This window comes from Cupressus sempervirens, chromosome 2, assembly GCF_028749045.1.
Source record: "Cupressus sempervirens isolate cs-2001-9-10 chromosome 2, ASM2874904v1, whole genome shotgun sequence".
NCBI lineage: Eukaryota > Viridiplantae > Streptophyta > Pinopsida > Cupressales > Cupressaceae > Cupressus > Cupressus sempervirens.
This window is the reverse complement of record NC_143119.1, coordinates 600,949,403-601,204,283: the sequence shown is the minus strand read 5'-3', so window position 1 is coordinate 601,204,283 and position 254,881 is coordinate 600,949,403. Positions and strand designations below refer to the sequence as shown.

The window sequence follows — 254,881 nt, the reverse complement described above, 5'->3', positions numbered from 1 at the left end:
AATGGTAAAACCATCTCTCACCCCATGGAAAATCATGTTACCAGCTGCAATTATCGCAGTTACATTCTACTATTTGTTGTTCATTCCAACCATCTAATTGCAAACTCTTTCTTGTCCTTGCGAGTTTTGCATACCAAATTTCCAAATGATTAATATGTATGTGTTGTAACCTAGGCATTTGCTGGACACACTAGAAACTTCAAACTCACTATAATTACCATCAATGATGCAATTATTGGAGGTCCTCCAATGGCAATCATTGTAAAGTTTGCATTAACTGGGTCAATAATCAAGCTGAAAAAATGTTGAAGCCAATATTTCTGATTTGGGCAACCATTGTTGATGTTGTTGCATCTATTGTTTCTTATGTGTTTTCCTCTCCCCTTGTAGATGAAAATGAGCAGTGCATTGGAGACATTATGCGGGCAAGCTTTTGGAACAAGGGATATTCATGTGTTGAGTGTGTATATGCAAAGATCTTGGAATATTTTCATAACCACATCAATTGCACTTAGTCCTCTTTACATATTTGTTGGGCCAATACTCAAGGCATTTGGACAATCTGGAGAGATTTCTCAAGTTACCCAAAAAAAAATTGCATTTGGATGCTTCCACAACTCCTCGCATTTGCAATTTATTTCCTAGTCCAAAAGTTTCTTTAGGTCCAGAGAAAAGTGATGACCATGGCATGGATCTTTCTAATTGGCTTGATCTTCCACATTTTTCTCTATTGGAGATGCATAGTAAAATTGGGATGGGGATTAACAGGAGCAACAATGGGGCTAAACATATCATGGTGGATAATAACATTGGAGCGGTTGATATATGTAGCATGCAGCCCATGCTTAGATTCTTAGAGACGATTGTCCATTTCACCTTTCAGAGATTTGGGGGCTTTTGTTAAACTTTCCATAGTTTCTACACTCATGCTATGGTATACAATAGATAGAATGTAGAAAATTTAAAAATATATTGTGAGATCAAAGTCTCATCTTTCATACATAGTCTACTATCAATAAGGTTAGAAATACACCAAAAATTTTGAGAGGCTTCTCTCCACCATTGAAGCAAACCCTTTTTCACAGAGAATAAACTTGTGGTTGTAGAGAAAATATCTTAAGAAAGATAAAATATTATGATATCGTAGTGTACTTACACATAGATGGCTTACTAAATAGTACACAAGTCTTTTCAACCATACTAAACTCATGCTTCTTCTTCCCACTCCCTACATTTCTAGTGGTTTGAGCTTCCATGATTAACTCATAAAAAGTTAGAAATAAAAACCTAAAATCATTGATCGAAGAAATAAAACCCTAAAATCATTGATTGAATGTAATTTCATGACTACAATTATAATCACTAGGAGGTAATACTTGCATTATTGCAATAAAGAAGGAATGCAGTAGTATTGTCATTAATTTTTAAAATGATAAAGAAAATATATGATACAGCTTGGGTGAGGAGATTTCTCCATGATGTGGCAAATAACCTCAATGAAATGCCCTTGTACAATATTGAAATAAAATTGGAAACAAGTGCCACATAATGACTTACTACTTCCCTTGATGAATTTAAATAAATTTTAATTTAAAAATATATACATTATTTAACTTCAATAACTTATATCAAATTGTTGATAAAATAACATATAATTCTATAATATTGTGTGAAAAAGATAATATTTATCAATGCATAACTAATATATAATATAAATAAAATAAAATATATAATATCTTATTATATATTTATAATTTTTTATCTGTATTATAATATTCTTTTAAATATATATTACCAATGAAAATGAGTTTGTGTATTACTTTTTAAAATATAATTAATATAAAAATTAAAAGTTTTATAAAAATCTTAATCAGACATTTAAAAAATTAAATTAAATTTTCAAAAGATTCAAATATTGACATATTAATGATGTATACTCCATTCTAAAATTCTAGAAGCACAAAAACTATACAATATTAATCAATAATTTATTTATTAATGGTCTAACAAATATTTGTATAATGTCAATTTTATATGCTTCTTTCTATTATACATATATCTTCTAATAAAAACTCTATTGACTACTTTTGCACCTCCTTTTGGTGCAAGTGCTAATAAAAACTCTATTGACTACTCTGGCACCTCCTTTTGGTGCAAGTGCTAGTATTAAATGTAATAAGCAATTGTCCATTCCATGATCGACAAAGCTGAAGGATTTAACTGGGTCAGGACGATATAATAGGTGTTTTCTACATGTATTTCGCGTCTCTGCTGGAGTTGAGAGTTCAGTAGAGGTGACATTTTTGGGTGCGATACACATCACCTTCTAGACTGAATGAATGTATAAGCCAAACCAGGCCACGTCCACGATATGTTGAAGGAAATTAGTATCAAACAATTTATTAATAAAAGCAGCGATCAATGAATCTAGATGGGCGTCTAGACATCATACATTGTCGGTTGTCACAGGCACGCAGTATCAGACATCAATGACGCAGTATCAGACATCAATGATAAAGACATAAAATTGATACGAAGATTCAGCAGTCTGCATCTGCAAGTTGCAAAGCGCCACATGGTCATCGTAACTCGGTGCAGGCCTGTTGATGCCTTAATGATTACATTACCAATTGCAACTACATCTCCTCTTAAAACATTAATCCGGGTAAAAACTTCAAATCGAGGTAGTTTAGATTTTAGTGGTTGCGGACGCCTGTTGATGATAAGAAAGCCATGATATGATATGATATGATAGATTTTAATGACGTCCACGAGACTAAAGTAGTCTATGGGACCCATGCAATCGCCCTCCCGAGTCAGGAGCCAAACTAGTCAGTTGCAAAGTTTTGGTTAACTTGTTTCTTCTTCTCTGAATTTTGATAATCAACTCCGCTGTTCTCTTCACTTGATCTTCCTCAAATAAATAGTTGAAGTCCTTGTTCTGCAGAATTTTTGTATAATCAGATCTGATGTCGTTGTAAGCCAAGCATTCCATGACAAAGTGTTGCTCTGTCTCCACTGTTCCCATATTGCAAAATAAACATGTTCTGTCTGCCCACTCTTCCTTTGGAACTTGCCATCTACCAGTTTCACATCGCAGCTGATGTGAACTAGTTCTAATTTGTGCCATCAACATTTTTGCTTTCCAGTTAATAGGTGCCCTTATATAGGCCTTTTCATCATGACTAGAAGTGGGATTAAATTCTTTAATATAATAAGATTTTTTCCTCCCTATGTGTCTTGTCCACAGAATATTGCGAAATTTTTCATTGACAAACTTTTTTATTTCTTTAATGTTATCCGGGCAAGCTTGGATGTTGATATCCCATTTTTGCATCCATTTGTCATTTTGTTTCATCCATGTGCTTTTCCGCCTCACAAGTTTTTCCTCTATTACCAACTTGGGCCAGCGATGTGTTTCTAGACCTTGAGTTTTCTTTAAATAGCTTAGCATTCGGGTCAATGCGACGGCTTCTAATGGAAAGGAACCCACCTCCGCCAAAAGGATTTCATACGGAACTGTGGTCTTGACTTTAAGATTGCATGTGATAAAGTGTTTTTGAATTCTTTCTACTTGCCGCCATTTCTGTTTGGACATACTACCGCCCCACACTTCACATCCGTATAGAATAACCGGAGTGACCAGCAAACCAAACAGAGTTTTCATGGTCGTCCAATCCCATAATTCTGCGTTCCTGCACTTGTTTTGTAAAGAGTACAACGCCTTCCAGCCCCCTTGGATTCTTTTCGATCTACAAGTATCCCAGTTGAGTTTGTTATGAAAATCGATGCCCAAGTATTTGTACTCTTCCACAATCTCAAGGGGACTATTTTCAAACAGAAACTTGTCTTGTATGCCCCTATTCTTCTTTAGTGAGAAGATCATAATTTTGGTTTTGCTAGTGTTAACTTGCATTCCTACATCATGGCAAAAAAATTCTAGTGCTTTCAAGTGCTCTTTCAAACCTGTAGCTGTTCTAGCAAGAATAATGAGATCATCTGCATATAAGAGCAATCTTATCACGAAGTGGGCCAGCTGCACCCCCTCACCATTGGTCTTGTTTATCCACTCTTCTAACTTGTCAATATAAAGCCCGAATAGTGTGGGAGAAAGCGGACACCCTTGCTTAACCCCGATGTTGCTATCAAAATCTTCTGATAACCCTTCTGTCGTTCTGATTTTAGCTTTGACCTGCTCATATAATCTGTAAACCGCTGACGTAAGTTCTTTAGGGACATCCAGCTCTACCATTCTATCCCATAATTTATTACGTGGCACTGTGTCGAAAGCTTTTTTAAAGTCCACGAAACAACAAAAAGCCTCGTTCCCCGGAGTGTCCCAAACTTTCTCTATCAAATGCCTGAGAGTGATGCCGTGATCTATAGTAGAGTGTTTTGGTCTAAAGCCTGCTTGCCCTTTTGCACGTTTGCCTTCTGTTTCAGCCCAGTTGCTGATTTTTTGTTCTACCAAACTACCAAATAACTTGCCAAATAGTGGATTGATCATGATGGTTCGGTAATTAGAAGGATTGTTTATATCTCCACTTTTGTGGAGTGGGATCACCACACTTGTAGTCCATTTTACAGGGAAACCCTCTCTATTGACACTGTTGAAAATCTTAGTGATGTGTGGTGTGAGGATTTCAGCACCCCATTTTAAGTATTCCGCTTGTAGCCCATCTATATCTTGCGCTTTACCAACAGCTAACCTTTTGATGCCTTGAATAATATCATTTTCACTGAATAACTCCCCCGTAGTCTCTGTTTCCATGATACTGTGTTCTCTTAGATCACATTCGTAGAGAGTCTTGGCATATTCCAGCCATTTGGTTCCTGTTATGTTATTCACTATCTGAGTTTTTCTCTGCTGAAGCTCTTTCCAAAATTTTCTGGGGTTGTTTTTACCAAGATTAACCAACTCTATTCTTCTCTTGTTCACATACTCTTCTTTCTTCTTTTTAATTAGTTGATTATACTCTTTTCTACTTTCTTTGTTCATGTTCTTTTTCCAATTCCTTTTTGCCATTTTGCACTCCTCATCAAACCAAGGATTGGCCGGAAAAGTGTTCTTGGCTTCTTTTGTGGCCCTAGATCTTTTACACTCCTCCAATGCTTTAATGATAGTAAGAACAAGATTATCCTTGTCCATGAAATGTTGTTTTTCAGACTCTAGATGGTTTCCCGGAACCTTATATAGCCGCAAAAGAGAGTCTTGAAAAGTATCATGGTTTTCTTGTGTCATTAAAACTTTGCCAGTCGGAATCATCTTCCTCTTCTGTAAAAGTTTTGGGACAATATGTTGATCTTTGAAGTGAGTAGTCACCCTTATCAAGATGGGGTTATGATCAGATTTTAACTCCATGGGGCAATCTTCTATGTCAAAGTTAATTATCTTTGCGACATAGTCTTGCGAGCATATAACATAATCAACAACACTTTGTCCATTGTGTCTTTTGCATGTGATGCCTCCTGATTTAGGCCACTTTTCCATACCATTGCATATAACCATGTTGTATAGGCAGCATAATCCTAGTAATTCAGCACCAAAATGATTAATCTTTCCCATGCTATCCTGCGAAGATCTTTCCCATTTTTGTGTCCCTTCTTCTTCGAGCCAAACTGGATCTCTGTTTTCATTGTAACTCTCCTTAAGATTGAGAGTTTGGTTGTTTGCTGTTCTAGCATTGAAATCCCCTATTAACATTATTTCCCCTAAAGAGCTAAAGGCTGTTATGTCTTTTTTTAGCGCAACAAACGGATCTTCTCGATCCAACCTATGTTTTTTATATACTTTTGAGCCTTTTGGAGCGAAGTAACATATAGCCACCCTTGTAGAAATCTGATTCTCTGTTATTTTTATCCAAATATACTGCTTGTTTACATCTTCTTTCTCTAAGTTTACAAATCTGCTCCAAGTTTCTTTTATTAGAACGGTGATGCCTCCATGCCCCTTACCATTATCTATCTTTTCATTCCACAGTGATACCTTCTTATATCCTTCAAAATCTGGAACTCTACATCCATCATGCTCATGAGTCTCGGTAAGCATAATGATGTCATTATCTTTAGCTATCAGCCCTAACCCAGGTCCTCTTCTCCAAGGATAACCTCTACAGTTCCAGCTAACTATAGTTAAATGTTCCTGGGTGGGCCCGAGTTCCTATTTATTGCGTGTGATTTTGTCGCTGATTTGGGCTTTGCCATCTTGTAACCACGCCCACTTGCCTTTTCCTCTTGCTGTTTTCACTTTTTCCCATTCCTTCCTCCTTTCTTCTTGCTGAGTTACGGTGAGATCATCATCAAGATATATGCGTGTGCCTCTAAGAAACTTCCTCTTGCTGAAAATGTTATTTTTATCTCCTATATTCTTCATTGTCACTCTAACATGTCTATCTTTGCCTCCTCTAATCCATTTTCCGATTCTTTGAGCTTGTATGGTTGTTCCATGCCAATCTAATTGGTCTTTAAAGAAGTCTTTAACTAAATCCGTTGTTTTCTCCTGTTCTCCATAGTCTCGTAGCCCTTTGACAACGATATTTGTTGCTTTCTCATTTCTTTCTTTTTCCTCTCTAATCTGTCTCCGAACTTGTTTTTCTATGTTGTCAATAGGAGTGTTTGCTGGCCCCTTTACTATGTTGGCCCATGATCTAACTTCTTCAATCTGTTCTCTAAGTTGATTCTCTTTTATTTCCATATTGGCCATGGCATCTTGTATATTTTTCATTTGCGAGTTTTTGTCTGCTTCTGTAGCCTCTCCTTCTCCCATAGTACTTGCTGCTGTCCTCTTTTCCCCTACTTCTTTCTTCAACAATATTAATTCATACTCTCCTTTTTCCATATTAAATTGCAATTTTTGAATTTGTTCTCTAAGTGATTTGACCTCCGCTGCCAGCTTCCAGTTATCTTCAGTAACTCTTTTCATTGTGATACTTTCTATTTGGTTCCTCTCCTCAAGTGCCCACACCCTTTCCTTCATAGCTACTAAATCATTCACAAAAATGTCTGGATACCACGTCATAGGTGTCCTTGTGGGGCTGTAATTATTCGGTAACCCATCCTCCACCATGTCTATCACCTGAGAATTATCTGGCTTCCCTTTACCGTTAATATCTCTGATATTATCAAACTGCTCAATTGTTTTAGAGATTTCAGTCGGCCTCAGACTTTGTTCTCCCTCCCTTGTGCTGTCTGGGGTTTGTGGAATCGGTTTCGGAAGTAAAGTTGCTAACTTCCCTCTTTTTGCATTTTTAAACTTTCGTATCTTTCTCCGCCTAATTATTCTTTTATATTGTTTGGCATTCACATAGATGTAGTTGCCTCCTGTGAGTGGTCCGCTGGTTTGTGATAAGCTCAAAGTGTTTGTGGGCAAATTACCAATTGTCCCTCCAAGATTGAATGAACTCGTGTGTCCGGCTGAGGGTTCTGGAATAATGAGGAAGCTCCCTTGATTCCACTTGATGATGCTGCTGTGCCTTAAACTATCTCCGTATGTCAAGACCAAGCCACTATTGCCAGAGATGTCGTGTTTCGTAGCTTCTTTCAAACTAGTTTGCTGTTCTGCTGTTACTGGTGCCCTGACTATCTGATTCTCTGCCACCCTGTTACTATCAGATCCTGTGTTATGTAAGGTGGACCCATCTAGTTCTGACTGTTCCTCTCTTATCATAGGTTGATCAGTTAATGATACTTTTACAAGTATCCTATCTGCAGATGTATCTGTGATTTCCCCGTTTGTTCCGTCCATGAGGACCATATCATTCCCACCAGTGCCTTGTTTATATGTTTTTAATAGTGTTTTACTGTTGTAAACTTACCAATGCCAGGAGAAGAAACAAAGGGAGCCTGAACAGGTGTAAAATCATATGCAAGATAAAAGGAAAAGGCGTACCTGGGATCTGCCTGTCCGCCTATTGGAGGCACATATTGTTGTCTTCAAATGGAACCGAGCTGGAGCCCACTGAAAGAGAGGGACACCATATCAAGTAAAATCATCATTTGGAAGCCCGCCAATATCAAAGTCTTTAGTACTGGATGGTCCCACCGGATGCTAAGACTACCGACCAAACCCTTAAATCTGCCCCTGCACTGATCCCGTGTCTTGTGGACCCCTCAATCAGAATGCTGGACCCCTCAAATTTTTATGTAGACCTTGTTAAACTGCTGTCCTTGTTGTCAAAGCTTCCCTTAGACCACGTCTGAAAAGGACTTCTCTGTCGGGCGTAAATGTTCTCTGATCTGTATACGAAATTTCTACCCGCAAGAGACTGGGACTAGGACCCACTAAAGCACGTCGCATTACAATTCCCGGCATTACAATTCCTTTAGAAAGTAGGGTTGTTTGATAGAAACCATATTTGTGCATCTTCCTCGTGCAACTATACCAAGTAAAAACGAAGTACAAATGGAGAAAAGCCGAGTGGGGTGTGAGATTTCAAGGGCGCATGTGGCACTCTACCCAGCTGTGACCGCTGGTCTGGGGCATCTCATTCCATTCCTGGAGTTTGCAAGGAAGCTCGTCTCCTCTCACGCATTCTCCGTAACCCTAATCACACCCACCCTCACTCTCAATTACCCCACGCAGGCTAACTATGTCTTACAACTCCTCGCTTCCAATCCCCACACGATAAATCACGTAGAGTTCGCAGAGATTCCCGTGGACGAACAACATCTAGGAGAACAGTTTCTGGCAAGAATAAAAAGCTCCATCCCTCCGATGGAACAGAGTCTGAAGATGCTGCAAAATCCCAACACTCCGGTTCGTGCGTTGATATGCGATCTCTTCAATGCGGAGTGCCTTGATGTGGGTGCCCGCATGGGCTTGCCAACCTACGTCTTCTTCACCTGCTCTGCTGCATTCCTCTACGCCCTCATGATGTTCTCTGCTATTACAAACGAGGCTTCCATCAATATCCCGGGGTGGAACAAGCCGTTTCTTCAGCGTGATTTCCCAGTTCTGCCCCATGGCTTCCTTGGCCTCCGCTCTCACTTGCGAGGAATGAAGGCCATCCTCGTCAATACATTTCACGACTTGGAAGCTCACACCATCAATGCCTTGCTATCGTCCGGAAGCGCGGGAGAAGTCGATCGTCTACCGCCGGTACACGCAGTTGGGCCGGTCACGCGCTCGGTTGAGGAGGAGGAAGTTGTCGAAGAAGGGCGCGGGTTGAAGATGTGGCTTGACGGTCGAGCAAATGGGTCGGTGGTGTTTGCGTCGTTTGGAACGTGGGGGATGATGTCCAGGGAACAGCTGGCAGAGATTGCGTTAGGGTTTGAAGCGAGCGGGGTTAACTTTGTCTGTGTCGTGCGGGGGATTGGTAAGATTGGTAGTGCGACTTTGGATTTCGATTTGAGCAGCGTTCTTCCCGATGGTTTCTTGGGTCGTGTTGAGGGGCGCGGAGTGGTGATTTCTTCTTGGGCTCCACAGGTTGCAATTCTTTCTCATCCGGCTGTGGGAGCTTTTGTTTCTCATTGTGGATGGAATTCTGTACTGGAGGCTGTCTGGTTTGGAGTCCCTATCGTTGCGTGGCCTCTTTATGCTGAGCAGCGAATGAATTGCGCACTTGTTGTGAGTGAATTGATGGTGGGTTTGGAGGTTGTTAAGGGAGCGGATGGGTTGGTTGAGAGGACGATGTTGGTGAGCGTGGTGGAAAAGGTTATGGATGGAGAAGAGGGGAGATCGGTGAGGAGGAATATGGAAGAATTGAGTGTGAAAGCGAGATGTGCAGTCACAGAAAAGGAAGGGAGCTCGTTTACAAGCTTGGAAGTCGCATTTAGTGCGCTCTTTAGAGGCAACGAAAGGGAGCCATAACGATTGAGTATGCCTTTAGTAGAAATTGATGGGGACTCTTTTAAGAAAAGGATTTAGGTAGATTGTGGAGGCTGGCGTTATAACTCGCTCTTTCTACAGTCCAAACCCTCCCCACTCTATGGGGTACTTCTTCAACAGCTGCTATAAAATTTCCGAGTGGAATATCCTCTGTTTCTATATATGCATTACCATTTTCTGAATGACGCTATCCAGAAACTATTCCAATAATCTCTGGAATAGACACTTGGTGATTCTTGAGATGGATTTCCAGTAAATGCTTGCAATCAATCATCTTTGGTGTGCTGTAGCATATCAGGGTTTCTTGTTTTGAAAACTGCTTGTTGCATTAGTGTATTCTGTAGTGCCTGCCCCTAAGTCGCATTTCAGTCATCCTTGCCAAACTCTTTTAGGCCAACTTTATGTTTGAGGATTAGTATTATTATTTTAGAGATTATCAGATGTTGTTTTACGCTCAGTTTATTATATGATGAGATTACTTGGTACTCTATATTTCATGCATGTATGATGATTATTTAATGTTTTCAATTATCAATGATGATTAGTTAGATGGTTTATTATCACATGTGCTTGCTTATGAATACTTACCCCATACTACATGTGTATGGTGTGCGTGTTTGTTTTCTTTATGCATGGTGTTTCTGATGTAGTTAAGGAAGGGAGTCCTAGTCACCTGCTAGTCGGGATCTACACGATGCACCACTTCCTGCCATTGTCTGTCTAGCTTAGAATATTGTGTCTGTACATGTGTGAATTTTATGCAGGTTGCAGGTACTGGGTATCGACTTCCCTGAATTGCCAGGATGAGCGTACCCTATCGCATTATCTCAATGGTAAGAGAGGGGAGATAAACTCTTAAGTCCAAATCCTAAACCCTTTAGCCAATTGTCCTAATTGATAATTAGGACAAGTATCTGAGTTAAGTGCCTTCCAAATGCATCAAATGATGTTATTTTGTGATTATAACCCTTTTTCTTTGATTTAGTATGTGTTTTCCTATGATGGGTTTTCGTATGTTGATTTATGAGTCTTTGGTGTATTTTCTATTAATTAAGTCTTATTAAAAGATTAATTAATGATTTAATTTAATAGAAGATTATTATGACATTTTAATATTTAATTATATTTAATTAATTAAAAAATTAATTAAATAAAAAGAATTGAATTTGGAGAGAAAAGTTTTAAGTATAAATTTAGAACGTGATAATATTTATTTAATTTAATAATAATATATCTAGAGTTCATTTTTAAATAAATGCTAAATAGTATTGTTATTTAAATTAATTAAATATTTTATCAATTAAGTTTCTAAAATAAATTAAAAGTGGAAAAGATATTAAATTATTGAAGTTTCTAGATCGCATGATGTGAGCTTGAGTTGAAAATAAAAGAAATAAATTAAAAGATAAAAATAAGTAGAAATAATAATGTTATGTTAATTTCATAAAGTGCGCATGGGATTAAAAGTAATAAAGATTAAAAATAGAAGTCGAATGGAATATTAAATAAAGTTATTTAATAATTCATTTAATGTGCATGAAAAGATGAATGCAAAATAAAAGAAAAGATAATAAAAGTTAATTGGGAGTTTGAGTCTGTTAAGCAAGGAGTCCTCTCAGGTGAACGTACAATTAGTGCCTCAATTTGAGGAGAAAACTCCTTATCACAATTTTGAGGGGGTCATTTTTGGAGGACACGAATTTGGACCGTGAATTTTGGAGATAGGGAATTTTGGAAGGAATTTTGGAGATAAGAATTTTGGGAGACATCTTTTGGCAGCGAATTTGAGAAGGAGAATTCTAAGAAAGTTTTTCAGAGGAAATTTATTTAAGGAGAGCAAATCCTCTCATAGGTTTTCAAGGATTTCGTATTAGCATCAGGATCAGGTAGGGTCTTATGTTTTGATCACTGATTATTTACATAATCATCCTTTCCTGTCTTCTTCGTGTCTGGGATTTGTAAATCCAAATTCTCTGTGATGAAAGTTTAAACTTGTCAATATTGTGAATTATTAATTGCTTATCAATAATTTATGTATACGTGGAGAATAGAAGAGTTATTAGAAACCCTTGTTTTCTAGATTAAAGAAATTAAGATTTAATCGGGGAAGGGTTGAATTTTAAATTAAATAAAAATTTTAGATTGAAAATTTGAATGGTTCAATTTATCTTTTCTATCAGATTAAAATGATAATTATATATATATATATATATATATATATATATATATATATATATATATATATATATATATATATATATAATGTGCTTATGAAGAGGAAGAGAATTGTTTAAAACAATTATTATAAAATTAAATATATTTAAAAATAATAGTAATAAAAATAACATATATGTAAGTTTATATCTATGGCAATTCATTGAAAGGAAGATTGTTTATTGTAAATCTTTAAAAAAAATTTATAATAAATAAATACAATTATTCAATAAAACTTAAGTTATTTACTTAAGCAAATTTTTAAAAATAAAATAAAATTAAAATTAAAAAAATATATATTAAATACGTTTGGCCGGGGGCGGGGGCAGAAATTAACCCTACCCCCACTTACCTATTCGACCGGCGGCATTCACATGTACCTGCATGTGGAAGTCGCAGGGTACGGCGATCGAAGGGCTAGTGAAATGGTCGCACGGCTCTTGGCCGACGACTTTAATAAGCACTACAGCGATTTAAATTCGCTTGCATATAGTTTTGCATTTATAAAGTTTTAATCATAGTTTTTTTTAATTAAATAATATATATATTTGTTAATTAGTATTAGTATATGTTATTCAATAAATTTTAAATGTTATTTAATTGGTATTAAATATTAATTAGTTTTTAGTGTATAAAAATGTTAATGATTTATTATTATTAATCATTTAATTATGTTGTAATAAATTATTATTATTAATATAATTAAGTGATTTAAATTATAATAATATTTAATTTAAGTCTTAATTTAATTATTAATAAAGTAATGAATTTAGAATTGGGATAAATATTTTATATAGATAATTTTATAATTTTAATTGTTTGTAATTAAAATTCATTCAATTAAGTGTAATAACAAAGATTATCAGTTATTGTATTACTATTATGGGTTTAAATAAAGAGGTAATTATTTTATTTTAAAAAAAATTATTAAAAATAAAAAATAAAAAAATCATTAGGTATTATTTTGATAATTAAATAAATAACTACCCTTTATAGTTATATTGATTTATTTGGTTTAAAATCAAAATTAGGGTAGTTGTACTTTTTATTCGAATATAAAATGGGTTAATTGTAAGGGTTAATTGAGAAAAACTTATTACTTGAACACAAACACTGAAAACTGAAACCTTATTATTTAACTCAAACTTTGTGTTTTTGATTCAAACCCAACTGAGAGATTATCTGATTTCTTTATGCTGTCTATGCCTTGGGGGTTTTGGGGTTTGTTCTAGTATTGACCAGTTTAGGTTGTTACCAGAGGCTCGGGGTTGTGAATGTGATGTTATGATGATTTGGTCTCGATCTTTCTTAACCCGACCATGGTAATGTGATGGAGTGCTCTATGATATGGATGTTTTTACTGGTTGTTATTGCTTTCCAGTTTCCTTGTGTGAGACTGAGGTGTATGTATTTGAGTTATCTGACTTAACCATTTTTTAGTCATCGATCAGTTATACTTGGATTACCTTCTAGTCGCTTTGAGAGGGCTAAAGTGTTTGTTTAGATCTTGATGATGTTATGTTGTGACATGTTTTGACTTGACCATTTTGAAGCCTTCGATCAGTTTTGTGTTCTATTATTGGGATTCCTTCTGGTTGCTCGTTGGAGAACCATGGGATATTGTGATTTACCATTGATGCCTTCAGATGCTGATAAATATTTGTTGTGATCATTAAGATTATTATTTGAGGCTATTCAGTTGCTCATGGAGAACTGATGTGATGATTATGGATTATATTTATGATGTTTTCAGTCGCTTGTATAGGACTAAGGTGATTTATTATGATTCTTTGATTTGTGTTGTCATGAGCCTAGGGTAGGTTATCTATGTGTAGTGTCGGGAAGTGGCTTGCAATGAGGGACAGGAGACCCAAAGTGGCTCTGGGCATAACTCATTGTAAGTTGTTTGTTTTAATAAGTGAAAACATCTCACCTAAATACTACAAAAAGAGGGGTAAAAATTTATTAAGACAGAAAGGAATACAACAAGGAGAGCTCAACAAGGAGCTTGATCCTGAGCAACAAGATCATCAAATTCTTGCACCATCTCAAAGGACAGTTGCCCCCTATCCCTAATATTCCAACCTGGATCATGATTAGAAGCCCATTTGGCTAAACAATCAGTAGTTCTATTCCATTCACGAGGAATATACATGAACCTAATGAACTGAAAAGAGGAAGAGAAGAAAAGAATCTGCTTAACAACAGTGGCCAGCTGCCAACTAACATCCTCAAGCTCTTGCGAAGAAAGCATGTTCACCACCACCTGGGAATCTGACTCACAAATAATCTTACTCCATCCCCGCAAGCAACACTATTCCACAGCATATAAAATAGCCTGAGCTTCCATGAGATTGTTAGTATAATCACCCTTATGAACTGAGAAGAAAAATTTAACATCCCCAGAACTACAACGAGCCACTCCGCCAATACTAGCCGGACCAGGATTCCCATGGGAAGAACCATCAGTGTTAATTTTCAGAACTCCACAGGGACGAGGAGTCCAGTGCCCATCCTGGTTAACCCGACCCTTCCTTTGATGGTGAAGCTGCCTGGACATAGAAGGAAACCTATGAGCTGCAACCCCATCCTGCAAATGAAAATTGAGGCGATTATAGATAGAAAGATCAACCGGATCCATACCCCCATCAAGCTCACACTTCACAAGAATAGTTTCCTGAAGAGAATGTGATATTTTCCACCAAAGATGCAAAACACCAAGCCGAACATCTTGGAACATGCGACGATTCCTCTCCAACCAGATATGCCAAAGCATGAAAGATGGGCCAGCAATCCAAGCAGCATGGAGAGAAGAAGACTTGGAGGGAGCACTACCCAAGCGGGCCCAGAACTTAGGCAAAGAGGAAGCATGCCGACAAGAGCAACCCCAAGCGCTCCACCAAAGGTGTCATATCTGAGTAGAATAGGAGCAATGGAAGAATAGATGGGAGACAGACTCCTCGCCATTACCACACAAAACACAATAAGAGGGGCCCTGAAATCCACGTTTACAAAGATTATCCCAAGTAAGACAACGATTGTGAGCCACTAGCCACATGAAAAATTTGCACTTGGACCAAGAAACTTTATTCCAAACTTGCTTCCACCAAGGGACCTTAGCATCCCCAAATAATTGTCTAGTTATCTCCTGATACCCAGCAGAGACATGATATTTACCAGACAAGGTACCGCCCCAAGCCAAAACATCTGGACCAAGCAAAGAAGAACACTCTCTAGAGGCCAGAATTTAAGAAAGCTCCTGACGATCCATGTCTGTACCTCCAGGAGGCCAATCAGAGGAATGCTTCCATCTGTAACCAACAACAGGTCCCAATTGATAAGGAGTCTTGTAATGAGCCACTTTATCCCATCCCGCGGCAAGAAAAGAGTCACAAAGAGGCTGAAGATGAGGGTATATGGATAAAATGGAAGGGAATCCATCCCAAGCATCAGACCAAAAAAAAGCTTGAGAACCTCCTTTACATATCCAGAACAGACCCCTCTTCACCAACATCGCACCTGTCTTCAAAGTATGCCAAACCATTGAGCCACGACCTTCAAGAGGAAGTGTAGAAACAGAGCAAGGATCAGCACCATAAAAATATTTATGAGTGATAATATGAGCCCAAAGTTGATGTTTTCCAGAGCACCATCGCCAATAAAGTTTAGCAGCCAAAGCTTGACTACTCAATAGAGCAAATCGAAGACCAAGACCACCCTCCTTTTTAGGCCTACAAACAGTTGCCCAATTAACCAAGCTCCATTTAGTACTATGCAAATTACCACTCCAAAGGAATTGTCGAGAAAGAGCATCAAACTCCTTGAGAAAGTAAATAGGTGCAGCATGAACCATGCTTCTATAAGTAGCAAGAGCTTGGATAACAGCTTGAAGAAGAGTAACCCGGGCAGCAGTAGAAAGCCATCTATGAGTCCAATGATTTACCTTATCCTGAAGCTTGGTAATCAAATTTTTCCAGAAGAGACATGGCTGCCTGGAAACAGCAATAGGAATGCCAAGATAAGTCAAAGGAAGTGAACCTATCTGAAACCGTAGGATACCAACAATCCTGTGCTGAATAGAATTAGGAGTGTTAAAAAAGTAAATGAAAGATTTGTGCTCATTAACTTTCTGGCCTGAAGCTGCCAAATAAATGTCCAAAGCATGTCGAAAGGCTTCAGCTTCCTTGATCCTAGCAAGACCGGCAAGAGCAGAATCATCAACAAATTGAAGATGGGAAAGAGAAGGTAAGCCATTACCCCACCGCCAGCCTTGAATAGAATTCTGGGACACCTGATGCTTAATGAATATGCCCAAGCCTTCAGCCATGATGATGAATAGATATGGGGAGAGAGGGTCACCCTGGAGGAGGCCTCTAGAAGCACCAAATAGTTGTGAAGGTTGACCATTAATAAGAACAGAAAAAGAGGCAGAAGTAACACAACTCATAATCCAACTCACCCAATTAGAGCTAAATCCAAAAGAAAGAAGAATACTCCTTAGGAAGCTCCATTTAACTCTATCGTAGGCCTTAGCCATATCTAGCTTAACAAACATGGCTCTCTCCCTTGAAGTAGCCATAGAGTGAATAGCCTCAATAGTAATAACCACCCTATCCAAAAAAAAATTGCCAGCAACAAAACCACCTTGTTCTTCTGAGATAATAATGGGAAGCCACCTTTTCAGTCTCTCAGCAATCAGCTTAGTAATAACTTTGTAAACCACATTACATAAGGCAATTGATCTAAAAAACTCCAATTGATTAGCACCCTCTCTCTTAGGAATAAGAGTCAAGAATGTAGAGTTCAAAGCTCAAAGCATCTGCTTGCTAGCATAGGATTCTTTAACCACCTCCAACAAATCATGATTAATGATGTCCCAAAATTCCTGAAAGAATTCAACTGGAAAGCCATCAGGACCAGGAGCCTTCCCCTTAGGCATGCCAAAGACCACCTCCTCCAGCTCTTCCAAAGAGATAGGACGCTTGAGATAATCATTCATTTCCTGAGTGATAAGGGAAGGAATACAGGACAAAATAATATTTTCTTCATTATCAGCAGGAGGAGAGTCCTCAGAGAAGAGGGTAGAGAAGTATGAAATAGCCTCCTGGAACAAAGCTGGCAAGGAATTCAGTTGGATACCTTGAGAATTAACCAAAGAAGAGATAGTGCTCTGATTCCGGCGAGATTGCACTGTTTTATGGAAAAAGGTAGTGTTTCGATCACCTTCCTGGAGCCAATCAACTCGAGCCTTTTGCTTCCAAAAAATTTCCTCTCGAAGTTCCCATTCTTCTAGAGCTCTAGAAGCAAGGGATTCAGCCTGGCCAAGATCCTCTGAGAAACCTCGATCTCTAATCTCCCTTGTGATGACATCAAGATTTTCTTGAGCAAGCCTCTTCATAAAGTGAAGGTTCCCAAAGCATTCCCTATTCCATATCTTGAGCTGCCATTTAACATATTGAAGCCTTTTAGAAAATGAGAACATTGCAGTACCATATGCAGGAGCACCATCTTTCCACCAACAAAAAACAAAATCATGAAGAGAGGAGTCACGAAGCCACATCAACTGGAACTTAAAAGGAGGATGCTTCAGAACATAAGCCCCTATAGCCGAAAATTTGATTGGCCAATGATCTGAACCCCTCCAATCAAGGATTTCTGAAGAGATAGTAAGGGTGCCACTAAGCCAGAAGCAAGAAACAAGAAATCTATCCAGACGTTCTAAGATAGCAGCAACACCAGTCCTACGATTATTCCAGGTATAGAGGCCATTAGAAGGCTTAACATCAGAGAGATGCAAAAGAGATATGTGTTGCCGAAGAAGAGCAGAAGAAGGCCCCAATCTAGCCAAACCACCATGCTTCTCTTCCAGACTTAAAACTGAATTGAAGTCCCCTGCTAACACCCAAGGATGATAAGGATGACAATTTCTAACATATTGAATATGTTCCCAAAGTTCCTCCTTTCCCACAAGATCAACAGGTGCATACACATTAGTAACCATGATTACCTCTCCTGAGTCTAGAGCAAAAGCTACCATAGAGAGAGCTGAGCGAGAAGACATCCAGCCAAGAGGAGAAATTTTTTGAGGATCCCAAAATATAGCTAAACCACCAGCACTGCCTGTTGCCCCAACACATTGGCATTGGCCATGAGACCAAATACTAGAGGCATGTTGGACCATAGACTCCACAGAGAGCTTAGTCTCTTGGATACAAAAAACATCAGGACTATGATCAACCACCAAGTTATGAATAGCCTTTTGTCTAGGGATGCTATTCAACCCCCTTACATTCCATGAGAGAATAATCATCATTGGGTAGAATTGGGAAAATGAGAATCCAAAGGTTTCACTGAACCAGACTCAATCAATATATCTCCTGTGAGTTTAATCTTCTCTTGGTCTGTTTTGCGCCCACTCCTTAAAGGGGGAGTAGAAGAAGCCCGCTTAAAGGATCGAGGCAGCAACCCCAAGGGGAGAGGAGATCCCTTGCCCTTACCTGGTGGTAGCACATCCTTAACCAAGTCAGCCAAAACAACATCATTATCTTCCAACACTGCAGGAGTCACCAGAGCCTCTGTCACAGGAGCTACAGGAACCTCACAGTTCTGATATACTACAACTTGAGATGCCCCACAATCATCATTAGGAATAGATCTCTCATTTGGGCAAACTGGTTTAGAAGAGATAGGAGGAGGAATACCCTCCTCTAGAACCATGCTATCCAGCACCTCAAAGCGGTTAAAACCTGAATCAGATAATCTTTCTTTCAAAGGCCTCTTTTGACCACATCCCTTAGCTCAAGGGCGAACAGGGGTAAATCCATCCTTATCCTGCATTTAAATCTTACCCTTACCTGTAGCATCTTGTGGATTCATCCCCTTGGTAGTATTAACCATTTGAGATTGTCCTTTCCCTGTAGTATCTGCCAAACCACCAGCATTGCCAGCTGTAGAACGATCCACTCCTTTGAAAGTCAAGTTACAGGGGCACTGCTGCAGTAAATGACCATACTCATGACAAATCTGGCAACGGAAAGGGAGGGATTCATAATCTAACTGCTGCACCCAAGAAGAATCCCCCAGACAAATTTTCAAAGAATCTGGTAATGGGTTATTCAAATTAATTTCAACAAAAATTCTAGCATAAGAAATAGCCTTTTTATCGAGGGATTCATGTGCGATTGCAGCCAGCTTCCCCAACAAAGCAGCAAGTTGTCAAAGGATGTCTTCACGCCAAAATTCTAAGGGAAGACGAGGCAAGCGAACCCAAACTGGCACTTTTGAAGGGAGATCCTCAGCAGAATTAAAACTTGAATGCCAAGGTTTGACAAATAACCCCACATGGTTGTAGAAATAAGGGCCTCCTTCAAAAACACGATCACGATCAGACATGCAAGAGAATACAACAAAAAAATAACTATTCCCTGCCAACATAATCTCCATATCGCCTTCCACCTGCCAAGAGCGGCAGATCCATGCCTCAAGAGCAGATAGGAAAATCTGGATTCCAAGAAATTTTCATATCAAAGCATGCTTGGTCCAATAATCAATGTCCTCCATTACAGTCGTTGGAGGAATAACCAGAACAGGGCGATCATGGCTACGCGGAAAACAACCATTAACTTTTTTCAGCTTGGAGCTCTCCCCTGAATAAAACGATTCAGATCGCATTGCATGCATAGTTGGAGAAGAACCATCTGTTCTCACCAACAAAGAAGAAATCCTAGGCCCTACCATGCAAACAATAAAACCCCAATCCAAAATTGACTGCAGAAGATCTCCAAAAACACCGACGCAAATTATGTCTAGTAGCTAGCAATCCAAATAGAACAGAAAAATAGTAAAGATCAAACACCAAGAACAGGCCAGGGGAAAAACCCTAGCCCAGCCGACAGCCAACGCTTCTCCACCCAACCTCCATCTATGTAATTGATCTCAAATCAAATCTGATAAACCTCAATTTCAATCAACTTTCCTAGTATAAATTGATAGTCTCAAAAGGGTTTGTGGTAAACCTAGTGTGACTCCAAAGGGTTTGTGGTAAACCTAGTGTGACTCGAACCGGAGTTGATGCGTAGCACCGGGATCATTAGCCTAACACTACGCCTCACGACTCGCCTTCACACCAACTCGGCTACTCACTCACCCTTAAAAGGGTTTGTGGTAAACCTAGTGTGACTCGAACCAGAGTTGATGTGTAGCACCGGGATCATTAGCCTAACACTACGCCTCACGACTCGCCTTCACACCAACTTGGCTACTCACTCACCCTTAAAAGGGTTTGTGGTAAACCTAGTGTGACTCCAAAGGGTTTGTGGTAAACTTAATAAGATAATTGTATGTTCTCTCCCATGCTTTGAGTGCTAGTACAGACTAGGATGGAGTAGAGAGAACGCTTGTTTACGACCTTGCATTCCGTAGTATGCCTCGTCAGTACGAGAGGATACTAGTGGCCGCAGGATCACAGGGGACCCGGGATTTCTAAGGGATTGCTCGGGTAACTTCCGACGTAACTTTTGCGATGACACTTTCCCGCTTGCATAGCAGGTTTCCTACGTGTCTTTGTGTGCCTCTGGATCTAGATGTCTATCTATGTTGGAACCTTTGAGTTAGTATACTTTTAGAATTTCTCAGACTTAGAGAGTACTTGTGTTTTGTGTTTTTATACCTTGTTTGGGACTTGAGACTATCTCCTCAGCGCGGTGGGAGTGGACCATTTAGGTTCCACGCGGTCGGGTGGTAGTGCTTTTTACTCTTACCATTGAGATCCGTCCGTAATCGCCGTGGCTGGAGCTTTCTTGGTTGGCATTTACCTTATTATGTTCTTGGATTATTATGATGAATGGTTAGATTTTATGATAGATTTTTTATCATTATGGATGTATGGATGTATCATGTATGGTGATTGGTTTGATTTATTTTATTGTACTTTGTATCATAGATTTGAGGATGATGTAACTTTATCTTTACATATGTATATTCATTTAAGCCTTTCATACCCTGTGACATGTACAGTGGATGATTGAGCATTCCGAATTAATTTGCCAAGAGGCATTCAGAACAAATGTATATTATGGACATTGGACTTTCCGATTATTCTTTCATATGTATGTGGTAGTTGTTAGACTTAGAATTAATTAAATTTAAATGTGACTCAACGTCTTGAGATCCTTAAGGAATGTAACTTGTGATGTATGTTTGTTAATGATTACATGTATTACTTCCGCTACTATGTGTTTGATGTCTATGTTATACTTTCTTACTTTAAAAAAAAAAAAATGTTTAGCAAACTTAGTAAAACTTTAGGTTAATTCTTTTGGATCTCTTAACGAGGCGTTACATATTCTCTGTTATATATTTCTCTTTGCTAACAGTCTGGTATCAGAACCAATAGATATGAACATACCAGAAATTAGTATTAGTAGTCGAAAGAATATCAGAAGAGAAACCACAGCCATGAAAGGAGTCAAAAACAGTCAAATTTCTGGACAAATCAACAGAAGAAAGGTTCAGAAAGGCTTGAAATTGAAAAAACATAAAAAAATTCTAGACATTATAGGGTGTTTGGGTCCGCTGATTTTAGCTAGGGATCTGCCCACTACTCTCCATGACAGGTCAAATTCAACGTGTTATTGGCTTGTCCATCACGGCTCCCGCTTCAGGGAAGCATCGGGGATTCTCATTAACACGTTTGCTGAACTGGAGGAGGAAGCCATGGAAACCCTTCGAGCGGCAGGAAACCCTCGTATTTATCCAATAGGCCCCTTGATGTCTTCATCAGATTCTGATCCTCGGGACGAGTCAAGGTGCCTGGAATGGTTAGGTCAGCAGCCTCCATCTTCTGTTCTGTTCGTGGCATTCGGAAGCAGAACCATTTTGTCAAGGGAGCAAACTGCAGATCTCGCGATTGGACTGTAAGGCAGCGACCACCGCTTCCTCTGGGTTGTGCGTGGGTACAAGTCTGGGGATTCTAATTCTTCTCTGGAAACTGAGATTTCTCAGCTTTTGCCGGAGGGTTTTGAGAATCGAACCAGAGACCGTGGGCTGCTTGTTCTGAATTAGGCTCCTCAGGTAGCTGTTCTTTCTCACCCATCTACTGGTGGATTTCTTTCACATTGCGGGTGGAATTCTACAGTGGAGAGTGTTTGTCATGGAGTTCCCATGATCGCCTGGCCTCAGGCTGCCGATCAGAGGATGAACAGGGTCATATTGGTGAAACAGATTGAGATAGCCATAGATTTGAGGATGGAAAGCGATGGATTTGTGAGAAGAGGAGAGGTAGAAAGGGCGGTGAGGGAATTGATGGAAGCAGAGGAGGGGAGAAAGGCGAGGGAGAAAATGCAAAAGTTGAAAGAGGAGGCGAAGATTGCTGGGATGGAAGGAGCGAGTCCAGTGAAGACCACAACAACTGCAGCCATAGCTTTTGGCCGTCCACTCTGCCATGTTCCCCATGGCGCATGCTATTTGACTTTCTGAAACTCGATAAATGAGAGCCTGTATGAATTTGTCTTCTCTATAGATTACATTAGAATATGATTTTCAAACTTAAATGCTCGACCCAAACACTATAATATCTAGAAACGACACATGTAAATCAATGTGCTAGTGAAGGCCATCCACTAGGATCATAACATGGACAGAGAAATGTTGAGGTGGAGGAGAGGCTTCTTGCGATGGATGTGTTCTTTGTGTGGCAGCTGAGAGTGAGGAAAGCTTTTTTTCCTCCAATTTATTTTTGTTGTCGACAATGAAGAATATTTTCAGCATCCATAGTAAGGAGATCAATACAATGGTCGACCCATCAACGTTGACTCTGAAATAGTTCCTTTTATACGGATTGCAGTTTAGTTGGTTGTTAGCCTCAACAACAGGGATTAAACACCCCTGATAAACAGATTGTTGATAAAATTAATCGACACAACTTGTCTCAACTATGTATGGTGATGATCAATTATGGATGGAGATCATGCATCCCTCAAGTCATTATATTTGAATATTACCAAGAAAAGAAGAGTCCATCATATGTGGAATATTATAATTCAATGAGCTTGTAAATAGAATGCTACAATATATCGATACCTTTAAGATGAATGCTATACTAATAATCAAAGAAATAAAAAATAAAGTATAAACAATGGACAACTAAAATCAGAATAAAAACCTTATTTTTATTGAATGTGTTATTTTTTAATTCAAATAGTACATAATATAGGAAAACTAAAAAAATTAAGCTTGAATGTCAATCAAGGAAGATAGTGAAAACTACAATAAAAAAATCCTAAACAATAACATGCAAAGGGATTGCATGATAATAACATTTTTGCATACTATGAAAACTAATTAAAAAATAATTTAAAACAATGTCTAAGAAGCTAACTGCAACATGCAGTTTTATTAAGTATTAAATTAATAAATCAATCTAAATTAAGACTGATGAGGTAGACTCATGCAATGAAACTGAGCATAGAGCTTAAACTTTAAAAAAAATGGTGGTAATGCATTATGAGTGCATTCTGCTCATGAGCGGTGGATGCGTGCATGGTGAACACATGGCTTCAATCTCCCCCTACATGAACAATGGGAAGGAGGCCGAGTTGATTCCTCAAAGTAGTAAAACTGGTAGTAGTGATAGCTTTGGTGAAGATATCAACAACTTGTTCAGAAGTTAGTAAAAACTGTAACTCCACTATACCATTCTAAACCAAATCTTGAATGAAGTGATGATGGATTTTAATGTGCTTCGATCTAGCATGAAACATCGGATTCTTGGTCATTGCAATGACACTACTATTATCACAAAAAATAGTTTTAAGATGTTCTTGAACCAAATGCAAATCTTCTAGACTCCTTTGAATCCATATCACTTGACAATTGGTTGTTGCTGTTGCAATATACTCTGCTTCTGCTGAAGAGAGAGCCACAGTTGCCTACTTCTTACTACTCCATGAAACAACTCCAGAACCAAGTGAGAAAACATAACTAGAGGTTGATTTTTGATCATCCATTGAACTGGCCCAATCAGAATCCATGTAACCAACCAACTCAAACTCATCATTAGAAGAATAATGAATAGCAAAACTGTGTGTGCCACTCACATACCTTAACATTCTTTTTGCAGCTTGCCAATGAGACTCATGTGGATCTTGCGTGAACCGAGAGATGAGGCTCACAACATACATAATATTAGGTCACTAGTGGATTTAACCCTAAATGGTGACCAAAATTTGCGACCAAGTTTTTAAAATGGTTTGGTTGGTCACGTTAACAAACAAAATTTTGTTTTTTTTTAATAACTAGCCCGTGTTGGTCGCAATTGCGACGAATTACTTTGGTTGGAATTGCGACCAACACGGCAGCATAAAACAAAAAAAAAAAAAGGCAAAAATGTAATTCACATTTGATTTGCGCTACGAGTCTGCGAGTCTGCATCAACATTTGCACGAAAAGGGCATAAGGGCACAAGGGCACGAGTGCGTTAAACTTTGTTGTGACTTATTGCTATGTATTGATCATTCATGTTATGGGCATTTTTGCTCTTCTTTTTGACTTCCCATTTAGCAAAGGTGTTTAAACTTCCTGCCGGCTACTCTTTGCTGTGGAAATGCCCCCCCTAGCTAGCTTGTTTCTCCCTTTTAACACCTGCTACATTCTTAACGCGGCTTCTCTTTGTTGGCGCCTTGAAATCTCCCCCAATGGCCACAGCTTTCTATCACTTGCGTGAATTTCTTCATTGGCCTACTCTCTGTCTTTAATCTATGCGTGAGATGGGAACCTCTTCAATAAGCTTCCTCTCTATTTGTTGTATAGGTGGCTTTCACTGCATTTTTCTTGTATTCAGCTGCTCGTCAGCTCCTTTAATCAACTTTGAGTGTAGCTGGGTGCACTTAGCAATTGAGGCATTTTCTAAGGACATAAAAGTAAGACCCCACTAAACACCCATGGTTTGTGTTATTAACATGGACTTGGAAAAAATAAAATCCCATCAACGCACTCGGACTCCTAAATTTATGAAAAAGGAATTGAGGAGCATATATGTTGTGTTTTTTCAACCCTAAACGAATCATTTTCACCATTCAATATTTTGGAATATGAAAACTTCAAATACAAAGAGCCTCTCCTTAGGGTTTGAACATAATCACTGATTCTTTTACTGAGCCTTCATGCGGTTTCCTGGAATTTTTTTTGGATGATTTTGCCACTATTGTTTAGAGCTTTTCACCATATTCTCCATAATTTTTATATGAAGGTAACTATGTTTGAGTAATGAGAATATGGTATCATGTTGCTTTCAGACCTTTATAATAGCAAACCCCTTATCGTCTTCCTATAGCATTTCATTTTTATGTTTGGAGTAGAATCCGTGGCTTTTCCTACTAAAAATTTGGGCATTCTTCACCATTTTAAAGGTATATAGTGGGTTATTTCCTCCATAGAAAAAGTTATGTTTTTCCTTTCTATTCTCTGCATATAATTCTTCCATCTTCATTGTAGGAGTTGGAAGAAAATCATGGGGTTCTGAAAATCTGTTATTATTGTTGAACCCAACTTTTTTTCCTATAGAAGATTTTAATTTGTAACTCACATGCAAGTATCTCAAATGTTAGAAATCAAGTTTCATTTTCTTAGAGACTTCTCACTAGATATTTTTGTTGGCATTTCATGAGTATAGCTATTTGGGTCTGGTTACTATCATATATGTCTGCAAGTGTTTGAAAACTCATGCACTTTTTTTCTTTTTAGTTATGCATGTAATATCTCCAATATGTGGTTCGCTTTTACTTCTTCTCCTATGTTTTAGACCCCCTTCTTGGAGGATTACGCTTTGAAACAAGACTCCGACTTATCTCTGTGAGTGACAAAAAAAAATGAAATCTACATGAACAAAATTTCTTTCATTCTTGCTACGATCGTGCACATAGAAGCTTAAACCCCTTCTAATATTGCCTTCTTTCTATTGTATAAAACCTGAATGTATATATGTTGCTTAATTGTTAGAATTAAATCTTCGGTTGAAGCTCTAACTCATACATTTTATTAAAAATCTTGTCTTGCTGATTCAGAACTTTGGATTCATAGAATTTTTATTGTGAAACTAATTAGATGGAAGCAATTGAAAATTTTTGAAGAATATGAATATGTTTACATTTTTATTCTGCAATGCATTTGGTGATTCTCGTGGATCACCATGAAAAGTGTTGGTATGAAAATTGTAATTTGTAATTTATTTTTTCAGTATTATTCTATTATGGTATGATTAATATTGCTACAATTGATGAATTAGATAAAAGTCTTCTAGGTTCAAACTGTATGTACTAATTTGATCAAAGTTTAGTTTCTATTTATATCTACCAATTTATCACATCAAGAAGAAGTGCTTGAAAAAATAGATTACGGTCTTCTTCCTTTGAAATGGATGTCGTTTGAATTGACACTGAGTTTCTTATCAAACGCAATTGGCTACTTTGCATAATTCACACTAATAAAAACAACAACACCAACTACTTGTTACTCTGATAGGAAGATAAACCATATACATTGAAGTACACAGAAAATGATATAAAAAAAGGACAAGTATAGGCTGCCATAAAAACAATAAACAGAAAAAATGTAAAGATGCCCTACAAATGATTCGTTTGAGGCTTTTTGAATAGATCTCATTTAATTATGTCAAACAGATTTGGAGGGGACAAAGCATATTTGATTGACTAAACTTTGAGGTATCTTATCCATTGTCATCGTATGCATCATCTTATCTTGGAATTTGTTAGGTTAAACCTCAAGAAAATAGATAATCTATTTTCAATTGTGTGTTCTTCTAATCTAGAATCTGATAGGAAGATAAAGCATATACATTGAAGAACACATAAAATGTTCTAGAATAAGGACACGAATAGGTTGCCCATATAAAACAATAAATGGAAAAAAGGAAAAGATTCCATACAGATGATTCAATTGATGTTTTTGACTTGGAACAATGTCAAATAGATTTGGAAGGGACAAGGCATATTTGATTGACTAAATGTTTAGGTAGCTTATCCATCATCACTCTATGTATCATCTTCTCTTGGAATCTGTTTAGTTAATCCTCAGGAAGCGTAGACATCATCATCAAAAGTATTGTCTTCTCTGGGACTCTGTTTCTGTAAGGGTTCTTCATCTTCAAAATCAGTGTATGCACGACTCCTTCATGATTTTGTTGAAACTGTAGAATTTGTCTCGCCATCATCAGAGTCTTCTAAACCTGCAGCTGCAAGAAGATCTTGGGCATTTTCCGTATCAGCTTCTGCCTTATCACTCATATAATTTGCCTCATTTTCCATGGCAATATCAGGTTCCTCCATATTAGAATCATAAGCCTTGTGATCCTTATCCTTCTTCTTTTTCTTCTTTTCCTTCTTTTTTGTCTTTTCAGATTGACCAACCTCATCATCATCATCATCCCTGTCCTTACGCTTACTCTTCCATAATTCTTTCACACGTTCAAATTGCTCCTCTTGTTGCATCACCCGCCGCAATTCTTCTTCTTGCTTTCTCCTTTCCATCATAATCCTTCGTTATTCCTCAGCTTTCCATTTTGCCTCATCAGCTAGGACAAGTTGGCATGCTACTTCTAGCTTTTGACGGCTTTGCTGTTCTTCATGTTTTGCTGCTTCTCTGTGAACTTTGGCAGCATCAAGAAAGTGTTTATAGTAGTCCACATGCAACTCTATCTTCTTCTCATCAAAGCCATGTGTATGAGGGCTTGGCACTACTGACAATTGTCTAAACACACGGAGCGCATTCTTTAATTCAGACACTACTTGATGAACCTCATCAGCAGTACGTTTTTGCTTTTGAAGTGTTGAAGTTGAAAACTTCTGCATGGCAACACCAACATCAAAGCGTAACATGTAATTTGAGGGTGCCAAATGTACTGCTCTTAATAATGTTCTTTTACAATCTTGCCACTATTCTGCTTCATAATGTGATCGAGCTAAATATAATAAAATTTGGGTGTCAGTGCCAAAATAGAATTTCCTCAAACAATTTTGATACATTTTCACTGCAAGCCCAAACTATCCTTGTGCAAAGTAAACATGTGCTAGATTTACCCACACATCAGGCATCTGAACAAAGATGTTTCTTGCTGCAGCTTCTTGAACCTGTGTGAAAATTTCCTTTGCAATATCAAAATGACCCCTTTCGGCTAGCACAATGCCTGCCCCATTTGCAGCATAGACATTTCTAGGTCTCTGAGCCAACACTTTACAATACAGTTCCCTAGCCTTATCAAGATGTATTCCCTCCGCATCTGGATCCTTCTTCTCATTGCGTGAAGCTGCAAAATAATTCTAATTTCCAAGAGAATTAATGTCAGCATAAGCATCCTTACCATCTGATACATTTTGTGCAGCTTTAATTGTTTCTTTTGCTTTAAGCCAGTCATCTGTTTTCAGTTCTAGGTTGCCAAGCATGGTAATCGCATTTACTGAGGTTTTATCCACCTTAAGTGCCTCCCCAATCAATTCTAGGCTTAGTTGGATCTCATTTCGAGCCTAGGCCATGGCTGCAAGTCGTAGATATGCATCCACATAATCAGGAAACTTGAACAATATTAGCCTGTACAAAATATTTTCTTTTTCAGTGTCATGTAGTTGTTCAAACAGCCTAGCAAGATTAAACAGTATGGTCTAATGATTTGAGAGAAAGAGTTGAGAGATAGATGGAGAGAGAGATAATACAAGTGATAGAAAGACTCCTAGATAATATTCTTGAGGACAATGTGTATTATAGTCCTTACCATGTTTTCCTTTGATCTACCAAAAGGATGGTGGCATCCTGCAAATGGCATGGCTCTTTCTACCACTTGTATTATCTCTCTCTCCATCTGTCTATGCATTCTTTCTCTCAGATCATCTAACCAACATTCCCAAATCAAATCTTGACCCTATTTAGTGGATTCACAACATAAACTTCAAATGCTTCTCCTATCAAATATGTAGATTTCACAATAGCTAAGAAACATAATTGTAGGCATCATGGTCACATTTTTTTGGAAACGTAATTGGGTTGTGTACCCAAGCAATGCAAAGCAACTTCCATACCTTTGATTCCAAGTCTAATTCATCTATAAGAATGATCGCTTGCCAACAGTTGCTGAATACATCTGTAGCTCATGAATACAAGGTCCTCCAACAAATGTATTCAACAACTATTGGCAAGCGATCATTCCTAGCTCATGAATACAAGGTGTAGGTCATGAATACAAGGTCCTCCCACAAATCTATTTAACAGATATTGGCAAGCGATCATTCCTAGCTACTTTTGTTTTATAAGGTTTGTCTCAATCCCAATAGGTTGTAGTTTCATTTTCTAGATGCACTTCGTCGCTTGGGTATACAACTCAATTACATTGATTCCAAAAAAATGTGACCATGATGCTTACAATTATATTTCTTAGTTGTTGTGTCCTAAGATCTCTTATGACCCTTTACGACCGTTTATGATCCCTAAGAATAAATCTTAGAGCTCTTAAAATGTCGTAAAGGGTCATAAGAGACTTCTAGGAGGGGCCATGATGAGCTTCCACCTTCACATGGTTGGCCTTGTTAAGTAGAGAATGCTATAGTTTTCACAAAACAAAGAGAAGCTCAATAATTTAAGGTCTTAGTCCATAGACAAATTAAATTAGACTTATTATCCGAAACACATAAAAAACATGCACATAAACATGGTAGGCACTAAATAGAGATAGTTGGAAGAGAATTAAAAAAAAGATTAAGGATTATGTTATTTTAAGAAATATTTAAATAACAATTATAAATTGAGTTAAATCAATAAGTATTCGTTTCTACCTTTTCCAATATAAATTTAAATATTTAATTTTAAAAAATGAATTGTTGACTCTAAACCAACAAAAGACTAAGTTTGAAGAACAATATTAGTTTTACAAATTTTAAAAGCGATACTGATTAAGTGACACTAGACTAAGTAACATATGTACAAGATGTCATAACCGACATTTGTATAAGTAACATTTATTTGCATAGGTGACATTTTCATAACCTCATCAGCAGTACGTTTTTTCTTTTGAAGTGTTGAAGTTGAAAACTTCTGAATGGCAACACCAACATCAAAGTGTAACATGTAATTTGAGGCTGCCAAATAGTAGTAGCGGCCAGCAATTTCATAATCACCTTTGCTATGATAAGATCGTGCAAAATTATAATATGAATGAGATTTCATGAGAGGGTGGTCTGTCGAAACAAGAGCTATCTCAGTCAACTATTCATTTGGATCTTCACATTGCTAATCACTTGGATCAATGCTTTTCTCTTTCTTCACAAAATAGGTTTGGTCCCAGAGTTCAGCAAGTCAATAAAGTGAACCATTTAGGTTAGTGTCTCCCCTCCGAAATGATTTCCTCAAAATCAATATAGATGGGTTTTGAAGGAGTAATCCACGTCCAACAGGAATGGGTGGTACTAGTAGTGGAACTTTAAGCCCTGTTTAGTTTTTCTTTTCTACTTCCTTAAGTACTCATTCTAAAAATTAGATGGAAGCTTGGGCTATTCTCTATACTCTTGAGAAAGCTTGTGTATCGATCTAGAAAATGATTTTTGCAAGATGGACTATGATTCTTGTCACCCTTCTGAATAGTGGAAATTTTCTAGATTGCTCTTGGAGGCTAGCCCTGGTGGCTATGCTGATGTACAATTTAATATGTTTGAGAATGAATATGAACCTTTTTGTTAATATGATTCTAGATGTTAAGTAGTTAGCTATAGATACACCCTTATGTGTGATCTTTTTTCTTAAATCAATATAAAAAGGTGTGGCCCCTCAAGCCACAATTTACGTGGAAATGAAAAAATGTAAAATAAACATAGATATGAGATAAGAAAAATAATAAACAATGGAATAATAACAAAAGCAATAGCCATTGCTAAAGTCTACCCTTCTCATACTTTGTCACTTGCATAAGCTCAAAAAAAGAGATGATATAAGCCCTAGAAAAGACATAGTTGTTGAACCTAGGAATTCTCATAAAACTTTTCAATGTGGAAATCGTTTCTGATCATGCATCTGAAAAATAAGTCTCGCCATAGATTTTTCTTAAAATCATAGTCAATGAATTTAAGGCCCCAGTGACATTTTTTGTTGTTCAAAAGCGACACCATACTAGACTATTTGCAAACAAACATGCAGATAGGCATTCTATAGATAGACTTGGGAACATCTTGCCAAGTCTTTAGTACATAATAAAGCAACTGAATTTCATAAATTGTTTTTTTGATATTCGATTTGTTTAAATATTGCCCATCAAAAATTACGTAGTACATCTCATCTTTTTTCTGCACAGGAGCTTGCAGTTCTGAAGAATCTGATAGCGAAGAATTTGAAGAAGATATTGTAGCAAAGGTATTTTTGGTGTTCTTTTTAAAGTGAAAATGTGATTGAAAATTTTGTATATTGTCATATTTCACTTGCAGAAAGGTCAAATTGTAAATAGAGGTGAAGTTGTATGGATTTAAGTTTCTTCTTCATTATTTATAATGCTCTCGATTCCTCCTTTGTAGCTGTAAAAATACTTGTTTATTTTCACCTTTCCAGATACCCTTTACCAGGTTCTTCAAGATTCCAAAATATCTTGGGCTGACCCCACTCCAGCTTGTCCTAACTCCTACTTGGTTTAGAGACCTAACTCCTTTTTATATGTGTCTTCATCTTACTACTCCATTTGTAGGTTGCAAACAAATCATCCTTCTTCCACCAACGAGTCATTACATTCAAGAAAGACCATGTCTGACGATATCAACACACAAAAAAAATAGGGAGGCAATTGCTAGACTGCGCTCTAACTTAAAAAGAAAAGGTGATGGAAAATGTTATTGTCCTTGCAAAATGTGTAAGGGCTTAAAGACTCGAAGATATCTAATCACAACAGCTGAGCAACATTGTAGGCAACATGGTCACATTGAAGAGGGAAACGAGTATTGCCCATTGGTATGTATTTTAATAGTTTATAAATTACATGAGACATGATTTGATGATGACATCATGGTCATGGTTAATATAAGGTCATCATTTTCATATAGGTCAACATCCTTGAGTTTCATGTTATGGACCATGACAATTCGGAGAATGCGGATTTCCAAACGAGGGAACATGGAGGTGTGAATATTGAAGTAGAAGGTAACAATACCATGGAAGAAGATCAGGATGATGAAGATCACGATGATCAAAATGATCACGATGATCAAGATGATAATGATGATGATGATGATGATGATGCAGAGTTTGATGTACCTTTACTTGAGAAGGCAAAGCAGCCCCTATATGAAGGCTCCAAAATAACTCTTCTTGTCGTTGTATTGCTATTGGTGAACTTGAAGGTAATGAATGGTTTATCCAATGTAGCAATGACACATATGTTAAGGTATGCCATCTTCTTTCATTATTTTACTCGTAGTTCCCTTACAATTAACATTAGGTTCGTGTAGCAATTAATATTCTTTAAATTAAGAAATTATATTTTTGGTCGTAGGTTGATAGGTGAGTGTTTGTTACCACCATCAAACATTCTACCTCGCTCGTACCGAGAATTATTTGCCATCATGAAAGATATTGGAATGGAGTATCAAACAATAGATGCATGTCCGAACGATCATATTATTTATTATAAACAGCATGAATTTTCAACACAATACCCTACTTGTCATATCAGTAGATATCAATCAGATTGATTAACAAAAAAGGTGCCTCGCAAGGTTCTTCGACATATTCCCATTATTCCACGTCTGCAACGATTATTCAAGTGCAATAGCTTGGCACAATTTATGGATTACCATGCACGCAATAGAAGTCAAGATGACATTATGCGAATGCCTACAAATGGTTCGACATTTAAGGAAATAGAGGAAAAATGGCCACACTTTAAAGAAGAACCTCGTAATCTCAAGCTTTCATTGGCAGCAGACGGTGTCAATCCTTATGGAGAGATGAGATCTACTTACTCAGTGTGGCCTGTTTTTGTTATCAACAATAAAATACCTCCTTGGTTGTCCATAAAGAGAGAGCACATAATGTTGACACTGATTGTTCCAAGTATTTTTTGATTTAGTGGTCATCTAAATTAATTTATTATTACTAATCCACCAAATGGTCAAAATAATTATGTAATGTTTTTTCTCATTCAACTAGGTAAGTACCAAGTCAAAGATATCAACGTATATATTGAACCCCTTATCGATGAGTTGGTGGTGTTATGGAATGGGGTTACTATGTATGACATTTTTAGACCAATAGGACAAAGACAATTTCAATTTCATGCAATGCTTGTATGGACAATACACGATGCCCCTGGGGTAAGACATTTTTGCGGTATGTTCTCTTCTTGACACCTCTTTTTTGGTATGTCAAAGTTAACACATTTAATCCAATTATACACGATCTTGTAGGTCTTCAGACAAAGGGTAAATTTGCATGTCCAATTTGTGGTCCAAAGATGAAATCTTGTCATTCAAAAAGTTTAAGAAAGAAGGTGTTTGATGAGAATAGACACTTTCTGCACAAAAATCATAAGTACCGAATTACCGAAAAACATCTTTTCAATGGTCTAGAAGAGACTACATCAAAGCCACAGAGAATGACACCTCGCCTATGGAAGTTGGCATACAATAAAATAAATCGTCGAGGTAATGTCATTCCATTTGATGCTTTTTGTTTCAAATTTATATTTCGATATTGTGTTTTTTTTACTGATGATGTGATTGATGGTTGTGAAGGTAGTCAAGAAATCAATCTCCAACTTCCAAAAGGACTAAAAATTTATCCTAAATAATTTACTAGGTTGTCGTACTACGAGAAACTCCCAATTGTGCATTTGTTTGATCCTATGCATATTGGAAAGAATGTAGTAGAGACATTATGGAAAATCTTGGATGGAAGGCATGACAAAGATCAAATTGTCAAAACTTGTAGTGACATTGAAAAATGGTATTCGACCAAATAACAATGGAGACCGGATTGATACAAGTGCCCTTAGTTGGTTATTGTCAGAGCAGCAGAGCAATGCTATAAAAGAAGTCAAAAAAAATACGATTTCCCACAAGATTTGCTGCGAACATAAACAATGTCATATCAAATAAAAGTGAATTTGGGCCAAGGTTGAAAACACACGATTGGCATACATTTATTAAGGTAATTCATGTTATTTTTTATTCACTATATATTTATATACTGCATTTAGTTTCAATTGCATTCTTTTATAAAATATTGACAAGATCATTTTACAAATATTGCAGTACGTTCTACCTCTATCTCTCCCACACCACTTTGCCAACAATGCCAAACAGGTTATATATGATCTTGGAAAATACATGAGGTGGTTGTCATCTAAAGAAATCAATAAAGAAGATATAAAATATTGGAAGAGAAAAATTCCTCTTCTAATGTGTAAAATGCAAAAGTGTCTACCTCCAAGTTTTTTCAATGCACAAGAACACTACCTCATACATCAAGTTGAGGAGATTGAATTGTGTGGACCTGTACCAACCAGGTCAATGTGGATGGTTGAGAGGCACTTGAAATTTTTGAAAGGCTTGGTTCGACAGAGAGCACATCCCAAGGGTTCTATGGTGGAGGGATATATGGTATACCAGACCATGGTGTACATTACTGAATATCTTCCTAAGTTTGTAGCAAACATCCATGTAGATCGTATTTGGGATCCCAACTCAATTAACAAATTTGAAGGGGAGTACTTGATGGGCAAAGGTAGATCGAGGAAAGTGAGAGGTAAATCTAAGATTTTATTGTAGTTAATTAACTCATATAAATCTTCAATATAAGTTATTTTTAATTGGCGTATTTATTTGAAATAGGTGGTCGAGAGTGGGATGCAATACATTTGTATATTGCGAACAATCTTGATTGGATGACAGAATGGATTGAACGATGTCAACAAAATGGTTGCTCATTAACATGGGAAGGTGTTGCTTCATTGGTTATAGAAGCTCATCGTAATGGAGATTCCAATGTTATGCCGATGGTAGTTGATCTAGTAAATGGTTTAAGAGGTGGAGAGGTACGTAGAAATTTATTAATGATCATAACTCGACGTATGTTTCGTATCAAGTCATGATGCAAATAACTTACATAGACTTCAAAAATTGCAGTTCAAGCACCACAAAGCTATGTACTATCATGGCCACAAATTCTGCATAAAAAGGTTGGATGACACAAAGAAAACTTGTGATTCTGGGATAACTACAGTTTTCAAGGTCACCAATATATCATCTAGAAGCGACATACATCCTCACCAATCTCAAAATCAATACTATGTCATCTTGGATGATATAATTGAGTGTGAATTTAACACCTTCAAAGTAGTTCTATTCATCGTCAAATGGTACAAGTTACGACTAAATCAAAATGATCCAGATAGAACGGTTATTCAACATGATAATGGATTTACAATGATCAATACAAGGTCGTTTGAGCCAGTTGGAGATGAGCCCTATGTTCTTCCAAGCCAATGTGAGCAAGTGTTTTACTCAGAGGTTCCAAATAAACAGGGTTGGTCATTTGTTGTTAGACATGATCCAAGAGGAAGGCTGATAAAGTATAATGTTATGGAAGAAGAAGATATTGAAGATGATGAAGAAGCAGATGATGAAGATCAAGATGATGGTGATGACAATGATGGTGATGGTGATGGTGATGGTGATGATGATGATGATGGTGATGATGATGATGATGACGATGGTGATGGTGATGGTGATGATGGCGATGATGATGGTGATGATGGCGATGATGATGGTGATGATGGCGATGATGTCGATGATGATGATGATGATGATGATGATGATGATGATGATGAAGATAATCAATTACTACAAATGTCATCACCCCTTCTGTTGACGATCTTGCATTCCATATATAAGGTAAATTTGTTCATGTTTATGATGTTGCATATTGTTCATGTTGTCTTCTAAGTTATTTGTAGCATACACGTATCATGTAATTTTTAGCGAACTTAAGATAAATTATTAACATATGCAGGAAATTTGATTATATATTTATTGTGTTCATTTCTAATGATTACAACATATGTTATTTATAGTTACCAATGTTTATGTTGTGTCTGATTATGAACCTTTTTGCAAACAGTCAATTGACTACAGGTACATCATCACCCCTTCTATTGACATGTTTGCGATGTTGCCTATTATTCATGTTGTCTTCTAAGTTATTTGTAGCAAACGTGTATCATGTAATTTTTAGCTAACTTAAGGTAAATAATTAACATATTTAGAAAATTTGATTACATATTTATTGTGTTCATTTCTAATGATTACAACATAGTTTATTTATAATTACCAATGTTTATATTGTGTCTGATTGTCACCCTTTTTGCAAATAGTCAATTGACTACATGAGATTTGACCCGTTTGGCATGGACTGTGCATAGTGACATGGATCAACAGGTATAAGTCAATAAATAGACATAATTTTCTTATATTCTTCTTGTTTATCATTGAGCACGTATGTTATAAATAGACATTATATAATCATATAATGTATATATAGACAAAGAAGGTCTGTATAGAAATATAATTGTATAATCACTTTCAACTTACTACATTTTATATATGTCACTTTCACTTTCCATTTGATGGATTGCAGGACCCACCAAATAGGTACTTGTCAGATCTATCTACATCGAATGAGGGAAATGAGGAAATGGTAGATGAAAGCTCTACATGTAGTACGGCTAAAAGAGGGAGATCAACTAGAGGTCAAAAGAATAGAAAAAAATTTGATAAATGCATGCAATTTTTCCTTGCTAATGGGGGGTCATGTTCTTATGATGATGAGACCAAAGGCGACATCAAGGTGCCCTTTCGGTACTCACACATTGAGAAAGAATGGATACCCAATGAGCTACCTCCAATTAACATAGATTTTTGTGTTAATGAGAGGAAATATTGCATTGCTCCATCCTCATCACATGGTTTGGGCCTATTTTCCATGGATGGGATAAAGGTATGTTACAACAAAGTTGTCGAATTGTTCAAGTATGTTGGTCCATGCTACAATTACAATGATTGGATGCAGATTGTTTGATATAAAAAAAGTATGCGTAGGTATGGGGTATCAGCTAATTATATACAATGGAAAGAAAATGATCAAAGTAAAAGATTTTCTATGTACATTGATGGGAGACCAAAAGCAATAGGTAATATTGCAGGTTTTATAAATAGTACGTGACCTGCTTCAACTAGTAAGCAACCCAATTGCATATTTGAGGTGCATGAGGGGAATGAAGTTTTTGTTCGTGCAATAAAATCAATAAGTGCAAGGGAAGAACTACTAATTGATTACCATTTAAATCGTATAGATACAAACAATGTTACTATCATGACGGTTGTAAGTACTATTTACCATTTTGTTAATAAGTTTTTTTTCGCTGTCTATTGCTTTCAGTTAGCTAAATTTTTTTATGTTTAATCTTTGTGACAGGATGATATGGATCCGAAAAATGATAGAGGTCAATAGGATGCTACTCCCACCCCTTCTTCAACGAGGGTAAACCTTTTTGAAATTGTACAAATTAGATAGTTGAAAAATGTTATATTATTACATTATTTTATTTACAGTTTTTGAGTTTTTATGATAATTTTTTGATATTCCTCTCACAATTTGATGTTTAGGATAAGGGTAAAGCAGTAGCAGTGACCACCGAGCCACTAGCTATGCATTCTAATGAGGCCGATATTGCTGATACTCCCAATTTTATAAAAATGTTGAAAAAAAAAATTTGGCAAATTGATTTAGAAGCAATGAAAATTTTGGATGAGGCAAATATGGAACCCGAAGAGATGAGGAAGAGGCTATCAGAATTGAAAGCACAAGCTCAGCATTATGAAGTAAGCTCCAATGAATATTTAGTTATAACAAAAGTTCAATAAAGATTTATATTTTATAGTCTTTTATGTTGTGAAGTAAAATATGTAATATGTGCAAAAATATTTTATTGATACAATTTTTTTAAAGAATTGTAAGAAACTTTAACTACTAAATTCTTGTTATACAAAATTTTTTGGGAATTGATCCAGAACATGGTCAAGGACAACGCGGTGAGGGCGGTAGTAGCAGAGTTTCGGCTGCCACTGGTAAAATAATCTTTTAGTTGACAAGTTAGAAGGAATTTTTTTTTCAAACATTCAAAACTTCTTAACTCTTACTTTTATTATTTCAGAATGTCTTTGCTAACAATGTATTGTTCAAGTCATCTAGTGCAGGAGACCTCTACGAGGTTGATGGATGCCCGTACGAGATTGCCGACTGCAATGTCAGCAACAAGGGGACATCCAACTAGTAAATCCTTGTTTTTCTATATTTGGTTTTGTGTTAATTATGAGTTGATAATATGTACTTTAATCTTGGGATGCATCACATAGTGTATTGTTTTTTTTTTGGTAGGAGATGCACCGTCTAGTACGTCACCAAGTGCGGATCATAGTACATCTATTGGTGATAATTCACCATCATTTCCTGGAGCTACCTGTGTTTCTAGCACGGGATCTATGGAGACATCGTTGTTGATTGACCATAATGAATTAATGCCTTTGAAATGTCCTAAGCTTCCAGGTACTTTAAATAATTATTTTTTATATTGTAATAAGGATTTTCTTGCAAGATGTAAACATGATAGGAAGTGGTGAATGCAAGGGCTTTTGATGTGGAGTGATGCCTCATGACCTTTAGTGTGTCGTATTGTGCAAGTTGTTTAATTATTCTGGAATTCTTTTTTATTAGGGGTTTGGTAGGATCATCTGAATTATCAATGACCTTTTGTCTATACCATTAATTCTCTAGTTTAGTAATTTGGTACATTGCAATTTCATGCTTTGAGTAGAAGATACTAACTAATTTTTCTATAGAGAACCAAAAGTGGGAGTCTTCTTTCATATGATTCATTTTAATGGTTTTTACTATTAATTATCCCATGACATTTTTTGCAAGAAACGATACATTTTATAGGAGGCTTTATGACCTCACGCTGCAAAGATTCAGGCCCACCATACGTACTAGGTTGCTGTACATCATAACTGAACTAATTTTATCCCACTATTTTTTTTCATATCATTAATTGGTGCAACATTTTTCCTTTCATTCGAGTATTTTCTTATACTAGCTATATCTAACAATTTTGTGTTTTTTCTTAAAAGGTGGAACTACCAATCTCAAAAATTAAAAGATGAGCTCATCAAAGATATAGAGCATGAGTTTGGTAGTAATATTTTTTATCATAAGAAATTGTTACAAAAAGCTGCCAGACATCTTAAGGTTGTGAGGGACACATATAGAAAGAGCCTCGTCCACAACCCGAAGTACGAGCGTCCTCCCTTTGTTTCAGTGAGGGACTAGAATGAGTTCATTTTGGATGCAAAGGAGAAAGGGCAACGTCCACCAAAAAAAAGTGCACCAGCAAATCCAAAAAGGTATGCAATAGTATTAACTACTAGTACATTAATGAGCAAATTTAGGGTTCAACTTCAATATCAACAATTTCAACTAGCTCAATTTAATCTATCTATTGATGAAAGGTATGTAAGTCATATGTTGACACAATTGCTTATAAATCTCAATCTCAATCTGGGCATAAATCCTACATAAGATATATTGACCAAATGAAGCCCTTTATTCATATTTAGTGACAAATTTTAGAGCCTATGTCTCCTATGGGTTCTTTTCTCAAATTTTATCTTCGGTGAACTCAAACTCTAATTCAACTAAGAAATTCCTACTCAAAGTTGTGACAACCGAATCTTGTGATATGATGTACCATGTTAGATTTTGAGTCATAAAAATAGGCAACGCCTTGACCACTATACTTGTTGACTTTCCCTTTCTTTTACAATAATTGCTCGCTATCTTGAGTTTCCTATCCCCTGTTTTCTTTTGGGTCATGTGTGCATCAAATCTGCACATAATCTGCATGTAAATCCTGATGAAATCCATCATTGAAAATATCAAATCCCATATTCTGTAGTATTCTGTTAACTATGATAACAGTATATAATGTTGTCATTAGTGATTGTTATTTTATGCTGTCATCAATTCCATTTTGTGCTTTGTTGCATATCAAAAAAGAAGTGCATATACACTATACATCAGATTTAAGTGTGAAGCATCACAAAATCTAATCTCTATCTTCAGATAACAATGTAGTCTGAGAATCCTAAAGAATTTAAAGCTAAGCATTTCCACCACATCTAAAATCCATTCTTCTTTTTTAGTATTTTTCGTTGCTACTGAAGCTTTGATCACATGGATTATGTGTCTATACCCAACCAATAGATTATCCTTTTTAGGGAATCCCTGCTTTTTCTCCTGTGGAAACTGTAAAGATGGAAACTCATTAAGATATTTTTCCTGATATCACCCTGCTTCCAATCTTTCTCTTCCGTTCCTTAGCTCTTTGCAAGCTCACAAAAGGCATATCAACTTTGGTAACATGTTAATTATTTATGTGTAGACTAATTCAAACACATATATTACTGAAGTAAAGAGACAAAGTACCAAGCCTAACACATCTACCTTGGGGGAGCACTCTTAAAATACAACATAATGTACAACAAAATTCACAGTGCTTACAAATGACTTTTCATGTGATTTGAACCTTCACCTGCACCTCTTGTTCCTTCACATTCTCATCCTTTTGAATTCAATATTTCTCGCTATGATGTTTTGTCAAAATCCCTGAAATAGGACTTATTTCTCCAACATACTACCACGCATAATCCTCAATTTTGGTATTTAAATTTTGTTATTGTAAATATGAAAGGTATGTAATTCATATGCTGACACAATTGCTTATAAATCTCAATCTCAATCTGGGCATAAATCCTACATAAGATATATTGACAAATGAAGCTTCTAATATGTTCTCTCTGTGACCAAAGGCACTCACCCTTATAAAACCTTCACTTGCAGGTCCAAACCCACTTCCTAGAGTTGTAACTGTATGTTCTTTCTCAAGGATCTCAATAAAAATATCCCATGAATTTTGACCAAGAAATCGAACCCATACATATGGTGCATTTTTTCCTCCAAAGACATCAAACCCAAGTGAAGTAAATGTTTCCACAATGATTCTAGTATTCTCTTTATATCATCTAACATATTTCAAACTTTTCATATGTTGCAGGACACATCAAAGGCAACAAAGGCGAGGCTGGAAAAGGTTGGGCAGCACAAACTTGGCTTTGGGGGATATTCAAAAATCAAAGCACGCGTTGTAAGTAGCAATAAATGAATTGCAAAGAAAAATTATTTATAAAATGCAAATAATTTTGTTAATTAATAAAAAAATGCAGGGCGTTGATTTTAATCTGGAGGCCACAAAAGAACACACAAAAATTGCCTTCAAGCAAGGCTATGCAGCGATGGCTGAACGCCTATGGCAAGCTTCTATTGCCCCAACCGAACAGTCTCCTGCATCATGTGCACAGGTAAATATGCAAAAAAAAATATTAGAAATTGAATACTTGAGCAACAATTTATTTGATAATAATGTGCATGACATTGCAATGCAGCCTGTTAATCTTGACACAAATCATACACAGCATCATGAAGCCCCTGATGTGCATCGTATTGTCGATGGAGGTGCTCATTTGTTATTTAAAACTAATTATGTAATTATTAATACAATTTAAAATCTTTAACTACACTTGGTGTAACCTTTTTGTGTTGAGGATATAGAATCATGTCGAGTGCCAGAGGATGTTCAGACTGATCAGCAGGTAGATCATGTGGCACATTCAGGTAAAGAAAATCTATGTTTTGTTCTTTTAAATTAATTTTTTGATTTATAGTTCTTTTACTTAAATAAAAACTCGTAATTCACTAATATAAAATGGTGGGAATTTAACCTCATGAAGTACTTGTTATTGCAGCGGACCCCCCCTTTGGTGCAGTGGCCTCATGGTGTTCTTGAATGGATGAGGAGGAGACATGTGTTAGAACCAGTAGAGGAGGGGGATCCTAACAAGGACATTGATATTCCTCTTAGAAATTTTATGAAAAAAAGAGATGATTATTCATGAATGACTTACTCTTGAATATTGCTAATGAATATTGTGTTAATGAATATTGTTTTAATGAATTATTCATGAATGACTTACTCTTGAATGTTGCGTGTTAATGAATTATTCGTGAATGTTGTGTGTTTATGAATTTTATGTGTTAATGAATGTTATCATGTGATTATAATGATTGAATGTTCTATTTCAAAAATGGATGAATTGAATGTTATTAAATGTTAATGGGGAATTTAGTGATGTTAGGAGGGAGGGGGGGGGGGAGAGCAAATGAGCTTCCACCTTCACGTGGTTGGCCCTGTTAAGTAGAGAATATTTAACTATTCTCGAAACCAAGTGAAGCTCAAACTTTAAAGATAAGCTTATAGTTAATAGTGACAACCAATTAGCAAGTCGAAATGAAGTTCTTCTTTACAGGTACCTTTTTAGTTTTTAAAGCACGATATCATGTTTTTAATATTGTATAGTTTTTTTCTCTTAAGTTAAAGTATTCTTTTACTATAACAACATAATTTATGACCATTTTAGTAACTATTCTAACATCACTTTATGACAAATTATGTTTCTCAGATGTTGAGCATGGCTGCAGTTGTGCAATTGCCGTTTCAGAGTATTGGTGTGGTTTACGGGGACATAGGAACATCACCACTTTATGTGTATGCGAGTACTTTTCTTGATGGCATCAAACATCCTAATGACATTCTTGGGGCTTTGTCTTTGATCATATATTCTCTCACTCTTTTGCCCCTCATCAAATACGTCTTCATTGTATTGTGGGCCAATGATAATGGAGATGGTAAGATTATAACAGCTCTAGTTTCACTTTGTTTTTAGGTCAAAGTTTGATCTTTTTGATGTGAAAACATGTGTTCTAAGTTTAAAGGGATGGTTTCTTTTGCAGGTAGAACATTTTATCTTTATTCTTTGATTTTCCGCCATGCAAATGTTAGCATGATACCCAATCACCAGGAAGAAGACAGGAAAATCTCCTCATATACACTTGAAGTTGCAGGTAGATAGCCCAATAGAGCCATTAGGATAAAGGAAGCTCTTGAACAAAGTAACTTTGCCAAGATATGTTTGTTAATACTAGCCCTTGTGGGGACTTGTATGGTTATAGGAGATGGCATCCTCACCCCTTGCATCTCTGGTACATATTATTGTTTTTACAATATGTAATGCTTTTTGTTGTTATTTTTCAATATATTGTATGCTTGTTATATCAATGTTTCAATAGTGTGATCTATTATCATATGTTAGAAATCAAATGATCTCGAAGTCTACTTAATTCACAATAAATCCCTTAGATTGTACAAAATTTGTTAACTTTTCCCTTTCATTTGTTCAAGTAGTTTCACTAACACTTAATTTGTTGATATATTTTAGTTCTTTCAACAGTGGAGGGAATCAAAAGGGTGGACAAGTCGCTCAACCAAGGTGAGCTTTCGGCATTTGCTCACATTATAATATTTAAGATGGGTAGGAAGGTTATGGTGAGCAGAAAACATGAACATGAAATTAGATTGATAAACTAATGACATTTCATTCTTTGTCCTATTCCTCAATTTCATGCTTGGGTTTTATAACCCCAATTGATCTTCCTTGAAACATTATTCCATTTCTTTTATGAATTCTAAAGTCAGGAATCTCTGAAATTGTAATGACTTTGCAAGGTATCCTAGCAAATCTCAAATTCACATTCTTTTTTTTCTATCTTAAAGTCTTGCCTGTAGGAAATTGTGATCTTGTGTTGAATACACGTGTTAACCTAAAAATTTATCTTACTTTCTCTTTGGACCTACTTTTGGTGTAATCTTAGAACCCATATTGTTGTACTCAAATTTGGAAGGCACGCTGGAGATGGCATAGCTGTGAAATGCATGTGTTTGGAAAGCTGTTTGGTTTTTATCTTGATTGATGAATAGTTTGCTATCATTATGTAGATAATGGCTTCGGTTACAGGCATCTTATCTTTCCATAAACTGTCATACCTAATGACCTGAGAACATCCTAAAATTTTGACATGTTATATCTGATTTGGAGGAGGAAGAAGTAAAAATGATTCAAAAGGTTGTCTAGAATGAGAGAGTAGTGTGCTTCCATAGTTTTCATCTGTCTTATTCTTGTATATTGGAATGACTTGAATATTTTTAAATGCAGGAAGAACTGTGCCAAAAAGAACGTAAAAACTGGGATGAATTTCGAAGATTGCTGGAGGATCATAAAGCAACTAGCCTGCTTACAGCAAAGACACACTTCATTTGAAGCAAGCTCTTTTCTTTATGATCCTCCAGTTCTTTGATAAAGCAAAGAACTGGAGGATCATGAAGCAAAGAGCCTGCTTCAAATACATCTGGTTCACCACCCAAGGATTTGTTTGAAGATGTTGCAGAAGGGATGAAAAAGTAGGTAAGAAAGTTGCATATATTTTAATGATTTGATTGCAGGATTTAATTGCACTTTCACAATCAGGCTTGCAATCATTATTACTCAAGGCAATGTATGTTTGATTCCTTTGATGTAACTATTTTTTGAATATGTATCTTTGGCAGTACCAGGAGGACAAATCAAACATAAAATATGCTATGGGGTCAGGAAAGGTGTGTCTTTTCTACTTTAAGATTTTCCATTGGATGTAAAATATATTGTAATCTTTTTTATTTAATGATTGCAGCTCGCAGTAACATCAGCATGGACTCTTGACAAGTTCAAAGCCTCCATTGGGGAACTATATGATTTGGCTGCTACATCTGAAACAAATCTTAAGGTTTGTTCTGGTTACATTTCTAGATTTTTTGTCTTAGCTACAGAAGACTTCACAATAAAAGTATTTGGTATTTGCCTTTGAACAATGTTGTCACATATTGTTATGTTCCTAGTAACTACTATTTATACAAACAAGGATCTTATCCTTATGTTCCATATGACTCTGGTTCCTAACTAATTCGATCATTGCATCAGCTATATTATGTTTTGACTCATTTGTACTGGTAAGTAGTTGTTGGAAGTGAATCGCTATCACAAATGCATTAGTCTGTTCTCATTAGTGGATAATGGATTTTTATTAGGTTAAACTAAAATAATTGCAAATTTTGAAAGTAATGCAAGTTGTTTTGGGATATATGATTTTGTTAGGTCTTACTGACATCCTGTGTATTTCTTGCAGCTTGTGTTTGAAGAAGTGATTGAACAAGTAAAGGAAAAGGAAGAGAAAGAAGCAAAAAGGAGGGAAAGGCTGGCAGATGATTTCACGGCTTTGCTTTATTCTCTGAAGGTTTACATTATTCATTTTGGAAAAAATCCTTCTAATGCAGTCTCTTTTTCCTCTACTACTTTTACACCTGGAGTAAAATTGCACAGAGTTTTGTACATTAAAAATCCTGAATATGAATGAATTTCTATTCTTATCATAAACGAATTTCTATCTATGTAACAATAAATTAGTTATATATTGTTTTTCCATTTCAGGAAATTGTTACTTCCTCAGAATGGGAGGATTGCATACCTTTTCTCAAAGATGTGGAAGCATACAGGTAAAAGAGCCACTATCAAGAATTAATCTTATTGTGAGTAATTAAAGATAGTTATCATGTACCTTACACTAGTAGTAGCTATAAATATATTGGATATGAATATTCAGGGCAATTAGTGATGAAAGCTTCTGTCGGGAGATATTTGCTAAGTACATTGCAAATCTTCATGAAAAGTTTAAGGAAAACAAGCGCAAACAAGATGAAGAAGAGGTACATGACCTGATTATCATTTCCACTTTCATATCTAATTTTGTCAAGATCTAATTGTTGTTTAAATACCTTTTGAAAGCATATTTGGGTGAGTGTTGTACTGAGAATGCAAATTAGACCTCCTTGTGAAGATAATTGTATTACTAACAAGTTATTTTAACTACTTTTACAAAGTAGCTATTAGAAGTTAAATTGTTGCAAACTAGCCTTTATCAAGATCTGATATGACCTAGATGAGATGAGTTAGGGTTAGTAGACTAACCAACATGAAAGGTCGTTCCATGTTGAACTAGAAAAAAATAATTTTAAAATTTAATATGAGAGGCACCCACCAGATAAGATTTGGATGTTGTCTACAAGCACAACTCTTAACTATGAAATTGTTATAATATAGTGTGTTAAGATTTGGATGCCTTAGTTCAATTTCCTCTTGGTAGAGTTTCAAACATTAGCTCAATGCAATCCTTTTGGTTTAAAATTTGACAAAAAAAGTTTCTTAAAATTCTTATAAATGAAAAAAAGTTTGTAAAAGAAGCCCTCATATTTCCATACAGTAAAATTTCTTTTTAATTACAAATTAGATTAATTGAAACTGTGAACTTCACTATACTATGACCATTTCTGCCACTTAGGATAGCCCATACATTGCGACCAGTCTTTTTCTTGTATTTGCAGCTTAAGTAGTTCACCGCCAACAATTTTTCTCTTCAATTTTGCTACTATTAAGTTAATCCATACGACTAATTTCTTTTTATCCGAGCTTCTCTTCAAGGCTCTCATACATGAGGAAAATGGGGCAAAATTAGTGCCTTGGTTGTATTGATGTTTTCACATATTATTCACCAGACCTGATTAGAACTAACCTATGAGAACTTTCTGCTGCAACAACTTTAGTAAGCACATTATTTGTGGAGTAGATACAAGGTTTTGTCTCCAGCATTGAATGCCTCGTAGATGGAGAAGAAGTCTAGTGCCAAGGTTTGTACATTCCATAGAGATTTTTGCTATCTTGATCACATGGCACCATCATTTTTTTGTTTGAGGTATAATACAAAATGGCGACGTACAAAATGTAAGGTTGCTCAATCAAATTATATTAATTTCCTCATTTGCAAGAATAATTTAAACAATTAATACTACAATATATTGCATTATTATTGATCAGTTTCGGAGGATGATGAAAGATTTTTAGGATAAGCAATCTATGGTTTAGAACATTTTGTTGTGTCATCATAAAAAAATCAACTCTTCAATGGGCAAGTGAACTGCAACAGTTGTCATCCTGACTATAATGATTACAAATATATGTATACATTATGGTTAACTTCAACAAAATTCATTCTATTGGCACAAGATTCATATACATCAGCCATTTGTGAAGCAAATATTAGCCCAAAACAGTTGGAACACAGTCATCAATGTTAAAGCCAAAAGAAATACAAAAGTTGTCAACAACACTCTTGACATTCTCTATGTATATCCTAAAAAAATGTGCTATCATCAAATGCACTTAACGATGATGTCAGCCATTCCAATATGCATGCAGCTTTAATGTTAAATGAAGATAATTCTAATGTAACAATCAATCATTCTAGCGATTCTTTTGGCCACAACTTCGTCTAGGCTAAAATCTCTTCCTCTGTAATTAACTTCTGAATGCCTCCATAAAATCCTTCAACCTCACCTCCTGCTTCATGATGACGTTTCCTATTGATTGGAGCATGTCTCAATCGAGAACCAGAGGTATATTGATGAAGAGATATTGAATCTTATTAATATAACAACTAACTTGATAGCATTAATATACATTATGGATGAAGAGATATTGAATCATTTTATGGACCTTATCCTTAGTGGCTATGAAACGACATCTAACTTGATAGCATTAATTTTGAAGTTTCTAACTGAATGCCCTAAGGCATTGGAGCATCATTAAAGAAAACATCAAGGGATAATATTTGAATTGTGGATATTTGTAAATTATGTTGGTTTTAGATAGTTATAGTTATAGTTATATATGCGCTCTTATGATGATGTGATTGGGACTGTAAGTTTTTTTGTCACATTTATCTGTTTGAAAAATAGATGAAATTATTGGCTTTCATTCCTGATAAATAATTATTTCCTAATTTTATTCTTCCCTGCAGGAACCAAAATTTAGACGCGCTGTGCCAATTATTGCAAAGCCTTTGCTCTCATAGGAGCCTTCTAAACTCTACAAAATTTGAGTTGTAAAGCATAATTGCTCAGTGGAAACAGGATATCGTGCACATTTTTTCCTCCTTCCCATTGTTTTGTATAAAATAAATCATTTGAAATGTGCATGATACCTTGACTCTCATGCATCAAGCAATTACGCTTTATAATCAAGTTTTGTGCAGTTTTGAACGCTCCTATGAGAGCAAAGCTTTTTTTTAAAATGGGATAGCGCATCTCAATTGCGACATATGCTGGTCTCAATTGCGACCAATCTTCATCGCAATTGAGACACCAAACTGGCACCATTTACATCGCGAGTATAGCTCTGACGTCGAAAGCTAAGGGTTTGTCATCAGAATTCCAACTCAAAATTGGGCAAGTTTACGTTGAAATTGGAAAAATAACAGTTTAGGCTAGATAGAGAAATGGACGAAATTTGTGTCAGTAAATCGATGTTTATGTAGTCAAAATTCTGACGCACAATGAATGTGGTGAAAAACCAACCAAATTTGTTTGACGACGACTTTGGTGGCTTTAGCAACCAACTTGTGTCAAAATTGAGACCTTTTCGCGTCGCAAATTAGCCCTAAATTTACTAGTGGGTCTTGTTGTAGTAAGGTACATGAGGCTCCCAACCAAATTTTTGTATGATGTAGTGTCAATATTGGGACTTGGATCATCCTTGGTTAAGTTTTCACCAAGGGCTACAGGGGTAGCAACTATCGTGCATGACATCATTCTAAATCGCTTCAATAAATCAGCAACATACTTGGTTTGAGAAATGGATATATCGTCAGGTTGTTGTTGCACCTCTACACTAAGAAAATAATGCATAAGTCCCAGATCTAACATCTCAAATGCTTGTTTCATTTCTTCTTTGAATTATGTATGAGAGATGTGTTATTACCTGTAAAAATGAGATCATCAACATAAAGGCAAACAATTAGAATATCATTACCAACATGTTGGACATAGAGGGTTGGCTCTCAAGGACTTTGAATGAATCTTTTCTTCAAGAATAACTATCAATTTCTGCATACCAAGCACATGGTGCTTTCTTCAACCCATAGAGTGTTTTTTCTAGCTTGTAAACCAAGTGTTCTTTTCCTAAAATTTCATAGCTAATAGACTGATCCACATAAATCTCCTCATCAATATAACCAATTAGGAAAGCTAATTTTACATCCATCTGATAGACTGGCCACTTGTTTTGAGTAGAAAAAACAATATAATTTTAACTATATCAAACTTGACAACTAGAGCAAAAGTCTCTGAATAATCTACTCCGGGTGTTTGTGTGAATCCCTTGGCAACTAGTTTAGCTTTTTGTCTTTTCACAGAACCATCAACATGATATTTCACCTTGTAAATCCATTTGACACCAATCACCTATTTGTCTTTTGGAAGTGGAACTAATTCTCATGTATCATTTCTCTCAATAGCATGCATCTCTCCATTGATAGCATCAATCAACATTGGTTCTATTACAACTTACTCATACATAGAAGGTTCAACTTGAATAGAACTTAACAATGATCTAAGTTAGCAAACAAATCCACAATATAAGTCCTTTGATATATTTCATTTAAACTTCATACCTTTTGTGAGGAACTTGTATTGGATTATGAGTTTGCTTTCACCTAAAGAGGAACTTGGTGAACTTGGTGGACTTGGGCTTGAGCTTCCACTTGAGCTTGTCGAGAGAGGAGGTACTTGAACATCTTCATTACCCATGATGAATAGTGTAGATTGTTGAACTTCTTTTTTTCATTTCCATACCCCCCCTCATCAAAAACCACATCTTGACTAATAATCGATTGCTTTGTGTTAGGTTCATAAATTTTATATCCTTTGATGGAATCAAAATATCCCACAGATACAAATTTGAGATTTGGCATCCAACTTTTTCCTCTTTTTCAGAACAGGAACATGAACATATGTAGGGCAACCAAATACGCAAAAGCGAGCTACTGAGAACATGTGTCCACTCTAGGCTTCCTTTGGAGTGATATTCTAAAGCACTTTTGTTGGGCTTCGATTTAACATATAAACTTTGGTTGCCATTGCAACTCCCCAAAAAGAATTTGGAAGGTTCTTAGACTTTAACATACTTTGTGCCATATCCATAATGGTACGATTCTTTCTTTTTGCAATACCATTTTGCTAGAGGGTAAAGGCTTTTGTAAGTTGTCTTTGAATGCCATGCATGTCACAAAAATCAACAAACTCTTTGGAGATAAACTCTCCCCCTCTATCTATTCTGAGTATTTTAATGGAATGCCCACTTTGCTTTTCTACCATAGCTGTAAAATGCTTGAAGCATCCAAGTGCTTCAGATTTCTACTTAAGAAAATAAACCCATGTGTGGCACGAGAAATCATCAATAAAGGTCAAAAAATAGACATTCTTACCCAAGGATTCCTCTTGCATAGCACCACAAATGCCAGAATGCACAAGATCTAGAGGAGATTTTTCCTTCCATGACTTGTTCACTAGAAAACTTTCTCGATGTTGCTTACCAAGAGCACATTTTGAACAAACTTCTTTTTCTTGAATGGGTAGGAAGTCCTCTCATTTTATGAAGCAAACTTAAGCACTGAAAATGCAAATGACCATACCTTTGATGCCATAACCATGAATCATTTGTGCTTGCCTTAAGAGCATGCATATTAGCAGAAACCAAAGTGAGAGGAAACAATCTATTCTCTGTCATACAAGTCTTTGCTACAAGATGGTGGTTAGTTTATTTATCAAAAACTTTGCAGCAGTTATCCTAAAATGACCTTATAATATTTTGCTACAAGTTGCCCAATACTCAAAAGAATATGTTGTAACTTGGGCACATGCAAGGTGTCATGAATATAAGTAGTATCTCCTTGCTTATTTTTCACTACAAGGGTATCTTTTCCCATAACATCAACCTCTTTATAATCACCAAATTTTACTTGACTTCTCATAGATTCTTCTAATTTGACAAAGAGATCATATTTACCTATCATATGATTTTTAGCACCCATTATCAAGAAACCATACGTCCTTTTGAGGTTCTTTTGCCAAATTGCATGTAAAGAACGTGGAGTGTGTTGCATCTTCGAGAGATACTTAAGTATAGTTGGCTTGTAACTCATTCAAATTAGATTTTTCTTTCTAGATTTAGATTCATAGTGTCCATACTTTTCACAATATCTACAGTGGATGCTTCTTCAATCCTCAGAACTCCTTCCTCTTCCTCGTCCTTTACCACGTCCTCTTGATGTAGAAGACTCTCCTTGAATTTTGTTTGATTGAAAAGGGGTTACAGGTTTTTTTTTCAATTTTGACTATAGATTTGAAGGCTTGCACTAGATTCTCTACTGAACGTTGCATTTTCTCTTCATGTGATTGCAAAGAACCTATCAACTCTTCAATTTTGAAGGTAGATGTATCTCTACTCTGTTCAATGACTATGACCACTCGGTCAAACTTAGAAAGAAGACATCTCAGAAACTTCTCTACAACCTTTTTCTCTGTGATAGTTTCCCCTTGAATTTTAAGATGATTGATAATAGTTTGAGCCCTTGTAATAAACTCATGAGTGGATTGAGCTTCACTCATCCTTAAATTTTCAAAATCTCTTTGGAGGGTTTGAAGTATCACCAATCTTATCTCATTAGATCCTTGGTATGTTGTTTGAAGGGCTTCACATGCATCCTTTGACTTTGTCATACCAGTTATACGAGGGAAAATAGACATATCGAATGCAGTTTGAATGAGGAAAAGAGCTCGATTATCCTTCTTCATGTCATCTTTCAACTGATTCCCTTGAGCCTATTTTAAGGCATTTAAAGCATTTAGGTCTACAGGCTTGATGTATCCTTCTACTAATTCCCAAAGATCTTGAGATAATAGTAGGGTCTTCATCTTGATATTCCAATATTCATAGTTGTCTCCAAAAAACAACGGAAGCTGGAATGGAAAGTTGCCACCATTTGCCATTCTAAAAGATCTTGAAGAAAACCACTACTCTTCCTGCAAGAGAACAATATTCTACAGCCTGCTCTGGTACCAATTAAAGATCGAAAATAAAATCTCTTATGCTAAATTGATAATCAAAGAAATAAAAAAATAAAGCATAAACAACGAACAACCAAAATCAGAATAAAAACCCTATTTTTATTGAATGTGTTATTTCTTAATTTAAAGAGTACATAATATAGGAAAACTAAAAAACTTAACATTGAATGCTGATCAAGGAAGATAGTGAAAACTGCAATAAAAGATCCTAAACAATAACATGCAAAGAGATTGCATGATAATAACATTTTTGCATAGTATGCAAACTAATTAAAAATTAATTAAAAATGATGCCTATGAAGCTAACTACAATATGCAATTTTATTAAGCATAAAATTAATAAAACAATCTAAATTAAGATTGATGAAGTAGACTCATGCAGTGAAATTGAGTGTAGAACTTAAAATTTAAAAAAATGGTGCCAGTGCATTGTGAGTGAATTCCACTCATGAGCAATGGAACAAAAGCTTCATGAGTGGTGCATGCATACATGGTGAATGCATGCCATCAAAATTGGTACCGTGGATACTGAGATAGAATGCAAGATTCATATTAGGTGCTGATGTAGAAGACTCGATAATTATTTAACTATCTTATTTAATGCAACTCCTTACTTTGATAGTGTGTGGTTGTATTCAATGATGATGTCATAACAATGTCTACTATGAACTCTAAAGTTTCTTGCAAAGGTAATCTTTTAAATTCATTATGGTGGGAGATTCTTATAATAGTTCTCCTCAACATTGTATAATGGTAGAATTTCTTATTCTTTATGGTGGATAGTACATATGGTGATATCCGACAATATATCATAAAGATAATCTCTACATCAACTATGGTGGATATTATATAAGTTAATATATTTCCACCTAATATATCAAAAGTCTCCCTAGCTAAAAAGGGAGTGTTGAAGTTAGCTTCAGGAGGCTTTCATGTTAGATTCATAATGACATCTTGAATAATGGATTGTATTACTTGAGAAAATTACTAACAAATCACATTTAGTATTCATTATGCCATAATGAAAGGTGGTGTCCTTTTGGTCATACCACCAACATATAAATAAATAGGAAGATTGAGTCTTCCTCCACAAACAATTTTTTGGAAAAAAATAAAATATAAACTCTTATTTGTTAACAGGGTTGACTATTCCTCTCACTTGAATAGTGATTTCATTCATGTAACCCATTGATTGAATATAAGTATTATACCTAGTTGGGTTAAACTAAGAAATCTCTTGCTATAATCTTGTGAAGTTTCTATTGGAAATACTCTTGGCCATTTTTTACAAGAGGCTAAATCATCAACAAACTTCAACCATACTTGTGGATATTAACACCTTCAAGGATTTTCCCAAAGATATTATCTCTTGTTGAGGACAAAGTGTGGATTATAAGAGTTTTTCCTTTCAGTATACATTTTTTTCTAGTCCACCTTTGGATCTTTTCGTGTAAAGTGTTGAGGCTATAGACCATACCATGTTGGAAGCTTCATGCTACCTCCAATTCCTACAAGGGCTCAATACACGTTCTTAGTGGAGCTTTTCCTGTAACTCCCCTCTCATTTGATCCTTTTGAGGATGAAAAATAAAGGATTGTTCAAAAAAGGAAGAGAAATCTTCCTAAACATGCTCTTCTTCCACACAATGTTCAAAAGTGCTCAAAATGCTAGGAAGGGGCATGGAGTTTTCTAGGTCTCTTTCCTTTCTTGTTGTACTAACAACTTGAATACTAAGTGTAAAAGGTTTTAAGACCTTATGATCATTGTGCATTGGGAATCATCTTGGTAATAGTTTTGCAACCACCTAGCTTTACATTGGTTGACATTAGGCCCCTCAAGACCCATTTCATCAATTTTATTAAAAACTTTCCCTTGTTGTACTTGCAATTTGTTTCCAAATATTTATCACCTTGTCATGTCTAGCTTTAGCTTATACCTATTTTATTATTCTCTACTTTAGTCTTTTGTGGAATTAAACATTCCTTCAAGCTTTCCCCTTCCATTTACCTTGGATAGTCATTTTTTCTATTTTGATTATCTAGCTTCTTAATTCTTTATGTTTGGATAGTTTCTTTTACATCCTTGTTCATTTGTGTCATTTGGTGTTTGAGTGTGTATCAATGTTTCTATAAATTAAAAAATATTTTCCTTAATAAATTAATTTGGTCATAATGTGCTTATATCTCTTGTTGCAATTATAAAATTCAAAGCAACACTTCTATTTTGATGATATATTCATATTTTATTAAAAATTGCAGCCATTAAGCAATTATTAAATGTGGTACCAAATAAATTATGGATGCAATAAAAAAGAGAATATGCATTAACATCTCATCGACTAAACAAAGGCTTTGATAAACAAATTTGTGGAGAACAAATTTAAAAAATCATAAGATTATTTGCGAGATTATAAATTATTAATTTTTTCCAAATTACAATACTATTGCATTCATTCAATTCTAATTCCAAATTAATTTAGCCAATTATTTCAAAGAGCTAAACTTTTTTTTGACATTAAAACCTATACATAACATATTTTTTAATGTAAAAATTTTAAATGTTTAATTTCTCTTCCTATTAGTCATAGAAGTTGAAAATTCATTTTTTAGAAAAATATCACAATTTTATAGAGCAACAAGCATGGTGATCAAGAAATGTCATAAGACTAACCATCTTGCTATGCGATGCTCCTCTAATAAGGTTAGATCGAAGAAATCACCTTCTTGCTGGTTAGGGGTTTTAGATGATCACTATACGATTTAGAAAAAAACCCACAGATGTGGATGGGTTGGATAGCTCTTATCATATTGATCTCTCATTGGTTGAGGATTCTATTGTGTCTCTGATGATTCGATTGTTGTCCCTACGACGGTTTTGACTCAGAATGTTGTTTCTGACCCTTCTCCTATTGTTGATTCCATTGATTAGATTATTGTCCCTTTGGCAGCTTTGAATCAGAATGTTGATGTTGTCCCTTTTTCTTTTCTTGACTTTGTCCAAAACATTCTTGTTGGTGCTTCTCCTGCTATGAGGGTTTTGGGGGTTAGTGGGGATTTTCAGAAGGTTGTTGGGTAGGTGGAGGATGGTTGGACATCAGTTAAAGGAAAAAATAAAGGAAAATCCTCCAAACCTTCATTTGATATGTCTTTTTGTTCTCAAAAGACTAGACCAAAATGTAAATCTTGATGGTATATGGTTTCTTGGGCTATTTGCCCTCTTGTGGGGAACTTGGGTGTGTCCCTCTAGTTTTTTGGGTGGTTTTCCACAGTTTTTTTAAGATTCTCATTGTTATATCTTTCTTGTCACTTTGTACAAGGTTTTGGGCCCTTTCAAAACCTATTTTTACTTAATCAAAACAATCATGGTGATCATAGTTGAATGGTTTGTGCATGGCAATGGCGTTGTGCTTGAGGCATGGCTAGCGTTTGTGTCTTAGCTCGTATTTGGTACCATTCTACCTTCTTTCTGTTAGTACATGCATGGTTGGGAGGAGTGTGGTGTTTGTGGGTAGTGAAGAAACAGTTGGGGGGTCATTTTTGTCATCAGTGAGCAATAGGATTTCATTGTTGACTAGGATTGGTTGTTGTGGGTTGGTCTATGTTTGATTGGTGGTGCATGGTCATCGCAAACCCCTTTGAAGTGTGGTGTCTCTTTTGGGTAATGAATAATGGAGCAATAAGGCATATCCTCCTCACACAATGTGTTTGATGATATGGACATGGTGGATCCCTCTCATCTAGAGAAAAATGTTGCTGAAGGGTATGCAAATAATCTCCAATTAGGGGATGGAACTACTTCTAAGAGCATGACTTGTATAAAAAAGGTGAATGGGTGTCTGGAGAGGTCAGAGGATCGACCAGTTTTAGTCATCCAACCTAAGCAGGTTTTTGAGGATGCCGAATACTAGGGAAGGCATGCACTCATCTATAAGTTGTTGGGTCTCTATCTTTCTCTTTTAGTGTTGGAATCGTGGGCACATCATATTTGGAATTCTAAGGAAGAATGGAGATCCTCTTGGCAACTAATATTTATTTCTCAATTATGACTAGATAGAATTAAAGTTTTTAAAGGAGGCCCTTACTTCTTCACCTAGGTGGGACTTTTCATCGAGCCTTGGCACATTAGATTTAACTCTACTAAGGAGATCCCCTCTCAGGTACCTCTATGGGTTCACCTTCCAAGGCTTCCATTAGAATTCTGGAGAGAGGATATCCTTCATTCTTTTTTTATTCTACTTGGGAAACCAACAAGTTCATCTACTCAGACTCAGGATCGTAAGATAATTTCTTATGCATGAATTTGTGTTGAGGTTGATCTAAAAAATCCTTTCTCAGACTCTATAGAAATCTGCTTAAGCTTTGTATCATGGATTCAATGGTTGGACTATGAGACCTTACCATTTAAATGTAAGATTTTTCATGAATATAGATGTTTATTGTTGGAAATAATCAAGACTAGCTAGGTTACTGAGTGGGGAGGGGTGAATCAGTAACCTCAAAACTTTTAACAAATTCGGCACTTAACAACACAATCCATTCACCATTCATTAATCTAATCTACTACATGCATGACAAACTTAAGATAAACATTTATGGCACATGAACACAATATTTTGGTGACCTAGAAACCTTCCAAATAGAAATTAAAATTGGGGTGGGAATGATACCCACAAAACTTCAATACTGCAATATAAAGTTGGCTTGTTAAGGCTTACAATGATCACTTCAGATGATCTGCCCTACTAGGAGCAATTAGGACTGCTAGGTCCACCTTGTTAGAGGTTTTACAAATATACAATGAAGTATGCACTCTGCTAGGAGAGTTAAAGAAAAGATTGTTAAGCCTACCCTACTAAAGGATTTGAATCTGATTCACCTGTTAGGATGAAACAATAGATGTGACTTACAACTGATTTGCTGATTAGATCCTTGAAATTTTGATCACCTCTATATGATAGATTTGACTTGACTACTCCTTATAGACCTTGTTGAATACTCTGCTCTATTGTTGATTCGCATTCACTCTTCTCAAAAAATTACTTCTTCTTGATATTATATTTAGAAATGATACAATACATTACATATATATCATCCCAATTCTCATAATTATAAGGTCGGCCAAACCACAAGTTAACACAAATATTACTAAGTCGGCCCAAATGTACAAACTTGGGTTCTAAAAGTTGACTAGGTGACCTTATGATACTCGGCATCCACTACATTACTCGGCATTGTCATGCATTCGGTAGAAGTAGAGGCTCAGTCCATACTCATCACTCAACATAGCTTTGAACTCGGTGAACATTGGAGACTCGGTAGATATAGTGTAACTCAGTAAGAACTGAATATTATGTTTACCTTGCTTACACTCGATAAACACTGCTCATTCCATCACTCGATAGACACTGGCTTCACATCACAGGAACTAATGACTTGGTGAATACTGCAAAATTTGGTGACCACTAACTACTTGGTGATAACTGTTGGGCTTCACACTACTTATTTTCACTTGGTAACCTTTGGAATGCTCAGTGTGAATTGCTGAACTCACTTGGCAATCATTGAATGTTCGGTAAACACTGGAAACTAAATGATGAACTCGATAACCATACAAAATTATGAATAAGTGTTGTCACTAATGACAAACATAGCTTAATGCCAACAATTTATAACACAAGTGTCTTAGGAATAGATCTCTATCCACGAGACCCTCTAGACCTTTTGTCTTTGTTCTTGGGTATGATAAGGGTAAGGCATCTTTGTCTTAGGTCCCTAGAGATAAGTAGGTTTTTAACCCTGTGAAATCTCAAAATAAGAGCAAAGGAAAGAAGAGGACTTGGATGGATAGACAAAATGATGGTACTTTTAACAGATTTAATGTTCTTTGTGAGTTGGTTCAAGAGGAAGGCATTCTGGCTAGACTCTCCTCGAGAGGTGGTGTTATACATGAAACTCAAGATGAGGAGGCAAGGAACTAGGTTCAGCCATAGGAAGGACAATAGTGGGGACATATAACTATGATTATGTCCTTGGAACAGGATGGTTGTGGACTTGGGGAGGCAGAACCCTTAAGAGATATAATAAGTCCTACTTCTAATCTTAAGGGGATGACAGATAATGCACAGGGTACCAAAGCTCTGCCAGCCTTAGGTTTGCAGCAAAAGCCTTTTAAAAAGGGATCTTTAGAGAAGTCATCCAGGAGTGGAAGAAAGACTAGGCAAGGAAAGATCAAGATGATGGGGGAGACATTAGTTGAGTTGGGGTTTGTAAAAGGCCATTGATTCCCAATTCTCCCAACCCCTTAAATAATTGTCCTATCATCGAATGTTAGGGGGGTTGAAAAACATCCCCAAAAAAAAGGTTGTTCGCAAATGAATTGATTCTCAGTCTCTAGATATTGTTTTCATTCAAGAAACCAAGCTTATTATTGGTGGTTTAGCTAGTTCTACTCCAAGGATGTGGCATCAAGGTTGTTGGCAGGGAGTGGATGCTAAAGGAAACCCTCTAGAATCCAAGGAAGATTTTTCCCTTGTGGTGGATTACAAGTCTTCTATTTCTTTGATAGCTTCTTGCCTTCAGACTGGGGAAAAATGCATGTTTTCTAATATTTATGCTCCCAATGACTATGTGGGTAAGTTACTTCTCTAGAACCATGTCACTTATGCTCACTCCTTAGATCCTTTTCTTGTTTGGATTGTTATTGGTGATTTTAATATTGTTACTAGCTTAGAGGGAAAACAAGGTGGAATTTCTTGATTGTATCCCTCTTCTTATATGCCCAAGAATAACATTGATACCTTTATTGATGTTAAGCTAGTCAATGGGATATTTACTTGGAATAACATGGGCAGGGTTGAAGCTATCTTTGAAAGGTTGGACAAGTTCTTAGTCTTCTATTATTGGATACATGATAAGTTCCCTATTAGCTCATAAATTCTTGATTGGAGAGGATCTAATCATTGGCCTATTAATTTTGCTATCACTTCTTTTAGGACTACTAAAAATCCTTCTTTGAAATTTCAGTTGATGTGGTTAAGAGATCACTCTTTATGGGATTTTATGACAGTTATGGTGGTATGACAGGATGCCTACACATGGCACTGCTATGTTCATTTTTTAAAAGAGGCTTCAACGTGTTAAATATATGCTTAAAAGGTGGAATAAAAAATGTTTTGGAAACTTACATATTCAAAAGATGGAGGCTCGATCTAGGGTGGATAATGTTACTTGGAAAATTCAAAACCATTGTATGGCCTCTGACTTGAGCATTGTTGAGTCTTTGACACTTAAGGTGGTAGACGAATAAGAGCTAAGGGAGGAGCTTTTTGGAAGCAAAATTCTCGTGTTGACTGGGTACAGGAAGGTGATAGGAACACTACCTTTTTTCATAACTCTTTAAAGCTCGTAGGTCTGGGAAACTATCTCCTCTCTTACCTCGACTACTATTGCCCAACTATTCTCATGGGAATAAATTTCTAACAAATTCATTAGCTACTTCAATCTTTTTTCAAAGGAGGATCTTAATCCCATTATTGAGACTAGAGCCATTTTGGATTGTATTCCCCATTTGGTTTCTGAAGAGATGAGTGTGGCCCTCTTAGGTCACATATCATTACGTGAACTGGAGAAAGTTATTTTTGGTATGAAGAAGGGTAAGGCCCTTGGTCTAAATGGTTTTCCTATTGAATTTTTCTAGAGCATTGGAAGATTATAAAATTTAACCTTTTGGATGAAGTCCAGGAATCTCACTGAAACAAACAAATGCTCAAGTTATCGAATTCTACCTTTTTGACTCTTATACCCAAGAATGATGGGGCTATGAGTTTTGATCAATTCAAACCTATTTCCTTATGCAATGTCACCTACAAAATTCTCACTAAACTGATTTTTGAAAGACTCAAGCCTCTTTTGGGAACTTTGATTTATAAGGAACAATGTGGCTTTGTGGATGGTAGATAAATTCTAGATGGTGTTGTAATTGCAATGGAAGCTATTCATTTTATGGTTGCACACAAGGAAAAGGCTATGCTTATCAAGCTAGATATGGCTAAAGCATATGGTTGGGTAAGCTAGGATTTTCTAAATAGTATACTATTGGATTTTGGGTTTGATGCAGAATGGCTGAATTGGTTGTCCTCAGTTGTGTGACTACTCCCTCATTCTTTGTTCTCATTATTAGGGAGCCTACTGAGTTGTTCTTTGCCTCTCAGGGCCTTCGGCAAGGGGATCCTTTGTCTCCCTACTTGTTTATTATTATGGCAGATGGACTTGGCAGATTCATTAAGGCTCAGGTAAATTTGGGGCTTTATCTATGGGTGACAATAGAACAATAACCTCTCACCTTAATCTCATGTTCAATTTCTGGATGATACTAGTTTGATGGGTTTGGCTAGAATTACTAAGGCAATGAACTTCAGAAGAACTTTGGATACCTATTTGAAAGCTCCAGGTCGAAAAATTAATAAGGATAAATCCCCTATTTACTTTTTTAATACTCCTCGGCCTATTCAGAACATGATTACTAGGATTTTCAAATTTCAGACTAGTTCTCTTCTAGTGATGTTTTTGGGTATTCCCCTAGCAATGGGAGCTCAATGCAAGGATTATTGGCTAGAACTTTTTTATAACTTTCAGAATAAGGTTAGGCATTGGACTTACAGGTGGATTTTTTCTGCTGAGAGAGTGATCTTCCTTAAGATGGTGATTCAATCTCTTCCCATTTTTACAAGTTTTTTGCACAGGTTCCTCCAACCTCTTTCATTAAATAATTTGATGCCCTTTCTCGCCAATTTCTTTGGTCAAGCAATCTTCTCTCTTCTAAGTGAAGTTTGGTCAACTGGGAAATTGTTTGCAAGCCAAGATTTGCTAGTGGTATTGGTCTCAGGTCCATGACTCTTGTCATCAAGGCTTTGGCTACTAAGTTGTATTGGAGGTATGCAATAATTAAGATCATGATTAGGCCAAGATTCTTACTCAAAAGTACTTTCAAGGGATTAATAGTCAGGAGATCCCAAGATTGACTATTATAGGAAAAGGCTCTTGCATTTGGGATTCTCTTAAAAAGGGAGCTCAACTTATCAAGGATGGCTTGTTTTGGATATGTAATGGAGGGTTGTGTGCTTTGTTCTGTGAGGATTCATGGGATGAACACTCTCCCATTCTTTCTAGTCATCATCACCTCCTACCTCTCAACAATATTTATATAAATGCTTGATGGACTAAGGTGGAACACTTTAAGACTATGAAATATTATGGACTGGTGGATGTGACTTGCTAAAAAGATCCCCATGAATGGCCTCCAGGTGGTTTAGTGGTGAGTCAGGTGGAGCTTGCTAGCATCCTTGCTAGGAGGTTTTGCAGTTCTAATAGGGATAACAATATTCTTCCCTAGGGATCTAGTCCAAAAGGAAAGTTTATGGTTACTCAAAGATATGCTTGCTTGGATAGATGACATGATCTTGTTGAAGTGTCATGGTGGAAGGAGGTTTGGAAAAACTTTTCTTTGCCTAAGTGAATTTTTCATATACGGTTGGTTGCTTAGAAGAAGTACCTTACTTGGGAGAATCTTCAAAAGAGAGGCTTCCAAGGGCCTTCTTTATGGTTTCTTTGTGTGTGTAGTGAGGAGTGTGTTTCACACTTGTTCTTCTTATGCCCTTTTTCTATAGAAATCTGACATAGGTGGTGGGAAGCTTGACACCATGGTTGCATTCATGTTACCTCCGTAATTGAATTGTGGGATAGCCTAGGTAGGCCTCATGCTAAAACTTCTTTCCTTCAGGTGGATTGGGCTATTGACTATTTTCATTAAATGGAACCTTTGGCTGGAAAGGAATAGTAGGATTTTTTGTGATTCAAGATTGGGAAGCATTCAATTATGGCAAAAGATTACAAACAGGCTTCAAAAGACTATTTATGCCAAATGTGATATGTTTGAAAATATTGATCAAGGAGATAATGGTATTGTATGGAATTCAGGCTTGTAGGGTGTGTGTGTGTGTGTGTGTGTGTGTGTGTGTGTGTGTGTGTGTGTGTGTGAGAGAGAGAGAGAGAGAGAGATGCACCAGTGGTAAGAGATCTCATCAGGCCAAGAGAAGAGTTCAGAGAGATGGGAGGTGGATGTGTCCTCTTGTTGGTGTCTTGAAGAATAATACGGATGGTTCTTCATGTGTGAATCTTGGGCATGCTAGTATTTGAGGCATAGGTAGAAGTAAGGATGGGGAGGTTATCTTTCTCTTTCGTAATTACAAGGGACATCATTCTAACAATTTGATGGACGCCCTTGCTATTAAGACTACTATTGAGAAGGGTTGTTCTTTAGGTTGGAAGAAGATTATATGCAAGTCAGATTCTCAAATTATTGTGGATATGTTAAATAGCCAAAATGTGCATGATGTTAATTGGAAATTAACCTATGTTGTCAAAGAGATTATGTACCTTTGTAGATATGTGGATTCTATCTCATTTTGACATATTCCTAGGGAGTAAAATGGTGTGGCTGATGTCTCGGCAAAATGGGCTTTAGAGAATGTGGATGGTTGGCATATTGCAGGAAGGGATAGGCTTCCTATTGACTACCTTGAGAGCTTGGAGTGATTATTAGGGAAGGATAGAGTTTAGTTTTGTTGGTTGTTTCTTGTTTAGTTGGGCTTGAGGCTTTTTCTGATCTCTTTGTTTTTTATTGAATCAATTTTACCCCTTTGTTAAAAAACACAGTCATCATAGTTTGTAACCTATTTATGCAGGGTGTCACGAATTACAATATCCTTTACCTTTGCTAACTCCTTCATTTGGATGAGGATTAAAATTTTCCAAAGTCTTTTTTTTTTTTTTGAATTTCATAAGAGAATTTAGTTATTTTATCTTCATTGTAGTTAATTATTTATTATTCCAAGAGGCAATAATTTAGAAACACAAGTATATTTCAGTTTAATTACATAATATTTTTGGGTTAATAATTAGATTTATCTTATAATTAGTATTAAAATAGAAATATTAATTATATAATCATAAATATTAAAATAAACATCAATTAGGTTCTTAATTTTTTAATATATTTTAATTATTTTGTACTAATTAGAATTTAATTAAAATCTAAGATTAATAAAAAAATCATATAGAATTTTAATATATTATTTATTTATTTATTCAATATTTATGCATCAATCACAATTAAAAGATTAATGAAGTTAAATATTGTATAACATTCCGTTTAGGATTAATGATTAGATCATTTTATAACTATCAATGAAATGGAAAACAAAATTTGACAAATATAAATATTTATTTATTTTCATATATTTTAAAATTTAAAATAATTAGGAATTCACCTTTTACATTTTTAATGAAGTATTTTTTATTTTAAGTTTACTTTTATTTATACCTTTACTTTAAATTTTAGCATTAACTTCAATTTATTTTTGCAAATTTCTATTATTTTTAAGTTTTTATAATTAACTATTATTTTGAATTAAAATCCAAATTTATAAATTTATAATGCAACATCAAACTATATACGCAAGTTTAGGGACAATGTATCAATGCAACTAAATCTAAATTTATGTTTTTAATATATCCCAATTGGTTAGTCAAAGAATTATCCATACGCTTGGTTTTTCCCTTGATCATTTGCCTTCTACTTATCTTGGTGTTCCGTTTTTTATGGGATTAAACAAACCCTGTTATTGGAAATGTGTGGTTGATCATATCAAAAGTAGAATTAGTGCTTGGAAGGTTTACTGGTTATCACTCTCAAGTAGAATTTTGCCTATCAAAATTGTTCTCTCTGTCATTCCTAATTATTATTTTTACATTTTACAAGGCCCCAAAGCTATCATCTCTCAAATTGAAACTTTAATCCATACCTTTCTTTGCTAAGAAAATATGAATGGACAAAAGAAAATACCACTAATGTCTATTCATGTCACGCCAACCTATTTGAGAACAGGTGTCAATCTGCCAAATGGTGTTACCTTTTACAAGAGAAGTATTTTGATAACTTGGAACCATTCAAGGTTTTTATTGTCTTGGACCCACCAAAGGGCTCTATTGTTGAGAATTGTGTCTCAACCTTGCAAGTTATTTTTGAAAATTGTAGAAAATTATAGAATTTGTTTGTGGTAGTTTTCCACATGTTTATGGGTTGGAAAAATGTGTATGAGTTGATAAAAATGAGTCTTGTACCTAGCACAATATAGGAGGACAATTTTTTGAGTATAAACAACTCATTATATGACTTTTATAGGGGCCTAAACTAGAGGACAAGATTATGGACGAAAATGTTATTCTTGGAGTTACAAATGACAAGTGAGTAACATGTGGCATGGTTGTTTTGCCCATGGTTTTGGCACATGGTTTTGTAAGACCAAAAATGGTTTCCAAATTGTAAATCACTATAAAAGGAGAGCTTGGGGAGGTATTTGAATCATCAAGTTCAGTTTGCAAGACTAGTTGCTAGAAGGATTCTCTCTGAGTCTGAGTCCAAATTCGAGTTGTGGTGATGTGCTCCTGTAAGAACTCGCATTGCAAGTGTATTGTAATCTTCTAAATTTTAGAATACATTGTGCGATTTTGGAGGGTGGGGTTTTTCTCCCGGAAGGGTTTCCCTATAGTAATCATTGTGTTATGCGTTCATTGTTATTTTGATTACGTTATTATGCATTTCTTGAGATCTCTGCAATAGTTAGTTGAATTTGCATAATCGTCCTCTCAAATATTAGTGTAGGAAGCCATTTCGCGCACCTTTGCTTCCTTACAAGTGGTATCAAAGCTTGGCCAGTTTTGGTTATATTTGTTGGGTACAGGGTTTTTTTGAGCTAATCAAGGTTTGAGTGGGAGCTTATGCAAAGGTTTCATTTATGTGTTGCAGGATTGCAATGATGGCAAGCATATCAGAGAGGATTAATGTACAAAAGTTTTCTAGCATAAACTTTGACATGTGGAAGCTAAAGATGGAAGATCTATTGAATGATCGGGATATATGGGATGCGATTGATGAGAAAAAGCTAAGGCCCACAAACCCAACTCTAGCCGAACAGTATGATGTGATAGACAAAATAGCTAAAGGTCTCATCAGATTGTATCTTGTAGACTTGATTTTGATTAATGTCCATGAAGAACCTACTGCGAAGAAGCTTTGGAAGAAGCTAAGTGAGATCTATCAAGAGAAATCACTTATGAACAAGATATTCTTGAGGAAGAAGTTGTATTCCTTGAGAATGGAAGGTGGACTGATTTCTAAGCATCTTGAAAGTTTTAATATATGTTGGTGACTTAGTTGACCTCAGTTGGGGTGTCAATGGATGAAGAAGAAAGGTGCCAAATCTTTCTATGTTTGTTGCCAGACTCATGGGACAGCCTTGTCATGGCCATAGGGAGCACTTCAGTTGTCTTGAAAATGGAGAACATTGTTGGTTCTCTACTTTTTTAGGAGATGAAAAGGAAAGCCTCTCTGAATGCCAAAGAGGCTTTGAGTGTTCGAGGAAGACCAAAAGAAAGAGGCAACAACAAAAAGCAGCATGGCGATTCTAAGTCCAAGAATAAGGGGAGATCAAAATCTCCTAGTAAGTCCAAGGCGATCTGTTGGAATCGTGACAAACATAAACACTTCCGAAAGGACTACAAAGAGGAGAAAAAGAAAAAGCAGAAGAAGCAAGATTCTAATTCTGAGTCCGAGAAGGAAGATGGAGATGTTTTCATTGTAACCTTGGTCACTCATGTAGGTGACAATGCATGGTTGATAGACTCAGGTGCATCTTTTCAAATAACTCCTAATAGAAATTGGTTTAGTAAGTACAAAAAGTTTGATGTTGGTAAAGTGTATTTGGGTGATAACTCAATTCTTATTATTGTTCGTCGTGGAAGTATTCATGTGAAATTTACTGATGGTAGAATTAGAAGATTTGATGGTGTCTTGCATATCCCAGGACTAGCAAGGAATTTGTTTTCTGTTAGCAAACTAATAGATGCGGGTGTGCATGTATAGTTTTCTAAAGCAGATGTGAAAATGGTGAGAGATGCTTTGGTAATAGCAAGAGGAAGCAGATTGGGTACATTGTACTAGCTTGATGCATACACAGTTGAGTGCAATAGTACTTCTAATATGACTATGAAAAGGACTACTTTGTTAGAGAAGGAGAGGGTTTCTCTTTCAACTAATGGTCGTGGATTTTGGGTACCCAAGGGTGCTCTATCTACTGAATCAAAGTTACCTACAAAGGAGACTATGTTATAGCACCAGAGACTTGGCCACATAGGTGAGAAAGGTCTACAAACCTTAAAAAGTAAAAACCTTGTCAAAGGGTTGAATGACTGCAATCTTAAGTTTGATTTTTGTGAGCATTATATCCATGTTAAACAAAACCCCGTTCAATTTTACTCAAGTTCTCATAAGTCCTCATGTATTTTGGATCTAATCCATTCATATGTATTTGGTCCAATTTTTTGTTCCTTCTATTGGTAGATCAATTTATTATGTTTCTTTCGTTGATGATTTCAGTAGAAGAACATGGGTTTATTTCCTTAAAAGTAAAACTGAAGTTTGCAATCATTTCAAGGAATTTAAAGCAATGGTTGAGTTGTAGACTAGAAAGAAGATAAAGTGTTTGAGAACTGATAATGGCGGTGAATTTTGCTCCAATGATTTTAACACATTTTGTAAAGATTGTGGTATTAAAAGGGAAAAGACAACTCTATATTCTCCACAACATAATGGAGTTGCAGAAAGAATGAATATTACCTTGATGGAGAAGGCTAGGAGTATGCTGAGTGGAGCTAGACTGGAACAAAAGTTTTGGACTGAAGTTGTAGCCATTGCTTCCTACCTGATAAACAGGTCTCCTACATCAACTCTTGTTGATAAGACACCAATGGAAGCATGGTCGGGCCACAAGCCTTCACTTAAACATCTGAGAGTGTTTGGTTGTAAGGGATATGATCATGTGCCAAAGGAGAAGTGGCCAAATTGGACAACAAAGTTGTTAAATATATATCTTCATCGGATATAGTTATGGTGTGAAAGGATACAAGCTTTGGGATCCTGTTGCACAAAAGGTATTTTATTCCAGAAGTGTTTTTTTAGAGAATTTAAGCCTTCTTTTGTTACAGTGCAACGAAAACGGATAGAAGAAAGGAAAGATGTGATTTAACTTCATGCTACACCTAAGAAAGTTGAATCGAGGCCCTTAGAAAGATGAGATGTCGAAGAGAGCTCTAAGAGTTATGAATCATTAGAGGAAGAGGGAGACCCTAATCATGAACCTAAACCAGATCTTGTTTGAAGGTCTAGTAGACAGAGGAAAGCACCAGAAAGGTATGAATATTCTCCTGATGATTGGAGGTGTATATTTGCTTTGAATGCTAATATTGATGAACTCAAATATGTAGAAGAGGCTCTTGGTATGAATGATTCAAAGTCCTGAAAATTTGCCATGGAAGAAGAGATGGCAACTCTTAAGAGGAATGACACATGGACCTTGTACCATTTCTTGAAGGACAAAGGCTTATTGATTGTAAATGGGTGTTCAAAAGGAAGATGAGTTCAGATGGAGGCATTATGAAGTATAAAGCACGATTGGTTGCAAAAGGTTACTCCCAGGCTGTAGGAATTGATTATGGTGAAATTTCTCTCCTGTAGCAAAAATGATATCCATTTGATTTTTACTTTCTATTGCAGCAACTTATGATCTAGAAGTTGAGCAGATGGTTGTGAAGACAACTTTCCTTATGGAGATTTGAAAAAAGAAATTTATGTGACACAACCAAAGCACTTTGTGGGGAAAGGTAAGAATCATTTGGTCTGTAAATTGAAAAAATCTTTGTATGGTCTAAAACAAAGTCCTAGGATGTGGTACCAGAAGTTATATATATATATATATATATATATATATATATATATATATATATATATATATATATATATATATATATATATATATATATATATATATATATATATATATATATATATATATATATATAGTTTGGGATTTGTGCGATTCAAATTCGATTATTGTATATACTACAAGTTTGATGGTGATTATTTCTTGGTTATTGTCTTATATGCTAATGATATGTTGTTTGTTGGCAAAGGAAAAGGTTTGATTGCAGAATTAAAATCTCAACTCTCAACAAACTTTGAAATGAAAGATCTTGGTGCAACAAGGTACATTCCAAGAATGGAGATTATAAAAGATAGAAAAAACATAAAGCTTTAGCTAAGCCAGAGTAAGTATGTTGGTAATATTCTGAAAAGATTCAATATGTGGGATTCCAGACAATTGAGTGTTCCTATTACTATGGGAACAAAGCTTTCTAGCTCACAGTGTCCTTCGTCCCCATTAGAGATGGAAGAGATGAGTCGAGTACCGTATCAATGTTGTTGGAAGTTTGATATATGCTATGGTCTATACAAGACCATACATTGCCCAAGCAGTGGAAGTACTTTCCTGTTACATGTCTAATCCAGGAATAGCACATTGGGATGCAGTAAAAAGAGTTTTCAGATACTTGCAGCATACCTCAAAGTACTCTATATGTTTCTGTGGAACAAGAAATGAGCATTCCTTGGATATTCAAGGCTATGTGGATTCAGACTAGGCTAGTGATGTTGATAGAAGAAGATCCACCAGTGAATATGTGTTTCCATTATTTGGTGGTGCAATCAGTTAGATAAGCAAGCGACAAGTTGTGGTTGCTTTGTCCACTACTGAGGCAGAGTATATGGCAGCTACTCATGCATGCAAGGAAGCTATCTAGCTAAAGAGATTGTGTTTAGATATAGAGTTCAAATAGGGTGCAATGACAATTTACAGTGATAGTCAGAGTGCAATCTGCCTTGCGAAGAACCTGACATTTCATGCCAGGACCAAGCACATTGATGTACAATATCATTTTGTGAGAGATATGATCGAGAACGACAAGGTGACGTTGGAGAAGGTGGAGACTTTGGTGAATGTTGTTGATGCATTAACTAAGCTTGTAAGCACAGAGAAATTCAGATGGTGTTCAAAGTCTATAGGTCTCTCAGCCCCTAGCAATTAAGTTCATGACACTTTGGATCCCTTGACTCTTACAAGGTGTTCGACAAGTGGGAGAATGTTGAGAATTGTGTCTCAACCTTGCAAGCTATTTCTAAAAAATTGTAGAAAATTATAGAACTTGTTTGTGGTAGTTTTCCACGTGTTTGAATTGGAAAAAGGTGTATAGGTTGTTAAAAATGTGTTTTGTCCCTAGTACAATATAGGACTATTTTTAGAGTATAAACAACTCATTATATGACTTTTATGAGAATTTAAACTAGAGGACAAAATTATGGATGAGAATGTTATTCTTGGAGTTACAAATGACAAGTGGGTAACATGTGGCATGGTTGTTTTGCCCATGGTTTTGGCCCATGGTTTTGTAAGACCACAAATGGTTTCCAACTTGTAAATCACTGTAAAATAAGGGCTTGGGGAGGTATTTGAATCATCGTGTTTAGTTTGCAAGACTGGGTGCGAGGCGTCTCTCTAAGTTCGAGTTGTGGTGATGTGCTCCCATAAGAACTTGTATTGCAAGTGTATTGTAATCTTCTTGATTTGATAATACATTGTGTGGGTTTTGGAGGTGGATTTTTTTTCTCCCTGAAGAGTTTCCCCACGGTAATCATTGTGTTATGCGTTCATTGTTATTTTGATTATGTTATTATACATTTTTTGATATCTCTGCAATAGTTAGTTGAATTTGCATAATCGTCCTCTCAAAGATTAGTGTAGGAAGCGATTTCGTGCACCTTTGCTTCCTTACATCTATCATTTGGGATTTCATGATGGCTTCTTGAGAAGTTATTACTTCATTCATATCTTGGGAAGTGAACAATGGGGATAGTGTCAATTTATGGTTTGATTCATGGAATGGATTCTCTGCTTGCCTCTCTCCCCCCTCCCCCCCCCCCCCCTTGCCACTATTGATTCCTTAAAGGATTTCTCAAACATTTTGATTCAAGCTTGGGGGATATCTTTTTCTAATTATGTCTCAGCTATACATAGATTCACAGGGCTAGTCATTTGGAAAGACCCCTTTATTCTTCCTATATCCCACAATCGGGCTACTTCTTTCAAACAAGTATTAGCTGAAAAGAATGTTTTTATGTCTAATCAACCAAATTCCCTCTTTTGGGTTTTGGCTATAGATGGTAAATACTCTGTTAAACAAAGATACTTAGCTCTCCAACACAATTAGTTTAATCAAACCACATATCATGCTTTTAAATTCTATTGGAACAGTTCAATTTTTCCAAAAGCAAGATGCTTCGCATGGCTTGCATTAAAAAACTAAATTTTCAATAGTGATCGACTTCATAGATTGAACATTTCTCATCCCTTTAATTGTGTGCTTTGTTTGCAAGTTATGGAAACAATAGATCACCTCCTCTTAAACTACCTTTTTGCCCAAGATTGTTGGCATTTTGTTCTTAATAAGCTTAATTTTTGTATTCCATTACCTAATTTTCTGTGGGATTTATTCCAAGCATGACTAGTCTTACATTCTGAATCAATGGTTTCATGTCTTTGGAAGTGCATCCTTGAATCTGTAATATGGACAATTTGGTGGGAGAGAAACAAAATAATTTTTAGATAGACATCGTCTTCAATCCCTCAATTTTTGGAAGGATTAGAGAGATCAATTGTTGCGCTTGTTAATGCTACAATAAGTAAATATAAGGGTAAACATGTTTTTTCTCCTTGGGATGGCTATGTTGTTTGTCGATAGAAGGGTTTACTTTTTCCTTATCTTCCTACTCCATTGTGTCTATCCAATGTTCCTCTTATCCGAACACAAACCAAGTGGATTCGCCCAAGTGAGGGTTATTATAAACTAAATTTTGATGGGGCCTCTAGAGGAAATCTAGATAACCCTGGCTATGGCATAATCATTAGAGATTTTAAAAGTCATGTGATTCCAGCAAAATTATCTCCTCTCCCTCCAAGTACTAATAACAAAGCTAAGGCCTTGTCCTTGCTTTTTTGTTTGGAACTTGCAAAATCACTATCTATATCTAAGTTACATGTTGAAGGGGATTCAACCATTATTATTAATGCATGTATTAAACATCATGTATATAATTGGTCCATATAGTATATATTGCATCAAGAATGGTCTCTTCTTGATTCAATCTCTAATTCTTGCATTATGCATACTTATAGAGAAGACAATCTATTAGCTGATTCTATGGCTAATTTGGGTACTGATGGGGTTTATATTAACTCTTTACTTTCCCCACTTAATCTCCTTGACTTCCTCAACTTGGTTAATATTATGACAAAAGAATGCATTTAGAATCTTGTTGAACCCTTCTCAAATATTATTGATAGTAAATCACAACTTCTATGTGATTTCACATGTTTTACTTTTACGGATCTCACTTGTTCTTTTGAGATATTGTATGCAGTTCAAGGTCCTAGATTGCACTTGCATCGGATGGCTTTTTTCTAATATCACCGTCTCAATTGGAGTATTGGATGAAGATCAACAATGGAAACTTTTATGGCAGTTAGCTCTTCGTGTTGTCTCTGACACCAAACAATGAATTGTATTCGTATGAGTTTTTGGCTCTTTGAAATCACAATGTTCTAGATTTGGGATTCACAATTATAAGATTCATTAGTGTTGATAGATACTCTCTCTAGATGCAATCTTTCTTCTTCTACACCCTTTTTGTATTAGGCAATGACCAAAGTTTTTCTTTTCTGATTTTTTTTTCCGAGAGCCATTTTGAACGAGTCATTATTAATATAAATATAATATTTCACCAAAAAAATTTGCAACATCAAACTATTAATTCCACCTAATCTTAGCTCTATATAAATGTTGACATTACATCCTTTCAATGTATTATCTTGTAGAAGCCGCTAAATTTGAACCAATAAAACCACTCTACATTGTCACTTAAAACTAAATTAATTTCACTATCTTCTTAGATTTATTCCATCGAGTTATAAAGCCTACATGCCTGCAAACAACACATTGCCTTAATTTCTGTAGAGTGATGGAAGAAATCAAAATTACAGATTTCCAAATTGAAAGATGCCTAAAAAATAAAAATAAATGGAACACGCAAAATTCATAATTAATATTATGAAATTAGAGACAAAATTGCACATTTAAAGGAAGCATAAACATCAAGAATGTTTTTATTGCTCAATTCTTACATATGGATATGGGAAGCTCGCTACAAAAATGAGCATGGTACAAAGCACCATCCATATATTATTTACAATTTCTCTATGTGGCTTGTTATTGTAGTTGGGCAAGAGTTGGATTGCAAAAGCTCTATGCGATTTGCTGAAGGCACAAACTGAAGAACATAATCTTGATCTGAAACAAAAGAAACTGCGACATATTAAAGACAAATATCCACGCAAACTAATATTCAAAATAAAAATGAACAACAAACAGGGCAACAAAAGAAACTTCAAGAATTATCACTTCAACTATCTCCATAAAAAATTATCACTTCAACTAGACAGACTCAACAATACCAAGGGGGCATCTAAAACTATGGTGATGTAAAATAAATTCATCTTGCCAATAAGGGGTCTACTTAAACAGAAAAACAAAATATAGGTACAATGCAACAAGATGACACTAAGAAGAGATGAACTTACCGTAGGATGCATATTAGGTATTAGCACAGCCCAAATTTTTACACAATTTCAAAGAAAATGTATGAGATTCCCCCAATGCCACAAGAGTATCAATTTTCATCCAGTGGCCAATGTCTTGTTTTTATGGAGTCTATTTTATGAAAAATCAAGCCTCGTGGAAGTGGCACTAGATAGAACCTAAATACATGTTTGATTGTTGACAGATTAGAAACCAATCAAAAACAAAAGTATTTAGCTCTAGACATATAAGTTCTAGCACTAGGCGTAAGTTCAAAATCTGCCTTTTGGTTTATGAAGAGTAGAAGTTAAGAGAATCAGATATAATAGGTATTAGAGGTAGAACAAATGTTGGGGAAAAGGATAGGAAGATAGCAAACCCTTGAGCTGTTAAGAGAGGGGCAGGTCTTCATGCAGCTGTCTAGCTTATTTTGGTTAACAGTGGTTGATTAAAAAATTTAACAGCAATTTGTGGAGCTAGTGGGCTCATGATTATTAAAATTTTCTGCTTCTTTTTTAGTAACGATCATAAATAGCAGATCAAAATAAAATCCTAATAATAAATCTTGCAAATAAAATCTAGACCATAAATAGGATGCAAATAAATAAAGAGGGAAAACAATTTATAGAGCCATATGTCATCTTTGTTGTCCCCCTCCCCCACTTCTTTCTCTGAAAGTTTATTTTTTATTTTTAAGCAGTTGCTCATCCACTGAAGTCACAATTGTCTACCAAATAATAAATAATTATTTGCAGATAATGCTTACTGTTGTATTTAAGCCACCTCGTGGCAAGCTTTTTTCTATTTTTTAGTTTGCTACTTTTAGTATTGGCTGAGTGATGTCATGTTTAACCTTTGGCACAGTTTGCTCTTCCATTCTTTCTATAATAAGATGAACCTCTTTGTAATCAGTATCCTATTAATTAATTAAATATCAATATATTTTGTTTTCTTTTAGTTTTTACAATATGGTATCAAAGCAAGGGGTTGCATCAAGATACCAATAACAGAAAAGGGTGAAAGTGATAAGCTGTTTCTTTATTAGTAATTCTGTTCCAATTTTATGACCACCTTCATCAAAAAGTGAAGAATTCTTCTGTGTAGAAATCACAACAGGAGATTTTTTTTTAATGTGTTGTGTTTGGTTCAAAAATTACATCACCTACGAATGAAGACAAGTCTTTATCAATACAACAATAAAAGTTACACCTACTATTTAAGAGCATTTTGTGTATTTTTATCAAAAATGTGCACTTCTTCACAATATAATGTGGCAGCTAGGGCACAAAGGTTTTATGGTTTACCAACCACAACTAGGGTTTGCAGATGGCAAAATGCAAAAGCTAAGGTATGATTTTTGAAAAAAAAGAAAGATCAAGGGCTTATGCTGAAGTCAGAGCCTGTGGCTACTTCAATTCATGGCACAGACATATTAGGGTTTGAAAACATTCAATTTTATTATATTTTTCAAAAAGGGAAAAATTCCTCTAGATGATCATAAGTATTCTAGTACTAACTTCCACACATGGAAAGTGAAAATCCACATGCAACTGGTGCACAAAAACTTGCAGGGAATTGTATTCAGGAATGAGAAACTTACTACAGCTGCTTGTAAAGTATTGGAATCAAAGAGGAGAGATGCTAATGCCAAAGCCTATGTTGCTCTAGCCCTCTCCAATTTTAAGTCTCGTCAAATATATTTGGCAAAACCATCCAAAAATTTTGGGAGGATTTGAATGCACTATGTTTTAGCAGTAGCAATCAATGCAACAGTTGCTTTGAAACTTGACCTTTTCACTGTGTCAAGCTATGTGAACAATCTGAAGTCTCTTCTTCAACAAACAGAAGAGGTCAATGTTGTAAAGGATGCTAAAGCCATTTTACTGAACATATTAACTTCAAAATTCACCAATGTAATCTATATGGTTAGTCAGCTTGTTTCTAAAAGTGTTAAAGCTATGATTTCAGCTCTCTTAGTTGCAGAAAAGAGAATTATAGATATAAAATAAGGTATAAGAACAGGAAAGGCTGTTTACAAGCAACAACAATGTCCAAATACTAAAACAATTTATGATAAGCTCGTATACCAAAACAAAGTAATATATTTCCACTTACAAATGAGTACGACTAGTGCTAAGATTGAATAGTGGCTATATTTCCACTTACAAATGAGTACAGCTAGTGCTAAGATGAACAGTGGCTCACAAATGGTGCAGCAAGTATTGGAACAATGATAGATGCTTGGAAACACCTCCACCACCGCTGAAAACTCTGTATCTCTCCAAAACAAAAACCCTCTGACGGATTTGACTTATAACAGCAATAATTCACCCTAAGCCCTTGCGGCAGCCACTTAGAGGACTAAAATGATGTCAACAATGACTGAAAACCTCAAAGGGCTGCTGCTCCAAAGGCTTAAATATCTCAATTAACATAAACCGTTGTAACCCTCCAAAAGCTAAAATCTTCAATAAATCACTATAGCCCCATTGTAGGAGCAACAAGAAAACTTTAAAACTTGGCCAAAATGACAATTTGATGATGTCATGCAATTTGCTTGCAAATATGAATCAGTCATATCAATAAGCTCACATGCAATCCTTGAGCAGAACTGCCTCAAAAGGATGCACAGTTTTCAACCCCAAATCCTGTTATGGAAAACGAAGAAGGCTTTCATACTATATCTCCAACAGCAGGGATTTTTATCTTTGAATACTTCAATCTCTAAAAAACGGAATACAGAAGAAAATCAGATATGATATAAAGAATGGCTGATCTGAGCGTTCTCTTTCATAGATGCAGGCACCTTGGGCCCTCTATTTTGTTTTATTACGTTTTTCCCTCTTTAAATATAAATTTCTACATCCAGAACACCCTTTTGGAATAACCATATGAATAAAATGTTTAATGCACCTTTTTCCAAATATTATAGACAAATTAAATAATATTTAATTTGCCCTTTTGAAAATATAGTGCACCGACTTCAAATTGCTTTTTTCTCCTTGCTCTATCCTTTAAGCCTAAAGGAAATGGCAGCAGTCTTAGAGGTTTTCACCATGTATTTAATCCCAAAAAACAGACGTCTCATTATTTTTGCATCCACTTTCTCCTATACACGTATCCACCAATAATACAACACTCAACTCGGAAAGTTAATTTTTGACCCACAATACTTAGACTCAACCAAGACTAGGCAAATTGAAAAAATCATGAAATATGGAGATTTTAAAGAATTAAAAACTTTTGCCATGCACCCTTCAATAATTAAGCTTCTAAAACACAATAAACTAATCAAATAGAAGCAACATTGATTACGAGTATAAAAGTGGATTTTAGCTGAAGGAAACAACACTTTTTAAAAATATACAATGAAGTGTTTGGGTGTACCAAACTCCTGGATTTTGGTATTCATTGCATCAAAAACAAATTTCACAACATGGGAGTCATGAACTATGCTAGAAAGGAGCTTGGATCACTTGGCACAAATTCACAACAACGTCAGATCTATGTGAACTCGCATCATTGTATCTCAAGTGAGTCTACAAATGCTCTCACCGTAGTGCCTCCTACGTTTGATGAGATGCTTCAATGAGTATACATTATTTTGATTATCAATATCATAGCTGTTAGATGCTAGATGATGTTGCTATTCCGTTTCATCATATTTGCATGATGATGATAGTGACGTGACATGATGCTTGGTTTATTTTATATCTGGACTTGTAGTATGGATTATATTTATATCTGATGGATGTTATTGGATGCATTGCTATTGTGCCTTAATGTTCTGGATATTTGTCTTCTACTTTCTGTAGATATATGCTCATAAAAAAGTAAAAGTTTTAATTTAAATGTTATATCACGTGATTATAAGTTTGTTATACTGTACTGCACTACTGCTATACGTTGTTGCTCGTTGGTGCTAGTACGAAGTAGGAATGGAGTCGTAGTCGCTTGCAAGATCTACACAGTGTCTCGTTCTCCTTCACCATGAAATGTGTTTGTGTATGCTTTGTCAATTTATATATGGAGCATCTACACTTGATGTTTGCTTGTTTACTGGACAGGTACCATGTACATTCATCCTAAGTACACGATCTGAGTGTGTACCTACATCCCCAACAATGGCACCAGGAGATAGTAACCTTAGCCTTTCATGTTGACCCAATGTCATCCTTGTATGGACGACATATCTGTATTACTGTGTTAAATTTGATCCTCTGGTAAATATGGATTCATAATGCATTATGTGGCTAGACCAAGGAGTGTGTCTATGCATTTAAGATTCCACAGTTGTTGAAAAAAATATTAAATTAAAATACTGATTTAAATTATGCGGGGAAAGTTTAATGATTTTATTTATTTACTGGCTAATTTGCTGTAGTTAATTCCAAATGCCTGGAATTAATTTAATTAATTTGGGAAAGGGACCAATTACTTCATTAAGGGGTTAAAATTCTAATTTATGTCACTTTTAACTATAATTCTTATGTTAGGCCAAAAAGTAGGGTTTTACACTCATTTCTTATTTGAATGAATTGTGTCTTCATCTTCCATGTGGTTTTCATCTTATTCAGAGCTTTCTCCAAATTGTTCTCTTCATTCCTGGTTTCAAGCTTTTGGAGTGAGGTAAGGCTGTCTCTTTTTTATTGTTTTGCTTCGTTTTAGTGCGAACTTTTGATAGCTAAATGTTTGGAGGTTGAGAACTCATGTTCCCCTCCATTTTTAAGAAATTATATAACCAAGTTGGACAAGTATGAACAATTGTGTGAGTTTTGTGTTGAAAATGTTAATTCTCACCTAGTTATGCTATTGTATTTTGTGTGTGCCCGGAATGGGATTTTTATTTGATTTTTGCGAGTTTGAATATAATTTGGAAGTGGGTTTTTTGTTTCATCAAATTCTGAGATGTTTGTTATTCAGTTGGTTTTCCTTGGCCTCATTTTGTGTCACTGAGATTTGAGCTGGGATTTTGTGGTGTAAATTTGGATGATTGAAATGGGTTGTCCTCCATGTTTCCATTCATTTCATGGTTAAACTTTGTGGCTATCCGATTCATAGGCGAATCTGTACCCACAACAAAGTGCCTGGTTGAGTGTATTTTCTACTTGTATCATTTTGATTTGCTTTTCCGAAATCTAGTCCCTTGCATATTGTGCTTTGATTGTTTTATGTGGAGTTGGTTGTGCCGACCCACATGCATGTGAGCATGCCTATGGCAGGATCTTGCAAGACTTGAACTCCTAGATATTGGCCAATTGAGTGTTGGATCAAATGGGGGTTGAGTTGGGAAATTGCATTTGCCTTGCAGCACTCGTATGACAAGAAAGGTATGTACAGGTAGACATGCAGAGTGGCTTCTCATGGGTACCTTGATTAGAAAATCGCTAGCAAGATAACGTAGAGAGGTTCTAAATAAGGGATAATCAATTAAATATAGGGGGTAATAAAACTTAATGCAAGACAAGTGATCTACCCATTCAAGTAGTAGTTGTGTGTACTTAGAGAAACAGTGTAAGGACAGTGTGTCTGAATGGTAGCCAATCTTCTATAGAAGTTGGTTTGAGGGCTTGGTAAGAGGCTTCCCAAGGAAGGAGATTTACCATACCTAATTACTACTTGGGCTTGTACGGGCCAAGTGATTACACTCTACTAGAGTCCCTACATAGTATCATGTTGAGTGTTTTGAGTAGTGACCTAAAGTACTACATTGCATTCATGATCATGTGTTCTTGTGTCATGGTTTGGTTGGCTTGTGAGCCTCTTTGAATGTCGTGTCTTCTGTGATTGATCATTATCTCCATGAGCATGGCGGAGTGGGCCTATGGGCCACACGTAGTTGGGAGGCATTACTATCTATACCATTGTTGGGGATCAAAGAAGTGGGATGGTCTTCTTCCAGTTGCAAACATTGAACGATAATCTGCAGGCAACCTTCATATCTTGGTCAAAGTGCACTTTTGTCCATGATTGGAAAATGTGAATCGGATGCAGGCGGGAGCTCACTGGAGACATTGATTTCTTCCTTTTGTGGTTGAAAATTTCCATTAAAACCATGTTTAGAGTATTTTACATTCCCATTGTAATTATTGCATTTGAAGTGGGTTTCGTGGAAAGGCAGTGAGATTGAAATTTTGTAGGGACGGGAACAAAAAAGACATTTGAGTAAGTTTGAAACATCGCAAGTATTTGCTCAATTCTATTGATAGGATTCAAGAGAGGGGTCCCTTTTTGTGAATGGAATGCTTAATTTTGGGAGAGGCATCTTTTCAATTCGAAACAAATCAGACAATGATCGCCGTTAGGGCAGCTAGATGCAAATTCATGTTTAATTATGTTGTTTAATTTGGAAAATGAGCTTCTATGATTAACCACATAGGAACTATATTTTGGGCTTTTAAATATACATCGAATGAACTGTTAACTTAGTAAATTGGGTGAACCTTGCATGTTAATCACTTAGTTAGTAATTGATTCTTCGGTTAGTAAGCAAGTCTTTCGCTTACAATATGCTATATGTGTTGGTTAAACCTATCTTTAAACCCCCAAAAAAAAATGTCAGTCTATGATTGATCCTTGTTCCCAAGGATTCTCAAGCGAGGCATTATATCTGGTATCAGAACCCATGTTCAAGCACTGGGATCTCCGTGCTATGCTCCTATTGTGTTAGTATGAGTATTGGATTATATGCATTGATACTTATCTCTAAATGGTTTATGCTTGTGAACCAAATTATTATATTATCATGAATTTCTAACCCATGCCTTATTGGTCTATGAAGGATGCCTCTTGCACGTGGACGGGGACAAGGTCGTGGTCGACAGAATGCCAATTGGAACGACCATGAGGAAGACCATCACGAGGAACGTCATGAGGAGCATCAAGACGAAGGGAATATGAGAGACGAAAAGCAAGAAGAGAACAAGGTGGTGTGGAGGCATTAGTGCCTTTGATTCAGGAATTTATAGCTCAGTTGGGACCTAAGCGTGAGGATTATCAACATGAGGGAGCACAACATGAGGGCTCATAGAAGAAGATACCCAAATGTCAGAGCAGGAAGAAGAGAGGAAAGATCACAAGCGTTCTTGTACACCCAATGCTAGAGGAGCACATAAGAGAGGCAGGGCCATGGATGACAAAGATACTATCTGTTTGGATATTATGATGAGAGACCTCATGCAATCTCAAACACCATATTTTGATAGGAAGAGAGTCAACAGCAAGGTTGAGATATTGTTGATGGACCTTGGTCATTGCTTCACCATGCATCCTTATGCAAGCAACCTTAGAGCCTATTGTGTGGTCACACACCTAAGATACCATGCTTCCACTTGGTGGAATATAGAGGAGTAGAAGCTCCAAATTAGACTTGCACATCTCACTTGGGAGATATTTGAAGAGTGGTTCAAAGAGAGATTTCTATCTACTCAGTACAAGGAGGCTCCCGCAGATAAGTTCCATGAGAACAGATTGGATACCATGTCAGTGGACCAATATGAGCAAAGGTTCTTTGACGTGAGGTAGTATTCCATTTATAAGCATGACGAGGTCCTTGACTCATCACTTTGTTCGGGGCCTCAATCGCTCCACCATTCGAGACGTTTGTATGCATCAACCTAGGACACTTCCACTTTGGGAGGGAGAACTATATGGGGGGGGGAGGGTCGGCCCTGCCCTTTTAAGATTGATTATTCGGGAGGTATATTATCGTAGGGCTATGGGCCCCCCAAACAAATTACTCCTTGCATACATTTAGACTAGCATTCTAGATTCACTATATAATGTGGGGTCCCCACCCCACCCCATTGCTAAGAAGGCAAGAATCGCCAAAAACAACATAGCTAGAGGATTGAGTAGCAAGGCACGCACACAAAGCCAAACTGTGCGACTTATGGAGCTAGCTACACCATCTACACAAACATAGTCCGTTGGGCCAACCCATACTCAATCGACACCTTCGAGGGGAGGTCACCCTCATTTTACTAGGTTGCACTAGTCTCAAAGTCAGTAGAGTGGGGAGGTTTCTAGTACTTCGGTAGGACAATCACATGATTGGATGTGGGAAAAGCAATCACAACCTAATTGCCCAACTCAAGGTGCATAAATGGATTCTAGTAGAGGAAGCTATCAGCAATCCAATGATCCTCATGGAAGACGAGGATATGGACACAACTCTGGGGTATGCTTTTCTTACAACCAACATGGTCACAAATCGACAATATGTCCTTAGAAGTCATCAGCAAGGCCAAGAAGGGGTACGACCATGTCCTAGCCTATAGTTGGGGATGCAAGTAGATCCCACAGAGTATTTGCTGCTGTTAATAACTGTAAGGCCAAGCACCAAGGCTCCGTAGTCGAGACTAAGGGTGTGTTACATGACATTTCTAATATTGTTTTGATTTTGGTGCTTCAGATTCCTTTATTTCCTATTCCCTTGTTCAATGATTTTTCCTAATGGCAGCATGACATGCTGGTAGGTGGTAGGTTAAATTGGCCACAAATTCCAAAGTGATCATGGATCCCCTGGTTGGTGATTGTGTGTTGGATTTGGGCACCTTCACCACCGTCATATATCTTCGCATCCTATCCTTAGGATCTTATGGCATTGTTTTAAGTATGGATTTGTTTGCTTCTCACCAGGGCAGTATTGATTGCCGAAATAAGTTGGTACAATGTGTCAATGACAAAAGTGGGCGAGCTGAGCTTGTCAGTGTCTAGAGACCAATTTCACTTTCGATGATCTCAACCAAGCAGCTTGAGCAAAGTGTGATTTTGGGATGTCGGATGTTTGTTGTCTTAGTTATCGACCTAGACATGGTTAAGAGTCGAGAGGTGTCACTTAACAATCACCCACTCCTTTGCAAGTTTGTCGATGTGTTTCCAAATGTGATACCAGGTATGCCGCCTCACTAGGTTTTCACATTGATCTCATTCTTGGAGTAGAACCTATTTTTCGGGCACCTTATTGCATGACTACTCAAAAGTTGAGTAAGCTTCAATTGTAGTTAGAGGAGTTGTTGGACAAAGGCAATATTCATCTTCATTAAGGAGGATGGATCTTTGTGTTTGTGCATTCACTACCAATAGTTGAATAAGGTAAAGGTGAAAAACCGATATCCCTTGCCAAGGATTGATGACTTTTTTTATCAAAAGGAGCGGAAGTGTTCTCGAAGATAGATCTGAAGTCAAGATACCATTAGCTTCGTATCCAGAAGGCTGATATTCATTAGACAACTTTCCGTACACACTATGTGCAATATAAGTTTATTGTGGTACCTTTTAAGTTGACCAATATTCAATGTTTGTGAGTTTGAAGAGCACGTGTTTTGCACTTACTTTCATTGGTTTGTCCTTGTTTTTCTTAATGACATACTAATTTAATCTAAGACCATTGAGGAACATGAGGTCCACTTGCGTCAAGTATTGCAATCTCTATGACTATCAAGTGTACGGCAACTTGGGCAAGCATGAGTTCTTCTAGATTGAGGTTAAGTACTTGGGGCACATCATTTCAAGTGATGGTATTGCAATGGATCCTTCTAACGAGCTATCATGGATTCTCCAACACCCACTAGTGCTCCCGAGGTTTGTAGTTTCATGGGTTAACATCATTGATTTGTAAAGGATTTCTCTTGGTTGGCTCATCCTATCACTTTTGTTCAGAGGGAAGGGAAGAAGTACATTTGGACCGAATAGTGTGATTCATCCTTTGAGGCTCTTAAGGAGCGACTGACTAGTGCACCTATCTTGGTAGTTTCTTATCTAGTACGAAATTTCATGGTACACACTGACGTGCCATTAGAGGGCATGCGGGTAGTACTTATGCAAGGACGTGCGATTGCATATGAGTCTAGACACTCAAGGACCATGAGCTGAACTACCCCACTTGTGACTCAAAGTTAGTAGTGGTTATGCATGCGCTAGTGCACTGGAGACATTTTCTTTTGGGTCACCAGTTTGAGCTGCATAGTGATCATTGTAGCTTGCAATATATATGTTCTCAGTCAAATCTGAATGCACTACAATGTCGTTGGATGGAGTTCTTGTGTGAGTACGATGTTGACGTTCTTCCCATCAAGGGAAACGAGAATGTTGTTGCGGAAGCCTTGAGTAGGAGGCATGAGATTTCACTTTTGTCATTGGGTGTGGATTTGCATAACCATATCTTAGAGGCTTTACATAGTGACACATGGTATCAAGAGGTTACAGCAGAGATTGAGTCTAGACATACCCTCAAGGGATGATTTAAAGGTTACTCTTTAGAGTCGATGGGCTATTGCAGCACCCAGTGCATCTATGTGGCGGTGTCAGGGGATCTTTGTTCTTTGATATTGTTAAAAGTACATCGTGCACTATATTTTAGTTGTAGTTTTGGGCATGGATGAGGAATGATCTTGCTGATTTTATTGCTCATTGCCTTGAGTGTCAGAGAGTGAAGGCATAGCACCAACATCCTGCAAGCCTTTTACAACCACATTTCATTCCTAAGTGCGAGTGGGATACTATATCCATTGATTTCACTAGTTCCCTATGCCCTCACATTGTCACTATGTTATTATGATGACAAAGGACAAGTGTCCAAAGTAGCTGACTTTTCACCCATGAGAGCATCATATACTGCAACTTCAGTAGTGTATGTGTTCTTGGAGGATACTGTTTAGTTGCATGGGGTTACTCGTACGATTATCTCGGATAAGAGATCTTGTGTTCACTTTGCCATTGCGGACATCTCTTCAGCATGCCTCGGGCACAGCTCAATGTTAGTTCCACTTATCACCCAGAGACTAACGAACAGACAAAGGGGGTGCATCAGGTTCTTAAGGACATGCTTTGCATGTATGTGATAGATCGATAGGTGATGTGAGAGGACTATTTATACTTGGTTGAGTTTTTCTATAATAATGGGTACCATAGTTCTCTTGGCATGTCACTTTTTCAAAAGGCTTGTACGGTTGACCGTGCCAATCCTTTAAGTTGGGATCAGTTATAGGACCAAGTAGTTTTGGATCCAGAGATGCTTTAGGATATGGAGCAGCTGGTTGTTCATATTAGAGAGCATTTGGTTATTACTCGGGATTGGCAAAAAAAGTATGCACACACCCATTGGCTAGATTGTCACATTCCATTGGTCAACGAGGGTTCGTCCGTGGAAGAGCCTCATTCATTATGGGAAAGGTTCTAGGTTAGCTTTGTGTTTTGATGGACCTTTTGAGATCTTAGAAAGGATCGGTCATGTTTCCTATCACTTAGCATTGCCACCTAGCCTATCATGCATACATGATGTTTTTCATGTATCTGTTTTGAGACAATATATTCTTGATGTGACTCATGTTCTTGATTGGGGTGCTCCACAAGTAGAGCATGGACAACTTTCTTTGGAGCCCATCTACATTCTTTAGCATCAGAGATTGGTCCTAAAAGGGCGCAATATAGAGGAGGTAGGGGTCCAAAGGCAACCAGATGATGAGACTTCTACCACATGAGACAATGTCACACAATTGAGAGATTTGTACCCATATCTATTTGCAAGTTTCCAGGAGTAAGACTATGCCTAATGAAGGATATAGTGCCTCCTACATTTGCATTTTGTTCCATGTATATTTTGACCTAAGAGACACTTGTTATTATTACTAGATTATGTGCATCATGAGATGCTTTCGATGACTATGCATTAGTTTGATTGCCACTATCCTAGCTGTTAGATCCTAGATGATGTTGCTATTTAGTTTGATCATATTTGCATGATGATGCTAGTTATGTGACATGATGCTTTATGATGATGTCTGGTTTATTTTGTATCTGGACTTGGAGTATGGATCATATTTATATCTGATGGATGTTATAAAATGCATTGCTATTATGCCTTTATGTTGTAAATATTTGTCTTTTGCTTTCAGTAGATATATGCTCATATGGTTGTAAATGTTTTAATTTAAATTCTATATCATGTGATTATATGCTATACTATACTGCACCATTGCTATGTGTTGTTGCCCATTGGTGCTAGTATGAAGTGGAAAGAGAACCATAGTCCCTTGATTGTGAGATCTTATAGACTCCAAAAAATCCTTATTCAAAAGTCATGATTCTATGTGTTTTTGTTATTTCATAATATAGAAATTTAGGCATCGGCAAAAAGGCAAAATGTCGAAACTTCAGAGAAGTAAAAATATAAGGTCTCTGAAGTCACGAGCTTGGAATTAACCAAATACTTGATCCTCAAAATCATGATTTCACTAGCAACTAAGGAGGAGGATCCCGGAATCGCGATCTGACAAAAGGCTAAAAGAAGAAATTATAAGGTCGCATTCTCGGAAAAGGTGTTAAAAGGGTGGGTCAAGATTTCGAAAATTGCAATCTTGGAGATGATTTCATAATGAGGATGCGAAAAGGTGAAAAGACAAATTGTTAAATTAATAGTGTGAAGTACGGACCAAGTACTCAGTTGATGGGACACATGGACAATTTGCGAAGCGGGTATATGTGTGAAAAATTATGAAAAATAAATGTGGAATGAAAGTAAATTAATCATCTTTGCGAAATGGGTCTTTTTCATAACTTCATACGAGTGGAGTTGTGATGGAAGATGGCGAGAAGGATTTGGAAGCATACTGGGAGTTTGCGGAAACAGTAAGTTCAAGCCCTTTCCTTGCCCTGGTTATTACTCATTTGATAAAAATGCCTGTCAAAAAAGATACTGAGGAGTCTAGGGGAGTTCCTATTGAGAAACATATTCAGAAGATGTTGCTAGAAGTCTTTTTTGATTCCTCTATCAGTGGTTAAAAACGGTCTTTTCAAATGAGTTTCAAAATTGTAGGGATTCTAACATTCCATAACATGGTTGAGCTTTGTTCTAGGATTTCTATGCAAATAAGGATAGGAAGGAGCCCAGAGATAACCCATGGAGGCTAGACTTAGGGAAAATTGTCGTTCCAAATGTTTTTGTGGATATTAAGCTGATAATTGTTATAGCAAACCACTATGAACTAGCCACTATGACTGTAAGAAAAATGGAGGGAATGCCTTTACCTGTTATCACAAAATCCTACATTGAGAAGTTCTTATGGTCTAAGCACCCAAGCCTTAACAAACTATTGATAGGGAACATTTTAAATCTGAATATCAGAAGACTTGAAGTTTGGGAGGTTCAGAGAAATTGCACAGTTCATGTATAGAGGACATAATAACATAATTATGTATGTGGATCATATGGGTCCTGACCTGGTTGAATCCTTTATGGATTTTTTCTAGTACACATTCTATGCATGGTTACAATTATTTGGAGAGGATAAAGAGGATGAACAACAAAAAATTCCTTTAGATTATATGTATATTTATACGAAAATACAAAACCATCATACATATTTGGAGTTCGATTTTGCTAGTGAAATTGAGAGGTCCCTTCACAATCAGTTGATCAAATGGAAAACTACTAAATCTTTCAAGAACTATTTTCTGTTATGTTACTTAATTCTTCAGCAAAATGCCAGTCAATTTAGGAATTCTATGAAGTTGGCCACAATTGATGAGGAAAAGAGTAGACAACCTATTCAGCTATGGTGTCCACCATAGGAGACACATGCTAATGATGGAGATTTTACAATTTTTAGGAATGTGTTTGTCCAGTAGTAGTAAGAAAACTTGGGGGAACTCTTACCAGTAAGCCACAATCAATCAAAAACATGTTGAGACCTAAGGAATTTTCAGCTAGCAAGGGTTGTGAATAAAATTTGGGCGACTAGATTCTTAAACCAAGATATTCTTTAATAAGGTTATACGGGTGTAGACAGCCAACTCACAGGCTCCCCGTGTTTGTGTCAGAGAGATTAGGCTTTCTAGAATTCATATGGCAATTATTGTGAGTTGAGAAGGACTATGTTCAACCAAGGAAGAAGGGCAACATGATGCCTGCTTTTATAAAATTTGATGGGTATGTAATTGGAGCTAACAAAATTCAAGAAGTACAGGAGGTCCCTATGAATAAATTCTTGTTGACTAGTGATAAAAGCAGAGATTATGATCCTGAGGGGCATTTTAGAGCTATAAAAGCCGGATATTTTCATCAGTTAAGCATTGAGGATGATGTTATAAGGAATTGTAATAATGTACAGGATATAACTTAGAAGATTAAGAAGTGGAATGTCATGAGCAAAAAAGAGAATCAAAGATTAAGCAAAGGTTTGCCTTGCTCTCACACTGAATATTGAAGTTCTGAGAATTGAAAAAAGTATCTATGATTTTGAAAGCACGAAACAGGAAAGATATCAGAACAGTTATCTCCTCTGCCTCCTCAAACCAAGAACAGAAGGATGAGTCAGGCAGGTTCAAGTGCTGCCTAATCAATTGTTAATCCTCAAAAGGAAGATGAAACTAGTACTCTGTTGGTATCTTATGAGGATTCTGAGGATGAGGGTTCGACTGGAGCTGTTAATGTCCTTAGAAAGATGAAAGAGAGTGCTGAGACATTTGAACCACCTCCTCGATATACTGAGGAACAATTTGGTTATTATGCTCAAACAATGCCAAATGATGATCCAATCGATACTGATGATGAGAAGGAAGCTATATCCCTTAGGTTCATTGAGCGGGATAATTTCACCCAGACTCGGGAGTTTAAAGATTTTTGGATCAGGTATAAAATGAAGGATTTTGATGAGAGAAAGGAGAGGCTTGAGGGAATCGATGAGTCTCAGCATACTTTAGTTGTGCATCAAATTATAAATGAATTGAATCTAGATAATATCTCATGTGTTGAAGAAGAAGTTAAAGAGATGGTGAAAAAGGTGACATTTTGATTCTCCCTGGTTTGACATTAAAAGAATTATTTTTACTTGATCAAGTAAGGAAGCAAGAGGATTCCACATTTGTATCAAAGTTTGAATTGTTGGACAAGGTTGAAGGAACAGAATATGACCCTAAGACAGAAACTCTCGTTACCAGGGTAACATTTAAAGGAAATCAACCAAAGATGATTGATATATCAAAAGGAGAAGAGGGGATGGCCTTGGTACAATCAGTGGACAATATGGATCCCATGCTTGTTGCAGCCAGATTGACTCATGAATGAATGTTTAATCAGGCCTAAATTAGAAATATGAAAGAAATGATTATGGAATTACAGAGAAGAGAAATGAAGATGGATTCAATTATAAACAAAATGCACATAAAAACAAGGAGATTGGAGAAAGAGCTACATGGCTCAAGACCTGAGGGCTCTCAAGCTATTGTGGTCCGTAAGTCTACAGATGTTGATGTTGAAAAATAGAATGCATAAGTATCCCCCAGCCTTAATCATAAAGAATGTACCTTCAAGATATTGGAGGAAATTCTTGTTTATAGAATGAGTATTATTTTGGCCAAGTGTGATGAAGTATATGAAGGATTTAATAACATTGGCAATATGTTAGAATACTTTGTGAAAGAAAATGATAAACTCTCTGAAATAGAAAGAAATGGGAACCATCTAGATATGAGTTGAGCAAACTCTTTGAGGTCACAAAAAGAGATCTTGATGCCCCCGCGCAGATAAAAGCTATTGTTGATCTTATTGATGTTGTTTCAAAGAATCTGAGTTATATACAACAGAAACATCCAAGGCTGGAAGAGAAATTGAGCCAAATTGCTTCTGTTGATCATTCTTTTCTCCTTGCCATTAAAAATGAAGATGGAAAGAACAAACAACTAGAAGACTGAAGGTCAAAGTTTACAACATTGCCTCAGGTAGCAACAACCAAATTCAAGGAGGAACAAAATTTCCATATTGATTCATTTCACAGGTTGTTAAACAAGATAATCACTACAAAAGCAAAATTTACAAAGTTTATAACAGAGGTGAAGATAGCATGAGGGAAGAAGTGGGTGGATCTGCAAGCATTTGCTCCAACAATATCAAGATTCATGTGGCCTACTCATGCCCAGATTGCTAAATGGATAGATGATTATCGAAAAGTTCCTAAAGAAATCGTGTTTGTTGATGAAGCATGAGTTAATTAATGTTATAGTTATGTTTCCTTACTTATGTTTTAATTACTAGTCAGTTATGTTTATGAAGGGGTTTGAAGCTATGTGCACCTTTTTGTTTTATAAGAAAAGGTAGCAAAACCCTTATTTAAGAAGATACATTTTCAAAAGACAAACTAAGGGATGACATGGATAGGAAGAATTGTTTTATAAAGACACACTATGAAGTAATTTTTGTTTTTGTGCAATTACTTGTTGGATGTACAATGAAACTACTCTGTTATATTTCCTTCCAAATGAAGTTAATATGATGATGCTTTCTCTTTCAATGGCGTACAATTTTACTACCTCATGCTCTTTATTGTCCCTTTGGATTATACTATTGTTTTGATGGGTGAGAATGATACATGAACTTGATTTATAAGATATTTTCATAGTGAGTTATGGTATCTATCTAATTGGTCTCCTTTAATTGGGGTTAAAAACATTTAGATTGGGGATTGTATTTACATCTTATCTGTCCAAAGGTTGATGGGATGCACATTGTCTCTTGAGATTCTTTTGATGATAAGGATATGTGGATGATTAACACTGTATTGCCCAATGGATTAGGGACTGGCCTCTGTATGTTCATTTGAAGTCAATATGTATAGTTGTAGACTAGTGAAATTTCATCCACAAGTATTGCATGAATTTGCTTTCTCATTTACCCCTTTTTTAATACTATTACATTTGATTTCTCCTTGAGTAAGAACTTAAGAACTCAAGAGTATCAACCATAAAATCTGCACTATTAAAACCTAGGTTCCCTTAAGAAGTATCCATTCAGGTACAACCACCTAGGTCTTGCAGAGTCTGAAGTGTGGAGGTTGAGTAACCATGTTTCGACCTTCTTCATTGACCAAAATTGTGTTGATTTCCCAACATCAAGTGGGCAAGGCTTGTAGGTTTTCAACCAACAATTTTGAGAACCAACAAGATCTACACGGTGTCTCGTTCTCCTTCAACATGGTGTTTGTATGTGCTTCATCTATTTATATGTTGAGCATCTGCACTTGATGTGTGCTTGTTTAATGAACAGCTACTAAGTACATTCATCCTGCGTATAGGTTCAGATTGTGTACATATATCCCTGGTAATGACACCAAGAAATAGCAACCTAAGCCATGTTAGAAATAAGGAGAGATTGTTAAGTGGTTGGCACTTGGATAACATATCTATGTGTTGCACTGATGGTAGGGTTGTCATTGATGTCAACATATACATATTTGTGTTCATAAAAGACAAGTATTATGTACATCACAAAGGTTGAATTGGTCAGCAAAGTTGGGATATGACAGGTTAAGCTATGCATCTTATAATAATGTTTGGTAATGTGTTCAGATACTACATATGTGTTCACGTATGTTTATATGAAAAATTATTTAAGTTACAGCTCATTCTGTGGAAACTGGTAGCAGATCAGTATGCAGGAAACAACTTGTTGATATTTTAATTGCATCTGATGAGAGAGGAAATTTAGGTGAGCAAGCTTAGATCATAGTTTAAGACATGTTTGTGATGATATGTTTGTGTTAGCACATCTTGATGATCATTCTGGGAAGATCGCTGAAGTGGAACGTGTGATATGTTCACTGGCAGCTGACTCTCGTGTTGGGAATTATTTTGGAAGTTGCAAAGTGTAATGTAGCATGTGGAACTTTAATGTAATATCTTAATAAGGTCCTATGTAATTGATTGTACATTAAGGAAGCTCAAAAGGCCAACCTAATTAGTTATTAGGACAAGGTATAAAGGAAATATTGTTTCCTTGGATTAAGTGTGATTGTGTGATATTGTATATCAAGTAATGTTCGAAAGTTGTGGATGCAAATTTGATCATAGCAGAGTAGAGGATTATGTTGATGTTGGCTTGAGACCTTCAAAGGAATTGCATTGGCAATTGAGTTGCAAATTTGGTCAATTCACTACTTGGATTTGTTATCCTGAAGATTTGTTTGCATAAAAGTGGCAGAAGAAATTTGGACAACGGGTTCAATTGTCTTCCTTAAGGCTCCAAAGAGGGCTAGAATCTTTTGACCGGCATTAAAAGTCTCCTAACGGGGACAAATGTACTAATTGTATAGTATTTGGCTCCTAACAGGGTCACATTCTTTCAAAAGAAACTTTTATATTAGTACATCGTATTGTGGGTTTCATCTCCATCGGGTTTTCCAACTAATCAAGGGTTTCCCTGGTTAACAAATCATTATGTCATTGTGTATGTTTTATCTCTTGGCATTGATCACTCTTTTGGTTATTGAAGTTGAATTTAAGTTATAACTGACACACAATTGATTCACTGCAAGTGGTATCTGAGCATTAGGTCCTTGATCAAGAAGCTTTGCACTTTAAGGAGATCCATAGCATTCAGGTAAGGAAAGTCTAAAGTTTGATGGAGAGAACTATGACAATTAGGAAAAGATTAAAACTCACTTGCTATGCATGGGGATTCAATACTTGATGATTACAAAGGTCAAGAAGTCTGTGGTGGAAGAAAAAAATATTTCTACTTGCATTATTGAGAAGGAATTGTTCATGTACAACATGTATGCTAAAGAAGCATTGGTCTATGCACTTCCAAAATCAACATTTGTTGGGGTAAAAGGTCTACAACTTGCTTATGATATTTGGACAAGGTTAGAAACACCTTATGAAGGAGATAAGTATGCAAAGAAGTCTAGGTTGCAACGTTGGAAAACTATGCTTGAGAATGCAAGAATGCATGAAGATGAATTAGTTAGATCATATTCTCAAAGGATCACTATGATTGTTGCACACATAAAAAGTTGTGGTGAAACTATATCAGAAGACGAGGTATGCTACAAAATTCTACGATCGCGAACACTTGCTTTTGAAACTAAGGTGTTAGCTAGAGAAGAAGTCATACCAATTATGCCAAACTTTAATAGAGAAACTTTGATTGGAAAGTTGCAAGACTTTGAATCTAGATTGAAGGCTAACGCGCCTAGATCTGAGATTTCTTTTAGAACTAGTGTATGTTGTCCTGCATTTTGTCCCCACAAAATGTAGGGAACAGTACGAAACTTTTTCAACTTAGTTTTGCATTTCTCTGAGTTTAGTTTGTTATTTAATTGGTTAGTATTGATCAACCAATCAATACCAATTAATATAATGGACTCTTTTACTGAAGGCTTTTGTTAAGTCTTTTTTGTTTTTTGTTTGTCGAGCCTATGCTTGATTTTTTAGGCCTTCCAAGTCTTTTCTCGTTTTTTAGTGTGTTTGTTGATTTTTAATTCTTTGGTTTTGTCAAAGTCATTGCTTTCGGTTTTGCCTTCGATTTAATCTATCTTAAGGCTTAATTAGAGTTGGCAATCAAAAGATATGACCAATTTAGTGCCAAAAAGTGGACCTTTTAGGTGCAACTCCACGAATTAAAAATATCATGTTATATTTTTAAGTTGGCATTTACATTTTGAAAAACATAACATAAATTCGCTTTATGTTATATTTTTAAGTGACTATATCATTTTGATTTTTCACTTAAAGTAACTATAGTGCAATTTATGTTATATTTTTAAGTTGAGTTGCTTTTTGATTTTTCACTTAAGTGACTATATTAACTGTATAGTTTGATTTAAATTTTGATTTTTAAATCAAATGTTCTAGTAAATATTACTTTTAAAACAATATTTGCACATTATATTTTAAATATGATAGTGTAAATATTATTTATGACCCATTTAAATAATATTTCATCAAAAATTAAATTGACATATGCTTTATTCATCACTTAAGTTGTGCAAAACATGTCTACAAGCACATTTTAAATCAAAATATGTCATTGCATCTAAAAGATGAGATTTTGAATGAAAATGCATGTAAGTGCATAAAAAAGATGCAAACCATATTGCTAAAATATGCAATCACACCTAAAAGGTGAGATATGCATATTGCAAAAATATGCAAAGACACCAAAAAGGTGTGTTTTACCTTGCATGCACATTTTCAAAACATGCCATTGCTTTAAAAACATCCATATGCATCTTGGAAACCCATTTTTCACCAAAATGCATATTTATAAAACATGTCAATGCACCCAAAAGGTGCATTTGGGTAAAAAGAAGCTCAAAACATGTTTTTAAAACATGTGTATGCATCTTTAAAGTGCATTTTGCTCATAACACATGCATTTGCATCCCAAAAACCTGTTTTTGAAGATTCAAGGGAAAAAAACTTGATGTTTTCTTCCTCCAAGAACATGTTTTTCATAAAAAACGCTTAGATCTGCCCATAGAATGGCTTCAAATCCATCACAAGAGGGGCATTTTTGAGTTTCAATGCATAAATGTGCATTTGGGGGTCATGATTTTGCATATCCAAGACAAAAATGACTCATATTTTTGCATTTTTTAGCCTTGTTTTTGTTAAAAACGCCCAGATTAGGAGCAGTTTTGATCACTTTTTGGCTCAAATAAAAGTCGTTTTGAGGTTTCGATCCATATATATATACTATTGAAGAACACGTTTTTGCCATTAGATGTCAAAAAACCTTCATTTCGTGCCTTTTATGAATCACGTTTTTGTTAAAAACGCCCAGTAAATTGGGTTTTTAATCCTCTTTTATGCATTTTGAAGCCACATTTTTTGCATTTGGATCCATGTATTAGCATTTGGGGAAGTTGGTTTTGCATTCACAAGTCAAAAATGATCAATTTATATGCATTTGTGAGGCACGCTTTTGCAAAAATGGCCCAGATTTTTGCATGAAGAGTGGCATTTCCACCCCATACCTTTGGATCGATAGGGGTTGCTTTTGAGTTTCAACGCATGCAATTGCATTTGGAGCCACGTTTTTGGCATTCTCGTGTCAAATTCGACCCTTCATTGCTCATTAATATTTATTGAATGCAAGTACGGAAGAAGTCAAAAAGTTGTTTGAAAATTCGGATTTGACGGAGAATTGGTCTTCAAAATCTATAAATCTTTCTATTTTGGCTCATAACCTCCAAACAATTGAACATTTTCAAACTTGCTCATCAATTGATACTTATCTTGCTATTTCCATGCACATTATGGCTTGTTATTGCACATTTGTCCAATTACATACCATGTAAAGTGCAAATTCTCTTTAAATAGGATTAAAAAATCCATTTTTAATTGGTTAGAATTTCCCCAAATTCCAAATTCCAAATTGCACTTGAAAGCAACTTGCTTCTTGACATGTTTGAGTCTAAAACCAAAGGCATGTGTTTGTTTTGTACTTGTTTTCGTTGTTTGTTTGCTTGCTTTCTTGTTTTTCTTCTTTTGCAAGAAATTACAAGTTCTTTACTAAGAACTTGTGCACGTTTCACTTCACTCCACCTTCTAGCTCTTCGTGCAAGTGCATTGTTTCATTCAATATTCGCCATTACATGCCAAGGCACATTGCATTCATTCATTTCATATGCAATTACACTTCAAGAGCAATTGCATGTAATTCCACTTTCTATGTCATGACACACTGCATCTCATTCTCCACATGCGATTACATATAATCTCATTCTCCATCCACAATTACATGCAATCTCATCTTCCATCCACATTTACATGTAATACCATCCTTCACATGCATTTACATATAAACCTATTTTCCAAACCCACTTACATGTAATCTCATCTTTTGAACCTAATTCCATGTTTGCGTCAAGTCATGGTTACATGTAAATCACTTTAAATGTAATTACATCTTGAGAACCCATTTTTGACTAAAGGTCACACATTTAAAGTCAAAAGTAATCATTTGCACACATCGATATACATTCTAACTCGCATTCTTGGCCATACCCATGAAAGTCCATCATTGCCCACATGCAATCCATCTTTCCAAGTCTGAATCCATCTTTCCAAATCTGACTTTGGCCCTTTCCATCCAAATATATATGTTTTCCGGTTCATTTACAGCCATCACATGTGTTTCATAAGTATCTAATCCATACTTCAAATACCCACTCCTCATGGATTTGTCTTTGTAACTCAAATCTCAAAGTTTTTATGGATTCAATCCCATTGAAACTTTCATGTTGCAGCAAATCAAGATATGCCAGAATTTCTATAAAGAATGAAGACATCTAGTAAAGAAGGCGTGCTTCAAATAAAAAAAGTGGTAATTCATTTGGTCTCCATTTTCCCAATGGTTGTCCAAAAACCACAGTTCGTGTGGGAATGCACCAAACACTTCATTTCAAAAAAAAGGAGTTGAAGGTGCTGATGGAAAGTTGTTTCGAGATTACATACGGACACTATCGAGAAGGTTTTCAAAGTGTTGAAGACTCCAAAATGTGCCAATCTACGAAGGAGAATTTACGACAACTTGAACAAGAAAAAGCTTGATCACATCAAAATTTCAAATGAAAATAGACAATTCATCAAAGAGAGTCAAAGGTATTCATCAAAAACGTAACACCATGATTATCAAGGTGAATGCAGTGGCACGAAATACAGAAATTCTGATCCTGTTATCATCCAAGATTGCATCGCCAAGTACAAGGTCCTTCAAAACAATCCATAGGATTGTTTCAATTCTCTTCCGTCTTTCTTCTTCTTCTTCTTCTTCTTCTTCTTCTTTCATGTTTGTAACTGAAGAGCATGTCTTACATAAAAATGTGTAAATACATACGACTTACATGTGTAATAACATGTAATCCAATAAGTTCTCTTGTTAGTTAGACCGAGTCAAAGTTGGTTGAGTTGTTCCCACTTTTCCTCCTTTTTCTCAACTCCTTTGCCTATATAAGGAGTGCCCCCCTCATTGTAAAAATCATCTTTTATTGTATGCAAGAGAGCTCTAGAGAAATTGTGCAAGTATAACTTTGATTGTGTGCCCCTTTTTGAAAGAAAGTGAATACAAAAAATCAATTGAGACATTACTTTGATTGAGTGAGATTGTTACTTGTGCAAGTTAGAAGCTTTGATTGAGTGAGATTGTTACTTGTGCAATTTAGAAGCTTTGATTGTGATTTGCATTTGTTATCTTTGATTCACATGTTGTTTTGCATTCTTGATAATTGAGTATAAAAAGAAGTAGGAAGCAATCAGAGCCGAAGCTTTGACCAGGAGTGGTTGTAGAGATAAATAGATTAGAAGCTTTGTTTGTAGCTTATATCTCTTTCTTGATTCACAAAATAATTAGGATATCCTTAATTCGGGAAGTCTTTGTGTCCCAATAGTAAAGCTTATTCATATAGAATTACGAACGGACTTAGAGCCAAATCGGTACACTTTCAGCTAGCCTTGAGTTAGTGTTGGTTTATCGGTATCACAATTTTCAGCTTTTAGAGAGAAGTGTAGTTAGAGATTTCACCCTTCCCATTACTCGCTCCATGGGTAAGTGGATTCTTTCCTATAATTTAAGAGGAAAGAATATTGGTAACACCTTTTTACAAAATCTCTCAACTTCTTGCTTACCTTGAGTTGATCCAAGGAATAGTGAGAAGGGGGAGCCTTCCCTTTAAGGTAGGAGAGACTCTGTCTTACACGTTGTGGCTGCTCATCTTATTTTCTGACAAGATTTTACCAAAAATTGTCAGTTACAAAATATCCACCCAACAGTGTCCGCAAGGATAGAAGAGTACCAATAAAAGTGTGAACACTAGTGGTTATAATGCTGGCAGAAATATAGGAAGAGGAAGAAAGTCTTCTTAAAGAAGAGAATGACCCTGTATCACATGTAGAGAAGAAAAAGTCTAATTGCATTATAGATAGTGGATGTTCACATCATATGATTGGTAATAGAGAAAAATTTATTGAATTTAAATGCTATAATGGTGGAGTGGTCAAAATTGGTAATAATGCTCCAAGTCCTATCAAGGGAAAAGGATCCATTACACTTGATGGTAAAACTAACACTAAGAATGTCTATTTTGTTGATGGATTGAAACATAATTTCTCGAGTGTTAGACAACTTGTTGATAAAGGATATCATCTACAATTTACTAAGAAGACATGTATAATCAAAGACATAAATGGTAAATTAATTGGAAAAGGTATAAGAACTAGATGTAATGTCTTTCAATTGAATCCTACTGAAATAAGTTGCTTGGTTGCTAGAGTTGATGATAATTGGTTGTGGCACAAAAGATTTTGTCATATAAGTTTTGATAACATTGTGAAGATAAGTAACTAATGTAGTAAGAGATTTACCAAAGATTATGAAACCTTCTACATGATATGCAAGGAATGTTTGATGGCTAAATAGAAGAAGAGCTTATTTCCAAGCAAGATATTCACTACATTATAAAAGTTTGAGATTGTCCATACAAATTTGTGTGGACCTAAAAAGACAAGATCATTCTCTAATGAAAGAAATTTCATTATTTTCATTGATGACTTTACAAGAATGTTGTGGGTAGCATTTTTTAAAGAACAATCAGAAGCTTTTGACAAATTTAAGATATTCAACGCTAAAGTTGAGAATGAATCTAGATTGAGAATCAAATGTTTACAATCTGATAGAGGAGAATTTATATCAAATCAGTTCAATAAATTTTGTGAAGATAATGAAATCAAAAGTCAACTTTCAGCTCCTAAAACATCACAACAAAACGAGATAACAAAAAGAAGGAACATGTCAGTAAGTGAAGCAGCTAGAGCAATGATGCTAGAAGGGAATGTAGCACATATCTATTGGAGAGAAGCAATTAGTTCTATAGTATACACTATAAATAGAGTTCTGATCAGACAAGGAACTGATCAGACACCTTATGAACTTTGGTTTGGGCATACACCTACCATGAACTACTTTAGAATCTTTGGAAGTAAATGTTATATCAAAAGAACAGATGACATAGGGAAATTTGATCCTAAAAGTGATGAAGAAATATTTATTGGTTATTCTTTCATGAGCAAATCATATAGATGTTATAATCAAATATTGAGAATAATAGTTGAAAATGCAAATGTGAAAGTTGATGACAACTTCAAAATTCAGGAAAGAATACTTGATTATGATTCAAACAATGAAGCTAATACAAGTTAGAGACTTAATAATCAAAATGTAGAGAAGGAAAAATTCAATGGTGGCCACAGTTTGGGCTGAGGAAGACAGTGATGGCCCAGGTCTGTGATGCTTGTTGGAGAGAGAGGAGTTGGCAGGGCTGTCACTGCTCAATGTGGGTGCGTGGCAGATGGATGACAAGGAAGACACTGCATGTGAGTGCATTCCATCCAAAGGATTGTGCTCAGTATGAGGACCAAGGCCGTGTGCAAATTGCTGCTTACAAACTGCAGCCTTTAGATAGATACTAGTGTGTGTTGTTTGGACCGTGTGTGGAAACAGAGTAATGGTCTCATGGGCATGTTCAGCATGTGTAAGGTTTGGCATAATACATGTTGAAGATTGAGGCATTGTAGGGAGGCTAATGGAGGTAGGAGACATGATCATGGTGATGGGATTAAATGTAACACAAGGGGTCTCTTGAATGTGCCCTCCGTTATGAAATAGATCAAACTTAATAGAACCAGGAGAAGTAGTGTGCAATTTTTGCAAACCTGAAAAAGACTTTTCGTTGAATACAACATCCCGACTTTGAAGCACTTTCTAAGCAGTTGGATCCCACAATCGAAAGCCATATTGATCTTCACTATACCCCAAAAATACGCATCTTTTAGACCTAAAATCCAACTTCATTCACTGCTCTTTAGGAACATGAACATAAGCATCACAACCAAATACTCATAAATGAGAGAAATAAATCCTTTTACCAGTCCACCTTTCCTTTGGAATATCAAAATCCAGACGTGATGAAGGAGCTCGATTTATTAAATAAACAACAATATTGCATGCCTATGCCCAAAATTGCTTCCCCAAACTGGCATTAGATAACATGCACCAAGCCCTTTTACAAGATAGTCCAATTCAACCTTTTTGCTGCACCAATTTCTTGAGGTGTATAAGGGATTATTTAATCCTCCGAATACCATGATCTTACCAAAAATGATCAAATTCCAAAGAGCAAAACTCACCACCATTGTTCGTTCGTAAACATTTAGTCTATTTCCCAATCTGATTTTCCACCATAGCTTTAAAAGATTTAAAATTTGAAAATACTTCAGAATGCTTATTCAACATATAAACCCAGACTTTTTGAGTGCAATCATCAAGAAATGTGACAAAATATTTAGCACCATCAAGAGAAGTTACATGCGTAGGACCAAAAACATCATAATCCACAAGCTCTAATGGAGAAGATTTCTTCTCATGACCCGTCCGTACAAAGCTGGTATAATTTTGCTTGTCACAAAGACAATGCTCACACAACTCCAAATCAAGACATTTAAGACCCGGAAGCTAGTCTCTTCGAAGCATAACTTCAAGACCTGTTTTGCTCATGTGACCAAGCCTCTTTTGCCAAAGTTCAGCATTACATTCTGCAACTGCCATGGCTGCTCCCACTTCACTATTGCATTCTAAAACATATAAACTTTCCATGAATCAAGGTCAAAGTTAACATTACAGCCTTGTGTATACAAGTGACTAACTGAAATCAGATTACTCTTGAGTGTAAGAACATGCCTAACATCCTTTAAAATCCATTTGCTACCATTTTTCTGCGACAATAAAATATCCCCTTTCATGACAATATCACATTCTTTGTTATCCCCAAGAAAAATTTTACCAAACATACCTTCGTGGTAATTTGTGAACGCACTCCGACATGGAGTAGCATGAAAAGATGCGCCAGAATCGAGACCCGCGAACTTGAACCCATGTCACCAGCTGCAAGTACCAAAGCTCCATCAGTTGCAGCATTTATGCCATCCTGAATTACTTTATTTTGAGCCTTCTTGTAATTCGAACATTGCTTCTTGGTGTGGCCTAATTTACCACAAAACCAGCAATTGTCATTTCTTCCTCTAGACTTCAAGTCTCTTCCATTTATTGTTATGTCCACCTCTTTCACGACTTCTTCCTCTATTGCTTGTCCTCACAACTGTTAGAGCATCACCAAAAGAGGATTCGTGGTGTTTCCTTCATATGTCTTCACTAAGTAATGTAGTTGCGACTTCATCAAATTTCAGCTTGTTCTTGGCTGCTATTGAAGTGCTCACAGCCATTACTACACCTTCCCAACTGTCTAAAAGTGAACATAATAATAAAATAGCTTTTATTTCATCATCTAATGGTATACCGACTGAAATGAGTTGACTGGCTAATGTATTAAACTCATTCAGATGATTCGACATTACTCCCCCTTCTTTCATTTTCAGATTATATAGCTTCTTCACGATAAAAACTTTATTCGAAGCTAAAGATATCTCATGCAATGAAGATAATTTCTCAACTAGCTCTCTCGTTGTCTTCTCAGCTGAAATGTTAAACAACACGTTACTTGAGAGAGCCAAGAAAATTGTTTCCCTTTCTTTCAAACAGTTTTTCCCATTCTTCATCTATCAATGATCATTTGCCCTTTGTCTTACCAAGCAACGCAGGTTGTAAATCTTGCTTGATGAGCAAAGACTCTATCTGCACTTTCAATAGACCAAAGTTTTGCCCAGAAAACTTTTCGATTTCTAGAAAATCTTTATCGATTTCTAGAAAATCAAACGAGTTTAACCAACTCTGATACCGATTGTTGAGCTAAAATAAAAGATACAAAAATAAAGTAGAACTGAAAAACTAAAACTAAATTAAAAGATACACAAACAAACACAGAAATTATAGCAGTTCATCCAGCTAGTTTGGATTACATCCACTCTTCAAGCAAGGGAATTTCTCTTATTAGATAAATCACACATTACAGTGAACAGCAGCAATCAACTGTTATACATATTCTTTTCAGTCACATTCAATGGAAGACGAAAGGGCTGAGAAGAGAAAGAGTCGCAATGATTAGACTGCGCAATCAAAGCGGTTACATATTCCCTTGTCAGAAGCGTTGCAATGACAGGTTAAGTTATACAAGCTTATAATAATGTTTGGGAATGTGTTCAGATAGTACATTTGTGTCTTTATATGAAGAATTGAAGTTACATATCATTCTATGGACATTGGTAGCAGACCAGTCTGCAGGAAACAAGTTGCTAATATGTTGATAGTACCTAATAAGTGAGATGTAATTAAGGTGAGCGAGCTAGGATCGTGGTTGAAGACATGTTTGTGTTTGTGTTAGCACATCTTGATCATCATTCTAGGAAGGTTACTGAAGTGGAATGTGAGATATGTTCATTGGCAGTCGACTCTTGTATTTGGAATTATTTTGGAAGTTACAAAGTGCAATGTAGCGTATGGAACTTTAATGTAATATCTTCATGAACTCCTATGTAATTAATTGTACATTCGGGAAGCTCAAAAGACTGACCTAATTAGTTGTTAGGACAAGGTATAAGGAAAGATTGTTTCCTTGGATTAAAGTGTGATTGTGTGGTATTGCATGTGATGTAATGTTCGGATGTTGAGGATGTGAATTTGATCAGAGCATAGCAAAGGATTATGTTGATGTTGATTTAAGAACTTCAAAGGTATTGTATTGGCAATTGAGTTGCAGATTTGGTTAGTTCAAGGCTTGGATTTGCTATCCTGAAAATCTGTTTATATAACAGTGGTAGAGGCAACTTGGATAGTGGGTTCACTTATCTTCCTTAAGGTTCCTAACAAGGCTACAATCTTCCGACAAGGATTCAAAGTCTCCAAACAAGGACTAATGTACTGATTGTATTGTATTTGACTCTTAATAGGGTCACATCCTTTCACAAGAAACTTTTATATTAGTACATCATATTGTGGGTTTCATCCCCATCAAGGTTTTCCCTTTGATCAAGGGTTTCCCTAGCCAACAAATCATTGTGTCATTGTGTATGTTTTATCTTTTGGCATTGATCACTATTTTGGTTATTGAAGTTGTATTTAAAAGTTATAATTGGCATACAACTTATTCATCTCCTCCCCCCCCCCCCCCCCATTGTATTGGTGGAGTCCACTTTCTAACAAGCCATTCATGTTGAGCCAAGGTCGACCCTATATGGGTGACATCCATATTATTGTATTATTATTTACCATCCAGGAAATGTGGTAAATCTGGATTCATAGTGCATTATGAGACTAGACCAGGGATTGTGTATGTGCATTTAAGGTTTCGTAGTTGTCGCGGAAAATATTAAATTAAAATGCGGATTTTTATTGTATGTGGGGAAATTTTAATGATTTGATCTATTTTGCTTATTTTATTTATTTACATGCTAATTTGCCATAGTTGAATGCTCAATGCCTTAAATTATTTAATTTATTTGAGAAAGGGGCAAATTACTTTATTAAGTGGTCAATATTTTATAGGTCAATTTTAATTAAAATATTTATATTAGGCCAAAAAGTGAAGCTTTATAGGTAGGTGCCCCTACAACACAATGGTAAATTGTGAGCCTCTCATCTGGGAAGTCTTGGGTTTGAGTCTACTTGAGCTTAAGACATAATAATAATTAATCTCTACAAATAATAAATAATCTAGGCTCCTGCCCATTATCTATCAAAAAAGAAAAGAAAAAATAGTGACCTTTACACTCACTTATTTGATGAATTGTAAAATTGGGATTTTTGCTCCAATCCACTTAGAGATTTATGAGTTTTTGCTTGTTTTGAGATATTGGCTCATCGGATCATTGTATAGTCTAGTTAGATTTGTAGTGTGAATCTCTATCTTCTCGGTGATTTTCATCTTACTCAGAGCTTTCTCCAAATTGTTCTCTTCATTCTTGATTTCAAGCTTTGGAGTGAGGCACGACTCTCTTTTTAATCGTTTCAGTGCGTTCTTTCTATTGCTAAATGTTTAGAGGTTGAGAACAGGACATCCCTTCCGTTTTTCAGCATTTCTATAACCTGGTTGAACATTTATGAACAACTGTGTGAGTTTTGTGTTGAAAATATTACTTTTGACCTAGATATGCTATCGGATTTTGTGCGTGCATCCAAAATGGAACTTTATTTGATTTTGGGCAATTTGAATATAGTTGGAAGTGGGTTTTTTATTTAATCAAATTCTGAGATATTTGATTTTTGAGCATTTTTCCTTAGCCTGATTTACTGTGTCGCTCGGATTTGACTTCGGATATTGTGGTGTAAATTTGGATGATGAAACTTGATTGTTATCCATGTTTCCATTCATCTCACAGTTTTACTTTTTAGCTAGTGGATTCGTAGGCGAATCCGTAGTCTCATCAAAGTGACCAGTTGAGTGTATTTTATATCATTTTAGTTTGTGTTTCCCAAATCTAAACCCTTGCATATTGTGGAGTTGGTTGTGCCCACCCACATTTGGGTTCAAATTTAAATCTACCTTGTGAGGCTCATTGTATGACAAGAAGGGTATGTACGAGTAGAAGTGTCGAGTGGCTTCCACGGCTACCCCAACCCGAAAGCAGCTGACAAGGTAATGTGAAGATGTTCTAAATAAGTAATAACTAATTAAACACAGCCGATAAGAAAACTGTAGAATGGAAATACTACTCAAGTTCACAGAATAATAAAGATATATATACAAAGCAAAACATAGAGTGTACCTTATTACCACAATACCATTTTTGGCAAGGAAATGATTTACTTTATTCATACCCAAACATCATGAGTCCATTCTCAATATTCCAAGTGCTTATAAATAGGTCGGTTGGTTAGGAAGACCAACCGACGCATTCCCTCACCGCCTAACTACCCAACCCGCTCAAGCTTAACAAGTGCTAAATACAATATAACTTTTTTCTCTACTACATCTCCCTCCCCCAAAAAAAAAAAGTCGTATTCCAAATGACTACCGAACACACTAGAACAAAAAAACTTGACTTCAAGAAGAGGGTTGAGAAGACATCCTTGTACTCGGAGCTCCTTGGAGCCGTTGCAGTCGCATTTAGTTGCCTTTTGTTTTGCCCAAATCCCCTATAGTATCCGCAAGGCATCCATCTTCTTTGCCTTTGCTGCGGTGATCTTGTTTTCCAAGTCAGTTTCTTCTATTCTCCAAGCCTCTCCCATGGTAACTTTTTCTAACTTCCACTAATCTTGAAGAGTACTCCTTTCCAACTCCCATTCCTTAGCCAAGCTTTTGCCATGCTGAAGTTCCAAGTATATCTAACGAGAGGCAACTTCCATAGCTGCAATGGTCTCCGTGAGAGTTCGGTGTTCCTGAATGCAAGGAATGGTGGACCTCTTCATCCATGTAGTGGCCAATTCCTCCTGCGTATATTCAATTTGTTGTAACACTTCCCAGTGTATATGGCAACCAGTATGCATAAATGCGGCTAATGATTCCCCTTCTGTCACAGCGGCTTCTATATTCTAAGACCTAGCTTGTTGGATGATCTCCCTAGTGGAATGCTCCATTCCCTGCAACTCGGTGAGATATAAATCTGCCTTGGCTGTAAATGAGAATGTATCAAAGGGTTCCACTCTCTCGCTTTGTATCTCCACCGGATCCTCATTAATGACTGCTAGAGGGGAAGATACCATCCCTTCTTCCTTAAGCAATCTGTCGGCCTCCTCCGGGACTGTATCCGCCATATTCGCCTTAGTGTGAATCTCTTCCTCCTGGGCATCCACTGTCCCTATCGACTATATACAAGAGCAACCGAGTGAACTACTTCCAAGCCTAAAAGTGTTTGCAACTTCACCTTATGTGCACACTTTGTCTAGCATCTCAAGTCTATCACCTTAGTATGGGTTTTGCTGATCTGGGGGAATTAGTTGTGCCACCCTCAGTAGGGACAATCTAGTAGCCCCCCATTGTAGAAGTTATTGCATGTCCATACTGCAAGCCCCTTCTACAGGCCCCCACTCCTGAGTCTACTCAGGAACATCCGTAGGCATCACTGTCATTGTACCCAAGTCGTGGGTAGCTTCCCTACCCCTAGAAGCAACTCCTTCAAGGCCAAGAGCCAGACTTTGATCATGGTAAATCTCCAAAGATTTTGATACTCCTGTTAGGAGTAGCCCCTCCGCTGGTGGTAGGAAGGCAACTTCCCACGAAGTTCCCTATAGGTGAATTAGGCAGATTTCCACCTCCTGGGAGTCTGAGGAAGATGAATCTATGTCACTCCCATCCTCTTTGAAACTCTCTTCCTCATCCTCATCCTCATCCTCTTCCTGACTACTAACAAATGCCCCATGTTGCTGCTCTTCAACCACAACCGCCTGTTTTGGTTTCTTTTTCTGTGGTTTGCTGCTGTGAGACCCTATGCCCATAGTGTCCATGTGGAACCAATATGTCATAGCTGGCTTGTAAGGTTCCACCCTATTGGCTAGTATAAATGTCCCTCTATGCTCACTACCCACCTCGGTCCGTACTACTTCTAGAAATAAAGCCATGGCGTGGTGGGGCATGTAAAAGGCTTTGTGCTTTAACTCCATGAACTCTTGAAGTCTGTCTGAAGGGAATTGTGTCCAGTTGTATGCCTACCCTTTATACAATCCATCAACAACAGGCAACATCCAAAGGGCAATGTCTGAGGTGCGACTACCGACTATGAGTTTACTCTTCACGAAATCTACAATGCATCACCATTCATCATTAGCAATGAAGATTTTCTTGAGACCCCTACTGTTTTTAAGAATTCCTTCCCATTCTTGATTTGTGAGGTCCTTCCTGCATATTAGACTCAACCATTTCCTCTTTTCTTATACTGACATTAGGGTTTTTTTCCTATTCCTATCCTTGTTTGGGGATTCCAAAACCTTATTTATTTCCTTGCCTGAATAAGAAATTGTTACTAGATGCTAGAAATATTGGACTACAGATTTATGGCATGATCTATCATAAGCTTTGACCAAATTCCGTAATATGGGTTCAAACTCCTTTAAATCAAATATTGGCATGAAGATTATTTTATCTACCTTGGTTGTGCACAAAGCACTTTTCAAGGAATGATCATCTTCTATTTTCTCCCACCAGGTTTGGCATTCACTTCCCATCACACTTTCAAATGTGATATTCTCCGCAATGGTCTTTTGTGTAAGATTACCCTTGCCCTTTGTCATCTTCTTTACGTCCTTTGCTTCTTGTACTAGTTTTTTCTTGTCTGAATCAATGATGTTCCCTCTGCCCGAGTTTCTTATGCTTAATTTTACCAATTTGTGTTGGTGCCTCAATTCCAAATTCTTTTCAAGTGGTTGTGTGCTCCAACTACTCCAACTGTACCCTATGGCCACATGGGCAGTACGTGTTCTTATTCTTCTAAACAACACCCTTGCTAGTACAGTGACAACAATTTGTCCTTCCCCTGCAAATGTCACTTTGACGGTATGTCTGCATGTGGAATGGCTCATACAATAAGCAGGTACAGCTTCATAAGGCAAGGAAGGCACGAATATGACTATGTTCCTATGATAGGGTAACTCTTCGTATGGTGATATGCACTCTTCGTACCACATCTTTGGCACCTCAAACGATACCCTTTATACTTCGTACGGTAGTCTTCCCACTTTGAATGTTTTCCTTGTGCCCTTGTACGGCCTTCTGTCCTCGTACGACCCCTATTCCTTCTTGTATGAGGATGTTTTCTCTGCTCCTTCGTACGGCTTCTCGTTTTCCTTCGTATGATCTTCTGGCTTCTTTGTCCAGCCTCCGTTCCTTCATACGACCTTTAACTCTCCTCCATACGGCTAAAGAGGTGTGTACAGCTGTAGGGGTGTGTATTTGAGTGGTGGTTTGAGTTGGTACTCCTTCAATATGTGCCACAATAGCTTTATAGAACTAAGGGTGGGAATTTTTTATTATTTGTTCCTTGTCAATTGCTCCTTCCTACTCATGAAATAGCTAGGGACCAGCTTATTCCTTTCTTCATAAGTTTTTAATTTAGACCTATTCACCAGGTCTTTCACTAGTTTATTATCCAAAGTAGATAACTTTATTGCCACATTTTCTTTTACTTCTAATACTTTAAATGGTCCTAACCATTGAACTTTAAATTTTCCTGGCTTTATTTCATTTTCCTGTTATACTTGAGTACCAGTTGTCCTGGTTTGAAATTCATCTTTTAAGTGCTTGTCATGTCAAAAAAATTGCCTTTGTTGGGCTACTTCTGTAGCCCATTGAGCAAGTATCCTCCTTTTGTCCAATTTTAGTAGAGTGTAGAATCTTTCCCTTAGACTCTCCTCATCTCCCAACCTGTTTTGAACTACTACTCTTAGACTTGGTACTATATGTTCCATTGGCATCACTACTTCATGTCCGTACATTAGATAAAATGAAATGTGTCTAGTGGTAGCCTTATAAGTAGTTTTGTACACCCATACCATGGCTGCATAGTTTTTATTCATTCTATAAGGTTGCTTTTGTACTGGTCTTGCTCCAGGTATCAATGGAATTTGATGGACACAGCTCCAGAGGCACCCCTTTCAAGTCCCTATACGTCCAGGCAAAGATGTCCTTGAACTCCAAAAAGATTCTAAAAGCTATAGCCTTTAACACTGGGTCCCAGTCATCCCCTATCAAAAATCTCCTTGGGTTGATTCTCTTCCCCAAGGATATTTAGTCAAGAGTTTGGCCTCCTTGTATTCTAACTCTTTCTCAAAAATGTGTGCTGGTGTCCTGCAGAGCGTTGCCGCACCTTCTTTGTACTCCATAGACCCCTCTGGGTACCATTCCTCCAACTTCGGTTCATGGATTTGCAACATATTACATTCTGCCTGGAAAACTTCATAATCTCCCATTTGCCAATGGAATAATCCATCGAGGGAGCTCGTTTCATCTTCTGAGCATTCCCCCAGTCTGAGCACTCCTTCCTTGTCCGGTTCCATCCCTTCATGGTCTTCTCCCTCTGAATTTGATGCCATGTCCTAACTTACTAACTAGTTCTTTAGGTCTATGATGTACTTTCTTCCTTCTTATTCAATGGATAGAGTGTTTTGTTTCCAATAATGGGTGGCTTTTGTTGTAACCATCCATCCTCTTCCCAATAAAACATCGTACCCTTTCTTCTCTAAAGTAATAACCACAAAATCAAAGAAAAATTGTTGCATACCGATTATGACATTTTGTCCCATCAGGGTCCCTATCGGCTTGATTCCGTGCTAGTCCACTCCCACCAGTTGAAATGTTGGTGGCCAAAGTGTAGGTTTCCCTATTACCTTCCAGATTTCTTCAGATAAGGCATTTATGCTGGAACCTCCATCAACAATAGTATTCAAAAGTTTGTACCATAATATCTCCATTTCTACTACTATTGGTGTTCTCCCCATTCCTATAGCGAACAGGGTATTGTTTTCTGTCCAAACCTGTGATTCTCCTTCCTTCTCTTTCTTAAAGGGTATCCCTCTCTGACTTTCCACTTGTGTTAATGCTACCTCCACCTGAGGTAATGTTTCCAATAAATCAGCAATTTTCACCGGGATGGTGGTCTCGAGTACTTGTCTCACAATATTCGGTATACTCCCATTCGTAGTAAGTTTATCTAGCCTTGCCTTCACTTCCTCTCCCATGCTATCTTGAATGTCTTTCTTTGCTTCTTGAAATTGTTCCTTCTCCATAGTAGCATCTGAGTAGGCTAGTTTCCTGGCTTGCATCCTTGTGATGACAAGGATTTCACTTTCTCGTTCTTCAATGTCTAACATATTCACCCCCTTTTGTCTAGGGCAATTCGCATCTTCATGATTGCCTGGTCCACACCATTTACACAACATTCCTCCATTCTAACAATCTCATTCAAAATGTCCCCATTCATTGCACCTCCTAATTTAAATCATAGGTCTCGGGACCCTTAGAATCATATGAGATTGCTCGTCGAGGTGTGTTGTTATTGTTGTTGTTGTTGTAATTATTATTACTCCCTCTTCTATTGTTTCTATATCCTCCTGGTGAGGCTTCTATATTTGTGTTCCTTGGAGGGGTGGAGGGTGGTGTAGATTGCTCTCCTTGTGTGAAGAATACTTGAGTGTTCCATGTTTTTAGATTGTAAGGACAGTCTTTGATTGCATGTCCCAACACCTAAAAATTCTCACAAAATGCTTTCTTTGGACATGCCCCTTTTGTATGGCCTTCTTTCTTCACAGTTGGTGCACCAAACCTCCTTCCCTTCTTTTTTCTCTTCCTTACTCCCCATTACCTCCTTCATTAATCCCCTCAAGTCTTTTCTCAAGGCTTGGATGGTTTTGGATTCTTGTTCACTTTCTTCTAAACTTTCACTCATGCTTCCATGATTTCTTGCCTTGGAAGTTTTGCTCTCACTTTCTATGTCAATTGTGCGAGTACACACATCCACAAAGGTTGATGGTGGGACTATTTGCATCATTCTCCTAAGGGACAATGTCAGTCCTTCAATGAAACACCTTTTTTTTAGTCCATCGGCAGGCTTGTTGTCAAGTTTTCCTATCAGCTCCTTTCACCTTCTATTGTAGGTCTTAACGGATTCACTCTTTCTGTGTGTTACATCCCAATTTTTGACCTAGCTTGAAATATAGCCGTTGAGGTTCACATGAAGTCAGTTGGCAGTTTGATTTGATATAATTTGGCGAAATGGTAAGATAGTTGGTTGTTATGATTTCAAGTGAAGATGACATGTTAGTTGATTGTTGATCGCGAATTCATGGAATTAAGGTGAAAGGTTAACTGTTATGATTATTTATGATTATATAATTTATAATTAAATTATGGAGAAATTCCTTGCAAGGAGCATGTCGAAGGGGTAAAAGCATTGTCAAAAAAGAATTAGGCAGGGCATCACCATCACTAGGCAGACGGGTAAAAGACCTAGCCAGAATACATCTACGGGACTTGTATGAGTTATTTAATAATTTAATTAAAATAGTTAGGATAAAATATAAAATGAATCTTAAAAGTTTATCTTGGATTTTTAATTTATCTTTCATTATATTGTTTTTAATAATGATTTATTTCGTACATCTAAATATAAAATCTTTTTAGCCCCAATATAATTTAATAATCAATTAAGTGATGGTTGCTTATTCATATTAGATTTTAATAATTATTATAACTTATAAACTTCCTATTTTCTTTCTTCCTTTCCTTCCTCCTTTCTTTTCTTTTTAAAAATCGAGTTGAGAGAAATTTGAATGGTTTTCTTTGTAACTGTTAGGTACTTGAAGAGCCAAGCATCTCTTTTAATGGTTTCTTCGATTGTATAATTGGGACCTTGGTGTGCAAACCCGTAACACTTCTTTCATTTGTCTTTTCGTATTTTGCTTATGTGTTTCTAGTGAGGAGAAGACTTAGTTTGAACGGTAGCCGTTGCAATGGAGTTTCCTGGTGTAGTCCCTGCGTTAATATATTTCTGTCATTGTGGAAGGTCGTGTTCAGTCCCTGTGCACAATATGGTAGCTCCTCCAAGGAGAGCGTGGGAAGTCTGTTCTTGTGAGTTGATCTGGAGCCGACATGTCTCTATTCATGAACGTTTAGATTATTGAAGAACATCACCAACCATGGGACCTTGGTAGGAAGGTCAAACCAAAATCACAAGTAGAATGCTCTGTCCAAGATTCATTGTGGAGGTCACGTAAGACATCTACCAATAGTCAAGTATGTTACATGTTCTTTATTCGCTAGTTTAAATTCTAATAACTCATACACTACTGGTTCCTTGTTACTACCTTTCTTAGTATAACGTCAGCAGTATGTTGATAGAGGTACTGAACCCGTATCATGATATATTTGTTTCTTCCAAGGGATAGTAAATAGATTCGTTCTGTACTTTGAAGTAATCCATGACATGATAGTTTATGTAATATTAACCATCTTAGTTTAGAACCAAATACTTTCTATTATATACTTGCAATGGAGATTTTGAAAATCAGGACACCAATTCATCAGCAATGATGCTTGTTGAGGTAAAGAAATGTAAAGCAAAACCAACGTATTGGCACTAATAATAATCATAGACTAAATCATGTTGGTCAATAAAAGATTTCAAGTTCTTGAAAAAGTGTTCTTAAATCATAGATGATTCTTATTTCATAAGATTGAATCAATCATGCATACAAGAGATAGAGATGCAATGGAAGCTGTAAGCAATTAAAACTGGCTTAGAAATGTAATACATTCATTTATACCATACACAGTTAAAAACATTATCAAGACTCCATACACCATGGAAAACTCAATAGGCAATACGGTGAAGAGGTGGAGATAATTAATTAGATATTCAATTTGAGATCTTTAAAGAACATAATTTTAAGATCATAGTTTGTGAAAGGCTGAATGCATGTAAAATTGACAGAACCAGTTAATCTGAGAATTCCTAACTCCTGGACTCACCCGGCTGTGTAGCCAAGCAGAAGGGTGACAAGGTGAAAGAGAGGAATTTGTAATAATAAGATTCAGTATTAGTTATGTCATATCAATATTCATCATTTACTATAATAACTCATGCACTTCCTACTATTGTGATCTCCTATTGCCAAGTCATAAATTTTCAGGAAGCCCAGTGGATGGCAAGATGACCCCTGTCTATTCTAGGTAGGGAGGGCCTTTCTCGTTAGAGATTGTGTGGGGATATATATTGTGGTCCGAGGTTGGGAGGTTAAGCCCCTGACAATGTTTCACCTTTCTCAAGATGTTGGATATGCGTTAGACAGAGATAAGCCATGCATTCAATTGTTTATCGAAAATAGGTATTATCATTTTTTGTTTATGAGAAGGTAAGATTAAATTGAAGTATTTCATTGTTATCATCATTTTACTTAATATAAATGAATACTGAATATAAGTAATTATCTAATCTTGAGAAATTGTCACAGATAAGCAATCGGAAGGAAAAGAAATCCAAAGCCCTAATTGATTGTGTGACAGCTGGAACCTTAATTGATATGGTGGTATTGGAAGCCCTAACTGAATCCGTGGTATCGAAAACCCTAGTTGAATCCGTGGTTGCGAAAGCCCTAAATTGAATCCGTCGTCGCGAAAACCCTAGATAAAATCCATTGTCGTGGAAGCCCTAAATTGAATCCGTGGTCGCGGAAGCCCCAAGTAGTAAAGCAGTATCAGAAGCCCTAAATAAACCGATGGTAATTGATGTCCTAATTGGTAAGATGATATGTGATGCCCTAATTTAAGTTATATTGGTATTTAGTGGTATTCATCAAATGATTTTTGAGATAGCAGTCGATTTGAGAAATTGTTATAGTGTATTTGTGGACTAACTCGGGTGGTTGCAAAAGCATACTTAGATGATTTTCAATCTCAGTTTTTCCGAGGTATGTGATTTCAATTTCTGAAGTAATTTCATTAAAAGGTATTTCAAGTATTTAGTTAAGAAATTTTTGTTTGACTGACTTCAACGGCAAATCTTCTTCACATGAACTTGAATGATGTAACTGCCTTCTTATGAAATCGAAGTTATAACCATATTCTATGCATATGTTAGATGTTAATTTAGACCTGGAAAATTTGGATGTTACACTATGTCTTGTGTTATAAATCTTCGTTACAATTTCATCATCATCCCTCAGGAGTTTGAATTCTTCCTCAAATGTTGTCGGACATTATTCCATGTGCTCTTTTTCCCTACCTCCTAGTTAATGGCTATTCCTCTTAGTGTGGCAGGGAAAGATTTTAGCCACTCGTCTGCATTATTCTCTTTGTTAGTTTGCCATATGGTTATGCATGTTTTATAGTGGCATGTGGGTTCTCTAAACGATCCTTGGTAAACCTAGGCAATTTTTGTCTCTCTATTGCCATTATGTTTCTTGGTGGAATACCTCCTCCTGGCGGTTTGCTTCCTCTAACAGGGACACTCAGTCCTAACAGAACACTTCTTCCTACAGAAACACTTCCTCCTAATGGAATACACCTTCCCAATGGTACATTTCCTCCAGATGGAACACTCCCTCCTAAAGGAATGATTTGTCCTGACTAAAAGTTCCCTCTCGACGGACTTGATTCTTGATTGCTCGACCCGCAAGTATCTTCTTCTCCTGTGTTTGGGTTTTGCTCTTGTCAAAGTCCTCTCCATATAGGTCTCCAAGTTTCTGCACCCTAACTTCCTTCCTAGTGTCTTGGAGATAGCCAAATTAGCTATTCCTTCGACTGTATGCTCAATCAACCCTTCTTGAATTCTGGTGGCGTCCCCCTTTCCCATTAAGTTATGATGTCTCTCCTATTGTCGGAGACGTAGTGTCCTCAAGGCGACTTCCTCCTCAGTTTCTTCCTTTGGTACTCACCTCAGATATTTGTTTGGAATCAGGAGCATGAATTGGTTTAGTGTTTGTTTCCCTTCTTAGGATTATCCCGCTCCTCCAAGTTGCGTTCCCTTGTCCTCCTTTCAAAAAACTGTTGGAGTACTTGTTGCTTCCTCCATTCCCTTTCTATCTCATCTCTTTCTTCCTCAACACGTAACAAATTTCGTGCCAACAGTCGAGGAATCTGTCCCAGGAGATTGTACACCACTGGTGGCACCGAAAGTTCGTCGCGTATCGTGCTTGCAGGAACCATTCTCTCACAGGCTTCCCTTTGCATGTACAAATTGACCGCAACTTCCCAGGCGTCATCAGATCGTGTGTAACTTCTCTAGTTATTTCCTCATCACACACCTTGCCCTCCCATGAAGGAAGTCAGCTATAGGCTAGCCAAGTTCATTGCCTTGGCTAAAAAAATGAAAGAAAAGGGTAGAATTATATTAGAGGATCATTTGATGTAAGCCCAAGTGGCAAACTCTCCTTTCTTCTTGGGTAGGAAAGGTGTCTGATTCTGATTGCCTACCATTTTGGTGCCTTCTCATTGGTTGCTACTTTTCCTTTTTTTTCATTTCTCCATTAATTAGGTGGCGTCTTCTCATTGGTCGATGGGGTGGCAGCCCTAGTTAGGGTTTCTAGGATTTGATCTGGATCATTGATTTTGCCTCTTAATCTCTACCGTTGGTTGTATTTTTGGCCCCTATATAAGGCCATTTTCCCTCATTTGTAAAGAGTTGAAGAAAATTGTTGCTTGTATAATACCAAAATTGCTTCTCTTATCATTGTTGCGTCTTGCATGGTGATTAAGAACACTTGGTGTTATTGCATGGTTTCTACTTCCAATAGTTAAAGTTATATTCCATTGAGGTTGTTAAAGTAGATTTTATTTCAAGAAAGTTGTTAAGCAAGAATAAGAATAGATGGATAGTTGTATGGTGATATTAGTGGATGTTTGATAGGGATCCATAAACTAGGCCACTAGCATCCTAGTGGCTTGTTGGGAAGCCTTGCATGGTAATCTAGTCTTTTTCCCTTGAATCATTGCATCTATGGAGATAGCATCGCTAGCAAGCTGTCATCAGATTTGATCCCTGTCCATCTGCTAATCTTTCCTTTCATAGGAGTAGAAGTAAAGCAGCAAATAGTTTAGTAGTTGGAGTTTTGAAGAGCAAAGTTGGAAGTGATATAAATTGGAAAAGTAAATTGAGAGAGTCAAATCAATATGAAAGTCAAGTCAATATGCATTGTAAAGCTAGATTTCATCACCATCACAACAAAAGTTCGACATCCTTGAAAGAACAATGTAAGCCCGCCTACGTGATTAACCAGCAAATCACATTAATATAACTGAGTTATTATCCACAAGTGTACAGAACCTTGGAGTTTTCTCATGTTCTTCGTGAGTATTTACTTTTCAAGATAAGGATGAATGTTTGGTATTCTATATCAAGTATTCAATTGCTATATGTTATGTAGTGGTATAAAACTGACTTCAACAAACTCCAGTTGCAAAACCAATAACCTGAGCAGCAGATCAGGATGCCATAACATTGATAGGCCGTGAATGTGCCGAGCCATAGAATTTTAGGGTAGGCCCATAGAATTTTAGTGTGTGCATCACATGCATACCCGCTACTATTGTGACGGAATTATAGAATAATAGGGGCCAGAGTTCCAGCTTCCAATGCGGAGGATAGATTATTGTAGAGGTAGGGGGCAGTGTTTGGTTAGAGCTAGCAGTGAAACTACAAGTGCATCGGGAATCTGTGAGAGACATTACAATATCCGAAGGGTGATTCCCACAATAAATAGCCTATCAGCTAATTACTGGAATAACTTTGTTGTTTTTATTTCTTGCACTACTTTTTGGGCAGATTCAATTTATTTCTAAAATCTTACACTTGGTGCTCAACTATTTGCTAAAGACAGACACGTGCCCTTTAGGCTACCTAACTTTCTCTATTGTTTTCTGCATTTGTGTAGTGATTGTGCCAAACCAAAATTTTTGGTAAATAATCCATCAATAATTTGACCAATACTGTAAACAAAAGTTCAAACATTGATTAATAGAATGTTATATTAATTTTAGCTTTATAACCAACATTACAATTATATAAAATTAGAATTCATTGTTGTCTTTAAAGTTTTTGAAAAAAACTTCTCGTGTCTTTGTACAATTTATTCAACTTTGGAATTCTCCATCCTCTTTCACTTTGAATTCTGTGTCTGGCTTAGCATCTCTTGGCAAAAACTTTGTAACTATTTCTGCAATTCCTCTTATCATTTGCTTTCATCCTCATGATGATTATGAATGTAATACAAAACACTGATGTAAACCAAACTAACACAGTTTTTGCCAAAGTTTCTTTTGTTCTAAAGATTGTGAAAATGTCATGTAGAATATAGCATATGTTGAGCAACTTAATCAGCTTACATAGTTATCACCTAAATATTATATCCACACTACTTTCCGTCGAGTTTATCACAAGGTTTATAGGGAGTATGTTGACACTTCTCCATTGAAAGAGATAAAAGAGTAGGAAAGAAAGAAGGCTAGAGATCCAAATGATAGGTATTTTCACATTTACACTGATCAGAATAAAACTATCAAACTAATCTTTGTCAACTCTCATTACAACTTTCATGCATCCAATATTTTTTAACACATGCAACAGTTCTTGGTCAAAGAAATTTCCCCATTTTTACTGATCAATGTAAGATTGTTAAAATATACTCAGTGTATCCTCATTCCAACTTTCACGCATATATTTTTTATCTAAATGCAGTTCTTATGCATCTTCTATTTCCTTTACTAAATGAAATATTTCTCTGTAAAAATGAGATCACCTGAATTGCACGACTTGCATTATGACAATGTCTCTTTCACTGCAAATCATAAACTGGTACTCAGAAAGCCTGGAGAGTAAAATTGTCCAAGTATGGTGATTCAATTTAGTAAATTATATCTTAGGAAGAGACCAAAAGCCACCTACTGGGAAGATGATTTTTCTGCTAAAATCAGATACATGTTCCACCAGTTATTGAGGTTGTATACAAGCCCTGTCAACTGCTTATGCTGAACATTTCTTGGATGGTAGGCTTTATAAAGGACTTATTGCCAGGAGATTTGAATTTTTGGCAGTTGTTTTGCTGTTGCACAAGCTATGTTTCTAGAAAGGGACAAGAAGGCAAACTACCAAGTACCACGGTGCAGAAGATAAAGATATCAATGCCAATAGGCTAATAGCTTACTTTAAAACCTTTGGTTGTGTCCAACTACCCAAGAAAATGCCGTATTAGATTGCAGACATCAACAATTTGCAAAATAAGATACCATGTATATTATGTTATGAAACGTGAGGTGTAAACCCCATAAGTATATGATCATGAAATTTAACTTCAGATTAGGCCATAAAGATAAAAAAAATTCCTGAAAACTTCAATATGGAAATGACTAAACATATTGCACAAGCACAAGAATAGAAATCATGGGAGGAATGAATCTTACTCTCCTTAACTGTGCCATATAGCCAGCACAAAACTTCATCAGCAAAACCCAGGCAAACATTACCCTGCACAACCCATGGCAATTGAGAAAGAAAACCACCAGCTATGCAACAGCACCATGTTACTGCAATCTAGCATTTGTCCAAGTACTAAAATGAAATGGATCGATTTATTAGCAGATAAGATACATAGCACTGAAAAATGGAAACCTAAATCAGTGAATTATATCTTGCATTCCATTAAATATGGGGACAAGAAGAAAAGCAGATACACAATCTCTCTAAATATTGTACAACTTGTGACACCTCCACTTTTTGTAGAAAAGAGCAAACCATATGTAGGCAATTGAGAAAGAAAACCACCAGCTATGCAACAGTACCATGTTACTACAATCTAGCATTTGTACAAGTATTCAAATGAAATGAATCGATTTATTAGCAGATAAGATACATAGCACTGAAAAATGGAAACCTAAATCAGTGACTTATATCTTGCATTCCATTAAATATGGGGACAACAAGAAAAGCAGATGCATGATCTCTCTAAATATTGTACAACTTGTGACACCTCCACTTTATGTAGACAAGAACAAACCATATGTCTGTTTAAGCTTACTACAAAGACATTACTGCCATGTCCTAAATTTAGTTCCTTTCGATCAAGATAAACTTAATCACATTAAAGCTGGCTGACCTAAATTGTGAACATATATCAAATTCAATAATAAATATATTTCTTAGCAACATCTATCTAGTTCACAGTTCAGATTTATCAAAACTGATTATATAGCATTGTACTAGAGACTCTTCTTGTGCTTGTTTAAGTTGTTTTTCTGATTTATTAACTTGCAGTGGATTTTGTTTTGTTGTGGAGGCAAAACTGATTATTCGATGTCTGTACCATTACTAGTTTCAATCTACCCCAGAATCTATGATATATTTATGTTTGCATCATAAAATTTAAAAAAGTCAGTGATGCGTGAGCAGATTATTTTAACCTACAAACAAATTTCAGAGACAAATTGCACAGCTGTAGGAAAACCAGCAGTGTGAGCTAACCCACTCCCAAAAATCCTTTGAGCAATTGGTACACTTGTATTGTTTTCCATCTTACCCCAGATATCATTGAAGTTTATATGCCTTAGCACTAAGTTTCCAACCTCTAATAAGTCAGATTCAAGGATAGACATCTACTCCTACCCATGGCATTTTTATCTCATCTTCACTAGATTAATAAGAATGTTGCATGGACTAAGAAATATACTGGCTGGCTTTGGTTAATTTGACTCCTGTTTCTAGCAAAAGCTGCTACAAATGTTGTCATTTTCAACATATTTCCATCAATGTATAGATGAGCTTGTTCAAGGGGTCTTCATGATGTAATGACTGTGAAACAACCAACAATTAGTGTCAACAAGCAATCAAACAGATGCCTAATCAGTAAGATAATAGAGAATGTATCGAAGATGTTATCAACGAAATACTCTCATGAACGATAAAGACTATAAATGATAAACACATCAAATAAGCAGAAATAGATATTATTAGATGTGTTACCACGAGCATTTCGCAATTGAAGCAAATAGAGCAGAATTTCCCTTGGTACAAAATTGGGGCTAGGTATAGGTAAGAAAACAAAGATGTGTTTTTGCCTCACTGCCAAATGTAGAACTAGCCAATGTGAGATATAGTGGTTATAAGGCATGTAGGACAGAGTCTTGAGTATGCTAGCAAAAAAAAATTCAATTCAAAAATTCTTGCATTAGAATATCAATCTGAAATTATGAATAAGATGAGGATATTATTCTTGATTTAAATCCCTTGCCAACCTCAAATATGCATCAATTATTTTTATTAATCATTTGATCCCATGAGAAACGTTTGAAATTTCAAAGTGTCCCTTATGTACGTTTCCTTGCTGTTTTCTAAACTTTCAAGAACTCGTGCAATACCAAGATCTATTATTTCATCATCTTCTATTCCCAAGAACTCATTTTGCTGAAATGCTATTGATTGAGCAACAGTAATTTGACTAATTCAAGAAATTATCTATCTGTTTGCTTAAATGAACATTTCAATTTCTATGTAGCAATAACATCTATCTGTATAAGTATTCTCAATAATGTGTGCATATACTAAATTTGGTTGATAAGATAAGCATCTCTTTGATTACTATGTTGTGATGTCCCCTTCTAGTTAACATCTCTCAGTAATTGAGATTAGCCTATTATGTGACCCTCGTAGGCTAATATGGTGGTTAGAGGTTTTATTGGGGGATTGGCACTTTATGATGGGGCATAATTTCATATTATAATATTATAATGAAGTGCAAATTTAAGAATATCTTTTATCCCACATTGGGGAGAAAAGTAAGTGAGCTCCCACAAGGAAAGAATAAATTAACATAAGAGGTGTTAGAGTGGGGTTGCCGTTGCACCAAAAGACCAATCTTTCAATGCCCGATACAACAACTCAACTTATAGTATACAGGAGGCGGTTAAGCCCTTGTCACGAATCCTGAGGGGAGCGCTGAACAAACTTTTAACAATCTCCCCCTCGGCATCACCAGAGGATCTAAGGATTTGAACCTGTGACCAAGCTCTGATACCACTTGTTAGAGTGGGGTTGCCATTGCACCAAAAGACCGATCTTTCAACACCCGATAGAACCACTCAACTTATAGTACATAGGAGGCGGTTAAGCCCTTGTCACGAATCCTAAGGGGAGTGCTAAACAAACTTCTAACAAGAGCTACTTTTCTTAGCATCCAATTATTGTCATTTGCATTTGATGAGGTTTGTGGAGCCAAGAGTTTTAGCATTTGCCACTGGAGAACGGAGATCTTTTGTGTGCCTCCATTTGAGTTGGTGAAATACCCAGTGAATTTGGTATTAGGAGGACATCATACACGTGTTCTATTCGAGCATCTTGGTGAAAGATCCTTCAAGGGGTTGCAGCTATTGGAGAAGACAAATCAGTCTTTTCATTATGCCAAATTTGTGGCCTAGGGACAGATTGTGGAATACAATTGAAGGAATAAGTCGGATATGGCTACGGTGTTTTACTGCAATGTCGCCACTGCTACAGTGACTCGCTACAATAAAATCCAGATTTCTTGAGCGGTGTCCATGTTCCTATCCATTTACATTTTGCATTGCATTTAGGTTAGATCTAAATATCTTAGGGCATTTCTAGGGATTTAGAAATCAGTTGTGGAAGTTTGTAATCTGATTTATGTCAAAATCTAATATCAAAAAGTTGTCTGAAGGGATTAGAATATCATTGAACATCATAGAAGGTATTGCCCTAATGTCTTATTGTTACAGATGCATATTTTCTCATTGGTAACCAATGTTATATGTTTCATAAAAATACAAAAACATTTGCATCTTCATTGTTAGATGTTTTGGAGTTCTTTGCAAGCATACTTATTAAAGTTTGGCACTTAGAAAGCAATCAGAATTTAGATCTGCAATATATCCCTTGTGTGCAACGTGTTTGACGAAATTCTCAGGTTAAGAAATCAGAATTGCAAGGGATATTACATGTCCATTACTATCTTATGCTTGTGCAGTACTGTCCTGATATCTGCTTTTTAGAATGATATCCACTTCTCTAAGAGATCGTCTTTCATTGGATAATCACTACTCAAACTAAAGGGTTCAATGATCCATTCTCATTTGATCAGAGTTCCTGTTGACTGTATTTCATGTACGATGTTCATAAGATTTAAGACTTGTTGATTGTTTCTTTTGTTCTGATTTTTTTTTTTTTTTTTTGGTGATGCCCTTCTAATTTCTATTTCTTCCTTATCGCTGAAAATGATTGTAATTTTTGTCTCTCTAGAATATAATTTAGATTAATTTCCTTCTTAATGATTCCTTGTTTCAATCTCTACCCTGCAAGATTCAAGGATCATCCTCTGATACAACTGTAATCTCCCCTGATGTTTCTGACTGAAAAGGGGCTTCTTTCTATCCAGATTTGTACACAATTTTCTCAATGGATCTGAAATAGTATTATCTGATGTATAACCTTGTATCGTGTTTTCTTTGTAGATCAAGATTGTATGTTAGCCACTATGCCTGCTATGTCATCATATTGATAATGTTCTTTGGTTCTTTGATGTGATAAATTGATTTACAATTAAAGGATAGATAATGATCTACACATGTATCGAATGAATGGGAATGACTTAGAAATGCTAGTATGGTGGTTGTTCAGATCAGCCCCATGATTCTATCCTTTTGAATTTCCATATGTCGAGCATCTTTGTCTATTGTTACCTTTCAGATATATGCTCTTTTAAGACTTCCTGTATATTTAATGTGATATCAATGCAAACATGTTGTTTCCATTGTGCTCATATGAGTGTCCCTCGGATTCTCCAACAGAGAACATAAACAATAGTATTAGTGCCACCTCCAACTAAGTTGATAAGTTGTCAGGTCATTTCCATCTCACCCCACAATAATTGTTATTCTTGTTTACGAATGTCATAGAGAACAACTAAGATCAACAAATATGGATGTGTCATCGATATCGGGTGATTGTGTTTGCCCAAAGATAAATCAATCCATGTTGGAATTCTTCCTACATTTTATTTGCTGGTGGTCGCTTGGATGATTGGATGTAATTCTGCATAAAATGTCGTTTTACAGATGGGGATGAATTACTTATATCTATATTCTCCATCATTATATCATACATGACAATTTAGTAGCATAACACGGGGACATGCACATGACCCCAAACCACCCGGAACCGAGTATCCCATGATGGATATGCAGCGCACCTAAGCACCCGACTGTCATCATGGTGCTGACATGCTGTAGTCGTCCCTATACAGTACTCGGAGACTTGGGTGCAGAGGGTGATACCTGGGGATTTCCTAGGTGTCCCTTGACTGCACCCAGGACGTGACTGACTAGGTGCAGCGGGCAGTGCCGGTCTAAAAAGAAAAAGAAAAAGCACAAAAAAAAAAAATTCTAATTGAACCTTAACTGTGGTGGATCCCATATAAGGCCCTCTAAGTCTTCAAAAAGCATGTATACTTCATTTGGCATTCACAATTGACATTTCTTATTTTGCAACAGCTGAGAGCAAAGTGAGAAGAAAATTTTGGAAGAATGAGAAGAAATGTTCGAAAGAGCTTGGAGATTGATTTAGCAAGTGATTGCAAGATCTCTTGGAGGAAGACAAGCAAGATGATTCAATCTTGCAAGTGATTTAGTGAGCACAAGGTAGGTTTTTAATTTTTTTAGTATTTCCTTTGTTTTGCATTTTGATTTGTTTTCAGAATTTTAATTCTAGTTTGTTGCAATTTTTTTGAAAAACTTCATGCTCAAATTTGTCATTACAATGCATTGTTATTTTTTTTGTTGTAAAAATTTCAACTTTGAATGCATTATGAATCATTATTATTGAGTTTATGATCATTATGATTATGCTGGGAATAGTTATTGGTTATTAAGTTTTAAGTTTTAACTTATGTTGAAACTTATTTCAATTTGGAACTATGGTCCATGTTTTAAACTTTTCCTTTCACCCTCAACGGTCATAGTTGAGCTTATGAAAGCTAAATGAGAGATGCCAATATTACAAAACCAAAGCAAGATAAAACAAAATCAAAGACAGTGAATAAAATAATTATTTTATAGATGTTGATCACTAATTCACTGGGGATGCTCCTGCATCAATATGTCATCCTCTCCCTCAACTTGGTAACACTGAAAATGGCCACAAAGATAGATAATATAAGATAAGATAATAATATTAATGTCCAACAAAAGGCCACAAAAGGTCTATGGGACTGAGAGCTTACAACAAGATAGCTGACAAAAACAGGAGCACCAAACTGTGTCCGAGAAAAGCAAACAGTAAACAAGAAACAAGAAGAAGAGAAGAGAAGTGCCAAGGCAAGGACTAGGAGTCCTTTGTTGGCAAAAGGAAAGCGGTCACAAAAGGATATGACTATGGGTGAACATGAACCCAAATCTGTCTATGTGAGCTACTAGAGGAGAGTCGCTGTTGGAAGAAACTGCTACAAGGTTTGACAGACCTGGAGTGACTGGTGGTATTAGACGGCCTTTTCACACCCCAAGATGGAGATAAGGGTGAGAAAAAGACAGTAATGAACAGAGCAGAGGTATGCCGGAAAGGAACTAGTGATTGTAAAGTACTATCGCGAAGCAGGGTGGCCTCCTGAAGGTAAAGTGCGAGAAACTGCTGGTCAATGTAGTTGACGAAAGTTGAAAGAGAAAAACAGCCACGGAAGAGACAATGAAAACCCCTCTGATCTCATAGAAGATAGGGCAACGAAAAATAAATTGAGTCTCTATCTTGACCTCTACTAGAGTACACAACTGACAGATCCAATGTCTGCTATCCATATGATGGTCGGTCTAGGCCCAAAGACGATGAGAACCTACTCTGAAGGAGCCCACAGAGATACACAGTGCATGACACCAACGTCGAGATAGGTAGCTAGGACGAACAATAATCCCATCACGGATCTCCAGAAAGTGCTCAGCATAGAACAACATCCTCGGACGTAAACCTCCAGGAGGATTACTCCAAGTAGTGATAATGTATTGTCTATAGATATCAAGTTTGACATGCTCATTCAACTCCTGATGCAAGGGGAGGAGATGAGCAAGGGCATCCAACAAGAACTGATATAGAGGGAGGTGATCAATATCAATCCCAATCGAACTCAGCAAAGAGTTTGCCTGAGCATACTAGCAGCGAACTTGAGAGCTAGTATCAGAACTTGCAGTCATAACAGAAGAGCAGTAGGCTAGGTAGGATTATCTATATCAATCTCCAGTCGAATCCGCAAAACCATAAGGCGATGAAGGAACCAAATCAAGTCGAATATGGCCGCAAGTCTGAAGGGGTGAGCACCATGAGGGGTGAACCTGTGACATCTAATGATAGGTCGCAAAAGTAGTGTCTGCATATGCTCAATCGAGGCCCAATCTAAGACAAGGAAAGAAGGCCCCCAAACCACAATAAAGAAAAAAATATGTGAAACGTGAAATGATTCAAAACAAACAATCATATACCACAAGCCATCTTAGATCATTGTCCGATTTGGCAAGGTTGAAATAAGTTTATTTAATTTTAATTTTTTATTTACCTTCAATTTGCAGCCAAATGTTAGTCTCAAATTTATAGCATGTATTACTTATTTTAATTTTGATTTGTTATTTTTAACACTATAATAGGTTTCTAAGACTGGACCGTGTTGCAGAAAATTGTCTTGAGATCACTTTTGAAGGTGCATGAGGCATTGAAACGTCTTGGTTATTAGCAACCTTCAAAGCATGTTGAAACAAACAAATTCAGAGGGACCAATAGGTCAAAATATTAGTCCTCAATCATGATTGGTGGCCTTGTATGGATTACATTTTGAATTTCACTAAGGCTATCATGAATATGATCAAACTTGCTATTGTAGATTAGCCAATTTTGCAAAATAAATATGACTGGACAGAGTTTATATTTATAAAATAAAGCACATAATAGCAACCAAGGAGAACAGTCCCATAAAAGTATTTTCCAAAGAGTTCAAAGAATCATTGTAAACAAGATGACCACACCCTTGCATATCTTTGCAATTGCATTGTCTCCAAATATTACAACACAAAAAAAAAAAAAAAAAATTCCCAAGAGAGTGCCACTATATTAAGACCCACAAGAAATTTCAAGGTGGAAGACTAGAAATTAAAGAATCTTTCTAGATCCAACTGTGGAGGATACTATTGTGAGTGAGTTTGATAACCTCTTGCAACCCGAGTTCTATCATAGGTACGTATTTTTTACTTATAATATTTTTTCTATTTTGTCATAATTATAAATTATGTTTTCACTATAAATTTACATTAAATATCTTCAAATTCAAGGAGTTCTAAGTTCTTGGGCTGATTGGAACTAGAATACATACTCCTGTGTCTAGTTAGTTAAGCACAACCAATTGGCTGCAAAAATAATATGAGTTGGTCTATGTGCATTCGACTATTGCCTCCTCTCACATAATCAAGTTGACTACGCGCATTCCAACTAGAGTGGAACTAGGGTACATTATCCTTTATCCACTTAGTTAAGCACAAACCAATTGGTTGCAAAAAGCATGAGTTGGTCTATGTGCATTCCAACATGTGCCTCCAGTCACATAATCAAAGTATCTACAAACAAGACGAGGCAAAGAATTTGGAATTTTACCTACGTTACCCAGAGTTTCTAGGTCAAGAACGGCAGGATAGGTTTTTGGAATGGCAAATTTTTTTGTCAATTTGGGGATAAGTTTGTCTGGCTATAAAAATATAGGGGTATTTTCAAATATAAGTTGAAATTTGCAAATATACATGTCGATAAGTAGGAGATGGATTCATGTTCAATCACTACTCATGAAATATAAGTCAATGAGTTTGACTCAAAAATCACACAGTTAAATCCTAATAGCAATATCACAATATACATCTCATTCATATGAAACTAAGCACAAAGCATGTCATTTAAACATTATAGAACCTTCACATACACCATTTGAATGCCATCTAGGAAATAATAACTAATTCACTACTCAATATTTATTAAATTTTAACTCTAGTCTATTATGCATTCATATAACAGTCTCAATTGTCAATATGCATATCAATACTTGAACAAAAATATAAGTTTAACAGTGAACATTATCATAGAAATCTGAAAATCTAAATATGCCCAAAGGCTAGAGGGTTGCCATAAAGTTTCATCATGATGTTCAAGTTCAACATAAAAAACAAAATATAGAAAAATGAAGGAAACTGCTGATCTTATTCTGCTGCAAAGTGAAAACCCCAGCTTGCTGGTATAAACTCCAAATGCAAAAAAAAAATGTCAAACAATGGCATATGACAGTCACTTTTTCCCTTTAAGGGCACGTGGGGAGGTGGGCCCCACTATCGTCCTAATAAATTGTATTAAAATAAGGTTCGAACACTTTCTTTTAATATTTGTTTTCTTTTACGCCCGGCTGTCCCTGGTAGAGTTGAGGGACATTTGTGACATCCCCGGCCGCACTGGGAACAGCCTTCCACAACCCTTATTTTCTTCCAATGTCTCTGTGTTTTTCAAACGTCGCGACCAAATTTTCAGTTTTCAGGTACATAGGGGGGACGTCCAATACCCATCCCCCTGTCCCAGGGGAGTCCCTATTCCAGAAACTCTGGGTTTTTTGGCGGGGGCACATCCCTAGGTAACGTAGATTTTTACCGTTGAGTGTGCAGACTTAATGCATCTACTACATGGATTTCCATAGTCGCTTTAAATGACGAGAAAGATGAAAATAAATGATTGTATATTGTATTGACTTGACATTTGACATTGAACGAACAATTAAACTCTAACACTATGACTAATGTTTTCAATTTCCTATATATTTGTGGAAATACATGGGTAATGAATCAATGATACACACACACATGTATATACCTGTGTAAGTGCATGTGCCTATGTATATAGCAAATCCACACAAAGCCATGGGAGAAAAAAGTCATACTGGAGCTTGTTCCCAAATTAGCAGCTATGGATATATCTCGACAATGTTTTTTAGAAAAAATATCAAGATAAAAGTTTAATGCTAAATATTTAACATCTCAATGATTTGGGCCATTGTATATCTCAAAATGAATTCAGAAAAATGCTCAAAAGCAACCAAACAGCTTCCACTAAATCAGGAGACAAGCACCGGACCAAATTTAACATAATATATAATTTTAATGATATTTGATACAATCCAAAACTGATACTGAACCAAAAATTTCACATTTCCATGTTTCATTTCAGTGTGAGATAGCCTACCTGCCAATATTTTTTTCCCTTCACACTTTGTCTTATCTCATCTGTTCCTAAAGCTTTAGTGCGAAGAAGCCTACCTTCATCATCCCTGCTTTGCAAAATAAATTAGTTTATGCAATTACACATACTTTTGAAAGAATAGTCCAATATCAAATTGCATTTCAAGCACAACTAATCTTAAATATCTGTTAATGTACAAACTGAATAGATGATCTTCAGATTTTTATTTATGATAGTTTTTAAGCAATGTTGAACTAATTTTGTCCTGTGGAAAAAAAGAATCAACAAAATGACAACATAAATTTGAAGCTAGATTAAACCAATGTTTTGAACCCAAATAATATAAATGCACTATACAGAAAACCAGAAAAGCATACGAACAGATGACACGATTATTTATCCTAGGAAAATCCCTCCTCGCCAAGGTAAACAACCCAGCCCACAGAAAGATAGTTACTTTATTCAGTTTATCAAATCAATTACAAAAATCTCTGCCCCTTACTGGTGTCTTTGACATTCAATCATCACTCCATGATCAGAGCCAATAAAATTGACAGAGTATCATTTCATGAAGACACAGTATACAGATCTTCAGTCACAGCTATTATCTCAAACACACAAAATTCTGCTCATACAATGAGCAAAGCATCAAAACCAGCAAGATCAATACAAAACCAAAAACTTCTAAAGAAGCACCGCCTCAACATTACACAAGGCATGAATTGCATACGCAAAATGAACCACTGTATACAATAAACAGAATAAATGCTAGTAAGCAAATGTTCACCTCTGTGAAAGTCTTTCACTTTGGCCACAGTAATATCATCAAGCATGAGCAATAATATGGATCAATACGAAAATATGAATGGATGCCTCAAGGCACCAAGCAGCGACAGTTATAAAGGACACCTGGCAGCAGTAGAACATGTAAAGATAACATAATATGGAGAACCAACAATCTTAGACGGAAGTCATCGATGAACACAACTGAAGCACGATCTTCAATGCTGACAATGAACACAACACGCAAGAAGAAGCCAACCAATAGTATGCCAGATAATGGAGAGAAACCTAGTCACACTTAGCAAATCAACAAAGGCAAATACGAAGATCTCCAGTGCAGCTACCATTTTAAACAGATAAATCTTAGCTCAAGAAAACCTGCCTAAATCACTCGTACTTATCTGTCCTTGTTTTAAAAGACCTCGATTCTATTACTGCCCTTGCATAGGCTAGGCATTACTGGCACATGTATCATCTCCTAACTTACAACAGTTCCTTTACAACCTATATAGATAAATTCTGACTTGACGTATTATGACCTGCATTCCGACTCAATGCATACAAATTTCTTATCTGTTCATATGCATCTGTCAAGTTGCATTCAAAACAGCTCCTCATAAAAATTTATGTTTCTATATTTATTCTCCAGTAAAGTGAATCCTATAGTGACTCTATCTCTTCAGTTTACCTAAATGTTAAGCCACAGCATTTGTCGAGTTTCATCTATCAAATTTGAATTTTGGTGAATTTTTCCCTTGCCAAGTTTCCTCTGGATTTCACGATATTTAATACAATATTATTTTATTTTAAAATAATACTGAGTTCATTTGTAGAAGTATTTAGCAATGTTAAAATATTTTGACAATTTTGTAATTATATTACTTACATTTTAAAATAAATAAATCTAAATGCGGTAAATATAATGTCAAGTTTTTTTTCAAGTTTTCACCCTTGCTGAATTTCATCCAAATTTTATGATTCCCAAACTTGAATTCAAGTTTGAGCCTTATCACTTAGCCTAGATGTATGATTAAAAATATAAGAGCAAGATGACGAAAATATAAGCCGAGAGCATATATTTTATATTTGCATTTCATTCATCTTTTAAGACATAGCTAGTTCTCATTTGCTAGTGTTGTAATCTGCATGCTGACATTAGTACCAATCCTATTAGCAATAAGTTTATGCAACAAGTAACCAAATAAAACATCCTGCCTAACAGAAACCAAGCTGTTTACAATTGTATCCCGCCTGCACTCTTTTACCTACCATTTCTGTAGTAGCACAATGTTTCAATATCAATACCAAAATGTAAGGTATGTTTGACTGGCTAAAATTTTTAATCGGAAGTTCTGCTATAAAAATATTATTTTCTGAGTTAAACAGTCCAGGCTTGGATATGCCAGTAGAGGGAAAAATATTGGGATGGGATATGTTTTGGGTTTGTTTCTAGAGGACACATTTAAAATTATATTATGTTATTTTATAGAGCATAAAAATAAGAATTAAAGTCAGATAACACATACCATCCATATAAGCAAAAAAAAACTGAATAAACTGAAAAAACAGATACCTCAATATTAAAAGCTCTAGCCCCCTTTCTGTGGATCCCACCAAGAGTTAAATTTCATGTTGCACTCAGATGGGAGTGTCTACAATAAAATCTAGTCAACTGCAAGAGTGCAACACATAAAACCTACAGTGCAAATGAGGTAGACACTTAAAAGGTGCTAAAAAGTAGAGAATGTTGTTTTACATTAATGTGAAACCAGTAATGGAAAGAACATCCTCTCATGTTGGAGACAGGCGACACCTTAACATTCCAAAGACAATTGTGGACCCCACACAATTTCCCTGTGTCAAATAATGATTTTGATTTGTGTCAAAGCTTTAAACAAACAAACAACATGATGGCCTGCGGAAATGGCTGACCTTGGAGGACAAAAGGAATATTTCTAGGGTAATGGAGAAAAAATGAAGTATTAAAACAATAGTTACAGTTTTTGTTTACTCAAATACATGCTCTCTCAACTTTAGGAAAGTGCTGTTCACATATTTCTTGATTCATCTCACCAACACCTTTAAGTTTTAGAGAGTAGAGAAAGCAATAAGGGTGGGGTAGTGGTAGCTATTATCAAGTTTTCATAAATGTTGTGAGTTTCTTCTAACTATTGCAAGCAGTTTCTAAAAAGTTAAAAACAAAGGAGATAAAAAAATTAATTCAAGAATGATGATATTATTTCTTAAACTGCAAACAGCTCATCATTTAGATCCATCAAATTCCCAGTTGATCGCTTGTGCTCTAAAGAATGAAGATTTGGTTGAAAATAATGAGTTACGTATAGGAAAAAGCAATCATAAAATTATGAAAATGCCAGTCACCATGAAGTTTTGCCTGGTCTTCATGGTGTGGGCTTGGCAGCAAGGGCTCTACCCCTCAATCCCATCAAAAACACTACCCTCAAATCCTCAAGAGGGGCACTATCCCTTGATGCTAGTAGGGGATATAGCCCCAAAACCCTAATCTAGTTTGAAAAGGTATAAAATAAAAATTATTTTAGGTCCACAGTTTGAAAATAATGTTGATGTAGTGTTTCTTTGGACCTTATACTAAGTTTATTCAGGTAATTAGTACTATTTACTTAAGTAAATTAGAAAATAAGAGCACGTCATCCCTTTGACTGATGGGACTGCATACCACCCCTTCCTCATTCATCCCTTTCATTGATGGTAGTTAGATCCCAAATCTACCTATTACAATGAGTTCACATCACACCTCTGCTTCATTCCTAAATTCTATATATTATAGTCTATTTCCTTTATTTGCATATCAGACAATACCAGAGTCCCAAGACTCGCCACGAGTCGTGCAGATCAGTAGTTCAGATCAGCAAGCCGACCATGCCTACACGAGATTATATGACCCGCCGACTCGTGTCATGCCTGCATGACTCGCCAAGACAGCAGGTCGTACCATGACCCACCGGGTCCTTGGCCTATGACCTAACTGGTGGCAACAATAAGCTGCACATGCAAGAAAAGAAAAAAAATATATAAAGTATTTTCTTTCCTTTTTGCAACTTATCTTTTCTATTTTCCCCTAAAAGGTGATCTATTTGCTTGTTATGAGATTAAAGGAAAAGTGAGAGAGAAGAAGAAAAACAAGACGCCACAGGTTTGCAACCAACAAGGAAAAAGAGTATCAAAGAATCCACAAATAACATTGGGTAGGTCATAGGTTTGCATTGAGAGCATCAAGGAAGCCATAGCAGTTGTTCCAAGACTTCTCAACTCGTTTGAAAGATGTAAGTGTTAAATCTTGTAGATTTTGTTGATTTTTCTTGTATGTGTATAGATTTTTCATTTTTTTAATTAAATTTGTTTAGTTTAACTTTCCAAAGTTTGAATGTTTTCTATTAAAATATAAATTACATACTTCAATGAGAGAAGTAGAACAATAACAAACCCTAGATCTTTTTTAGAAAAAATTTGTAAACATTTATTTACAAGTTTTTCAAAAACAAATGTAGAGTTTGTTGATTTTTCTAAATTCTTCCATTGAAATTTGAAAATTTCAAAGAAAAAAGCACAATACATAAATGTAGAGATTGTTGATTCTACTCATAAAATTATCTTATTGTAGCAGCCTTCACATTTTGAAAACATTAATTCTTCCCAATACCTCCAAACGATGAATCTTGGAAATATACTAAAGAGTTTCAATATACCATGAATCATGGTGGCATCAATAGATTTAAGTACCATGTTGTCGGCATAATTAGTAGTGATGTTGAGCCATGTCTAAAATCAATTACTGAGGCAGTTCATTTATGTGATGCTTAGATAGAAAAATTTGAAGAGGAAAAGGAAAACTAAGAAGAGGCAATTGGAAGAGTTAAATGTTATTGGTTCCCATTCATCCACATCTGTAACCACAGGCGCATCCATATCCCTAGGTTATGTTGAAGATTGTTCTTTTGGGCTTCCCTTTCATCCTAGCGCTTCTGCTAGAGCTACTGCTTCTCTGTATGCTCCTCCTAGTGGCAAAGTTATCCTTGTCCCTAGAGTCCAAACATCCAAGTTGGACAGTTATTTTGTGACACACAATACTCCTGTTGTATAGCCCTCGCTTAAGAGCATGGGTAGGAACAAGAAGGTGTATGATGCTGCAAAAAAACAAATTTGCATGTTTTGGTACTTTTGCAACATTCCTTTTATTTCGGCCAAGTCATTCTTTGTAAATCCGCTGGTAATCTTACTAGCAGACTGTTATTTTAATTTCAGACTTCTGATCTGACTGCTATAACAGATAGATTTCAGCGATCACAATGCAATAATAATGTTCGAACTTGTTAAAGAATTTCTAACTATGATATTTGACTTTGATCTGATATCCGAATGCAGAGATAGAACGATTTATTGTTTACAGTTGTGCTATCTCTTGCATCCTCAATCAGATATATAATCCTATGGATGAGTAGACACGCCTATTCAAATGATGAGACATGATGGTTCATTAACATTTGTTTCCAAGAGGCACGATTATAACCAGTTGCTTTCTAGTTAACTATAACTAACACAGGTCTCATTAGTATTTAGTTTGTATTAACAAGATCAGGTCAATCATTAAGGTAAATGTAAATATAACCAATGCTAGATTGATATCCAAGAGACAAATGAATGTTTCATGCTTGTGAAGGATGTGATCAGTCAGATTGCCGAAGGAAGCACGGTCAATTTGGATCATGATTGTAATTAAGTATATATACATGTATAACAGTTCACAGAGTGAACTGGTATACATGTATATATACTTAATTACATGGTTATCAGTTCCACACTCTCCCAGGCTGACCGACGCTATCACATTTAACACTACCTCTTAGCTAGGGAAGACAACAAGTATGAATAGTTTTAGATATTGTTTGGCAAGTGATATCAAGGAGAATACACAATATCAAGTAAGCAGGATACTTGTATATCCCAATTATGGTCTGTGCACCGACACCACATCACATCATGTCTACCATAAGATGTCATGGTATGTCCACCATGATTATCTCATTAAGACCAAATTGATCTGCAATAGATATCAAGTCAGCATGGTATCAATCAATTAGTCTGAAAGATATTAACTATCAAGTCAGCATGATACTGGTCATTGTAAAGTCATCACCTTACAATGTCAAATACAAATGTGCTTTATCAGGAAGATCATCACCTTTCAGTAATATACACAGATAAGGCCCATGAAGTCATAGAATCACACATGACAAAAGTGTTTACACATTAAACATTTTAAAAATATATAATAGTACAAAAGAAAAAATTTTGAGATTTAGTCTCACTAATTTATATTTCAACCATAACAAGTTTCTTTCTAAGGTACTCCACTTTAACTCTGGAGAGAAGCTTAGTAAGGATCTGCTGTTTGATCATTTGTACAAATATATTCCTGCTGAATTAAATTCCTTTCAACCATATCCCTCACGTACTTCTAAGGGAACTTTAAATGCTTGGATCGATCATGGAAAACAGGATTAACTGAGAGCTTGATGCAGTTGATTGTAACAATGAATAGTACTAGGTTTCAAGAACTTTCCAAACAGTCCTAGAAATAACTTTCGAAGCCATACAACTTTGCTAGGTCCCATTGCGGCTGCAATGTATTCAGCTTCAGTAGAACTTTGTACCACAGAAAATTGATTCCTGCTTATCCAAGAGATCATGGAAAACCCAAACTAAAACATCCCGACGTGCTCTTTCAATCACTCGCACTTCTGGCCCAATCTGAATCTATGAATCCATGTATGTCTAGATCAACATTCTTATATTTGAATCCATATCCAATAGTACCCTTTAGGTACCTAAAAATGTGTTTAGCAACAACAAGGTGTATTTTGTGTGGTTCACACATAAATTGACTCAAACATTCACTGCATAGAAAATGTCATGTCATGTGTTAACCAAGTACATCAAAGATTCCATGATTTGTCTATACGGGGTAGGATCTTAAAATCTGGATTCGGCTGCCACTTCTTTCAATTTGTGTAAGTTTGTTTCCATGGGTGTGGACATAGGCCTACAGTTCAGCATTCCAAACATTTTCAAAATGTCAATAGTATATTGCCCTTCATTCAAAAGGATACCATCAGGTTTCTGCCAAACTTCCAATCCCATAAAGTAATGCAATAGACCCAAATCCTTCATATCAAATTTTGAAGCCAAATCCTTCATATCAAATTCTAAAGCCAAATCCTTCTTACATTGAGCAATTAGGTGATCTTCTCATGTAATTAGGAGGTCAACATAGAGAATTAATACTAACATATCACCTTTAATAACTTGAAAGTAGGGATTTGGATCAGCTTCATTTTTAGAGAAACCAAGTCATGTAAGGTACCTATCAATTCTGTCATAGCAGGCTCTAGGAGCCTGTTTAAGTTCATACAGGGATTTCTTCAATTTACATACATGGGATGTTGCATCATGAATCACAAAACCATCAGATTGTTCTAGATAGACTTTCTCTTCCATAGTTGCGTTCAAGAATGTTGTCTTTACATCCATCTAGTGCATCTTCCAGCCCTTTGTTGTAGCAATGGCTACAACTTGTCTAACAGACGGATATATGGCAATTGGTGCAAATTTCTCCTCATAATCAATTCTCTCTTGTGAGAAACCTCTTGCAACAAAATGTGCCTTATGTTTCTCTAAACTGTCATTATAGCATGTTTAATTTTGAAGAGCCATTTAGAGGAAACAATAGATTTCCCCTTAGGTCTAGGTACTATATCCCATGCATTATTTTTTAGAGTTGAATGACACTCTTCTATCATGGCATCTTTCCATACTAGGTGTTTAAGAGCTTTAGTTACACTGGTGGGTTCTGAATTTGAAATCCCGTTCATTAGTGCTAGGTAGTTTGATAATATATTAGGCCTCTTACTCTAAAAGTGTCTTTTAGTGCAATGAAGTTTTCTGCTTCCTCAATAACCTTTCTAGCCCAAAGTGGTTGTTTCCTTTTGTTAACATTAGGATTTTTCTCCCTCTAAATCTCAAGACTAGTATGCTTTTCATTAGGGTTTTCTTCTGGTTGCTCCCTCTAAGTCTCAAAATTAGGTTCTTCCTTCATGTTTTCAGGTGAGTCCTAAATTCCTAGTTGATCTAAACCCTTAGACCTTTAGAAGGCAATGTCTTCCTCGAAAGTGACATCTCTACTCAGTCTACTTGGCCTTGATCAAGTAGGTATATTTTGTAGCCTTTACAAGTTTCACTATAACCCACAAAAATCCCATTTCTCCCAAAAGGTTCTAATTTTGTTCTTTTCACTTTAGGTACATGTATGTATACAAGACACCCAAATATCCTAAGATAGCTTATATCAAGTTTTGTCCATGTAAAGGCCTCTTCTGGTCTTTTATTATCAAGATGTGAGTGAGGACATCTATTTTGTATGTAGACAATTGTTCTTGATCCTTCTACCCAAAATGAAGCATCAAATTTCAGTCATACATCATTGACTTTGCAACTTCCACAATGGTTCTATTTTTCCTCTCAACTACCCCATTTTATTTAGGATTATAGGGTACAATGAACTCCCTCTTAATCCCGGCATTCATACAAAATTCTCTAAAAATTTGGGAAGTGAATTCTTTCTCATTGTCAACTCTCGGGGTTTTAACTTTCTTTCCTACCGATTTTTTTATTAGGGCCTTAAATTCGTTGAATTTCTTAAGGATCTCTTCTAACTCTTTGCATTCCAAGAAGTAGATCCAAGTCTTTCTGGAGAAGTCATCCACAAAAATTACATAGTATAGAGACCCTCCCGCTGATGGAGTTGACATAGGTCCACATAAATCTACGTAGAGTAATTCCAATACATTTTTAGTTTTGCTTAAACTATTTTGGAAGGATCCTTTTGTGTTCTTCCCTAATGCACACCCCTTATATGTTCAAATATGGATTGTGTTTAGTTTGGGAAGTCCTATTAATAATTTTTCCATAGATGTTAGGGCTCGGAAATGTGTATGCCCTAAATTTTCTATGCCAAATTTCATTGGAGTCAAGGGTTTCGTGAATGAGTGCTGGTTTTGAATCAATGCAGAGTTTGTATAGGTATCCGTGTCTTAAACCTATTAGTTTAGCCTTCCTAGAAGTAGCATTCTTTGGCTATGCCAAGACTTTTTCATTCATGAAAGTGGCTCTATATCCATTATCTTTTAGGGCAGATATAGATACTAGGTCTCTTTTAATTCTTGGTATAAACAATACATCTTGTAGTTGGATAGTGATGCCAGAATCTAATTTGATGTTATAGGTGCTCACTCCTTTTACAAGATGTGCAGAGTCATCTCTAATGGTTACCTCTTCCTCAATTTCTTCAACCACAGTATCTAGATGTTCTCAAAATCCGGTGATATGTCTAGCAAACCCACTATCAATCACCATGTATTGACTTTATTTGATACATGATTTGATGGTGTTCAATAGAATAGAAACTTCTTAGGATCTTCTTTAGTATCTGGTTTCCTTACCATAGCATAGGACGTTTGTTTCTTAAGTCTGTCAGAGCATTTGACAACATAATGTCCATATTCATCACATCTAAAACATTGGACTTGTGAAGCATCTCTTCTTTCCTTAACCTTACCATGACAACCCTTCTTCCTTTTGAATTTCTTCTTTCCTTTCTTATGATGTTTGGCATTTAGAACAGCAAGGTCCTCATTTATGGATTTTTGTTTGATTCCTTTTGGTAACTACCTCACTTCTTCTAGAGAGTTAGACCTTAGACGGTCTAACTTTGGGAGTTTTGACCTTGTACTTATGCCTTGTTTGAATGATTCCCACGAGTTCGATAATCCACTTAGAGCTAAAGGGGGTAATATTTTCTTTATATCTCATGCCCAATGTTTGATAGTTGATCCCTCAATTTTATTATTATCACGAAGTAGGCAGTCACAAATTCTCCTTTATTCATACTTATATGATTCAGTTGTGTTTTGAGTGCAAGAGTTTTGCCAGTATTATTTATCTCAAAGGGGCTGTCTAGAGATTTTAACATGAGGCGTGTTGCCATCTTCTTTGCCAATATTGGTACTATGTGGTCTCTCACAGAAACAACTATTACTTTCATAGCTTTCCTATTATTTTCAATTCATTGGGAATTTTCTGGCTCTCCTATATAAGCTTTCCTATGTAAGCTTCTGACTCTCATAGGCTATAGGGTGTCTATCTTGCATCAATACCGCGCCAATGCCCACTCCGGATGCATCCACTCCAAAGTGAATGGTTGAGTGTAAGTCAAGTAAGGCAAGAACCAAGCAAGTTCTAATTGCTTCTTTTAACTTATCAAAAGTGTGTTGCGCCTATTCATTCCACAAGAAGGAGTATTTCTTAGTCAAATCTGTTAATGGTGCACTGAGCTGAGAGAATCCTTTTACAAACCTCCGATAATAACTGCACAGTTCAAAGAACCCTCGCAACTGAGAGAGCAATTTTGATGGGGGCCAATCAAGGATAGCTTGAATCTTCTCCTAGTGGACTTGCACTCCATATTTACTAACAACGTGCCCTAGGCATAATATTTCTATCATTTCAAATTCACACTTGGACTACTTGGTGAACAAGGACTGAGCCTCCATGATCGCTAGGACTTCATCCAAATGTCTCAAGTGTTCTTCCCAACTTTTCTTGTAAATAAGGATATCATCGAAGAATACCAACAAGTACTTGCGCAATTGTTTGTTGAAGAGGTGATTCATGCAAAACTAAAAAGTAGTTGGTGCATTTGTTAATCCGAACCGCATGCCCAAGAACTCATAATGCCTGTAGTGACAATGAAAAGTCGTTTTCTCCACATCTTCCCCCATGCGGATCTAATGGTAACCAGAATAGAGATCTGTTTTTTTTTTTAAACCGCACCATGCAACTCATCCAACAATTCATCAATCCTAGGAATAGGGTATCTATTTTTTATTGTCTTCTTATTCAACGCATGGTAGTCCACACACCTGTGCAACGTCTCATCCTTCTTTTTTACTAATACTACTAATGAAGCAAAAGGGCTAGAGTTGGGAAAGATCCATCCTTTCTCGAGCAACTCCTCAATTGTCTTCTTGATCTCATATTTGAATATTTTGAGATGGCAGTAGGGCGTGGTGACAATTGCTTTGGCGCCAACTTCCAACTCGATGGTATGCTCATAACCACGATGGGGAGGTATGCCAAGAGGCATATCTATAAAAACTTTATCATGGGTACTCAAGATAGTCAGAAGATCATCATCCCAGTAAGGTGTTCATTGTCCTTTTATTGGTTCTACCGAAACAAAACAATGTGCAACCCATGCAATGTCATCATACCGAAAAATGGCCTCCATCCACTGTGCCAAAACTTCCTTCATTCCTCATTGGCCATCCCATGAAGAACCTTCTTTCCATCGACAACAAAAGTGAAGTCTATCCACTTGAAACTCTGTGTATTCATCTAGTGACTCCATCCACTATATGTCCAAAATAACCTCCATATCATCCAAGTCTACTATAAAGAAATCCTCTATCATAGTGTGATTAGCCATGGTCATACTCAATTGAGGAACAAGATGCATGCCGGGTAAAAGTGTTCCTCCGGCGACCTTGACCTAGAATCCTACATGCGTCTTTGTAGGTAGACCTCTTCTTTTCACCAAGGATGAGTTTATGAAGTTTAGAGTGGCTCCACTATCAAGCATCACAATAACCCCCTATCCTTGAAGGGTTCCCCATACTCAGAATAGTGTACATCTCGAGCTCCCAACCAGGGCGATGGTTCCTCCACGTCGTGCCAATCCGGCGATCCTCTCTGTACAGTTCAAATTAACAATTTTGGAGTCTTGGAGGTGACCATCCTCTGTGGGTAGATTCTCCTGATCGTCTTCAGCATTAGACACAACCTCGATGTAGTGTATGTTCCCTTTACTGAGGCATTTGTTCCCAGGTTCCTACAGTTCCTTACAATTGGCACATAATTTCTTCCTTCGGAGCTCCTGTCTGGTAGCTTTGCCCAATGAAGGCTTCTTCAACAGAGATTTGTTATCTTTGTCTCTTGGAAATATTGGCAGTTTAGAGTGGAAGTAACCTCGAGAGGATGATGTTGATGATGATGCCATGCTTCACACCTTTTTATCCGTCCATGAAGAGCACTATCTGTCTCCTTTCAAAAATGTCCATAACCAAAATAGAGAATTTTTGAAATTTCGTGATTAACTAGTCGACCGATCCAATTTGCCTCAATTGTGCCAACTCTTTAAAATTAAGTTTTGGATCTTTACCATCAAACCGATATATCAATATTTCAGTGAATTCTATATAAGTATTTACTTGGTCATGCCCCAACATAATAATGCCATTATGCCACCATTCCTGCGCCACTCCTTCCAAGTGGAGTGCTGCAAAATTTAATTGCTTCTTCTTCTAGTATTGAATTAAGCTGGAAGTAAGTATCAGCCTTCATTACCCATGCTTGGGCAAAGATGGATCCGGTTTTGTCAAATGGTAAAAGATTTTCTTTACTCAACTTTCTTCTAAGATTGTCGTTAAAATGTCTTTAGTTTCCGCCTCCAAGATATTGCATTCTCAATTCTGTGTAATCTTTGTAGGATATATCTTCCAGGTTTGCATTCTTCCTATGTTCTTTCAATTGTTCTTGAACTTCCTCAAAGGTTGGTTGCCTTCCTCCGTGTGGTACCTCCGTCCGTGGAGGGAAAGTCAGCATGGAAGGTCGAAAGCATTGTCATGTCCCCTATTTTGACTAAATAGACTTAATAATAAATTATAATATAATTAATTATTAAATTAAATATAATATTAATATAATATTAAATTATAAATAAATAATGATAAATATTAATTCAAATATAAATTTATTATGAATATGATATAGTCAATATCATAATATTTATAAGATAACAATAACTATTTGAAAGACAAATAGAAACGTAAAAGACATATATCAAATATCAAATAATTTTAACTAAACAATTATAAATACCAGATGGTGTGATTAAGAGATAGAAGTGACGTGACTCTTGAACGAAGATTTCAGATATTAAATGGGGAACATTCACATTGAAACGGAGGGGGGGGGGAAGAGAAGAGGGAACAAGGGAGATATTGACCCAATAAGTCCCAAACAGACTCAGCGTGACATGTGTGAGTTGTAGACCCAAATGCATGATAAGAAACATCGATCAATCAGAATATAGACAAAACACCAGTCGTGAGCAAGGAAGGAATACATATGTAAAAAGGATATCAACTAATCTTAGTCTACAACCGTCTAAACATACAGTGACCAATATATCCGAATATATTTAATTGCAGGAGATCGACTAATATTAAATGAAACATTAATATCAGAAACTAATTAATAGTGGAGATCAATTCCTATTGGGGATTGATTAATAATTACAGTTGGAGTCTAGTGCAGTCATCTATGTATAGTAATTGAAATTTCCAAAGAGAAAATATTACAAGAGGATGTCGATAATTATGTTATAGCCGTCTATATTGCATGAAAACGCAAAATTGACTAAGGGACCAACTGTAAGAGTTCAAGGAGGATAATAGAAGCGAAGAATATCATTAAGATAGAGATACAAGAAATTAACTTCAGTGGCAAACCAGTATAATATACATTAGCATGGAGCAGGAAAAAAATACATAGATTACGAGTGCAACAGATCGGTGATACGAGGTGCCAAGTGATAGAAACTCTCAAATATAAATACAACTAGTTAATAATAACAAATCAAAAGAGAAGAATTCCATAAAGATAGTTAAGAGAAAGTATTAACACTACAAAGACATATTGTAGACATTGAGTGATCAATACTATCAACATTTTAATGCATGATTACATATTCAATATTACCAGCATTATATAAAATCTAGACCCAAAACTTAATCATTATTGGGGACATTAAAAGCGTGCCAAATGAGGATTTGTCTTTCCTGAAACCAAGTCAGTACTGTAACCATTTTGTTCCCCATATATCTTATTGTTTGCCAATTTCCAAAGAGTTTCTTCCATAAGTCGTTGGGTGTCATTGATCTGTGCCTAATTCCTTGAAAGATCCCTCAATAGTGCCATGACATCTGCAAGAGTGGGTTCTTGATCTACCATTCTATCAACTGAGTGGGATCTCCTTCTTTTCCAGCTATAAACTTTCATTCACTGTCCATAGGTTGGCAAGATCTTTGGATCTAATACCACTGTAATGTTCCTATGTCCGTCAGCATCAAGTTTCTGGTTAAAGAATGTATATAGTTCCCTGCATGTGGCAAATCAACTGGAATTTGCCTTGTTTGTAGATAGCCAAGACCAACAAGTGGTGTACAGTGATAGCAAGTTGTTCATACAGTGAAGTTGGAATAGTATGTTCGTACAACGGAAAGATTCAGACTGTGCAGATAGAGTGTAAGTCTGCATAGGGGAGGTAATGTGACTGTACGGTGATGTTGGCTATGTGACTGTACGGTGATGTTGACTAGGTGTCATACAGTAATGTGGAAGGATGACTGTATGGCTAGGGAACGTGAGATGTTGGCGTACGGCAAAGGTATGGTGATGGCGTATGGTGAGGTGATGGTTGTTGGTGGGTCGTATGGTTGCCAATCCGTACAAATGGAGATAGATCTGCGCCAAGGAATAGTGGAGTGTCTATGTGCCTTCCACAATGCCGAGTTCAATACAAGTTAAGACAATCGCTAGTAACAAACATAAATCAACACAAAGATGGGCAATCTAAATCATGTAAATATATAGTAGCAGACAATGACGGTGCTCCAAATGTACCAGACCCAAAGCAAAGTAATACAAAGAATCAGAATAGGGTGAGGGTTGAGCCCCACCAAAACCGAACTAGCCAAGTAGGGAAGATCTTTCACTTCTGAAATGGTGAACAACAAAGAACTCCAATAGGAATTCGCAGTACAAAGAAAATCATCCAAATCGCATGACAACTACTACTTACACGTCGTGCTTAAATACCCTTTGTAGGAATTCCCAAGGGTTTACAAAGATGGTCAATGGCAACACCTATGGAAACAATAAAAATGGGTCCAAGATATACTAAATCAATAGGCCCATAAACAATGCTTTGATTATTTATTTATTTTATGATGGGAACATTACATCCCCTACTTTGAAAAATAGTCATACATGCACCCCTACCCAAACCCAAAGTACCTAAGTACCCCCATCCCCATGCAACCTTGGAAAATTATCACTTTTGTATGGAGGTTGAACAGAAAAAGTGGCAATTGGGAAAGAAATAAGCAATTTGCTCGCATGAAAGCCCTTAAGCAAACTGTGGATTACATAAGAGTTGCACCCAAAACCCCAACCCAATAAAAAATATTTGCAGAAACCATTCACACTATTCATGTTCCTTGATTGAAGTTTACTTAGTACCCGCTAAAAGAAATTCTTGGACCAAGAGCACAATATGGCAGCAAAAGACATCAGTGAGGATGGGTGAAGGTAACATCTTCATATCAAAATACTCAAAAGGTATCCAGTAAAACCCCATGGATCCAACTTCTAGGAAGGATACAGGGAAATGTGCAACAGATGGCACACCAGTTTCTATGCCTTCTCTCTTAGTATTGGCTTCCCAGAACTTAGCAGCATAGCCTCCACTTTCCAAGTGCTTGCAGAACCACAATGGGAATAAAAAAATTTCCAAGCAGTAGCACTCCTCTATGAGCACAGCACAGTTCATGCTGAAGAATTGCAAAAGAATAGATAACAATATGAGGCCCTCTAATAAGCAATTTCAAAAGACACCAGAAAGCACAGCAAGGCAAGATTCAAATGCAAGCAATTGTGAATTTCCTGTCCCATCTGGCCAAGCGGGATCTGCATGATGAGAGTAAGAGGGAACATGACACAAATTGTCAGATTTTAGGAAGAAAATGACAAGCTCCAACTGTGTCTGGGCACATTGCCTCTCAAGAGATTATGTTTTGGGAAGATATTAATCACACAAAAGACAAAGTTCTTTAACAAGACTCCCACTGTAAATACATTTGTATCCCCTCCTCCATGAATGGCACAAGCACATCAATGATCTGGCTAAGAAATTTCCTTAAACAATCAGCTCACGTGTGCCTGTTCCTAGTCTGTGCATAACATCATTGCCTACTCAGAATAGAATATTTTATCTATCTTACAGCTCTTCTACCTGAGGCTACATTTTCTTAAAGAAACTTACAAAAGTTTGTGGATGCATCCTCTCTGCCATTTTAAGCCCTAACAAGTACTACTGCAAAGAATGAACAATCTTAAGTAGTGTATGTTTTGAAAGTAATTGGTAGTTTTTTGCATGGTCCCCAAACACACTTCATGATTGATATCTCGAGATCTTCCTATACTCCACTCCTTATTTTAATAAATAAATGCAAAATATCACAAACTTGCAATGTATAAAAAGGTTAGGGAATCCTCTTATTTTTGCATCATCTGATAGATAAATTAAGGGAAAACATATGCAACTAACAAGAAAAGCTCAATACTTCATATTCATGTTACTCCAAAATAAGTCTTGAAAAAAAAAACTTAAAATCCAAGCAACACTATTTGCCCAGGGAATTATACACCAACAAGAGAACTCGCCTACATATATTCAAGCATCTCTGACAGCTATGGTGAAAATTTCTAAACATAAATCTTAGAAATGGAAACTAAGTACAAAGTATTTGTAAACATTTCTTCTGATCAAAACGCAAAGACAAATCATAAAAGCAATATGACTTTCATGGTAAGTAACATTCAAAAACTGCAATACCTGAAACCAATTATTATTTGGCGAACTCCAGCAAGAAAAGATTGGATCTGAAAAAGAATAAAAAATCAATTTATTAATCACAACTGCATTTCTTTCCAAATCTTCATCTTCTTCACCAATATTGTAAATAATCAATGTATTAAAATTCAAGAAAAAGAAACCCTTTAAGTGTTATAAAGCCATATGCAATGGCATGTCACTAAATAATAAATGTTAGAATAATTTGTTGTATAGCAATAGTGTACGCCAGATGATAGAATGTAAATACCACAGTGTAATTGGTTTTCTGAACATAATTAAATAATGTGGATTGTTCCCTACATGTTTTGCCTTGTAAATTGCTAATAAGATAACACAGAATTACTAGATGGGAGAGCAAATATCAACGAACAGTAGGAGATAGCAATCAATGTATGTCAGATGCTGGTGAATACATATGTGCAGAAAGATTACCATACACAAAAAATTTATGGCAACTTCTATCAATTTGAAGTGTAACAGATAGAAAGAAGAAACAGATAATATTTATTTTCACAATAAACATGTCACATATTACTATCTCAACTAGGAGTTCTATAACAAATCTAAGCACTAGAAAGTCTACTAAGGAGCTTATTAAAAAACAAATAGGCATAGACAAGAAGAAGAGATAAGGGCATGTAATCCAAAGCATGAATAAACATGAAAAATGAAAATCCAGTCAAAGGAAAATGCAGCCAACGGAACTGTACATCAAAACTTGAGTTCAGACCAGAAAATAGTCTTCAGTGACATTATCCACATAATAAGAAACAACTGTATCCTCATTCATCACTATAGAAGGGCCTAGATATCGGTATATGAATGGCTAGGTCTAAGAGAACATGGTCGGACAATCCTAATGAATGATAACAGTCACCTAGAACTTCTCCTAACATCAATGGTCAACAGACCTCCAGCGTTGGAGACAAAACTGATGATATATGCCTATCCCAAACAGTAGCCATTATTAAAAGAGCTGTTTGTCCCTGACAATGGTGTCTAAATGAATTGAATGTGCCTAATAGAAGCTCGAGCCCATGATTCATGTATCTTAGTGGTAATGCAGAATGAGAATCCTCTTATTGACCTTTCTTATTGTGTCTCTGAGACTACAGAGTCCAAAAAGAACATGATGCCAGCTACATAAAGACTAAGCTGAAACAAGAAGGTGATCATATCACTGCCACTTTGAGTCCCCACCAGAAAGTCCAAGAAAAGAATATTCATCTGTGTCTGTCTCACGGAAAGAACAGAAAAGATATCTTATTGCCTCTGCCACTTTGAGTTCCCAACAGCAAGTCCAGGAAAACAATATTCCTCTGTATCTGTCTCGTGGAGAGAAAAGAAAAGACATCTTATTGCCGAGAGGAATTTGGGGGATAGTCCTAAACGATAATTGGTGGAATCAAATCTTCACTTGGTTAAGGAGGGCCCTTAGGCCATGTGACCAAATCTTGCTAGAGAGAGTCAACAGAAAAGATGGTACTATCTGTCAGAAATGTTGACTAATAGTACTATCTGTAAATGTTCAACATAGAAAGAGAGAAGCTGTTTGATATAAAATGACAATCAACAAGCATAAATTATCAAATCAGAACACCTTAAACAAACATTGTTGTATCTAGAATCATTCACAATTACTTAGAACAAGTTATAAAATGCGAGATTTCTTCAGAGTGCAACCTTGTAAGCAAATGCTCCTAAAGCAACAAAAAAAGACTAACAAGTTCTGACCAAAATATGAATTTTGTGAAATTACCAGAACTTTTCCAAGCAAACTAATCATAACAAAGTTACGATACTTCTTACGGTAACTCATTTCATTATTATATAACTGAAATTGTTCTGATTAAAATTGCTATCTCAGAATTAATAACATATGAGTGGTTTCATACCAACTAATTTCTTCTTAACTTCAACTTGGTGACTTCAGTATGATACTAGGTGATTATGCTAATCATAGACATAACAAAATACTGGATACAGTGAGGTCTGCAACTTCTGGCTGCAAACGCTTATCATTATACCTTCCAATCTAGTAGGTGTGTCCTGCTGTATTGAAATTGGAATGATGATTTCAGCTCCCAATGCTATCTGGATATACTACAGACTGCTATTGACTGCTCAGGAAATAAGGTCTGTGCCTTTCAATGTTCAAATGTCAATGCCAACAAACTGCACTGTGAATGATTCGCGTATTGTGATTGTTGTACACTCGCGTAGCAAGCCTCTTGGGTTTCATCCAGAAATGATTCTCCACAGGGTTTGCATCTTAGGGAAAAAATTCCGAAAATAGCAGAGAAAAATATACCACCATATCCAAATGAATCCTCTCCTTCACATGTCATTCTACAAATAAGCTCTAGCAGCTCCAAAAGGCAGATTTCTGATTGCTTCCCATCCTCAATCAATGCAATAGAAAATTTCCAGTTTTGCTCACCATCCAACATGCCAACGAAGCAACTTTGTTGACAACTAGATAACTCAACTTCATCTCATCATAGCCCCACAGCAATGACGAGAAAATAGGGGCTCAAGTTATAATGAATAATGAAATATGTTATAATAACATATTCTATGACCAGATATTTAATTATTCATCTATTCCCTTTTATTGTTAATTTATTCTAGCCTCATGAAATGATAAAGGCTAGATGCCCATCATTGTTGGCTAAGACTCAAAAGGGGACGTGACAATCCTCCCGTCCCGGGATTGCTGGTCCTCTAACAATCTCAAATTGGGGAGCTATAAAATTTCCTCTCCTTCCCAACTCACATCCTCAATAGGTAGATCCTTCCATTTAATCAGGTATTCTCAAACAACATCATTTCTCAATTTCCTTTGTCTCCAATCAGCAATGCCTTCAGAACTAGGACTAAATTCCCTTCTTCATCTAATGGTGGAAGCTTTGGAGACACAACAATATGCACCCTCGCCAATCTTCTTAAGAATCCCATAAGTACCATATAAACATGGCTCCAGCTTCTCTGCAACACTTACTTAATGATGATTGTCTATATGGTTGTAAGCACAGGAAAACCATGACCCCATCCTAAAATGTTCTCTCAAGTTTGTGCATCTCTGCATACATTTTCTGTTGATTTTATGCATGTTGGATGTAATTTTTTAGTGCCCTGAGAATATCCTGACAATACAGAATTGTCTCCTTTGCGCGAGGAGCCTTCTTGTCATCATTTGTTAGGTCCATAAATGATAAAACATCATACCCATACAAGGCCCTTAGGGGGGACATGCCAATTGACATATGGTAGGTAGTATCGTAACCATACTCACCTAAATGAAGCCATTTTACCCAAGCACGCTACTGCCCAGAAACATAGTTTCTATGATAGCCCTCTATCCATTTATTTACAATCTCCATCTACCCATCTGTTTGAGGATGGTAACTAGTGCTTGGAGTCAATTATGTACTGCTGTGAAAACATATTGATGAATTTGCTATCTTTATCACTCAGAATGGTCTTACATACACCACGCAATCTCAAAGCTTCCCTACAAAATAATTCAACAACCAGGGATGCTAAAAAATCAGTAGCAATGGCAAAGAAATGAGAATATTTTGTTACTTTGTCCACAACTACGAAGATACAATCTTTCCCTTGCACCTGGGGTAGACTTGTGATAATGTCCCCATTTTTAGCAGGTTCCTATTGTTGTTGGTAAAAATTATATTGTAGCCGATGGGTTGAGTTGGTATTCGAAAGGTCGCGTGATGGTTGAGTCATCCCTTCGGGAAGTATATGTACATCGTCCGAATGGAATTATGGATCATCATTGTATTTGGAATTGCATATGTGCTTATATGAATAAAGTGTATGTTTTGTGTTACATTATAATCTATTAATGCAATAAGTATCCGTTTACCCTGAACGGTAAACATTTGGCGTTGTTTCCAGTCGAACCTGGTACAAAAGAGGTGTTATGAAGATTAATGTCAAATTTGCTCAATAAGGATAGGAATAAAATAAAAGACAAGGATGAGATATGCACAGCACAGGAAGCATTAATACTCACAATTTAGGCGAAGCGCAGACAGAAGTTTCAGCAACTCATCGACGGGCACCGAAGTGGTGGAGCACGGACAGAGGGAGTGCATTCACGTAGCAAACCAAGGAGTGTCGAGGACTTGCTTGAAGAAACGCGCTAGAGATTAAATTTGGTAGAAGAGACAAGGGAGGAGTTCCTAAACTTGTATACGCCAAGGGTAGAGAGTCCAAATGGAAGGGAAGGAAACCGCACAGCACGAGGTACCGAAGGAGCACGAGTGTGGGGTGAACTCTTCGTTCCCAATACACCTGACGAACAGATACAAGTAGAGAATTGAACAACTTCTCTTGAAGAAGATCTCTTCACAAAGAATAACACAATTGTCCATAGCACGGTTGTCCAGAGCAACGCAAGTACTGAGAACATCGCGGCTACGCAAAACAGCGTGGGTGCGCAACAAGTACCACATATTCAAAAGAAATTAACAATGGCAGGACCAAAGGAAAAACAGTTGAAATTTAATGGCGATGGGACAGCTGATCCAGTCAGATATTGTAAAACATGTGAAACAATCAGGATTGCGAACAGTGTAATGGATCAGGATGACTGGGTCCAACAATTTCCGATTACCCTACGAGGTGTAGCAATCGATTGGTTTTCAGACACCAATCCGAAGAAGTTAACTACATGGCCAGACGTCAAGAAAGAATTCATGGTAGAGTTCTGACTACTAAGAGATGATAACGAGATAGTAGCGGAAATCTACAGGACCAAGCAGGGCAAGAATGAAACAATCCACGTGTATACTAGGAGGCTAAACAAACTCGCAGGAAGTATGGAAAGCCAACCAACAAACGAGTTAAAGAAACGGTGGTTCGTCGAAGGCTTACGAGCATCACTGTGGAAAAAGATGAAAATTGTACCTTCAGCATCCTATGTGGATGCATATAACCATGCAATGGACTTGGAAAGCCAACAGAAAATGGGTAAAATGAAGAAAAATAGATCATCATACTCAAAAGATTCATCCTCCGAAAGCAACAGCGACGAGGAGTCAACTAAGAAGGTTCAAGTACTACAGATAGACATGTTACATATGATGGAGTTCAAAAACATGAAAAAGAATCATGGCCAAGTCAGAGAAGGGGAATTGTGGTGTACGGGTTGTTAGAAGGGCCACAAAAAGGGCTCCTTCCCGAAAAAACAATTTTGCAATATGTGCCAAATTACAAGACATTCCACCAAGGAATGCTCGTTTAATATGAAAATGAAGGGACATCAAGTATTACTAACACAGGAAGTGTCCACCTCGAGAGCAAGAATGAATATGAACAATGATGCGGTAACCTTAGGAGGGTACTGTAACAGCAACCGACACGAATGAGGCGGTAACAACAATAATAATAATAACAATAATGGGGGTCGAAGCTAGATACAGTACGATCCAAATGGATAGCCAATGATACAATGTTGTTCTTTTGGGGACACTTCGTTGGAGACTGTACTACGAAGGGAACACTACAGTTGTTGTGCAGATGGTGTGGCCATAGAGACCATGAGGATTCAAATGCCCTAAGCCCAGGGTGAACCTGTTAAGTACAGAAACATGTGATGATGAGGAGACATTAGCCATCACTCTCGTGCAAGAGGAAACGTATCGAAATCGGGAAGAGGAAAAGAAAAGGTTGCAGCAAGAGCGAGCAGAATTAGAAAAGGAAATGGAGGCTGAAAAATTGCAACCGAAGGACATTATCAGGACCTCAAGGAGGTACCTAGCAGAACAAAATATCATACAGCAAGTAAAGCAAGTTGAGGTTCCCATGAAGCTAAATGACCTTACAATGCCTCAATTACGGACTGCAATCCTGAACATGACATCATACCCGAAGGCAACGGAAGAGCCAAGAAAAGACACACAAGGTGGGAGCAGAACAACCACATCAGACCCAATGCTACTTGCATTCACCACAAGAAGGTACCCCACAGTAGTGGAGATGGGTATTCTTGGAACTATCCTCATGGACACCATCGTTGATGGAGGGTCAGGAGTGAATGTAATGCCAGAAGAAACATGGAAGAAGTTGGGGCAACCTATGTTATGGCCACCTACATTCCAACTACTCACCGCCGATCAACACGGGATCAAACCCCTAGGGACCCTGATGGCACAACCTGTAACAATTGGGACACAACCAATCCTAATGGACTTCGTGGCCATACCATTGAAAAGAAAAAGGTATCACGCCATCCTCAGAAGAGGCTGGCTAGTATAGGCGAAGGTAAAACACAACTAGAAAAGGAACACTTTGTCCATGGAAGGCGGAGGTCGTAGATTTGTAATTGACCTACATACACAGATGGTAGGAGAGGAGGTAGCATGGTCAGATTCCGAAGGCAAAGGGGACAACGAAGGGAAGAAATGAATGGAACCCAACGAAGAAGGAATCCTGAGACTTGAAGGAGGGTCCAACGATGATGACCTGGATTCGGTGAACGACCTACTCCATTGGCAAATGGAGGACTATGAGCTCTTTCCAAGCTATAACATGTTAGGGGTCGAGCATGAAAATAAAGGAGAGGAAAATGAATTTCCAAAGGAATATAGAGAAGTGAAGGAAGGGGAGGCGCAGATAGATGAAACACCTGCACGTACATTTAGTGAAGAAAAGCCTATTAAATACGATGATCCCACAGTAAAGACAATGAACTTAGGGGACGAGGCTAACTCGAAAATATATTTGTGGGAGATAACTAGGATCCAATTTTGAAAGCGATAGCATTTAAAATATTTATGGATTATAAGGATGTTTTCGCGTGGACGTGAAAAGACTTGAAAGGGGTACCACTGGAATTATGCGTCCACTGTATCCCACTGATGGAAGGAGCAATACCCGTACAGAAGCGATCGTACCAGATGAACAAAAATTATGTCGCACGGGTTATAGATGAAATTAATCGGATGCTTGAAGCAAGCATTATTTTCAGGGTATAGATGAGCGAGTGGGTATCCCCAATTGTGATATCTCTAAAAAAAGATACCACACAGCTAAGGATATGTGGACTTTTGATGCTTTAATGCAGTAACGATTAAGGATCCATTTCCGATACCGTTCACCGACAATAATTTGGAAGAAGTTGTGGGGCATGAAATCTATTCATTCATGGATGAATTTTTTGGATACAACCAGATATCCATCGCAAAAGAAGATAGGCTCAAAACAACTTTCATAGTAGAAGATGGGGTATATGCCTACAACAGAATGTCATTCGGCCTGTGCAACGCTCCAATAACATAACAAAGAATTATCAAATTGGCCCTTCTTAGCAAATCCTTTACTTCACCTAGGTGTAGCCTCTCTTTTAAAGTGATTTTGGATTTTCTTTTACCTCCCACAAGCAATGTGGGGTAAAACATCCTCCCTTCAAGAAGATTCATAAGGTTATTATATTATTTCTCCTTTGTTTAATTAATTTATTACCTAAGAAACATTAAAGGATAAAATTGAACTAGGTAAGGACACACAAACCTCATTTCTCTTCATTCCAAGTAGGGAAAAAATCAATCCATGCAAAGATAACCTCATATTCCATACTTAGAGCATTTTCCTTTGCTTGCTTGGTAGTGGGGAATTTTGACCCATAGTTTGCAAACTCTGCGAGTACTCTCAGAGTTGCTGAGTACTCTCATTTTTTTTTTGTTGGGCGAGTACTCTCAAGTTTAACTCTCGCGTATTTATAGATGTAAAAAAATGTAGGTAAAGATGTCGATGCAAGGAAAACACTAGATAAGATGCATTTTTCACATGATTTTACTGCTATAAAACTATGTGTTTTCTCTATTGAGATGTCAATTTATAATTCAATACAAAATAGTAATTGAATTCTACGAAGAATATATGTTTCTTTAAGAGATTTTAAATTTTAGTACTTACCGAGTTGCCGATTTTTTCTCGATTTTTTGTCAAGTATATGAAGAGTGTTTGCCGAGTAGAAAATTTTGGGCTTCCCGAGTACTCTTCGAGTCCAAGTTTGCAAACTATGTTTTGACCCATCTAGGGACAAGCCAATTCCCATACTTGATAAAATTCACATTCTTAGTCATCTCCAAGGGGGAAAGTGACTTATCTCCACAAAAATCCACACATTCAGAGGGACTATCCACACTTTGCATCCCAAAATTTTACTAAGTAAAAAACGACAAAGGGAAACTTGCCTTGCATTTGAACTCTTCATTCACACCTCATATCTTTGGATTCCGTGTAGGGAAGACCCATGTCTACATAGACTCTCAACACTTCAAATATTTTCAAGAAAATGGGGAATTTCATACTATGTCTAGATTTTGATCAAATTTAAGGTGGAAAATTCACAGTAAGTCCACATTTTGATCAATTTAAGTGGGAAAATTTATAGGAACTTCGGATTTGATTAATTTAAGTGGTAAAATTCATACTAATTATGGATTTTGTGTACTTTTCAAAACAAGTTTTGATTTTCCTTACGATTTTGATCATTTTAAACATGAAAAATCAGTTTCTATAAGGATTTTAAGGCCATTATGCATCAAATATGTCTTTATAATGTATTTTGGACTATTTGACTAGTCAAAATTTAAATATACTTAGTATTTTTCACATTACCCACTACAACTTGACCCAAAGGACTTTAATTTCAACATTCCCACTTTAAAGTTGCAACTTGACCACTTGATTTCTCAATCACCCCTCAATCTATAAAGCTCTAAACCATCAAAACCTTCCCAACCTAACAACTACGCACAAAAAGAGGGGCCCTAATTTGTAATGGGTGATAGTGTGAAAACCTTGCAACAACCCTGTATACATGCAACTATGATATTGAAGAAGTGACAATACCTAATGTCCATTCACCTACCCATTACTATGTTACATCCACTTGTAACTGACGAGTTCCTCAATTTCTCCATCAAAATAGTAATCATTAAATGTTTTGTTAGAGTTTTAGGTGGCTCTACAACACTCCCAAGATCAAATGAAAGACCAAGATAACTTCCACAAGAGATTGGTAAGACAATTGCATTAAGATGCAAAAATGCTATTATTGATTATGGACTTCAATGATTGCATGGACATTCCTAGACATTATTGATTAAGTCCAGTGGATTGATTAAAATGTACATAATAGGCCTCCTATAGGAAAAGTGATAAGAGACAATGATAAGGAGAAGATAAGTTATCACCTACACAAGGTGAAATCACATGTCCACTAAAGGTGGATCATCCTCCATTATGCACTGAAGTATCTGCAATGACGAGGATGATAATGTGATATGTGCACTAAAGATGGAATGAGATAACAACTATCACCAACTAGAGTGGAATTCTCCTACACCATGTGCTTAATTAAGGTGCAAACTCCTAGGTATCTCAATCACAAACTACTATGCAATGCATAATCCTATGTAAGGTTAGGTGTAATTAGTCAATATTTAACTACACCAACAACCCCCCTTAAATGCAACTTAGGGGAATGCACTTAAACTCACAATGCAAGATGGGTTTCGGCTACTAGATCATTTTAGGTACCCATGTACAATATGCAAAGCAATACATGAAATGCAATCTCTCATAAAGCAGAGAGAGAGAGAGAGAGAGAGAGAGAGAGAGAGAGAGAGCCTCATGGGAAAAATCCTCCCCCTAAAAGAGAGATGAAAAAACACTAGATGCATGGATGGATGGAGTACTCAAGAACCCCCAAAAACCACATACATCATGTATATACAAAGAATGATCCCCCCATAAGAAGGATGATAGGAGACATGATATACCGCCCATAATAAAGAAGCTCGTTGTAAGAATGGTGAGTGTTTGAAGACAAAAAATAGTCCAATATCTAAAAACAGTGTTTCTCCCCTTTGGGAAAAGATAGACCAAGTAAAAGTGTAGGAATGCTTCCCATTTTGGATAGGAATTAGGAAGTGAAATCCAAATGAAATATGATGATGATTCCATAAACCAATCCATATCCAAATGAAAACAGGATTAAGGTCTCCAAGTATGCATCTCTGAAGACTGAATAGGTCACTCCAAGCACCAAGATTCCATCACATCATCAAGTTGAACTGTGAGATGTGGAAAACCAAGTGAAGAAGAAGAATAAAGAGTTTCAATCTCTGAATATGGTGAAAAAGGTTATCTTCAACCATGATGCTATCATCAAAGAGAAGAGAAACCCCCTCAAAAATGTCTCCCAAATCTGAAATGAGAGACTCCACATATAATGAACCTATATCTAGCAAGTCTCAATCAAGAAGACAAATAGATATCTTTTGTAATGAATCTTTGGAATTGCCAACAAGAGACGAATGTGTGATCTCAACTGGAGAAGTAGGAGTTGCATGCGGAGTCGTTGGATCATCCTTGCTCTCAATATATGCATTATACTCAATCACATCTAATGTATAATCATCATAAGGAACATTATCTGCATTATCAAGAGGAATGAGGCAATCCGAAGTAGGATCATTTGGGAAAGGAAGAACATGTGTATCTCCGAAAATCTCCCAAATAATTGTCTGAATTGTGTGTGGACACTTAATACCTCTTAATTTGGGGTAGATATCATTAAAGAGACACCAACTAATGCTACTGCAAATCAAATTTATAATATGAGCATTCTTTTCTCCCCAAACATTTTGCTTCCCCTATGACTTTGGCTCGGGAAAGAGTTCATAAAGACGAGATAAGAGGTTAAGCCATCTACAATGTGTGATTATTCCTTTCGCCCATGACTCATAATTATCCTTATTCAAAAGTATTACCGGAGGATGTGTTTCATAACCCATGATTACATAAATGATACACTTCTCACCTCAAAAAATGAGACCCCACAATCAGGCTATAGTAGACTTAGATCACTATGCAAAGGTCCAAACTAAGGCCTATGCATTACAATTGTAAAACTAAGCCAAATTTTGAGAGTACAATTTCTGGTCACAGTCATTGAAAATTAATATCAGATCTGAAAAATACAGAAAAAAGTATGCACTTCCAAAAACAATTGCACCTAAAAAGGAGTTCATATAAGCCTAAACAAGGTCTTGGAAGTTGCAAAAATTGAGACTTGCAATTTCCAAAAAAACTCAAAAGGAGATATCCAAATTTACTTGCACCACTATCTAGATCGTGGAATTCTACCCCAAAACGGAAAAAAAAAAAAATTGCTCAACAAAAGGAGTCCAAATGACTGAGATATCGCTATTTGAAAATCACCTCTAAGTCCTAACATGTTTTTTTTAATCATTGCCGCCGCACCTCCAAAATTCAAATCGTTCTAGATTTGGTCTCAGATGTTCGATTTGGATGAAACAAAATTCAATTTAGTGGTTTTTGGACCACCCCTATATGATGTCAATCTCTGATTTGCACCAACAACCTCCAATTTTCACAAGCAATAAAAGGTCACAATACAAAATCCCAATTTTCCTCCAAATTGCGATGCCCAAATTGCCAAATTTTGCACCAACAATGAATCAAGCCAAGATTGTACTTCTTGAGAAGAGGTCTTCACACCTTCAAAGCTCCGATACCATGTTAGAGTTTTAGGATTACATTGGCAAGACAATTGCATGAAGATGCAAGAATGAATTATTGATTAAAGACTTCAGCGATTACATGGACATTCTTGGACATTATTGATTGAGTCCAATGGATTGATCAAACTGTACATAATAGGCCTCCTTATATAGGAAAGGCAATAAGCGACAATCATAAGCTATCACCTACTCGAGGTGGAATCACATGTCCACTAAAGGTGGATCATCCTCCATTACACAATGAAGTATGTGCAATGATGAGGATGATAATGTGATATGTGCACTAAAGGTGAAATGAGATAACAACTATCACCACCTAGAGTGGAATTCTCCTACACCATGTGCTTAATTGAGGTGCAAACTCCTAGGTGTCTCAATCACAAACTACTATGCAATGCATTATCCTAAGATTGATTAAGTGTAATTAAATATTTAACTACACCAACATATTTCTTTTCTATATTGTTGTCCTCAATTCAGAGTCCCATGGTGGCACATATGATAGTTTTGTCCTTAGTACTTGCACCACAACCTCAAAATAATAAGGAAATCCATCCACATGGAATGGAATGCCACATAGAAAGAAGAATTTGCCAATGTTGCCTCATCCTTCAAAAGCACATCAAAAAAACATTACTAGCAAATTTGGAGAGACACTTGTCACCCATGTTTACATTCAGACTTCACTAGACTTAAACTAGAAGAAACTAAAGTATGTGCACATAACCTTTTCAAAGTAGTAGAAACAAAACTTTAATGATCCCTCCTCCTTAGAGGCAAAGAAGCAAATGTGGGTGCAATTTATTCACTGCCACCACACAAATTAGTTATATCAAACCTATAATTGACATTTTGCATCAATTGTTGACATACTTCTACACACCTCTACCTCAATTATGTAGGTGGACTACCCCTGCTAATGTTGCTGTAAAATTCTTTCAAAGGAGACTTAAGATCGAAGTGACCCTTTGCATACTTTTTGTAGCAATTTGGATGGGTAATTAACATTTGTACTACTAATGGAACTAAAGGCTTCAACCCTAACTTTTTGTGTACTTCTGTCAAGTGCATAATCAAATTCAATTCAATTTTTTCAATCTCAAGAACCAACCTCATCCTTGCACTATAAAATTTACAAATTTAAAATTTAAATATTCAAATTCAAACTAAGCATAATCCAAGGGATTAAGATACAAGAATTTTCTTTTTCTTTTTCTTACTTCAAGCCCCACAAATTCCAGAAGCAAAAAAATTACACAAATAGAAATCCTTGTTTTTAACCTTTGTCAAGCAAGGATTTCACTTCAGGAGGCACAAAACATATAAGCAAAGGATACATGAATGTCAAAATCCTAATTTGACAAATATTTGAACCTCTAACAAATAAAATATTGCTACCATAAACTTAAAAAATGAGGGGAAAAAAGATAACTACTCCATTGAATAAAAATTAAATTGAAATTTGTATGAATATGCAAACAGTAAAACTCTTGGTTCATCACTAAAGTTAAAATTTGCAAACTAAAATGAGTATAACTAATTAGTTACTGCAATGAAAAAAGGAAAAACAAATTTGGGAAAAAAAGTCATCAAAAATGCCTATCTAAGGCTTGAAAAATGCTTTGAATCCTTTGATTTCAACAATGGATTTTGTCAATCTTCCTCTTTCTCTTGCTCTTCCTCTCACTATTCCTCAATCCTAATGCCATGATATTCATTTTGATCCCATGACATGCTATTAAAACTTTCAACTTTGTTGAGAGTTGGAATGACACTTAAATGCCTACTTATAAGTGTTTTGTGAGTGTTTAAGGTTTGGGTCTGAAGGCTTGTTAAGATATTTCAAAAACATAATGTTTTTTTTTAATAAAACTATAATTTGCAGATTTTCACTTTGGGGGGCACTTGGGCAGCTATAAGACATTTAAGAGACTCCAAGGGCTACCCTGGAAATCTCTGGGGGATCATAAGTCTCCCAATAGTAACTATTAAAACGGGACATCCTATAAATGTCCCAACTGTCCACAAAACTTAGGTGGCAGGTAGACATCCCCTCCAAAAGACCATATGTCCCAGTGGTGTCCATATCCTAAGGATGTCCCATCCCAAAAATGTGGGAATTTTCATGGAGGTGTTTCTAGGGAATGCTAAATAAAAACCACTGTACAAGTTTCTTAGAAACTTAATCTGCTTAATTATGTGTAAAATCCAACTAAACATTTGAAGCAACAACCTTTGTTGGTTCCTCAGGAAGATTTGGAATAAGATATTTCCATATACAGAGCTATACTTTTTTTTTAAACCATATGTAGCATTTACCAAAAACAAATTTCAAGGGAATCTTTACTCAATTTCTGTCTATTGTAAAGCTATAAGCATATTAACTTGATCTTTTTGCCATGATTGGAAAAAAGGATTGCCCCAAACTAACTATAGAACCCACCTTTTTGTTTAAAATTACCTAAACTAATACTCAAAACTGTTTCCAACAAAACACGTGTCAGATCCCATGTATTAGTCTTACCCAGTACTTCAAAAGTTTCTGCTTCTCAAATCGCTCTACAGTTCGATTTTCCAACTGTAAAACATAAAAAATAAATGTTTTTCAGACACTGTCAATACAACACACATCTGCCATAATAATAACCATGAAGTAATTTAGAAAACTAGAGCAGCTAAATATGAGCTTAACAAAACAACATTCTAAGAATATTCGTAACACCAAGTAATTAAATGAGAGGGAACTAGAGAGCAACTAGATGTATCTATATAACTGTTTCTATTAGTTTATCTTGAAGAAAATTTAGAAGTTTACATTTTAATACAAACATCTTTCAGACGCAGTTCATTTGCTAAAGCCTAACATGGGCAAAGTATTCACACTAAAGCATGAAGTTCAGACCTTGCACACACCTCACGGCTTGTTTTCAGTTCGATGTAGTACTTTTTGTCATCCCTGCGATTCTTATCATAGCAGTCCATTTCAGCACCCATAATAATGCGATGAGCACCTAATTTTGTTCGTATTACAGCACAGAATTCAACATTTGCATCCACTATGTGTGCATCTTCACTTTCACTTTCATTAGGATCTTGTGTGGCAAGGTGCTCAAAAGAATAGCCCCAGTATGTTCTGCATAATAGGGAAGATATATTATAATCCTGGCATAACACCAAATAAAAAATAGTATCTTGAAAACCAAACCAAACAGTCTTCATTTTAGGAATCATAAATTAAAAGTTCACATTAGATAAATAGATACAAGTGATCGAACAAACCATGCACTGCACAAACTAAGTTTATATCAGGTACTACTCACTCTCATTAAATATTTCTGACAGATAACATTTGTCATCCCTTGTTTTAGAAGCTGGCTATGTTGTCAGTCGTCATCTCTTTCAGATATTTTTCACTTGTTTAGTCAGGTACTCAACTAAAGGAGGATCAATTCCTATGATTCCATATCCTTTTCCATCTATCCATTTACTCCAAGGAAAACATGACTTGACCTATCATAAACACAATTGGAGTACAAATAATAAAACCTCCAATGGGGAACATAACTTGGGTATTTCTAAAACAATCATACACCATCACAATGTGAATGTTTTTACAGGAGTTAAAAAATTAATTAATATAAATGTGGCTTTTTAAGTGTGACACACTAAATATCCGGCAATCAAAGCTACTCCTTTTGTTAGGATAAAGAATCTCTGGAGGCTAGAGTTAGTTGAACAAATCCTTAGGAGCAATATACCAACATAAGTTATACTCCTAGCCGAAAACCCTACATCGTGATCATCCATCTGGAACTTTACACTCAATAGCAAGCACCTTATTACAAATCACCTCACATGGAAGTAGGGCAATGGTTTCAATGCAAATTCTTCGGAGGACCCTTGGGAAGGTTTATAATTTCCAACAGAGAATGTTATATTCTGTTTCCCTTCCGTCGCTTCCAACTGTGAAATGGCTATCAAGTATTCGTCAGAGGCGCAATTGAAAAGGCTATACGGTAGTATTCTGGTAGACAATGCACACAAGGAAGTTCGTATGGTAGTGTTGGAGTGCAACTGGAAGCCATATGGTAGCAAGCAATAGGGCGTACGGTAGCAAGAGAAGTGATCGTACGGTAGCTTTAGAGGAGCTCATATAGTAGCTTTGGAAGAGGTCATGTGGTACTAATGGGATGATGTATGTTTTGTGTTCGTACTATAGCAGGAGGATACTAGATGATGATGGAGTTGAGCATTAGGTGAGGAGATAAGAGGTCGTGCTTGACAGGGGGATGTAGTGCTTTGCAGTTCTTCAAATTTTGCTCAAACTAAGTCCTCCATAATGGATTGAACACTTCAAGGAAATAATACAAAAGGCACCAAAGTAGATTGAGACAGTCACAGATAGATATAGATATATTCCAAACTAAAATGGTTTTCCAGATTTGTCAAATCTGAAGCAAAGAAGTACAATGGATGGAATAGGGTGAGGGTCGATTCCCACCAAAATCGGAAGAGCCAAGTAGGGAAGATCTTTCACTTCCGAAATAGCAAACAATAGAGAATCCCAATGGGAATTCACAGTAAACAAATAATTCAAAATCGCATACCAACCACTACCTACATGCCATACTTAAATACCCTTCGAAAGAACTTCCCGAGGATTTGCAAAGATAGCCGACGGCCACACCTACGAAAACAATTTAAAAAAAGGGTCCAAGATATACTAAATCAATCAAAACCACAAATACACATTATTAACTTGGGCCTCATCTTAATTAATTAAAGTAAGTAGTTAAAGGTCCACAATTAATTAATTAATTAATTTAATTATTACATTAAAATTTGGGGACATGACAAATCCTCGCTGCCCAAAGATTGTTTGCCCTCAAGCAATCTGTCATCAGACAAAATGCCAACAACTCCATGGTCCTAAATCAAATGTGCAGGCGAGACGAGTGAAATGACATCACTCCTCCGCAACACCACATTGTCATCAAACTTTTGCTACACCACTCTGATATGAATATTGTCGTGTCCTGAGTCACCCGAATCCCAAACTTGAAATTCATTTGTGTAATCCAGCATGATTGCTACCGGGGAGTAGACTTCATAATTAGCCAACTGTAAAGATTGCTCTTGCAAATAATCCTCAATCGAATAAGCATCACCAGGAGGTTGAACAATTACCGATAAAGCTTGCTTATTTGGAGGGTCATTGGTAGAACCCAAATTCCCATCAAGTTGATTGTCGGCGTTAGTTCAATGATATTTGTGCAAGTACCTTTGTCCAAAATCATTTTCTTCATCTTGGTCTCAGGTACCAAGTAGATTTTGTCTTTGTGGTAAATGATTTTGCCAACCACCTTGTATCCGTCAACCTGTACTTGACCATACAATAGTTGGTACGCAAAAGTATTCTTGGAGTATTCGACTAACAGATGTGCCCTCCAATCGACAGGAAACTGAGCCATAGTGTAATCCAAGTCAAAGCTCTCTATTCTCCCAACAAGCTGGCAAAATCACCAACTCTAATACCACTGTAATGTTTCGTTTCCCTTCTGTCGCTTCCAACTGTGAAATGGCTATCAAGTATTCGTTAGAGGCACGATGGGAAAGGTCGTACAGTAGTATTCTTTTAGACAATGCACACAAGGCCGTACAATAGTGCTGAAGTGCAATTGGAAGCCGTACAGTAGCAAGCAATAGGCCATACAGTAGGATTAGAAGTGGTCGTAGGGTAGCTTTAGAAGAGGATGTACTATAGCTTTGGAAGAGGTTGTACAGTACTAATGGGATGTTGTACAGTTTGTGTCTGTATGGTAGCAGGAGGATATTGTACGGTGATGGATTTGAGCATTAGGTGAGGAGATAAGAGGTCGTGCTTGACAAGGTGATGCAGTGCTTTGCAGTTCTTCAGATTTCACTCAAACAACTAAGTCCTCCATAATGGATTGAACACTTCAAGGAAATAATACAAAAGGCACCAAAGTAGATTGAAACAGTCACAAATAGATATAGACATATTCCAAACTAAAATGGTGTTCCGCATTTGCCAGATTCGAAGCAAAGAAGTACAATGGACGAAATAGGGTAAGGGTTGATTCCCACCAAAACTGGAAGAGCCAAGTAGGGAAGATCTTTCACTTTCGAAATGGCGAACAACAAAGAATCCCAACAGGAACTCGCAGTACAACAAATAATTCAAATCGCATACCAACCACTACCTACATGCCATGCTTAAATACTCTTTGGAGGAACTTCCCGAGGGTTTACAAAGATAACCGACGGCCACACCTATGAAAACAATTAAATAAAAATGGGTCCGAGATATCCTAAGTCAATCGGAACCACAAATACACATATTATTAACTTGGGCCTCATCTTAATTAATTAAAGTAACTAATTAAAGGTCCTTTTATTATATAAATTAAATTATGGCACCAATTAATTAATGAATTTAATTTAATTATTACATTAAAATTTGGGGACATGACAGAGAATTCCTGGCTACAATTATGAAATAGACAACGGAAGAGATGGGGAGCAAGAAATATTTGGCTTAAATCATTACAGATGATAATAGGATTACCTCAAGTTGGAAGTGGTAAAATGCTAGGAAGCGACATGTAAGAACCCCAATTGGTTCTAACTCTGCCAACTACTAATTTCTCAATGCAAATGTGACTGATTTTTTAATTAAATATGGAATTCCTTGAATTCTTATAAAGTGTTGCCAGGCAAGACAATAGCTTTGCATACAAGAATTTAAGAAACAAATTTCCAAAGCATTGATCAAGAACCTTTTTTATTAACTGAGATCATATACAATACATGAGGAAATTAACTGAAACTTATTAAAGATAACCAGGAATGGATCACATGTATTATTGAGCACCAAATAATGGATGCAGCTATTATGAAAAGAAATATTCTTTGATGCCAAACTGTGAATTTCAAAGTTGAAGCATTGAGCTATCAAAATGTGCCCTTATCACATCAACCACTGCCCTGAATTACCAAACGCACTTTCTATGTCCTTAGCTGCTGCCTGTAGATGATAGCGGCACTCTACTTGAAATAACAGTCCCTTACAATGTTTACCACTGCCCAGAAATAATAAACAATGCCCTCTGATTGATGACTGCTGACTGCAAATAAAGAGAGGCTGCCTAAACTCTGAAAGCTGGCCTCTAATGGCAGCAATCTAAATAAATATCATTCCCAGCAAGCTGTAAATTGATACTGATCTACAATGCTGGATCTTACCCACAATTTGAACACCAAATTAAGCACACTCTTAAAATCTGGATGAGATTAACGCTGGCACAATTCAGTGGCAGACATCACCAAATTCAAAGTGCTTGGACATATGATAATTATCGATTCTTCAGTCTCTCAGACCCTGGAATTTTGAAACCCTTATTTCAAATTCGACACGCACAAATTCATCAAATAACGATGCACAATAGAATAAATTTTCCATTTGACTTGAATGCATTTATAATACTCAAATACAAATCGGCTGGAGGCTTCTTCATCACAATTTCACAACTTAAACATCCCATTTCCTTTTGATATTGACTGTCATCATCAACAATTAATTCATTAAATGCCCCTCATGTAAGATACTGCTTTGCTTTTATTTTAAATCATTGCAGTAATTGTTTTTCATGTTCTCACGCTGACTTAGATAAAACATTTAATAATTTGCCCCTTTAATATTATAATCATTTAATGCACTTTTTAAAGTCGCTTGGTCCCACTTATTAAATAACTTTATAATGAATTTATCATTAATAAAGAGACTTTATTAAAGAAAAATAATTTCAATGTGCTCAATCAAGTCATTCATCCAAGTCAGATGATGAAGTCTGCTAATACCAAGTCTAGGTGCACTGCCCAAAATAGCAACATGGGTATCACTGACTTACTATAAACAGTAAGTTCCTCAAATTGAGCCAACAGACAACTGAGACAATTGTTGCACACACCATGAGTATGAGTGCCCCTGATAGATATAGAAACTTCTCAACAAAGACTAACTATAAATAGTAAGTCTCTGAATAATTGCTCCAATCAACAATATTGAAAACACTGCCACCAAGCTGCTTAGGTGCCCTACTAAAGATGGAAACCCTGACTTTCCCAGAATAGAGACTTGCTATAAATAGAAGTGTCACTCTGACTCAAACAAGAGCAATACTAAACATCCTTGACCTATGGAGTGGGGAAATGGCCTCTGGTGCTGCCAACTGAGACCCTCTACCCATCTAATTCACCTACGATGCTCAAATAATGGACTAATCCCACAAACCCTGATGCTCACAAAAAATGGAGACATTGCAGTCCGCCCTACATAAGATTGCTTGTTCCCAAGCAATCACGTCTGCAAAGAAACTCAACTACACTAGAAGTCTAGAGGAAGACTATGAATTGCCCCACACTGAAACCCAACTGTTGCAGCACCAACATAACCACAACTGAACAGAAATGAACAACCACCCCATATGTCCGATTTGGCACACTGAAAGAAGTTTTTACCCTAGTGTCATAAGGGCGGTGGTGGGCGAAAACATCACGTAAGACTTAGTGGTGAGCTTTACAATCCTCATTGTACTATTTGTTCATAAGACAAGTGTTCTTAGACCTAGGAGAAGGGAATGGTGGTGTGATGAAATAAGGAAAAGGCAAAAGGGCGACGTCCTAAATAGAAGTGGAAATGAGATCACACTTGGTAGTCGAGCACTCAAGAGGGAAAAAGTGGGCATCGGGGGGAAAGAGTTGCTTGAGGTAGTGGATAAAAAGATCGTAGTCACCATCCTCAAAACAAAAAAAGCTACGAGGTAAATAGTTAAGGGGATAGGCAAGGGGGAGAAGGGGGGAAGAGTATAGAGTGGATAGATAGACAAAGGAGAGCATAATTGACAAGGAAAATGTGAGTGACAAAAAAGTGGTGATTGGATGGGATGAACCCTTGGCTCGAAAGAACATAGTCAACCCCATGCACACACCGCAATGAGGCCTGCAAGTGAAAGATGTGTGGGAATCCAAGAAGCAAGGTAAGCCATTCAAAACCAACAAATCAAAGGACTCACAAAGCTAGATTAGATGTCAGTCATACTTCATGAAGGTCTTGAGGTATCATCCAAGGATCTTTGGAGACCCAACAAGGTCAGATATGTGTCCTCAACACCCATGGTATTCGTGGTCTGAATATAAGAAGGGGTTTGCACTACCTGTGTCCATGCATTGAAGTCACCAAAAATAATAACATCACTAGAAAAGAAGAACAAAGAGATGCTATTTTACAAGTCAAAGAAGGGGTCACCATTAGCGCCATTATGAACCACATAATTAGAAGAAGCTAAAGGTTAAAAACTCCAATAAAAATGTCTCTAAAGTGAGAGACAACACACTAGAACCGACCGAACCTAGAAGAACCTAGCCAAATCATCAAAGAAGACAATAGAAGTGTTCCCACGAAAACAATCACTAACATGAAAGGCCATTCTCTTGAACCTATGAACACATCTAAAAGCCCTAGTCTCTTATCTATAAAACGAGAGCCAATGTAATGTCCCTTTTTTGGGGACATTAGAGATAAGACGAAAAGCCAGGAACGAAGTCGAAGAGTCACAACTGCAAAAATAAAAGGAGAAGAGACCCTTTCTTTTGGTATGCTTGATTTACTATTCAGATTTCCAGTTTTCTCTTGCGAGAGTTTTGAGAAAGCTTTAGCTTTCAGCCAGTGTGAGGACGTAGCCTCTCATGTAGGCAGGCAGTGGACGAAAACCCATTGTCAGGGGAGATATCATTTCAAGTGTCTCGGTTGTGCTTACAGGTTCTTCTCTTTAGTTTTCCAATCTGACTGTAGAATTGTGTTTAAGATTGGATTTATAGTTGCTAGTTATTGTATTGCTATTGTATAATACAATAACGTCTTACAAGTTATCTAGAAGTTGTTGGTTATGGTAGTGTTGATATCTAATGCAACAACGTACTTCCGAAGTGTGAGAAAGTTACTAGTTTTGTACTTTGATTTGTATTGCATTTTTATATGCTTGCACATTTAATGTCAATTTGAAGAAGACTGAGTGATTGGAGTGAGTTCTGGCCTTTATTTGTTGTTCTGTTTCTTCTTCATGTGTGTGTTCTTGAATATTATATTTAAGAGTTGCAGAAATATCTTTCCGAGTTATCATTGTTATTCACCTTTGCTGGTTATTTGATTAGAGGGTTTATATTCTGAGTTAGCATCAAGAGGGAAAATGGAAAAATATGGTACGAACATTATAGTGCTGGTTCGGGTCATTACAATGGTATCAAAGCCAAGAATCCTGCCATCCTGTGGAAATACACAAGTGTTTATGAAAAGAAAGCTTCTTAAGTTCTGGTTGCTTTAATATGACTGATTAAAGACTGTGAGGACGAAACCCCTCAAGTCTAGAAAATCCTAAGGAGTTGGACACGACCCCAGCTTCCTTCATACAAAAAAATTGTAGAGGTCTGGGCAGGAAAATCGGCAAAATGAAGTAAGTGCATTTGTTATTTTGAAGTGGAAGGCATAGTTGGTATACAGTAAAAGAAAATTGCCAAGCTTGCTGTATAGGCAGACAAAACAGAAAAACTTGATGAGGTGTCGTTTGTGTAAAGGAACGGTATTGTCTAAGGACAAATGCACCATTCTTAGGCTTCATTCAATAAGCATCATCATCAAATTTTTATCCAATATGAAGATTTGATACCCCATGATCTGTTGAGGATATTTTAATGACTATGCAATAAGTTACTGCACCTATTTATATACGTTAAAAAAGGATAATGCAGATTACTGTGCAGAGAAATTTGAAATTTAAGCCTTTTCCATACAACTATTCCTATAGCCAGAGAAGACTGAGGAGGAGGAATTCAACACTGGTCCCCTTTCTGTTCTTATGATGAGTGTGAAGAACAATACACAAGTTCTAATAAACTGCAGAAATCAATTTCAGTAGCGTGGATTTATGATTTTAATAGAGCCTTAAAGATTTCACCAAATCAGGTCTTATCAGTGAGTTGAGCTAAAGACATGCTTCCACCATCAATCCCAGGCCACAATAAGCAAGGTGATTGCAGTTGTGAAGGTCGACTTAGTAAATGCTCAAGTTTTGGTAGAAAGAGGGGGCCGAAGAAAGAACTCCAAGCTACAATCAGATCACATTTTCTTGAAAAGAGCAGACGTAGTGGATTTTTGCATACAAATCTGGGTCATACAGAAGGAAGTAACAAGGAGGGTATTAAATCGTTGTTGGTCGGCACCAAGTTCATGAGACTGAAGACGTTAACCTGACACGACCAGACCCCCTCAATCACATTGGAAGGCACAACAAACAAAGACACGAGCTCTAGGCAACCCGCAGTCCACATGACCAAGGGATATCAGTCCACGGGAGGAAGAGTTTTGCCGAGTCAGAGAAATGCAAGGTAGAGGAAGCTCGGGAGTTACACAGGAAGCTCACAGAGATATTAACATCTATAGCAGCATGGAATAACAGCAGAGCCAAACGGCACGGTGGGAGCCAGTAACGCAAGGTCTCCTCTCAAATTCGTGTCTTCTTTGTGAGAGCCCAGTCTCCACGTGGTCTTACATACCTTGACAATTGAACATATGGAAGTAACCGTCACATGAGAATTGCGTGCGTTACTTTTCCAGCAGATTGTCGTGTCTATCACACATCTGGATAGACGAGAACATAGAAACGGGACAGATGCTATGTAGAGGTGTCAGGTGTAAGGGGAAATACGTAACTCATTAATCCCCATTCACATCTCCTTTCAGATTCGAAACGATAGTTGCAAATGATGAGTCCCAACTGCGATTGGTAATATATCTTGAGTGAAACGCTAGGCGACAGAAATTTTAGACCCCTTCATTGGACCATGATCTTACTATTCATAATGGTAACAGACAAATGAAGTTACCGTGATGGGAGTGTGAGACTGTCGCTTTGGAATTAAATTTCAGTTCCTTAACACCTGTCGAGGTTGTTTGTGTAACACCAGGTTACTTGCCACGTACTGTGCACATAGCGTTATGGTCGACTTCTCCATCCATAAGTTACCGCGTTGAGTACTATGAGTAAGAGCAACTGTCGGGTAGTGGATGGTAGACGTCACCGATATGAAGTGAAGGGCTTATCTCATGCACTTGCCAGTAAGCATGTGAACGGGCCAAGAGTTTTCAAGTTTTCACTTAATACAAGCGTGCAAGCACATAGGAAGAGAGGCAGTATCACGCATACTGGCTGTAGCCTAGTTTGATATTCGACCGTTGGGTTATGATAGCAGAACCCGTGAAATAGAAGATTTCCGCCTCAGCTACATTTCGTGGAGGATACTTAGAGTATTCGGAAAGATTTGGTAATGAAGCAGTAGAATTGAGCATATTTAATTAGAGAATCCTATTTAACTGGGAGGAGTAGAGATATCGGGGAAAATTTGTGTTTGGAAGATTTGTTGAAGTCGCTATCTATGGGAATTGAACTGTGGGAAAGATTGTACGTTGACGTTGGGGAAAGAGAGACCATTTCTAAAGGAAGGAGTAGACCACCTTGAATGAACAGGTAAGGTCTACTGAAAACAGTCAAATGATAAAGGAATATTAACATTCCACTGGGTCATTTGTGCTTTCAAACATCGCGAAGAAATAATACAGGTGTGATTCAATTTTTGACCCATATGAGACTTGTATTCAAGTGGAGATGTGGCAAACATAAAGTTATGATCACAGCGCACCGTCTACTCTTGGACTTTTTTTTTAGGGGAACCTTTGATCTTGCAAGCTAGCTTATCCATTTGCGTAAACCATTCTTTGAAGATTCATCGAGTCTGAAAATAGCACCAATTTCTAAAATTTAGGTAAAGACCAATCTTGGAGGGAAGTCAATTGGAGTCATCAGGAGCAGATTGTTTTGCAGCAATAGTTAACCTTCAAAAAGAGGTATTACTATGGTGATAAAAATTAGCCCTCTATTTCCGAATGGTGAACTGGATAGTGCTTGAACAATCATTCACTGCAAGGCAAATATTTTAATGGTATTAATACATGAAACAGTAAACCATATCATATCCTTCCTGGTTACATTACTAGTGTTCGACAAAATTCCTATCAGTCTGGTCTGGATTTATTATTCAGAATAGCAAAGTTTACATACAGGGGGTAATAGGCCATTAGTTGCATTCTGAGATTATTACTCGGTTATAAAAATTTGACGAAATACTCCAGTCTTAGCTCTGAAGGCAGCAGTTGGAACTTTAGTGAGTTTATTAAAGTGCCACAGTGTGTTCAGACTTTGGGAAGTTTATTACAGTAAATTGGATAGTGAATTAGTTAGTTAATCATGTTTACTTCAAGTACCCAGAAGCAGTGGGACAAGAATATGGAAAGTTTAAACAAAGTTTGAAAAGGTTGGATGAAAATCAGAAAAGGATGAATGAATTGATTTCAGACCCTGCAAAACTAGACAATATGGCACAACATATGGTTTCCATTGTTAAGAGGACTACATCACAGGACGAAGGGAAAAAGGAACAAGAGGTCTCTATAGTATCTAGAAACCTCTATGATGAATTCCCAGCAGTTAGTGACCATCATACAACTGACCTTATAGAGAGCAAAAATCAGGCCTTAGAGAACGAATCAAAAAATTCATTTGATGACAATGAATCCCAAGATCATGATGTGGATGGACACACAATAGCCTTGGAAGTGGAAGTGCGTGAAGACACTGTTATATCAGCAGCTTCTACCTTACCAATTGAGCCATCCTATGAGGTGCATAGCAACAGAATCCTAGATATTGAGGAGTGCCTAGATGATAGCATACACAATGTTGCTTATCATATGGTGAGTGACATTGATTCAGCCTCATATCACAGTGCAGATGACAGATTGGAAGATTTGTGTGGAAATGTTTCATCACATGGGGTTCATCATTTAGCAAGCCAATTGAAGGTTAATGATAGGATGGTTGCCACAACCGTTAAGCATTTTGATGTTGCTTGTCAAATGTTGGCCACCTATGGTTGGGGTACTCCTTTGACAGATGAGCAAGGTGATAGTGTTTTTTTCCCTTGCAGAGATACATGCACTCCGAGAAGCGATTGGAATGATGAAACAAAATTACCTACAACTACTTGCAGATAGAGATTTTCTTCTCGAGTGGGATTGCATTTGTTATGTTGCATTGCAGGGAAACGAGGAGGTGGTTGATAAGCTCACTCATGAGCTTGAAGTGACTATGGACTCTTTGCAGAGTGCTCAGTTGGCGCTTCAAGAGTCACAATTACAAGTTGAGAAGCTTACAGAGGAGTTGAGTTTGGCACAGTCTCCACCAACTACAAATATAGTAAAGTTACATACAGAGGCAGTTGATAAGAATTTTATATCCAAGGGTTGTAGTAGGGATATGGTTACATCTATCACAAATATTTCAGCTGGGACGAGTACCTTGGTGGAGAACAGTAGAGAACCACTAGTTGTATCTAGTTCTCCTGAGGTTAGTGCCATGACAGTTGATGCAAGACAATTTACTGGTAGCTCTTGTGTCACAATGGTGGGTTCTCCTGAGAGTTGTGTGGTAGTACACGACGCTACTCCGTCATCCACATAGGGCATTCGCAGAGTGTCATCCGGTTGGGAGTATAGCTCTCATGTTGATTTGTTTCCATCTCCTGGAAGCAAATCTGTCACTTCATTCCATGCAGCTGATTTTGGATGCCGGCTTGTTGATTTTGAAAGTCAGAGGGATCAGCTGCTTGATTCAAGTGTTTTTAGTGATGAGCCATTGACAGAGGTTGGAGCATTTTTCCGCGAATACACAGTGAGGAGTGCTCATCATTTTTCTTTTGACCCATGCACGGAGGACTTGATGATGCATCAGTGTGGGTTGGTTTCAGAATTATATCATCCTATGTGGGATGGGTATTCACCATCTTCAGAAGGTGGGATTAGCGGATGCAAGCATCCAACTCAATTGTTTGTGGGGAATTACTTGTTGAGAAAGCTATCGGTTATACATCATGCTGATATATATCCAACTTGGTTTGCTACTTCTATGTCACAAAGTTCTCTTATGGATACATGGTTACAAGATGACTATGGTGTCAGTTGGCATGATGGTTTGGTGAGTTATCACATCCATGGGAGTTTAGCAGAAGTTGTAGAGAGATGTTGTGTTATAGACGCTACCAGGTATTTGTACCTCTATATGGCGAATGGATGTGGGGTTCAATTGTTTTGGGATCCAGGTGGCGACAGGTTTGACACGATGTATTGGTTGATCGGGAATCCAAGTGTTGGCTGGTTGTATCTTTGGTTGGATGAGGATTTTATTATGGTCATGGTGCTGATCCGTACTGATCAGTTTACAGGTGCAGGTGCTGAGTTCTTCTAGAGAGTAATATGGGATCCAGGAACCCGGTTGACAGGTGATTTATAGCGTGACACCTTGCTTCACAGTTTGGCCGGATTTGTTTTTAGTTCAGGCTATAAGGTCAACTACAGATTCATATGGGATCCTGGTATTAATTGCTTGGGGGCAAGCAATCTCAAGGAGGGGAGACTTGTAATGTCCTTTTTTTGGGGACATTGGAAATATTAAGGGGGTCATCTCTATAATATTAAAATTTACTAGGAGAGCTGAAACTTCATTAATTAAAAGTCAAATTAATATTCCAAGTGGACAAAAGAGGACGGGGAAAGATAAGACAAAAAGCCAGGAAGGAAGTTGAAGAGTCACAACTGCAAAAATAAAAGGCGAAGCGACCCTTTCTTTTGGTATGCTTGATTTACTATTCAGATTTCTAGTTCTCTCTTGCGAGAGTTTTCAAAAAGCTTCAGCTTTCAGCCAGTGTGAGGACGTAGCCCCTCGTGCAGGCAAGCAGTGGACAAAAACCCATTGTCAAGGAAGATATCATTTCAAGTGTCTCGGTTGTGCTTACAGGTTATTCTCTTTAGTTTTCCAATTTGAATGTAGAACTGTGTTTAAAATTGGATTTATAGTTGCTGGTTATTGTATTGCTATTGTATAATACAATAACGTCTTATGAGTTATCTAGAAGTTGCTGGTTATGGTAGTGTTGATATCTAATGCAACAACGTACTTCCGAAGTGTGAGAAAGTTACTGGTTATGTACTTTGATTTGTATTGCATTTTTATATGCTTGCACCTTTAATGTCAATTTGAAGAAGACTGAGTGAGTTCTGGCCTTTATTTGTTGTTCGTGTTTCTTCTTCATGTGTGTGTTCTTGAATATTATATTTAAGAGTTGCAAAAATATCTTTCCGGGTTATCATTGTTACTCACCTTTGCTGTTTATTTGATTAGAGGGTTTATATTCTAGGTTAGCATCAAGAGGGAAAACGGAAAAATACTGTTTGAACATTATAGTGCTGGTTCAGGTCATTACAGCCAAAGAAAGTCAATGACACTAGGAAGAGGACAAGTGGGAGTCTTATGAGTTTCTATGAGGAAGAGGAAATCAAAGAATACTAAGAGCATTACACATTATGCCTAGAGAAGACCAAAATATCCCATTGGCATTCTGTTACATCCCAATTTTTGACCTAGCTTGAAATATAGACATTGAAGTTCACATGAAGTCAGTTGGTAGTTTAATTTGATATAATCTGGCGAAATGGTAAGATAGTTAGACGTTATGATTTCAAGTGAAGATGACATGCTAGTTATTTGTTAATCGCGAATTCATGGAATTAAGACGAAAGGTTAACTAATATGATTATTTATAATTTATAATTTAATTACAGAGAAATTCCTTGTAGGGAGCTTGTCGAAGGGGTGGAAGCATTGTCAAAGAAGAATTAGGCAGGGCATCACCATTATTGGACAGACAGGTAGAGGACCAAGCGATTTGTAACAGGACTCATCTCTAGAACTGCATGAGTTGTTAATAATTAATTAAATTTAATTAATTAAGTTTAAATATAAACGTATTCTTAAAAGATTTTAAATTATCTTTCGTTGTATTATTTTTAATAATAGTTTATACATGTGCATTTGAATATAAAAATATTTTGGCATCTTTATATGTTAATAAATTAACAGATTGATGTTCTAAAAAGTACTTATAAGATTTTAATAAATTTTCAAATTATAATAATATTAATAAAACTTTTTCACCTTTGTTCCAACGATTCATTTTTCCATTTGATGGAATTCAAAGTGCATTTGAGTCTTGTAACGGCAGAAGTTGAAAAGCCATTCATTATCTTTTTATATGGTTGCCTTGTCGTTTTCAGACAAGATACCAACAAGATATCCGTCTGTTCATGGTTTCGCCATAGTCTCAGCACTTTACTATTCTGCAACCCGAGTTTGTTTATCAGAGAAAGACTAATCGCCTTGTATCTTGAGATATCCGTTTCAAACCCCTTCTGCTCTCACGTTTATCACTCTGTAAAATCCATCGACCAACTTGCAATTACCATTATCACCTACGATATCATCCTGTCTTGCCGCAATAATATATTCTCTGAAGCTTCCACGAGATCATTTTTGCATGTTCTGATCCTTGGTTCCAACGGATAACAGAAGAGGCTGCTCAGCAAGATCCAGTAACTCGTGTGCATAGCCAAGCCAAGTAAGGATGTGACAAATTGTTTTTATCTTCCAATTTTTACTCGCGTTTTGCCCCTTCTGAGTCGGGTCGATTCAAATATAAGAGTTGCATGCATAGTATTGAGTCTCGCTGTTACCATACGCCCAGGTTATTTAAGAATGCCAACAGAACTTGTTTAAATGGTTGCTAATGAAGTAGTTGATGTTATGCCCAACTATGGATGTAATAAAACTTTATGTTCTCATCTTATTCATTGTCTGATATTACCGATTGCCATCACTTAATTCAAAAATACTTTTGAATACAGACTATATCTTTATCAAACCACGTATGTCTTAAATCTATAAATTTTGTCATGAAAAGCTATGTTCTCAAACAAACAAACAATAATAATGATCAACTATGAATACCAAGGAAATTCTGAGAATGTAGTCTTAATTTTATGAATAGGTATAAGATGTAACGGTTCAGGCACCAAGGAGACATCAATCTAAAGATCTGTTGATGGTTAATGAGTGCAATGAGTTGTTCTTTTCTAGTTTGCAAGTTGGATATAACATGAGTTCATCTGTTGTATCTGTGTGTATTAAGAATTTGTTTTTCAAGGATATAGATATTGAAAATTGGTTAAAGATATAAGCATAGGAGACAAGTAAGAATGTTGCCAAATTTAGAATGGCCAATCGTGTTTTTCTTTCTAATGCAACTATTGAATCAAGAATGTTCAATGTGTCTCTTTTTCATTAATATAATTGTAGACTGAATCGAGATGGTCAGTAAAAGAATTCTAGTTCTTGGAAAACTGCCTTAAACCATAAATGTTTCTTTATTCATAACAAAGTATTAAACATGTATAAAAGATATGGATATGCAAAGAAAAACTGTGATTAACTAATTCAGTTCAGAATGTATTACAAACATTCATACCCTACAAGAGTGAATTTATTAATATTAATCAAGCACCTGGAAATCACGGGCTTGGAGGCCTGATGAGGTTGAGGAGGCATGAGGAAAGATTCATCAACAATAAGAACCAGTAATATCAGTTATGACATTTTAATACATATCATTTAATATGAATTAATAATATCTCATGCATACTCCTGTTATGATGATCTCCTACTGCCAAGTCGTATGGCGTGTTATATATCATGATGCCCAGTGAATGGTAAGATGTTCCTTGTCAATTCTGGGTAGGGAGGGCCTTTCTCGTTAGAGATCATGTGGGGATATATATATATTGTGTTCCGAGGTTGGGTGGTAAAGCCCCTGGCAATGTTTCACCTCTCTCAAGATGTTAGATATGCGTCAAACAGAGATAAGCCATGAAATCAATTGTTTATCGAAAACAGGTATTATCATTTTTGTTTATGAGAAGGTAAGATTAATTTGAGGTATTTCATTGTTATCATCATTTTATTTCATATAAATGAATATTGAATATAAGTAATTATCTAATCTTGAGAAATTGTCACAGATAAGCAATCAGAAGGAAAAGAAATCCGAAGCCCTAATTGATTGCGTGACAGCTGGAACCTTGATTGATATGGTGGTATTGGAAGCCCTAATTGAATCCGTGGTATCGAAAACCCTACTTGAATCCGTGGTTGCAAAAGCCCTAAATTGAATCCGTCGTCGCGGAAACCATAGATAAAATCCGTTGTCGCAAAAGCCCTAAATTGAATTCGTGGTTGCGAAAGCCTAAATTGAATTCGTGGTTGCGGAAGCCCTAAGTGGTAAAGCAGTACCAGAAGCCCTAAATCAACTGATGGCAATTGATGCCCTAATTGGTAAGATGATATGTGATGCCCTAATTTAAGTTATATTGGTATTTAGTGGTATTCATCAAATGATTTTTGAGTTAGCAGTCGATTTGAGAAATTGTTATAGTATATTTGTGGACTAACCTGGGTGGTTGCAGAAGCATACTTCGATGAATTTCAGTCTCAGTTTTTCCAAGGTATGTGATTTCAATTTCTGAAGTAATTTCATTAAAAGGTATTTCAAGTATTTAGTTAAGAAATTTTGTTTAACCGACTTTAACAGTAATCTTCTTCACATGAACATGAATGATGTAACTGCTTTCTTATGAAGTCGAAGTTAAAACTGTATTCTATGCTTATGATAAATGTTAAAATTAGACCCGGGAAAACTGGTTGTTACACATTCCAAAAATTTATCTATAGAGTACCACCTTTCAATTTTGCATCAACCAACCAGGCCTTCCAATACTAAGACCGTAATTTTAGTGGAAACACTAACTCTAGAGTCCCTCTCAGGAGAAAAACTCTAATAACAGCCTTCAAATTTTTGATAACTATCCATTTGCTTGTATGTCTAGCAGCAACCATAAGCCCTTTAAAGTGTTTAAGTTCAGCAACCTATGTTTTAGTAAGGTCTTCATCTACAAAAATCTTCATAGGTAGAGGTAACAACTTCCTCCTTTCTTTGAGAAAATTGTAGGAAATCTATTGTGGAATAGTAGCATAGGAAGCATGTTGAATCATACCCAATCCAAGCTATGTCCAATATAATGTCATCAATGTCAAGTTAATCCCTGAGAAAAGATTGACCAAGTTGGAGTGCATTAGTTCTTCAATGCTAGCAAGAGGGTGTGGTTTCACTATAGACCAACGTGCATGACTTAAATTGCTTCTCCATTTTGCAAATGAGGGATTCCTTCTTCTAGCCAAATTCAGTTTGTTTAACTTTTACCTTTTTGTGTAATGATATCAGATTCCTTCGCTATAACATGCTCCAAGTTTTCATGCACAAGCTTCTTGAGATCAGCATTCTCAAAAGCAAACCACGGACAGCTTTTCAGATATTCACTATGGAGAAAGTTTAATGGTCACATTTAGCTTCCAAGCATCTAACACGTTCCACGAGATCTGTAACAGAAACCTCTGACTTCCTTTGGTAAGTTTGAAGAGGAGGGGTGTCAGAGGAGGAAGAAGGGGGGAAGGATCTCCATTCATGTCCAAAGCATGAAAATGGTTGCAAAGAAACTATGCCCGAGGAACAAACGAACGAACAACTTGGTGTTTGACGCATAGGGAGAACCCAACGATGTGAGTCCGAACAGCAAACAATGGAGGAAAACACAAATGCACTGGAAATGCAACATGTGAGCAAAGTGCAAAGAACAACAACAAAGAACGCAGCTGTTGCAACAAAACCCACATAAGACGATGAGCACGAGTGACAGTGGCAACTGCAACAAAAACCATGTACAACAAAGAGCCACGTGCAAAGAATTGCAACAAGCAGCAAAAACGAGAGGAAGCTCAGATAGAGTCATGCACACATAACCATGCTCACAAGCAACCGACAAGTGACAGCAACAAACGACAACAGAACATAGCCATGATAGATAAGGGAGACCTGAAACCACAAATTGAAATCTGACCATCTAGATGTAAGACATATCTCATTTGTGAGTGGAAAATAAAATTTCTTACCTCCATTTCTAAACTTTTTTGTTTTGTTGCCATTGCTCAGGGAGTGTTAAAAGGTGATTGTTGCATGCTCTAAGCTGGTTTGTGAGCTATTCCAACATGTATGCAAGTTTTGAGAACTCCTTAAAGGCATTGAAGAGAAAAAAATTAACAAAAGAGGTATGCTTTTGTTGGTTTTGTTTGTTTTTGTATTTTAATTTGCCTACAAAACTAAATGAACTCTCTAGTTTTATTTTATTTTTTTATTTTGGTTTTTAACTTTGTATGTTGTCTATAGATTCATAGAATGGCAAGTGCTTCTAGCACTAGGAACTTACGATTTGAAATAAACCCAAGCTCTCCACTATGGGAATATATAAAGCTACTACTAGGAGGAGGAAGTTTATTTTGGATTTGTAGTCATTGAAGCAGTCAGGAATGTAATAGTTCATCCTTTGAAAAGATCCAAAAGTAAAAAGATGTCAAAGGCCTCTAGTTCTATAGGGGATCATCCATTCATGCTTGTTCCTAAAGAACTAGCGACAAATAAAAGAGTAAAGCGGCCATTAAAAATGTAATTTCATAATGAGGTTATAGGCATTACTGAGCAAGACATGCTAAGATGCATCTACGCACATGTTTTGGCATTTAATGTTGTTCGCTCACTGTATTGGCAAAAATAGTGAGATCAATTAATGAGGCTCCAAGGGGGTTCAAGCGCATGGGTTATGACAAAGAGTATACTGCTTTATTGAACAAAGAAGTGAAACATGTAGAGACTTTCTCGAAGCCTGTTAGGGGTTCATGGATCAAAACAAGTGTTTATAGTATCTAATAGATGGAAAGATGCAGGAAATCACCCTCAGTCAATCTTATTACAGCATCCACAAGAAGGGCAATGTTATTTAGAGCAGTATATTGTGAAGAAAAAGCAAAGGATGGTCCATTCATTACAAATATTATAATCCAAGCCATTGAGCAAGTTATCACTCAAAATGTTCAAGTGATAAAAGATAATGCCAAGAATTGTAGGGCTATCAGGTTATTGGTTGAGAAGCGCAATTAACACATTTATTGGACACCTTGTGTTGTCCACTCCTTCAACCTAATGCTGCAAAAAAAAAGCCAAAAATTTGAGAGGCAAGCATAAGTATGAAGATGCCCAAGAGATCCAAATGTTCATCATGAACCATTGTATGTCGCAAGCCATATTTAGACAATTCTCGAAACTGTAGATCTTGAAGGTAAGTTAAATTATTTTAAATTTAATATGTTTTAGACTTTAGTTTAGTATACTTTCTATATTTTTTATTTTGATTTTGATTTTGAATTACTATGGTTATTATTTTGAAATAGTTTATTGAGACTCGTTTTTCCTCCATCCAACGCTATTGTTTTGAGACGCCTTGCAAAGTTTAAAGAGGCATTGTGGATTTTGCAATAAGTTCACATTTTTGGTGTGAGAGAACTGAGGAAGTTATAATTGGGGAAAACATATGGGATCTTAAATTAGACCATAGACCGCTGCAGATAAAATTGTTGCGAGCAAAGGATAGGTAGTTTGGGACAAAAGGCCAATGCCCTTAACAACCTTCACAAAGCAAAAAAAACCTTTACAAGGCAAAAAAAATTGACTTCAAAAATCAGGGACATCTTTAGTACTACACTTGAGAGACTATATAAGGAGGAGGGCATGCATGTGCACAATGTCAATAGCCATGTGTTATCAAATCTCTTCACAAGGCGCTTTCCAAGTGCAAAAGATCAAAGCAAAGAAAATTTGAAACAAATTGTTTTCTAGCTAATGTGTGGTTTGATAAGGAATACAAATCTGCCAAGAGAAAGCTAAGAAAGTCTAATAAAACAAGCCTCAACATGATAATACACATAAATGGTGGTACTTCCATGGAGATATATACCAGCACCTACAACCCATTGCCATCAATGTTTTATAACATGTTCTTAACTGTTAAGATTCTAATTTCTAATTTTTGTTGATGAATACTGAATTTATATTTAAAATGTGTATTCTCTCTAATTTCAAAATTGAAAATCTTGATAGATTACTAGTTCATCATCATCTGAGAGGAATTGGAGCACAGACTCCATCCACTCAATAAAATGCAATAGACTCCATTCCAAGAAGGCAGAAGACTTGGTCTATGTACATTCACACTTGAGGCTCCTAACACACAAAGACAATACCTACAAAAAAAGGGGAGGAAAAGCGTTGCATGTTGAACAAGAACATGCGGAGTTGGATGATTCAATTGCCCGCCTTGATGCACTTGCAGTTCATGATGATGATCATGAGCTACCCAGTGATAATGATGCTGCTCCTGAGGCTGAGATTGCTTGTGTTGATGCCAGTGGCACTGTCTATGCTTCTATTCGCCGTAGCAGAAGGATGATGATGTTTGATGACTTTTGACGATATTTGATCTGTGATGGCTGATTGTTAATGTTGAAATTATTATTTTTGAGCTGAAACATTGATATGGTGATGTATTTTGGCATTTTGCTATGTCATTTGGACTAAAACATTAATATATATATATGGTGGTGTAGTTTGCTCTGTTGCTCTACAATTAGCACAGTGGTGTATTATCAACTTATTTGCTGCTGCATACATGTGCATGTGTGTGAACAGACCCAAAATGAACCTGAACCCACCCCAAATAAACTTTAAACAAACCTTGAACCCAAATCTTAATCCGAACAAGGACTGGCAGCTTAGTTCATTATCATAAGACTGGAAATACTGACATCTCATACATCAGGACTACAGTTTGTCGTTCTTTGTTGGGATGGATGATAAGATTACAATATGGAGCTCCTTACTAACTCCAAAATACAAAATGATATTGATATACATTTCAAGCACAACAGAAAATATATTTATTGAACAGAAAAATAATCAATGGTGCACACGAAATTAATTAACATTTCCCCTAATCACATTAATTACTTTGATTAAGACTTGAGCTTGTAGATAACTAGATTCCATCTGTTACTTTCAAACAAATAATAATCCTTAAAACACAATTCTGAACAAAGAAGCCTGTCGGAAGACAATAACTTAACCATAAATTGGAAGCATTATTTAGCAAAGAACAACTAAACCTTCGGCGGTCTATTTCAGTCTGTGGTCTTTCAGGAAGCTTGTGCACATCAAGATAAACAGTTCCATGTCTCTTGTGCACCCCCATCTCCCACGGATCGAACCGGTTGTATGCAGTTTCTAAGATCTGCACAGCCACAACTCTCGCATAAACTACTGACTGAAGAATCTAACTATTAGTCCTTACCCATGATTGATATTACAGAAAAGATAAGGATATTAAGGTTAATATTTATGCAGTCGAGAAGTTCCTATAATCTCCACAACTAGCAAGCATTCTCAGATCAAGAACTTGTTATACCCATCCCACAAAAACCATGAGACCAAAGAAAATAATAACAAACCTCTGTACGCAAATGAATGGAATTCTTGAAAAGTTAAAAAAGAGTACTTGACAAGAGCTTTACCTTGTTGAGGTTGTTACGGAAAGTCTGTTACAATGGAGATAAAAGAGTCCATTAGAAACATCTATAGCACTTCGACAAGAACCACACAAATCCCTCGCTTTACAAAGGAGAAATTTTTAAAAACATGTAAAAAGTATGCAAGGGAGGTCAGACAAAAATCTTCAAAACTTCTCTAACCTATTCAAGAATGTGTGGATACAGCCAACCATTCTATAAGATTTTATTACAAGAAAATAAACAGAAGCTATGATGCTATGTACATAAAGATTTACCACAAAATGAATATTCGTGAGCAGAATATTTGCATTCCTTATGCAAGCAAGCAGGTCACCGAATCCATGACACTCCAAGTCTGTAATCACATGTACAAGCAACTGATTGATTTATGATTTGTGCATTTATAGATCACAGTCTAGATTGGGAAAAGATTTCACAGTTAAGTGCAATACAACATTCTTACAGTCAAATTCAGAGCCAATTCTAAAAAACTTGGAACTAGGAGTTGAAACTATTGGATAATCTTAATCCTCAATCCAAATGTTTATTGGACCATTTCAAACTGCATCTAAAATTGACAATAAAATTGCAGTTTCAACAGAAAACGTGTGTTTAAGCAACCATATTATTTCTACAAAATGAAAATTATAAATCTGCAGACAAAATTATCATGTATGTTTCAAAGAAATTGAGCAAAACATACAAATTACACAAGATAGACACCAAATATGACATAAGCTGTCAGGATCAAAAAATTGAAATTCTCTATAACCCTTTGCACATAGCATATTCACTATAGGGTATGCAGAGATCCACCGAGGATGCTTAGTGGCATTAAACATACACAGGTAAGTCAATGTAGCACTCAGGTGGCAAATTGTGGCATGGACCTATATAAATCACCATTCAAAAGCCATCACCATGTAGAAATCACACCAGAGCTCCCAGACCATATCTGATGATGCCCTTCACCAATCATGAAAAACCCTATTCTATAACAATTCTAGAAACCTTCCTTGTATAAATAAAGGCTTGTACGATACACTCATTGTTAACGGGTGAATAGTAAGGAGAAGTAAAAATGAATAAGCAAGTAATAAATGACCATAAAAGTAATAAATGCTCATAATAGTAAAGAGACAAGTAGTATGTGCTGTTGATAAACCTAGCATGTGTCAATAAACAAGGTCTTCTGGCATGAAAGTTATTAGTATGAAGAGAGTGATGACTCTTATAAGCATATGAGCCTTTACAGAGAAATGTTGATAGTTATTTCTGAAATACTTCATTGTTTCTTTGTGTGTTATAAATGTAAAGTTTACATAGATAAGCAAATGACACTGCTGATACCTCTGGTTATTTTCTGTTATTTCTGCCACATTTATTATGTTCTCCCATGCACACCTATGTCTGTGTTGCATGCCAACTTCCTCATGGCTAAGCTTTTGCCTGCATATCATATCTTGCACAACCAAAAGAAGGCTGAAAAATATATTCTGCATCTTGAGCGAGCATTTCTCCCCTCCAAGAGTAATATTCTAGTGCACTGCAGCAACTTTCATACTTCCTCTATTGTGTTGATAGATATATATTAGCTGTTTCATTTCTTTTGTTCTTAAATTTTTATATATTTAGAATCTATAGTTCTTTAATTTACCCTTTTGCTTAGATATTCTGATCTTTTTAATCTTATTTGCCCATTTTTTGCCCTTATTCATTCTGTTGTGCATAAACATACACTTACGTATGTATAGTTATACACTAATAGTTTATGTACATATATGTTTAAATATTATTACTCTGAATCTCTTTTATTATTTTACTTTTAGATATATTTTTTGTGCTCTACTCCTGTTGGCCTGAATATAACATTATGTAATGTCCTGTAATGACCCTTACTCAAAGGTCACTAAAAACTACTAACACTGAACTATGCAATTACGTCGAAACACTTGGCATGTAGTCTGAACTGTGCAATGTAACATACTGAATATGTGCTAAGCAATTTCATCAAACATTTGGCAAGTAACCAACTACACTGCTGAGATATAAAATGCTGAAAGAAATATTTGTTAATTATAATTCCACCCTACTCCATGATACCCAAACAGTGCCAATATATATATATATATATATATATATATATATATATATATATATATATATATATATATATATATATATATATATATATATATATATATATATATACACGCATTCAATTAAGATGTTGTTGCTCTTACAATCAATTACAACTTCAGATTACCAGTAATTTATGGTCTTCTACTAAATTAACAGTGCACTGTCATGACTGATTACAAAGGATTAAACATGCTTTTTGTGTCACTATCCAAGATATACCAATGTCATATGCAGCTGGGTACAAACAGAGACAGACCCTCCTCAAATCTGCTCTCAAAAATGCTGATAAAAGCTCAAGGAATTTCATCAAACAATTCATATGCAAGGGACATATGACTGATATAGTATTTCAGCTTGCTTTAAATGACTCTTTCTTCAATTTGCATCAATGAGAATCTTGTGCTAGAAGACTCAAAATGGACTACACAATGACCTATCATGAGTGTGCAACTAATTTTAACAATATTCAGTGCATATATATGATCTAAGCATGAGAAATGAACACCTACAGCCAACCGGCATTTTAACAAACAGTTGGTATGCAAACTAACTAGCTGGTAAATAATGATATTGAATTGCTTAAATGACACCAGCAACTATTATCTTCTTAATTGGAATGAAATTTCTAATACAATGCTCATGAAATATGGCCAAGACTTTTGGCATTTACATGGATTACAAAAAATGGTAATGTTGGTATAATGCACACCTGCAGCTAAAACTTATTAACCTAAAAAGCAATACTAACAAATGAACCTAGTTGTAGATGGCTGTAATAATTTTCTTCAATGCTGCCCCTTCTGCTTTGCTTTTTCCGATTTGCTTTTTCAAACTGCTTTTTTCGGATCGGCTTTTTCGAATTGCTTTTTCGGCCTGTCTTTTCGGTTCTACTTTTTCGGACTGCGTTTTTCAAACTGTTTTTTCGGCCTGCTTTTTTGGTTCTGTTTTTTTTCTAAATCAATCAAATCTCTGTCCAAACTGAATATACCAATGAAGATCAACATGAAATGGCTGAGTACCACTTCCAATGTGCAACCCTTCAAAAGGTCTTTCACTTCCTCAGTTATGCAATCTCTTGAGAGGTATTGTTCTCAAGGATTATGCTGAATATTTGCACACCTGGATGGTGCCACAAATGCTCAAAGAGAATGTAGTTGAATTATCAAATCCCGTCCATCCAAATGAGATGACAAGCCCTCTATTTATTCACTTTTCTAAGAAGTTACTAAGAACTTCTAGAAGCATCCATTATAAAATCCCATTATAATGCACTTTATAATTAAATAACTTTATAAAATAAAAAGTGCAATCTCAACTTAAAATTATAACATGTAGGCCGCGTATAAAAAGTAATGATAAAATAATATCTCCAAGAGCATAATAAGCCATCCACCCCTCAAATAAATACCAAAATGACCCTCTCATCACAACCACCAATCTACGAGAGTCCGTGATAGACTGATTCGGCACGCAAAACGATGTCAACCAAAACGGGGACATTACATGCCCCCCATTTAGAAACCCTAACCAAGATACCCTATCTATTATCACAATTTTGTTAAGTCTCTAGAAGTGATAAAATTGTAAAAAGCGTATCAAAAAGTCATGCGTATACAGCTCAATGAATAGAGTAGTTCACTAAACATAGACCCATATACAATTTAGCCATAGTAGCAAACAGCTGAGATAAATAAAAGACAAGCATATTAATACTCCCATTGGTATACAAAAGGAAGATGGTATGAGTCAATAAAGCTCGCACTAATATCACAATACAATTGACAACTCCAAATCAATAGTCTCGATTGCAAGAAAGACAATGACACCAAGTACCCTCCCTCAAACACATATGTCCCCATAAATAATGTGCAATTGCCTTATCATGCCCATAGGCTAATGTCATCATATCTCTTATACCATAGAGAACGAGGTCGCAAAACACCATTGGGGATAAATACTTTTGTTCAAAATCAGAAATCTGTAACGGCATTATTAGATATGATCATAAGTGTGTCAACTAATGGTGAGGGTTGGTTAACGATAATATTAAAAGAACATAAAACGGCAGGGACTCTAGTCAGCTATTGTGTAAGATCAAATTACCGATCATGAATTAATGACAATCAAAACCATACACTGACTAAAAAGAGACTATTATAGATTCATAATTAGCATTTATCAATGGTTACTTCTTAAACACTAAGGGCCTGTTTTGCTGCTAGCATTAGCAAATGCTGCATTTTTTAATTCAAAATTGGGTTTTGTTGAGCGGGAAAAATGAAAATGAAAATTTGATTTAATTCCAATTCCACCTCTTGAGGTGGAATCAGTAGATCCTCATTTCGGACCAAAATGGGAATTTGAAACTCATATTACAATTCCAGTTTGACGCATCCAAATTGAAGATTAATTTTTTTAGAATTTGTTCCTACCAATTCCAGCTCAATGTCAGCACACAAACAGACTCTAAGGCTTAGACATAGGTGTTGCGATTAGATTGAACGTTGCAACTATGGCGGTTGTGACTCATCGTTCTAAATACTACATGACTTATCAATCCAATTGCAAGATATAAAAAGGGGATGCACAAGCATGAGAATAGTATCATCATCGCAGAAACATTAAATAAGAAAAGATATTTTCTACCTTTGATTATTGACATTTGTTAAGAGTATCATTGATACAAATATTAGACAAGTCTCTAGGTGATTATTATTTTGGCTTTGTGTATTGTAGAAAACAAAATAACAATAAGTAATATATAGTTTAATCTGAATTTTATAATTATCTTATGTAATAAGAATAAATATGTTATTGGTGTAAAGAATTAATATATAAAAGTGGATATAAAACATTATTATATTTTCTAACTATTGTACTTGTGTAATGTTGCCTTTTAGCATGACCATGATAGTGGATGGATTTAGCCTATTATTGGGTCCTTGTAGGCTAATATTGGTGATTAAAGGACCCTATTGAGGATTATGGCTCTGTGTGATCGGACTTGCTATCTTGGAGGGAGCATCTATTTTTAGTAAGTCACCCTGTCTATGTCTTTCATCGTCTTTCTTCATCAAGATCACTCACGTGCTATAAGATTTTAATTTTGATGCTTCTTCAGTTGTTTTCACAAGACAAGTGAATTATGATTATTATTTAATCAAATACACTAAGGTTACTATTTTTGCTGGTATTACATATTGGTCACCTTAGTGTTATGGCTCTTTGGAACCGGGTTGAAAAGATTTAAATCTTGGACGCAGGAAACAATGACCTTGTGTGTCAGAATATCATAATGTTGTTGAAAAGGAATTTCGGAGCCAAAGAGAGCTAATAAATTATATTAGTCAATGTTCCTAAATATAAAGCAAAGGGCTTTTAAGTGAAAGGTGTACGTAAGAAGCTACATGGTGTTTGGTGTGATGGTGAAGTTTTGGCTTTTAAATGTTATAAAAAGCACTCCATGAGAAGGATTGATCATTCATTATATGCATCTTGTTTATGAAATTTGGTGAGTTCTCCAAGGGTTTGACATTGTTCTTGAAATTAATGATTTTTGCAACTCTTCTTGCACTTCGAATTGGCTATCTATACCAATAAATTGTGCCTTTCAATCTGATTACTGTTATGCAATCGAATTGGGGTTCTGTAGACACATTTTGGAGTCAAAGAACATTTGAATTCTGTTGCAAATAAGAGGAAGAAGAACAGACATCATAGCGTATCGAAGTTCTGGACTAAGGAAGGTGTTTATCACGTTTGGAGCAAAATTTAGGAGGCTGCAATCAGATTATCAGAGGTAGTATAGAAACCCCATTAGCTGCATCCAATATTACAAATTAACGTCACTACATGCTGGGCTGCGATCACAATTGAAAGTTACATCTTGCATTGTGGAAGGCAGTGTTTGGCTTGGAGACAAGTAGCAAAGCTGCATTCATATATCTGGGTGTGAAATTATTCACTTTCCAGCAGTAATAACTCTCCAGCACTGAGCAACATTAATGTCAGGTTCTTTAATTACAATAAATCTATGCACTTACTTGAATTGTAATTACTTGCTCAATAAATGATAGCAAATAAAGTTGGTATTTGAATCTGGATTTTACTTTGCATTCCAAGTTTGTATTATCTCTATATTTTGAAAAACAAAAGGCATATATACTCAAAAAACATTAAAAGATAGTGACTTCTACAGCAGAGATTTGGAGTGAGCCAGAAGGACCATTACAACTTAATCATTGTAAGGGAAGTGTAGCAGTCATGATTGGAAGAACAGTGATAAGGCCACCTACTAAGACCGCCACCCTATGGTTGTGACAAGGGAATCCCCATGGGACCAAAGGGGAACAAAACGGACTGTGTTTGGGTTTAGGAAGAATAGGCTTTCGAGACACCTTATTATGAATAATCCTCATAGTCCCTACCATGGTGCATGGGTGATCAATCATTAGAAGTGAGTTAGGAATGGCAAGATGAAGTAAAATGGTGATAGCACCCCACACTAGGTATCCCACCTCATATGTATGGCAAAGGCCACATGAGGCCAAGGGGGAACCACATATACTCTCTCAGTCCTAGGGCACCTCATCAAACCACCCTACCTTACCAATTCTATGGTTGGATCATACTCAAGTTAAATTCAACATCTATTAAATTGATTCATGTTCTTTATTTATATGGTATCCTATGAAATCTAAGTATGACATCAGTATTATGTGTGAGTCCTAACTGTGTTTGGGATTATGTGACCAAAGAAATCCTATATGTGGTGAACCCTAACCCTACTTTTGTGTAATTGTGACTTTATGGGAAAAGTTTAGGGAAAGATAGAAAGGGGTTTTACCAATTATTTACCCATGTCCATTTATATTTATTAGGTCCAATTGTCTTTCTTAATTCTGGATTCTTGCTCTCCTTTCAATTGCTTCCATTTATTTTATTTTACTATAATCTTGATCTTGCTCACATTGTATTCTTTGTATCTTAGATGGAAAAATTGCAAACTACTCATTGAGTAGCTAAAACTCGCCAAGTTTTTCAGCTCAGCAACTCTCACTAGAGTTTCTAGAGTGTCTAAAAGCGAAAAACACGTCATTTTTAAAGCTCATTTCTTGTTTGAGGGAGGATTTAGTCATTTTTTCTACTCAGGGGCATGAGGATTTATACAAATATAACATTTAAAATATAAGTTGCATTTACTTATACTTCAAGTTATATTTGTATAAATACTGTCAAAATGTTTGAGATGGGTTTCAGCTTCATAGAATTAAAATGCAGATTCTAACTTTTATGAGTTTTCAAAAATAATCAGACTTAGCCAAATTTCAGGATTTAACATGTCTTCAATAGTGTTATCTCCCACAACCTATCCTGGCTATTTGAGGCCAAATTGAAGCAGAAACAAGGATTTTCTAATGATTCTAATTCATTTTTGCACAAATCACTTTGTTTCAATTCTATATTCTTGAGTCCTAATAGACTTAGCTCAACCACTAGCTCACGCCCAAAACAAGCATTGCTTTCCAACAAGCCAAAATTGCTCAAACTCACTCTTGGACTATTTTGCTATGATGTATTTACTTTTCATTTTAAATAAACTATTTACTATGATGTATTTACATCTAGTTTTATAGAAACTAACTGCAATGATGTATTTACTTCTAGTTTATTAGAAACTATATACAAGTTTGATTCCCACCATCAATATTCAGCATGAGAATGCGATTTTGTACCCACTTTGTATTTATATATATATCTAAACTCTGCTTTGTTTCTTTTGTATTCTCATTAATTAACTTATTGGATGCATCTTTTCATTGAATTTTGCAAAAAAAAATGTATTTTTAATTAAATTTTAGCTATTTTTAAGGTTTCCAAATTTTCCGCTAAGTTTCTTTAAAACTAAGCAAATTTTTCAGTAGTTTTTTTTGGGCTTGGCGAGTTTTTGCCGAGTGAGAGTTTCCCATCTATGCTTTGCATTACCTTCTCCTTCTGTTTTAAACATAGTATTTACTTCACCCATATGTCCCTTCTTGCATAAGAATAAGACTAGATCCATTTAGGAGGCTTGGTTTATTCATTTTCTTTCGCAAAGCTCTGATAGCTTCTTGTTTTAATTCTAGTTTCTTGAGGACATGTTGTGATGTGGAGCCTAATCAGACTTGGAGGTTTATTTGACGCGATTTTCTCCCCATATTATTTCTACGAGGGTTTAAGAGGCGGTCAAGGGCCAAGGGTCCTGGGGTAGTGCCCTAGGTGTGCTCTCGAAGCCAATAATGAACTTATATTGTAAAAGGCGTTGGCCGCTATTTTCCTATTGGACGACTTATTCCAGCCCTAATAAGCGACAAAAAACTTGTATAAAAAGGCTTACGGTTAGGGATTTCATAATGTCATGGTGATATTGTAGCTTCTTGCGGCGATATTGAGCTGTAAGGGATTGCAAATTGTAATCACTAGATAATAATAATATTGGACTTGCTGTTGGTGGACATAGCCTAGAGATTGGGTGAACCACGTTAAATTTTGGTGTCTTGTGTTCTCTTATGTGTGATCTATTATTTTCTAATATTGTTTACATTTTCATGTAATTGTTATTTATGTCTTATATAATCCTAACAAGTGGTATCAAAGCCAGACGGTCATTTTTTTTTTTAGCCAAACTGTTGTTGTTTATTTTTTTTAGCAATCCTCTATAGGAAGGTCTCACGATTGAGTGGGAGTGACGGCAGACAAGGGTAAACTAAGAGTTGAAAAGTTTAATGGGTAGAGCTTTCAGTTATGGAAGATGCAAAGGGAGGGCTATCTCTATCAGAAGGATTTATGGAAGTCGTTGGAAGGAAAAACTAAGAACTAGGGAACTATGATAAATGAGGACTGGGAAATTTTAGACAAAAAGGCACCTGGAAGCATTTGATTACACCTGACACCATCGATGACATTTAACATTACAAAAGCGAAGACAAAGGAAGAGTTGATGAAAACCCTAGCTGAATTGTATGAAAAGCCCTTCGCTTCAAATAAGGTATTTCTCATGCAACGTTTATTTAATATGAAAATAGCAGAAGGTGGATCTATTGCAGATCATTTAAATGAGTTTAATACTATTACTAGTCAGTTATCTTCTGTGGGTATTAATTTTGATGAAGAAATTAGGGCTCTCCTGATTTTGTGCTCTTTGCCTAAAAGTTGGAATGGCTTGGTAATGGCTATGAGTAATTTTGTTTCCGGATCTAATACCCCAAAATATGATGATGTTATCAACGTTATTTTAAGTGAGGAAACTCATAGGAAAACCTGAAGCGGATCTACATCAGGAAGTGCTTTGAATGAACAATGCAAAAGCAAAACAACTAAGAGAGGAAATAATTTTAGAAATCATGGGAAATCAAGAGGAAAGTCAAAAGGGAAGAGGTCTCAATCCAGAAGACCGAGAGATTGTTGGTACTATGGGAAACTAGGGCATAAGAAGAAAGATTGTTGGACAAGAAAGAACAATGAAGGAGATAAATCAAAAGGGAATAAGGAGGCAAATGTGGTAAGTAAGAAATCCGAAGAGGATGCTTTGTTTCTTTCTTTAGAATGTATTGATGATTCATGGGTTTTAGATTCTGATGCTTTATTTCATGCTACACCTCATAGAGGTTATTTTATTGATTATGTCCAAGAGGATTTTGGGCTTGTTTATTTGGGGGATAATGAACTCTGTCAGATTGTTGGAAAGGGAAGAGTTAAGATTAAGTTGCAAAATGGGAATCATTGGCTACTACATGAAGGAAGAAATGTTCCAAGGCTAAGTAGGAATTTAATTTGAGCAGGGCAACTCGGTGATGAGGGTTGTGTAGTTACTTTTAATGATAAAAATTGGAAGGTTTCCAAAGCTTCCCTTGCAGTAGCAAAAGGTGTGAAAGTGGGCACCTTATATCTTTGTACAGGTCATATTGTTCCTTCCACTTTGATTGTTTCAATGAAAAATGAATGTTCAGGAACAATTTCTACAGTTGAGCAAGGAGAACAAATAGTTGATGTAGATTCTGATACAGTGTTGTGACACAACAAACTTGGGCACATGAGTGAGAAAGGTATGAAAGTACTTCATTCAAAACAAGTTTTACCAAATCTGAAATGTGTTAAGAAGGATTTATGTAAAAGTTGTGTGTATGGAAAACAAAAGACAGTGAGTTTTGTGAAGACTGGGAAGGAAAAGAAAAGTGAGAGATTAGAGATTGTGCATACAAATGTATGGGGACCTGCTCAAGTATCTTCCCTTGGTGGCTCTCATTACTATGTTACATTTATTGATGATGCAACTAGAAACGTATGGGTTTATGTCCTTAGACAGAAACCTAATGTATTTCAAACTTTTAAAAAATGAAAATGCTTGGTTGAAAATGAGACTGGTAAGAAATTAAAATGTCTCAGATCTAATAATGGTGGTGAGTATTGCAGTCATGAATTTGAAAATTATTGCTCCACTAATGGTATTCGTAGACAGAAAACTGTTCCAAGGACTCCATAAGAAAATGGAGTGGCTGAACGCATGAACAAGACTATAATGGAGCATGCAATAAACATGAGGTTGCATGCAGGGTTGACCTTAAACATGTGAGTGAAGGCTGTCAATACTAATGTATATTTGATTAATAGTGGTACCTCTACTCCTTTGGGTTGTGGTATTCCAGAGGAAGTATGGACTGGTAAGAAGGTGAGTTATTCTTTTCTCCAAACCTTCGGTTGTGAAGCATTTGCTCATATAGATTCGTAAAATACAACCAAGATGAAAGCTAAGTCAAAGAAATGTGTATTTTTTGAATATGGCATTGATGAATTTGGTTATAGGCTTTCGGATTTTGAAAATCATAAAATTGCAAGAAGAAGGTATGTCATATTCAATGAGAAGTACAAAGCTCTATTGCAGCAACATGAGAAGAAAGAAGATGGTTATGTAGTGCTAGATGATACTCAAAAAGTTCCAGCAATTCCTCATGATCTGCAACAACAAATACCACACACCCCAGTGAATATTAGACAGTCAACAAAGCCAAGTAGACCTCTAGAACGGTTTTCTCCTTCTTTGTACTCTATTTTACTTACTGATGCTAGTGAACCTAAATGTTATGATGAAGTTGTCCAGGTGGATACAAAAATTCAATGGGAGTCTGCAATGAAAGAAGAAATGGACTCTTTGTTGAAAAATAAAACATGGAATTTATACAAGTTGCCTGTAGATAAAAAGACTTTACAGAATAAATGGGTTTACAGGTTAAAAGAAGATGATGGAGGTAAGAAAAGATTTAAAGCCGGGTTAGTGGTAAAAGGATTTGCACAGAAAAAGGGCATTGATTTTGATGAGATATTTTCTCCTGTTGTTAAAATGACTTCTATTCGCACTATTTTAAGTATTGTGGTCACTGAAGATTTGCATTTGGAGCAACTTGATGTTAAAATAGCCTTCCTTCATGGTGATTTGGATGAAAAGATACATATGGCACAGCCACAGGGATTTGAGGTCAAAGGCAAGGAGAACTTAGCGTGCAGATTGGAAAAAAATTTATATGGCTTAAAACAAGCACCTCGGCAATGGTATCTGAGATTTGACAGGTTTATGCATAAGCATAGATATGGCAAGTGTCACTCAGATAATTGGTTTATTTTAAAAGGTTGGGTGATGACAGCTACATTATTTTATGTTTATATGTTGATGATATGTTTGTTGTTGGGTCTAAACATGGATCACATTAAGGGGTTAAAGGAACAGTTAGCACATTCATTTGCTATGAAGGATTTGAGGGCAGCAAAACAAATCCTTGGTATGAAGATTTGCAGAGATAGGAAGAACAGGAAATTGACATTATCTCAGGCTAATTATATTGCTAAGGTGTTTGAACGTTTCTCTATGGAGAATGCTAAAGCTATCAACACACCTTTACCTGGTCATTTGAAGTTGACCAAGGAGATGTGTCCCAAGACACAAGAAGAGGAGGATAAGATGTCTAAGGTACCTTATGCTTCAGCTGTAGGAAGCTTAATGTATATAATAGTATGTAAGGCCAGATATTGCACATGCAATGGGAGTCGTTAGTAGATATATGAGCCATCCAGGAATTGAGCATTGGAATGCAGTTAAATGGATTCTCAGATATCTAAGAGTAACATCCAGTAAGTATCTACATTTTAGGGGCTCTACCACTGATTTACAAAGACATGTTGACTCAAATTTGGCAGGAGATATTAATACCAGGCGGAGTACTACAGGTTATGTATTTACTGCTGGTGGGGCAGTCGTGAGTTTGGTTTCTAGGTTATAGAAGGTTAATGTTTTATCCACTACAGAGGCAGACTACGTTGCTGCTACAGAGGCAGCCAAGGAGACAATATGGCTTCAATTCTCCTGGAAGAATTGGGACACCCTCAAAAAGATAATTATTTGTTTACAGATAGTCAGAATGTCATTCATCTTGCAAAGAATTTGTGATAGCCCCACTAAAAGAATATTTAATAATTATTAAGATACAAAAAAATAAGTAATATATAATAAATTAATAATTATAAATAACTAATAATACTTTTATTTTTAAGTAAAGATAGATAAATAAATAAATAAATACTATTGTAATATATAATGATTAAAGTTATAAATAAATAAAATGATATAACTAAATAATGTTTGTATTTAATAGATGTTATTGTAATATTTAATCTACCTCATAAACTTAATATTGTTAAATAAACTAAATATTATAATCTAATAGTATTAAATCTTAAAAATTAATAATATCATTTCTTAATATTAATTATATAATTTAGGAGCTATTATATTCTATTTAATATGAAATAGTTGAAAATGATATTATTAATATACAAATTAATTAATATTAAGAATATTATATTGATAAATAATAACCTATATTAATAATTTATTGAAAAGACGTGTCTCTTCTCATCATATCATATATAAGAAAAGTACTAAACTCGGGAAGAGAAACAGAAAAGAGATTTTATGAAGTCTAGAAGACAAATTAAGGGAAAGTAAGAAATGTCCTGAAAGGGGGTCATCACAATTGGTATTAGAGCATCGAACTTGCCATCTTGCTGGGTATTATCAGGAACATTTTTCCAGATAAATTGTTTCACAAATATCATAATATATATATCGTTCTGTAGAAACAATGGTTACAGCAATCTGGTTATTTCATGATAAATAATCAAATAATGGCAAAAATACAATATTTAGAAGCCTCAATTATTATTATTTTTTAGAGGAATGGGTAGAAAGGATTGATAATTTATTTACATTTTACCATGAATTTTGAGCCAGAGATATAGTTGGCCATATGCACTCAAAGATTTGCAGATATTAATAATTCTTTTGTCGTGAATGTGAGATGCAATATATTGGCATCAATCTGGCAGATTGCATGCTCCAAAAATATCTAACCATATGGTTGTGCCACTATTATAAAAATATTTGAAACATCAGGCGAGTATATTAAGTCAAATATTTGTGTGATTTAATTACCGTCTAGTGCCAAAATTGCTCATATTATTGTTGAGGACATTTTAATGCTTGGGCCAGCATTATAATACTGAAAGAAAACATTAGACGCCAAGATCATATTTTATAATGTTGAATATCTGCAAGGTTGCATTAGCACATCCAGATATGTTATTTGAAGAAAACTTTGGTCTCTTTAAAAGCTTCCGAGTATACAAAAGTTGTTTTGAAGATTGATACTTTGCTGTGAAAGGAAATTTATTGGGTGATAAAGTTTGAATGGGACTTGATTATCCTCCAATAGCGAACGGTATTAAAAGACCAAATAAACTCTGCCAAAACTGTTTGTATCCTCGCTGTCATCAAGTATTTGAGAAGAAGTGGTTCAATGGCTGAAACGAATTTGTTGTCTACACTTGGAACAGATATCAATCCTTCATCTATACTTGAATACATGGGTCTATGGCTGTTGGTTTTCAAACAAGATTCACCATCTGTTAAAATGGCAATCATTGTTTCTAAGTTTACATGCGTGGGACAAGAAGAGATTGCTATCTTATGGTTCAGACTAAAGCAAGATAACTTGGAGCGAAGAAATACAAGAGGGAAAATAACATGTCATAAATAAAAGCAAAGAAGCAGATTAAGCCAAACATTAAATTCTCAGATAACTTACATCTCTTGCAACCAGCAATATTACATACAGTATGACTAAAATTCATTCAACGATTGCACCCCTCACTCAACGATATAAGGAGTTTAGGAAGAAACGATGAAGTTTTTTTAATAATGGCAAGAATAACACCGTGGTGATAAGGAAACAATAGGATTTAGCGCATAAAGTGGAGGAGACCCTAAAATAATATATACAACTGATCAAGTCAGATATAATAAATGCATGAGGGACAAAGAAAGGTGGACGCTAACCCAAAGGATACATTGGAATGAATTAAAGGAAGGAAGATATTTGTACCCATCTGACGTGACAGTCCACGCCAAAGGTTTTATCAGACATCAGATATGGAATACATGAAAAACTGCAGGAAGTGGAGTACGTGGATAATTAAATAGTATCCTTATGCAAAAGATAATATTACAATAAGGAAAATAAGGTGATCAAGCTAAGGATGGGACCCAATTTATATACGGTGTGGATTCCATTGAGGTATGTTATAATGTTTATTATTTATTAAACTTTTGAATATAAAACCTTGAATAGAAAGGTAAGATTATATATGAAAGAAATAAGTACCTTACAAAGTTATGTTTGTATAAGGTACAACTGGATATTGTATAGTCATTGAATAGATATCATAAACAAGACAAAATTATTGATGTTTTAAAAAGGAGATTTGAAATCTTTATGATTATAGATTTATATAAGTATTTATCTTTTCACTATGAATATGTTATTTGAGTGAATATTGATTAGAAATTGGTTAGGATATAAGGTAATAAATATATGAGCATAGATCTAAATATACAAATATTGAACATATGTGATAGTTATTCAATTTGTGGAATCATATTATGAGGGAATTAATATTGAAAATAGAATAACAGAGAATTATCATATATAAGTATCAATAATATTGTGTAACAAATCAACATCAATGTTATATGAAAACTTAAGGGACAAAGAAGATTAATGTTATAATGTTACTAGTGAAGTGGATAGAAATCCCTTAGTCTCATAAGGAGACATTATTCATAAGGAGACATTATTCAAAATATTTGCGACCTATTACATAATGGATAGAGAGTGTGCGCAGAGTGAGAAGTAAATCGGTCGCGTTGGGGCATAGGAATCCCAATATGGATTTTAAGATCTGAGGGAGCCCCAAGCTGAGCGTGTCCAAACTCGAGCAGCAATAAACCTTCCATCCGTAATGAAACTAAAACATGTACTTAGTGGGTAGGGAGTGTGCACAGGGAGAGGAGTAAATCGGTTGCATTGAGGCGAGAAAATCCCAATATGGATTAAAAATCTAAGGGAGCCCCAAGTTGAGTGTGTCCAACCTCAAGAAGCAGTAAATCTACCATACACGTCAACATTAAACATACTCCTGGTGGGTAGGGAGTGTGCACAGAGGGAAAAGTAAATCGGTTGCGTTGGGGCGAGAAAATCTCAATATGGATTAAAAATCTGAAGGAGGCCCAAGTTGAGCATGTCCAAACTCGAGCAGCAATAAATCTACCATCCACTATGGAATTATACACCCTATTATATTACTAGCTATAGAAAAGTTATTAAACATATACATTTTCAAGAACTTTTGGTTTTGATAGGAGAAAGGAGCACGACATTCACAATCAAAGTGGTAAAACATTTCCTTATGTTTTTCTTATCTCAAATTGTAAGCAGGATTATAACATGTATACTATGTGCCTACATCGCGTGTAGTGTCTACCCCTAGCTTACGTTTTGTTACCATTGTTGAACTCTTTCAGGCCAGTTTTATGCTTGATGATTAGTAGCATTATCTTCAGATTATCAGATATTGTTTCATATTCAATTGATTTTATGATGAGACTACTTGGTACTATTTACTTCATGTATGCATGATGATGATTATTACATTGATTTCAGCTATTTGATGATGATTAGTTAGATGGATTATTATATGTGTTTTCTTATGGATACTTATCCCATACTGCATGTGTATGGTGTGCGTGTATATTTTCTTTATGTATGACGTTTCCGATGTGGTTAAGGAAGGGAGTCATAGTCACCTGCTAGTCAAGATTTACACGATGCACTACTTCCTGCCATTGCCTATTTAGTTTAGTATATATGTGTTGTACATGAGTGGATTTTATGTAGATTGCAAGTACCAAGTATCGACTTCCCTGAATTGCCAGGATGAGCGTAGCCTATCACATTATCTCAATGGTAAGAGACGGGAGATAAATTCTTGAGTCCAAATCCTAACCTTTAAACCCATTTGTCCTAGAAAATTAGGACAAGTATCTGAGATGTTTACCTTCTGAATGCATCGTATGATGTAAATTCGTGATTATAACCCTTTAGTTTGATCTTGTATGTGGTATTTTATGATGGGTTTTCATATTTTGTACTATAGGTCTTTGGTGATTTTTCTATTAATTAAGTCTAATTAAAAGATTAATTAATGATTTAATTTGATGGAAAATTATTATGACATTTTTAATATTTAATTATATTCAAATAATTAGAAAATTAATTGAATAAAAAAAATTAAATTTAAAGATAAAATTATAAGTTTAATTTTAGAGCGTAATGATATTTATTTAATTTAATAATAATATATTTAGGAGACCATTTTTAAATAAATGCTAAATATTATTACTACTTAATAGATATTTTACCAATTAATGCTTTGAAAATAAATTAAAGAATGGAAAAGATATTAAGTTTTAACGAGTTTTAAAATTGCGTTAAGTGTGCATGAGATTAAAATATAATAAATTAATTAAAAAGAAAAGGCAAGTAAATTTAAATAAAGATATTTAAAATTGCATAAAGTGTGCATGAATTTCAAAAAAGAGAATACAGAGTTAAAAAGTTGTAAGCAAGGAGTCCTCTCGGGTGATCGCACAATTAGTGCCCTGAATTTAGGAGAGAACTCCTTATCAGCAATTGAGGGTTCATTTTCGAGGGACCAAGAATTTTGGAAAAGAAAATTTTCAGAGAGAAGGTTTGGAGAAGAAATTTCTCTCGCAATCGTTTGGGTGTTTGCGAATTTAGCATTAGAACCAGGTCGATTCTTGTGTTTTGATCACCCAGTCAATTACGTTATTTATATATTTTGTCTTCTTCGTGTCTATGAATTGTTTGTCTAAATTTTCTTGTGACGAATCTTTCAATATTATATTTTGGATTTACTAGAATGCATGTAGGTTTCTTCTGTATACGTGGAGATTTAAAATATTGTTAGAACCCTCTTTCAGTAGATTTAAAATTGAAAATTAAATTGGGAAGGGTTTTGAACGGAATGGAAATTTTTATATTGAAAATTTGTACGGTTGGCCGTATTTTTACTATCAAAGAATGGCTAGGACTTTTATAAATATATATATATATATAACATAGGGATTTGTTTTTTTTAAAAATTGATTTAAAACAAAAAAATAAAAATAAAATATATATATATAATAATAAAATTAATAATAAAATAACGGTGGGAAGGCAGGGCCATTAAACCCCCACCTCCCACCATGGCAGTGGGCTGCCGCACAGCAGGCCCCTACTGTGTACAGCAAGATACCTGGTGTCACGACAGACCCTGTCGTGAACAGCAATACCTATTGTACACGGTAGGCTCCTACCGTGAACAGCAGAGTTACCTACTGTCACGGCAGTAGGGCTACTGTGGACAACAGCCCTTTTTTTTAGATTGTCTTTTTATTTAATTTTTATTAAAATTAAAATGTATTTTATTTAAATTATTATTTATTAATAATTTTAATAATAATTTTTATTAATATTTAATTATATAATAAGTAATTAATGAATATTAATATAAGTTGTTTAATTTATAATTATTAATTAATTTAATTAAATTTAGTTTAATTAAGTTTGATTGTTAATAAATATTATTTAATGAAGTATTAAATTTATTACTATTAATAATTTTGGTTGTCAATAGGATTGTAATTATTTTATTTAATAATCAATAATTATTATTTTAATAATTTAATAAAAATACTTATCTTTAAATTATTTTTGAAGAGTTCACTTCAAATCAAATTGGGGGAATTGTACATTTTATTCAAATATAAGAAACAGGTTAAATTGTAAGGATTAAGATATAATCTTTTATACTCGAAAACTTACATTGAAAACGAAAACTGAAACTTTACTGTTAACTCAACTATGTGTTTTTCAAAATCAAACCAAACTATGAAACCTACACTATTATCTGTATGTTGTCTATGCTTTGGGTTTGGATTGACTAGAGTGTTGACCAGTTATAGGATGTCTACCAGAGGCTTGGGAGTTTTGTGTTTGTGATGTTATGATGAATTGATCTTGATCTTTTAAACTCAACCATGGTAATGCGTTGATTCATGCGATGACACTTGCCCGCTTACATACTAGGTTTCCTACATGTCTGTGTTTGCCTCTACGTCTAGATGTCGATTTATCTTGGAACCTTTGAGTTAAATTACTTTTCTTAGATATTACTTTTGATTTTTGGATTGATATCATGTTTGAGATTTGAGACTATCTCCTTAGCACGGTGGGAGTGGGCCTTTTTGGGTTACCACGCGGTCAGGTGGTAGTGCTTTTTTACTCTTACCATTGAGATCCGTTTGTTGTTGCCGTGGTTGGAGTTCCTTGTCTGCTTTTCCTTTCATTCTATCTTTGTGCATTATGATGGATGGTTATATCTTTATGATGGATGATTATATCTTTATGGTGGATGATCATTACTTATTGTATTGTATTTGTTTCATGGATTCGAAAGGGATGTTGTAACCTATTTTTATAAATGTATATTCTTTTAGCCTTTCATATCTTGTGACATGTACAGTGGATGATTGTGAATTCCGAATTTTATGCCAAGTGACATTCGAAACAAATGTATATTATTTAAACGGACTTGGACTTGTAATTATTCTTTCATGTGGATGTGGTATTTATTAGACTTAGTATCATTTAAATTTAAATGTGACTCAATGTCTTGGGATCCTTTAGGAATGTGATCTATTATGTTTGCTTTTGTATGATTGTATGTAATTGCTTTCGCTACCTTATGTTTGATGTATATGTTGTTCTTTTTTTTTTTTTAAATGTTTGGCAAACTTAGTAAAACTTTAGGTGATGTGTATATTGTTCTTCTTTTTTTTTTTAAATGTTTGGCAAGCTTAGTAAAACTTTATGTTGATTCTTTTGGATCCCTTGGCAAGGTGTTGCATCTGGTATCAGGGCCCGAGTTCTACATTGGGAGCTCTGGGCATATTGGAACAACACTAGTTAACCAGTTGAACTAAAACAAAATTTAAACTATTATGTATATCTATTACAAACTAAAACTTGAACTAGTTGAACTGAACTGAACTTAAACTTTTAGTTGTATATTTTCAAACTTGAACGTTTACACTTCAAAACTAAATTATAAGTAAACCTAAAAAAAGGCAAAACTGAAAATTGAACTGTTACTATTTTCAAAACATGTCTTTTATATATGCCTTATAGTAGGAGGTTTTATTGTTATTATAGCATCTTGTATCTTGGATATTATTGTAGGATGGTATCTGGGACAAGATCTTCTGTTAGAGGTCGTAGCCTTGGCCATGGTAGAGGCCGTGGACAAGGCAAAGACATTAGTGTACATGAGTCTGTCCACGAAGGCCCTATTCAAGAAGAGAATAGAGAAGAGCACATCAGTGAGCATCAAGAAGAGAACCATAAAGAGCAGCAAGCCGACTCTGAGGAGGTTGACCTGAGGCAAATGATGAAAGCCATCATTGATCGCCTACCTCCTATTCATGGTCAGGATGGAGCACATCAAGCAGGACATGAGCATAGACATAGGTCTAGGAGCCCTCAGAGGGATCAACAGAGATCAAATGTATCTGCTCAAATGAAGGACCTTCAGATGTCCAAGGTCAAACCCTTTAATGGGTCGGGTTCAGGTTATGTAGCCAAGCAATGGCTTATTGCTCTTAATAGGGTTTTTGCTATTCAAGACTTTGACACTAATGTCAAAGCGAGGTTTGCTATTACCAACCTCTAACTCTTTGGAGCCACTTGGTGGACTATCGAAGAGAAGCAACTGGGCATAAACATGAACAATGTCACATGGGAGTTATTCCTGGAAAACTTTCGTGAGCGATTCCTACCAAAGGAATGGAACCAGCATAGGGCAGATGAATTCCACAACCTGAGACAGTTCACTATAATCGTAGTAGAGTATGAGCACAAATTCTATGAGCTCATGCCCTTTTCGGGAATTAGTGATAACCCAGCACAGTTGGCACAACATTTCATCAAAGGCTTAAACAACCGTCTAGTTGGGGGTGTTAAGGTATTTGAACTTAAAAGCCTCAAAAATGCAGTACATCGACCCATCCTTGTAGAGCAGAGTGTTAACCTAGGACATGGGGGTTTTGTGGGAGCACCTACAGTATCAGGACCTAAGGGTAACCACAACTCAGGTTGGAACAGGAAACCTCCCTTTCCTAAGGGGAATCAAAACCAACAACAACCGCAGCAAAAGGGATCATACCCTCAAGCACAGAGTGGTGGTGGTGGTTCTAACTCTAAGAACCATTGCAACGCATAGCGCAACAGGCGAAATCAAAACACTCAACTTGCGCAAAGCAACCAGTCTTTTGCTAGTAGGGATAGCCACCAACAATCAAGTGCACCTCCAGTAGGGAGGGGATCTGGTAGAGGCACAGGATGTTACTCTTGTGGGCAGTTTGGACACATTGCAGCCCACTATCCACAGCGTGCATCTCAGTATTCAAGTTCTACGCCAGCAGCATCTGAGCCCACAATCAAAGATGCAAGTAGAGCTCACAAGGTATTTGCGGTGGTGGATCACCGTCAGGCAGACCATTAGGGGACCATGGTTGAGACTACGGGCACTATCTGAGGTACACCTCTCTCTGTATTGTTTGATTGAGGTGCCACAAACTCTTTTATTTCACCATCATTAGTTGCTAAGTGTAAGCTGGAAGCGGTTAAGCAAGATCTGGGTTGGCAAGTGGAACTAGCCTCAGGTGCTAGGGTTTCCACAGATTCCGTAGTTAAAAAATGTGAACTAAGCTTAGGAGGGTTTGTGACGTCAGTTGACCTTCGGGTGATTCCTCTTGGCTCCTACGATGTGGTCTTAGGTATGGATTGGCTCGGCTCTCATAGAGCTAGTATAGACTGCAAGAAAAAGACCATTGTGTGTCAAGATGACCAAGGGAAGGATGTGGAGATTGTGGGGATACCGAGGCCTATATCTCTACGGATGATATCCGCTATGCAATTGAAGCAGAGCTTTCGAAAGGGATGTCAAGTATTTGCTATTACGATAAGTGAACTGGAAGAAGACCCTGCGGGAAAGACTATAGACCACCCTATTCTACAGGAATTTGCGGATGTCTTTCCGAGTGAGATTCCGAGCATGCCCCCGAAGAGAGATATTCATTTCAGCATTGATCTCATTCTAGGAGCAGAGCCTATTTCTAAAGCTCCTTATCATATGACCACTCAGGAATTGAGTGAGTTGTGACTACAGCTTGAGGACCTTTTGGCAAAGGGAGTATTTGACCGAGTGTATCACCATGGGGAGATCCAGTGCTCTTTGTGAAGAAGAAGGATGGTTCTTTGCGCCTATATATTAATTATAGATAGCCGAACAAAGTGACAATAAAGAACAGGTATACTTTACCAAGGATCAATGATTTATTTGATTAGATTAAGGGAGCTACAATATTTTCCAAAATCGATCTTAAGTCAGGATACCATCAACGTCGCATTCGGGATGCTAATATTCATAAGACCACCTCTCGAACTCGCTATGGGCACTACAAGTTCACAGTGGTTCCTTTTGGACTGACGAATGCTCCATTAGTTTTCATGTGTCTGATGAACAAAGTGTTTTGTTCCTATCTTGACAGATTTGTACTCATGTTCCTAGATGATATACTAATATATTCTAGATCCCAAAAGGAGCATGAGGTACATCTGCATTTGGTTTTGCAGTGCTTGAGAGATAATCAACTTTATGCCAACTCAATGAAGTGTGATTTCTTTCAATTAGAGATACAAGACTTAGGGCACATCATATCAGGTGAGGGTATCTATGACGACCCTGCGAAGATTCAAGCAATGGTAGATTGGCCCACACCCACTACCGTGTCAAAAATTCATAGTTTCATGGGTCCAGCTGGTTATTATCGCAGATTCGTCCAAAACTTCTCCAAAATAGCACATCCTATCACTTCCCTTCAGAGGAAAGGAAAGAAGTTTTTATGGACGAAGTAATGTGAGGAAGCATTTCGAAAGCTCAAGGAGCTTTTGACCAATGCACCTATCTTATTAGTACCTAATCCAGCAGGTGACTTCATGGTGTGTATAGATGCTTCCCTTAAGGGGATTGGAGCAGTATTGATGCAGGATGGACGGGCGATTGCATATGAATCGCGCAAACTCAAGGATCACGAGCTGAATTATCCTACGCATGATCTTGAGTTAGCTGCAGTAGTTTATGCCCTAGTGAGATGGAGACACTTCTTACTGGGACACAGATTTGAACTTCACAGTGATCATCGCAGTCTACAATACATATTCACGCAGCCTAATCTGAATGCTAGGCAGAGGCGTTGAATGGAGTTTCTTTGCGAGTATGACATCAAGGTGAAGTATTTCATGGGAAGGAGAACATGGTAGCTGACGCTTTGAGTCACAGGAGACATGAGACATTATCTATGACTCTTAGTATGGATTTGAGGAGCCAGATACTTCAGGCACTCCCTACAGATAATTGGTATCAAGAGGTGAGCAGAGAGGTAGATGCAGGGAGACCGTTGGAGGGTAGGTTTTCAGATTATGTTCTGGAGTCAAATGGCCTTTTGAGACATTCTGGAAGGATCTATGTACCGCTACTAGATGAGCTTCGTACATTGATCCTATTAGAGGCTCATTGTACACCTTACTCGACACATCTAGGTGTCAAGAAGATGCATGCATATTTGCGACATCTATTCTACTAGACAGGGATGAAGCGTGATATCGTTGATTTTGTGGCTAGGTGTCTTGAGTGTCAGAGTCAAAGCAGAGCACCAACATCCAGCAAGGCTTTTACAGCCAAATCTCATTCCTTCATGAAAGTGGGACATCATCTCTATGGATTTCATAATAGGATTACCTATGACGACTCATCGACATGACGCTATCATGGTCACCGTTGATCGGTTGACTAAGGTGACACATTTTTCACTGATGAGGTCATCCTACACTGCAACTTTTGTAGCTAATGTCTTCATGCGTGATATTGTGAGACTACATGGAATTCCCTAGAAGATAATTTCGAATAGGGACCCTGTATTCATTTCTACATTTTGGACATCACTGTAGCATGATCTTGGAGCACAGTTGAACTTCAGCTCAGCTTATCACCCAAAGACAGATGGGCAAACCGAGAGAATGAATTAGGTTATGGAGGATATATTGAGGATGTATGTGATGGATACACAAACTCTTTGGGAGGACTATCTTTACCTAGTGGAGTTTGCTTATAACAACGGATATCACAATTCGATTGGCATGGCATCTTTTCAGGCCTTGTATGGTCATCCTTGTCATACACCTTTGAGTTGGGACAGTCTTGAGGATCGTATCTTGTTGGGTCCTGAGATGCTTCAAGATATGAAGCAACAGATAGTGTGCATCCGTGAGCACGTGTCTACGGCACAAGATAGGCAAAAAAAGTATGTTGATGCTCATAGAACGGATAAGTAGTTTGTTATGGGAGAGGAAGTGTTTTTGAGAGTGCGTCCACGGAAAAGTTCAATCCATTATGGAAAGGGTTCGAATCTAGCACCTCGCTTTGTGGGACCATTTGAGATTCTTGAGAGGATAGGTCCAATTGCCTACCGTCTTGCTTTGTTGCCTAGCCTAGCTCGCGTTCACGATGTTTTCCATGTTTTTGTACTTAGGCAGTATATTCCTAATGTGGTACATGTTCTTGATTGGAATGCATTGCAGGTAGAGGATGGACAACTAGGTTTGGAGCCGGTTCACATTTTGGAGCAATGGGAGTTGACCCTCAAGGGTCGAACCATAGAGCAGGTAAGGGTCCAATGGGACCCTACTGATGAGTCATCAGCTACATGGGAGGATGCATCTGGCTTACGGGATTTATATCCCTACTTGTTTATAGGCTTCCAGGAGTAAGCCTAAGTTTGGGGGGGTGGATGTAGTGCCTACCCCTAGTTTACATTTTGTTATCATTGCCTAACTCTTTTAGGCCAATTTTATGCTTAATGATTAGTAGCATTATCTTCAGATTATCAGATATTGTTTCATATTCAGCGGATTTTATGAGGAGACTACTTGGTACTATTTACTTCATGTATGCATGATGATGATTATTACAGTGATTTCAGTTATTTGATGATGATTAGTTAGATTGATTATTATACGTGTTTTCTTATGGATACTTAGCCCATACTGCATGTGTATGGTGTGCGTGTATATTTTCTTTATGTATGATGTTTCTAATGTTCTTTCAATATGAAGTTCTTAAGGTGAGTAGCACGCTCTATGGTTTGGGAAAACAACTTATGAATCATTATCCATCCAAGAATGTTCTTTAAAAGTTAGAAGAAATGTAAACAATCTTATCTTATCTTATCACAATTGGACCAATTTGATTTTGACAGTTTGAAGTGTGCAACACACATTCCATTGATTGCTTTAGTTCAGTCTCAGATTGTGAGGCATTCAGATGAAGATGTCAGACATGCAATCAGCATTTGTCTTAGTAATATTATGTGGATTTCAATTTTCAGCTCCTGTTGTTCCTTATAAAGATAACATAATGAGGGAGATTCTACAACTGATCATTGATAGTTTTCATGGGCTACAAGATACCAGAGGCTCTTCTTATGATAGGAGGGTTAAGATTCAAGAATGAATGGCTAGTGTCAAGATTTGTGTACTTATGATTGATCTGGACTGTGATGATCTTTCTCAAAATGTTTCAAATTTTCATAGCCACAATCATTAAGGATCATGAAGAAAAAATATTCTCTTGCATGCAAACCGTTATGATCCTAATCACTAATGAATGTGATATTATCTCTCGGCCTCTTCTATCTATATTGTTGGCTGTTAAGAGACAAGAACAGGATGTTTCTATAGGTGCATATTAATTGGTCAGCAGTGTTTTCAAGCAATGTGTGAAGCTGAAACCTTATTTAATTAATGAGGTGAATGCCGCAAATATTGATAAAGAGATTACCATGAAGCATAAGGAACTTCAAGATGATTCTTTGGTTGCAAGAACAAATATTAAATATGTGGATAAAAATAATGAAATTGATAAAACAACTACTTTTGGCACACATTTAGAACAAACAAATGAAGTTGATGAAATTAGTGCAAATGTATGAAATATGTAATGTCCCTTTGTTATATAATTTTGGACACAACTGGACTTCTATAATTCCTTCTACAAATATGAACAATAATCAACGTAAAGATACTTGATTGGTAGTTCAAAATGCTAAGTCAATGCAATTATATGTAACTGGTGATTCCAAATGCTATAATGAATTATGGGAGTTAATGAATTCGATGCAACGTGCAGTGATATGAATACAGTGGCAATTCTTTAATGTATGCAATATGTTATGATGCAGATAGTGGAATGGAAATGTATATGTCTTTATAGTGATGATTCCAATGCCAATGGAATTCAAATTATAGCATATGTCTGCAATCATAGTTCAGACCTTAATGTGATGATATGGCTGTCTCTGCTATATCCATATGGTTCGTGCACATTCCCTACTAGCCATCTCTGATGAAGTTTATTATATTTGTTATTGTTCAAAAGGGATGACCACGGGCAGTATGATGTCTCCAATATGAGCTTTTCACATATGCAATTTGCAATTCCTTGAGCCATCTCTTATATGAATAGATATATATGTTCAAAATGGTCTTATGTCTGATACATCTTTATGATGCTTGCACTCTGCTTATAGAGGTTGCGTCAGCAACTGATTGCTTGCTCGAATAGAGCGATAAATCCACAAAGGGAAAAAATTGGTTATTTTGTCTTCAAATCCAAATATTTCATAGCAGATCGGCATGGAATATAAATATATCTTTGAACGGGCATGGTGAACCCTCACATCGTATTATTGTTTGTAGTTTTGATTAATAAATATCTAAGTTGGCGGTTCGGATTCGGGTACTGATTCAGGTCCAATATTTGAGTTTGAAATTCGTTCAAATTTTTTGGGGGTTGGGTTCAGATTCGTTTTGGGTTCCTCCATACAAGAATATACGTTTTTAAATATATGTATATATATGTACCTAGATGCAGCAGCAAATAAGCTCATACACCACTATGCTAATATTAAAGCAACATAGCAAAATACACCACCACATCAATGTTTCAGTTCAAAAACAATTTTGTCAACATTAAAAATCAGCCACCATTGATCAAATATCATCAAAACCATGAAACAAATCATCATCATTCTGCTGTTGCAAAATAGAAGCACAAAAAGTAACACTATAGGCCTATTTAAGGCCAAGGTTGTGATTATTGCCATATTGTAAGCTTCACACATTAACTATTATACTAGATGAATCAAAGAAAGCAGCTTTGGATCAAACTAGATGAAGTCAAGAAAGCAGGCTCTAGATCCAGAATTATCCAAAGTAAAGATCTCTTTAGATTTTGTTCAATCTATAGTTTTCTATACATGTTATAATATATGCATGATATATGGTGTATTTCATACATTCCATAATAGATGCAAGTCACTTTTATACATTCTGATTCCTCTTCTCAAGTAGCATTTAATTTGAATAAAATGCAATGAATAATTTGAGTCTAATCATGTGCTTGAGCCTAATTTGGCAAAAAAGACCTTTCGAAAAAGTAAACAAAAGGGTGTTTTTCGACCAAATTCTCTAAAATTCTGTCTAGATTCCTCTGCTGGAAACCAAAGTCGCCTGAATTCTGCCAGGGTTCCTCTCAGAGAATTCCCAACAAAATTTGTTCTTTGCAGTAGACTTTTGACAGAATCTAACAAGGACCAGACTTTTGAGAGAATTGAACCAGGAATTCCTAGATCCAGGAGAGAATCTGGTAACTTAGATTAATATCATGTTAATGTGATAGGTCATCATAAACCAACAATCTAATGCAATCCAATATTAATAACATGAGATGATCAAATGATCAAATGCCCATAAATTTCATTGCTTGAGACATTTTAATTACTCCTATATACTCATTTATAATGTGATTTGGTTGAATGAGTTATTACACTATTCACTACTTATTATCAATCTTATATGGTTGTAGATGAATCATGCCAAACACTCTTTGATATTAGATATTATGGTCCCAAAGAATAATTGTGTCCTATGTGTATTGTCGACATCTACACCAATCTCTTGCTTCTGTGAGTTCCTTGACATGATACCACTGACTATCGTGATGTCTTTGTTAATCTTCTAATGTTGGTTATGGGCGTAATGTGCATATATGATTTGATGTCAAGCACGTATAGGCCCCAACAAGATAGTATCTCCTTATCAATAACATTTCCTCCACCAATGCCCATATGATTGTCTTCATTTCGATATGTATGCTCTTATCATTAATTGTTGGCTTACTTTATGAATGTCTTGATGTAGTTGAGCGGTCCCTGAGTAGATTCCATGTGTTAAAGAGTCCAATGTAGTCGACTACTCTAGCAACGGCTTCTCAATCCACATGGTACTGCTAACCAATTTTTCATTGTAATAAGGTCACGATGAGTATCGATGATAGTATCATTTGCCTTAGTTGTCATGAATACTACTAGAAGCAATCCGTGTGGATTAGTCTCTTAGTTATTTTTATTATAGATGGATTGACATCGACACAAAAATGTATTAGGTAAGTGCTATAAATTTCAATCTTTAATTATAGTTTATTTTTATTGTACCCTTATCCTTCTAAATTTGGGGACATGACAGTCTCCCCTTCTTGGAAAATGCTTGCCCACAAGCATTCTCATTTTGTCATTGATTCCTGGATCCCAAAAAAATTGAAATGACCATCTCTACAGAATATAGTTGTGTTGATTGTGTTGTCCTACATTTTGTCACCACAAAATGTTGGTAACAACACGAAACTTTTTCAAAATAGTTTCGCATTTCTCTAAGCTTGAATTTGATATTCAATTGCTTAATGTTGATCAATCGATCCATTTCAATTTGTATATCAAATCATTTTACTAAAAGCCTTCGTCAAGTCTTTTTCGTTTTGCTTTCTGTCGCGCCTTTGCTTGATTTTTGAAGCCTACATCGTCTTTTCTTTGCTTTTGAATTTTCATTTGTTGGTTTTTAGTCCTTTGGTTTTGCTCATGTTACACAAAATGTTGGTAACAGCACAAAACTTTTTCAAAATAGTTTTGCGTTTCTCTAAGGTTGAATTTCATATTCAATTGCTTAATATTGATCAATCGATCCATTTCAATTCGTATATCAAATCATTTTACTGAAAGCCTTCATCAAGTCTTTTTCGTTTTGCTTTCTGTCTAGCCTTTGCTTGATTTTTGAAGCCTACATCGTCTTTTCTTTGCTTTTGAGTTTGCATTTGTTGGTTTTTAGTCCTTTGGTTTTGCTCATGTTATGTCTTTCGTTTTTTCCTTCGATTCAGTCTAATCAGAGTTGTCAATCAAAAGATATGGTCATTTTAGTGCCCAAAAAGTGGACCTTTTTGATGCAATAGCACAAATTAAAAATATCATGTTATATTTCTAAGTTGACATTCACTTTTTGAAAAATACAACTTAAATTCACTTTATGTTATGTTTTTAAGTTACTTCATCTTTTAATTTTTCACTTAAAGTAACTATAGTGAATTGGTGACCAATCAATCTATATGTGAATCCATTTGTTGGCACTACTAGTTTTTCAAGCTTACGCTCAATCCACCACTTTGTAAAATCCAAGACTGGCTTTGAAAGAACATCCAGATCTATGACTTCTTTCTTTTTCAATCATATGGCCAAACTATCATTTCTAGATTGAATCCTTTTCGCATCACATTTGGATCGTCCTCCATTTGATCAGGGACTCAAAATATGTTGCATGCTCTAATACTATTCAATGGCAATCTTGAATGCATCTTTTGTCCAATCTTGTTCTCATCCACAGTATTTGCCCAAAAATCATCAAGGTGAAGTTTATGTTGGTAATTTGATCCTACTACTAATGTGATATTGTTATATGGATCAAAATCAGACCTTTTCAGATAAAGTGGAAGACGGAAGAAGTGGAGCTCATCTGGTGATCTCTCTATAGCCTTCAGACATGGGCACACCTTAGTTTTTCCTTCTCCTGTGGAAATTGGAAATTGCAATCCCAACTTCTTCTTCGCTTTCAAGATCTTGTCATAGACTGTGAGTTATCGAGTGAGCTCCAACAGGATCATCTTATATGTCGAGTACCTCGACAGTTTGTACGCCTCAATGGAGAATCCTAGAACTCGAATGTATGAAAAGGTGGGGAATTGGATGAACCACGCACCATAATCTTCCACCAACTTCATCACGCCAACTAACAATCTCATGTGTAGTCTCTTTTGCAATTTCCTTACTATGCGCTTGACAAAGGCATCATTAACCCTCACATAATCATCCTTTGAATATAAATGTAGCTGAGGGTAGCACTTGCAAACTTTTAGATGTTGAGTTCCACTCCCAATCGATACTTTGCATCGCAACCCATCATAATTAATCCTACATGCTAGCATATAGGTGAGGTAAGAGCTCATGTAGAAATTTCTTGTGTGCTCTAGATTTATCAATTGTTCATTCAGGTTGTCACTTATGAGCCTAGCCAAATCTATCCTATCACCTTCTGCCACCTACTCAACAAAGTACCACATCCAAAGATTCGACTCTATAGGAATGAGGTATGCTAAAAATGCGACTAAGCATCATGATCATGTTGCTATAATCCCTTTGCAAGTCAAGCCATACTAGTTCCTTAGGAATCTTGGAATGATGCGATCTATTCTTTTTCAACCATCTCTTGTCGATTATTTCTTCACAAAACTAGATTCCAGAGGTGTAGATTCTAAGCGCCTGCTCTTGTGTTTTCGTGACCATCCTCATGTGAGAGGGAATCCCAAATGCTTCAAATATGGATGCCGGTGAAAAATCCACAAAAATATTTCGTTCAAAATCCGTGATTGTTGTCTCTAGGACTATAGTGTTTGGCACATTCCACAATCAACTCTGGATGCTAAAAGGAAGGAGGGAAGCCAACTGGAGCAACAATTTTGCTTCTCACAATTCTAGTAGCTAGGTCCGTAGGATGATGGTTATTGTATCCATTCTTCGATTGAATTCTTTCAAATCAAGGCCGCCAAGGCTGTATCTCCAATTTCAGCCCACTTCGACATGATTTTGGATTCGGTGTAGAATCCTCTCCTTTCATTATTTATCAATTGTCCACGTGTCTCTCCTGCTCCTCGAGGTTCTACCATTCTTCTTTCCTGCCAAATAGAAAATATTCACATGTAAGAATATGCAAAAAGGAAAAGATAATTCCTCTGAAAAACAAAGGTCTTGGAACTGTGTCAAGATTTCCAAATTCTTCTCCTCGGAATTCACTTTTCAAGATTTTCTCAAGAAACATGCAATTTTCCACAACTCACTGAAAAAGTTCCTTTCTGATGAAATTTGAAATCCTCTGTCATGAATTTTGAGTAAATTCCTTTTCTCTCTCTTCAACGATCTCGAAAATTTCTTCAAAAATCTTCCTTCCAAACCCTCGAGATTTTGCTCTTGTTCTCAATTCACTCTTCAAATTTATGTGTGAGAAGGAATGAATGAATGGATTCCATATATAAGTCGTCTTTCAAAAAAGCTGCCTTTAAAGTTGTAGGCTAATTTTAGGCAGTTGCTTTACTTAGCCACCAAGATTTCCATTTCTATGCCACTTGTCATTTTTTTTCTCGTTTTCAAAAAGTTGCAATTTTGATGCTTTTAACTTCACGATGAAGCTAAGTTCTCATTTAACCCCTTTTTTATTTTTGAGAATTAATTAATTAAATATTAATTAAAATCAATATTTAATCAACTTTCATGATTTAATGCAAAAATCAAATTTCCTTTCAATTTCTTCCAATACTTCAATTTTTTGATTATTTTTCAAAAATAATAAAATGAAATATTAATGAAAATTAATATTTAATTCTTTATGTAAATCCAAAAATCCTCTCGAAAGAAAATTGTTTTTTCATGCTTGACGGATTTTCCAACTTTTTGCTTTTTCCGATTTTGATGGATTTCTTTTCAAATTTTTCAAATTTGGGATTTTTTCCAAATTTCCCAAAGATTTGACTTCTCATGATTTGGACATGGTAATTTCTTGTATTTTGAATTTTTTTCGATTTCTTCTCCATCCTCTGAGATTTTTCAACTCTTCCAAAAATAACTTACTTTTTTGTCATCAGTTTTCCACAACATATTGGATTTTCCAAATTTTCCCAAATTTTCAACTTTTGGATTTTGTGATTACTCTATTTTGGAATTTTTTATCTTCTCACTGTCCATAATCTTTTGAAAATTCCAAACCATCAAAATTTCTAATTTTTCAATTTTGCACCCCAACACTTTGGAAGACATAATCCACAGGATACAAAACAAAAAAAAGAAATGCACGTAAGGAGAAAAAGGCGTAGTTTGGAATGGGTCATGGATCTCCATCTTTTCTAGGCTTTCCTTGACATTTTCTCTTTTTCCTGGAAAATTGGAGCAGTTGATTGTTTGTTTTGCATGGTATTGGAGAAAGCTTTTCAGATTTGTATTGCAGAGATTGGATTGTTCAGAAGTTACTGGCTCTCAGAAGATTTAATTATGTATTTCTGTCTGTCCTAAGAAGAATGCGATGTCCTCCTCTAGGTTAATGTTGAAAAAATAAACAGCAGATCTGACATTATAGCACAGCTGTGTTGTGTGCAACTGTTTGGATCAAATTTAAATGGAGTAGTTCTCAAGGATTAAAAATCAGACTGTGCACTACTGTTTGCCTCCTTTAGAAATACATGGTTCATTTCCAGATTTATAGATCTCTTCCAGTTTGATTGACTTCACCACAATAAACATTAACGGCAAAGTTTTTGTGCTTGCCAATTTCTGATTCAAAAATCTACTGACTTGAAAATACTTAAAGAAGCAGATCCCCAACAAAAAATTTGTTCTCCAACACATTGCTTTGGCTTAAGATAAAATTTTGTAAAATGTTTCATGTTTTCCATTAAATTTTTAATACTTCTCAAATCACTTGACTAAGAAATTTCTTATATGATTTGCTAAAGATGGATTAAATCTCTGTTTATTATTTAAAACATCTAGTTTTACTGGCACATGTCATACCAAACCCAGCCCCTCTGCAAATCATACAATGATTCGGCTCTTACTATTTCTAATAGAAAATCACAAACCAATTGTTTGTCACTCTCAATCTCCCTTTGTTTCATAATCCACCTTCCAAGAGCTTCATTTTTTCATGGGTTTTCTTGACCGAGGCCATTTTTAAATTAGACACATAAAAATTTGGAAGACAAGAAATACAACAATAAGAGACATAAGAAACAGATTGGACGTGAATGAAGATCAGCGAGTTGCCAACACTTCATGCAAGTGCACATGCAGAGACTTCGAATGCTGTTAGATGTATTAAAACAAACTGGAACATAATATTCTCTGCATCCAGGCATTGAAAAAAAATCAATTGCTTCAGGAATGACAAAACAATTCTCAATATAAGATCATACCTTCTCTTTTCTCTACAAATGTTTCGAAGCCTTCGTTCAGGTCTGCTCCTATTTCTTCAAGTAAACCACGTCGGAAAGGTCTCTGAAGGTGACATGTTAAAAATATAAATAAATAACATGTGCAAAACATCAGCACTCAGTAATTAACCATACTAACTCAAGATGTTCTCAACAACAGTGTACTATTATGTGTGCCGAGCTGCCATTGAAATCAAGCAATTTGAATCTAGAGCTGACATTATTGAAAGAAGCTGCGACATAATCCAATTCACTTGTGCATTCTCATGGATTCGCCAATGCCTTAATCAGTATGAGTGCAACCAATGGAAATGTTTTATTCAAAGAATGTAAGCAGAATGCAACCCCTTATTAAAGTACCAGGCATACAACAAAAATACAAATTACAAATCAAACTTACAGATGCACATACAATTTCCAGAGAATAATAGAAAACAACCCAATATGATAAACCACAATGCATGATAAAGTTCTATTGTCATACCAGACATCGATCGTCGAAATAGACACTTCCATCCATAGTTCTACTGTAACATGCAATCTCGGAAGGCTTCAGACAAAAAACAACCTCAATCAGAAATATTCAACTACAGTAAGCTTCAAACAGATATGAATAAGTGTCAAAAGTATATTTTAATGATATTTGTGCACATTTAACATAAGATCTATACCAGGCAAGGTATTACTCACTTGCTGAAATTGAGGACATTTCATTGATAGAGTTTCTTCATTCTTGAAAAGCTTTAAATCGGCAACAAGCCCTTCTGGCCTTCGAGCTCCTTGTTGAAACTTAGGATTCCCAGAGCTGGAAGCATGAAATTTCCTTTGTTGGTAAGTTCCTGGCAACGGAAGCAATGGAGGACCCCTATCATTAGCATTTCCAGATTGCCACCGACCACGCCCAGAATTAGAACGGTTGGAATTGACATGATGTGCAATCGCAGGATAGCCTAGAAAGTGCACAATTAGCATGGTAATCATCCAAAAGAAATAATCAAAATACAAAAACTTAGTACAGCTGCAAAATAATGCACTGGGACCTAAACATAAAATCCAACCAATGGTGCATGCGTCAAAGTTGAACCATATCAATAACCCATTGTCTATGAAAAAAAATCAACATTTCATATTCGCAACTAAAGCACTCCAGAATTTATCAGTGAAATCAACAAAACAGTGGAAAATTTTAGACTGCTAGATAAAATAAAATATTAGTTCAGATCCTTGTGACAAACTTTGACAGCACCTAGTTGCCAAATTATTAATACAAAATGCTGTTTTTCTTAAAGATAAGCAAGCATAAATATTCAATACAGATTGATGACCTAAAAATATTCTAAGGCACTAGAAATATTCTAATACAATCCCTTAATGGTTATTCTATCATCTACATCAAGTTGCCCCTAAAACTCAACAAACATTTCCGGACTGAGAGACTTGGTGAGGATATCTGTAGTTTGGTCCTCAATGGGGACATCTTGCAACATCATGAATCCATTTTTAACAAGCTTGCGGATGAAATGACAATGAAGCTCAACATGCTATGTTCCCTCATGGAAGACTGGGTTTTGGCTAACTTCAACTCCCTAATTATCACAAAACAAGGGAATAGGTCCCACTTGAGGCATGTGCGTGTCTGCAAGCATCCTTTGAAGCCAAACTACCTCACAAGCTGCATTAACAGTACCCCGAAATTCAGCTCCGATAGAGTAGAGAGCTATTGCCTATTGCTTCTTGCCGGTTCATATGACTGCACCTGTGCCCAAACTGAAAACATACCCAGAAGTAGACTTTTTGTTGTTAACACAACTTGCCCAATTTGAGTCTGTAAAACCAAAAAGCTAATGATCTGCACTTCTGTTGTATAGAATACCAAAATCAGGAGTGTCCTTCACATATCTCAGAACACGCTTTGTTGCAACCCAATATTCAGCTTTTCGGGTTGCCATGAAGCAAGAGATTATAGCTCACAGCATAGCTTATATAAGGTCTAGTGGCAGTGAGATAGATGAGGCTACTCGCTAGTTGACTGAATGTTGATTCATCTACCAACCGTGAATCTGATTCAGTTCCCTTGCTCTACTTAAGAGACAGTGCTTTTGGCATCACTTCTAGTACACTATGTCCAAGATGGCTCTCTTAGACACCTTGATCAGGCTAATTGTGCTTTACGGTTTTGTGGTTTAGGGGCCCTCTCTTTTGGAGTCAAACTAGGGTATGGTGGAGAGGGTCCAAACCCTTCTCAAGTGCATAATCAAGTGCCACCAATCCATTCGTCTCAATATCATTTTGGCCGAGTTTGGGGATCATCCTTTCAAGCTCAGAGCCATCTTTGACCTAGTTCGGTTCCTTCATTATCTTCGGTGCTTCATGGATTCAGTTAAGGGGCACCACAAATACTCTTACCTAGCTTATCAATCCTCGAAGGCGATTGCAAGTGCTAACACCATTGTTCAAGCATGTTGTTAGTATGCCAAAGTCTCTAATCTTCTGAGTTCCATGGTAATCACGATTAACAACCTTCCTTCTTTTCAGTACTCTTCCCCACTCATCTGCTCCCTTCCCAGCAGAAGTTGAATGGGCACATCAGCATGGACATCTACAAGCAATATATTCTTACGACATGGGCAAACCCCTAGGGGGCTCCGTGTGAGGATGGTCTTCTCAAAGCACTTTAATATATAGGATGGGATCATTGTTCCTCCTTCATCCCTTCACCAATGTTGGACACACGCATTTCACATCTCCATGGGCTCATTCAGGGTGGGCTCTCATCACCTTCGTATCCAGACATACCACCAGATTGATAGAGACGACCGGATCTACCGTCTTTGTAACATAGGGGAGGCTGAGACAAAGACACTTAATTTTATGTTGCCCCATCTACTATGAGGTTAAAGGGAGGTTTTACTACCTATTCAAAGAGTGTCAGTCTCTCTCATCCTTTTTCAGATACACTAATAAGTGGTGTCTTGCGCTTTATCTCTAGGAGGCCACAAGGCTTCAGGATCACACCCTAACGCTTTAGTTCCCTTCGAAACAAACCACGAATAAGCTATCACCTCCTTCTTCACGTTGGGTCTCCAACTCAAGGTACTAAATGGTCACTTGTTCTCCCTACTTCCAGACACGTTAAGTTCGTGAGGCATCGCAAAGGTTACAAGCGAGTACAACCCTCCACTTCCAACAGCTCTCAGAGACGGTCAGGGCCTCCTCTCTCCTCGGACTATATCTGTCGACTCTGGATTTCTTCTCGATGATGGGGAGTGACTAGCTTGTTGTTGGCTTCTGCCTTTGTTCTTTTGTTTGGGCTTTTTTTTTTCTCTTTTCCCCAAACAACATTTGGTGCTCCTGTTGTTGGTTGGCCTTTTGTTGTATGTTTGCAATCCCTTAGACCCTCTTTGTGGTCTATTGTTGGACATCAATAAATTTATCTTATCTTCAAGTTTCCAAAAATAGCAGGCTTGTGTGAGCTTGATGAGGAGAGGGTTGGGTTGCTGCCTATCCGCAACCACCAAAATTGATAGAGCAACACCAAAAGACCAACGTTATTGTTCATGTACTTTCATTTTATTACAACGTAATTGGTAAAATAGTTGCTTGTTACTAACAAATACAGAGAGGTCTATATATACAAAAGAATAAAGCCTAAGTCACAAGGTTCAAGTTCGAGTTTGAGTTCGACCATTATGAAGTTCGGATGAAGTTCAACAAGGTTCAAAAATTCAAAAACATTCGACATGAAATTCACTTTATATATATTTTTATAATATTTTTAAAAATATATGTATATCCAATAAATTATTAAAATAGTTTAACATTACAACATTGGTTTGAAATCTTTATAAAAGGATATCACATTTTGATAATAAATACAAATAAAATTGATTTTCAATTTTAAAAACATTATTTATAAACAAAATATACTAATTTAACTACATCATTTTAGAAACATAAAATTAAAATACATCGATATTTTACTTTAACTTAACAAAACAATAAAAAATAAAAAAATATTCTTGAATTTATTACATTTAAAATTACACAAACTAAAATAATAATGAATACACTATAGTAAATATTAATATTGTTTAAATAAAAAATTAATACACTTAAAAATAATAATAAATTTTCTTTCATACTTAATAAAATTAGAAAATCATAATATACAAAGCAAAAATATGAAATGTAAAACTATAAAATTAAACATTAAACAAAACTTGAAATGTCAAATGTCAATCAAACAATTAAAACACGAGAGTTTTGAGATGAGGAGTTTGCATTGCACCAATGTGCCCTGAAATTTGACCTCGGCTGTAGAACGAAGCTCAACATTTACAGTTTCGGGATGAGCATGCCCTAAAATTTGTCTTTAGCTGTAGAACAAAGCTCGACATTCACAGTTCTGGGATGAACAGGAATCTTTGCTAAGCCTGAATAATTTCCTCGTTGCGCTAGCTAAACGGTATAATGAACGGAGACCAATATTTAAAAAACAATTAGCAAAAACCCCCAAAAAAAACTTGTAGAAAAAATTATTTTCTACTTTATTCAAATTTCAGCCAAACTTTTGTGAATTTAATTTTTTTTATGGGTTCGCCGAATTTCGAAACTTAAGCCAAAAATTCGGCGAACCTTATGACACAGAATAAAGCGATGTTTCCTTGGGAAACGATCATAAAGAATAGAAATATTCTATTCTAGCTAAAAGAAAGCTAAAGAATAACTACAGCTAACTAAATATTAGAAACATTCTAATATTTACAATAGATTACCATTAACTAATCATAGACGCTTATCTATTATCGTAATACCCTCCCTTAATGGTCAATCTATCCACAACACCAAGTTGTTGTTAAAAATAAATAATACTAAGAGGGGGGGTGAATCAGTATTTTCAATCTTTTTGCCCACAACTGAATTTTATTAATTACTTTTCCACATGCATAAAAGAGAGAACCAATAGTGCATAACAAAATAAACAACCATACAAGAGGAGAACTCATAACACCATATTTTGTTAACTAGGGAAACCCTGGCCAAGGGAAAATCCCGATGGGGATGGAACCTACAAGATGATTCACTATATAAAGGATTCGGTTAAGGATATTGACCCTATTAGGAGTCTATGAAGTATGTATAGTGTCTCGAGTCCCTCTTAGGAGACTAGGCCTTGTAAGAAGCCTCAACCCTGTTAGGAGTTGGTAGATCATATACAAATGTGTGCAAGAAGAGCCCACTGCCCTAACATGCAACTATACAATAAGTTCTTCAAGAAATAAGTATACATACAATATTGAAATGCTTGTTGTACTTCGCAAATCTTTTGATTGTCAATTTTTCGTGCAAAGAGTGACTGTGCACATATCAATTTGCATCATATCTCGCATGACCTTGCTTAGTAACATAAGTCATAACATCACATTCACTTGTCACTTGTATTTCACAATATTCACATTACTTCGCAATTGCTGGTTACACATGTATTTCGCAATATCACACTCCTGCTAACTTCGCAAATGAAGTTCTTTACTTATACCAAACATATTGGTAAATTCTTCCTTAGTCAGCTCACATATCATTCTTAGAGTCGGCTCATCAAAAAATAATATTTAAAAGAATTATTCAAGTCGTTTATCATATTTTGCTGGCATGCTCTGTTCTGCACTGTATTACCACTGCATCACTGTTTCCTTCATAACTTGAACTCGGTTGATCGTACGGACATGCGCACTGGTATGCATCATCAGTATGACATCATCCATCTCTGGTTAACTGCGCAAGAGAATATTCCAATAGAATATTCCGCTATCAACAAATCTGTCATGTTGTTGTAACACTATCTAATACTTAAACAATTTTCCTTCACGAACAATCATGAGTAATCTGCAAAACGAATATGTTGCCATAAATGACAACCATATAACTTACCTTATCTAATTGATCAGTCATATTACCAACAATCTCCCCTTTGGCATTGATGGCAACATTTTGAGAAAATTGGCTAAGTCCCAAACATGCTGTCATACCAATCAAAATAAATAAGCATAACACAAGAAAACATTGTATTCATGTTTTGAAAGGATTACATCCCTTATAACTCTGATTACAAAGCTTTCTTAAAGAAAAACTTACTACTATACTTCAAGATATAACTATCAATTACACTTTTCCTTATTTCTCCCCCTTACAATTACAATTTTCCATGTTTCTCTCCCTTTGACATCAATGACAAAGGTACCAATAAAAGGAAAAGAGAAAGAAATGTCAAAAAATGGTAGCTACATCAAAACTTGGAGAAACAATTACTGAAATCATTTCTCAACTACGCAAAGTGTTTCTTCCAACTATCTTTCAGTGCATCAGATAGACTGATTAGCGCACATAAGGGATATGCGGCTAACTCTGCTGCATTCAAAATCTGTAGCCACAAATTTTTCATTTGAGGTCTTTGCTGCCAGGCATTCCTCCAACTAATTTTCTAGCAGTGTTACCTGTGGTGATAAGTGATCTCTCAAAAGAGTGAATCTTTTCAGAACTTTCTCTTTCTCTGCTTGTAAATCCCTGATGCTATTATGAAGTGCTTTCATTGTATGTTCAATGGTATCTAACTTCTGATTTTGTTTCAGAAAGTTGTTAACGAGCGTTTGAAGCTCAATTACCTTTTCTTTGATTTGATCATCAAAACTTTGAAGATGGATGTATGCCAAGTTGCACTTAGCATAAGCCTGTTTTCCTTCTTCTATACTCTGTCTTAATGCCTTAATGCATACATTCAAAGTTTTTATATCATTCCTTATATTAGTGCACATGGTATTAAGGAGTTTACCATCATGCTTCGTTCGGGCTTGAATTGTAGCCACATTAGAGAGTGTTGAGAACTCATTATCAAAAGCTTTACATCAGCAGGCGTGTCAATAGGGCTTACTGTCTTTTCCATTCTGTCCAGAACTAAAGTCAAAGTCTTTTCAATAGACTTGACTAATTTCTTCTTCTCAAGAAATTTACTCAGAGAAGATATGAGATTTTGTGCTTCATTTGACTGAACTGTTGCTGTTGTGACCCCTGTTGCTTGAGTAGGTGGTGTAGAGGGTGTGGTTGTTGTTGCTGCTAAGGGCACTCTTGAAGTAGCTACTTCAATGCTAGATTCAGCTTTCTTCGCAGATGGTGCATCTTCTTTCTTTGGCTCCTGATCTTCTTCTTCATCAGATGAGCTGCTATAATCCACAATATTTTCAACAATGTTGGCACCAATATCTTTGAATGGGTCCTCATTTCTATCAACTGTCACATTGGTGTTATCTACTTGCATAGATTCAGTACCAATGGTGATATGTGGTGAATCACTGGAAATTGGTTGCTCAAAACTGTGAGGTGGACTGACTGTTGTAGGACTTGCTTCATTCGTCTGTGCACACTCCTCAGACTCCTTAGGCATAGAGCTTGCCTTCTTTGGCTGCACACTCTATTCTAACATAGGGCTTGTCATTTCTAGCTGCGCACTCTTTTCTGACATAGGTTTTGTCATTTCTGGCTGCGCACTTTTCCTTGGCATAGTAGTCATGCATGTGACTATTGCCTTTTCAATTTCCACATTTACTTCTTCATAATTCCCTCCCATGAGGAGAATGGATCTCTTTTTGTTCCTTAATAGTGGTGCTACACCTTTCAGAATTTCTATTATTTCTTCCTCGGTATTTACAATGCATAGCTTTTTCACCATATTAATTCTTATTTGCTTATCTTCCTCTATCACTCTGCCTTTTTTGTTTAACAGTCTATTGTACAGATCTTCTAGTATCTGACCTCTTATACTATCAAACCTTTTGTCTTTAAGAATCATATTCCTAACTACAGCATTCTCTAACTGTCTCCTATCCATATTATTGTACAAATCATAGTACTTATTTAATTACACAATTATTATCATTAATTATTTGCATGTTAAGATCCTCTAACTTGGGTTTCCATGCCTTTCGTCCGGCTGAGGTCTTTGCTTCCTGATCAGCTAGCTCTACTGGTCTGTCACCAATTTCTTCTTCAGATTCAGAAGAACTAATCTACAAGGTTCTTCTCTTCTTGCTTGGACCACTTGTAGTCTACTTGACTCTTTTCTTAGGAGGGGTGGTCTTTTCCAGTCTTGTAGACTTCCTAGGTGTTGGCGCTTCCTCAGTCTTCATTGGATTCTTTGCAAGTTGTTGCTGCGCAACTGTTGCATATGGCACAGTGGGTGCTTGCGCACTTGTCTAGGCAACTGTGACCTCTTCAGTAGGTCCGGCCACTACAATGGGTGTAGGGGTCAATAGCTCAAATTGGCCAAGCCTTCATTTCCATGGCTATATCTTTCACTTCATCAAATTCCTTTCTTGTCATTCCTAATTCCTCCAGAATAGAATCAATCACCTTTTCCACCTTCTTCTTAGAGTCCTTGATTATCTGACTTGTTTTAACTTCATTCATCTTTTCAATATATGTCCCCCATCTAGGACATTCAGAATCAACTTCCAAGTGAAGGATTATCTACGCATACCCTTCAATCAACTCCTCACTCATTTCATAACCCATAGGTTCAATGAATTTAACTCGAGGAACTACTGCCTCCATACAAGTGAAATCAATTTCTACCATGAAGCATAGTTCATCCTTGTATTTTTCCACTAGTGCAAGAGGTATTCTATACCTTTGTTTCATTTTTGCTTGGAAAGATCTCATTACTCTGTCAATATCACTATCTCTAATTGGTTCATGTCTGACTCTGTATGCACGAGTGATTGTTTGCATTGCACACTCACTTCCATCCCAATTCATGATACTTGGGAACTTCTTAGTTTCATAGAAGAATATGTAAGTCAGTAGGGATTCAAACCTAAAGACTACGCTCCTAGACTTCATGATTCTTGATATATTATCCAACAACTGTGTTCGGATAATGTCACATAGATTAACATCTTCGCCTTTTACTGCCAAGTAGGCTGCATGAAGGAATCCTGTAGGTATTAAATTATCCTAGATCCATGATTGAATTTGTATCCCAAAATTGTGCAAATCAGTCTTACTCCATCATCCTAAATGATGTTGACCTTCATATTTCTGCCATCAAAATATATGTTGAGATTTGCCTCAACTATCTTGCGCACATTCTTAATGTTGACTGGATTGCATCCTCCATTGTTTAAACCTGTGACCTTGTGAATTAGGTCATTATCAATATATATGATAGAATCTCCTAGCCATTTGAAGATCATGATGTACTCTACTTAGAATTATCCTTGTCCATTCATGATTGTCAAAGTCCATGTAGAACATATGCTTAACTAGGTTAAGTCGTTCTAGGTATCCATTTTCAGGTTTCAGTGACAAATCATTTATGCACATTTTCTCCAATTCCTTATGAATTTTTGTATCACCTACGCTTTCAATTTTGCAATGAATATAACCTCTTATATCCTCAACATAAAGAACATTTTTTGGAACTTGCAAAAATGCTCCAATGGGATCATCCAGCAAAGAAACAAATGGGTGTTTCTTGAAACTGTATCTAGGTCTATTGCTCACATTGAAAACTTCTTGTCTTGCCATTTCTAAGAAATTATGCTCAACAAATTCAAAAAATACCTTAACTTCGCGTGTTAGGGTTTCCAGTCAAGTTCGTGTGTCTGCAAACCTCTTTAACTCTTCAAATCTTGCTTCGATCTTGCACTTAGATTTAGCACAAACAAATGATGTTTGCAAATCAAATTGCGTCCTTTAAATCTTTTGCAATCTGTACTTCGCATTAAATGCATATCCGCCACTTGTTCTGTATATTGTCTTTGTATAACAAAGAGTTTATTCTTCTTATATATCATTATCCTGATCATATTAAGCAATGCGCACTTAGCTATAGACTTTTCTCAATGTCTAGTACATATTGTCAACTACGCAACCTATGATATTCTCTCTAACATCAGTTATCAATAACTAACGCTCTGTTCCACTGAGAATGCTTAATTCTAGTAGGATGAGTCACAAACAATGAGTGACTTTACTGTCTTGTTAGGTACATTAGGATGAGCTTCTCCCTGAACTATGTGAGAACTTTCTAGTTCTTTTACCTTTACAAATGATTCCTTTAATTCTTCTATCATTTCATCCTTTAGGATGTCATTATTCCTTCTATTGTTCCTTCTGTAATTCTGATTTTTGTTTAAGTTTCTTCTATCCATTCTACAGAACTTTGTTGTGTGTCCAAAGTTGTTATTACACAATTGGCATATTGGTACATTCCTTCTTTGTTCATTCTACTGGTCGTAAAGTGCTCTGCAATTCCTTGCAATGTGTTCGAGATTGTTGCATCTGTAACAAACAATTTGTCTTCTTTCTCCACTTTCATTGCTATGAGATCTTCTTTTATTTCCTACATGGTTAGTGTTCCTAAACATTCTACTATTTGTATTATTATTACTATCAAATTTAAGTTTCTTACAATCTACTACATAATGTCCATATCCATGACAATTATGACAATAAAAATTTGAAATAGGTTTGAAAGACTTACCTTTGCAATCGTCTTCAGTGTGTTCAAATTCATCACACCAGGCATGAGATTCCTTTCTTTTATTGAGCTCATCTTGATTAGATTCTTTAGCTTTCTCAAAGTGAGTAACATTCTCTTTGTCTTTAGATGTATCATCGGTTTTGCTTAGGTCCTTCTTGACTTCAAGAGTATCAAGTTCTTTTCTCTCAATAGATATCTTGGCGAATTGTCCAAGAAAGAATCCAAGTCCAGTTTTTTCATAACTGGATCTTTGTACAGATATTTGTTCTTCAATCTTTTTACTACTAGTATATAATTTCTCAAGTTGTTGTTTGATTTGCACCAACTCACCTTTCACAATAGTGTTGTATTTTTCTAATTCTGCATGTTCTAACTTGATAGATTCCAATTCAGATGTTACCTTGCTTAACTGGGATCTTAGATCTGCATTTTCAGCTTTTATTTCAGAGTCATTCTTTCCTCCATTTTTCTTAAGACTTAACTTGACTTCAACTATCTCTAACTCATGTTTTAGGATCCAATTTTCTTTCTTTAGATCTTCAATATCATCATCACTGGTTTGCTTACTAGGTCCTTTTTGCTTCAAATCATCTATCTTGTACTTTAGTTCACCAATGTAAGCTTTTACATCTTTGTATCTATCTTTAAGGCCATCTCTTTCATTAGTAAAGAGATCAATTTGTTCAAGAGCTTCTTCAAGATTCTTCTTTAAGTGTTCCATATCCATAGGGATCTTATTCAAGTGGTTAAGTCTCTTCTGAATAAGTAAGCTCTGATACCAATTGTTAGAAATAGATAATACTGAGAGGGGGGATGAATCAGTATTTTCAATCTTTTTGCCCACAATTGAATTTTATTAATTACTTTTCCACATGCATATAAGAGAGAACCAATAGTGCATAACAAAATAAACAACCATACAAGAGGAGAATTCATAACACCATATTTTGTTAACTAGGGAAACCTTGGCCAAGGGAAAACCCCGGTGGGGATGGAACTCACAAGATGATTCACTATATAAAGGATCCGGTTAAGGATATTGACCTTGTTAGGAGTCTATTAAGTATGTATAGTGTCTCGAGTCCCTGTTAGGAGACTAGGCCTTGTTAGAAGCCTCAACCCCATTAGGAGTTGCTTCAACCCTATTAGGAGTTGGTAGATCATATACAAATGTGTGCAAGAAGAGCCCACTGCCCTAACATGCAACTATACAATAAGTTCTTCAAGAAATAAGTATACATACAATACTGAAATGCTTGTTGTACTTCGCAAATCTTCTGATCGTCAATTCTTCATACAAAGAGTGACTGTGCACATATCAATCTGCATCATATCTCGCATGACCTTGCTTAGTAACATAAATCATAACATCGCATTCATTTGTCACTTGTATTTCACAATATTCGCATTACTTCGCAATTGTTGTTTACACATGTATTTCACAATATCACACTCCTAACTTCACAAATGAAGTTCTTTACTTATACGAAACATATTGGTAAATTCTTCCTTAGTCGGCTCACATATCATTCTTAGAGTCGGCTCATCAAGAAATAATAATTAAAACAATTATTCAAGTCATTTAACATATTCTGTTGACATGCTCTGTTCTGCACTGTATTATCACTGCATCATTGTTTCCTTCATAACTTGAACTCGATTGATTGTACAGACATGCGCACTAGTATGCATCATCAGTATAACGTCATGCATCTCTGGTTAACTGCGCAATAGAATATTCCGCTATCAACAAATCTATCATACTGCTGTAACACTATCTAATACTTTGACAATTTTCCTTCGCGAATAATCATGACTAATCTACAAAACAAATGTGTTGCCATAAATGACAACCATATAAATTATCTTATCTAATTGATTGGTCATATTGCCAACAATTGTCCTCTAAGTTTGACAAACTTATTAGGACCAAGAGGCTTGGTGAGAATGTCTGCAGTCTGATCTGTGGTAGGAACATATTACAAGTCTATTGTTCTGTTTTCAACCAGTTGTCGTATGTAGTGACAGTGAACATCCAAATGCTTGATTCATTCATGGAAGACTAGATTTCGTGCTAGCTTGATAATGCCTTCGTTATCAACAAACAAAGTAGTTGGTCCTCCTGGTGACATCTGCATATCCCCAAGCCAAGCAACTTCACAACCTACCTTGATTGTCCCTCTATATTCAGCCTCTGTAGAGGAGAGAGAAACTACCAGCTGTGGTCCATGTGACGGCACCTGAATCAATGTACCAGGAAGACGACTTCACATGATCTGCAGGTCTTTTAACCATGACAGCATAAAACGCAAATTTCATCTACTCAGAGTGCTCTACACTGTTCTCTTTGGGTTGCGAACCTGATTGCTTAGATTGGGCAGCTAAGCATTTTTGACATTCAACCTTCATGTGACCAAACTTGTGGCAATAGTTGCATTGAATGTTCTTCTTTAGGGAGCCTTCTAAAGCTGGAGCAGAGGACTTCTACTGAGAAGACTATTGAGACTTGCCTTTATCCTTCTGCAAGGATTTAGCAACAAAGGCTTACTCTGTTGAAGTGGAGCTGGAATTGCTACCCACTGTCATTTCCATTGATCTTGGTGAAGCAAAAGTGTGTAGAGATCTGTGAACTTCATATCAACACCAGAAGACGTGATGTTCAGAGTTTCGATAAAATGCTCGTAGGACTTTGATAAACTCCAGAGAGTGATAACCACAATGTCCTCTTCGTTCATCTTGTGACCAATGACAAGCAACTGATCACAGATTTCCTAAATCCTATTCAGGTGAGCCTGGAGCAATATTCGCTCATCCATCATAATTGAAAACAGAGTGTTTTTCAAGAAGAAAGCTCTGCTTTTGTCAGAAGTCTCATGAAGATTTTTGAGATGTGTCCATATCTCGGCAGTTGTCTTGTAAGATGGAATCTGAGAGATTTGATCATTAGCTACAAATAATTTGAGAAGCATCATTGCCTCCAATCATTCATATCCCATGTGTCCGGATCGATACCAGGGCCAGTAGGACACTATATAACACCCAAAACAATTTGATCTATATTCCAATATTCAAAATTTGCTATTATCTGTTGCTTCCAAGTGCCATATTTCCAACCATTGAATTTCGAATTGCTCTCAAGCAAAATATTTGTCAGAGATGCCATGGGATGTTTTTCAATGAAAAAGCATGAAAATTTGTAGAGGCACGCACTCTAAGGCACAAAAATGAAAGACCCAGAAAATTTGACAGGTGACCCAGAAGAGGGCTCGAAATACCCAAAAAGAATATGTTGTCAGTTTCTAGATTCGCTGGCTCAAAAATCGAGGCACCCAGAATAATTGGACAACAACCTAGTTAATCTCTCGAAAAACCCACTAAGAATTTGTGATTAGAAAAAAATTGAACCCTAAAATTAGGGTTTTTGAACAAAACCTAGGTGAGCGGCTATGGAGGCAAGAAGGTACAAAAAAATGATGATTTCATGGAGAAAATGCCTGATTTTTCACAGAGGCATTTGTTGCTTGCAGAGAGGTCACAGGAGTTTGCTGAGATGTCAAGTAAACAACATAGAAAATTACCCAAATAATCAGGAAATCGCAGCAATCATAGAGAGGTCACGCCATGAGAGGTCATGCGACCTGAGAACAAAGGAAGCAAACTGTGGTGGTCAATCAGGCCCAAAACAAGTGATATGTGGTGCAATTTTTGCAGAGAGAAGGTATGTTGTTTTTTACTAGTCGCAAGCAAAAGAAAACAACCTTTGTTTTTGTTTTTATGGAAGCAATTTGTAGAGCCTCAAACCCTAGCCTAAAGAAAATTGAACAAATAATTGAAAAATTGTGACAATCATAAAGGTCACGCCATGAGAGATCATGCAACCTGAGAAAAGAGGAAGCAAACTGTGGTGGTCAATTAGGCCCAAAACAAGTGATATGTGGTGCGATTTTTGTAGGGAAGACATTTTTTTTTTCACCAGTCGCAAGCAAAAGAAAACGACCAAAAACAAGAACCTTTGTTTTTGTTTGTATGGATGCGATTTGCAAATCCTCAAACCCTAGCCAAAAAACCAAGAATGAACTGACGAATTTCTCACAAAAACAGAAACCCTAGACGGGTTGTAGAGAAATTCTTAGAAAAAAATCAAAAAAATTATGGCAAATAACTTCTAAGGAAATTATAAATTTTTTTAAAAAAATTGAAGTATTGTCTCTAATACCATATTACTAAGTATTTGGTAAAATACTTGCTTTTTTTTAACAAAGAATGAGAGGTCTATATATACCAAAGCAACGAGAATTGGAATTGGATCGGAATCGGCAAGGCTAATCGAATTGTGAATTGGCCATGGATTAGAATCAAATTGGCCACGAATCGGTAAATTTAAAAAACCCTTGAAATTTAGAGATTTTAACAATTTAAAACTTATTTCATGCACCCTTTATTGAATAACTTAAACACACTATAACATCTTCAAATAGAAGTTAACATACATAAACATGAAACATAAATGATAAATGATAAATCCATCACATATGTAACTACGTCACACATAAAAGGTAAATTGTAGCTAAAGTAAATAGAAATCATAGGATCATAATAAGTCAAATCATAGAATGTATGTAAGATCCATACATGTGATTCACTAGTCAACCTCTGGACATGATAATTTAATTTAGTGATGATGGAAAGTTCATGGCCGATTTTTCACAATTCACAAAGGTGATTCATGCGATTTTTTGCATGAATGGCATGTCATTCATGCCATAAAATAGCTGATCTGATTCACCGGTCCAAAAAAAATTGGCAACCATGAATCGAATCACCAAACCGGCGATTTCACGACGATTCTTGTTACTATGATATTATATACAAAAGATCAAAGCAATGTTTTCTTAGGAAACGATCGTAAAGAACATAAATATTCTATTCTAGCTAAAAGAAAGCTAACAGATAACTACAACTAACTAAATATTAGAAAAATTCTAATATTTACAACAAATTACAAATAGATTACCATTAACTAACAATAGATGCTTATCTATTATCGTAATACACTTTGTATTGTAATCGTTTTCATATAATATTTTTGTACTATTCTCATTTCAGATAATATTTGTTTTCCATTGTTTCAGTTTATATATTTATTTTCATATAAGTTTTTTTTTTCATTTTATAGTATTTCATGTTGAATTAAATTTCACTTATACCTATATATGTGTGTGTATAACTATGTGTGTGTGTGTGTGTGCGCGTGTGTAAATCTTAATATAAATATTTTACATTGTAATATAATTTAATATTGTTTTGTTTTGTATCCTAGATAAATATTTAACTGAAGATTATAATATGAGAAGTATGAATGTAGAGATTAAAATAGTGAATATAGTTTTTTTCAAATATAAGCAAAAACAATTTAGTTTCTAAAATTTTCTAAAAAAACTGGTCTTTCTAAACCATGTTTCTTCTGCTGCATCGAACTTTCTATCCCACAAAATGAAGAAAAGCCAATTTGTGTTTTGAACAACAAATTCTTCATTTGTGTATACCCAAAAAAATTGAAATATTTTCTTTTCTAGTTTAATCTGAAATCCAGATGTTACAAAATTGTCGAAATGAAATCCAGATATATGATGTTAACTTTTCTAAGTTTGTTTTTAATAATTGTCAATATCTTTATATCGATATTTTAAAGTTCTTGTGCGTACCAATGTATACTTTAATACTACCCTATTATTTCCCTTATACAATTTCAGAATTTTTTGGTGTTTTCTGATAGTTTAAAAAATAAACAAATTCAAACAGGCTAAGAACAACTAAACCTTGCAATGTAAACGTTGCTCAATCAAGCTAGAAATTTAACCAACGCCCTCAAATAACTGTAAATAGCACTCAGTTACAATATGTGTATTTGTAGGTGATTTTCCAATTATCGTTATTAACCAGCATTGGTTAACTTTCCCTTTATTATGATGATATTTATTTTGTCTTCAATCTAGTTATGTGGAATTATTTTGAACCTTTGAACAATAAGGAAACATACACATTGAGTTTAGCCAAAACACAACTTCTAAATCAAAATGTTGAACGATTGGATTAAAACATTTTTTAAGATTTGCCTCTTGATCACAATGTCATGTTTGAAAGACTTTGCGTCGACACATTCCACACGAATGTTGCTAGCACGCAAGTTAGATGCAATTGGTGTAAAAGGGAAATCAATGGTGGAATTTACCACTTCAAATGGCATTTGGCAAAAGAAGTGTGAAATAACACCACCATATGCACTTTATCCCCTGCAAATGTCACATACCAAGGCCAAAAAGGCGAGAACTGGGGTTGAAGTAGCTTTTATTCTATAGATGTTAGGAAGAACGGATTGGATGAGGAAGATGGTACACAAGGGAGTTTTAGGTCATCTAGAATGTAATGTCCCCTTTTTAGCATTCATAGCATGATGTTGTCGTTAGCCTATTTCCCCACGGTCCCGTAGGCTAACCAAGACATTAAAAGGACTTAGAGGCCATTTGGCCTAGATAGTTTCAGTTGCAGGTCTTTCTGAGGGGTTTTGAGACAACTTTGAGTATACTAACTATTTATAGTAAGTCATCTTGGATATGGTCAGACATCCAATGGCAGCGGTATGTCGATGGTAATTGTTTAAAATCGACAAGAAGACTTGTTTATCATTAATAAAATTTGTTATGAATTGATAAAGCTATTTTATAAAGTTAAATTTAAATATTTAACTTTATTAATGCATAAACTATAGTTTGTGGGAAATATTTAAATTAAAAGAATCCCCTTTATTTTATAACACATTGGAGACATAAGTTACATAAAAGGGAGTGATGTTTTATCCCACATTGAGAAAACGAAGGATGGAGCCCTTGTGAGAACACTATAAAAAAAATGGAAGAGCTTCTTTTAGGCATGCTTGGAAATATCAAAGAAATTGGGAAATTTTCTGGAGATTATGTCTCAATAATTTGAAGGACGAAATCCCTTCAAGCTGGAAATTTTGACGCCATTGAAAGATATGGTCTTGAAATTTAACATGGTAGCAATCTGAAAAAGCAGATACGAAAAAGCAGTCCGAAAAAGCGGAACCGAAAAAGCAAGCTGAAAAAAGTAGTCCGAAAAGCAAAACCGAAAAAGCAGAATCGAAAAAGCAGGCCGAAAAAGCAAGCCGAAAAAGCAGTCCGAAAAAGCAAGGCTGAAAAAGTAGAATCGAAAAAGCAAGTGGAAAAAGCAGATCGGAAAAAAGCAAAGCAGAAGGGGCAACATTGAAGAAAATTATTACAGCCATATACAACAAGGTTCCTTTGTTAGTATTGCTTTTTTTAGGTGTGATAAGTTTCAGTTGTAGGTGTGCATTATACCAGCATTATCATTTTTTGTAATCCATGTAAATGCCAAAAAAGTCTTGGCCATATTTCATGAGCATTGGAAATTTCATTGCAATTAAAGAGATAATAGTTGCTGGTGTCATTTGAGCAATTCAATATTATTATTTATCAGCTAGTTAGTTTGCATACTAACTGTTTGTAGAAATGTCAGTTGGTTGTAGGTGTTCATTTCTCATGCTGAGATCATATATATGCATTGAATATTGTCAAAATAAGTTGCACATTCATGTTAGGTCATTGTGTAGTCCATTTTGAGTCTTCTAGCACAAGATTCTCATTGATGCAAATTGAAGAAAGAGTCATTTGAAGCTAGCTGAAATACTATATCAGCCATACGTCCCTTGCATGTGAATTGTTTGATGAAATTCTTTGAGCTTTCATCAGCATTTTTTGAGGGCAGATTTGAGGAGGGTTATTACAGTGGTATCAGAGCTTGCTTGCAAAGTGTTTGACAAAATGTCAAACAATTGAAGTATAAAGATTTTTGGTGTTTGAAGAAGTTATAACTTGTTGGGGTCATTATAGTGGTATCAGAGCTTGCTTGCAAAGTGTTTGACGAGATGTCAAACAACTGAAGTATAAAGATTTTTGGTGTTTGAAGAAGTTATAACCTATTGGGGTTATTACATAGAATAATACCTACTTCTACAGCACAAGGCCCAAAACACAGGTGGAGGGAACATGAATGAATTCTTCGCACCTTGTACTACACCAAGATCAAAAACCACTTTGGAGTGTACAAGGTGGAGGAAAAATGTTCATGAACAAGCAAAGATGGCAATTTAAAATTTTGGGTTCTTCTTTAGCTTTGCATTCCGATCTAGCTATTATGGATGTCATTGCAACTGCAAGACTCGGGTTTCAAACCCCATCTTACAAGACATTGGGGTTTGGTATGCTCAATGAGGCAGTAATGTCAAGATGATGTTCAATTGCATCGATTAGAGTGAGCTAATTCTACACCATCATGTCAAATGGATGAATAAATAGAAGGAACCAAGCCCTCATCAGCTTCCTCGATTCTTGTGATATTGGCATCATATTTCTAAAATTCATGGATTCATCAGATATAATGAAATTTGCAACTCCATTGTTCAAAATGTATGACTCAGTAGTCATATTGCTGCTGGGAGAATCCTGACAAACAAATAACCCTCTATGTCTTATACCCCATGTGAAGCACATTGCCTTGATCTAATCCTAGAAGACATTGGAAAAACTGAATGGATTAAGAAGGCATTGCAAAAGCCTCGCACCTTTACCAAATTTATCTACAATCACATGAGAGTATTGACTATGGCGGACCATTTGACAGGGGACAAGGAACTAGTTCGATCAGAGGTAAAAAGGTTTGCAAGACACTTCCTTGCACTACAAACTCTAGTTCAACAAAAAAAGAACTTGAGGCATATGTCAGTTTCAGTCGAGCGGATGGAATCTGACTTCACAAATCAGACATATGGCACCACAGTGGCAGAGTAAATGTGTTCTATCAATTCTTGGGATGCAGTTAAACAAGTTGTACAATTTTCAAATCTTCTAGTAAAAGTCATGAGACTAGTGGATGGGGATAGATCCTCAATGGGATATTTGTATGCAGCCATGCATAGGGCCAAGGAGGTGATAAAGGGTATGTTGAAAACTAACGAGGATAGGTATATGCCGTTATGGGACATAATTGATAAGAGATGGGATGAACAGATGCACTTTGCTCTCCATGTTGTTGGATACTTTTTCAATCCATAGTTGTTCTACAACACGGAGTTTAAACTTATTGACGCTAAGATCACACAAGTTTTGTTCAAGTGTGTGAAAAAAATGTTTTCGACCAAAAAGCAATTAAATGAAGCTATGTCAGGGTTGTGAATAAATATGCAAGCACAGGGTATTCTCTCATATAGGACTGCCAAGGAAGGCAGAAAGACCTTCCAAATAGGTAAACTCTAAAAACTTTTGATAGTCCATTTACTTTGTCGACATGATCATTAGATTTGTAAAGATATTTAGATATTCTTACATGATATCCTCTCCCCATAATGTATTTTTCATCACAAAGGTGGGATCTGTAAAGATTTGCAGATATTCTTACATGCTATCATCTCCCCGTAATATGTTTTTCAGCACAATGGTTGGATTTTTTTTTGTAATGAATGCAAAATCTTGGATGGTGATATGCATTTTGACCCAGCCATACAACTCATCCACTTGTGAGAGTAACTGGAATGTTTTTAACACACAAACATTCCAAGAAACGCAACTGTCTCACACAAAAACAGATGAATTACTTGGTGTTTTTTCACCACAACCTCCGCTTGATGCTAAAAAAAGTACAAGGTAGGAGTTTTAATAAATTGCACTCAATTGAAGTTGTATTCATTGTGTTTTTCATTTGCACAGAAAAGACTAATTTCTAAATGAAAGAATAGGAATTACTGAGGACTCCTCCCTAATTGACCTTGATAATATTGATCCAAACTTTGAGTGGGCCGATGGGTGTACTGATGATGAAGTTGATGATTATGTTCCTGAGACTAAAAATTTTTAAGTCATGGAAATGGTCAACTTTCTGACTCGTATTGTTCAAGGAATTAGGACAAGCACTTTCCAAGGAGAACAGCATCAAGCCTCTTGCCCCCCAGCATGTCATTGGCTACATTTGATTTTTTGGAACTTTATACTTGACTTAAAAGTTGACTTTGTACAAAGGCATAAACTATATTGTATTTACATTTTAACATCTCTCTCCATCTAGTTATTTTTATGCAGTTGTAGTATGTTTTATGCAATGTAATCCGTGATATGAATATAAAACAGCAAAAATTTGTTTTCTTAAATTAATGGGTTGAACTCTACATTTGGTTTGCTCTCAATATGTCTAAGCTATGGAAAGATCCTTTGAGTTTTGTTTTTTGCAAAAGTACTTTTTGACTGTTATTCTTCACTTTTTGCATTTTTTTGTAAATCCCATTTTTGCCAACTTATTCCCCACAGACTAGTGCTGCTATGCTTAATACAAACCTAGCCAACTCCTTTGTCACTCAATATAGCCCTTTACGAAAATAGGTTAGTTTATAGGGAGAGGCGGGTGTAAATCTTCACAAGGCAGGTAAATCCCAAGATGGGTAAGGTATCTCTAAAACATTGAGGGAAAAGTCCCAAGATGGGTATGAACATGACACCGGAAACCTTGAGGGAGCCTGCTTGCAGGTGGTCCCCAAACGCACAATCCAAGCCCTGCTTGAGAGTTTTTGTGCAAATCAAGTAAAGTCTCACTAGGGAACATTAAAACATAATCAGAATTTTTCTTGGAACCATGATTACAATTAAAGAGGACAAAAGATTTTGTAGCAGAAGGCTCCTGTTTCCATACCAGAGAACCAAAAATCACAGTGAGTCATCCGGTTTAGGCGATTCAATTTGGCCTAGGCGATTTTTTCTAACCTGGTGAATCGGATCGGCGATTTCTGGCCATGAATTGCCATGAATCGGCTTCAAAAACTAGTCAGCCCAATTGGGCAACTTAAAAACATATAAAAATACAACTTTTTTTAATGATTTTTTTTTTCACATTTCTCTTTCTTATAACCCTAAAAGGCCTTTTATTTGTTGAGTATGCCAAAAAGAGAGGAAAAGTGAGAGATAGACTTGAGCTAGAGCTAGAGTAGATAGACTTGTTTTTTTCATTTTGCTCACAGATAGACATACGTTTCATGGATCTTCATCTTACATACATTTATGATTTGGATGTCACTGGTTTTATGGATCTTCATCTTACATGCATCTATGATTTGACAACATTTATAATTTTATATGTCTCTGTCATACAATCCTAGGTTTTCTATTTACTTCAGCTACAAATTACAATTTACATTTTACGTATGTCATGGATTTATCATTTATGTAATTTGTTTATGTATGTTAGCTTTAATTTGATGATGCTATAGGTGTTTAAGTTATATTCAATAAAGGGTGCATGAAATGAGTTTTAAATCGTTAAAATCTCTAAATTTCAAGGGTTTTTTCATTTTGCCGATTTGTAGCCAATTCATGGGTGATTCATAGATGATTCACGAGTCAAGGAGGCCTTGCCGATTCCGAGTTCCAGTTCTTTGATTCATACTCGTCATTGGTTGACAGAATTGCAAGTTTAGGCTAAATTTGCAAAGCAAAAACTTGTCTAGTGTGGGAAAACAAGATTTTCCACCAATATCATTACTTCGTAAAGGGATTTAGGATAAATGGCAAGTTTGAAAAAACAGTCAATAGCAGACACTGTAATATTTAACCTTTCCAGAGAAAATAACCCTTAATGTATTTAAAGCATTGAATTAGATATTCTGTTTAACATGAAGATCAATATCATCCTGTAAGCCTGTGATCCACTTCTCCCCTTTTTGAAAATGTTGATTGCAATAGACCCTGTAAGAATTTTGTTTATAAAAGCATGGGCAAAGCAGTGGAAGATATGAAAAAAAAAATCTTTAAGACAATCACAAGAAACTAGGGCATATTCTGCAAATTGCAGACCATCATAAAAGCATTTTAATTTTTAAATCATACTTTGAACTACATCCACAAGTATCCAGTGGAGGTGGTGGAATCAAGTGTGAGGGTTGGTGGTGGCTCAGAGGTAGGGTAAGGCAACACTCTCAAGTTCAAGAATCCCATGGGCTAATCAGTGAAAGCAAATCATGATAACAATTAGAGAGCTCATCATTAAATGAATGAACAGGATCTTGCACCTGAATAGAAAGCACAGTATGCATGGCATTGTATTAACTTTGTACATGAGAAGAGTGCAGAATATCATAAGTGGCTATGTGATCCTCACAGGATATTGTGGGATAACTGTTTTCTCTAGTCAAATATACCTTAAGTGTTACGAGTGAATTCCCAGAACAAGTGGCTGAGCTGCATAAAGGATGTCGTTCTGTATATGGATATCTCTACTTGGATAGGGCAGAGTTAGGAGGGAAGGGATGGTATGACTGACATATTATGCAGAGAATATGAACCTTAGACAGACAGTTCTGCTCTCCTCAGCCATAACAGAAATTGCGTATAAGTTGCAGAGAATAAAGGAACTGTATGCAAGATGAAACAGTTGCTCATACACTAGTGGTTCTTCATCTCCAAACAGTTCTAAATAGTATAATCAAGAAATAACAGTCCGTCCTGGCAGCTCCACCCCACAAGCACGGGATCAAGGGGTCATTGATGGTGTGAGAAATTTTATCAACAAAGAGATTCTGTAGAATTTTGATGCCTAATACAGAAGTGCTGCTGCCACCTAAAACGTAAGTATTCTGTACATTCAATAGATTGTTAATTAGACTCTGAATCAGCAGAATCCGTCATAAGGGTGATAAGGAAATAAAGGGAGGTTTATTTGACACAATGAATAAGTCGGTTTAAGTTGGTTTGTGAGAACAAAGACAATGATAAAATGAGATGACATCTTAACATTCTCACGCAACAAGAGAGAGTATTTGGCATGAGTGAAGGAAAAACTGAGAGGACTCAAACACATCAAACCACATGATAGCAGAGTTTCACTCCTCTTCCTATATTGTAAAGGCTTGCCTTCTAAATATACAATCATTTTTTATATAATTCTGCGTCTAATACAAAACAAAAATTCTATCATCCTTGAATCAATCTAGAATATACAGCGACCCAGAGCGACGTTGGTGTGGGAACCCTGAATTCAGGCCATTATTGATCATGAATCAAATTGTTTAGCATGATTCAATATTTAAAAGTTTAAATATTTCAGTATGCCCGTCAGAGCATTCTGTGATGATTTGTCAATACTCCGCTGCGTCAATTTGAGTGAATCATCATTGCCCCATTTTTCTCAAAAACATCCGAACACAAGAATGAAGTTCTCATAGAAAGAAGAATAAAAAAGCTCAAATATTGTAAACTCGCACTTACTAGGTACAGGCAACTGGCTGTCAGACAAAGTTCGGTGGTAGTCCTCATTATCTGAGGCGAAGAGATCTTCTGCTGTATCCTCTTCCATCTCGTTTGCATTATCCGCTTCTTCATCCCCACCGCTGTCGCCACCACTGCTACTCCCACTGCTGGCACTGACACCACTGCCAGCTCCACTACCAGCAACACTTGCACCTTCACCCTTACTCCCACTACCACTGCTATCTCCGCTTGCATCATCTGATTCATGCCCATCAGAAGATGAAGATGATGATTGCTCGCTATCTTCTACTTCACTCCCTGATTGCCCCTTCTTCCGGTCATCCTCTACTTCAGATATATCCACTTCCTCGTCTGATCGATCCATATTAATGCAGTTCAACAAATTCACTAGACCTTACAAAAGAATTAAATTATGAAACGCTATAGAAGTGTTTGAGTACAATAAAATCCAAGCTAAGCAAATAACAATTTCCTTGAGCCCAGACTTGTAACTCAATATTGTACAGAAGAAAAATAAATTAAACCCACACCTAAAAACACCCCTAGAACTCGTTTCCAACAAAACATATGGAAGGAGAAATATCTGATCGATAGTATATACCCACGTGCTGAAAAAAGGCCTATTTCTTAAGTAAAACCTACAAAATCTGTTCAGGTTACTTTCCCTTTTCTGCCTTACGGAATTAAATAGGGTTTTTTTGTCCTTTATCCACCTTTGGATTGTTTGTGAATTTGAATGAACGGAAATGTTAACGTGTTAAGGTAATGCATCGGATCGAAACAATCAGAGCTGTAAGACAATCAGCGCCCGAAGAATTGATACGCGCCCAGAATGCATCCCAAGTACTATATTTTAAGGAAATAAATCGCTGAAGAAACATTAATTGCACGCTAATCATGCACTTATTTTCCTTCTTTATCTTCGAAATGTAAATATCATCTCAATTCTCGAATAAGACCCAATTCTTAGTTGTGAAACATATGACTAACATTTAGGAGGTAGGAGGAGGGTGGAGGAATTGCAAAACATATGTCCCCATATGATAGAGGAATTGCAAAACATATGTCTACATATGACTAACATTTAGGAAGTAGGAGGAGGGTAGAATATTGGGTAATATGAGGGATAAAAATATTATGTACATGGGGGACTTTAACACCCTTCTTTACCCTTTAGAAAAGTTGGGGGAACAATGACTTCCTGGATAGCATACATATTCTCTTAGATTTTATGAACACCTATGATATCATGGATGTTGAACTACAGGGTAACCCCTTCACTTGGACCAATAACAAGAAGGGTAAGGATTTTATCCAAGTGAGATTGGATAGACTCCTGATTTCAAGGGACTGGCCACACCTCATCCCCTCCTCTCTTGTTAACCTTTCAAGAACCATCTCTGACCACTCTCTGATTATGTTCAATTGGGAGAATGGTATGGTGAGTGGGCCTAAACCTTTCAAATATGAAATTATGTGGCAATCTCTCCCAGACTTAAGAAATAAGGTGGAAGAATGGTGGAACATCAGGGTGGACGGGACTGCAATGTTTAGGCTTACCCAGAAACTAGATAATGTTAGGAGGAATGTTAAGGAATGGACAAAGAGATCTTTTGGGGATAGGTTTAAAATCAAAAGAGATATTGAAGAGGAACTTAAGAGGAACTTAAGAGGCAATAAGTTGTTATGGCAGTTGGGGACGATACGAAGGCTACCACCCAAGAGGAGGAGTGTTGCAGGGGGAGGTGGAAGGAAACTATTAACAATGAGGAGGTCTTCTGGAAGCAAAGATCCTGTATTTCTTGGCTTTCTAAAGGTGACAGGAATACCTCTTTCTTCTATAGATCAGCTTCAAAACACAAAAAAAGAAACACCATTACCTCCCTTGAAGAGGAGGGAGGAAGGGCCTGGAAGGAGCAGGAGGATATGGAAAAACATGTGGTTGAGTTATTCATGGATGCCTACCAAAGGGAGGACAAGAGGAACAATGATATAATTAGGAGAAGTATGCTCAATACCATCCCAATTGTGTTGGGAAATGAGGATAATGATAAGCTAAGGAAGAAAGTCTCAAAAGAAGAGGTGATGAAAGTTGTGTTTTCTATAAAGGTCTTTAAGGCTCTGGGCCCTAATGACTTCCCACCGGCCTTCTTTCAGCATTTCTGGGAAGTCATTAAAAATGAGCTAGTTTAGGCCACTAGGGACATGACCAGAACTAGAAAAATGCTAAGAAGGATTAATGAAACCTTTATTGCTCTCGTGCCTAAGACCCAGACACCCAAAAACATAAGGGATTTTAGACCAATCAGTCTTTGCAATACCATTTATAAAGTTTTCTCCAAGGTGTTGGTCAATAGGATTAAACCTTTCCTAGAAATGGTTATCGGGGGCCCACAGAAGGGATTTGTCAGATCGACAAATTCTGGATGTTGTCATTACCACCCATGAAATCATTCACTCCATGGAAAAAAGTAGACAGCTGAGAATGATCCTCAAATCAGATATTTCAAAGGCCTATGATGGAGTCAGTTGGACCATCCTTTATGATGAATGAGAATAGGTGGGGTTTAGAAAGGACATTGTGAATGTCATAAGAAATATGGCGGAAACTGCACAATTTGAGGTGTTGCTCAATGGGACCCCTTGGGGTAACTTTCAAGCTGGCCAAGGCCTGAGACAAGGTGACCCTCTATCCCATTACCTTTTCATTATGGTGGCTAAAGTGTTCGGAAGGTCAATTTGCAAGTTGGCAGAGTCAGGCGACATAAAAGGTATCCAACCTGCTACTTCACTACCTCTTGAGGTTATACAACAATTCGTGGATGACACTTTCCTATTTGGTGAATCATCTATCCAGGAGGCTAGAGCTTGGATAAATCTACTCACTAACTATGAGGATTGTTCAAGTCAACAAATTAACCTGGTTAAAAGTAAGGTCTACTTTTTTAACACTCTTGAAGTCTTGTAGGTTAAGATAAAAAATATCTTGGGATGTCACTCTGCAATCCTCTCGGACACCTACCTGGGTCTCCCCCCAACGATCAAGGATGTTTCCACCACTTTTTGGAAAACTATTCTAGAAAGGATGCATAAAAAGCTAGTTGGGTAGAAACGTAAATATTGAGCAATGCAAGGAAATTCCAACTATTGGTGGTGGCTCTACAAGGTATACCTATCTACTTTCTTTCCATGTTCAAGATTAATCAGAGTATGGCTGAAAAACTCGAAAAACTACAAAGGAACTTCCTATGGTCTGGTACGGAGGAGAGAAATAAGTTGAACCTTCTTAATTGGGAGATTGTTTGTAAACCCAAAGAGAATGGGGGGTTAGGAATAAGAAGAATTGTTTATTTGAATAAAACTTTGCTCACCAAAATGGGGTGGAGATTGTTAGAAAACAAGACTAGGTAGGGGAGAATCATGAGGGCTAAATACCTAGCCAACACCCATTTTAGGTATAATCTCCTCAATAATGACCTCCCAAGCGGCTCTAAGGTTTGGAATAGCATCCTTAAGAATAGGTCCCTTCTGAGGAAAGAGGTGAGATGGATGGTGGGAAATGGTAAAAGAATAAGATTATGGGAGGACAATTGGTTGTGAGGGGGGGGCACTAATCTACAGCAAGTTCAGTGGCCCACAAGAACCTTTATAAAGAATGGTGGGAGAGAAGGTGGTTGACTATATTGATGTCCAAAGGAAATGGAGACGCCCATCCACTATTAATATTCATAACAAAGAGGACCCCTTGGTTAAATAATTGGAGGAACTAATAAGCTACCACAAACTCCCCTTGCATTGTCAGCCTAATAAGGTGGTTTGGGATAGGAGGACCAATGGTCAATTCTTGGTTAATTTTGCCTACCACCTTATATTTGAAAAGGATCTGACCCTCATCAGCTAGGCAAAGATTTGGAATAGTCACTTGTTGCCAAAAGTCAATTTCTTTTGATGGACAGTCATGCATGGCATGATCTTAACAACTAACAACCTAAGGAGGAGAGGCATACCAATTACTAATAGATGATATCCCTACAAGGAGAAAGAGGGAAGAATAGAGCACCTTTTTCTTGAATGCCCCTGTACTTTAAGGGTATTGTCCTACATCTGGAGCAAATTCCCATTGGAATGGGTCATGAACAAAGGAATGGAACAATCTGTGGAGAACTGAAACTGTCCCTTCTACCACCCCCGACTCAAAATCATTTCGGATATCCTCCCCCCATAAATCATCTTTAAGACAAATGTCTTATATATAATATATATTATATATGTAATATAGTATATACAATATATATTATACATTATATATTATTATAAAATAATATATTACATATATGGTTAACATATTAATATTACATATATGCCTAAAGATGAGTTATACATATGGTTATTTATATAATTAATATATTAACTAATGATGATTAATTATAGAGACATGTCTCCTTCTCTCATATTTATGAGAATAATAGGGCCTCCAAGGAAGAAGAAAGGGGGGAGAAGGTAGTGGGAGAGATATTGAGGAAGCTGGTTATGAAGAATGTTATGGTGGCCAAGTACAAGTCCCTTAGGAACCCTCGAGCATGAAGAATGGGAAATTGCTGGAAATGGGAACATTCTCCCCAACTTCTAGCACTTTGACAACTCAAAAATTTTAGCAAGAAGAAGTACCCAGTGGATCCCTCCAACAATGTCTACTGTCAAGCTCAATTTTGATGGGGCGGTGAGAAAAGGTTTGGTGGTCGCTGGTGGTGTGCTATGAAACACTAGGGGAGAAGTGTTGTTTGCCTACTCGGCGAATATGGGATAGAGATCTAATAACATGGCGGAGGTTGCTGTCTTACTTTGGGGCCTTAAATTTGTCTTGAAGATGAAGGTTAGGAAATTAACCATAGAAGGTGATTCTAAACTCATCATTGACTCTGTCCAAGGGCATGCTCAACTGGGTTGGGTGTTTCATGGCATAATGGGGGACATTTAGCAATTCTTAACGACCCTTGATCAATATGAGTTACAACACACTTTCAAGGAAGGCAAGGTAGTGGCAAATGCTATGATAGGCTTGGGATTGAATTTGATAGCCTAAAAAGCTGGATAAGTACTAAAATGCTACCAAATTACATAAATTCCCTCATAAGCAGGGAAAGGACCCCTCTAAACTATGTTTGATGATTACCCAAATTTGGAGAACTTTCTTTTTTGGTGGCTTTCCTAATAAAATGATGGTTATGATCATCTTAAATATGGCAAGACATTTAGCAAGGATTAATAATGTGGATTGCATCATGAAAAGGCGCAAAAAAAGGAGGGAAATTAATAAACCTAACTTTAAAAAAAGAGCCATCATTTTTTTGTGATATGGGATGATTATAGAAAATGTCATCATTATTATCACTGTCAGATCATTAAGGTATGATCAAATCATTTACATTCTATGTAATAATGTTTTAAGATGGCCTAAATAGTCTGGATATTTTATCTCTACGAAGAATAAGGAAAAAGCCATTTTAACCACCATACACACCAATTTTAGCCTTACTTCTATGATTTATTGGGTAGTGTCTTTCTTGCAAATGAAAATTATCAAGCTCGTGGAAAGTGATATCATTGAGGAGCAAGTTCTCAAGGGTGGGGACCTTAATAGATTAGAGCCCACAAAGATGGAGGGTTTGTCCAAAAGACAAGCCACCTAGATAATGTTGAAAGAAGGGGGGTTTATCTCATACATCTAGGCCATAACTGGCTATGACAAGAATTGTTCTCAACAATTCATCAATAGCTGGAAGGATAGAAGGGTCACTATCAATGGTATCACCTTCCAGATGAACAAGGAGACCATAGCTATGGCAAAATGCCTTGACATAACTGGTAAGAAGTGGCAGAAGATCACGAAGGTGATGGATGAAGCTAGTCTGTCTAGTTTTTCTGAGGTGATGAAGCCCTAGACAGGTATCGTGGTGGTTTTCAAAGTGATAAGTTACTAGAGCCCTGAGATGATGTGTGCCTGGTCATAATGAAGTATCTTACCCTGGAAGGTAGATGTGATGTGTATTATTTTTACCATTTCCCTTTGCTTAATCACTTTCGTAATAGGGAGTTAGTCTATATTCCCTTTTTTTGTATGCATGCCCTAGAAGAGACGGTTATGGATGTCAGGGAGAAAAAGAAGAAAGGAGCTTATTTTATCATTTTGTACCAAGGGCTTAGGTTCTATTTATTTCAGCTCTACTAGAGTTATAGCCATTGATAATTTCCTTGCCACTAGTGCCCCCCTTCATCTTGAGTTTGTGGGTGATAGCTATGCCCCTACTCCACAACCATCTCCATGCCAAACCCCAATCAAGAGTAGGAAAAACAAAACCTTGGTTTTGGAGTCAACTACCAATAAAAAAGTTAGAATTGAAAAGAGGGTGGAAGTGGAGACTGGGGACTCAAATGATAAGTGTTGTGGGGACAAAAGAAAATTGGGTAGGCTTGCTAAGACCAATGGTAGATTTAAACAAATGGCCAGATGCTCTCAGGAAGAGGAGAAGGAAGGTTCAAAGGAGAGTGCTAAAGCCTTGGGGGATGACAAGGAGAAGTTGAAGGAGGATACTGATAATAAAGAGGAGGAGAAATGGGATGACATTGTGGATGGTACATGGGATTTTGAGGCAGAAAACCCTACCAAGGACCCTTCCCAAGACCCCACCCTTATTTCTGCCACTTTCACCGTGTTATCTATTGCTAACCAGACATACAACAAGGTTGACAAAGCCTCCCTTGACACTATTCATTCCCCTATTAGGCCTAATGGTCTGAAAATCTTAAGGGCTCCCACTAACAATCTGGATGTGCAGGATAAGAGGAAGTCCCCTAGGAATTGCAACACAGAACTAAAGATTGGTACAGTGGAGGAGGTGCTTGTTACTCCCATAGACATCCAGGATCTGAAGGACTAGTGCCAAGCATTGGAGGAAGGGTTCTGTAATATCCCTAATTTTGACATATATAATATCAAGATATAAGAATAAATAAATAAATATCATAATAAACCAATAAGGTTATAATATTATCACATTTGAATATAAGCACTATTAATAACTAATGATAATAAATTGATTAATAATTAATCAATATAATTAATGGTATGATTGTTAATATAAAATGATAATACAATATGAATATATATAAAAATAAAAATAAAATTAATATTTTAAATAACATAAATATTAATAACAATATATGATGTAATATAATATAACTCTTATAAATTATATTATAAGTATCCTTATCATAAGCTATAAATACTTTTCAATTAAATATAATATGGCTCTTATAAATTATATTAATAGCCATAGATAACATAGATCTAATTAACATGCATAACTAAAGCAATATAATGCATTCAATAAACTATTGATAAAATATAAATTGGGAGGTGTCCGCTCATTCGCATCTATCCTAGCTGAGTCTAGCATTATTTAAGGGTGAGGGAGGACTTCGAAGGAAACAAAAAGGGAGATGGGATATAAAAGAAGCATCAATAGCAAACATATACACTGATCCGCATCACCCACACCAAATCTGATTAGGCTCTGCATATCTCCAACGGACTTCACATTGAGGTTACTAACTGTGTATTGTATCACATGGCATTGGACGTCAGCAATTGCACACTTCAGAACATACACAGAACAACATATATCTGAATCACACTCCACATTGGCATTAGTTAAAAGGAACCAAGGTATAAACAAACATAGGGAAGGGTGGTAGAACACGTGCATTGGTAACGTGGAGGAAGGAACATCACCCAGTCAATGATAATATAGCGCAGTCAACTGTGATATAAGCCCGCGCATCAAAGTGACATAAGCATTAAACAATCCATAGTCAGTCGTGCGCCAGACCAGCAACTTTGGATAGTACGTAGGTACAAAGCTACGTCAGTAACGTCGATCATTCTTCATGGTTCATAATTATACCCAATGCAATAATCAAATTCATTATTATTGTTTCAGTTTAGTCGAAAGGGGAGAAATATTAAAGTTGACTCAACTACTAATAAAAGAAGAACATTAAATGATTACAATAAGAAGAGCCTTCGAATTATAATTTATCTCACATACAAATTATCAATATATACATATGCATACTATTTAAAAGATTGGAATTTCATTAAGGATAATTACAAATTTCATATAATAAATGAATATTTGAAGCCTTTAAACTCGAATCAAGAGCAACTTAGGTTATAGCCATAAAAGGGACATTACAGGTTCACCCTCTTCTCCAAATTTTCCTTGAAGGTGACACATGCAGCGATGACCATCCTCTAGTTGTTGACTTACAAGAAGGAGGATGAAGGCTTGGGTAAAGATGATTTGAAACTCCTATATAATTTCCTTGTGGAGGACTAGGCTAAGGTTCTGTTGCCTGGGAAAGGCAAGAAGAAAGATGACAGTTAGTGGTCTTTCTAGTGCCTGGTGTTTTTTGGTTATTAGTTGGTAGTTTCTTTCCATCTAGTTTTGATGGTTTTGGATTTTCGATGAAACTTGGGTTTTGGCTGTGGGTGGTATGATGCATTGACCACCTGCATGCCTTTTGTTAATCTGTTAAACTTTGTTAGTTTTAAGAACGTGAACTCTAGTACCTTTATTTTACTGTTGATTTTGATGTAAAGCATTAAGGGAACTATTTGGTTTTTAGTTGTTTCTTGCTGGTAGTTACACCACTGTTGTTTTGGCCTAGTCTCCTAGTTTTGGTTGCTTTTATATCAAAAATATTTAGGAGGTTAAAATGATTTTCTCATATAGAAGTTTTCATCTGATGTAGTATAAGTTATCTTGGATTTTTTTAATTGACAGTTATAGTGGATCACTTTTAATAATAAAAACTATGTTCTTAGAATATTTGTTGGTGTTGATCATAAATTATTTATAAGAAGAAAAAAAATATAAATATATATTTTTAATTTATTTGAAGTGTTGATATTTTATTATTATTTAATTTGATAATAAATATTTTAATTATTTCAATTTTCTCTTTGCTAAAAATTTTTTTAAAAGAAGTTGTTGCTAAATTACTTATATGTTTGATTTAGATGTCTCTAAAATACATGCAATCTAAAATAATATTTATCTTATTTCTTCTATCTTGGATGTGCAAAAGACACATGTTCTAACTTCTCAAATTTCTCTTGCTATTTTTTATTAATTTATTTCACCCCAGTGTAATGCAAGATAGCCCTCAACTAATCAATGAGAATCTTTCACCTTGAGGTATATTGATCTCTAAATAGGTATTTTGTTTTTTATTAAAGGTAAAGCAAGTTTTGAAGGGGTCGTGGAACCCAGTACAAATAGATATTTGACAAGATCCAAAACTCAACTTCACTAGCTACAAAAGATTGAACATATACCAACAACAACCCAACAATCACCTAACCAACAACGTGTGGAAATTTTTTTAACATTAATGTTTTGAATCATTCTATGCGATCCATCATTAGGATGCAAGAGAGTATAAGGAGAAGAAAGATGATTGGATCATAGAGTGTGATATGAAAATATTGATGTGCTAAACAAATCTCACACAATCGAAATGGAGAAACTACTTAGCATTATTCAAATGGATTGTGGACAACTATTAGTTATAATTGAGTTGAGTTTTTTGAGGTAATAATTTTTTTGTTCATGTAACCTAATGGTCTTGTTAAACTTGTTTATAAACAAAAGTTTTACATTTGTAGCATTATTAGGGCGCTTATTCAAGTCAATGTTATCATTCATTCATCCACTTGTTTTTTTTTATTTTCAAAATATATATTATAATGATTATTAGAAGGGTGCATTTTTTTATTTATTTTTAAAAAGGATTTTTTTCGCATAAATGTATCATAATAATTAGTAAATAAGTATCATGTTTTTGGTAGAAGATACAATCATTTATCTAAGTCTAAAATGTTTTCACTTTCACACATCATTAGATGGTCTAAATATAATTTATCTATTAATTTATTTGGTCAAACTCACAAGTACAAAACTAACCCCAAAACTTTGAAACTTAAACTTTAATTGTAACTATAAATGTGTTTCCATAATCCATCATATTAATTTTTTCTTATGGATTCAGATTGTGTATATTCTTTTTGAGCCAAAATTTTGGGTCACACTCTGTGAACCATCATCAGGGCAAGAGAGTAGTAGGAGATAATGTCAGGCCATATTTACATATCTTCTACTAGACTTCATTGTTCAATGTGAGTGTCAAATGTGTTATTTGTTTTTTGTATTATATGAAAGGACAAACACTCATTAGGCATTAGATCATTTATGAATCAATGGACGAGGTCTATTGCACCTCACATTATTATAAGCAAGAAATAATGCCAACATACACATATTCTAATAAATTTGCATGAATATTTGATATGTCTTCTATCCTTCTTCAATCATTGATTTGAATTCAAGTATTTCATATTAGGAGACATTTGTCTTTTCATAGGCCCCCAAAATTATTTTTCAATGATGCTAAACAATTATTCCATGTCTAGATATTAAGGTGAACATAAATATGTAATATAAATTTACAACCATATCAAATTCACAAATAGAGCATAAATATGTGTCCATAGAGTTCTGTTTCTTGTTATGGAAATGAACAAGACATCATACTATAGTTTTTCTAATGATAGTTATTGTTTAAAAGGGTACGAAGTATTCAACTAAAGGAAAAATAAAAAAATTTCATCTATAAAAAATAGTCTACCTCAAATAAATGAACTTAAATTTATTTATTTTATTGTCGTACAAATATAACAATATATTCATTTATGATTACAATTGTAACTTCGTAGTTTTTTCTTTATAATCGCTTGATTAATTAAACTACCGTAGGGAGTTTACATGAGGTTTGATTAATTCAATTACATAAAACTTTAAACTAATTGTTTGAAGCCCTCTAAGAATTTTCTTATGGTTTTTAGCTTGTTTATATTTCTAATTTTTAGATATAAAATATTTCATGGCTACACCTTTATTTTATTTTATTTGATTGGCCACTCTTGCTTGCATTTTATTATTCTATCTTAATCATGGTTTGTACCGTTATTGTTCAATACATGTTTGATACCTACACTCTCACCTTTCATTATTATTATTTTTTATCATTTATCATGTATTTTTGTGAATCTTTGCATTTATCATTTATTCATTCATATCTTATTGGTATTAATATGGATGAGAATTGCTTTGATACAATGTAAAAATTAACATAAATCAATAAGATCTAGAGTTTAATGATTATCGAGAGAGAGAGAGAGAGAGAGAGAGAGAGAGAGAGAGAGAGAGAGAGAGAGAGAGTTATATTCTTACTAATATTATTAATTCAAATCAATAATAATGAATTATTTTAATTTAATTGTATGACTCAAGTGGAAATTATTTTACAATGTAATTGTACCCTCTGACATAGTCAAGGTAATAAGAGACTATGATAAGGAGTTGATAAGCTATCATCCACACAAGGTGGAACCACATGTCCACCAAAGGTGGATCATCCTCCATTATGCAACGAAGTATGTCTAGTATGTGGATGATGATAATATGATAAGTGCACGAAAGGTGGATGTAACACATAAAGTGGAATGTGATACAACTATAACCACCTAAAGTGGAATTTCCCTTACACAATGTGTTAATGTATGTGCAAACTCATAAGCGTCTTATATACAAACTATTGTGTACTAAATTATCCAAAGAAACTTATGTAAGGGGTAATTAAGAACATTTAATTTCACCAACATCCTCTCTCCCCAAGAGAAACTAAGGTGAATATATTTCAAATCAATGAAAGGTAGATCCCATCTACTAGGCCATGATAGGTACCCCCACACAATGTACAAATGCAAGTTCAATGTAATATATTGTAAAGAGAAGAAAGGGAGATAACATATGAGACAAAAATACCCCCAAAAAGAGAGATTAAAACACACAAGATGCATGGATGGATTTAGGACTCAAGACCCCTAAGCACAACATACATCATGTATATAAAGTCAAGTATCTCTTTATATAAAGGAAATAATAAAGTATGATACTCCCCCATAATGACCAATCTCCTACAAATATGGTAAGTACTTGAAGACAAAAACATAGTCTAATGCCTACAAACAATAGTTCTCCCCTTGGGAAGATGATAGACCAGGTAAAAATGCAAGACTTTCTATTTTGGATGGGAATTGGTAAGTGAAATCCATATGAATTATGATGTTGTTCTTGATAATATTTTATCATTTGTTTCTATGTTCTTGGATGATGTAAATGCCATGAATTAACCAAAAACATACCCAATCTATTAGCCCAAATAAGGAAAACATGACTAAGAGGGGGGATGAATCAGTTGTGGCAAATGTTAGCTTAAAACCTCTAAAAAAAAAGATTAGAATGATAAACAATAAAAGAAAAATCCTCAACACATAACACAAGAACACTAGATTTGTTCTTGAGAAAATTCATTAAGAAAAACCTCAGTGGGAATCTTACCCCCAAGATAATGTGCTATACTATAAGTATTGCCTAGTCAAGAGCATAGAAATAGAGAAAAAAAGGTGCACATACACCCAAAGGCTTATAACCAATTCAAAAAGGTGCACTGCCCAAAGAACACTAATCACATTACAACCTCAGATCTGACCCTTGGATAGGTCATCAATCTAATTACAACTATATCAGGATGTACAAGTAGATCATTATGATTGAACTGAAAACTAGCATCTTTAATGCCTTTACAACTCAAATGAAGTACAATTATTTTATTATATCATCCATATATACTCCACACATGTACATTCCTTACACATTCCTTACATCCTCACAATTATAAAATGATCTATCACTTATACTGGTTATAGAGAATAAACATGTTAACATTACAAGACACCAAGAGAGAGGGAGGAATCAATGTTTTTCAAAATCTTAGATACTTCAATAATTTCCACAATCTATAGCATTCAAAGAAAATAACAATATAACAACAACACAACAACATAAATTAAACATCCATGCATAAAACACTTAGGCACAAGTATTTTTTCTCGTAGAAACCCTTGGTTAGAGGGGTAACATGTAGTGGAAATTAGTACCCACAATATCTCACTATTGGAGTAGTAAGTTTTCATGTTGGGAGAATTACATCCACCTAGTTAAGGGTCAACCTAGTTAAGGGTATTCATCCATGTTAAGAACTTTATATAAGATTTGTTAGGATATAATCAATTAAGGCATTTTAGAGCTCCTTCTAAGCATCACCTAGTTAAATGTTTTGATCTTTAGACCTATTAGGATCCTACAGGCCCAGTTTGGAGTGACCTTGTTAGAGGATTTCTCTTTTCAACATGTTACAATCAACAAGTAATGGTTGATCTAAAAGTTTCACTTAATGCATGACAAATCCAAAAAGCTCTTGATCAATGTTATGCTCTAGATTTCTTCTAACATGCTTAACTACATCCAAAAAATCACATCAACAATTCATTCACATATTTTGCACTTAAATCTTTCAATCATGTTTATATTATTCTTAAGTTGGTGGAGTAACCATATGTTGGCAATATGGCTAAGTAGGATAAGTTTATATAGTGATTGGGTTGTCATTTATGGCAACATATATCCTATGTAAAGAAGGCACAATATACAAATAAGAATTCCACAGTGAGACATGAAAATTGTCTAAGTGTCAAATAGTTATCCGGTAAAGCAGGAATAGTTTTGATGTGTACCTGGATTATAAAGTGATATTTTACACATGCACAGTTAGGGACATACAATACAATATGTGAAGATGACATGACTAAGTGCGCAAGTCTGTACAGATAATACAAAAGGAGTTATGCAATAAACACCAGTAAAGGCAGTGAACATAGCAGAACATAACATATTAGGAATTGGGTAATTACAGCTTAACGAATTATTTTGTGTATGAAATAATTATTTAACTAATTAGGGATGACATCCTAGATGTTAACCCTAAGTTAGAAAGAGTTAATTTTGTATTTATCCAAGCATGTGAAAGTTTGAAGGCCGACTGGGCAGATTTTATAAATTGTAAAGGTATAAAGGAAAAATTCTATTATGCAAAGAAATGTGTGAGTGATATGTGAAGTGACATTCAAACTATATAATGTGAATTCTAATGTATGATTATAGGTATGTAAAGAGTAGCAAAGGAAAGATCGGTTATTGAAGATATTAGTATTGTAAAGAGGTTTTTGTATCTATCTCATTTTTGTATCACAAAGCTATATTGTATAATTGTATGTTTGGGAAGCAGGCTTATCTTGCATGCATTGTAATTATAATACCAACTCCTAATAGGGTTGAGGATTTTAAAATGGACCATTCCTCTAACACAGACTAAGACATTATATGTAATTCATAAACTCCTAACAGGGTCAACATCCTTAACATGATACTTTTGTTTAGTGGATGATTTTGTGGGTACCATCCCCATCAGGGTTTTCCCTTGGCCATGGTTTCCCTAGTTAAACAAAAATGGTATATTGAGTTCTTTTTGTGTATGGTTACTATTACAATTCAACACTATTAGTTTACTTTCATATGCATGTTATAAAGTAATTAACAATATTTAATTTTGGACAAAAGTTTGTAGAATATTGATTCAACTCCCCACCCCCCTCTTAGTATTTTCTATTTCTAACAACTGGTGTCAGAGCCATGTTACTCTAAAGAGGCTTAATAGCTTGAGTAAGATCCCTATGAATATGGAATAGTTACAGAGGAATATTGAAGAAGCCCTTGAGTAGGTTGATCTTCTTATATCCAAAGAAAGAGATAACCTGCAAGAAAGGTATGAAGATGAAAAAGACTACATTGGGAAATTGAAAGAAAAGATTGATCATCTCAAATAAAGAAAGGAACTTAGAGAACAAACAAAAGATAGCAATGAGGTAGCAACCTTAAAGAAAGAAAATGAGATTTTGAAACATGAGTTGAAGATTGTTGAACTAAAGTTAAGTATGAAGAAAGACGATAGCAAGATCGAGTCAAATCTGAAATCTAAAAATGTAAATCTAAGATCCCATCTTACAAAAGTGACATTTGAACTTGATTATGTTAATATAGAGTATGCAGAACTTGAGAAATACAACACCATTGTGAAAGGAGAGTTAACTTAGGTTAAGCAACAATTAGAAAAGTTATATTCTAGTAGTGAGAAAATTGATGAGCAACTATATTATCAAAGACCTTCTTATGATAAGACTGGTCTTCGATATTTCATTGGAAAAAAGTCAAAAAAGAAATCTAAAGCAAGAAAGGAATCGGATCCAGCTATTGAAACCCCTAAACCTAAGAAGAATGATCAAAATGAGTTTGAACCAAGTTAAACTAAAGATGCACCTAAAGAAGTTGAATATGTAAGTCAACCTGAGAAACTTGATGAACCTAAGTAAATAGAGCAAGTTGAACCACCTAAAGAGGTAATGCATGAATTCAAAGGTATATGCTTTCTATGTAATGAATTTGGTCATATGAAGAGAGATTGTACAAGTAAGTCATTCAAACCTATTACAAGTTTTTATTATTATAATCGACATGGTTTTGGTCATAAGGCAGTCGATTGTAAGAAACCTAAGTTTGATAGTAATAATAGTAATAGTAGAATGTTTAGAGATACTAACAATGAAAGAAGAAATCCTCAAGTAGATCTAGTGAAGGAGATGGACCTAATGGAACAAGGAGTTGTTAGAGTAAAAGGTTAATCTAAGTTAATTTATTAAATTACCTTTACTCCCTTCTTAAGATTTCACTTTAGGCACCTTGTATTTCCATTTAATAATTAATTAGTAATTATTAAATGTCATTTACTAATTAATTAGTAATTATTAAATGTCATTTACTAATTAATTAGTAATTGTTAAATATCATTTACCTCTTAGGGTTCCACTTTTAGGGTTTTGATCTCTTTCATAAGGATTGATTGGTTACAAATTCATTCATTCTATTTTGTACAAGTAAATTCAATCTTCTTGTTTATCAAGCAAACCCTTCTCTCTCTACCTTTATTTCTTCCTTGTAATAGATTATTTCCATGTAGGATATCCAAGGATCTATGAATTTGTTCATCATCAAATTCTACATGGTATTAGAGCCTTGCCTGTGACTGCCTGTTCTTGTTTGAAGAAAAAGAAGAATGAGGGTTTGACAAAACAAACTGACATTTTAAAGGGTTTTTTCTATGAAAATAGGGGGTTCTCTAATTTTTGGAGCACTTTGAGGCCAAAAAAACCTCATGGTTGGATTTAGAAGGTGTCAAAACCCCCATTTTCATATCAACTTTGTCAATTTTGGACAACGTTGACTTAGGAGGAAAAAAAATTGTATAACAAGGTCGTATGATCTTTGCACGCACTTCAAGATAAGAAAAATAAAATTAAAAATTAAAAATTATGCTTTTTTCAATTGCCAGTGGTTAACAAAAATGTCGCAATGACCTTATATGATCATCCTGACCACTCCGGCCATCAACCTGTTGGTCACTCTCGCTCCATCGTGGCTCTACCCACCCACCACTGTTACTTGGCCACCAAGTCGTCACCACCTAAGCACTACTACCAAGCCATCACCACACCTACTATCCAACCCTCAGTCATGTGGGGGGGCCAAGGATCAAATCTTTAACTGTTGGTAAGTTTTTTGGGTTTTTTGCAAAAAACATTTTCTATACGAAGGACCTATCAATTTTTTGCCTCTAACTTGAGAATAACGAGGTTATTTTTTGATTTGAAATAAGTGCCAAAAATATTATTTAGAAAGGGATACAATGGTGCAAGTAGTTTTTGGCATTTTTTCCAGTTTGGTACCTATTATTGCTCTTGAAGTTTGATGATGCCTTCAATCTTCTGGGGGGCATAACTTGTTCATTATAGCTCTATTTTTCAATCCAAAAAATATCAAAAAGATCTTTTAGAGCCCTATCCATATTCTCTACTATTTTCATTAGTATTTCTCAAAGGTACATTTTATACTCAAATAGAAGTTTTTTTGCTCTTTTCTTATTTATGCATTCCTTCTAGCAGCTGGGGTTCGGTTCTTTGTATTGTGGGGAGTGTTTTGTAATATTGTTTTTGTTATTTACATCAGTAAACCATAACATTTTTCAAAAAACAATCCAAAACCTTCTAAAACAATGGCCAAGGCTTTCTTCTTTTCTAGAACTTCTAACCCCTCATAACTATCACACATGGAAGACCTTGATGACACGACTTCTCCAATCAAAATGGTTGTGGTCTTGTTTAGATACAGTGCAACTAGTATTTTAGAGTCAATATCAGACTTTGCACCATAGGAACAAGATGGATGAGGAAATGTGGTTGATTTCTTTATAGGTATCTGACAATCTATAGTTTCATCTTGATGGGTGCGATACCCCTCTAGTTATGTGGACCAAGCTTGAACACTTGTTTGATACAATGAATGAGGTCAAGGCACTTCAGATTGAGGCAAAGCTTACCTCGCTCGTACCAAATTATTTTGCTTCCATTGAGGACATCTTGATGAATTTAAATCAACATATGTCTTTATTATGGGATTGTGGGAAAACCAAGACTAACACTAACTACATCTATCTGATTCTTTCTAAGCTTTGTGGAAACTTTCAAATTTTTTCTTCTACCTTCTATTGCAACAAAGATGTTCTGGGTAATAGATTTACCATGCCATCCTTTGAGGTTTTTTGTGATTTTTTGACTTGAGAGAAGGCTAAGCTCTCTCAGTGGAATTCTCTCACAGGCTCATAGACTTATGCATTGACAACTCGACCATCTTTAGGGACGAAAGAGAAGACACAAAAATCTCATTCTAGAGAGTCTCAAATTTATTCTAGCACTCATAATTCATCAGGGCCACCTCCTCCTAAGGGGGGTAAACCAAAGCCAAAAAAACCAAAGTGTGCTTGTTGTAATAAGCCTAATCATGATGAGTCACATTGCTATGAGAAGAAGTTAGATGGCTATGCCAAATAGGTTTTAGACTTGACTACTCTCCTTTAGAAGAGCAACATTGATATTCCTTCTACTTCTCATAGATCATCTTCATCATCATCATTTTAGTTAGATGGTAAAGATATAGGAAAGGGTTATGCACTATGTGCAACTGCTACTCCACCCTTTTCTAAATAGTTACTAGATTAAGCGCTTCACACCATATGGCATCTTCTCAAGATTTGTTCTCTTCTTTTGAGGCTTCTCCTACTGCACATATTTTGATGGGGAACAACACTGTTATGACTGTATGTGGGAAATTTTATATTGAAATTGATGATGGTACATTTCATGATGTACTTTGTGTTCCATGTTTTTCCTCTAACCTTCTCTCTATCTATTAGATTACACATAGTGGGACGGGGAAGACAGTCGAGTTTGCACAAGATTCAATGCACATCAAAGATAGTGAGACATGCAATATTTTTGCTATAGGGATTATTGATCACTCTTCCTGACTATATTCCTTCTCTCATTTTGGTCCACCATCTCCACTATCAGAGACTCACTCTGCTTCTTCACGAGAGACTACTGAGGTGAAGTCAAGTCGCTTGAACTTATGTGTTCTTCTTGAGACTAGTGTTGTGACTTGTACACCTCCACCTTCTATTTAGATTCCATCTCTTGCACAAGATTACTCTTCAACATTGCCTACTATTGTAGCTCCAATCATTGAGCCACCTATTGTAGTTGTTGAGGATATATTTGATTAGAATTGACTAACATATTATATTAAATCATACCTTTTAATTATTTTGATCTCTATTCAATTGCAAATACTTT

The 254,881-nt window shown here is 36.1% G+C and overlaps 2 protein-coding genes and 2 pseudogenes across 4 annotated transcripts; 2 read left to right on the top strand and 2 right to left on the bottom strand.

Annotated features, from left to right (window-relative positions):
• The first annotated feature begins 8,365 nt into the window (after nucleotides 1-8,365).
• LOC149574829 (anthocyanidin 3-O-glucosyltransferase 6-like) lies at nucleotides 8,366-10,142 on the top strand. Its single transcript, XM_089814666.1, has one exon. The coding sequence runs from the start codon at nucleotides 8,402-8,404 to the stop codon at nucleotides 9,806-9,808; it is 1,407 nt and encodes a 468-aa protein (XP_089670792.1). The 5' UTR covers nucleotides 8,366-8,401; the 3' UTR covers nucleotides 9,809-10,142.
• An 11,294-nt stretch (nucleotides 10,143-21,436) lies between these two features.
• Nucleotides 21,437-23,002, top strand: LOC149574828 (UDP-glycosyltransferase 72B1 pseudogene; annotated as a pseudogene).
• Nucleotides 23,003-27,126: 4,124 nt separating this feature from the next.
• Nucleotides 27,127-30,265, bottom strand: LOC149574827 (protein CTR9 homolog pseudogene; annotated as a pseudogene).
• Nucleotides 30,266-72,205: 41,940 nt separating this feature from the next.
• On the bottom strand, nucleotides 72,206-237,041 carry LOC149574826 (glycine-rich protein). Of its 3 annotated transcripts, none has more exons than XM_089814664.1 (13): nucleotides 236,056-237,041; nucleotides 212,866-213,125; nucleotides 212,660-212,725; nucleotides 212,158-212,239; nucleotides 179,286-179,365; nucleotides 179,014-179,037; nucleotides 178,609-178,733; nucleotides 157,343-157,562; nucleotides 156,954-157,007; nucleotides 142,827-142,873; nucleotides 126,215-126,299; nucleotides 116,371-116,434; nucleotides 72,206-72,478 (listed from the first exon to the last, which is right to left on the bottom strand). In XM_089814664.1, the coding sequence occupies exons 1-13, from the start codon at nucleotides 236,420-236,422 to the stop codon at nucleotides 72,375-72,377; spliced, it is 1,578 nt and encodes a 525-aa protein (XP_089670790.1). In that variant the 5' UTR covers nucleotides 236,423-237,041; the 3' UTR covers nucleotides 72,206-72,374. The 3 variants fall into 3 exon arrangements, 2 of the variants coding, with proteins under 2 accessions (XP_089670790.1, XP_089670791.1); XR_016360101.1 differs by lacking the exon at nucleotides 72,206-72,478 and adding an exon at nucleotides 74,823-75,414 and having other exon boundaries at nucleotides 115,710-116,434; nucleotides 236,056-236,995; XM_089814665.1 differs by lacking the exon at nucleotides 72,206-72,478 and adding an exon at nucleotides 74,823-75,414 and having other exon boundaries at nucleotides 236,056-236,995.
• Nucleotides 237,042-254,881: the final 17,840 nt, after the last annotated feature.

Coding starts and splice junctions, on each gene's coding strand:
- LOC149574829 (XM_089814666.1), top strand. CDS start 8,402: ATGGAGAAAAGCCGAGTGGGGTGTGAGATTTCAAGGGCGCATGTGGCA.
- LOC149574826 (XM_089814664.1), bottom strand. CDS start 236,422: ATGGATCGATCAGACGAGGAAGTGGATATATCTGAAGTAGAGGATGAC. Junction 179,038..179,285: donor TCACGAATATTCATTTTGTG/GTAAATCTTTAT, acceptor CCATTGTAACAG/ACTTTCCGTAACAACCTCAA. Junction 72,479..116,370: donor ATATGGCACAGTTAAGGAGA/GTAAGATTCATT, acceptor CTTTTGTTTCAG/ATCAAGATTATGTTCTTCAG.